The following is a 222,129-nucleotide window of genomic DNA, read 5'->3' on the forward strand; positions in this document are numbered from 1 at the left end:
ATTGACACTTTGTAGAGTGCACATTTTCCCACAGGGATTTATTGTCAATGTGACAGTCAATAGGTATATTACCCAAATCCCCTAATCCCAAAATTTCTGTCAATATCATACTTATATAAAAGGCCATATCCACCGCCTCAACAAGGCTTAACGTCTCAGCAGCCAAAGTGCTTTTTACCACTCTCCTTATTTTCTTTGTTTCCCACACAAGCGGGCAACATTTACCATTGTTCCCCAAAAGGAAAATTATAAAACCACCTGCGCTTGAAACCCCATAATGTAAATTTGCGTAGGACGCATCACTATAAACTATGAGTTTCAAGTGCCTACGGTCACCTAAAACCGGGAACTTCAAAACACACTCCTGTATTTTTAGTTTGGCCAACGCTTTATTTGCTCTTATTATGTCTTCCACTTTGGGATCATTCATTTTTGTACTCAACTCTAAGACATCAAAACTCACGTCCGGTCTAGTCTGTCTACCTAACCAGTTCAGTTGCCCAATTAAACTTTGCAATTGCTCTTTTTCGATCTTTGAAACCATTGTGTCTTTTTGTGAAACTCGGCCACGACTAATTGCTATTGGGCTGATGCTTTCCAAATAAGATTCCTGACGTAAAGTTGCCCCTAACTTAGTCTGTCCAATTTCCAGTCCAATATATTTAAATGCACCGGAAGCCTGACTTCCAACCCTGAATTCTTTCCTCAAACCAGAGATTACAATAGCTTCAAAATCACTAGTACCACCCCACAAAAATTCATCGACATGCATCATAAAAATGCCAGAAAGATTTCCTTTATAGTGCCAGTAAAACATTGCAGGATCTGCTTTCAACTGGCAACAGCCTAACTTTAACAAAACTGACCTTACTGAAAATACCAAACTCTAGATGCATCATTTCATCCATATACACATTTGTTCAACTTCCAGAGTACCCCTTCTGTGTTAGCTGCTGCTTTAGGAGGATGGAGAAAAATGTCTCTCTGGAGCTGATGCCCCTGCAAAAAGGCAGCTTTTATATCTATAGATCTGCATTCCCATGCCTTTGTGGCTAATGGAGCCAAGAAGATCTTTAAAATAACCTTTCCTGCTGTAGGTGAATCTACCCTTAAATCCTGATGTTCTAAGTTTTCTTCAAATCCCCTTGCCACAAGCCTGCCTTTGCCTTATAAGTTTCAGCCGGAAGAACCTTTTCCGTGCAAATCCATCTGTGAGATAGAGCTCTTTGTCCCCTATCCGGTACTACCGTGTATTCCCCAAATTCACTCCAACTATGCAATTCTTGCTGTTTAGCTTCTTTGATAACTTTTTCATCTAATTTATTTGAAGCCACAAAATCTCACATGCATGTGGGCTTCTACTCCTATTAGTATTCGTAGTCTTACTCATGTTCCGAGATCTTGAGAAACTACGTCCCCTCTACCGCCTGGTATCTCGTTCTGTACTGCTACTGCTTGATCTTTCCCTTCTGCTGTGGGATGTCCTTTCAATAGTTCTCGACCTTTTCCTGCGGACCTGTTCACTATCTGATGTACTATCTGAACTGGCACTGTGTCTCTGTGCCCTCCATTTTTGAACTTTGTTTTCCCAATCCATTGTCTTGACTCCTTCCCCTGAATGCTGTACATTCAACCAATGTTTATTCTTTCCAGTGGCCTTCCCTGCTCTACTAATAACAATTGAATCCTTCCATTGACTAGGCCTTCAGGCAAATATGTCACTTTTGTACCAACTTTTGGCAGTTGCTCTTTCAGAAAAATGGCCTGTTCTAATTCATCAGAAGTGTTGCGTTCCTCCACAGAAACCCTGCTATATAGTTAATTGGTCCTCATAGTTCTGTAACACATGCGTACCAGATGACTCTGGTTCCTCGTCATGTCTGCTCTATCTAAATTTGAAAATTTGTAATCTGTACCCATTATCCTTGATGAATGTACCCTAACAGTTTGATTACCATGTTGCAAAATAATTGTTTTGCCATCTACGCCTATGATCTTACCTGGACCTTTCTATTCATTAGAATTATCTCTCTTATTGTATACCATGCCTCCTTGCTGAAAAACGGCATCTGATGGCCGTACGTTATGTCTTAAAGCTCTGCGAATTCTTTCAGAGACTTCTGCTTCCAAAAAAGCTTTTCTACTGCTATGCAATGCATTTAAATGTTCAGCAAAACCAGCGCTAATTGTAGTCCCCTCCCAAGCTGGAGGCTGGTCCTCCAAAATGGAGGGAATTTTAGGATTTCTACCAAACACTAATTGATAAGGACTATAGCCCCCAACCATCTGCAATGAATTCTTTGCATGTACAGCCCATGCTAAAGCTGAATTTAGCCTGCAATTTGGTCGATCTACCAACGTTTTCCGAACCATGTCATCGATGACAGCATGATTTCTTTCACAGACACCATTATTAAATGGGCTTTCTGCAGCCGTATTCATAACTCTGATATTCATGTTTTCACACATATCCCTAAACTCATCATTAGCAAATTCTCCCCCATTGTCCGTAAGGAATTTTGCCGGTGCAACCATTCCTGTCCCTATCCATTTTTCCACGATTTGATCCAGAATTACTCTCTTTTCTTTACTTTGTACAATCGTTGATTGACTAAATCTGGTTGCTAAATCTACAAAATGCTAAATAAATATATTATTTGCTTTATCCCAGATCTTAAGGTCCATGGCCACAATGTCGTTAAAATCCCTGGCCAAAGGTAGGGTTACTATCGGTCATGCTGGTGTCCTTCTGTACTTCCTACAAACTTCACAGCAGTCACTAACCTGTTCTATCAGTTTAGTATAGTCGTCATCCCTTACCCCTGCATCCTTTAATACATTTTTCAGCCTCCAAGGAGATGGATGTGCAAATTGCCTATGCAGCTTTAATACCACAAGCTTTTTATATCAGCTAAAGTCCCATTTTCAACTGCCATTAACACATCCTTAACCACTCTACTTGAAGTATTATTTGTCAGTAATGGAATACAATAGTGTCCCGACTGTGTAAATTGTAAGTCCACCATCTTTCCTAACACTGTTGCCTTATCCTGTTCCATATCCAGTTTCATGTGTGCTTTCTTCATCGACGGTCTGCTCAGAAGCAAAGGTATCTCACTTGATACAACATCCGTGCTAATGAAATGATTAACTCCGGCAATATTGCAAGGGATCACCACTCTTTTCAGCGACTTCAGAGTATTATCATCCCCAAACCTGAAACTTGTGGAACTTTCAAATTCCTTGATCTTGTTACGATTTTCAGCATTCAAAGAGTCCAGGTAACATTTTAACCAGTCAATTCCACACACAGTAGATGTGCAGCCACTGTCCAATACAGCACAGTTGAAGGATTCTGCAATCAACATCCTCATTACCGGCGTAAAACTGCTTGTCAGTAGGACAATGCCTTCTTTCTGGTCACTAACTTTTTCCTCTTCTGACTCTTCCGTGTCATGTGTCGCTTCAAACACTCTATTATAACGAGTTGGACAGTTGAAAGCATAATGGTATTGAGAGTCACATCGAAAACATCGATTTATCATGCCCCGTGCATTTCTGGGGTTCATCTTCCGATTGTAGGTTCTAACTGGGTTTCTGTCTTCATAATTTCCTTGTCTCGGTCTCCTTCTATAGTCTTGAGCCCTATTCGTAGCCATACAATTTCACCATACTGTTAGTAGTGTATCTTCCACATTCTGCCTTATTGCAGGCTGACCTATTTGGGTCATCAGAGCCATCGGAATCGAATGTTTCCCCAGAAACTTTTGCAAAGCTTTTGTCATCTATTCGAATAAGGTATCCTTATCAGTAAACGGAACCCCTGTCAAAACCAGGAGCCTATGTTGCTCACTCTAGCACAGTCAAGTAATTTAAAGGCCAACACAGACTGTGGAAATTCCAGGTTGTGTTTCTGCAGCCTTTTATATAGTCTGCTAAATTCCATTATATTGTCTTCCATGGAGATATCCTCCATTTTCCGGAACTTATCAAAATCCGACCATGCTTCATACGCACTTAACAAGTCATCTTTCTTATACATTTTATCCATATAATGTAATAAAGTCTCCAGACCTTCTTCTGGGTCTAATTCTTCCAATTCCAGCTCAGAAAGCACTTTGTTTCGGATTGTACTGCTATATGGTAGAGAAAGAGCCAATGCCATACCTTGTTTTCTCTTTCCCAAAGCAGTTACCTTAATCCACATAACTACTGCACTTCTCCATTGGTCGTACGATTCCCTTTCAGAAAATAAAGGAGGATAGTCATATCCAGCTATCTTTATCCTCGGTTCAGCCATATATCCCTTTATTTTTCTTTTCTCACTCACTCCTTGGTTTGATCTGGAAAAGTTGTATCTTTCAACCCTTCACATTTACACAGCAACCATCCTCTGCTACCATTGTTAGACGTTTTAGTTGCAGTGATATGAAGAGACTAAAGTTCTGTTCCTTTTTCACAAAACACACATTTATTTCATTCCAACAGCCGTTGCACAAAACTCTAACTATACATCACCTGACAGAGGGCACCTGAAGCCCCTTTACATATCAGTGTCAATTAATGGATACTTAACATAAATGAGACAACTAATTGCAATGTCTCTTAACCCATTACTTAACAGAGGGTGGACCTGCAGGGACCGAACCTGATGTGGGGGGCACCAATGTTAAAATAAGGGTGCTGATGGAGACCCCCCCCCACCCCCAGGCATCTCCTGAGGCCTGAACCCGGTTTATTTTTGGGCACCCTCCACAGTCCAGAACTCCACCACCCAGTCTGAAAAAATAGGTTTGGCGGGAAACGGCACTGAAGTGGTCAATGACTGGGGCAAAGCAAGCCATCCTTCTGAGCCCTTGCCTGTGCAAGTGTAAAATTGCAGAGAGATTGGGACGGGCAGGAAGGTCATCCAAGAATACGCTCGCCCTCTGCCCGTAAACTCTCTGGCAAGGGAATGTAACATTCTTCCCCTGCACAATTTAGTGCCACTGACTCATGCACACTGGATGCAGCCTGTAGCAAATTCTTTTCAGAGAAAGGAAACCTTTGAAATCCAGGTCCCCGAGATTAATGTTTCTTCTGACTGAGGGATCTAGAACCAGAGGACACAGTCTCAGAATAAGGGGCAGACCAATTAGGACATGAATGTGGAGCAATTTTGTCACTCGGAGGGTGGTGAATCATTGTAATTCACTACCCCAGAGGGCTGTGGAGCTCAGTCATTAGTATGTTCAAGACTGAGATCAATAAGAGTTCTAGATACGGAAAACATCAAGGGATACAGGATAATGCAAGAAAATGGTGTTGAAGTAGAAGTTTAAACATAATCTCATTGAATGGCGAAGCTGGCTCGAAGGGCTGAATGGCCTCTTCCTGCTCCTATTTCTTATGACCCTATGAAAGGGCAGTACACTATTTTACTGTACAATTTCAAACATATAATAATTGTTCTCTTTTTAAATAATAGAAAATTAAATTATGGGCAGAAAATTTGATTATGTGACAAGATCTGCCAGAGGCTTGTGTGAAATTAATTTGTATCCTAATGGGTGCAGATGAAGGCCTGATCGGAATCTTCCACCCACCCTCAATTCTCCGCGAAGCCAGCGAGAAAACACGTTGATGTGAAACACGCTTGGAACGACGTGATGTGCAGATGTCGGGATTCACCTGAACAATGTTTGGGGAAGCCTCCTGAGTTCAGGATGGAGGCCGCTGACAACCCTGGACCCTGGGACACCACAACTGGGTGACAGGAGCATCTGCAGGTGGACCTTCCCGATTTGGTGTTCTTGGAGAGGGGCCCATCATCCAGCTTCGGGATGTTCCTGGAGATTCATCTTCTATCTCAGGAGGTCTATCCTCCAGCCTCAGATTGCTCCCGGAGATACATATTCTTTTTCAGGAGATTCACCTTCTTTGTTCAATAGTGAATCAGTAATGTTGGGTGCCTTTTCAATATGGCACCCGGACACGATGGCAGACTATGGGCCACAGATCTGCCCTGTCAGGCAATATGGCATAAAATACTTGGATGCAAAATTAATGATGTTAGGGCCAGAGAATATGGTGTGTTTTCCCACCGGCCTCTGTGGTGGGAAACACTCCACGTTCCCGCCCCGCCACCGGACTTGGTCCCAGAATGGGAAAATTTCAACCTCTGTTTTTAAGTACAATCAAGATTCACCTTTGTCCTTGGAGCCACACTTGGTATCTTGTTATGATGTCTTATGGCATAAATAAGGGGACATATTGGGCCTCAGTCAATTCAAGTTTATTAAGTACGACACAATACAGAACTCCTAACAGCATCTAAAAAATTTCGCTCTTTTTCATTTGTTTCAACGCTGCACGTAAAGTTGGCATCAAAAATTGGAGGATATTCCTTCACTGTGACATTTATTTTTGCTCTCCACTCTATTCAATACATTCTCCTTATCCAGCTGCGTGGAAATGCCTAATGAAAGGTGTAGGCCAGGTTTTCATCGCCCCTGAATCCAGGCTTATCAACTCTGGTTGGATGTATTGCTAGAGATTTAATCACGTAACCGCCCAACTCCAACTAACAGTCAAACAACTGTTACTTGCCCAAATTTTCCGAAGTTCTGTCACCGAACAGATGAAAACGTTCAAATGAAAATGAAAAGAACGCCACACAATTCTTTTAATGACAGTGATTTTTTTTCTCCCAATGTTGCTTGCCTCAATGTCCTGGAGTTTAAGCTTCGATCCCCGGAGACTGCAGGACCAAACCGGGAGGGTTGGGCACCTGCTGTGACGCCCAGATTTTAAAGGGGTCACCTTACCCTCCCCTCTTTATGAGGTGTCAGAACCAATCGTAGGGCACTGGCATGTTGCCCACCATCCATTTTAAACAGTGGCAGCAATTGGCCGTGCAATTAGACAGAGGCCCTGAATGCATCGACCCCCACACAACCAGCTGACGGTCTCTGGTGAGTGAAGACAGGCTCAGGTCTTGGCCTAGCACTTGACTGTGCAACTTATGATGTGACCCAGTCCCCAAAAGGAACTGGTCACACAGGGATGAGTGTACCCCACCCCCCAAACACCACCACCACACAGGCAAATGCTGTCCCTGGTTTTGAATAGTATGAACCAGGGGGTGTGCATCAAATCCAGGGATCTATACATCCATATCACACCCCGCCTCCAAACCTCTACCACAGTCACATCAGTAAAGAGTGGGGAGATCAGATGGCATCATTACAATGTTTGGTGAGCACCAGTGACTACTGGAGTAACCACCCATCCAGTTCTGGACTCAATATTCTTAAGCCATTCACTCAGAGATGTTTCATTGAAACTGCCCATCAAAAGCCTTAACTTTTAAACAGCCATTTTTATTCCCAGTCACTTCTTCATGTTAAGATATGAAGGCCTTCATTGAAAGGTTCCTGATGATCTTCAGTTCCCTTTCATCAATATTCACCATAGGTCCGATGACTATGATCCTAATATGGCCCTGCCCCAGTTTTGGACTTGCAAATACTCACATTCATGGAATGATATGGCACAGAAAGAGACCATTCATCCCTTCGTGCCTCTTCTGGCACTTGGTAGAGCTCCCCAATATACCTCATTCTCCTCTTTCCCCATAGCACTGCACACATTTTCCCCTTCAAGTATCTATAAAATTAGCATTTGAATGATATGATCAAATCTTTCACTGGGCTGGATTCTCCGGTTCCCCAGCCATGCGTTTCTTGGCGGTGTGCTGTTCACTGGCGGTAGGTTTCTATCTTCCTGCCAATTGGCAGTAGGATTTCCCATTGTAAACACCCCAGGCCACTGCAATTCCCGCCGGTAGGAAAACTGAATTGCAACAACTGGAGAATTCCGGCCACCATTCTTTTTAAGCAGTGAATTCCAGATCACAGCAACTCGGCATCTCCTCTTGCAGCCTCTGGTTAACTAATCATTCTTCTACTGGTAACAGTTTATCATTATTTACTCTATCAAAATGCTTCATGATTTTGAACACCTCTATCAGACCTCCTCGTCACCTCCTTTGTTCTAAGCAGAACTAACCCAGTTTCACCACCTGGCTGAATCCCCTCATTCCTAGTATCATTCTTTCAAATCTCTTCGATGCCCCTTTTAAAGTGTATTATATCCTTCTGAATGTGTGGTGCCCAGATTTGAACATAATACTCCAGCTGAGACATAACCAGTGCTTGTTTTTTAATGTTTCCAATTAAGGGGCAATTTAGCGTGGCCAATCCATCTACCCTGCATAAATTTGGGTTGTGGGGGTGAAACCCACAAAGACACGGGGAGAATGTGCATACTCCACGCAGACAGTGAACTGGGGCCGGGATCGAATCTGTGTCCTCGGCGCCGTGAGGCAGTAGTTTAGCATAACTCCCATGCTTTTGCACTCTATTCCCATGTTTCTTAACAGCTTTCTCAACTTGTCCTGTGATCTTCAAAGATTTGAGTATGCATATTCCCAGGTCTCTGTCCTTTAAAAGTGTACTATTTGATTAATATTGCTCTTTCTTACTGGAATTTATACTTCACCTTTCTTAGTGTTAAACTGCACCTGCCATATAATAATAATCTTACGTTATTCACCAGTCTGTCTCTTACTATTCACCTCATAGTTCGCGATGTTACCTAAGTGACTTCCAGCTTTCTCTGCTTTTATTTTAAAATTTAATTTGATGCTGAAGTGTTTTGAAAACTACAGATGCAGAATGGATTTAAAAACTCAATGGTTCTGGCAGAAGACTGGCTTGTTCTGCAGAGAGGTGGCATGAGCCTTCTGGGTCAAATGGCCTCTTTCCATCGGTAATGACTGTACAAATCGGGGCCCTCACCAGCATCATGTCTCTACTCAGTCCTGTCGCAATCACAGATTTAAAAAAATATATAAATAAATTTAGAGTGTCCAATTATTTTTTTCCAATTAAGGGGCAATTTAGCGTGGCCAATCCACCTAATCTGCACATCTTTGGGTTGTGGGGGTGAAACCCACGCAGACATGGGGAGAATGTGCAAACTCCACACTGACAGTGACCCAGGCAATCACAGATATAATGCACATGGACAACGCCAACAGTAATGTTTATATTTTTTTGTTTCACTCTTCCCGACCCCCTCCCCTCCCTTTGCCAGCAAGAAGTTAAAATATATTTTTTTAAAGCAGCGCCTTTTCAAACAATAAATACAAGTTTAAATAGGAAATGCGTGGCACACAGGACAGAGGTCAGAGAGTGAAGCTGCAGCGCCAGGCTTTAGCTTTCATAGAAACAATTACACAATTTTTCATACAAATGTCCATCGATGCTCAAATGCATCACCAGAAAAATCTAAGGCCACTGTGCCTTTGTGTATATGTGTGTGTGTGTGTGTGCGTGTGTGTACTGCAGCGATGTTGTATGTTTAAAAAAAGCCGTTGAGAAGCTCCCTTCCTCATCCCAGATGCCTGCATTCCTGGCACGATCTACTTGGGAATAAGTCTCAGCAGCTCCTCGTCTGTCAGTCCATTGACTGCAGTGATGTGGTGCAACTGGTCCAGGTAGCGGGACTGATCTCGCAAGAAGTGTGGGATGCGCGTGTTCTGCAGAATGGCAATTTTCTTCAAGTGCTCTACATCTTCGAACGACACCTGGAGCAAGGTGAGGGTGGGGGAGAAATATTATTGAACCACCGGTCAGTTCGACAGATAAAGTAAATAACAAGATCACTGGTATTCATATAGCACACTCATGTAGTAAAATGACCCAAGTACTTCACAGAAGTGTTATCAGGATCAATTTGGCACTAATTCACATGTTGAGAGGAGAGAGGTGGAGAGGTTTAGGACTGTCTATCTCAGCCTCAATTCCATGGATGGAACATCCAAAACACTCTGGTGGTGCAAATTCTAAAGATTCACCACTCTTTCGAGTAAAGAAATGTCTCCTCATCTCAGTCCTAAATGGGTGGACCCTTACCCTGATACTGTGCCCATGTGTTCTGGATTCCCCAGCCAGAAGAAACAACCTCTCGGTGTCTACCCTGTTGAGTCTCTTCAGAATTCTTGTATGTTTGATGAGGTTGCCTCTCATTCTTCTAAACCCTGGAGAGCATAGGCCCAATTTATTCAGACTTTCATCTCAGATACCAATCTGGTGAACAAGCACATTTCCACCTCCAAGCAAGAAGATCTATCCTTCGATATGGAAACCAAAATTGTGTGCTGTATTCCAGGTGTGATCTCATTAAAACCCTATACTTGTACGCCAATCACCTCGCTATAAAGGTCAACATGCTATCTGCTTTCCTAATTTCTTGTACCTGCATTCTCACTTCTTGTGTTCATTGTACAAGTACACCAAACTCTCTCTGAACATTAACATTCACAAGTTTCACGTATTTAAAAAAATATTCTGCTTTTCTATTCTTATGGCCGAACTGTAAAGCCTCATACTTTCACAATATGCTCTATCGGCCACCTGGTTGTACATTAAACCTGACTACATCTCTTTTCAGCCTCTTTGTGTCCTCCTCACAGCTTACATTCTCACCTAGTTACCAATCGGACACGAGTTTCTCGTGTCTCCCATTCATCTCGGTGAGTTTTAACAGTTGCCAGAGGTAAAACCCAGGGTCTCAATACGACAAGGTTGAAAATAAGTAAATCAATGTGAAAATAAATAGAGCTCAAGGTGGAAACAACCCCTAATTTAGTACCAATTTGCAATCACTCATCTAGGAAGATCACAGGACATATATTCAAAGCAATAGATAATATCACACAAATATAGGAGGTCCCGAGGTAGGTATACCTCTACAAAGGTACATCATCTGCCCGTGTGGAGTTTGCACATTCTCCCCGTGTCTGCGTGGGTTTCACCACACAACCCAAAGATGTGCAAGAAGGTGGATTGTCCACACTAAATTGCCCCTTAACTGGAAAAAAAATGATTTGGGTACTCTAAATTTATTTAAAAAAACAAATGTGACTATCAGGAAAGTAGAGGGTGAACTGCATGGACCATGGCCTTTTCTCATGCCCGTTTACATAGAAATAACTTGAGTGGCAAATGGGACTGTGAGTTGAAGTGAGAAAACTTGGGTTTAATTTACCCACTGCGCTCCATGTCCTGATGTGAACTCTAAAGTGCAATGCAGACCAGGCATCCTGGGAAGGAAGAAGGTAATGTCAAATGGAGGAGAGATTCTCAAAGAAGGGGCTGGTTTAGCACAGGGCTAAATAGCTGGCTTTTAAAGTAGACCAAGGCAGGCCAGAAGCATGGTTCAATTCCCGTACCAGCCTCCCCGAACAGGCACCGGAATGTGGCGACTAGGGGCTTTTCACAGTAACTTCATTTAAAGCCTATTTGTGACAATAAGCGATTTTCATTTCATTTCATTCAGTCAAGTGCCTCAATGCCAGCCAAAAAAATCAACAGAGTGGTTTTCAAATAGACCTTTTCGTAAATTTGGTAAATGGGCTGCAGCATTTGGTGAAGAGAACGGGGTGTGTCCATGCACACCACACATTGGAGGGTCAATTAATCTAGAAAGGTATTGGCCTAATAAATTACGGTGCATTTTATAAAGCCAGACTCTGGTGCTGCCACCACCAGTTGTGTTCCCGTCACAATCCCGTCACGCAACCCCAACCCCAGCCACCCAGAACCATTTGGGTTATCATGCTGAGAAGTTCCTTCTTCAGCAGCCAAACACATCCAACCAGGTTAGATGCGCTTACCTTTCCCAGTGATGCCAGCATCTTGAAGTCAATGCTCTTCCTGTATCGAAGCAGCAGCAACACACCGTCCAAATACACCTGGTCCTTACTAAAACAGCCTGTAAAGGAACAGGAGAGAGTGAGGCACTGCCCAGAGGACATGATAAATGGCAATCCGTGACCCTCAACATCACATTAAAGAATTATTGACTCCCCTTTCAATGAAGGACGACTTGGGGAGATGGCAGGATCAGTTAGCATTGATTAATTCAAATAACAGTGAAATAGATTTATTTAACAAAATAACATCTTGCGATACAGCATTTGAGTAATTTGACACATGCCAAGTGAGTGTAGCAATGCTTGAGAAAAAAAGGTGACTTTGGACCAAAGCTCTCCATCAGAGGGCTTTTTCCCTTCTCATGTCTGGGTCTATTGTCATACCTGGAGATTAGTGGCTATGATTAGTCAATAAATTCATTATCATTGTATCATGAGACAATCAGGATAATAGACGGCAAATTAGATTTGCTGTGGACTTCTAACTGTCTCATAATTGCTATGTTTCTAATTTCAATTAAAATCCTGCACTATAGCCTCTTCCCACTAATCAATTGCCCACAGTTGCTGCATAACCTGCAATGAGACTGTCACACTTATAGTACCAGTCTGTAGATTTCATGAATCTGAAATTAAACTTTAAAAAAAAACAATTTAGAGTATCCAATTCATTTTTTCCAATTAAGGGGCAATTTAGCATGGCCAATCCACCTAGCCTGTACATCTTTGGGTTGTGGGGGCGAAACCCAAGCAAACTCGGGGAGAATGTGCAAACTCCACACGGACAGTGACCCAGAGCCGGGATCAAACCTGGGACCACGGCGCCGTGAGGCAGCAGGGCTAACCCACTGCACCACAGTGCTGCCCTCTCAAATTAAACTCTTGACGTGATTGACCACACAATTCTCCTCAAACTGCTAGTCCAGCAAGGTGGAACTGCACTCACCTGGTTCCATTCTTATCTATTGTAATCAGGGAATCACCTGCAATTGATAAGTTTCCTGCTCATGCACCGTTATCTCTAGTTCGCCCATGGATCTATCCTGACCCATCTCCAATTCTTATCTACATGCGAGGCAACATCATCTAAAAACCGAGGGTCAGTTTTCACACATATACTAATGACACCCAGCTCTATCCCACTGTCCCTAAATTGTCAATTGTCAAAATTATCTGGCATTCAGTACTGGGTGAGCAGAAATTTCCAACTAAATATTGGGAAGACCAAAGCCAGTGAGTGGGATTTGTTGGCCCTTCCCACTAGCGAGCTTCCCAGCAACAGGAAGGACGAGCCACCCAAAATGCTGCCAACATCGGCATGACCGGAAGATCCCGCCAGCGGCCAATGGCCAGCCGCTTCTGCTGTCGGAAAACACGCCGAGGTGAGGGAAGGGGCCAGAAATTACCATCCAGTGTCTTTGGTCACTGCACAACTCTGCTCCATAGCCACCAACTCCACCACTCTCCCTCTCAGGTTTGCCTGCGATTTTTCAGGGGGTGGGAGGCTTTTCCTATCATGTGCTCCGGGACTTAGCATTGGGCCGGGAGGATGGCCATTGGAAGCCACCAAACTGTCATAACTTCCAATGCCCCTGTAACTCCTCCCAAACCCCCACACTGCGATCTCTATCCTACCATCACACCTTCAGCCAAGGCCCATGATGATCCTGGGCCTTGGGCAGCTGCATTGCCCCAATAGCCACTGCTGGTTCTGGGCCAAGAGGAGCCAGCTACAGATGGGCTGGCAGCTCTCAGCTGGAGAGACTTCTGCCACTCGAGACCTCAACTTGGGGGCCACTTAAGTGCCTGAAAGGCACTTGATTCTGTTGGGCTTCCTCCACTAACCAATAGGGGTACCCCGCCAGTTTACCAACCGCTGCTCAAGAGCACTGTCGGTCTGACAGAATCTCTGCCATGCACCACTGAGTCATACTGTTCAGAGAGGTCCCTGAGAGTAAATCATGGTCTGTGTTTAGGTACATATCCTCAACTAGCAATATCTCACTCATCTGAGGGAGTAGCAGAGGCATTTTCCAGAGTATTGTTCTCCTATTAACTCTGGGATTTTTCTCTTTTTTCTTTGTTTGGCTGCGGGTGGGGAGACTCGGGGGCAGGGCGGAACTAAATGTTTAGTCATGGTGCCCTGACCATTGTCGTGTGGGACAGGCTCAAAGGACATAGAAACTAGGAGCAGTAGTAGGCCATTCAGCCCATCAAGCCCACTCCACCATTCAAAGTGACCCTGGGCTGATCCTCTATCTCAACACCAGACCCCCGCTCCCTTCCCACACCCCTTAACCTCTTTAGTATCTAGAAATCTATCTATTTCTTTCTCAAATATATTCAGAGGCTTGGTCCCCAATGGTCCAGATATTTCCCTGCCCATCCATTTTGTACAGTCGCACACGCCATTCACAGAATCACAGAGTTTTAACACAATAAGTAGCCATTTGACCCATTGTATCAGCCTCAGGGGTTCGAGAATGGGAGAAAGGATAGAACAATGAAGTAAGGTCACAACAGAACTGCTCATAATTCAGCAGCTATTTAAATTTGCTTCTAGCCCAGACTTAAAATACCTTAGTACAATTAACAGCCAAAATGGAGGGGGAGGCTGAAAGAATGATCATTGTCTTTAAGATGATATTGAATTAAGTGAGAGAAAATATGAAGTAGAGTGATTTCCAAGAGTTCCAAAGGGCTGGAGTAAGGCTGAAAAAGATCAGCCATTGCTGAAGAAGCACATTGTTCCCCAGAATAGGAGCCATGGGTCAATTGCAGGATTACACTCAAACAGGGACAAGATCGAGGATTGTCAATCAATCCTCTGGAGCTTCAGGAACCACCATAGCTAGATATGGTGATGTGGAGCAGGAATAGGTGCGGATAGTAGGGATTTAGAATGTTTGTGAAAAGAAGGAGGAGAGGCTAGCATGAAGCATATGTAGAAATCAAACCTCGATTTGACGAGGAAATGGATTTGAGAGTTGAAAAAACATGCAATATCTCCAAAGTGATGGAATATCAGATTTACTAATTGGTTCCTAGGTAAAATATAACAGTCAGATCAGGATCAAACCACATCTTGCGAGGTTAGGACATTCCGAACCAGAAAAGCTTTCAAGTTAATTTGGGCCTCAACAATTTTTTTAAAACCAATGAAATGGATTCACAACAGCATTTGGGTCAATGATGGGGGCAAAGCAGCAGTAGAATGGGATGTTATTAATTTGCATGTAAAAGACAAGTAAACATTGGGCAGGATTTCTGGCTGTTCACACGGGCGGGATCACCCTGTTCCGCCGATGCCGGCCCCCCGCTGTGGGTTCCCCAGCAGAGGAGGGTGCAAAGAATGGGAAGCCTCATTGACAGCGCCGGGAGTGGAAGATCAAGCCGCTGGGCAATGGCGAGCCTCCTCTGCCCCTGCAATATATGCGGCTGGGGGAGGGGCATTACACACACCACACACAGAGAACAATCGCCATGGCTACACAGAAGTGTTAGGGAATGCTCTTCTGAGGTTGAAACAGAGATACAATCCTTCACATTGCAATTGGTTCTGCTACACCTGATCTGGGCATGTCCAAAAGAGGAAAATACTCATCAGTGATAACCTCCTAATCTCCCTTTGCATTGAAGGCAAACGTTCTTTAACTGTTTTTTTCAATATTCATTCATGGGTTGTGGGCATCACTTATTACCCATCCCTCTTTTTTTTAACATTTAGAGTACCCAGTTCATTTTTTCCAATTAAGGGGCAATTTAGCGTGGCCAATCCACCTAGCCTGCACATCTTTGGATTGTGGGGGCGAAACCCACGCAAACACGGGGAGAATGTGCAAACTCCACACGGACAGTGACCCAGAGCCGGGATCGAACCTGGGACCTCGGCGCTGTGAGGCTGCAGGGCTAACCCACTGCGCCATCGTGCTGCCCCTTTATTACCCATCCCTAATTGATTTTGACAAGTGGTGATGAGCCACATCCTTGACAACTGAGTGATTTACATTGAACATACAGTGCAGGAGGCCATTCGGCCCATCGAGTCTGCACCAACCCACTTAAGCCCTCACTTCCACCCTATCCCCCTAACCCAATAACCCTCCTAACCTTTTTGGACACTAAGGGCAATTTAGCATAGCCAATCCACCTAACCTGCACGTCTTTTGACTGTGGGAGGAAACCGGAGCACCCGGAGGAAACTCACGCAGACACGGGGAGAACATGCAGACTCCGCACAGACACTGACCCAGCGGGGAATCGAACCTGGGACCCTTTCGCTGTGAAGCTACAGTGCTAAACACTATGCTACCGTGCTACCGAAAGTTGCTAGACCATTGTAGTAGGAAGTTAAAAGTCAACAACATTGCTGTAGATCGGGGGTCACATATAGGTCAGACTGGGTAAGGATCCCTAATCATATGTTTTTTTTACAACAATAGTTGCGTGGTCACCATTACTGATACCAGTTTTTAAATCCAGATTTATTTCCTTAACCGGAATTAAATGCCCCAGCTGTCCAGGTGGAATTTGAACTCATGGCCGGGATTCTCCGACCCTGCGCGTGAATCCCGCCCCGCCGCCCCGACTGTGGCTTCTCTATTCTCCGCGCCGTTTTTCAGGTGCCGGCGGGGGCCGTTGACAGTGGCCCCACCGGCGGCAATTCTCCAGGTACGATGGGCCGAGTGGCCGACAAGTTTTGCCCAGTCCCACCGGCGTGAATTACTCACCTCACACATGGCGGGACCTGGCAGGTAAGTGTGCGGGGGTCGTCCTGGGGTGGGCAGGGGGGGATCCGACCCCGGGAGGGGCCCCCGCGGTGGCCTGGCCCGCGATCAGGGCCTACCGATCTGCGGGCGGGCTGGTTCCGTGGGGGCTTTCTTTCCTCCGCGCTGTGCCCCTGTAGGGCTCCGCCATATTGCCTGGGGGCTGGTGCGGAGAAGGGAACCCCTGCGCATGCGCAGAAATACGCCGGCCATTCTGCGCATGCGTGGATATACACCGGCCGTTCCGCGCATGCGCGAACCTGCGCCGGCTGGAGCATTAGCTATGAGGAGAGGTTGAATAAACTTGGTTTGTGCATTAGCTATGAGGAAAGGTTGAATAAACTCGGTTTGTTCTCATTCGAACGACGGAGGTTAAGGGACGACCTGATAGAGGTCGACAAAATTATGAGGGGCATAGACAGGGTGGATAGTCAGAGGCTTTTTCCCAGGGTAGAGGGGTCAATTACTTGGGGGCATAGGTTTAAGGTGCGAGGGGCAAGGTTTAGAGGAGATGTACGAGCAAGTCTTTTACACTGAGGGTAGTGGGTGCCTGGAACTCGCTGCCAGAGGAGGTGGTGGAAGCAGGGACGATAGTGACATTTAAGAGGCATCGTGACAAATACATGAATAGGATGGGAATAGAGGGATACGGACCCCGGAAATGGAGAAGATTTTAGTTTCGACGGGCAGCATGGTCAGCACAGGCTTGGAGGGCCGTAGGGCCTGTTCCTGTGCTGTACATTTCTTTGTTCTTTGAACCACTCCGGCGTCTACCCAGCCCCCGAGAAAGTGGAGAATTCCTCACTTTTGGGGGCCGTTGACGCCGGATTGGTTGGCGCTGGTTTTCACGCCCCATTATTGGAGAATCCTGCCCCATATCTCTGGATCAATAGTTCTCGATAACCCGGGAGTTACTATTGATCAGATCTGGACTTGCCGTTGTGGCTACCAGAGAAGGTCAAAGGCTAGGAATTATGTGGCGAGTAACTCACCTCCTGGCCCCACAGATCAGGGGTGTAATGGAATACTTTCCACTTGCCTGGATGAGTACAGCTCCAACAACACTCAAGAAGCTCAACACCATTTGGGACAAAGCAGCCCACTTGATTGGTACCCCTTCCACAAAGATTCAAACCCTCCCCCACCAATGAATAGTGGCAGCAGTGTGTATCACCTACAAGATGCACTGAAGGAACTCATCAAGGTTCCTTACGCAGCACCTTCCAAACCCATGACCACGACCACCTAGAAGGACAAGGACAGCAGTTACCTGGGAACACCACCAACTGGAGGTTCCCGTCCAAGTCACTCACCACCCTGACTTGGAAATATATCGCCGTTCCTTCACTGTCGCTGGGTCAAAATCTGAGAATAGCCTCCCTAGCAACACATCAGGGGCTGCAGCTGTTCAAGAAGGCAGCTCCACACCACCTTCTGAATATGAATGAATAAAGAAAAATACACTGGATTATTAGCCCAGTAACAATATAACCACTATGTTACCACTCCTGTTCCAACTTAAAAGAATCTAGTTGTAAATACATGTGACCTGGCTGAGAAGTGTCTGCTTGGCCTCTCTTGGCTCTCACGCAATACTCCCATCGAGTGTTTGGGTCCTCGACAAACTTGGCGATATCTTCAAAGAGCTGGCAGAAGGGCATCCGACTGGCCTGGAAGACGGTGTAGTAGAGCAGGGCTGCCCGCCACAGGAAAGGATACTTGCGGTACAGAACACTGTTAAGGCTGGCGAGGCCTTCCTCGGTCGGGTTGGCTGGCTTCAGACCGTACAGCTTCCTGCCCGCTGCGCTGTGCCAGGGCTGATGGCTGTTGTTGACGCCTCGAATGTAGTGCGTTCCTGATAGTAAACATTTTTTTTTAATGCAAGGAGAAAATAAAGTTTCACCACATCAGAGAGAGAGAGCTTCCTCATGAGGATCATTCCCAAGAACAAAATGTCAGTGAAGAGCAGCAGAGCTTTACAGATACCACGGTGCCATGAACTGTTCAGTGCATCCATCTCATCACGGGTAAGAACAAAGAAGGGGCCTTGGGATCAAGGGAAATCAAAGGAAAGGGACACATCCCAGACCACCATAAAGTGACAGGAGAGAAAGCACAATGGTTTACAAAATGATGATATGTTTTGGCACAATTTACATTCTGTTGCTTGAAATAAAGAAAGGTTTGTTCAACACTTTGTCACGAGGACAAGATGTACTGAACACAATCTCTCTTGTGACTTGCAGAGTGATCGGGTGGAAAAGTAGTGGCTGACTTTGTAAACTACTGTAAATTTTGACACTGGCCAGTAAAGAAATGCTTTATCGGAAGGCTCAGTACACTGGCATTAGAACAGGAACCAAACATCAGGAAGAGGCTAGGTTTGAGACTCGAACTGTGCTGCATTGAGCATGGACAGGAGGAAGCCACGGTATTTGGCTTGGATGCCTTTGGACTGTGGCAAAAAAAATGGTCTAAACCAAGGCTGTTTGGCCAGTTCCAGTGACTCCATCACTGGTGCCTGTGTAGATGCACAACATGGGCCAGTTGGGTTCAACTGTAATAATACTCCTGGTGGAATAGAAGCTGATTGTCCATGTTCACACGTGGAGCTTTGGGCATAATAATAAAGGCTGGACGGTGACCATGGGGAAGGGGGAAAAGGTAATAAAACACAAAATTATCTATTGATCCTACCTGATTTATTTGTAAAACTGACCTATCTCATGGCGTAACATTCCCTCCAGCCAGTACTGGCGAGCCCCCGCCAGATTAATGGTCAGGGTGGGTCGACAGTTCTCCACCATCATCACCGCTTGAGACAACAGGTCTTCACTGAGCCGCACCACCACCTGCAGAGAGAGATAGACAGCCCTGGTGAGCCAGGCATGTCATAGTGTGGGGCACATTGGGAAATGATCAATAAGATTAATAAGCCTATATGGCCTTACTGGCTGATTTTAGCTGTGCCTGCCTGTCTTCACACCACATCCCTCAACCTCTCCTCTCTCCAAAAAGGAGATACCTCGCTGATTCTTAAACCTCCTTATACCATCTGCTTTAGTAAAAGAAAGACTTGCATATCCGTAGCGTCTTTAGTGCTTTACAGCCATGGAAATACTCCTGGAGTGTCAACACCATCCTAAGATTAGAAAAAGAGAAGCCATTTTGCATACGAGTTATCACAAGCAGCAATGAACAGATAATCTGCTCTAGGAAGCGATTAACAACTGTGGGAATGTGTACTTTTTTAGCACATTTAATTAAATAAAACTATCCAAAGACACTTCACAGAGGTTTTATAAAATAAAATGTCATTGAACCACATGAGGAGATATTAGTGCAGATGACCAAAAGCTTTGTGAAACAGATCAAGTGAAGTAGAGATGCAGAGAGGTTTAGGAAGATAACTAGAACCCAGTCAGCTGAAAGCACAACTACCAATGGTGGGATGATTAAAACTGGGGACGCTCAAGAGGCTGGAATTGGAAGAGTGCAGATATCTCAGAGGCTTTAGGACGGAAGAAGATTACCGAGATAGGGAAGGGGCTGTGCCAAGTTGACTGTAATAACCAACATGGGACATGCAGTGTTTGGGGATGATCGTTTCTCCATGCTCTACGGATAAGCTACCCCAAGTTCATACTCTCCAAGGAGCACAGGGAAACAATCATCCCACCAAACAGTGTGTCCCATGCTGGTTATTATACTGACCTTCCTTTCCTAGTCAGTATGCTAGCTGACATTATAAATATTAATTACTCAGTACTGTCAAAGCTCTAATCTCCCCTCAGCAAATAACTGAGTGTGTTGTCACTTCACAAATCCAGGTCCATCTTTTTTGCAAATCAATTTGAATATTCCTAATCAGGTGTCCTTCCCTGGTAACACACTAAAATCATCACAAATTACATGGGCGCGATCCTCTGGCCATGCTGAGCTGGAAAAGTAGCTCACCGTGGCGCAGCGTGGCCGTTGAAACCCGGGAGACCCAACTCCTGGGATGTACCCGGCTTGCAATGCCTCACGAGATTCAACGCAATCTCACGAGACGCTACAAGGTGAATCCCCCCACAATGGCAGCATTAATCCACCAGGTGCATTAATGCTACCAAGATGTTGTGAAACTGTGATACCACACGTGGCCAGATTGCCATTGGTGCCTGATCTTGCTCAATGCGGGCGACCACATGACAACAACTGATCAGCTGGCAGCTGCCCATTGTCAGAGCAGGAAGAGAGAGAGAACCCTAGAAGTGGAAGATGGTGGAGAAAAGGAGCCACCATTTGAGGGGTTGTCTGACTCATTGCGAACTTATGAGTAGTTTCTGAGGCTGTGAGTTCTATGGGTGCAAATATTTGTTTCTGTGATGCAATTATTTATTTGAGGCAAATGTCACTTTAATGCAATTTGGCTGATGTTACCCCAGCAGAGATGCAAGGATTTACAGAATCAGAATTTCGAGCGAGAGAGAAAGAGAGGAGGGTTCAGGAGGGCAGTGGCAGGCCGGCAAAATGGCAAGTTGGGTGAGATGGCGTGTCGGGAGAGGCAGCAGGCAGGAGAGGCAGTGAACAAGCGAGGCAGTGAGCAGGAAAGGCAGGGGACTGGAAAGGCGGCACGTATGGAGAGATGGCACGTCAGGGGAGGCAGTGAATGGGAGAGGTCGCGAGCGGGAGAGACAGCGAGCTGAAAGTGGGAAGCGGTGAGCAGGAGGTAAACTATTCAGAATTGATAAGAACATTGAGTCTGCACCGGCCTTTGGAAAGAGAAAAACTTAAGCCCCACACCTCCACCCTATCCCCGGAACCCCACCTAACCTTTTTGGACACTAAGGGCAATTTAGCATGGCCAATCGACCTAACCTGCACATCTTTGGACTGTGGGAGGAAACCGGAGCACCCGGAGGAAACCCCGCAGACACGGGAGAACATGCAGACTCCGCAAAGACAGTGAATCGAACCCTGGACCCTGAAGCTGTGAAGCAACCGTGCTAACCTCTGTGTTACCGTGCTGCCCCCAATTAATAGTTGGAGAATTTTGGGGTCATTTAGGTTCAAAGCAGCTAAAAGGCATTTAATGCAAAAGTTACAGCTCAGAAATATAACACAGCCTTATTTACATATTTTCCTATGGGAAAGTGATTTTGTTTAGCTGTTTTTTAGGAACACAGTAGGAGTGCTAAACAAGGAATGCCTGTATATCACTGGTTGGAAAGCACCTTGGAATGTCCTGAATGGTGCGATATAAATGTCAACTCTTCCTTTTGTATAAACTGAGCTTCTGGAAGCTCTCATATCATTAAAATGTGGCAGTAGGTTGTCAACTATTGAGCTGCTTAGTCAACTTGAATTTGATTAAGTTTGAATGTGATGCAGCTGGGTAATAGTAAGATTTTATTGGTTAAATAGGCCTGTGAAGCTTACTTACTGCATATCCTTTTTACCAGCCATAACTGCATAGCCTTTTTAACAGCTAAACAAAGGCAAACTGCCCAGCTAGCTCAGTTGGTAGAGCATGAGACTGTCGCTGTGTACAGTTTTTATCTCCTAACTAGAGAAAGGTGTACTGGCACTGGAAGGGGTGCAGAGGAGATTCACTGGGTTGATTCCAGAGTTGTGAGGATTGGCTTATGAGGAGAGACTGGAAAGATTGGGACTATACTCATTGGAATTTAGAAGAATGAGAGAGGATCTGATAGAAACATATAAAATTATGAAGGGAATAGATAAAATAGAAGCAGGGAGGTTGTTTCCACTGACAGATGAAACTAGAGCCAGGGGGCATAGCCTCAAAATAAGGGGGAGCAGATTTAGGACTTAGTTGAGAAGGAACGTCTTCACCCAAAGGGTTGCGAATTTGTGGAATATCCTGGCCAGTGAAGAGTTGTGGCTACCTCGTTCAATGTTTTTAAGACAACGATAGATAGGCAGCACGGTGGCGCAGTGGTTAGCACTGCTGCCTCACAGCACCGAGGTCCCAGGTTTAATCCTGGCTCTGGGTCACTGTCCATATGGAGTTTGCACATTCTCCCCGTGTTTGCGTGGGTTTCGCCCCCACAACCCAAAGATGTGCAGGGCAGGTGGATAGGCCACACTAAATTGCCCCTTAATTGGAAAAAATTAATTGGGTACTCTAAATTTTTTTTTTTTTAAAAAGACAACGATAGATAGATTGTTGAACAGTAAAGGAATTAATGGTTATGGTGAGCAGGCGGGTAAATGGAGCTGAGTCCACAAAAAGATCAGCCAAGATCTTATTGAATAGTGGAGCAGGCTCGAGGGGCCAGATGGCCCATCCTGCTCCTAGTTCTTAAAACAAGATTTTTGTTTCTAGGGCTGGCGCACATTACCTGGATATTGATGGTCATGACAAGATTCATTAAGTACAACAATGCAAACAATTCGAAGGAACATAGTGTTCCCTAGTAATATGTCTGTATTTACAGGGAGTCTCCAGATGTTTCCCACTGGGGTCTCCAGAATGTCAGTATTCACAGGGACATTGCGGGGACGGATGGGGATGCTGCTAATGTGTTATTATTTGCACGGGTGTGTGGGGGCCCTCGTTGTATGTCAGTATTTACAGAGGGGCCCTGAGAGTGTTTGTAAGCATGTACTGAATCATGGACTCAATTAGAAACAGCTTCCTTTAGCAATGACCTCTGGATGAACTGCAATTGGAGCAGAACGCTGTAGATCTGGTTACTGAACTCCTAGTGCCCGAGTTACTGAAACTCTGCCACTCCTGGAAGACAACCATTCCAGGTTTATTCTACAACTTACCAACATTCAATCTGTAATTCAATCAATGAAGACCTGGGGCTGGATTCTCCATTCTTGAGACTAAGGGCTGACGCCAGCGTCGAATGTATCAACTTTAACAACAGGAAATTGGCACTGACCCCTCACCGATTCCGGTACCGATGAGAGGCTTGTACCGGCGCCGACTGAAACACCCACCACCCGTGCCAAGAATGGCCGGAGAATAGCCGGGTCCCAAGCAACACATGCACATGGCTGACGATCTGTACCGGTCGCACCGTACAACATGGCGCCGGCTTGTGCTAAACCTGACCCGCCGACCACGGCCCCACAGCCCACCCCCCAGCCACCCTCCACTAGCCCTGACAGACGCACCCCGTCCCCGGCCAGCAGCACGGATCCCAGACGAGTGTGGTAGCGCTGGACACAGTCCGCAGCCGGCACGCCGGGTTCACGAACACTGGGACCACTCTTGACCCACGGCATCAGGAATCTGGCCCATCGGGACGGAGCATCATGAGTATGCCAGCCAATGAGGCTCCAATGGCATTGCGTGCGCACGGCGCGCGTCATGATGACGCTGGTTTGGAGTGGTCGGAATTGATTCGCTGATTATGATTTCCTTTCACTCTAGTTTATTATTTTGCATCATTCGGATCAGCAAATTATTCTTGTCTTTATCTCCTTCTGATTTTCCCCTACTGGAACCGTCCCACACAGGGGTACTATTATAAGGACACCAGTGCCTCTCTGTGTTGCTGTCCCAGGAGTAAAAGCAGAACCTATTCCACCATTGGTGACATCACAACTGAGTTCATCCAGAGAAACAAAATGTTGACCTCTCATTGCTATCCCATTGAGAGGAACAAATTCAGCCACGGTTGCAACGAATATCAGTTTCTTAATTTAGTGTTGTCTTTGCCCTGAGCAACAGGACTATTATTGTTGCTTTTGAGATCTTGCTGTGCGAAAATTGGCAGCCGCATTTCCTACACTGAGAAAGTGAAACCAAGTTAAAAACAGAAAGATTAGGGGTGGCATGGTGGTGCAGTGGTTAGCACTGTTGCCTAATGGCAGGGGTTCGCCCATAGGCAGGATACCACCGCACACCTGCGTGTCCTCCAAACCGCGAGTGCCATCGGTTCCGAGCACAACCGTTTTGAGGTCTCGGATGGCATTGGCTGCGAGCCAGACGTCCACCGCCGCTTGTGCTAACTCGTAGGATGTCATCCAGCCCACTCCTCCGCCACCCGGCATGACCCCGATCCTGATCCCCCCGGCAGCCACAGCTCGCTCCTCTGCCAGCCACTCAATGGTATTGGCGGAGGTGCGGATTCCTGAGCAGCGGCTCCCTGACGACAGCCACTACGCCCGATGGCAGGGAACTGCGGCATGAGGAGTAGGTGGATTGGCCATGCTAAATTGCCCCTTAATTGTAATAATAAAGAATTGGGTACTCTAAATGTATTTTTTTTAAAACAGGAATATTGATCAAGAAATCCAATGGGATTTCAGAAATTTCTTTAATCAAAGAGTGGCGAGGATGTGTTACAGGAAGTGGTAGAAGTGAAGACCACGGAGACATTTAAGGAGAAGTTGGACAAGACTTTTAAGGTAGAAGTGAATAGACATAGAGGATTACAATAGTAGATTTAGGATAGGAAATATGGGAGGTGGCTCAAATGTGTTAATGGTATGTTACTTTGTTAGGATACGCAGGTGAAGGGCATTGTTTAATTAAGTACTTTGAGCACGTTGTCACTGGACTATCAATCTGGAGACGCACAGCAATATTCTGGGAACCCAGGTTCACATCCCACCAGGGCAGATGGGGAAATTTGAATTGCTGATTGGTTAACTCAGATGTTTAGAATGTGGTACTAATAACACCAAGGTTATGAGTTTCATCCTGGTACTGGCCAACGACACTAACCTGTCTTAAAACAATCACAGCGCCTGTTATGTTCAGTTCTAATCCCTTTAGGTTCCTCCTGTTGTATGTGGTATGGCCATTGAATTGGTAATCCACTGATATAGAGCAATGCTCTGGGGTTTCAGGTTCGAAAACCCCTCTCGGTTAATGGTCAAATTTGAATTCAATGAAATTGTCCTATGGAAGGTATGGGTCAGCTGAAACAAAATTCTTAAAAAATATAAGGAGGGGTGCAGCACAGAGGCAGAGTGGTTAGCATTGCTGCCTCACGACGCCGAGGTCCCAAGTTCGATCCCGGCTCTGGGTCACTGTCCGTGTGGGGTTTGCACAATCTCCCCATGTTTGCGTGGGTTTCGCCCCCACAACCCAAAGATGTGCAGGGCAGGTCAATTGGCCATGTTAAATTGCCCCTTAATTGGAAAAAATGAATTGGGTACTCTAAATTTATTTTAAATATTTATATAAATAGCGGACCTTTCCATGATTGGTGGGCACGCAGGGGCTGGAGTGCTTCATCACCTCCAGTAATGACATTTTGGTTTAGTTAGTTAAGTTTCTTTGATATTTTGTTTTAGTTACACTGCCCCACTAGCGGCTGTCACGCCCTCTCATGTTTCTTTAATTGTTTTGGTTTATATTAAAAGAGTATACTTCAGGCAGCACGGTGGCGCAGTGGTAGCACTGCAGTCTCACGGCGCCGAGGTCCCAGGTTTGATTCCGGCTCTGGGTCACTGTCCGTGTGGAGTTTGCACATTCTCCTTGTGTTTGCGTGGGTTTCGCCCCCACAACCCAAAGATGTGCAAAGTAGGTGGATTGAACATGATAAATTGCCCCCTTAATTGGAAAAAAATTGGGTACTCTATATTTTTTTTTTTAAAGTATATTTTGGGGCCTGTGATGGGGAGGTTCCTAGTGGAGGTCTGTCCTAACAGGTGTTTTCCCTCTTGCAATTGATGACCTGGGGTGAATGGTGTTGCATACAGCAGTCCCATACAACTGTAGGATGCGTCGGTTCACAGACTTCCAAGAGGCATGCATTTTTTGCAGCCTCATGGAGTTAATGGACCACATGTATGTAAGTTGTTGTAGACCACACTCCCTTTTCAGTTATTTGAAAAACATTTTATTAGAGTTTTGTTTGCACTTCAGTCCCACACTCCTGATCTTCAGGCACCTGGTGCAGAAAGGGGAGCACGTGGACACCATTGAGGCCGAGTGGTTACCATGGAGATTAGGGTGTTTTATTCATAGAATCATTAGAATCCCTACAGTGTAGAAGGAGGCCATTTGACCCATTGAGTTTGCACTGACCCATCAAAAGAACACCACCTAGGCCCACTCCCTCACCCTATGCATGTAAACCCAAGCATTGATCATGGCCATTCCATTGAACCTACACATCTTTGGACACTAAGGGGCAATTTAGCATGGCTGGTCCACCTAACCTGTACATCTTTGGACTATGGGAGGAAACCTGTCCACGCAGACATGAGGAGAACATGCAAACTCCACACAGACAGCCAACCAAGACCAGAATCGAATCCAGGTTCCTGGTGCTGAGAGGCAGCAGTGCTACTAACCATTGTGCCACCATTATTGATCCGTTTAATCACATTTTGGTTTAATGTTACAAGTTTCCTTTGTGAGCTGTTTTTCTTTGATGCAGTATCCCTATAAGGGACTGCTCTTTTCATTTGTCCCTCAGTTTATTTGATTTAGTTTAATTGGTTCACTGTTTTGTTCAAAAGGGTATAAATAGGGGACTGTGGTGGGGAAGGTGCCAATGGAGGGCTCTCTGTATGGGAGTCCTTCCTTTCTCTATCTGGGATCTAAAGTGGAACATGTTGCTTGCAGGGGTGCCATGCAGTCATAGACTAAGGTGTTTCACAGACTTCAAGGTCCCATGTCGTTTCTGCAGCCAAGGGAGTCTGTGTTCCACGTTTATATAGATTGCCTGAGGTTGCAACCCCTTTTTCATTATTTGAAGGGGATGCTCCACACTATTTAGATGCACTTCAGCCTCCCGCGTCTAATCTTGGGTCGCCCTATGCGGACGGGGTTGGGAGAGAGGGGGACCTCCTCTTCAGCCCGCTCCTGGGTCTGGCCAAGTTGGCCATTAATAGTTTCAAGCAGTAAACGGTCATTCAATCTGACTATCTGCCCTTCTATCGCAGCTACATTCGTGACCAGGTGGCCTTGAAGATGAAGCACCCGGTGCTTCAGGCCTTCCGTGACCGGAAGGCTCCGTGGGATCTGCGGTGCATCATTACCCTAGGATTGACATTTTGGTTTAGTCAGTAGTTTCTTTTTGATATTTTGTTTTAGTTACAGTGCCCCACCAAGTGCTATCACCCCCTCTCATTTGTATTAATCAGTTGATTATTTGTTTTAGTATAAATAGATGTGATTTGGTTTTGTTTGATGCAGTGTCCCTTTAAGGGGCTGGTCTTTTAATTTTTCTGTTTGTTTTTTTCAGGTTGGTTAATGTGTTAGCGAAAAAGAGTATAAATAGGGGACAGGTGGGACACTGGGGATGTATGAGGAGAACTATGAGACTGAACAAAGTCATTAACTGCTCTTGCTAAAGAAAGTCTCTGCTTCATGATTTCAACTTCAGCAACCAACATATATGAATAAAGTGGAGCATAAATGCCAGCATTGACTGGTTGAGCCAAATAGCCTGTTTCTGCCCCTCCCACTTTCTCCCCACCTCCCTCCCCACCAATCCATTGACCTGAATTACATAAGTGCCATAATATCCACTCATGTATATAATGAGATGCAGACAGGCAGTGATTGACACACAGGACACATAACAACCAATCACCAAACAGGACACCACCACTATAAAGCACACAAGGCATTAAGACTCTCTCTCTACAGGACACAGCTGCTGAGATAGTAAGAGTGCACAAGCCAGTGAGCACTATCACCGTGAGGTACAGAGTTAGTCTGGTCAAGCCAGTAGGAGGTTATCAGTTAGATTGATAGAGTGTCAACCCACAGCAGACTATGGACAGCAATCAGGAAGTTCAATAAAACAGCGTTGGACCATCTCCTGTGTCAGAAGCCTGTTTCTAGTTTCACTGCATCCAGTTGCACTCAACGTTGAACCAACTTACTTAACTCATCATGGTACCAGGGTGTTATTAATCCTAACGAACCTACCTCTAGTGCATCTGCAACGACCAGAAGCAGCCATCCAGCGGCATGGAGAAGATCCAGCCTTCTTCGCAACTCCGGATCTCCAGCAATCTCGGCGCCAACTGGAAAGTCTTCAAACAAAAGTTCCTTCTGTACATCGAGGCTTCCAACCTTGAGGCAGCATCGGATGCCAGAAAGATTGCGCTGTTCCTGTCGACTGCGGGGGATCACGCCATCCACATCTATAACTCGCTTACGTTTGCCGATGGCGAAGACAAGACAAAGTTCAAGACAGTTCTGCTGAAATTCGACAGCCACTGCGACATTGAGGTGAATGAGAGCTTTGAACGGTACATCTTCCAACAGAGGCTTCAGGGTAAGGATAAACCTTTTCAGTCCTTCTTGACCCATCTCCGCATCCTAGCGCAGTCATGTAATTATGACTCGACAACTGATTCCATGATCCAGGATCAGGTCGTTTTCAGGGTCCAGTCCGACTCCCTGCGGGAGCAGCTCCTCAAAATTAAACAGTTGATCCTCTCCGTCATCATCGAAACATGCATTGTCCATGAGCATGCCAGAAATCGCTACTCCCGCATCAGGGCGGCAGAAACTGCAAAACTAGCCTCCCACGAGGCAGAAAGGGTGCAGGACATAGTGAAAATGCAAGGTCTGAGCATCGAGGAGAGTGGCCGTTTCGCGCGCTTTTCTCGGGTCCCCACGCATGCGCGCCACGACCGGGTGGACGATGAGGCCGAAGACCGAGGCGCCTGCGCGAACGTCGGCCGACTGCACTGCGCATGCGCGATGGCGCACAGAACGTGCTGACGTCAGCGTTTTGAGGAGCTGCTCCCGCAGGGAGTCGGACTGGACCCTGAAAACGACCTGATCCTGGATCATGGAATCAGATGTCCAAATTGGTGCTCCGCCCATTTAAAGCGGCAATGTCCAGGCAAAGGCAGGCGATGTCTACAGTGTGGAAAGCCTGGCCACCACGTGGCCTTCTGCAGGTCCACTCCACCGAACAACAGCCAGCGATCCCAGCTGCAGCGCAGACGTGTCCGCTGCGTACAACAAGGCATGCAGGATTCTGATCCAGACAGCCCAACGGACCCCGATGCTGACTGCCTCGCGTCTCCATATCGGGTGGGCATCATCACCACATGCAAGTTGGTCTCCACGGTGCCTGCCAACCGCCTTTCGATCCTCAGTGTGGATCCTGATGACGAGTGGTGTGCCGTCATCACGGTCAACCAGTCTCGCATCCGATTTAAATTGGACACTGGCGCATCTGCGAACCGCATATCACAGTCGGACCTCGACAGCATCCGACACCAACCTAGCATTCTTCCACCAGCCTGCCAGCTCCTTGACTACAATGGTAATGCCATAGCTGCCAGTGGGTCGGGTCAGCTAGGTGTCTCTCACAAGGCAATCAAGGCGACGTTGAGATTTAAGATCGTCCAGCCTCACAAGGCATCCCTGCTCGGTGCTCGCGCATCCAAACTCTTAAATCTGGTACAGCAAGTTCATGCCATGTCCTCGACACCGGTGACGGCCTCGCCCAATGCGAATCTCCATTGAGATAGACAGAATTCTCACACAATACCACAGTGTGTTTGATGGGATGGGCATGCTACCATATCGCTACAAGATATTGCTCAAGCCGAATGCCACCCCAGTCGAATGCACCACGCCGGGTTCCGGCTCCTCTCAAGCATCGTCTGAAAACGCAGCTACGAGAGCTCCAAGACCAGGGCATCATCTCAAAGGTCACAGAACCCACAGACTGGGTCAGCTCCATGGTCTGCGTCAAGAAACCCTCTGGCGAACTCCGCATTTGCATTGATCCCGAAGACCTGGGGCAAAATTCTCCCCCAACGGCGCGATGTCCGCCGACTGGCGCCAAAGGCGGCGCCAATCAGACGAGCATCGCGCCGGCCCAAAGGTGCGGAATGCTCCGCATCTTTGGCGGCCTAGCCCCTCAATGTTGGGGCTAGGCCGACGCCGGATGGATTTCCGCCCCGCCAGCTGGCGGAAATGGCGTTTGTTGCCCCGCCAGCTGGCGCGGAAATGCGGCGCATGCGCGGGAACGTCAGCGGCTGCTGACAGTTTCCCGGCGCATGCGCAGTGGGGAGATTCTCTTCCGCCTCCGCCATGGTGGAGGCAGTGGCGGAGGCAGAAGGGAAAGAGTGCCCCCACGGCACAGGCCCGCCCGCGGATCGGTGGGCCCCGATCGCGGGCCAGGCCACCGTGGGGGCACCCCCCGGGGTCAGATCGCCCCGCGCCCCCCCCCCCCCAGGACCCCGGAGCCCGCCCACGCTGCCTGGTCCCGCCGGTAAATACCAGGTTTGATTTACGCCGGCGGGACAGGCAATTTCTGGGCGGGACTTCGGCCCATCCGGGCCGGAGAATTGAACGGGGGGTCCTGCCAACAGGCGCGGCCCGATTCCCGCCCCCGCCCAATCTCCCGTACCGGAGACTTCGGCGGGGGCGGGGCGGGATTCACGACGCCCCAGAATCGCAACATCATGCAAGAGCATTACTCGATCCCGTGAAGAATTGATCCCGTGAAGAATTGACCTGTGAGATGGCTCACGCCAAATTCTTTACCAAGCTGGACGCCTCCCGTGGCTTCTGGCAAATGCAGCTGGACAAGTCCAGTCGGAAGCTGTGCACTTTTAACACTCCGCTCGGCAGGTACTGCTACAACTGCATGCCTTTTGGTATCATATCAGCTTCCGAAGTATTTCATCACATAATGGAGCAAATGATGGAGGGCATCGAGGGGGTGCGAGTCTGTGTGGACGACGTGATCATCTGGTCCACGACGCCCGAGGATCACATTGCTCGCCTCAAACAGGTTTTCCAGAGGATTCATGAAAATGGCCTCCAGCTCAACAGGGCCAAATACTAGTTTGGGCGGTCCGCTATCAAGTTTTTAGGCGACCACATTTCACAGCAAGGTGTGCAACCCGACGCCGACAAGGTGCTGGCAATCAATGCCATGAAGACACCAGAGGTCAAAAAGGCGGTCCTCCTCTTCCTCGGGATGGTAAATGTTCTCAGAAAATTCATTCCCAACATGGCATCCCACACCACGGCCCTCCGGCATCTCGTTAAAAAGTCGACAGTGTTCCAGTGGCTTCCCGCACATCAAGCGAAGTGGCTTGAGCTGAAGGCGAAGCTCACCACAGCTCCAGTACTGGCGTTCTTTGACCCAACCAAGGATACCAAGATATCCACAGACGCAAGCCAGGACAGCATTGGTGTGGTGCTCCTCCAGCGAGACGATTCCTCGTCCTGGGCTCCAGTGGCATATGCCTCCAGGGCCATGACTCCGACCGAACAACAGTATGCCCAGATCGAAAAGGAGTGACTGGGTCTCCTGACAGGAATAGTCAAGTTTCATGACTACGTATACGGTCTGCCGAAGTTCACGGTGCAAACAGACCACAGGCCTTTAGTCCACATAATCCAGAAGGATTTAAATGACATGACACCTCGGCTGCAGTGAATTCTTCTTCGTCTCCGCCGGTATGACTTTGAACTCGTCTACATGCCGGGCAAGGAGCTGATCGTCGCGGATGTCCTATCCCAATCCATCACCATGCCGTGTGAACCGGGCAACTTCATTCGCCACATCGAGGCACAGGTGCTGTTGTGTGCCAGCAACCTCCCAGCCACTGATGAACGAGTTGTCCAGATAAGCGAAGAAACTGCCAAAGATCCTCTACTGCAGCACGTGATGCAACACCTTGCCCATGGCTGGCAAAAGGGGCAGTGCCCCCAGTTCTTCAACGTTAAGGACGAGTTAACAGTTGTCGAGGGGATCCTTCTTAAACTAGATAGAATCGTCATTCCTCAAAGCATGCAAGCCATGGTGCTCAGACAGATCCATGAGGGTCACCTTGGTTCGAAAAATGTCGACGCAGAGCTCGGCAGGCAGTCGACATTGCCAACACGGTCCTCAATTGCACAACATGCCAGAAGTTTCAACCAGCTCAGCACAAGGAAACACTGCAACAGCATGAGATCGTGACTTCTCCGTGGTCCAAGGTGGGGATAGACCTCGGTTACATGCTCTTGGTCGACTACTTCTCCAGCTACCCGGAAGTGGTGAAACTGTCGGACCTCACCAAGTCAGTGATTAATGCCTGCAAAGAGACGTTTGCCAGGCACGGCATACCACTCACAGTAATGAGTGACAACAGCCCATGTTTCTACAGCCAAGAGTGGTCCAACTTTGCACGATCCTACCACTTCAGTCACATCACATCCAGTCCCCATTACCCGCAATCAAACTGGAAGGCCGAAAAAGGAGTCCATATTGTCAAGCGGTTGCTATGCAAGGTTACAGACTCAGCCTCGGACTTCAACCTAGCGCTGTGGGCATACAGGGCAATCCCTCTGTCGACTTGTTTGTCTCCGGCGCAGCTGCTCATGAACCGCAACCTGAGGACGACTGTTCTAGCCATCCATATTCCAGACCTTGACCGCCTCATGGTGCTGCAGAAAGTGCAGTGATCCAGGGACCAGCAGCAGATCACGTATGATGCTCATGCCAAGGATCTACCTGCGCTGGCTCCAGACAATGTTGTTCACGTCCAGTTGCCTGAGGGAGGTTGGTCAGCCCCAGCTATTGTCATCAGGCAGGCTGCCCCAGGTCCTTCGTTGTCCAAATGGCTGATGGCTCCATTCTACGGCGCAACAGGAGGGCGCTATGAAAAGTTCCCTGCCGACCGCCTGGCCGCACTTCTCCGCATGTCATCATGCCTCCTCCGGACATATCGCACCACGAGGCCACCGATCTGGCAGCGATCCCGCCTCTCCATGAAGCCACTGACATGGCAGCAATCCCGCCTGTCCAAGTGCCGGCGCCCCCCCCTCCACCTCTGAGGCGATCAACAAGAATTCATCGCCCGCCACAAAGACTGAATCGATAGACTTAAATCTTGTAAATTTTGTTCAGTTTGCTCTGTATCTGCACGATAAACACCTTCCCATGTACATATGTCCATTCACTCACCACTTGTATATAATCATGCATGTATATATATTGCCATGTTCCAAAATTTACTTCAAAGAAGGGAGATGACATAATATCTCCTCATGTATATAATGAGATGCAGACAGGCAGTGATTGACACACAGGATAACCAATGAACACACACGACACAAAACAACCAATCACCAGACAGGACACCACCACTATAAAGCACACAGGGCATTAAGACTCTCTCTACAGGACACAGCTGCTGAGATAGTAAGAGTGCACAAGCCAGTGAGCACTATCACTCCTGTGTCAGAAGCCTGTTTCTAGTTTCACTGCATCCAGTTGCACTCAACGTTGAACCAACTTACTTAACACAAGATTATCCAGTAAACTTTTCACACAACCCTCTTCATTCTCCTCCCAGATTTGGCCCTGAACTCTGTTTAAGAGCTGTCTGTATATATTGCCCGCGAGCTCTGAAGAAAGCTTAAACCAAGGGAGTGATTCTCCCAAATGGAGCCCAAGTGTTCGTGCCATCGGGAACGCCGTCCCATTTCACGACGGCGTGAACTGGGCCCGGGTATGACCTATTCTGTCCCCACAGGGCGACAGCACTGCACTGGAGCGGTTCACGCAGCTCCAGCCTCCTTCCACGGTGCCAAATGGGCGCCGCGCCAACCCGCGCATGCGCAGGGGACTTGTTTAGTGCACCGGCTCCGACTCAACATGGCGTCAGTGTTCAGGGGCCGGTCACGCAGGAAAGTAGGCCCGGGGGCGGAGAGGCCGGCCCGCCGATCGCTGGGCCCCAATCGCAGGCCAGACCCCATCCCCCCGGGGACGGAGCCGCCCCCCCGACCGTTTGCGCAGAGATCCCGCCGGCAGAGACCGAGGTATACGGCGCCGGCGGGACTCGGTTGTATACGTGCGGCCGCTCGCTCGGCCCATCTGGGCCAAAGAATCAGTGGCCCTGCACCTCGGAGAATTGCGCACCGGCGTCAGGGCGCAGTTGCGGCGATTCTCCGGCCTGGCGCGGGGCTCGGAGAATCGCCCCCCAATTATCCATTGATCACGAGGCAGTGTTCGACTCTGGGAACTTAGTGATTCATGCCCTGTTAATCATGCAGAATACATCCAAAATATAATTTCATGAGAAAGCTTATTGTTAAAACACCAAAAGGTAATAGATTACTGCCATTAATGTTAGGAATGAATTTTCACTCTACTGCAGGGCACAGGTTGAAGTAGATTGGCTGCTCATTTTAAATCCTACAAAATTCTTGGTCCCACTGAAGAAAATGGACTAAACCTAACAGAATACATCACTGGCATTGTGGGTGGGATTATCTCAGCCCGGGGCCGGGCCGGAGAATCCCCGCGACCGGCGCGGATTGCGCCACGCCACCCCGACGCCAGGATGCGATTCCCCGGGATGGGCTGAGAAGCCATCGTAAAAAAACCCGAGTCCCACCGGCGCCGTTCACACCTGCTCTTTGCTGGCGGGACTCGGCGTTGAAGGGTGCGGGGGCAGCCTGTGGTGGTGGGGGGTGGGAGGGGGGGGTCCGATGTGGCCTGGCCCATGATCGGGGCCCACCGATCGGTGGGCCGGCCTCTCTGGCTGGGGGCCTCCTTCCTTCCGCGCCAGCCCCTGTAGCCCTGTGCCATGTTGCGTCAGGGCCGGCGCATTGAAGGGAACCACTGCGCATGCGCGCGTTGGCGCCCATGACACTGCGCATGCGCGGACCCCGCGGCGCCCAGTTGACGCCGGGATCAGCACCTGGAGCGCCGTGGTCCACTCCAGTGCTGTGCTGGCCCCCTGTAAGGGCTAGAATTGCTGATCCTGAGGCCGTGTTGACACCATTGAGAAATGCGATGACATTTCCGACGGCGTCAGCACTTAGCCTCAGGATCACAGAATCCCACCCTGTGTACTTCCACACAATACTTCAATACACAGTACACTATTAGAATAAATTGTGTAATCCTGTATATTACCATAATGTGTCATAGATCTGCTGCATTACGACAATGTACCAAGTACTGTACCACCATAAATATTCCATCAGCACTGTACACTGTCACATTGGCTTAGCAATGAAAGTACAGCTACTAAATAATGGAGCAATGAAAATTAGAGATGGTCAGCAGCCGGAATTAGAGGGGTAAAGGCACCTTGATGGGTTGTAGCGCTGGATGAGATTACAGAGATAGGGAGGAGAGAGGTCACTAAAGGAATTTCAAAATAATGATGAAAATTTTAAAATCGAGGCATTCGTTAACTGGGGCCCATGGAGGTTAGTGAGAACAGGGGTGATGAGTGAGCCAGGCTTGGTTCAAGTTAGGACAGAGCTTTGGATGACCGTGTGTTTAGAGAGGGACAAATGTGGGAGGTCAAGCAGGAGCAGGAAGAATAAACTCTAGAGGTCACAAAGGAATAAATAAAAGGGTGTCAGCAGCAGGTGAGCTGAGGTAGGGGCAGAATCAAACCATGTTACACAAAGTGCAAACAGGTGGTCTTAGTGATAGCAGGAGATGTGATTGAAGCTCATCTCAGGGCAAAAATGGCAGCAAAATTGCAAAGAGTCTAATTCAGCCTCAGACACTGCCAGAGAGGGAAGTGGAATTGGTAGCTGGAGAACAGAGCTTGTAAAGAGGACCAAAAACAATGACTTCAGTCTTTCCAATATTGAAGTCCAATATTGAATATTGCATCCAGTATTGAATGCAGAGATCATTTCAATTTCGAGACAGCAGAGGAGTCAAGACGGGTAATGGTGAGGGAGAGTTGGGTGTCATCACTGCATATGCAACTGATGCTGTGCTTTCCAATGATGTCACCAAAGAGCAGCATGCCGATAAACAGGAAGATGCCCACGGGTAGGTCACTTTGGGAAACCAGCGGTAATGGTGTAAGAAAGGGGAAGAGAAGTGTTTCCACTTGATTCTCTGGCTACTGTGGTAGCATGCCCCTTTAAGGGTGTTCTCAGAAGATCATGTAACCAGTGGTCGATTGAGCCGGAGCCTGCGAGTCCTGGGCCGAAGCACAGGTTTTCCTTGCCAGTTTGAAGTCCTGAGTCACGGAGTATGGTAGCCTTTATTTTCCACTCTTTGTAAAGTTACTTATCTTAATAAACCGTTTATTCATTGATCTACTTCGTAGTCACCTATCTTACAGGATACTACAGCTATGTTTAAATAAGAATGGAACTAAGCGGGCACTGTTGCATCAAGGTGGACATTGGTGCAGGGACATTGGAGGAAAATGGCATGTTCAACCAAGTCAGGGGCTGCAGACAGGTCAAGAAGGATGAGGAGGGAAAATTTACCTTTACCGCAGTCACTTGTAATTTTAAGTATGAGTTATTTCAGGGCTGGGAGAGGCTGAAACCTGACTGCATAGACTCAAAATTGGAGTTCTGGGAACTATAAACCTGGATTTGTGAGGCGACAAGAAAATTGGGAGAGGAAATTATGTTTGAGATGGGACTGCAGGTCGCAAGGATCCATAGAATCCCAACAGTACAGAAGGAGGCCATTCGGCCCTCCAATAGAGCACTCTACCTAGGACTCCCCGCATCTCCATAATCCCACGCATTGATCATGGTCAATCCACCTAACCTGCACATCTTTGGACTGTGGGAGGAAACCCATGCAGACACCGGGAGAACATGCAAACAGTCACCCAAGGTCTGAACATGGGTCCCAAGTGCTATGAGATAGCAGTGCTAACCACCATGCCACCGCCAGTTGTGGGGTCACGGTTGCTTTTCCGAAAACAGTAATTGCAACAAATTGGAGGGCGAGGAGGTGTGGACAATATCTGAAGTGAGACAACTGTGAACATCGGTTAGCTTGGTAATCAGGAAGGAAAATTAGTTTATCAGCAGTTTAGTGGGAATAGGGTCTCAGGGACAAGACGAACCTGGTGTCTGACTGCACACTGAATATATGTCAACATATTATAATTAAAGAACCTGGAAAAAAGAAAATACATCAGGTTACAGTCAGCGTGGGAATTGGAATCAGGAATCTCTGCTGGGTCCCAATACCAGGGGGAAACTTTACAGTGCCTTGCGGTTACAAAGATATCAAAGGAAGGAAAAATCATTCTGTTATATATTGTGTATAGATAGAATAAAGTATATATGTAATATATAGGATGTGTATATATATGTATATAATATATATATGTATTTATGTAAATTTATATTTATACGTAATAATATGTACAACATTTGGGGATTTGCGGTCTCCTGTCAGATAGATTTGTTTTGTTCACCAAATATTTTTTTCTCTCATGGCTAGAGTGGCTTCACCAGAAAGAGTGGTAAGAAGGAAATCTCTCGCCATTTGACGAGCAGGTTCAGATGGAGGTCAGTGAGGCAACAGCAGTATTAAAATACCGTCAGCACCACTCTGCACCTCTGCAGACAGCAGCACCGCATAAGTTCAATCAATCAAAGCAACCTAAATCAGACGCAACCGGGCCAGGGAGACCCAGGCGCTTGAGGGTTGAATGGGTCTGTCTGGCTCTGCCTGCTCCCCGGTGGATGCTTTCTGGCAATCAGTCAAAGGTGACGACATTAGCAGAGGAGCAGAGCTACCAGCTACCTTGGTGACAAGACCAATGTCAGAAAACTGTAGTGTACGATCTGCAGGCTGTGTTTAATGAGCCTCAGCAGTAATGATCAAAAAACACCACTGACTTCAGACGGGTGAATGTTTTGACACCCGAGGTGCTCCTGACTAACTAATCTTATAAGGAGTCAAGAGGATTGAACAGATTTTGTTTTAAGCAGAATGATGGAGAGCTGCAGTATTTTGGCTCGACGTCAGATTTCCAGCTTTATTGCCGGAAGTGCAGCAACGGTGCACATCAACATTTATTTGTGATGCCAGATGGGCAGTCGCATCTGCTATACACCTCCGTGCTTTAGAAACTCAACAGTAGCAGACAGTAATTTATATAGCAAAGAATCTGATCAGCCCTGAGCAGTCTTTGTCTGGAACGCTTGGATTCAAATTCAAGTTGGTAAAGTCTTATTTCACTGAGGCCCTCTTGAAAAAATACCATCTAGGAACGTGCAGAGTGAGGGGGAGAAAGAGAGTGAGAGAGAGAGGGGATGGAAAAGGAGCAAAGAAAAGCAAGTCAAATAGAAAATGATGGAAGAAAGGGAGAAACAGAGGTGAAGGGGGAAGCGTGCAAAAAGAAACGAGGGACAAACTCAAACGAGTGAGAAAAAAAGGATGACTTCAAAGAGAAAGGCAAGTTAAGCTCAGAGCACAAATAGAGAAAATAGAGAGAACGAGAGCTCAGATTGAAAAGAGTAGAGTGGAATAGAAGAACAGCAAGAGATGAAAAGGAATTCAGAGAGCCCAAAAAGAGAACCGAGGAAAAGGAAGAATTGAATGTAAAAGAAACTCTCAAGAGGGTCATGTAAAAAAAGAATGTTCAGTTATGTAACACCTTACATGGCCTTAGGACTTCGCAAAGTGCTTTGCAGCTGATGAAATACTTTCAAAGTATCCTCATCACCGTAACATAAGAAACACACCAGTCAATTTAGGAATTTAACAACAAGGTTCTAAAACAGTGGTGTGATCATGACCAGATTATATTATTAGATGTTGGCTGAGGAATAAATATTGGCTGGGACACTTCCCTTACTTTTATTCGAAGTAGGGCCATGAGGTCTTTTGCATCTATTTGCGAATGCTGTCACACTATTGAGCAAGTGCAGCACGAGGATGTGTCTTTCAGATGAGACAGTAGATCGAAGACCCCTTGGCCTATCATGTGCAAAACATCCCATGGCGCTATTTCCAAGAGGTATGGGGGTTCTAGCCAATATTCTGCTCTCAATCAATGTCATTAACAATAATTTTTCAATGACCAGGCTATCTGGTCATGATCTCACTGCTGTTTGTGAAATCTTGCAGTGTGCAAATCGATTGCTGCACGCCCTACATTACAACAACAACTGAACTTTAAACGTACACCATTGGACGGGATTCTCCCATGCCGTGCAGTATGGGAGAATCGCCATTCGCGCCATTTTTTCCCGCGGCGCCGCTCCGACGCTGTTCCGCCATTCTCCCAACCGGCGAGAACGGAGTCATCGAGGTCGGCGCTGCGCCTGCCGGAGAATCGCCCGAGGTACTAAGTACGGCGATTCTCCGGGCCCCCCGCTTTTCAGAGGCCCGGATGGGCCGAAGTCCGGTCACGTCGTCGCCGTTCACCCCTGGTAAATAATATGTGGAGGAAGGAGGTGAGTGGCCGGCCTCACCGTAGGCAGCAGGAAGTGGTGTCCACGGCCGGTGCTGGGGGCGGTGGGAGGGTTCTCGGAGAAGGATGCCGCCATGCTCGGGGGGGGGGGGGGGAGGAGCAGGGGTTGGAGGAAGGAGTGGGGAAAGAGGAGGGGGTGGGGAAAGGAGGAGGGGGTGGAGGAAGGAGGAGGGGGTGGGGGAATGAGGAGGGGGTGGGTAAAGGAGGAGGGGGTGGAAGAATGAGGAGGGGGTGGGTGAAATGATGCTGCAAAGCTGTGGGGGTGGGGGGGGGGGGAGGGCGGGCAAGGTTACCCGCGGGAGCGACACGCCAGCATGCCTGCCATGGCAGGACGGTGGTGAAGACACGCTTCCAAGTGCAGGTCATGGTGATGGGCTGAGGCCAGTGGCGCCGCAATGAGGAGAGACGGGGTGAAGTGGGCGGTGGACGGATATTGTGGGCACGGTACTGTGGGCACGGCGAAGGTTGCATGCTGTCTGCAGCGAAACCAGGCAGCCGGGGCACCCATGTATCCCATGGGCCCTGGCTGTCGAGGTGTCAAAGCGCCTTCGTTAAACATGTTGTTGTCTCTCCTTCCCAACCCCCCCCCCCTTTCTGTAGTTCGTCATGTTTGCGCACCAGCCATCTATGTTTGCCGCCGTGGCAGGAGCGGCTGCCCTGCAGGTAGCCATTCGGCACCACCGACGGAAGCGGCTCAGAGCAGCTGGGCAGCGGCGGCTGCAGCTGAGGGACTGGCTGCAGAGGGCCCCGTGCCAGCCGCTCATGTTGCAAGCCCTCTCGCCCGACAGGTGCATGAGGAGGCGGAGGGTGACAATGACCCACCACATCGTCGGGCATGCAGAGGATGAGGATTTGGATCCTGATGGGGTGCAGGGGGAGGAGCAGGAGGTGGTGCCAAGGTGCCGACGGCGCCCCATGCGACCTCGAGTGTACCGGGACCGCATGTCGTTCCAGGACCTTCCGGATACGGCATGCAGGAGGAGACTCCAATTGAGTCGTGAGACCGTGGTACATACATGCCACCTCATGGCGCACCTGGGACCACGTGGAACGGGAGGAGGACATGCTATCCCGGTGACCGTCAAGATCACGGTTGATGACAACCCGCTCTGCGATGAGCTCTGAGCTCTGGATCGCTAGACAATGTCTGACTCATGGCCAGATCTGAACTCTCCACCTTGGTGGTCCCTGTATGCGTCACGGACAATCCACCACATGGGACAGCTGGTGTTGATGTGCTGAGGGCGAGGGGGTGTTGGGGGGGGGGGGGGGGGGGGGGGGGGGGTGCGTGGGGGGGGGGGGGCGGGGGGGAAGAAACACACACCCGGCCTCACCGTTGTACAGAACTTCGACCCCTAGCATCATTCGGTCCCCCTCACGACCCCTCAGGCACCGGATATAGCACAGCGGCATCTAGATTTGGTGGTGTAACAGTGACTTTAACCGTGACATTCACATACAAGTGCCCTAGCCCCTACAACTAGGCTGTGCCCTGCACCCGTGCCAACTTACTACGTGTCTAACTTCTTTGCCTTACAGGCCCTACCACTACGTCTTGGTGTTTCCCCAGACGGTACAGCAGGAGTGGAGGTGGACTGCTGAGACTGCTGCCCTGCGACGTTGGTCCCGTCGGCGCGCATTTCCTGGGGCGTCGCACTTGGATGGGCCAGGCTGCTCGGCGGGCGTGCTGGATGGTGTGGTGCCACCTTGCTCTGCCCGCTGCCCACCAGATACACCAGGGATGGAACGGGGGGAGTCCGAGTGTTCCGGGACCTCCCTTGCTGGAGTAACCGGGACGGACCCCAGAACCTCCTCCTCTCTCGGGGAGCCCGGTGGCCCCCGGGCCTCACTATGGGACGGTGGTGCGCACGGAGACAGGCGCCATGGCACCACCGCCTGGCGCTGCCAGTCCTGGAGGCCCGCTGTGGAATCGACCAGGGTCTGAACGTTCCCAGCGATGGAACTCAGGGAGTGCGCCCTGTCAGGGACTGCGCAACCTCCCGCTGGGATTCTGCGACACCATCCAGCACGTGGGCAAGGCCGCCGATGCTCTCAGCAATGGCCTGCTGGGACAGGGCCATGGCCTGCTGAGACTGGGCCAGACCCCGGAGCGTGGCGGCAATGTCCAGCTGGCTCTGGCGCATGGCTGCCTGGGAGAGGGCAGCCCTATCCTGGGCCACGGATGACGCATGTACATCAAGCCCCACGCCTTGCAGAACCCGACCCATGGCCAAAACCGTTGGTCCCATTGCCTCCACCGCGGACGCCACCCGTGCAGTGTCGGCCTGGGTGGCAGCCATGGCCAGCACCACTCCCTGCTCCGGAACGCGGATGGACTCCTCCAACTGCGTCTGCAGATGCTGGAGGACGGCCGTCATCCCGTTGTCCACTCCCTGGGTTTCCAAATGCATCGGGTCTGTCGGTGGGTCTGGTAAGTCCAGGAACTCGGGAACCGTCTGGGCGGCAGCTGGGTGGTGGGCCTGGTCTGCTCTCCGACCATCCAGCCCCTCGGCTGCTCCTACCTCCACCTGCTGTACCGGTTTGGCTGTGTGGTGCGCACCAGTCAGTGACCCCGAAGCCTCATCACTTATGTGCCCAACCGAGGTGAGTGTATCTGCGATGGTGGATGTTGTGGATGACAGCAGTGCCGCAAACTCAAGGTCCTCATCTGTCCCCTGGTCTGGGGTCTCCTGTGTCGATCCTTGGACCGACGCAACTAGTCCGCGGCCCATGTTAGGTGCCGGGTCCGGTGTGTCCGTCAACTGTCTGGCCGTCCTCTGTGCGTCACTGTCCAGAGTCCCTGTCCTCTCTCCGTCACTGTCCTGGCTCGCAGCCCTCTCCTCGTCCGATTCACGGCCATCAGTGTCCTGACTGTCCGTCCTGTGTTCGTCCGTATCGTGTCTGTCCATCCTCTGTGCGCCCCCCTCCAGTGCCCCGGCCTCAGAGGTGGGCCCTCCTGTCCGTCTTCCTTCCCTCCTCTGCCTTACGTCCGTGGGGGAGGATGAGCTTGCAGCTGGACGGCGGGGGCTTGTCCGAGACGTCCCTAGACAATCGGCTCCTGGCCCTGGGGAAGACAATGAGGCATGTATCATTAGACACTCGGAGTCGGGTGTGAGGGGGTGGAGTGTCAGGGGGAGTTCGGGGATGGAGGGGGCAGTGTGAGAGGGTGGTTGAAAGGGGGGGGGGCTTGGGGGCAGTGTCAGGGGGTGGAGTGTCGGGGGGGGTTAGGGTGGAGGGGGCAATGTGAGAGGGTGGTCGAAAGGGGGGGCTTGGGGGCAGTGTGAGGGGGTGGAGTGTTGGGGGGGTTGAGGTGGTGGAGGGGGCATTATGAAGGGGTGGAGTGTCAGGGGAGGGTTAGGGGGTGGTGGGGGCATTGTGAGGGGGTGGGTTGAAAGGGGGGGGCTTGGGGGCAGTGCGAGGGGGTGGAGTGTCAGGGGGGGTTAGGGGGTGGAGCGGACATTATGAAGGGGTGGAGTGTCATGGGGGGTTTAGGAGGTGGAGGGGGCATTGTGAGGGGGTGGTGTCAGGGGGGGTTAGGGGGTGGAGGGGTATGTGTCACAGGGTGGGTTGAAAGGGGGGGCAGTGGTAGAGGGTGCAGTGTGAGGAGGGGAGAAGCATCAGAGTTAGGCGGTCAGCATCAAGACGTGCAGATGTTGGCAACATTATGACTGGATGGGGACACTGGGCACCACGCCATGGCAGCTCTCAAGGGGGGGGGTGTTGCCCATGTGTGTCGGGTACAACGCGGTGTCCCCAACCCCCCCCCCTGCATGGGTGGGCGGGGGGGTCCCGCGAGATGTGGTGGGGGAGAGGGAGGGGTGGGGAGTGGCCCAGGGGAACTCTCGGGATACTTACCTTGGCAGCCTCCGTGAGGTCGTGGAGCATCTTTCGGCACTGGTCTCCAGAGCGGGAGGTGTGCCCACAGCGCTAACTGCGGTGCCCACCTCACAGCAGCCGCGCTTCACAGTGCTGAATGGTTGCCGGTGCCCACGTCTTGAGCACACGATGGCCCTGCGCTCCTACAGTGTCCAGCAGCGCCTCATGATCACTGTCCCGGTACCTGGGAGCGGCACGGCGGGGCTCAGCCATCTCGATCCTTCGGGTCCTGTGCGCGAATCGCGCACTTTAAATGACGCGGCGCAGCATCAGCCGGGTACACGATGACGCCGTTGCTCTGGCACAACGCCCACCGCGTTACTCGTGGCTCCGCTGCTGTCCCCTTTTTGGGGCCTGAATCGATGGTGTGCCCGTGGCCGTTTCGCGCCGTCGTGAAATGCGCAGCGTTCACGACGGCGCGGACACACTGCCTCAATATCGGAGAATCCTGCCCAGGTAGTGCTTTGGAACACCTCGTGCGGGTTTCTCCCATGCCGCGCGCGCCATATGGGAGAATTGCTGTTCGCGCCATTTTTTACCGCGGCGCTGGTCCAATGCTGGCAGGCAATTCTCCGAGGATCGGTGAATCGGCGGCATTTGCGCCGGTGCGTTTGGCACGCCGCCGGTTGCGGACCGCTGTCCGCGGCTGGGACGCCGATTCTCCGGCCTTGATGGGCCGAGCAGCCGTGCGGAAACGGCAGAGTCCCGCCGGCACCATTCACACCTGCTCGCAGCCGGCGGGAACTCTGCGTGTAGGGTTGGGGGGGGCGGCCTGTGGGGCGAGGAAAAGCGCTCCTTCACCGGGAGGGCCTCTGATGGGGTCTGGCCCGCTATCGGGGCCCACCGATCGGCAGGCCGGCCTCTCCAGCCCCGGCCCTATTTTATTACGCGGCCGGCCCCTGGACCCCTACGCCATGTTTCGTCAGGGCCGGCGCGCTGAGGAAGTCCCCCGCGCATGCACGGATTGGCGCGGCACCCACTTGGCACCGAGAAGGAAGGCTGGAGCAGCATGAACCGCTCCAGCGCCGTGCTGGCCCCCAAGGGGGCCAGAACCGGTTGTGCCCGTGCCCGTTTCGCGCAGTCATCACGTTGCGAATGGCATTATATAAATGCAGGATATTCGCAAGGGCAATTAGGGATGGGCAACAAATGCTGGTCTGGCCAGCGATTCCCGTGTTCCATGAACGAAGAGCCCGGAGGCGAATATTACTTGGTAGGAGGTCCCCCGTTCCGCCCAATGTCTCTGCCTGGTTGGGTGATTTAATGTCATTCCTACAGAAAGAGAAAATTAAAATTCACCATCAGGGTTTCAGTGGAGAGGTTCTACCTGAGATGGCAATCATTTCAATGATCTAGACACCACCAGCTGTTAGGGGCATTAGGTTTAGTGTTTACGTCAATTTTGTTGTTGTTTTCGGTTTGCTTTTAATTCTTGTACTCTTGCGTTTTCGTTGCTTGTTTGTTATTATGTAAAACTTTAATAAACATACATTAAAAACAAAAAATCCTTGTTCAAAATGTAGCTCGAGAACTATATTTCTAACTGACCCACAGAACAGGCCTGGGGAACTGGACCAAGAAACATTCCCATGTTCCCTGTTCCCCGGGTCAGTTAACAATCTGTACCGCTGGAAATATGGCATGAGTTGTTGCGGCATGGGGTACTTTGGGGGAGTGGTTGTGCAGAGGACAGGGCCTCACACCAGCCGGAAACAATGGACACCTGCCAACATCCTTAGAAAGGAAGTCGTTATATTTAAATAATAATAAAATTCATCTTTATTAGATATCCAAGCTACAATCGTTTTGTTTTTAATTTAAAGTGTCCAATTCTTTCTTTTCCAATTACGGGACAATTTAGCGTGACCAATCCACCTACCCTACACATCTTTGGGTTGTGGGGGTGAGAGCCACCCAGACACGGGGAGAATGTGCCATGATTGAACCCAATTCCTCGGTGCCGAGAAGCAGCAGTACTAATTACTATGCCATCGTGCCACCCTGCCAAGCTACAATCCTGGCATGGACCCTTTCTCTTCTGCCCTATCCCTCCTCAGACAGGTCCTATAGAAACAGTTTGGCTGACTAGATTTACATTGACTAACTCTACTCTCAACCCTTTGAGGGCCTGGGCTGTTGGAGCTTTCAGTGATGTCAATTCTCAATGGGACTCAATGGACCAGCTTTTTGTCCTGTGGTGGAATTTTACAGCCCCGCCACGTCAGGCCGGAAAATGCTGCAAGCTGTTCAAATGTCCATTGACTTAGGCAGGTCCAACAGCCAATCCCAGCCTGGTGCCAACTGTAATGCTGTCATGGCCCTCAATGTTCCAGAGAGCTACAAAAGAATAATAACAAATCCAGCCCTCCTGCCTAATGAATCCTATCAATTAGCCCTTCCTGCAAAGGAAATATTATGGCTGTAAAGAAAATTAGATAGACAAATGGTTTCTCAGCCAATCCAAACTGCTCCATTTAGTAAATCTTTGCCATTGCCTTGTTCAGGAGATTGTTCCAAACATTTATCATTCTTTGAAAATCTCCCTTGGCTACCTCAGGAATAGGCCCCTATGCAGTGTAATGGAGAGCTGTTGGTTCTTGAGGAGGTGCACCCCAGCAAGAATTCAAGGCCTCTCATTCACCACCCACAACTGTGAGTTCCACCTTCTGGAGGGGCAGGAGCAGCAGGAGCTTAGGGACACCATCACGTGCAGGTTTTCCTCCAAATCATACACTACCCTGACTTGAACATATGACCTATGTTTCATCAGGGTCATTGGATCAAAACCCTGGACGGGCTTCTTCAGCCGCGTGTTTCTCGATTACAGCAGGCAGCAAGTAGTTTGTTGGCGGAGGGATTCTCTGCTGCCGTTGCTGCCAATGGGAATTGACACTGAAGCCACCCCACACTGCTGGGAAACCCGTGGGCACGCTACCGACAGGACCAGAGAGTCCTGCTGCCAGCAAACAGCCAGAGAATTCCGGCCAGTGACACTCACTTCCTAATGGCATTATCTTTCCTCCAGACTTAAAGAAGATGGCCCACCATAACATTCTTAAGTGCAGCTAAGGATGGGCAATAGATCTTGGCCTTGTTAAGGTAGCATTAGTCAAGGATGAAAACACATGGCAGGGAAGGGAAGCAGGGGTGGTAAATAAGAATCCAGTTTACTCATGTATGGAAAGGCAAATGAGCTGTGGGGTTTTGAGAGGAAGCTGAACATCAGAATGTGCACACATACAGAAGAAACAGACAAACATTTGTACATAGACGTGCAGTCTTTGTGAGGACACAGGCATTTAATCTCCCTCACCTCTCCAGAGCATCCTTCTTTCCGCATGTAACTTCTGATACATGTCCATATTTTACTCTTTGACAGCATAGCACCCCCTGTGGCCACCTCAAAGTTCTCGTAGCTGCCGTACATCTGCAAAACACTCTTCATAATCCGTATAGCCTGAAAGAAAAACAAGGGATTGGAATTGTGGTTAACCCAGAACATCTCATTCTGACTCTTCTCCCATTATTGGCCTCCCATCTGGTCCTGTGTGAGTTTCAACCTATCCAGCAAAATCTTTCGGTGTTCTAAAGACTCAGGGGTGGTGCTAGAGGACTAGAGAATTGAGCATGCTATGCCCTTGATCAAAAAAGGTTGTAAGGAAAACCCCAGCAATGACAGACCAGTCCGTTTGATATCTGAGTTTAGGAGGAACTTCTTCACCCAAAGGGTTGTGAATCTATGGAATTCCTTGCCCAGTGAAGCAGTAGAGGCTCCTTCATTAAATGTTTTTAAGATAAAGATAGATAGTTTTTTGAAGAATAAAGGGATTAAGGTGTTCGGGCTGGAAAGTGGAGCTGAGTCCACAAAAGATCAGCCATGATCTCATTGAATGGTGGAGCAGGCTCGAGGGGCCAGATGGCCTACTCCTGCTCCTAGTTCTTATGTTCTTACATCAGTAGTAGACAAGTTTCTGGAAACAATTATCCGGGATATAATCAGTAGTCATTTTTCTAAAGGGGGAATTAGTTAGACACATTTTTCTAAAGGGGAAATTGTATCTAACTAATTTGCTGAAGTTTCCTGAGATAACAGAAAGGGTTAATGAAGGCAACACTCTTGATATGATGTACATGGGCTTTCAGAAGTCATTCAATACAGTGCGACACAACGGTCTTATGAGTAAAGTTATAGCTCATGGAATAAGAGGGACAGCAGCAACATGGATACAGAATTGAAATGAAATGAAAATCACTTATTGTCACAAGTAGGCTTCAAATGAAGTTACTGTGAAAAGCCCCTAGTCGCCACATTCCGGCGCCTGTTCGGGAAGACTGTTACGGGAATTGAACCGTGCTGCTGGCCTGCCTTGGTCTGCTTTCAAAGCCAGTGATTTAGCCCTGTGCTTGGGGGGCTTGGGAATTGGATGAATAACCATAAGCAGAGGGCAAGGGTCAATGAATATTTTTCATGCTGGACGAAGGTTTGTAGTGGTGTTTTCCCCGGGGTTGGTATTGGGATCCTTGCTTTTCTTGATATATATTAATGATTTAGATCTTGGTGTGCAGGGGACAATTTCAAAGTTTGCAGATGACACAAAACTTGGAAGTATTGTAAACTGTGAAGAGGACAGTGTAGAACTTCAAAGGGACATAGACAAGTTGGTGGAGTGTGCAGATATGTGGCAGATGAATGCAAAGAAGTGAGGTAATGCATTTTGGTAGGAAGAACATGGAGAGACAATATAAAATAAGGGGTAAAATTCTTAAAGGGGTGCAGGAGCAGAGGGACCTGGGTGTATATGTATGCAGATCATTGAAGGTGGCAGGACATGTGGAGACAACAGTTAATAAAGCATATAGTATTCTGTGTTTTATCAAAAGGAGCACAGAGTACAAGAGCAACGAGCTTATACTGTTGAACTTATACAAGACACTAGGTTAGACCTCAGTTGGAATATTGTGCACAGTTCTGGTGCCACGCTATAGGAAGGATGTGAATGCATTGGAGAGAGTGCGGAAGGGGTTTACAAGAATGGTTCCAGGGATGAGTTATGAGGATAGATTGAAGAAATTGGGATTGTTTTCTTTGGAGAATGCAAGGCTAAGATGACATTTGATGGAGATGTTCAAAATCATGAGGGATCTGGTCAGAGTAGATAGGAAGAAACTATTCCCATTTGTGAAAGCATCAAGGACAAGAGGGCACAGATTTAATATGATTTGCAAAAGAAGCAGATGTGATGTGAGAGAAAACCTTTTACATAATGAGTGGTTGGGGTCTGGAATGCACTGCCTGGGGATGTGGTGGAGGCATCTTCAATCGAGGCATTCAAGAGATACTAGGTGATTATTTGAATAGAAACAAGGTGCAGGGGTCCAGGAAAAAGGCAGGGGAATGCCACCAAGCCACGCTGCTCGTTTGGAGAGTCGGTGCAGACAAGGTGGGCCAAATGGCCTCTTTCTGCGCAGTAACAATTATGTGATTCTGATGGAGAACTCCTGAAATCTTACTCAACTCTTTGAAGAATGGGGGCTAAGAAAGAGTCAATAAAAGCTGAAACTTTTCATGATAATCTCCAGCTCAGTGAACAGCTACAAAGCAAACGGTGATGTGTGCCTTCATTGGCCGGGGCATTGAGTATAAGAATTGGCAAGTCATGTTGCAGCTGTATAGAACCTTAGTTAGGCCACATTTGGAGTTTAGTGTTCAATTCTGGTCGCCACACTACCAGAAGGATGTGGAGGTTTTAGAGAGGGTGCAGAAGAGATTTACCAGAATGTTGCCTGGTATGGAGGGCATTAGCTATGAGGAGCGGTTGAATAAACTCAGTTTGTTCTCACTGGAACGACGGAGGTTGAGGGGCGACCTGATAGAGGTCTACAAAATTATGAGGGCCATAGATAGAGTGGATAGTCAGAGGCTTTTCCCCAGGGTAGAGGGGTCAATTACTAGGGGGCATAGGTTTAAGGTGCGAGGGGCAAGGTTTAGAGGCGATGTACGAGGCAAGTTTTTTTAGACAGAGGATAGTGGGTGCCTGGAACTCGCTACTGGAGGAGGTGGTGGAAGCAGGGACAATAGTGACATTTAAGGGGCATCTGACAAATACATGAATAGGATAGGAATAGAGGGATACGGACCCAGGAAGTGTAGAAGATTGTAGTTTAGTCGGGCAGCATGGTCGGCATGGGCTTGGAGGGCCGAAGGGCCTGTTCCTGTGCTGTACTTTTCTTTGTTCTTTGATAGTGAGTACAGTGGACCAGACGGTCTCAGACTCATGCAGAGGTAGATGATATCAATCTTTTGGTCGAGTGTGGTGGAGCTACAATCGTGGCCTCAAGCCCAAATGGGCAAAGTAAAACTAGCGAAGCTGTCCCTGATTGCAGAACTGAATAAGCATGTGCAGGCATTTGGAGAGCCGGTGGAGGTGAAGGCGGGATGATGTTGAGCATGTACTGTACAGGCAGACATGACAGCCTTGGATCAATCGTTAGCTTTTTAAAAATATTCGATCACGGAATGTGGGCATCACTGGCAAGGCCAGGATTTAATGCCCCATCCCTAATTGCCCTTGAACTGAACAGCTTGACAGGCCATTTCGGAGGGTAGTTAAGAATCAACCACATTGCTGTGGGTCTGGAATCACATGTAAGCCAGATCAGGTAAGGACGGTAGATTTCTTTCCCGAAAGGGGCATTAGATAACTAGATGGGTTTTTGTAACAATCAATGATAGTTTCATGGTCACCACTACTGAGACCAGCTTTATATTTCAGAATTATTAGTTGAATTTGAATTCCACTCGCTGCCATGGTGAGATTTGAACCACGATCCCCAGAGCACCAGCCTGAGCATCTGGATTACTAGCCCAGTTACATTACTATTGTGCCACAGTTTCCCCAAAGGCCCCTTCGGCCATCTCAAATACACAGGAAACTAAAGGTAAAAAGGGACACGTGTTTTAGAGAAATACGTAAATACAAATAAGTAGCAAGAGCCATTGGGCAGGATTTCCCAGGCGTTCCCGACGACAGGATCTTCCAGTCCAGCCAACATCGACCCCAGCCACTGGTTCCCCAGCAGCAGAATGAGAAAGCCATGCAAATTAAAATTGACTTCGCCAGGATTGGCAGATCCAGTCGGTGGATAATGGCAAGCCGCCTCTACGGAGGGAAAGCTGCCTCAGGCTGCCTGGAAAATTCCAGACATTGTATCCAAATTTGCAGTCCCCATACCAAGAGTAGGCAACTGGCAAACTGGAAATCTGCAGCACAGAAGGAGAGCAAGACACACAGACAAGAATGTGAGAGCGAGGGGAAGAGAGGAAGGGAGGAAGAGAGAGTGAGTGAGTGAGTGAGAGAGAGAGACAGAGGCAGGTGGACAGAGATAATAGTTATTAATAATAGTTGGGGCGGCACGGTGGTTAGTGATTTGTTATGTTCTCGGTGTAACATAAGCGGCTTCCTTGTGGTGCACTTGACAAAGGAAGGTTCAGACGTGGAGATAACTTCAACACGTTTATTAAACTATTTACACTTCTATTACTCGGGTTCGACACGACTGCTAATCCTACTATAGCTACCCAGACTGACTAACCAGCTGCTGCAATCCACGTGGTGGGTGCAATATTGAATCAACCCTGTGTCTCTACTCACTGACTGGCTCCACTGGAAAGAGGCAGATCATGTGTGTGGTGTCCTTTATATATGGGTTGGTGTAATGCCCCCCTGTGGTCGTGTCACCTCCGTGTGCATCGTGATTGTCCATTGGTCGTCTCCTAGCTAACTGATCTATTGGCTAAGTGTGTGTGTGTGATGATTCTGGTGCTCCCTCTAATGTCTAGTTAGCCTACATGCATTTACATTGATGCACATCACACCACATCCCCCCTTTTTTATATGTTCATATTTTCTGTACACTTTAAGAAAATTGAACAAAGAACAGGTTGATAAGGTAAGGTATATACAAGTCGTGGGAACAGTGATTAAACAATAAGTCCAAATCATTTGTGTGAGTCCAAAAACCATCAATCATCATGGTCAAATGTCTCTCTTGGTTATGAACGCCATCAATGTTCCTGCGCCACAGGAACCAAGAAGTGGTCAAGTCACTTCGCTGTCTGATTTGGAGTCGCTTTCTTTTTCCGATGTTTGTGATGGTGCTGTTGGATGGCATCTTGTAGCTGATAAGGTGTTGACGTTGAAGAGGTACCATCAACAGCATCATTCGAGGTCATGGATGTGCCATATGTTGAAGTTGGATAAGACTGTACATACTGGTTCTGGCCACATGCTGTGCTGGAAGGGTGATCCTGCTGAGAACCGTTGAAGCTTGTCGAATTGGAATCAGAATTGCTGCTCACATAAATACCTGGTGATGGTGTGAAACTAGAACCTTGCATCTGATAGGAATATGCCAGGCTGTGGTGTAGCAAATCCTGGGCTGTGACTGAGGAATCCAGTCTGTAGTGCAGATTGCACTTGCGGTAGTCCTCCTTCGGTCTTGATTCCATTAGTGGGCAATCCGTAGTGCTGGCCTGTTTGAGAATATGCTGCATAGACTCCTGGCTGCTGCATGCCTGAATACTGGGTGCTGGGGTGGAAAAAATGTGCGGATATAGGGGTGGTGAATATTGGTGTATTCCTTTTGCACTATAGCCGCTGCTTGTTATTACTGACCCAGTGTAATTGTTAAGTGATCCATTTCCTGTCGTTGTGGCATCTGCTGTCACCCTGAGCATGCCATCACTGAGGTTGCGGCTCTCCCTGTCTGGAGTAAAGTCCGGCTTACATGAATCAGAGTCAGCGTTTGGTTGCTCCCCATCTGGAGTCTGGTCTGTTTTAACTGAGTCAGTGTTGGTTTGTTGATGCTCCCCGTCCGGAGTCTTTGCAGGTTCACTGGAGTCAGCTGAGATTTCTTGAAGCTGCACGTCTGGAGACGGAACATGCAGGAATGCACAGACTTGTGGAGAGCTTTGAGCGAATGAGGGTGGAAGTATCATGGTGTCACCGGAGTCACCAGTGTTCTCACAGTGATCGTCGAGTGCCTCTGTACGCACTAGCTGAGGTCTGTCACTTTGCACATCTTGCATGGGAAGTGGGATGCTGTCGTCACTCGTCTCACATACTGTGGGTAGAGCCTCAGTAGCTGCTTGTTGTTCACTTGGGTTGGGTAAATTGTCAAAGTCTTCATCTGGTGGTGCAAACAATGTGGGTGGACTGTCATTGTCTTGCTGTTGTCCTTCATTTGGGCTTGGACTGTCATCGTCGCTTTGTTCTTCACTGTAGCATGATAGACCGTCATGGGCCTCCTGCTGTGCACTGGAGCATGGTACACTGTCATAGTCTTCTTGCTGTTTACTTGAGCATGGCAGAATTGCATCGTCTGCCGCTAGTTGGTCAGAGGAGGTTGCTAGACCCTCATGGTCTTGTTCCTGCAAGGACTGCCCGTCGGAGTCTTGCGTTGCTTCTATCGTGGAGGCTGTCCACGAGCTCGCTGCGGAGGCTTGTGACACTGGAGTCACGTCTTGTGTGTGTAAAGACTGCGCTCTGGAGTCTTGCGTTTCTGCAATTGTGGAGTCTGTCCAGAGCTTGCTGTGGAGGCTTGTGACTCTAGAGTCACTTCTTGTTCATGCAAGGACTGGGGTGTGGAGTCTTGTATATCTTCTTTCGTAGAGTCGGGAACCCTGAGCGGTGCGTGGACCACGCTCTGTGTGGCAGCAGGCCGCTCTCTGTGGACGTGTACCGCTCTCTGTCTCTTAATTTCAGGCTGCAGCATCATCCTGCACTCACGAGTTGGGATATCATATCTGCTGGGCTGAAGATCCTCAAATCCGAAGAACGAATCCGCGTCTGCGTCGGATTCAGTACGGGGGCGCCAATGTGCAACACGTCTAGTTGCGGTTCGGATTTGGTGCTGTGGTAGCCTCCCAAGGTGAAAGGTTTGTCTGAGTCATTGTCTTCTCGGACCATATCATCACTGTTTGCGTCGGAACTGGCATTGGACTCACGAGGTCCAGAGAAAATGTAACGGTCGGTATTGAAGTATTCAAGGTCGGAATCATCGGTTTGGGTGTAGGTAACTGCTTGTTGCAGGGTTCTTCAGAGGTTAATTTCATTCCCTGGTTCAATTTGAGGCATTGTGCTGTCATTCCAGGTGAAGGAAGGTTGTTTTACGGCTTTAAAAGATTTTTTCTTTGATTTGGGACGTTTCCCCTTTAAATGGGCGTGGTCTTGGGCCTCTGACGTCATGATGCATGTGATGTAGCGTGTAGGAAGCGATTGCGCATGCACAGATCGCTGTTCCTTTACCGATGGCCGTTTTCATGAATGCACATGTGCGGCGTCTTGCGCATGCGCAAACGGACCTTCCCGTTCTGTGCGCTTCTTGCGCAACTGCAGTCCCTGTAGAAAGATGGCCGCCAACCAAAATAGTTCTCTGCTCCGGGATTTCGGCCTCGAGGTGAGTACTGGCGCTTCTCTTACCTTTTCTTGCTGGTTGGAGTGTGATTTCCTCACAGTATTTGCCGAATTTGTCCAGGACTGCCTGGCTGTAGCTCCTGTTTTGCCCCTTGGAGAACTTGAATTTTTTAAAGATTTCTTCTGCTCTGGCACCGGCGATGGTGAGGAGAAGCTTTGTTTTTTCAGCATCGGCCAGTAGTTCGGCTGCCACCAGGAAGATTTCAAACATTTGCCGGAATACCCGTCAGTTTTTGCGGAGATCGCCGTGGCACTGGAGCTGCTGCAGAACCCGGATCTCGAACATCTTGCCTGGGTATTGCTGGTTGTCACTGTACGCTGAGGTATGGCTATCTGGATTGAACCAGTTCACTCCTGGTATCATGATCTGTTATGTTGTAGGTGTAACATAAGCGGCTTCCTTGTGGTGCACTTGACAAAGGAAGGTTCAGACGTGGAGATAACTTCAACACGTTTATTAAACTATTTAGACTTGTATTACTCGGGTTCGACACTACTGCTAATCCTACGAGAGCTACCCAGACTGACTAACCAGCTGCTGCAATCCACGTGGTGGGTGTAACATTGAATCAACCCTGTGTCTCTACTCACTGACTGGCTCCACTGGAAAGGGGCAGATCATGTGTGTGGTGTCCATTATATATGGGTTGGTGTAATGCCCCCCTGTGGTCATGTCACCTCCGTGTGCATCGTGATTGTCCATTGGTCATCGCCTATCTAACTGATCTATTGGCTGAGTGTGTGTGATGTTTCTGGTGCTCACTCTAGTGTCTAGTTAGCCTACATGCATTTCCATTGATGCACATCATCACAGTTAGCATTGCTGCCTCACGGCGCTGAGGTTCCAGGTTCGATCCCGGCCCCGTGTCACTCTCCGTGTGAAGTTTGCACATTCTCCCCGTGCTTGCATGGGTTTCGCCCCTAAAATCGAAAGATGTGCAGGGTAGTGGATTGCCCCTTAATTGGAAAAAATGAATTGGGTACTCTGAAATTTAAAAAACTAATGATAATAGTTGGGGGCTTCAACTCCCCCAAATATCAATTGGATACAAACAGTGTGAAAGGCCCAGAGGGAACAAAACTCTTGAACTGCATTTTATCCAACATGTAACAAGCCCAACGGGAGGAAGTGCAGTTCTAGATTTAGTCTTGGGTAATGAAGCTGGGCAAGTGGATGAATTAGCAGTGAATGAGCATTAGGAGATGTTGGACTGGGGGCGTCATTCTCCGACCCCCCGCCGGGTTGGAGAATCGCCGGGGGCTGCCGTGAATCCCGCCCCCGCCGGTTGCCGAAGTCTCCGGTACCGGATATTCGGCGGGGGCGGGAAACGGGCCGCGCCGGTTGGCGGGCCCCCCCGCTCGATTCTCCAGCCCGGATGGGCCGAAGTCCCGCAGATAAATTGCCTGTCCCGCCGGCGTAAATTAAAGTACCTATTTACCGGCGGGACAAGGCAGCGTGGGCGGGCTCCGGGATCCTGGGGGGGGCGCGGGGCGATCTGACCCCAGGGGGGTGCCCCCACGGTGGCCTGGCCCACGATCGGGGCCCACCGATCCGCGGGCGGGCCTGTGCTGTGGGGGCACTCTTTCCACCATGGCGGAGGCGGAAGAGACTCTCTCCACTGCGCATGCGCGGGAAACTGTCAGCGGCCGCTGACGCTCCTGCGCATGCGCCGCCCGGAGATGTCATTTCCGCGCCAGCTGGCGGGGCAACAAAGGCCGCTTCCGCCAGCTGGCGGGGTGGAAATCCCTCCGGCGCCGGCCTAGCCCCTCAATGTTGGGGCTCGGCCCCCAAAGATGCAAAGCATTCCGCACCTTTGGGGCGGCGCGATGCCCTTCTGATTGGCGCCATTTTGGGCGCCAGTCGGCGGACATCGCGCCGTTTGGGAGAATTTCTCCCAGGATTCTTCAATCTCATCCGCGGCTGGATCTGTTTCGAACGCGAATGGAAAATTTGGAGTTCCAGCCAAAACTCCATTCACTTTTCAGCCACACTGGAAAATCCAAGCCGCGAACGAAGACAGAAACTTTTGACCACTTACCATAGCACGGTTAGATTTATCATCATTGTGTCAAAGGTCGAACAGGAGCAAAGGTTCTGAAAGTCAAATTTTACAAAGTTGAGAGCTCGGCCGGGATTCTCCCCTACCCGGCGGGGCGGGGGGTCTCAGCAGGATGGAGTGCCGTGAACCACTCCGGCGTCGGGCCGCCCCAAAGGTGCGGATTTCTCCGCACATTTAGGGGCCACGCACTCAGCGTGAGGGGCTAGGCCCTCGCCGGAGTGGTTTCCGCTCCACCGGCTGGCGAGGAAGGCCTTTGGTGCCACGCCAGCCGGGGCCGAAAGGACTTCGCCGGGCAGCGGAAGTCCGCGCATGCGCGTGAGCGTCAGCGTTCGCTGACGTCATCCCTGCGCATGCGCAAGGGGGGTGTCTCTTACGCGTCAGCCATCGCGGAGGCTGTGGCCAAGGCGGAGGGATAAGAATGCCCCCACGGCACAGGCCCGCCCGCGGATCGGTGGGCCCCGATCGCGGGCCAGGCCACCGTGGGGGTACCCCCCGGGGCCAGATCGCCCCGCGCCCCTCCCAGGACCCCGGAGCCGACCCGCGCCGCCTAGTCCCGCCAGTAAGAGAGGTGGTTTGATTCTCGCCGGCGGGACAGGCATGACAGCAGCGGGACTTCGGCCCAACGCAGGCCAGATAATCGCCGGGGGGGGGGGGCCCGCCGACCGGCGTGGCGCGATTCCTGCCCCAGCCGACTATCCGGTGCCGGAGAATTCGGCAACCGGCGGGGGCGGAATTCACGCCAGCTCCCAGCGATTCTCCGGCCCGCCGGGGGGGTTGGAGAATCCCGCCCCTGATCTGGTAAAAGTGGGTTGGTTACAGCTACTTGAAGGGAAGTCAATGACAGGCCAGTGGGAAGCATTCAAAAGTGATATTCTGCAGACGCAGTGTAGACATATCCCCATGGAGAAAAAGGGCGGTGCTGCCAATTCTAGAGCCACATGGTTATCTAGTATGCAAGGTAAGAAAAAGCAAAAAAAGAAAGCTTTACATAATCACAAAAAGCTTAATACAGTAGAAAGCCGAGAGGTATACAAGAAGTGAAGGGGTGACATAAAAAAGGTAATAAGGAAAGCAAAGCGTGGGCGGCACGGTGGCGCAGTGGTTAGCACTGCTGCCTCACGGCGCCGAGGACTAGGGTTCGATCCCGGCCCCAGGTCACTGTCTGTGTGGACTTTGCACATTCTCCCCGTGTCTGTGTGGGTCTCACCCCCACAACCCAAAGATGTGCAGGGTAGGAGAATTGGCCATGCTAAATTGCCTATGAATTAGAAAAAAAATAATTGGGTTCACTAAATTTATTTTTAAAAAGCCAGGGAGGAAATAGTGAATGCTCTGAAGATAATTTTCCAATCCCCACTGGATACAAGCGAGGTCCCAGAGGATTGGAGGTCTGCAATGTCGTACCATGTGCGGGACAAGCCAAATAGACCAGTCAGTCTGACTTCGGTGGTGGGCAAATCATTACCATCAATTCTGAGAGACAGGATGAACTGTAATTAGAAAGGAATGGATTGATCATGGATAGTCAGCATGGTTTTGTTAGGGGAAGATTGCATCTTACTAATTTGATCAAATTTTGAGAGGAAGTAACAAGGATTGATGAGGATAGTGCAGTGGATGCTGCCGACCTAGATTACAGTAAGACATTAAAAAAAATTATTTTTTTTTAAAGAGTACCCAATTAATTTTTTTCCAATTAAAGGGCAATTTAGTGTGGCCAATCCACCTAGCCTGCACATTTTTGGGCTGTGGGGGCGAAACCCACGCAAACAAGGGGAGAATGTGCAGACTCCACACAGACAGTGACCCAGAGCCGGGATCGAACCTGGGACCTTGGCGCCGTGAGGCAGCAATGCCAACCACTGCGGCACCGTGCTGCCCCAGTAAGACATTTGACAAAGTACTATGTGGCAGACTGGTCAGTAAAGCAAAGCCTACGGGATACAGGAAAATATGCCGAGTTGGATCCAAAATTATCTGAATGACAGGAAACAAAGGGAAATGATGGATGTTTTTGAGGATGGATAACGGTGTCCAGTGGTGTTCCACATAGTTCAGTGTTGAGTCACTTGATGTTTGTTGTTTATATTAATGATTTGAGCTTAAAGTGGGTGGCATGATTGGGAAATTTGCAGACGACACAATAATTGGCCGTGTAGATCCATGGTTTGGTTGAATGGGCGGAAAAGTGGCAAATGGAATTGAATTCAGAGAAGCGTCAGATAATGAATTTGGGATGGGCAAATAAAGCTCGGGAATACACAATATATGGGAGGATATTGGGAGGGATGAGGAAGAGAGAGGCTTCGGACTGCATGTCCACAGGTGGCAGGAAGGATAAGTAAGGTGGTAAGGAAAGCATTGGGAATGCTTATCTTTGTTGGGCGAGATGTTGAATACAAAAGCAGGGATGGAGTGATGGAACTGTATAAAACTCTGGTTAGGCCACAGCTGGGATTTTGTGCACATTTCTGGTCACCACTTAATGGGAAGGACATAATTGTTCTGGAGAGAGTGCAGAGGAGCTTTACAAGAATGTTGCCTGGGGCTGAAAATTGCAGCTCTGAGGAAAGATTCAATAGCGAGGGTTGTTTTCCTTAGAACATTGGAGAGACCTGATTGAAGTCTACAAAATTATGAGAGGGTTAGATAGGGTAGACAAGGAAGCCCGGTTTCCCGTAGTGGAGAGGTCAACTACCAAGGGGCACAGATTTAAGGAAATTGATGGAAGGATTTGAGGAGACATGAAGAAAAACTGCTTCACCCAGAGGGTGGTGGGTCTCTGGAATTCACTGCCTGGTTCAGGGGTGGAGGCAGAAACCTTCATCTCAATTAAAAGACATATGGACCTGCATCTAAAATGTTGCAATCTGCAAGGCTGCAGACCAGGTGTTGGAAGGTGGGTTAGAATGGGCAGCTAGGTTATTTTTTTTTTCTCTTTTGGCTGACATGGTGGGCTGAATAACCTCTTTCTGTGCCATAACGTTTTGATGATACTATAAAAAGCAAAAGACAAATAGAAACACATGCTAAGGCACGGTAGCACAGTGGTTAGCTCTGTTGCTTCACGGCGCCAGGGTCCCAGGTTTGATTCCCAGCTTGGTTCACTGTGCGGAGTCTGCACGTTCTCCCCGTGTCTGCGTGGGTTTCCTCCGGGGGCTCCGGTTTCCTCCCACAAGTCCCAAAAGACGTGCGGTTAGGTAATTTGGACATTCTGAATTCTCCCTCTGTATACCCGAATAGGCACCGGAATGTGGCGACTAGGGGATTTTCACAGTAACTTCATTGCAGCGTTAATGTAAGCCTACTTGTGACAATAATAAAGATTATTATTATTAGAAATATACAGGCACATGCACATACAAAAGTGAAATAAATGGAAGGCATTTCAAAGCTGAAGCCATGCAATTATACATGCAATGTTCCAGTGAAGCCCAACCCAAGCTGGAGGAACAGCACCTCATCTTCCGATTAGGCATTTTACAGCCTTCTGGACTCAACATTGAGTTCAGCAATTTCACACTTGTGAACTTTCTCTTCCAGTTTGACCCCTTTTTTTATACCAAAAAGTTTTGTCCTAAAACAAGCACCCCCTCCTCCATGGAGCCATCTGCCACTTGTTCTTATGTATTGCTTTTACGGAGCGCTGACCTTTGTTCTGCTATTAACACATTCTGCTACCTTACCTTATGCCATTATCAGCACACCCTTTAGCCCTTAACACTGCCATTAACACTTCCTTCGTCTCAAGCCCAAAACATGTTTCTTTCTCCATTCTCTCCTAGCCCTATCCCTGACATTCGACTTAGCTCCACCCCCTCTTAAACAGTTTAAAATGCATCACCTTTCTTCCCCTCTTTAGCTCTGAAGGAGAATCACACAGACTCACAGAACATAGAAAATACAGCACAGAACAGGCCTTCGGCCCACGATGTTGTGCCGAACCTTTGTCCTAGATTAATCATAGATTATCATTGAATTTACAGTGCAGAAGGAGGCCATTCGGCCCCCTGAGTCTGCACCGGCTCTTGGAAAGATGGCCCTACCCAAACTCAACACCTTCACCCAACACCAAGGGCAATTTTGGACACTAAGGGCAATTTGTCATGGCCAATCCACCTTACCTGCACATCTTTGGACTGTGGGAAGAAACCGGAGCACCCAGAGGAAACCCACGCAGACACGGGGAGGATGTGCAGACTCCGCACAGACAGTGATCCAAGCCGGAATCGAACCTGGGACCCTGGAGCTGTGAAGCAATTGTGCTATCCACAATGCTACCGTGCTGCCCTTAAGAACAAATAAATCTACACTATATCAATTTACCGTAATCCATGCACCTATCCAATAGCTGCTTGAAGGCCCCTAATGTTTCCGACTCAACTACTTCCACAGGCAGTGCATTCCATGCCCCCACTACTCTCTGGATAAAGAACCTTCCTCTGATATCCCTCCTATATCTTCCACCTTTCACCTTAAATTTATGTCCCCTTGTAATGTTTTGTTCCACCCGGGGAAAAAGTCTCTGACTGTCTACTCTATCTATTCCCCTGATCATCTTATAAACCTCTAACAAGTCGCCCCTCATCCTTCTCCGTTCTAATGAGAAAAGGCCTAGCACCCTCAACCTTTCCTCGTAAGACCTACTCTCCATTCCAGGCAACATCCTGGTAAATCTCCTTTGCACCTTTTCCAAAGCTTCCACATCCTTCCTAAAATGAGGCGACCAGAACTGTACACAGTACTCCAAATGTGGCCTTACCAAAGTTTTGTACAGCTGCATCATCACCTCATGGCTCTTAAATTCAATCCCTCTGTTAATGAACGCGAGCACACCATAGGCCTTCTTCACAGCGCTATCCACTTGAGTGGCAACTTTCAAAGATGTATGAACATAGACCCCAAGATCTGTCTGCTCCTCCACATTGCCAAGAACTCTACCGTTAACCCTGTATTCCGCATTCATATTTGTCCTTCCAAAATGGACAACCTCACACTTTTCAGGGTTAAACTCCATCTGCCACTTCTCAGCCCAGCTCTGCATCCTATCTATGTCTCTTTGCAGCCTACAACAGCCCTCCTTACTATCCACAACTCCACCAACTTCGTATCGTCTGCAAATTTACTGACCCACCCTTCAACTCCCTCATCCAAGTCATTAATGAAAATCACAAACAGCAGAGGACCCAGAACTGATCCCTGCGGTACGCCACTGGTAACTGGGATCCAGGCTGAATATTTGCCATCCACCACCACTCTCTGACTTCTATCGGTTAGCCAGTTCGTTATCCAACTGGCCAAATTTCCCACTATCCCATGCCTCCTTACTTTCTGCAGAAGCCTACCATGGGGAACCTTATCAAATGCCTTACTAAAATCCATGTACACGACATCCACTGCTTTACATTCATCCACATGCTTGGTCACCTCTTCAAAGAATTCTATAAGACTTGTAAGGCAAGACCTACCCCTCACAAATCCGTGCTGACTATCCCGAATCAAGCAGTGTCTTTCCAGATGCTCAGAAATCCTATCCTTCAGTACCCTTTCCATTACTTTGCCTACCACCGAAGTAAGACTAACTGGCCTGTAATTCCCAGGGTTATCCCTAGTCCCTTTTTTGAACCGGGGCACGACATTCGCCACTCTCCTATCCCCTGGTACCACCCCTGTTGACAGTGAGGACGAAAAGATCATTGCCAACGGCTCTGCAATTTCATCTCTTGCTTCCCATAGAATCCTTGGATCTATCCCGTCAGGCCCGGGGGACTTGTCTATCCTCAGGTTTTTCAAAATGCCCAACACATCTTCCTTCCTAACAAGTATTTCCTCGAGCTTCCCAATCTGTTTCACACTGTCCTCTCCAACAATATCGCCCCTCTCATTTGTAAATACAGAAGAAAAGTACTCGTTCAACACCTCTCCTATCTCTTCAGACTCAATACACAATCTCCCGCTACTGTCCTTGATCGGACCTACCCTCGCTCTAGTCATTCTCATATTTCTCACATATGTGTAAAAGGCCTTGGGGTTTTCCTTGATCCTACCCGCCAAAGATTGTTCATGCCCTCTCTTAGCTCTCCTAATCCCTTTCTTCAGTTCCCTCCTGGCTATCTTGTATCCCTCCAATGCCCTGTCTGAATCTTGTTTCCTCAGCCTTACATAAGTCTCCTTTTTCCTCTTAACAAGACATTCAACCTCTCTTGTCAACCATGGTTCCCTCACTCGACCATCTCTTCCCTGCCTGACAGGGACATACATATCAAAGACACGTAGTACCTGTTCCTTGAACAAGTTCCACATTTCACTTGTGTCCTTCCCTGACAGCCTATGTTCCCAACTTATGCACTTCAATTCTTGTCTGACAACATCGTATTTACCCTTCCCCCAATTGTAAACCTTGCCCTGTTGCACGCACCTATCACTCTCCATTACTAAAGTAAAAGTCACAGAATTGTGGTCACTATCTCCAAAATGCTCCCCCACTAACAAATCTATCACTTGCCCTGGTTCATTACCAAGTACTAAATCCAATATTGCCCCTCCTCTGTTCGGACAATCTACATACTGTGTTAGAAAAGCTTCCTGGATACACTGCACAAACACCACCCCATCCAAGGTATTTGATCTAAAGAGTTTCCACTCAATATTTGGGAAGTTAAAGTCACCCATGACTACTACCCTGTGACTTCTGCACCTTTCCAAAACCTGTTTCCCAATCTGTTCCTCCACATCTCTGCTACTATTGGGGGGCCTATAGAAAACTCCTAACAAGGTGACTGCTCCTTTCCTATTTCTGACTTCAACCCATACTACCTCAGTAGGGTGATACTCCTCGAACTGCCTTTCTGCAGCTGTTATACTATCTCTAATTAACAATGCCACCCCCCACCTCTTTTACCACCCTCCCTAATCTTATTGAAACATCTATAACCAGGGACCGCCAACAACCATTTCTGCCCCTCTTCTATCCAAGTTTCCGTGATGGCCACAAGTAGTCCCAAGTACCGATCTATGCCTTAAGTTCACCCACCTTATTCCTGATGCTTCTTGCGTTGAAGTATGCGCACTTCAACCCATCTCCGTGCCTGCAAGTATTCTCCTTTGTCAGTGTTCCCTTCCCCACTGCCTCACTACACACTTTGGCGTCCTGAATATCGGCTACCTTAGTTGCTGGACTACAAATCCGGTTCCCATTCCCCTGCCAAATTAGTTTAAACCCTCCCGAAGAGTACTAGAAAACCTCCCTCCCAGGATATTGGTGCCCCTCTGGTTCAGATGCAACCCGTCCTGCTTGTACAGGTCCCACCTTCCCCAGAATGCGCTCCAATTATCCAAATACCTGAAGCCCTCCCTCCTACACCATTCCCGCAGCCACGTGTTCAGCTGCACTCTCTCCATATTCCTAGCCTCGCTATCACGTGGCACCGGCAACAAACCAGAGATGACAACTCTGTCTGTCCTGGCTTTTAACTTCCAGCCTAACTCCCTAAACTTGTTTATTACCTCCACACCCCTTTTCCTACCTATGTCGTTGGTACCTATCTGCACCACGACTTCTGGCTGCTCCCCCTCCCCTTAAGGATCCTGAAGACACGATCCGAGACATCCCTGGCCCTGGCACCCGGGAGGCAACATACCTTCCGGGAGTCTCGCTCGCGATCACAGAATCTCCTACCTATTCCCCTAACCATTGAATCTCCTACAACTATTGCTTTTCTATTCTCCCCCCTTCCCTTCTGAGCCCCAGAGCCAGACTCAGTGCCAGAGACCTGGCCGCTAGGGCCTTCCCCCGGGAGGTCATCCCGCCCAAAAGCATCCAAAACGGTATACTTGTTTTGAAGGGGAACGGCCACAAGGGATCCCTGCACTGTCTGCCTGTTTGGGTTTTTACCCCTGACTGTAACCCAGCTATTCTTGTCCTGTACCTTGGGTGTGGTTACCTCCCTGTAACTCTTCTCAATCACTCGAAACATTAACACTGTTTTTCGTTCCACAGATGATGCCAGACCTACTGAGTTTGTCCAACATTTTCTGTTTTTTATTTCAGATTTCCAGCATTCACAGTATTTTGCTTTCATTTGAATAATTTACCTTGGCAAAGTGTTTCCCTTATCTTAATCTGTGCTCCTTGACCCTGTTGTTTACCTGCTTTTGTATTGCACTAAACATGGTAACCAAAGGGCACTGATACTAATTGTAGTTGTACAACCGGCATCCTGCCACCTTCACTGAACTCAGCAAAGTAAGAAGTTTTACAACACCAGGTTAAAGTCCAACAGGTTTGTTTCGATGTCACTAGCTTTGTTGGACTTTAACCTGGGGCGAAATTCTCCGTTATCGGCGCGATGTCCGCCGACCGGCGCCAAAAACGGCGCAAATCCCACCTGCATCACGCCGCCCCAAACGTCGCAAAGTCTCCGGCCCGGAATGGGCTAGCAGCGACGTGACGCTATCCGCGCTGGTTCACGTGGTTCACGCTGTGCGGCGTCATACACGCTGCACGGCGTGACGGCTCATTAAGGACGCGCTGCTCCCCCCCACCCGACCGGAACACCCGACCGGATGGCCGGCCGCCGCTCAGCCCTGAGGTTCCAGTCCCGTGATATTGAGGCGCTCCTGGACGCAGTGGAGCAGAGGAGGGAGGCCCTGTATCCCGGACACGGCCGCAGAGTTGCCCCACGCCACAGCCGGCGTCTGTGGAGGGAGGTGGCAGAGGCCGTCAGCGCTGTGGCCCTGACACCACGGACAGGCACCCAGTGCCACAAGAAGGTGAACAACCTCGTCAGAGCAGCCAGGGTGAGCCTCCCCCCCACTGCCCGATATCCATATCCCCCCTCCCCCATATCCCCCCTCCCCCATATCGCCCCTCCCCCATAGCCCCCCTCCCCCATATCCCCCCTCCCCATATCCCCCCTCCCCCATGTCCCCCATATCCCCTCTCCCCATATCCCCCCTCCCCCATATCCGCCTTCCCCCATGTCCCCAAGTGAATCCAGCCCTAACCTTAACCTCTGCAATACACGCGCAACCGATGGCGTGCATTCATATACCTGTCTAACACTGTTGCCTTTTACCCCTGCAACAACCCCCCCACAGAAGAAACGCGCACACAACACCAAGGAGCATGTGAGGACTGGAGGAGGCCCCGCTGATGAGAGGCCACTGACCGAATATGAGGGAAGGGCCCTGGAACTTGCTGGCGGACCTGAGGACTAGGAGGTTGCTGATGCAGGTCGGGGGCCCACCAGCAAGTGAGCCACCGACAGCCCGTCCCCATATCCCCCCTCCCCCATATACCCCCGCCCCCATATCCCCCCTCCCCTATATCCCCCCTCCCCTATATCACCTGATCACTGCCTGCGTGTCTAACCATGCATGCTTCATTGTGTATCGCAGGAGCAAACGTCGAGGCACCCATCCCCGCAGATGCAGACCGCCCGCATGATGCCCCTCGGAGACCACGGGAGACGGAGAGACCCGGACCCTCTGGCATGCGACGCCCGCAGGATGCCCCTCGGAGACCACTGGAGATGGAGAGTCCCGGACCCTCTGGCATGCGACGCCCGCAGGATGCCCCTCGGAGACCACTGGAGATGGAGAGACCCGGACCCTCTGGCATGCGACGCCCGCAGGATGCCCCTTGGAGGCCACTGGAGACGGAGAGACCTGGAGCAACAGGGAGGCGACGCCCCGTCTCGACGCAGGCGTCTGCCACCCAGCGACGAGAGGGGCAGCCACAGGCCCCCGTCACAGCCGAGCCACGAAACCACAACCCAGAACACCCCTACCCAGGACACCCCTACCCAGGAAACTGAAATACAGGACAGTGACACAGATTGGATGGGCGGAGACGAACCGCCACCCCAAAGTGCCATGGACTCAGAGTGGGACGAAGAGCACGACACAACGCCACTGCTGTCACCAACACCCTCCACCATCGCAGAAACACTCACCTCGGTTGGGCACTTTAGTGATGAGGCGTCTGGTACACTCACTGGTGCGCACAACACAGCCGTCCCGGTACAGCAGGTGGAGATAGGAGCAGCAGAGGGGCCGGGCGGTCGGAGGGCAGCCCAGCCCAAGCGAACATCTGCCGCCCAGATGGATCCCGGGTTCCTGCAGTTACCACACCCACACATAGATCCGATGCAACCACCGACCCGGAGACGAGCGAAGAGGGTGACGGCCGGCTTGCGGCGGCTGCAGTCGCAGGTGGAGGAGTCCACCCGCGTCCAGGAGCTGGCAGTGGTGCCGGTCATGCGAGCCACCCAGGCCGACACCGCACGGGTGGCAATGGGTGCGACAGGGAGCGGTTTGCGAGGCCTGGGGCTTTCCGTGCAGGTGGCGTCTGTGGCCCAGGACATGGCTGCCCTCTCACAGGAGGCCATGAGCCAGCGCCAGCGGCAGATGGCACAGGCGCTCAACGCCATGGCCCAGTCTAAGCAGGCCATGGCCAAGTCTCAGCAGGCCATCGCTGAGGGCATCAGCGCTATTGCCCATGTGCTAGCCGGCGTCACCCAGACACAGACAGGGATGGCCAACTCCCTGAGCTCCATGGCTGCAAACCTGTAGACCCCTGTCGATACCAGCACGGGCCTCCAGGACTGGCAGCGCCAGATGTCGGGGGGGCATCGGATGGCCAGTCCGTTCGCATCCCCCACCCATGTAGAGGCCTGGGGGCCATCGGGCACCCCGAGGGAGGAGGAGGTGCTGGGGCCTGTTCCGGGTCCCATTGTAGGGGAGGTCCCAGAACACCTCAACACCTCGGGCTCCCCCCCTTCCGTCCCAGGTGCATCGGGTGGGCAACGGGCAGGACAGGCTGGCAGCTCGCCATCCCAGTCGCCCGGGCCGCAGCCTGGCCCATCTAGGCCAGGACGCCCCAGGAAACGGCCGCCAAAGGGATCCCGTGTCAGAGGGCAGGAATCACAGGAGTCCACCTCCAGTTCTGCTGTGCCATCTGGGGAACCACCTAGACGTAGTCATAGGGTCCGTAAGGCCAAACAATTAGACACTGAGTAAGTTGGCACGGGTGCAGGGCATAGATGAGTTTTAGGGGCTAGGGCACATGCATGAACTCCTTTCGTTATTAAAGTCAATGTTACACCTACAGAAGCTGCCTTTGTGCTCTGTCCAAAGCGTGCAGGGGTGTCATGTACATTGAGCGCAAGTGTGTGTGTGAGGGGTGGTCTTACCTCAGCCCCAGGTGAGTCTGCCCCCTTTCCCCCTGGGCCATCAACATCCCCCCGGGCAGAGGACGGGACCGTGCGCTGCAGTGTCACAGCCGCATGCAGGGATGGTCCGGGTGGATGGTGGTACTGTGGCCATGGCTCAGACATAGTCCAATGATGTGGAGCCAGGAGCTCATCGCAGGGCGGGTTGTCATCATCCCCCATGGCCTGCAATAGACACGCGTCCACCGGCAACTGTGTGAGCCCGGCCGTTGTGCCGCAGGTGGATCGGCAATGGGGGGGGGGGGGTGGTGTGCATGCGGGTGGGGTGGCTGGGGTTGGGGAGGGGGGGTGAAGGTGCTGGGTGGGTGGGGGGTGTGGGTGGGCGGGTGTTGCCATCGTGTGCGGTCTGTGGCCATACTACCCGATTCCCACGCCCATCTAGTCAGTGAAGCGGGCGTCTATCAGCCTGTCCCGTGCCCGCTAGCCCAGCCGGTAACGGTGGACAGCCACCCGCCTGTGTCTACCCCGTCTGCCCTGACCATTGCCCCAATCCCCCTCATCTGGGGAGGACTGCGCCTCTTCCTGCTGCTCCTCCACTCCGCCGTCCTCTGCCTGCGGCACATCGCCCCTCTGCTGGGCTATATTGTGCAGGACCCAGCACACCACAATGATGCAGCCGACCCTATCTGACCGATACTGGAGGGCGCCCCCAGAGAGGTCCAGGCACCTGAAACGCATCTTCAGCACGCCAAAGCACCTCTCTATCACTCCCCTTGTCGCTACATAGGCATCATTGTAGCGGTTCTCCGCCTCATTGCGTGGCCTCCGTATAGGCGTCATCAGCCACGATCGCAATGGGTAGCCCCTGTCGCCCAGCAACCAGCCCCTCAGCCGGGGGTGGTGTCCCTCGTACATGCCGGGGATGTATGACCGCGACAACACATATGAGTCATGTACACTGCCCGGGTACCGGGCGCAGACGTGCAGGATCATCATGCAGTGGTCGCAGACCACCTGTATGTTCATCAAATAGGTCCCCTTCCTATTGGTGAACACGGCCCTGTTATCTGCAGGTGGCCGCAAGGCGACGTGCATCCCATCGATCGCGCCCTGGACCATGGGGAACCCGGCCACGGCAGAGAAGCCCACGGCCCGGGCATCTTGGCTGGCCCGGTCCACAGGGAAGCGGATGTAGCGGTGCGCAATGGCATATAGGGCGTCTGTCACTGCCCGGATGCACCGGTGCACCGATGTCTGCGATATGCTGGACAGGTCTCCACTCGGTGCCTGGAATGACCCCGTTGTATAAAAGTCAGGGCCACCGTAACCTTGACGGACACGGGGAGAGGGTGTCCCCACCAGTGCCACGCGGTGACAGGTGTGCCAGCAGGTGGCAGATGTGTGCCACAGTTTCCCGGCTCATCCGGAGTCTCCTCCTGCATTCCCAGTCCGTGAGGTCCTGGTAAGACAGCTGGGGCCGGTACACACGGGGAGTCCTCGGGTGCCTCCATTGCCGTGGGGCCGCGATGTCCTCCTCCCCCTCCTTGTCCTGTCGGTCAGGTGTCCCTCCAGCCTGGTCGGCTGCCGCCTGCCCCTCTGCGGCAGCCTGCGCCGCCTCTCTGGCACGCTCCTCATCCTCTTCCTCATCCAGGGCAACATGGACATTAGCGGCTGCCGCCACGGCAGCCAACATCGCTGGCTGACCGGAAATCATGACGGCCTGGGGAAGGGGGGGACGACAAGTCATCATTGCCCATACCCCCTCCGTCCCCCAGCTGGCTGGCATGGACCACATGGGTCCGACTGTTGGAGGCTGGCACCTGGCCAGGTGGACCAACTCACTTGCCCTCGCACCCCCCCTCCCTGGCACGGACCCCGTCCCCCTCCCCGGCACGGACCCCCCCCCCCCCCCCCCGTCCCCCTCATGGACCCTGTCCCCCTCCCCAGCACGGACCCCGTCCCCCTCCCCGGCACGGACCCCCCCCCCCCCCCCCGTCCCCGGCAGTCGTCCTCCCGTCCCCGGCACTCACCCCCCCTCCTGGCACTCCCCCGGAGCCCAGCCCACTCTAACGACCCCCCGCAGTACACACACACACACACAACCCTACACACACCTCTCCCCCACACATTCAGACTGCGGCCACGCCATCGCCTCTCCAGCGGCCAACCCCCCAGGCCGTCACCCACCTCCACGCTGGTCGGCGTAAACCTTGAGCACTGGTTGACGCCGATTGAAAGGTGGTTTGAAAGGGTCACGTCGGCGGGACTTCGGCCCATCCGGACGGGAGAATATCGGCAGCCCCGAAATCCATTGCCTCGCGCCCACCCGTGCTATTCTCCGAGGCGTGCGGCACGATTGACGCCCCGCCGATTTTTCTCCCTTCGGAGAATTCGGCGGGGGCGGAATTCATGACGGCCAACGGCGATTCTCCGACCCGGTGGGGGGTCGGAGAATCTCGCCCCTGGTGTTGTAAAACATCTTACTGTGCTCACCCCAGTCCAATGCCGGCATCTTCACATCAGAACTCAGCAAAGACCAATGATTAAATGTGATCAAACCCATTGAGCCATCAGGGCAGCTCAAAGAGAATTTAAATGATGAAACTAAACTCCATTAAACACAACCGATGATCAGTAAGCTTTCGGCAGCTAATCCAATTCTCCCATCAGTACAATGTGTTCTGCTGCAGTTTGGAATTAAAGCTCAAATTGAATTATATGTGAAACTGTGGATCATCGCAGACAGATTAGCAATATCGGCAACAACAGTTGAACCACAAGGCATTAGGGAAACATGGTACTGTAATAGACCAACGCCCAGACAGAAACTGCAGTCCAATTGTAACCACAATCTTTCAACCTCATTCGCACCACCCGTCATTTAGCAGGGCTGGAACCAGCTAATTTAGCATGGAGCAAGGGTCAAATTTGGAGCCTACCTGATCTGCACGAACCAGCACTATGCCATCAACTGTAATGTACCCGTTTACTTTTTTTAAAATAAATTTAGAGTATCCAATTCATTTTTTCCAATTAAGGGGCAATTTAGCATGGCCAATCCACCTACCCTGCACATCTTTGGGTTGTGGGACGAAACACACACACAAACACGGGAAGAATGTTCAAACTCCACATGGACAGTGACCCAGGGCTGGGATCGAACCTGGGACCACGGGGCCATGAGGCAGCAATGCTAACCACTGCACCATTGTGCCGCCCTATATACCATCAGAATGATTTACGCTGATTCTAATTTGGAGGGTGACAACTAGCACACTGCTACAAGAACAAAGTGCATCAATGTAGCATCTTTAATACAGCAAACATTCTAAGATGCTTCACTGAATCAACAGCAAACAAAATTACACACCAAATCACAAAAGGAAATATTGGGATCAGTGGGTGGTAGGTTGGAAGAAAAAGTCCTGATGGAGGAGAGGGGATAACAGGGCTGTTTAGCACAGGGCTAAATCGCTGGCTTTGAAAGCAGACCAAGGCAGGCCAGCAGCACGGTTCAATTCCCGTAACAGCCTCCCCGAACAGACGCTGGAATGTGGCGACTAGGGGCTTTTCACAGTAACTTCATTTGAAGCCTACTTGTGACAATAAGCGATTTTCATTTCATTTTTTCATAATACAGAGGTTTAGGGCGGGGATTCCTGAGCTTGGAATCGTGACAATCGAAGATCTGAACGGTGGGATGATGGAAATTGGAGGTGCACAGGAGGCCAGATTTGGAGGCAAATAGAGAGAGACTGTAGGACTGGAGGTAGATGGAGAGATAAGCAGGGTGGAAAGGAATTTAAAACAATGATGAGAATTTTAAACTTCTGCCGTTGCCAGACCTCGAGCCAATGTGGGTCAGCGAGCACAGGCTTGGTGACAGTTCGCAATGGGCAGCAGGATTTGTCAATGAGCTGAAATTCATGAACCATGGAAGATGGGAGGCCGGCTGGTTGACTTTGGAGATAACAACATCATGGAAAACAACAGATTCTAGTGACTTGAGAAGAAGATCTCACCTGTTCGATGAAACGGTCAGAGGCTATGCTGTACTTGCTCATTATGCTGCTGCTGAGGGGCTCCGAATACTCAAACTGAGGATTGTAGGTGTACTTGGACTGGAAAAATATCTCTTTCTCTTTGTCGACATTTATTGGTCTTAGTGCCACCAAGAGGCAGGGGCTTTTAACAGGTGGTGGCTCTCGTGCATTGTACTTGGTTATGTGAGGGAGAGAAGTGGCGTTCCTAATCCGGGCTCGGGAGCAATCCGAGCCTGTGCTGTTCACACTGTACGAGCTCTCACTCCGTCTCATCCAGCTGCAATGTCCGTTACTGACCAGGCTCGTTCCAGCTCCGAGCATCTTGCTGACCTTAAAGCTGCAAGTGAGCGGCCCTGGCACCTGTGACACAGGTCTTAATGGTGCCTCGAGCTGTGTTGGAGCAAGGCTGCTGTGCGACCGAATCCCGTTCCTCTCACCGCTCTTTCTCTCAGCCACTTTCTTGAGTACTTTGGGTGGGCCTGCCCTCTTGCTCTTTTGAGGCTCGGCCAGGTCCTGCGCTCCTGGATCAAGCACCATCTCCGAAGCCAGGAAGCAGTACGATGGGAAGTTGAAATTTATCCTTGATCTACCCTTCTGCACAATGAAAAAAAGAAATGATATCACATCCTCTGTGAAATGAAGGTCAACTTCGACTTTTATTTGACACCTCACTTCCTGCCCAAGGAAGAGGAAATTGTCAATTTTAAATGGAGTCCAACATTAGCTCTGAATCAAAGGTTAAAATTAAAACATTTCAAAAATACATATATAGCTTTCTTTTGTAGCCCACATAACCACACCTTTTAGTGCTCAATTACACCCTGTCCAATTTTATGGTCCATTGAATTCAACAGATTGAAGTTGGGATTTAACACGGGCTTCTGACACCAGTCTGCCCATTTACCCAGAGAGTCACTGAGTCGCATCGATTAGAGTAACAGTAGGAATGCTACCCAATTTCCGGTAGCACTGGTTTAGAGACTCAAAGCGACTGTCTGGCAAGGTGACAATCAAAACTGAACATTCTGAAAAAAAAGGGGCAAAGAAAGTTATTGTCTCTTACGAAAGCAAAATACTGCAGATGCTGGAAATCTGAAATAAAAACAGAAAACACTAGAACACTCAGCAGGTCTGGCATCAACTGTGGAGAGAGAGAGAACCAAATTAACCAGCCCCATTGTGGCAGGGGCAGGGCCAGAAAATGCAGCAAGCCATTCAAAAGGCCATTGACTTTGGTGGGACCGGAAGATCCCATCAGTGGGAAGGACTGGAAAATTCAGGCCAATGTCTGTGATCTTTCATCAGAACGTTAATTGGCCTCAAGCCGTCAAATAATTCTATAATGGACACTTTAAATACGCACTTTATAGCAACTAGACTTTTTAGTCTCATAAGGACTGCTGAGATTGAAGACAGCTTGCACTAGAAATTCCCCAGGGATGCCCAACTTCAACCAGTCTCTGGCTGAAACCCCGTGAACCAAACGTGGGAGAGTCTGTGCTGTGAAAGATGGGTGGGAGAGCGGGAGACTGTGGCATACTTGTAACATCATTACACGAGTAATCCAGCAGCACAGATAAATGCTTTGGAGGCACACATGAGAAACTAAGAGACACGGAACTCGGTTTAAACCATGATTTTGATAAAAGTAATTGGTTAGCTCAGGAGTAGGCTTCAAATGTTTGTGAATAAAGCAAAAATTCAAAACTCAGAAGTTGTCGACCTAGCTCGAAGATAATTAAAATCTGATCGGAGTGGAATGAAAAAAAGCTGAGAGATTTAAAGTGCTCAAAGTAAATTGGCTGAGATAGATGGGGAAATTGGATTGAAAGATATGATGGTTGCTAAGCAATGTCAAGCATTTAAGGAAATAATAACTCCCAACAACTATACATTCCCGTCAGGAATAAAAACTATGGGGGTGACATTTTGTGCTTCCCCGTGGCATGTTTCTTGGCGGTGGTAGGCGGCTGTCATTGGACAGACAGAGGAATGAAAAAAATCACTGCTTTAACACTCACCCAGGCAATACATCTGTTGGCCCAGGCAGAGGAAGCACCACCTTTCAATTCCTGGAAAGAGAAAACCAACCAGCTGGGTTTATATGCACTCTTTGATCTGCAAGCCATTCATTAACTTATCTTTGATATTGACTTTACTAGGCTGTGATCGACAGCTTCTACACACCCCTGTGGTGTTTAGGGTGTATCAGTGGGGAGTCTCTATTTAGGGGGTCTCTTTATTTAGGTTGGCTCTGGGGGGTCTCTTTATTTAGGAGGTCTGTGGGGGGGATTATGTTTATTTAAGGGGTCTCTGTGGGTATCTCTTTATTTAGGGGTCTGTGGGGGGTCTCTTTATTTAGGGGGCCTCTGGTTGGGGGGTGTCTCGTGGGGTAGAGTTGGCAGGTCTTTTATTGTGGGAAGACAGTGACCCTCTGATGGACTTTGACGACAACTCCCTTAAAGAGTTACCCCCTTGGCCCACTGCGAGGTCCACTGTGTCAAATACACGCTTGTCAGGTCCAGCACCAATTCTCGCCTACGTGATTCCCGGCCCAGAGGAAGAGAATCACACGGGCCCAGAGAATATGGCGCCCAGCCCATTAATAGGACCCATTTGCATCTCACGCTGGCGCAGGCACAAACTTCGATCTCGACGCCAGCAGGGGCCTGGAGCATCGGAAATGGATCAACGTCCTGCGCCGAACCTGTTTTCTCCTCGCTGCTGGATTCCCATCTGAGTCAGAGTTCAGTTCAAGCGAAGTAAAGATCATAGGAAATGGAAAGATGCTGGTAAACTAATAGATCCTGATAATCAAATGGCAGTCAAACTTGCGGTTTATTTCTCATGATTATTGGAAATCATTTTAAAATCTCAGACTCCGTTTTGTTGGAAATAGGTTGTATTCAGCTAAAATCAGATCCCACAATATTTTATTAATACCATAAAGGAGAACTTGCAGTGATCTTCATTTTGCAAGTTGATCATTTCTTATGGGGTGGAAGTGCAGAATTTGGGGAATGTTATTGATAAGGTTAGTTAGAAAATAAACTTGGGAGTAAAGCTTTGGAGGCTTTAAGTATACTGGTTTAGATATTAAACAAAGTGGGGCTAGTATAACTTTAAATCAACAGTCCTATTTAGTAAGCTGTTACTCCCATCTCTTAATGATGCTAGATCATCACAGAAAGATGATGTAGACAGAGCAATGATGCCAACACTAAGGGTATTCAAATGGTCATTGGATAGACATATGGACGATAAGGGAATAGTGTAGATGGGCTTTAGAGTGGTTTCACAGGTCGGTGCAACATCGAGGGCCGAAGGGCCTGTACTGCACTGTAATGTTCTATGTTCTATGTGTTTGAATCCCATCATGGCAACTAAATTCAATTAATGTAAAAATCTGAAGTTGAAAGCTCGACTCAGTAATGGTTCCATGAAAAGTTATCATTTTGTTCACTAAAGTCCTCCAAGGAAAGAAATCCGCTGTCCTTACCCAGTCTGCCCTATATGTGACTCCAGACTCTAACTGTTCTCTGAACTGGCTCATCAAACCACTCAGTTCAAAGGCAATTAGAGAGAGCCTTGCCTGTGATACCCACATCCTGTGAATGAAAAGCCTTTTTAAAAATGGTCCTTTATATTCTTTCCCAATAGAGCTTCACAGTGTAAGAGATATGAGTGTCCAAGTCAGTTCATGGCCAGATGGGTCTCACATGCAGAATAACACATTGTGGTTTAACCCTCCTGTCCTTAGGCAACGGTCTATTCTCTGACGCGAAACTATTTCAAATATCAGGAGATCAACTCCTTATAATATATACATTTATAGGATTATCAAAAAGTAATTCTTTCACCCGGTTGAGACTTGCTGTATTGTTGGCCCTGTTGCTTTACAGCGCCAGGGACCTGGGTTCGATTCCCAGCTTGAGTCACTGTCTGTGCGGAGTCTGCACGTTCTCCCCATGTCTGTGTGGGTTTCCTCCGGATGCTCCGGTTTCCTCCCACAATCCCAAAGGACGTGCTTGTTAGGTAATTTGGACATTCTGAATTCTCCTTCCGTGTACCCGAACAGGTGCCGTAGTGTGGTGACTAGGGGATTTTCACAGTAACTTCATTGCAGTGTTAATGTAAGCCTACTTATGACACTAATAAAGATTATTATCTTACAACAGCAACTCACATTTCTACAGCAGCTTTAATGTGGCAAAACATGGCAAGGCACTTTGCAGAAGTGTCATCAGACAAAACGTAAAAGTGCAGCAGACACTGGCAAGGACAAGATGGGCTGAATAGCCTGTTTCTGTGTTTTATATATATATATATATATATATGTAAAAATCTCGGACAACTTGAAATTTGGTCAAGTAACGAAACTCTTGATCAAAGAAGTAGGTGTTGAATGAGGAGAGAGATGGGGAGGCATAATTCTAAACTTTCTAAACTCAACTTTAAATTTGTCATGAGTGCCAAGGTACAGTAAAAAGTATTGTTCTGCGTACAGTCTAGGCAGATCGTTCAATACATGAGGAAAATAGGACATATATAAATACACAATGTAAATACAAAGACATCAGGTGATGCATACGGAGTGTAGTACTACTCAGTAGAGAAGATGCATGGAGAGATCAGTACAGTCTATAAGAGGGTAATTCAGGAGTCTGCTAACAGTGGGGAAGAAGTTGGTTTGAATCTGTTAGTGCGTGTTCTCAGACTTGTGTATCTTCTGCTTAATGGAAGTGGTTGGAAGAGAGAATAACCGGGTGGGAGGAGTCTTTGATTATGCTGCCCACCTACCCAAGGCAGCGGGAGGTGTAGACAGAGTCAATGGATGGGAGGCGGGTTCGCGTGATGGACTGGGCTGTGTTCACATCTTTGTAGTCTTGAGCCAAGCAGTTGCCATACCAGGCTGTGATGCAGCCAGATAGATGTTTTCTATGGTGCATCTGTAAAAGTTGGTAAGAGTCAATGTGGACATGCCAAATTTCCTTAGTCTCCTGAGAAAGTATAAGCATTGTGCATTCTTGGTTGTAGCGTCAACATGGGTGGACCAGGACAGATTGTTGTTGATGTGCACACCTAGGAATTCGAAGCTGTCAACCATCTCCACCTCGGCTGCTTTGATGCAGATAGAGACATGTATGGCACTTCGCTTCCTGAAGTCAATGACCAGCTCCTTAGTTTTGCTGGCATTGAGGGAGAGATTGTTGTCGTTGCACCATGCCACTAGGTTCTCTATCTCCCTCCTGTACTCTGACTCATTGTTGTTTGAGATCCGACCCACTATGATCGTGTCATCAGCAAACTTGTAGATGGAGTTGGAGCCGAATTTTGGCACACAATTGTGTGTGTATAAGGAGTATAGTAGGGAGCTAAGTACACAACCTTGCGTGCCCCGGTATTGGGAACTAACGTGGAAGAGGTGTCGTAGTTTATCCTTACTGATTGTGGTCTATGGGTCAGGAAGTCAAGGATCCAGTTGCAGAGGGAGGAGCCAAGTCCTGATTTTGGAGTTTTGATATGAGCTTGGCTGGAATTGTGGTGTTGAAGGCGGAGCTGTAATCAATGAATAGGACGTAGGAGTTCCTGTTGTCGAGATGCTCAGGGATGAGTGTAGAGCCTCCTGTGGACTGGTTGAGGCGTTATGCGAATTGCAGGGGATCAAGGAATTCTGGGAGTATGGAGTTAATGTGTCTCATGACCAACCTCTCGAAGCACATGATAGATGTCAGGGCGACCAGATGATAGTCGTTGAGGCACATTGCTTGGTTCCTTTTTGGCACCGGTATGATAGTGGTCTTCTTGAAGCATGTGGGGACCTCATAACAAATTAGGGAGAGGTTGAAGATGTCTGCGAATACACCCACCAGTTGGTCTGCGCAAGATCTGAGTGCACGACCAGGGACTCCATCGGGACCTGTTGCTTTTCGAGCGTTCACTTTCAAGAAGGCGGATCTGACTTCTGAAGCTGTGACGGCAGGTATGGGTGTGTCCGAGGCGGTTGGGGCAGTTGACAACAGTTTGTTGGCTTCCTGCTCGAAATGACCAAAGAATGCATTGAGTTCATCAGAGAGGAGTGCTCTGTTGCCAGAGATTCGACTCAGCTTTGCTCAGTAGCCCGTTATATTGTTTAAGCCTTGCCACAACTGATGAGAGTCCGTGTCATTAGTCTGGGACTCTAGCTTAGTCTGGGATTGTCTCTTGCATCCATGATGACTTTGCGGAGGTCATATTTAGATTTCTTGTGTAGGTCAGCGTCACCTGTCTTGAACGCCTCAGAACTGGACTTCAGTAGAGTTGGATCTTGCGGTTAAACCATGGTTTCCGGTGGAGAATGCACGTATATCTTTCTTTGGCAATTGGGAAACAGTGTGCAGTCACTAAACCAGCAAAGGGGAAGTGGCCTAAACTTAACATCTGTTTCTATTCTGGCATGTCTACGTTTGAGGGAGGGCGGCATTGCTGGTTTTAGCAGTGCAGCAGCTGTTTATGACCATCACTTCCTATCGCTTCCTGGCATTCTCAATATTGAGCCGAGCCAGCTTTGGTACATAAACAATCAGAGAGAGGCCTGACGGTCAGCTGAAACTGTGGGACTGCCTGCAGGGAATCCATTGGCATTTCTGACAATTCAGTGAGGACGTCATGAAGGCCTACATCCATTGGAAGTCGAAATATGAATCAAAGAACCAGTACTAAAATGGCTGAAAACTGATTAAAGAAAAATTTGATGGGATCAGACCAGTTCCCATCGGCTTCAATATGGAAGAAAAAAAATCGAGCGAGATGTAAAAAGCAGATGGCCCACCCCATCCATTATTTGTCTGCAACGTGTGTCAGTTTATAATTACCCTTTTCTCTTTCTTAATTTGATTTACCTAATGTTTTGTTTGATTAAAATGATTCAACACAGAAGAAAGCCATTCAGTCCATTGTGTCTCTGCACACTCTGTGGAAAAAACTATCCAATTAGCCCTACTATCTTGCTTTTGCGCCATTACCTGCAAGTTTCCCCCCTGCCAATGTTTATTCAATTCCAATTTGAAATTATTATTGAGCAACCCACAGAGTGTTTCACGGCAGCGGGAGATGGGCCCGCATTGGCCAGCGGCGGGATCTTCTGGTCCCACCGTTGTCAACGGGGTTTCCCATTGAATGTACCCCTCTCACTGCTGCGGAACCTGCGTGTCGGCGGGACGGAAACATCCTGCCGACGTCAATGGCCGGAAATTTTCGCTGGCTTTTTATTTTCCTTCCACCATTTTCACACACTGCATTTCAAATTACAATAATTCACTTATTTTCCTTCTTCCTGTCATCTCTGCTTCTTTTGCCAATTGCTCCAAATGTGTGTCCTCTCATTACTGACCCTCCCGCAACTTGAAACTGTTTCTCCTCATTTTTAAAAAATTTAGAGTGCCCAATTAATTTTTTCCAATTAAGGGGCAATTTAGCGTGAACCAATCCACCTATCCTGCACATTTTTGGGTTGTGGAGCCGAAACCCACACAAACACGGGGAGAATGTGCAAACTCCACACGGACAGTGACCCACAGCTGGGATCGAACCTGGGACCTCGGCGCTGTGAGGCAGCAGTGCTACCCACCGCGCCACTGTGCTGCGCACTGTTTCTCCTCATTAACTTTGTCAAAACTCTTCATGACTTTGAACTTGCAGCAAATTTCCCTATAACCGTGCTCTAAGGAGAACAACCCCAGCTTCTCCAATCTCTCCACATAACCGAAGTCCCTCGTCCCTGGTACCATTCTAGCAAATACTTTCTTGGACCCACTCTAAGGGCTTGAACTCTTTCCTAAAGTGTTGTGTTCACAGTGTTTTCCTTTTTAAGGGCCTCCCCATTGCTCATTTACTGTTTTACCTGCTGATTTTCAGTTCCAAATCCACCCGAGCCAAATCCTTTTCCAATTCAGTGAAATTAGTCATCTTCCCAATTGAATATTTACACATTTAATTTTTCCTTGTTGTTTTCCACAGCTGCCCTCAACCTAACAGTGGTGTGATCACTGTTTGCAAAATGCACCCCACTGAAATATGCTCCATTTGCCCCCTTTGTTGTTAATAACCCCACTTCATGTTAGATCCGAATGTATCCCTAAACCCAGAAGGGTAAATTGGAATGCTACCTCTTAAATTGTTTATTTTTCAATTTGATATAATGTGAGGAAAGATATGCACAGAAGTGAGGAAAGGTCCAGTCTTGTTGCAGTCATTCAAATAAAAGAATGTTTATTAACTTGTAAAAGCACTCAAGAAACAAGGCCACTATACAAAACAAAGGTACATTTAACTACAATAATGGCTACACACACACACACATACATACAGGCACACACTATCCTTGAATTAACTCCACTCCACATCTATCTACGTTCCTAAACACTGACAAATGTCCCTTGTCCCAAAACAACATGCTATACTGTTTAACTTTGAGCTAAATCCAGCAAAATAGTGACTACACCCGAATTGTATACCTTTAGTTTTGGGAATCCTTTCTTCTGATTCAGTATAGATTCTGAGTTTTTCAAACAGAAACTTTGTGTGTATAATCCTGCTTTCGGGATTGCTTCTCTTTCCGGCTGTGTATGGTTATGATCTTAACTGCTCATCAGCTGCTTCTCCTGCAGCACAGAGCTAACCCTGCTACTGATATAGCATTTTGCCCTTCTGATCCTATGCTCTCTAAATAACACACCTTAGAAGCCGTGCTTTTAGCATGCAAGTGTGACATGCATTATTATGTCTCCCCTTCACTAAAGTATATATCTGTTTATCCTGCTGCAAAGCTAACTCGCATATCAAAACCCTCCAAGCAGCTGCACTCTTTTTCCAGTTATTTTAAACTTTATTTTATCCAATTCTTAAATATTCTTGACATCATTCCCAGAACTTGATCTAGCACTAATTCTTCCCTCATTGGGCGGGAAACTTACTGGTCAAGAAGGTTTCCTTGCACACATTTCAGTAATTCCTCTCCCTCTTTGCCCATTATACTGCTATTTCCCTCAGCTTTAGGTAAAGGTCTTGCTGCAATATGTTGCTGATCACCTTCTCACCATTTTGCAGCCTGCAGTATAGGCCACAGACCTAGACAGATAAAGGTTGCTCAGTGAATTGTACAATAAACTGTTCAAATAAAGATAGTGTATTGCACAATGTGAGCAATGATGAAACTTTGTGCCTTTAAGGCCCCTAATTACCGTTAAGAAAACATTGGGTGAGATGAACGCTTGAATTAGTCTTCAAGTTGCACCGTTGGTATTAGAAGAATTTCTTTCCACGTACAATTTAGGGAATATGGGGAACAAACTCTTTTAAAAGCTTTCAGTTACTTCAAAACCAGCAATTTTTGGACTAGGAATGTGATTGAAGACAACAGAGCTAAGGAAATAGCTAATAGAACACCAGGCTTGAACCGGCGAGGTGTGATTAAAGGGCAGAGGAACACACACCGAGGGCGAAACTTTCCAGCCACGCCCACCCTGAGACTGGAAATTCCCCCCCTCCCCCCCCAGAGGTTAATGGACCTTTAAATGGTCCGTCAAAATTTCTGACCCGCCCGTAACAATTCCCACAGCAGACAGGACCAGAAAATTTACCCCCGAGCAAATATTTTCAATGTGGAAAGCTGGTGATGGTTGGTACTACCCACTTGCCCCCTCAAATTATCAGACATTTCTATCACTAACAAAAAAATTCTGCCTGTTGTATTATATAATGGACTAGCCTACTATAAAAATAATGGCGCATTAATATAGTTGTTGCATGACACAGAAACTGAGCATTGCTGAAAAAAAGAGCCATTTTGCTGAAGCTTTTTATCTTGCACTTATCAGGACAATTCGCAAGAATGCCATTGTCAGGGGAAACAATGCATTTGTTGCTTTTCCTCACATTGGTGTTCTTGCGAGTTGCTCTGAGTGCAAGACAAAATGTTTCAACAAATGTCATATTTTTTCAGGTGTGTTAATACATGAAAAGCTTTAACTCCATATGCTGCTAGACGCCCTGCATCAGAAAGATCCTGCCCAAGATATTTTTAATTCCTTCTGAAGGTTTCCTTCCTTCTCCTTGTTTGGTTGCTCTGCTGATCCATCTGTTAATGGACAGCAAGGTTGTGATGGAGAAAGATGGAGCTTGGCAGTCTAACTTGGGCTGCTGATTATGGATAATTTTCTGCTTCTCCCGGCCCTTGTGATTGTCTCAAAGGCAAAAGACATCCATCCTTCAAAAGAAAGGTTCTGTTGTGTCTTTTGTGCATTTAATTTGATCTTGTTCTCACTGTTCTGCTGAATTCCACAAATGTTTGATCTTTGTAGAAAGTTTTGATTGCTAGTCATGGGACCCATCACCCTTGGTTTCATGTTACCCCTGCATATATCATCATCCATGCTTCTCTGATTTGATTTTACATTTATTTTCACCATTTGAAGAAAACAGCATGTTTGCCCAACTGAGGAGTTTGCATTTGGCAGTTTTTCTTTTATTTGTGACCTTCCTTCATAAAACACCAACCCCCACTCCGGATAACAAGGTCATAATAAACAACGAATATCATTCCAGGAAGTCAGAGAGCGTGGGAGGATACATGAACGAGTCTGCCTAATCCTAGCATCCACTTTAAGAATGGAAACGGCAGTGGTCTGAGAGAGGATCTCTCTGAGAGAGGATCACTTGTCCACTTTTGACAAGGTGGAGAAAGAGACATTAATTAAAATTAAATTAAATAATCTTTATTGTCACAAGTAGGCTTACATTAACATTGCCATGAAGTTACTGTGAAAAGCCCCGAGTCGCCACATTCCGGCGCCTGTTCGGGTACACAGAGGGAGAATTCAGAATTCTCAGCTGGTACGGGAATTGAACGCGCGCTGCTGACCTTGTTCTGCAGCATAAACCAGCTGTCTAGCCCACTGAGCTAACCAGTCCTTAGAGGGAGAGTCAGGGCAATAGCTTGTCGAGAAGGGACAGATATTGACCATTAAAAATAGGATATATTTTTTAATTAATGGTTAATCCTTCATGGTGTTCCATTTGAACACCTGTGTATTTCCAGATTATGTATACGTATAAAATCTAATTTCCTGCTATTTCATTACTCGTCTGCCTGTAATGTATGTGTTAATGGAGAAGAAAATAGTAATCCCACTCCTTCCAATTTGTAAGATATGACTCCAGCAATAGTTGAAGGATCACTTGTCACTCTAATCAGTTCAATCTGCTCCAAGATGTCAACTTGTCTTTATGATGGAATTTCTTGTGACAGTCATATGGTTAACAGGGATGAATGAACAATGGTTACCAAGGGCAAATGGCAGATAGATTGTGCCCAAGGATAAATCATCGTAGTGGGAACCAATGAGCAGCAGTTCCTAGGGAAACCGTCATGTTTGACTAAGGCCAGTGAGTGATTAGTGCACAGAGTAAACCTTCTGTAGCTTGTTCCCCACCTGACCAACATGTGCTTCCTGCTTACGCAGTGGCTACACTTCAACAGTAATAATTAGCTATAAAGTGCTTTGAGATGCCGGATGGTTGTGAAAAGCACTATATAAAATAAATACTTCCCTTTTCCTTTTGTTTTGGATCTATATTTACTACCTTTAATCCAGAGTCTTAGCAGTCAATGTGCAAATGAATCACATGATTAGATCCAGCCATCAACATTGATGGAAAGAGATTATTGATAAAATGGTCATATGATTGCTTTTAGCAATGAGGCTGGTCAAATGATAGATGATAGATCTACAATCCAGTACAGTTGAGTCGTGCACTGCATTTAAGCTCCAACAGGTTCCACCAGGAGTGATCTGATGTTGATTGATGCCCACAGTCACCCATGAGGTACTTCTAACTGTGTGCCTGGGAAGGTACTAAATAGAAACAGACCTTCCCCAATGACAGGAAGAGCACTGGAAGCAGTCACCATTCACTGACCTCTTCACTCCTGATTTCAGAGCAGGGTTAGGGAGTTGGTTATTTACATGTTCATCTACAATACTAACTGGCCATTCAGGGAAGGGAGGAAGAAATATAAAAGGAACCTTAAACCCGAAACAAAACAATGACAGTGATTAGAGACTTCAGAAAAAGTTAGAAGAGCCCCAGTTGACCTTGAAGGTGTTGACCCTCTTGAAATTCTACAGTCCACGTCATGAAGAAACTCCCCGTTAGGGAGTGATGATGAAGATACGGCAAGTATTTCCGAGTAAAAGGACAGCACGGTGGTGCAGTGGGTTAGCCCTGCTGCCTCATGGCGCCGAGGTCCCAGGTTCGATCCCGGCTCTCGGTCACTGTCCGTATGGAATTTGCACATTCTCCCCGTGTTTGCGTGGGTTTCACCCCCACAACCCAAAGGTATGCAGGGTAGGTGGATTGGCCACACTAAATTGCCCCTTAATTGGAAAAAATGAATTGGGTACTCTAAATGTTTTTTTAAGAAGAAAAAATGTATTTCCGAGTATGGTGTGTGAATTGGAGGTGGTGGCATTCCCGCATGCCATTGTCCTTCTTTGTGGTCTTGGGTTTGGAAGGTGCTGTTAAAGATGTCTTGGTTAGTTACTGCAGTGCATTTTGTAAATGTTACACATTGCTGCCACCGTGAGTTGATGGTGGAGGGAGTGGTTGCTTGGGCTGGTGGATGGGACCCAAAATAAATGGTTTTCTTCTTCCCTGTATATTGTCAAGCTTCCTGAGTGTTGATAAAGCTACACTCAAGTGGCGAGTATTCCATTGCACTCCCAACTTATACATTGCAGATTGTCCCACATCTTTGGGGAGTCAAGAGTGGAGTCACTTGCTGCAGAATACTCAGTCTCTGGCCTGCTCTTTGAAGCCACAGCTTATATGTTACTCTCCTGTTTACGTTTCGGGTCTCCCCCACTGCCCCGCAGGATATTAATGTGGGGTATTTGCCAACGGTAATGTCAAGGGAAGGTGTTTAGGTTCTCTCTTGTTAGGAAATTTTAAAAAAACATTTATTCTTTCATGGGATGTGTGTGCATTGCTCCCAAGGCCAGCAGTTGTTGCCCCTGTTCTCGAACTGAGTGGCTTAGCAGTCGATTTTAGAGGGGCAGTCGAGAGTCAATGATATTACTGTGGGCCTGGAGTCAAAAGTAGGCTAGATGGGTAAGGATGGCAGATTTCCTCCTCTAACGGACATTAGTGAACCAGGTGTTTATGATAATTTCAGGGTCACCATTACCAAGAGTAGCTTTTGATGATTATTGCCTGGCACTTGTGCCTTATGAATGCTATTTGCCACTTACTAGCCTAACCCAGGATGTTGGCCAGATCTTGCGCATGTGTGTATGAACTGCTTCATAATCTGAGAAATTGTGAATGAAACTGATCAGCATAAAATCATCAGCGAACATCCCCCACTTCTGACCTCATGATATAGAGAAGATCATTGATGAAGTAGCTAAAAATGGACCTGAAGCAGTGAGGCCTGGGACGTTGCCACTGCTGCAGCAATGTTCTGAGACCCAGATGATTGGCTTCCAGCAACTACAACCATTTTTCTTTGTGCGAGATATGACTCCAACCAATGAGGGAGCTTTTCACCTTTTCCAGGGAAGCATGGTGGCACACAGTGTTAGCACTGCTGCCTCACAGCATCAGGGACCCGGGTTCAATCCCAGCCTTGGGTGACTATGTCTAGATTTTACCCGTGTCTGCGTGGGTTTCCTCTGGGTGCTCCGGTTTCCTCCCACAGTCCAAAGATGTGCAGGTTATGTGGATTGGCCATGCTAAATTGACCCTTAGAGTGTGCGAAGATGTGCAGGTCATGTGGGGTTATGGGCTTAGGGTGCTCATTCAGAGGGTCGGTGCAGACCCAATGGGCCGATTGGCCTCCTTCTGCACTGTTGCGATTCTATGATAGTCATTAACTACAATTGTACCAGAGCTCCTTGATGCCAAACTCATTCAAGTTATGACTTAATGGTGTGGGCAACCACTTTCACCTCATTAATGGAATTCAGCTCTTTGGCTCCCATTTTGACAAAGGGTGCTGTGACATCTGCAGTTGAGTAGTCCTGGCAGAACCAAACTGAGCTTGGTAAGCAGGTTTCTGCTGGGCAAGTGATACTTGATTAGCACTGCCATTAACATCTTCCTTCACTTTGCTGATGATTGAGAATAAACTAATGGAGCCATAATAGATTAGATTTGTAAACAGGAGTTATTCTTCACTTTGTCTTGTAGATGTTAATCGTACTGGAATGGCTGCCTGAATGGAATGGCTGGTTCTGGAGCACAGGTCTTCAGCCCTGATGTCATTGTGAATTATAGCCTGTACTGTATCCAATGAGCTCAGCAGTTTCTTAATACATATGGACAAAATTGAATTGACTCAAGACTGACATCTGTGATGGTAGAAATCCGAGGAGGATAAATTGGATCATCCACTTGGCACTTCCAGCTGTGGATGGCGCCGAGTATTTTAGCCTCGTCCTTTGCATTCACTTGCTGGATTCCAATATTGTTGAGGATCAAGATGCTCAAGGTGTCTCCTACCCCTGCCAGTTTTTTAAATTGCCCACCATTCTTTATGATTGAATGTGGCAGGCTGTAGACCTTTGATCTGATCCATTGGTTATGGGATTGTTCAACCTTGTCAATAGCTGCTGCTGTTTGGTAGGAATGTGGGGCGAGATTCTCCGACCTCCCGCCGGGTCGGAGAATCGCCGGGGGCTGGCGTGAATCCCGCCCCCGCGGTTGCCGAATTCTCCACCACCGGATATTCGGCGGGGGCGGGAATCGCGCCGCGCCGGTTGGCGGCCCCCCCCCCCCCGCGGTTCTCCGGCCTGTATGGGCCGAAGTCCCGCTGCTAAAATGCCTGTCCCGCCGGCGTAGATTAAACCACCTACCTTACCGACGGGACAAGGCGGCGCGGGCGGGCTCCGGGGTCCTGGGGGGGCGCGGGGTGATCTGGCCCTGGGGGATTCCCCCACGGTGGCCTGGCCCGCGATCGGGGCCCACCGATCCGCGGGCGGGCCTGTGCCGTGGGGGCACTCTTTCCCTTCCGCCTCCACCACGTTCTCCACCATGGCGAAGGCGGAAGAGACTCCCTCCACTGCGCATGCGCGGGAATGTCGTCAGCGGCCGCTGACAATCCCGCGCATGCGCCGCCTGGAGATGTCATTTTCGCGCCAACTGGCGGGGCACCAAAGGCCTTTTCCGCCAGCTGGCGGGGCGGAAATTCGTCCGGCGCGGGCCTAGCCCCTTAAGGTTGGGGCTCGGCCCCCAAAGATGTCGGCGGACATCGCACCATTTCCAGAGAATTTCACCCGTGTTCTGTTTGCATGTTGTAGATTCACCAGATTGGTGCCTCATTTTAGGTATGTCTGATGCTGCTTTTGGTATGCAATTCTTCGTGCCTTATTGAACTCGGATCGGTCATCTTCCTTATTGGTAATGGTAGAGTGGGAGATATTCCAGATATGAGGTGACAGATTGTGATTGAATACAATTCTGCTGCTGCTGATGGCCCACAGGTCCTCACGAATGCCCACTTTTGAGCTGCTCAATCTTTTCCGAATCTATCCCATTTAGCCAAATTAGTAGCATTGTGGATAGCACAATTGCTTCACAGCTCCAGGGTCCCATGTTCAATTCCGGCTTGGGTCACTGTCTGTGTGGAGTCTACACATCCTCCCTGTGTGTGCGTGGGTTTCCTCCGGGTGCTCCGGTTTCCTCCCACAGTCCAAAGATGTGCAGGTTAGGTGGATTGGCCATGATAAATTGCCCTTAGTGTCCAAAATTGCCCTTAGTATTGGGTGGGGTTACTGGGTTATGGGGATAGGGTGGAGGTGTTGACCTTGGGTAGGGTGTTGTTTTCAAGAGCCAGTGCAGACTCTATGGGCTGAATGGCCTCCTTCTGCACTGTAAATTCTATGAAATGGTGTGATTGAGTGTCCTCAGTATGAAGAACACACTTCCTCACCACGAGGATTCTCCAATAGGTAGAGGAGGCAGTGGCGTAGTGGTATTGACACTGGACTAGTAATCCAGAGACCCAGGTTAATGTTCTGGAACCTGGGTTCAAATCCCACCAGGGAAGACGGTGGAATTTGAATTCAATAAAAAAAAAAATTGGAATTAAAAGTCTAATGGCGACCATGAAACAATCGTTAAAACCCATCTGGTTCACCCATCTGGTCATGTGACTCCAGACCCACAGCAATGTGGTTGACTCTTAAATGCCCTCAGGAATGGGCAACAAATGCTGGCCCAGCCAGCGATGCCCACATCCCCATGAATGAATAATTGGCCAGTCTGACCAGCTCTGTCAGTTGTGATGCTACCAACCACCACTCAGATTACATTCTGTGCTGCTGCCACCCTCGGTCCATCTTCCAAGTGATGTACCACATGGAGGAATATGGATTAATTAGCTGAGAGTTGTAGATGGTTTTCAGCAGGGGGTTCATCGCCCTTATGTGACCTGATGCCAGGAAAGTTTATGGAGTCCATGGTCAATGTTGAGGACTCCCCAGTGGATAGCACTGGAACTGCGGCACTGAGGACCCAGGATCGAATGCCGGCCCTGGGTCACTGTCCGTGTGGAATTTGCGCATTCTCCCCATGTCTGCGTGGGTTTCACCCCCACAACTCAAACATATGTTGGTTAGGTGGATTGGCCACGCTAAATTGCCCCTTAATTGGAAAAGAAAAATAATTGGTTACTCTAAAAAAAACTTTTTTTTTTTAAATTTGAGGACTTCCCGGGCCTCTCCCTCCCGACAATCTTCTGGGGGCCTGGCCGGGCCCTAAGGCAGACCGTGGAACAAACCATTACAAGGGGACATAAATTTAAGGTGAATGGTGGAAGATATAGGGGGGGATGTCAGAGGTAGGTTCTTTACCCAGAGAGTAGTGGGGGCATGGAATGCACTGCCTGTGGTAGTAGTTGAGTCGGAAACATTAGGGACCTTCAAGCAGCTATTGGATAGGTACATGGATTACGGTAAAATGATATAGTGTAAATTCATTTGTTCTTAAGGGCAGCACGGTAGCATTGTGGATAGCACAATTGCTTCACAGCTCCATGTTCGATTCCGGCTTGGGTCACGGTCTGTGCGGAGTCTGCACATCCTCCCCGTGTGTGCGTGGGTTTCCTCCGGGTGTTCCGGTTTCCTCCCACAGTCCAAAGATGTGCAGGTTAGGTGGATTGGCCGTGATAAATTGCCCTTAGTGTCCAAAATTGCCCTTAGTGTTGGGTGGGGTTGCTGGGTTGTGGGGATAGGGTGGAGGTGTTGACCTTGGGTAGGGTGCTCTTTCCAAGAGCTGGTGCAGACTCGATGGGCCAGGTGTCCTCCTTCTGCACTGTAAATTCTATGATAATCTATGATTAATCTAGGACAAAGGTTCGGCACAACATTGTGGGCCGAAGGGCCTGTTCTGTGCTGTATTTTTCTATGTTCTATGTTCTATAATCCAGGCCGTTTGAGGCATAGGGAACAATGCTGATAGTTACAGCTCCATGAGAATGTTATGTCAAGCTGCGAGGCAGCTCTCCCAATTCTCGCACAAGTCTTCAGATATTAGTGAGGAGGACTTTGCAAGATCAACTTGCCGGGATGCCAGGAGGTTATTCAAACACGGGTTGAGACGATTATACTTTCGAGCAGAAATCCCTAAACGACAATCAAGATGAGAACCTGCCAGACAGCTGAAGCCATTTGAAGTGAGCAAAGTCCTTTCCTTGCCCTGGATCAGCCAATTCAACACAGAGTGAGGATTGAATCTGGCACAAACCTCTCATTGATATGACTCAGCAGTCCCATGCATTTACCCACAAAGTCATTCACTGCACATCACATGCCCGCCTACATCCTCAAACCTTCCCTCCATGCCAAACTATAATGAAACTTTTTTACAATCCATGAATTGTTAAACAGTGTGATCCACAGCTCTCAAAAGCAGCTTAAAAACTCTTGGGATCATCAAGTGATCTTGTATTTTGAATGGTATCAAGAAACCCACTGACTATTGGAAGAGAGGAGTGACTGTAGGGAAATGTGATTTTATAATGCCATTCATGACCTTAGGACACTGCAAAGACTTTGTGCCCAGTTGAAACGCTTTTGAAGTGAAGCAATTGGTAAATTTATTTAACTATTTAAATGTAATAAATATTTATCAATAATAATAATAAAATCATTAAATTAATAAAACACCTTGTTTTAGGTGCTGGTTGAAGGATAAAAAGTGTCAGGACAGGAGAGAACTTACCTGCATTTCATCAAATAACGTCATAAGAAATTTTGCACCTGCCAGAGAGGGCAGATGGGGCTATCCAAAAGATAGCGAGCTGGATTCTCTGAACCCCCAGCCTCGTGCCCCAACGCGCGCCATTCGCTGGCAGCGGGATTCCATCTTCCCACTGCATATCAATGGGGTTTCCCATTTTAACCACCCCATGCCATAGGCGGCCGTGTGCTGCTGCTGGTGGGAAATGTGAATCACAGCAACCGGAGAATTCCAGCCAACTTTGATGGTGCAAAGAAGGGCTCCCTCGGTGCTGCCCTGGACTGTCAGCTTAGGGTATGTGGAGTGGGACTTGACCACACTCTGACTCATGAGGCGAGAGTGCGGCATTGAGCTAAATGGCGGGAGTGTCCGGTTCCCCAGTCGGGTGTTTCTCGGCCGTGTTATGTTCGCTTGTGGCTGGATTTATCTTCCCACCCTTGTCAATGGGATTTCCCATTGTAACCATGGTGTGTCACCGGAAATCCTGTGCAGGGTGGTGGGGGGGTGCGCTGCCGCCGGAAAAAATTCCGGCCATAGTTTATTTTTGCAAACATATATTTTATTCGTAAAATATCTGATAGAACATGGCAAACATTTTGAAATGTCTATCACACAAAGTCCGATAATATTCAGGTTCTCTAATAATAATCTTTATTAGTGTCACAAGTAGGCTTAAATTAACACTGCAATGAAGTTACTGTGAAAATCCCCTAGTCGCCACACTCCGGCGCCTGTTTGGGTACACTGAGGGAGAATTCAGAATATCCAATTCAATTCATTCAAAGAAACATTACAGGCATTTCAGAATGGTCATTACAAATGGTGCAAAGGCATTTAAATTCTTTACATAGATCAAGTTGCACTCTAAGGTGCTTCAATACAATTGTGATGCATGTAATATCCATTGTATACATTCAATGAGAGTCATACAGCCCGTGGGGTATCTACACAGTTACCCTCCCCTCAGTTCATTGTGACTGAAAAGTCTTAGACACTGACCGTTCCCCATTGCGCTTCTGCAACAGCTGCACCAAGCTTTCGTGCATCCCTCAGCACCTAGTCCTGGGCTTTGGAATGTGCCTGTCTACAACACTTGGTCGGGGACAACATGCCTTGAAAGACCGGGGAAAACCAAGGGGCATCTTTCACCGGGTTAATGATCTCCAGCAACAGCTGATGTTTGTCTTGCTGTATGTCCCTGGGAACAGCCTGTAGAGCACAGAGCTGCTCAGGATGAACCATGACAAAAAACCCTCATCTCTCTCCAGCCTTCTTTGCAAAGACACATTTAACAAGGAGGTGGACAACGGTCTCTTCCCCACCACATTCACCTTGAGGGCAGCGCATGAATGGGATGATACTCCAAGTATGGAGGAAGGATCTGACAGGGAGGGCCTTTCTCATCACCAGCCAGTGCTTGTTTGAAAGATCTGGTGATGAGGCATTCTGCCAAATGACCTAGAAAATGAATGAAATTAAAATCGCTTATTGTCACAAGTAGGCTTCAATGAAGTTACTGTGAAAAGCCCTAGTCGCCACATTCCGGCGCCTGTTCGGGGAGGCTGGTACGGGAATTGAACCGTGCTGCTGGCCTGCCTTGGTCTGCTTTAAAAGCCAGCGATTTAGGCCAGTGAGCTAAACCAGCCCCTTGACAGTCTGATCAGGGATCCATCCAACAGGATCCACCATCTTCCTTTCCTGAAGGGCCGCGAGGGCGTAACGTGCAGATCACTGCTTGATGGACTTGTGGTCAAAGGTGTTTCTCTATATTAAATTTTCCACGAGGGACAGGTAGTTCCGCCCGGTCCATCTACTTAGGAGTGTTCTGTGGCAGTGTGGCAAGACTCATTCTTCGCAACACTGGGGACAGGTAGAACCTCAGCACATAATGATACTTTGTGTTTCAGTACCGAGGGTCTATGCACAGCTTATTGCAGCCACACAGAAATGGAACCATCAGGATTAGGGCGATGTTGGGTATGATTTTCCCCCATTATGTAGAGGTTTGTACACCACATCCCTTCGAACACCATCCATTTTTGAGCCCCAGATGAAATGGAAATGGCTCAGGTAATCACAACAGCTCAGGGGTGGGCCCCAACCTGTGCCACGAACAGCAACACCAAGAGTGCCTCGCACCTGATGACCAGGTTTTTGCCTGCCACGGGGAGAGAGTGTCGCTCCCACATACCCAGTTTTTGGTTCATTATATCTACATGCTGCTTCACGTTTCTAACACATGCCCTGGACCCTCCAAACCATATTGCCAACACCTTCAGGCCATCTGACCCAGTGAAGGGGACGATGGATTGGTCAGCCCAGTTCCCAAAGAACATGGCATCGTGCTTGCCACAATTTACCTTGGCACCCGAGGCTAGTTCAAATTGGTTGCAGATGTTGATCAGTCTGTGCATCAACAGTGGATCCGAGCAGAATACAGTGACATCGTCCATGTACAGAGAGGCTTTGACTTGAGTGCCCCCACTGTCTGGGATGACACTCCTCTTGAACCCACATCCTTCCTGATGGACTCAGCAAAGGGTTCTATACAACACACAAACAGGGTGGGAGAGAGCGTGCAACCCTGCCTGACTCCAGATTTAGTTGAAAAGCTTTCTGATTCCCACCCGTTGATTTGAAATTGCGCTACTAATGTTTGTGTAGAGCAGTTGGATCCAATTGTGGATTCCCTCCCAAAACCCTATTTTAGAGCGCTTAGCCATTATGTAAGTGTGCGATGTTCTGTCTAAGGCCTCCTCCTGGTCCAGGCTGATGAGGCAGGTATCAACACCCCTGTCCGGCACATAGGCAATTATATCCACGAGTAGTGCGAGACTGTCAAGAGATTTTCCTGACCTTGGACAGAATTTTATAGTCCACATTCAACAATGAAATGGGTCGCCAATTTCTAATTTATTCGCTTTCCCCCTTCCGCTTGTAGATGAGGGTAATGATGCCTTTCCTCATGGATTCTGACATACTCCCAGCCAGAAGCATACTCTCATGTACCTCCAGCACTGAGCTACAGTTGACACTTCTGGAGACTATGGGGGAATACTTTATGGAGGCCCCTTGAGTCTTGCCCACTGCCTGTAGAGCTGGTAAGAGGCTCTTTTGAGGAAGGCCTGCTGATTTATGGGTCGATCAGGCAATTAACAGGCCATTGAGAGCCAATGAAAGTTACGGCCAATCAGAGGCCAGCAGCTCTTTTACTCAGCAGTGCCACTGGGGAGACAGTCCACCAGAGGCCTAGGATCACGGAACAATCCAGAGGAAAGTGACAGCGGGAGAACTTTCATGGAATGGGGTTCTCAGGGAGGGGAATGTACAGGGTCAGCAGCAAGGGCAGGAGATTGGCTCTTAGCTGACCTCCCCCTTCCTAATGCCATATGCTTCGATCAAGCATTGCTGGCTTTTAAACGAAGGACTTCCATTTACCCCCCCTTCCCCTTCCCCACCCCAACGTCCCGGGGGACCACAAGCAAGTTTTGCTCATGGTGCTCCCCGCATGGTGACAGGCCCGCTGGCAGCAGGATGTGGCCCTTAAGTGGAGATTAATTATCCATTTAAGGACCTCAATTGGTGGTGGTATGGCAAGGTCATCCATGGGCCTTCCGCCAAGGACTTGAGGGTGGAGGTGGGAAGTTGGCTGTACACACACACAAAACTCTCCCCGTCCCCCACACACAAACCCCATCCCCAAACACACCCCTCACACAACCTTCCCCCCACACATACACATATTTTCTATTTAATATTTAATACAAGACCCATGGAGGCTTTAGTCAGAGTACTACCATTAGCCTTTATGTCACATATTGGGGTGGAAATATCAGTCAAAAATCTTTCTCTTGACTGCTGCTTTATCACCACTGTTAGATTATGCACATGTATAGATATTGGGAGGAGGACAGTATCTGATGCCTCTCATAATCAGTAGCCTACTGATTGTCCTTTCTTTTGGTGCTCTTTTCTGACACCACTTTATTAAGAGTCTCCAAAGCAAACATTGATCACTCCATCCAGAGTAGACATTTTGCTTTCCAAAGGAATATCCCATAGAGACAGGTCCCACCTACCAAAGTAAAGATAAGCACAGGTAACACTCAAGGGCGCCGAAGAATGTATTAGCGTTTTCCGCCGTCAGCTGAAATGCCAGCGCTTACCAGCTTTAAATAGACAAAGTAGTTCAAACTGGTACTGGGAAGATGCAAGTATTGCACTAAATTTACAGCTTCACTATTTTAATTTCTTAATATAAATAAAATAATAGGGTGCTATTTCTAAACATTAAACCCAATTAGTTAAAATAAAACACAATAAAGATGGCAGGGCAGGTGATGTGCTGTAGCATGTGGGAGTTGATGGACACCAGTGTAATCCACAGCGACCACATCTCCAAATATGTCTGCAGCTCAAGGAACTCTGACTCAGAATTGATGATCTGGAGTTCAAGCTTCAGAAACTGTGATGCATCAAGGAGGGCAAAAGCTACCTAGCCACAATGTTCCAGGACGTCGGCACTAATGACGTAGGTAGGACATAGAAAGAGGTTCTGCTGAGGGAATTTGAGCAGCTCAAGCCTAAATTAAAAAGCAGAACCACAAGAGTCTTAATCTCTGGATTACCATCTGAGCCCTGCGCAAATTGACATAGGGTAACTAAAATTAGAGTGTTGAATGCTTGATTTACAGATTAGTGTGGGAGAAATGAGTTTCAATCCACGGGGCACTGGCACCAAGACTGGGAGAAGAGGGAGGATGCCATTGGGATGGTGTTCATCTGAACTCTATGAGGACCAATGTCCTGGCAAGATGTAAAACTAGGGCTGTACAGTGGGCTTTAAACTAAATAGTGGGGGAGGAGTTCACTTGAGCGGTGATTTGGAAAGCTAAAGAGAGAGGACAAGGCAATAGGTTTTTTTCAGTTATTCGTTCCTGGGATGCATGTCTCTAGCTAAGCCAACATTTATTGCGCATAGGGTGGCACGGTAGCACAGTGGTTAGCACTGTTTCTTCACAGCGCCAGGGTCCCAGATTCAATTCCTGCTTGGGTCACTGTCTGTGCGGAGTCTGCATGTTCTCCCCGTGTCCGCGTGGGTTTCCTCCGGGTGCTCCGGTTTCCTTCCACAAGTCCCAAAGATGCACTTGTTAGGTGAATTGGACATTCTGAATTCCCCCTCCGTGTACCCGAACAGGCGCTGGACTGTGGCAACCAGGGGCTTTTCACAGTAACTTCATTGCAGTGCTAATGTAAGCCTACTTGTGACAATAGTAAAGATTATTATTATAGAACATTATATAGTACTGTAGCCCACATTGTGTAGGTAGATCCACTATGCTGTTCGGGAGGGTGTTCCAGGATTTTGACCCAACGACAGTGAAGGAATCGCAATTTAGTTCCAAGACAGGATGGTGCATGGCTTGGAAAGAAATATTCTGATGCAGTGTTCCCATGCATCTGCTGTCCTAAATGACCATAGAAACGGTAGTAGGTCATTCAGCCCATCAAGCCTGATCTGCCATTTAATAAATTTAAACACTCACTAAATCCACTTTCATAGAATCCCTACAGTGCTGAAGGAGGCCATTCGGCCCATGGAGTCCGCACCGAACCTTGGACCCCTCTACATCCGTGAGATCAAACAGCGATTAGAGAACTGTTTATCATGTCCGAACTAAAGCTCCCTCTCTCTTTCCAATTCAATTTTCTACCCCACTCCCAGTCTGCCCTTCCAATCTTGAACTATTCCCATGTCCTGAATCATACAGCTGTTTCATGCCCTCAATAGGCATCCTCCTGTCTCCTGTTAATATCGCATCTGCCGTGCAGCCACCTCCTGATCCCCCACAGCAGCATTTCTCGGTAATTAAATGCCTTCTCCTGTGTCCGCGTTGTGTTGTCTCCCCGCCCCCGCGCTTTGTTCTGCCCCTTTTTAAAATGCTGCTTCTTTGTGATATCTTCAAATCCCGCACAGGACTCGCGGGGGAGATCTGAAAACCCCTCCCTCCAGAAATGCTGAGTACTTCATTTAATCCGAAAAGACATTTAATTTCACTTTCTGTACATAAATTCAGATGTGTTGCATATTGCACCTTCAGGATACAGAGGTGTGTTCCTGTATCTTATAAACTATAGGGTTGAGATGTTGAATAATTGTGCCGCTACAAACGTAGACGACGGCACATTGTTCTTCTGAAGATCTTTTAGTTCGAAGTCCATCCACCCAAGCTGGCCACCCTGCTACCCGTACTTTGAGCATTGCTGAGATCGGATTTAGAAACCAGATGAAATAACATTGCCAAACAACTTGAGGAAATTGAATTGTTCTATTGTTTGGATGGACGGTACAATATTGGGCTGGGCTGGGAGCTAAGATTGGTTGACTCTGGGCTACAAAGGTTTTAGTTTGTGGTGCTCCTGACCATTTTCAATGACCCCCCCCCCCCCCCCCCCCCAACCCTGCAGTCTGACAACTGCTACACCTTCCAGCCACCTGAGCTGGTTCTCGGCAGTGGGTGGGTGGGTCAGTAACAGACAATAGAATAATCATAGGGTGCGGTCGGGTGGGGGGATAGTGACGGTGCCCAGTCCTGGGGGTAAAAGGAGGCAAGTTAAAAACACTTATGATTCCGAGTTAAACAAACATAAGGCTAGACTGCTTAATTTTTCTGATGATTTCAGCATTTGAACTGCTATACTTCACAGAGCAACAGCAGTGTAAAAATAACCAGAGCTCCTGTGGCAAGATTCCACACAAACAAGTGTACAAGTGCTTTGTGTTAAATGCGCCTCCCTCATAATGGGCCGCCTGCCGGCTGTTCACGGATTGTTGGACAATGTCGGTCTATATGGCGCGCAACGGGACCCGCTGCCTCCCCCAATAAACATTTCCCCCCATTTCTCTCTCTCTCTCTCACACTGGCGCTAACTCTCCTTCATTGTAATCTTGCGGTTTCCCATCTCCCTCACAATTTCCACCCCTCATATGGGCACAAGCGAGGCGAATACCCGAAATAAATGTCCAGGACAAGAACCAATATTGAACAACAACCGTGAACCCGAGGGCACAAAATGTTTTCCCCCGCCCCCGATCTGGGTTACTTTCTTCGATCAGATTTTATCCTCACAAAGCAGAAATAAAATCGTCCCACTTACATGAATCAGTCGTTGCAAGAGTGTGTGTTGTTTCCCTCAGAAATAAAGACAGCCACTCACTCGTGGTGGAGGGTGTTGTGGTTTAAAATATGTCCATCTGCAGCTTTTTATTTTCTCTCCGAGGGCTGCAGAGGACCCCACAATGCTGGGTTGGTGGAGCTGAGACAGTCTGGGAGGAGGGAGGGGGGAATGGGTATAAAGGAAAGCAGCTGATCACACACTGGCTGACAGTCCCAGTCAACGCTCGCTATTATTAACCTCAGATCAGGCGGGTCGCAGTGCACTCGATTGCCTCTTTCTCCCGAAGCAATGGGACTTTAGATGGAGAACGGGCGATACTTGGGGACTTGCTGAGGTCCTTATCTCTCCACCCCGCCCCCTCCACACTGCAGCCGGGGCTGGGTATTGCGCCTGAGGATTGAACTGGAGAGCGGCTTCCCCCCCAGCGCCAGATCCCAGGAAGCAGCAAATCTGCTGCTGACTCGGCTCATTTACTTGATCATCGAGGCTCACTTTCCACTGTAGCACCACCGGCCGGAAACTGCTGGGATCTTTCGTCAACAATATTCCCAGACAATACATAGCCCCAGCAATTTGGCACCATGAATTGGCATTCACCCGTCAGGTAACAGTTGCCCCAGAATTTGCAGGGCTGTTGTTTTTTTGCGCCTTGATCTGACCTCTGAATTTGGCCTCAACTTCAGGGTTTTCTGTGCAAGAACTGATTAAGAGGAGGATCCCAAAATTGCTGGTCTCTCCTTTCACCTGCTGGGCCTTGTTCACCTCCTCCCCTCCCCATTTAACCAAGCTACAATCAGCAATATGTGGAGAGAGGTAAACTCCTGACCACAGAGATGACCAGATCTGCCAGTGCAACTTTGTTTAAGGTCAGGGACTAACTACTGCCATTGCCTCTCAGTTGATGGCAGATTCTGAGCCATTGGCCTGGAAGTCCGCATGGCAAACAGTGGTGAATGTTGTGCAGTGGGGCCCTGAGGAAAGCCCAACCCGCACACATGCATGGTATTGACTCAGAACATTTAAACTTCTGATGGGTACAATTGCGCTATCAAGAAATATTCCAACACTGACCTTAGCAATGGAGACTTGAGCTTGATGCTCAAGTCAGTGATTAACAGAAGGAGCTGTTAATGAATGCCAAAAAAAAAACACCTTGCCCCTCTCCATCATGCTTACCATCCGCGCCCCCCCAACCCCCCTCAAACATCCCTGACAATATTCACACCTCCCACATCCTGGACACTTCTCATTCCCCCACACTCAAACCCCTTCAAAACAATGTTCACAGTCCTGCACCCAACTCACACCCAACTCCTTTTCTGACACTGTTCATCACCCCTGCATCTTTGACACTGCTCACTCTCTGCATCCCTGATAATGCTCACCGCTCCGTAACCCTCATTATGTTCACTCCTCCCACACCACCACATGATATTGCTCACTCCCGTTATACCTGACAATGTTCACCCTGACACCCTCAACAATGCCCACCACGCCCTCATTGTCCCCTCACTATAATGCCACTCCCTGCACCTACAACACTGCCTATGCCCCCTGAGAATGCTCACTGGCCCTTCACCCCTGCAAAGCTACCCCCTCCCCGCAGTGCTCAACCATCAGGACCCTGACAATGCTCACACTCCCGCACCACCAATACTGCTCACCCTTACCCCCATAACACAGACACTTCACGCCCTCCGTTCCAAGATTTCTCACCACACCAGTATACTCCCAGTACTGCTCAACTCCTTTCCCACATTCCCAACAACGTTCACCCCTTTGTATCGGCAACAATCCTCACACCCTCAAAACTGCTCACCCCCTCACACCTCAGAAATTCTCACCCCCGCTCCTGACGATGCTCACCCCTCTCCCGACAATGTTCAACCCCCCCCCCCCCACTTCACCATCCTCTCAAAAATGCTCACACCCCACCCCGCAGTCCCAACAATGCTCACCCTCCATTACTCTCGCCCCCCAACAATGTTCATTCTACTGCCCCCTCCCACTACAAACCCATAACAGCAATTAAAAGTCTTAAACATTAGAAATAGTCAAAGAAATGTTAAAACTTAAAAAAGAAGCCATGACATTACAAGGAAGCTGACCTGAAGAGAAGCTCCAGGGCAAGTAGCATCCGGAAATCCCAGCTACAAAAGCAGAAAAGGGTAAAAGCCCATGTTTAATCATGGTCAGCCACAACTACTGACTCCATTGCTGCTGCCTGGAAGATCTGGGTCATTTATATGCGTTCACACTGGTGAAAATGCTCCCTGATAATAGCTGAGCAATATCAATGATAATCTAGAACCTCCTGAACATAAAGTTCAATTATCCATCTGCCTTAATCAGTTTAAGAATCGAGAAAGAAGGAAAGCGATAGATGGAAATAGGATGAGTCAGATACAGAAAGAGTAATAAAGTAAAGACAAAGAAAGTGTGATTAAAAGTGAGACAAAAACAGAAAGGAAAAGCAAAAACAAAGTGTGAAAAAGTTAAAATTTAACATTAGAAACACCCTTACCACCTGTTGGAGAGAGACTCCATAGTTTCATTTGTTCCCTTCACAGGTCTGCAAGATGGGAGTTTCATTGCCCGGGCCAGGAATCATGTCACTAACAGGGTCCTTACAATATAAAATATCAGCTGAAATGTCTGCATTGAGATATATTCGAATTTATACTGCAAACCCAGCCATTTCTTGATACTCATGGGAAGGTTGATGGTGAGTTTACATATTTCAAGATTAATGGCACAGCAATGTAAATCGTCCAGCAACATTGTTTTTTTTACTTTGCTCTCGGGATGTGAGCATCGCTGGCTAGGCAAGCATTCATTGCCCATCCCCAGTTGCCCTTCTGCAGGTGAAGCTGAGCTGCTGTCTTGAACCATTGCAGTCTGTGTGGTGTAGGTACAGCCATAGCGCTGTTAGGGGAGGAGTTTCAGAATAGTGAAGGAACAGTGATAATGTTCCAGTCAGGATGGTATGGCTGGTAACCTGGAGGTGGTGATGTTGCCATACGCCTGCTACCCTTGCCCTAGGTAGTAGAGTTGGCAGGTGCGTACGGCGCTGTCAAAGGAGCCTTGGTGAGTTGTTGCAAGTGGATCCTGTAGATGGCACACACTGCTGCCACTGTGCATCGGTGATGAACGCAGTGAATGTTTAAGGTGGTAGATGGGATGCTGAACGAATGAGGGCTTTGTCCTGGATGGTGTCAAGTTTCTTGAGAGTTGTTAAAGCTGCACTAATCCAAGAAATTGAGTATTCAATCAGTCTCCTGACTTGTGCCCTGTACATGTTGGACAGGCTTTGGGGAATGAGGAGGTGAGTTACTCTACACAGAATTCCCAGCCTCTGACCTGCTCTTGTAGCCACAGTTTTATATGGCTGGACCTGGATCTGATCTTATCAGCAGTTTTACTTTGTTACTTAGCACATGGATGGGGTAAATTCTTGCACTGTTTGTATTTTCTTTGTTGAGGTCAGATGCAGCACTACAGTTTTTGTTAGTGAATGCTTTGTGTTCATCCAGGTTAGCAATGTCAATGCTGGGCATTTCTAATCTGAGGCAAACTGTGTTAACTACAAATGTATACTCATCAGACAGGGAAGTGATCAGTGACAGCTCAACTCCTTCTACACTAATAGCACGACGTATCTTCCACATCAGAAAGGAACTAATGTGATCCACTTCCCACAATCTTCACCTACTCACCCTGTGTGAGATGGCCCATTTAGCACCAATTAGTTCTGAATCAAGGGTCGTATTGTGTTAGTGTCAACACTCACAAAGAGTTGTGCTCTCTGATTGTTCAGAGAAACCTTAAAATCAGCACAGGCTTTCAGAAGAGTCATATGGCCTCATTAACATTAATTCTATTTTCTCTCTCCACAGATGCTGCCAGACCTGCTGCGATTGTCCAGCATTTTCTGTTTTTGTTTCAGATTCCAGCATCCATAGTATTTTGCTTTCATTTTGTTATGTCAGTCTGGGCTGGATTCAAACCCAGATTGCCCAGTATATGAGGCAGTTTTGAGGTGCAGGCCAGTACCCCCGAGGAGCTGCATGGTCCAAATTATTTTGCCCCCTTATATCTTTCATCCCATTGGTCTGAGTTGGGCCCAAATCCATGTTTCCAAGGTGAAGAGCTGATGAGGTAGCTCAGTACTACAGTTATGGGGCTGGTTTAGCACAGTGGGCTAAATAGCAGGCTTGTAATACAGAACAATGCCAGCAGTGCGGGTTCAATTCCCGTACCGGCCTCCCCGAACAGGCGCCAGAATGTGGCGACTAGCTGCTTTTCACAGTAACTTCATTGAAGCCTACTTGTGACAATAAGCAGTTAGTATCATTATTATTATTACTATCCAATCTGCCCATGCACTGTTTCGAATGGAACATCAGCCTATTTAAAGTTCTGAAGATACCATGGAATTTACAGTGCAGAAGGAGGACATTCAGCCCATCGAGTCTGCACCGGCCCTTGGAGAGAGCACCCTACTTAAGCCCCACGCCTCCACCCTATCCCCCTTTATCCCTGCAACCCCACCTAACCTTTTTGCCTCAGGGCAATTTAGAATGGCCAATCCACCTAACCTGCACATCTTTGGATTGTGGGGGGAAACTGGAGCACCCGGAGGAAACCCACGCACACACGGGGAGAATATGCAGACTCCGCACAGACAGTGACCCAAGCCGGGAATCGAACCTGGGACCCTGGAGCTGTGAAGCAACTGTGCTAACCACTATGCTAACATGAGTCAGATTGCCTCAAAACATTGGGCACGAATAGTGGGGTGTTTCTCAGAGCCTGCAGCCCCGAGAATGACCCTGCTATAAAATGAGACATTTTTTGGGGGGGAGGGTGGGGGGTACTCACTTCCTGAACTGATGAGCTCAGCTCAACTTGTCAGTACAGGAAGAGGCAAGCATTGTACCCACCTCTGGACCCCCTCTGACACCTCCCCCTCCCAAGTCCCAACTTACCAATTCCTCATAAGGTCAAAGCACCCCCATGCCTGATCCCCGTCACCTGGGAACTTTGGCTGTCAGCCTGACACTGTGGCAGTGGTCCTGCCAGTCTGGCAGTATCACCTAGGCACCCTGCCATGGTGGCATTGCCAGGGTGCCCAGGTGGTGGTGCCAGGCTGACAGTGCTTGGGTGGCATCAGGGTACCACCTTGCTCAGAACCCAGTGGCCTCCAATCACGTTTGTGTGGACTCGTGCTAAATGGCACCACACAAGGTATCCCAGGCGTGTGCATTCGATGCTGGGCCTTGGGATACTCCGGCGTAAACATATTCAAGTATAGCTAACTGTTGCAACTGTTTGCAACTAATATGCAAATCTGGATCCTGCCCGGTGAGGGGGAGATCCAGATCGCAAGATCTCATTAGATTGAAGTTGTGCAAGACATTGGTAAGACCACACATGAAATACTGTGTTCAGTTCTGGTCACCCTATTATAGGAAGGATATTGTTAAACTAGAAAGAGTGCAGAAGAGATTTACGCGGATGCTACCAGGGCTTGATGGTCTGAGTTATAAGGATAGGCTGGGACTTTTTTTCCTGGAGTGTAGGAGGCTTAGGGGTGATCTTGTAGAGGTCTATAAAATAATGAGGAGCATAGATAAGATAGTCAACATCTTTTCCCAAAGGTAGAAGAGTCTAGAACTGGAGGGCATAGGTTTAAGGTGAGAGGGGAGAGATACAAAAGAGACCCGAGAGGAAATTTCTTCACACAGAGGGTGGTGAGCATCTGGAACGAGCTGCCAGAGGCAGTGGTAGAGGGGGGTACAATTTGTTCCTTTAGAAAACAGTTAGACAATTACATGGGCAGGGTGGGTACAGAGGGCTATGGGCCAAATGCGGGCAAGTGGGACTAGCTTAGTGATAGACACGGGGCGTGTTGGACAAGCCAAAGGGCCTCTTTCCAAGCTGTAAACATCGAGACTCTATGACTAAGAGTTAACAGCCTCGTCACGTCACCATTCGGGGCCGTTTCATCGCACCCATTAAATTTGTTTCTCTCTCCACAGATGCTGCCAGACCTGCTGAGATTTTTTCCAGCACTTTGTTTTTATTTTAGATCTCCAACACCCACAGAATTTTGCTTTAACTATAATATATTGATTTCTATCTATGACTATCTGCAACAACATCTAGTGTTGCATTGAGGTTTTCAAATATTTCCTCATTCAATCAGATAACGTTCGCTGAATATTATCCACTGATTTCTCTGTCTATGTTGTATTAGTACTTTGTCACTTGTGAGTTGACGCTGGGTTTGTGTGTTCAATTCTAAGAAAACACTTCACACTGAATTAAATGGCGTGAAGTATAAGATAGCAGTATTCGTAATGTTTACAGCAGACTGCTGGGAGTTGCCAAGGGTTTTGTCCCAGTGAAGCATAACGGTCTTTCAGGGAAAACCAGACAGGTTGTCATTCAGTAATCAAAGGAAACCATAAAGACCTGTTCACAAGGTCATGGGTTCCAGTCCCACTCGAGAGATTTGAGCACATCATCTTTTCTTTCAGAGGAGATATTAGACCAATGCCTCGTCTGCCTTCTGAGGTGAACCAAAAAGTTCCTACAGCATGAGTCAAAGAGGAGCAGGAGAGTTTCCATGGTGTCTTGGCCAATAAATATCCCTCATTAAAAAAGATTAGAGTGGCACAGTGGTTAGCACTGCTGGCTCACAGCGCGAGGAAAACGGGTTCAATTCCCACCTTGGGTGACTGTCTGTGTGGGGTTTGCATGATCTCCCCGTGTTTGCGGTGGTTTCATCCAGTTCTCCAGTTGCCTCCCACAGTCCAAAGATGTGCACGTTAGGTGATTTAGCCATGATAAAATTATCCCTTTGTGTCCAGGGACATGCAGGTTAGATGGGGATAGGGCGGGGGTGTAGGGTGTTCTTTTGCAGACTTGATGGGCTGACTGGCCTCCTTCTGCACTGTAAGGGTTCTATGGTTCTATGATCACAATACCACGTGTGGCAGCTTGCTGTACACAAATTGGCTGGTATATTTCCTACATGACCATCATGATTACAGTTATAAAGTACTTCATTGGCTATAAAGCACTTTGGGATGTCCCAAGGTAGCGAAAGGTCCTGTAGAAATGCTAGTTTTCTGTTCAGGATCAGTGGAATCCCCACAGGGAACCACTGATTATGCTATTTCCACAAGTTTCCAATGATGCTATAGTGTGCAGATCAGGAAAATGCAATGAAGTTTTAATAAACAATGTTAATATTAATAGTTTTTGACATAAACAATGATTAATAGTTACCCACTGACTGTCTGATAACCAGTTACCAGCCTCTCTCTGTCTAATAACCAGGTATCCCCTCACTCTTGTGATGAATTCATACTGATCACCGAGTTAGATAAAATAAAAAACTTTCGAAGAGTTGAAACTGGTGCACCGTGTCTAACACAAGTAAAGTAAAATCAAAGTAATACAAGTAACATTCAGAATCCATAACACATATTGAAAATAATACATACATAGAACATAGAACATTACAGCGCAGTACAGGCCCTTTGCCGCATTATAGGAAGGATGTGGAAGCATTGGAAAGGGTGCAGAGGAGATTTACCAGAATGTTGCCTGGTATGGAGGGAAGATCTTATGTGGAAAGGCTGAGGGACTTGAGGCTGTTTTCTTAGAGAGAAGAAGGATAAGAGGTGACTTAATTGAGGCATACAAGATGATCAGAGGATTGGATAGGGTGGACAGTGAGAGCCCTTTTCCTCGGATGGTGATGTCTAGCATGAGGGGACATAGCTTTAAATTGAGGGGAGATAGATATAGGACAGATGTCAGAGGTAGGTTCCTTACTCAGAGAGTAGTAAGGGCGTGGAATGCTTCAGTCTTAGACCATTTAAATTGCCTCAGACTATCAAAGTAATAAGACAATCATAAATTATAAGGATCTTGATTTGACAAACAAAGATCCCTTTGAATTAAGCAAATGCAGCCGAAAGAAGGAGGCCCATAAGGGATAACAGAATAGAACCACTTTTCAAGTAACCTTCTGTTTGGCCATATATTAAAACTTTTTTTTAAAAATTTTTTTATTGAAGTATTTGCAAAATTTTTATCACAATAACAAACAAAATAATAATAACATAAACGTCAACATGGTAAACTAGACATTTCCCACCCAACCCCTTCTGTACATTCCTGAACCATATTGCACCTAACCGCCCGCCCCCCCCCCCTTCAGAATGCAGCTTCTGCCGACATTTTAATTTTCCCTGAGAAAGTCGACGAACGGCTGCCACCTCCGAGAGAACCCCAGCATTGACCCCCTCAAGGCAAACTTTATTTTCTCCAGCTTGAGAAACCCAGCCATGTCACTGACCCAAGTCTCCACACTCGGGGGTTTCGAGTCCCTCCACATTAAAAGGATCCGTCTCCGGGCTACCAGGGAGGCAAAGGCCAAAACGTCGGCCTCTTTCACTCCCTGAACTCCCGGGTCTTCTGACACTCCAAAGATCGCCATCTCTGGACTCGGCACCACCCGCGTACCTAGCACCTTGGACATTGCCTTGGCAAACCCCTGCCAGAATCCTCCAAGCTTCGGGCATGCCCAAAACATATGGACATGGTTTGCTGGGCTTCCCGCACATCTATCTTCTACCCCGAAAACCTGCTCATCCTCGCCGCCGTCATGTGTGCCCGGTGTACCACTTTAAACTGTATTAGATTGAGCCTGGCACATGATGATGAGGAATTAACCCTGCTTAGGGCGTCCACCCACAGACCCGCCTCTAACTCCCCACCTAGCTCCTCCTCCCACTTGCCCATCAGTTCCTCCACCAGGGTCTCCTCTGCCTCCAACAACTCCTGATAGATATCCAACACTTTCCCCTCCCCTACCCAGGTACCGGACACTACTCTCCTGTATCCCCCGTGGCGGCAACAGCGGGAAAGCCAACGCCTGTTTCCTCAGAAAGTCCCACACTTGCAGATATCTGAAACCATTCCCCGGCGGCAACTTGAACTTGTCCTCCAGCGTCTTCAGACTGTGATAACTCCCATCTATAAATAGATCTCCCATTCGTCAAATTCCTGCTCTCTGCCAGCTCCAGAACCCTCCATCTATCCTGCCCGGTGCGAACCTGTGGTTATTGCAAATCGGAGTCCAGACGCACCCTCCACCCTCTTATACCTCCTCCATTGCCCCCAGATCCTCAATGCCGCCACCACCACTGGGCTAGTGGAGTAACGGGCCGGCGGGAATGGCAAAGGTGCCGTTACCAGTGCTCCCAAACTGGTGCCTTTGCATGACGCCGCCTCCATCCACTCCCATGTCGCCCCCTCCCCCACCACCCACTTCCTAATCATCGCTATACTCGCCACCCAGCAGTAGTTGCAGAGGTTCGGCAGCGCCAACCCACCCTGCCCCCGACTGCGCTCTATAAACGTTTTCTTTTCACGTGGGTTTTTATTCGCCCATACAAAGCCCGAAATAATCTTGTTTACCCACTTGAAAAAGGCCTTAGGGATGAAGATGGGGAGGCACTGGAAGACAAATAAAAATCTGGGGAAGACCGTCATTTTCACGGTCTGTACCCTCTCCGCCAGCGATAGTGGGAGCATATCCCATCTTTTAAAGTCCCCTCCATTTGCTCCACCGGCCGGGTTAGGTTGAGCCTGCGTAGTGCCTCCCATTGCCGAGCCACCTGTATTCCCAGGTAACAAAGGTTCCTCTCTACCATCCTGAGCGGCAGCTCCTTCAATCTCCTCTCCTTCCCCCTTGCCTGGATCACGAACAATTCACTTTTTCCCATGTTCAATTTGTACCCCGAAAACCTGCCAAATTCCCCCAAGATCTGCATAACCCCCCCCATCCCCTCCACCGAGTCTGAGATATACAAGAGCAGATCGTCCGTTTACAGCGAAACCTGGTGCTCCAAAACCCCCCACCGAAACCAGCCCCTGCCACTTCCTTGATGCTCTCAGCACCATGGCCAATGGCTCTATAGCCAGAGCGAACAGCAACGGGGAGCGGGGGCAACCCCTGCCTCGTCCCTCGGTGTAGCTTAAAGTACCCCAGTTCGTGCACACGCTCAGCCGGTTCGTGCACACGCTCGCTTCAGGCGCCTGGTAGAGCAACCGCACCCAGTCAATAAAGCCCTCACCAAACCCAAACCTTCCCAGCGTCTCCCATAAATACTCCCACTCCACCCGATCAAAAGCCTTCTCCGTGTCCATCGCAACCTCCGCCTTCTCTCCTTCTGAGGGCATCATAATTACGTTCAAAAGCCTACCCTATCACCCCCCCGGTACACATTTTTCTATCCTAGTGGCCAAAATCTTAGCCAGCAGCTTGGCATCTACGTTCAAAAGTGAGATCGGCCTATATGACCCACATTGCTCCGGGTCCTTCTCTCGTTTAAGGATGAGCGAAATCGAGGCCTGCGACATCGTTGGGGGGAGGATTCCTCTCTCTTTAGCCTCGTTAAAGGTCCTCATCAGCAGTGGGCACAACACCTCTGAGAACTTCTTATAAAATTCTACTGGGTAACCGTTCCGGCCCCGGAGCCTTGCGCAACTGCATGCCCTCCAGTCCTTTAACAATTTCCTCTGCCTCAACCGGGGCCCCCAGCCCCTTGACCAGGTCCTCCTCCACCCTCGGAAACCTCAACTAATCAAGGAACTGCGTCATCCCTTCTACACCAGACGGGGGTTCCGACTCATATAATTTGCTATAAAATTCTTTAAAAACGCCGTTCACCCCCCCCCCCGCCACCTCCCAGATCCAAGACCATGTTACCCTCCCTATTCCTTACTCTCCCAATCTCCCTGGCCGCTTCTCTCTTCCTAAGGTGGTGCGCTAGCATCCTGCTCGCCTTTTCCCCATATTCGTAGACCGCCCCCCTTGCCCTCCACAATGTAGTCAACAACTCAAACTCTGCGTGTAGTTTCCGACGCTCCCTCAGGAGCCCCGTGTCCGGGGCCTCCACATATCTCCTATCCACTCAAAGATCTCCTCCACTAATCTCTCCCTCTCTGCTCGTTCCACCTTTTCTCTATGGGACCCAATCGAAATTAGTTCCCCTCTTACAACTGCTTTCAGAGCCTCCCAAACCACCGCTGCTGATACCTCACCCGTATCATTTGTATCCGGGTAATTCTGGATGGACTTATTCACCCGCCCGCATACCGCTTCGTCCGCTAACAACCCCACATCCAGTCTCCACAGCGGGCGCTGCCCTCTCTCCTCACTCAACCGCAAATCTACCCAATGCGGGGCATGATCAGAGACTGCAATCACCGAATATTCTGTCCCCGCCACCTTCAGAATTAATGCCCTGCTCAGAACAAAAAAATCAATATGGGAGTAAACTTTATGGACATGAGAAAAAAACGAAAACTCCTTCGTCCTCGGCGGCTCGAATCTCCTCGGGTCTCCTCCCCCCCCCCCCCCAATCTGCTCCATAAAACCCCTCAACCCCTTTGCCGCAGCAGGCCTCCTTCCAGTCCTGGATTTTGACCGGTCCAGATCAGAATCAGTGACCGTGTTAAAGTACCTCCCCATGATCAGGCCGTGCGACTCCAGGTCCGGGATCTTGCCTAACACCCGCCTCATAAATCCCACATCGGGGGCAGCATGGTGGTGCAATGGATTAGCTCTGTTGCCTCACGGCGCCGAGGTCCCAGGTTCGATCCCGGCTCTGGGTCACTGTCCGTGTGGAGTTTACACATTCTCCACGTGTTTGCGTGGGTTTCGCCCCACAACCCAAAGATGTGCAGGCTAGGTGGATTGGCCACACTAAATTGCCCCTTAATTGGAAAAAATGAATTGGCTACTCTTAAATTTATTTATTTTTAAATTTAAAAATCCCACATCATCCCAGTTCGCGCATATACGTTCACAAGCACCACCCGTACACCCTGCAAGTTCCCACTCACCATTATATATCTACCCCTCTTATCTGCCACAATTCTTCCAGCCTCAAACGCCACCCGCTTGCTGATCAATATTGCTACCCCCCCTGGTCTTTGAGTCCAGCCCAGAGTGAAACACCTGACCAACCTTTCTCAATCTCGTCTGGTCAATAACCTTTAGATGTGTCTCCTGAAGCATTGCTACGTCTGCCTTCAGTCCCTTTAAATGCACGGAAACACGAGCCCTTTTGACTGGCCCATTCAAACCTCTCACATTCCACGTAATCAGCCTGGGCGGGAGGCTGCCACCGCCCCCCCCCCCCCCCCAACCCTGCTGATGAGCCATAACCTTTTGATGGCCAGTCCACGCCCCCCGCTTCCCCGAGCTCCCCCACAAGCAGCAACCACCCCGACCTCCCTTTTGTTCCCCGATAATAGTTCCTCCCCTGTCAGCGAAGCAGCATCCCCCCCCCCCCCCCCCCCCCCCACACCAGCACCCGAAACCTGATCCCCCAGGTCAGGCACCATCTTAGCACATGCTCACCCCCCACCTCGCTTCCGAGAATCAGCTGAACCATGCTGACCCCGACAACCCCCGCCCCTGGTGCCAAACAGTCTGGCTCCCTATTCTTCGAACCCCTCTCCTGACCTGAATAAACCATTTAACAACATTGCATTCCCCAGTAAGTAAACAACCTCAAGTAAAAGAAATTAACATAAACCAATGAAGAACCAATCGCTTGAAACAAGACCCAACCTTCCACAGAATAGCACCAACTTTGGGGGCCCCTCCTTCCTCCGCAACAAATCCCTGCAAAAACAAAGCATCCTCAAACCACCACCCCAGCCCAATACTTAACCCAGAACTACATACAATCTTATTTGAACCGATACAAAAATTACACAGATTACAAACCGCCGTCACATAACCTCTTTGAGACTCAAGTGTCCTTTAAGACGCTTCCAACTTCTTTTCTTTAATAAATGACCACACATCGTCCGGTGCCTCAAAGTAAAAATGGCGATCTTCTTGCGTGACCCACAACCGTACTGGATACAGCATCCCGAATTTCACCCCCTTCTTGAAGAGGATCGCCTTCACCCGATTAAACTCAGCACGTCTTGTGGCCAGCTCTGCTCCCAGGTCCTGATAGATGCGCACCTCGCTGTTCTCCCATCTGCTGCTCCGTTCCTTCTTGGCCCCCGCAAGATTAGTTCTTTGTCCAAAAAACAATGGCAAGGCACCACCATGGCCCTCGGCGGGTCATTCGCCTCAGGCTTCCTTGCGAGGGCTCTATGTGCTCCATCCACTTCCAGGGGCCGAGAAAACGCCCCGGCCCCCAGCATACTCGCCACATATGCTCCCACATTCGGCCCCTCAATTCCTTCGGGGAGGCCAACAATCCTTAAGTTCTGCCTCCTGGACCTGTTCTCCACGTCCTCCAGCATCTCCTGCATTCTCTTGTGGCGCTCATCCAACACCTCCACCTTGTGCTCCAGCACGGTTAGATAATCCTCCTGGCTAGATAACTTCAGCTCAATTTCTTGTTTCACTTTCCCTTGTTCCGCCTGACTCAATACCATTTGATCGATCACAGCCTTGATCGGGTCCAGCGTTTCCTTTTTCAGCTCAGCGAAGCAGTCCTTAAAGAACTTCATCTGTTGCTCCTTAGACCACTGAGCCACCGCTCACTGGTCCTGACCCTCCGTCATGCTGCGCCGCGGTACCAGCTCCGACTGCTTCACTCTACCCGGGCTGAGTCTTTTCACACGGCCACTTCTAGTCCAATTAGCCATACATTGGAGGGGGAATCCTTCTTAATATTGTCCACTGCACCGATCTATCCCCTAAAGTCCGAGAAAAATCAGGAAAAAAGGTCCGTTCCGGGCGGGAGCTATCGAATGTGCGACCTACTCCTCCATGGTTGCCACCGGAAGCCATATTAAAACTTTTTGACACTCAATCCGCTATTAAAAGAAAGATCAATCATCTTCTAAGACCAATTGTCATTCAGATAAAAAAAACTGCAAACATAACCAGTTAACTTTGAAATAACTAATATAGATTGCTTACTATAGAGATAAGGAACATTAGGCTATTATAGAGAAGGGAAGGAAAACAAATTTCTGTTCCCTGCCTGTTTTGCCAAACAAATCTTTCAAGACTTTTGTGAGTATGTTTTTCTTACTCTGTTAACCGTTTTGAAGTAGAAATTCTTACAGATATCCATGTCTAAGTACATTTTTCTCTTAATAATGACAAACTGTTGGCAGACTTTTGTCGACTCTGTAACTCTGTTTTATATTTAAAAATGTTTGTAATAAAACCCCACTAAAACTATGAACTGTGGATGCGTTCCATTGAGTACGTTTAAAATTCCTAGATGCTCGTTAGGATGTCCTAAGCAGTAAGGATCCATGCTGAAAAAGTAACAATTTAGTTTGAGTGACTTTCTGGGAGAATCCCCACCAGAACGTAACTGAAAGCTGTTTAACAGTTTAAGAACTGGAAGAGTAATATCCCTCTAGTGAGAGCTGTTCTGTATAAGAAAGAATTTAACTTTCCCTCTTTCGGTGGCTTAGTCAGAAGCAGACTAATAAGATTAATCTGTTAACCAGTTACCTTCACACTGACTGTTAACTGGTTACTCCCTCGCTGTCTGTTAATCAGTTACACTCTCACAGTCTGTTAACCAGTTACCCCCCTCACTGTCAGTTAACCGGTTATCCCCTCATTGTCTGTTAACGCTTTTCCTTTGTGGCATTGCTAGAACATTTTTCATTTGAGGTGCAACATCTTAAATATAGTAAAAGCCGAGAAGGAATTTGGTGAAAGAAATAGAGGCAGTGATTAGCAGTGATAGTCATTTGAAATTCTTTCAGTATTTTTGCACCAAGGGTCAAACAGAAATGACAGACTCAAGGGGGAAAACAACACTGTTGTCCTCTGGAAAATGGCAGTGCCCAGATAGGTGACAAGAGCTGAAGAAGAAAATGCGTGATCCAACAGGCGGGCTCCAATTTTAACTCTGCAACTCAATAAAGTTTGAGTGAGTCAAAAAGACAGTACCCGACCACCCTCCCCAGCTGAAAGGTTGGGTGCAGGCCCTTCTCAGTGTGGCAGAGGAACGCCAAGCTGATTCTACCGCTGTAATTAACTGAGTGCGAGACTTCCATCCCCATCTGGGAGGAAATCTCATCTCTGAGATCTGCCCGTCAATCAAATGGGGGGAGAAAGTGGATGGGAAGTACTGTAGGTGGAGCTCCCATTGGGCACAGGGTGTCTGAACAGTAGGAATAACCTCCCCCCAGCCCGCTGTCAGGCTGTCAGGATTCACATGGGCATCATCCCCCACCACTGCTGCTGGTAAAACATCAGCAATGGCGGGAGAAGAGACTTCAGTGGCTGTTAATTAATCACTTAAGGGCTGCATTTGCTCTAAGAGCAAGCAGGCTGCTCACCACCTCCAATACCAATAGAATCTCAGTCTCTAATAGAACGACAGAGATCCAACTTAAAATATTGCATTGTCCGCATGATACATCAAATTTAAGGCACAGGCTAGACCCCGCTATATCCGCACTATGTCAAAAATGCAAACTAGTAAGAGGAGACTATCCACATTGTGCCTGGTCCTGTGTCAAAATTAAATCCCACTGGTTGGGCGTACTTGAAGAATTTGAGAAGGTTTGTGATATGACCATGGCCTTAGAGTTTGATCCTTTGTTCCTGGTTTGGGGGCTTACAGACAAAAAAATAATCCATGCCAATGAGAAAAGACTGTGCACTATCCTAACATTGGCAGCAAGGGATACTGCCTTGTTTCTGGATTAGCAATAAGCTAACTTCAGAATTGCCATCAAATTATTATGGATTGTATCCATATGGAATTTCTAACCTTTATGTTCTGATTCAAATTGGATGCATTCCAAAAGGTATGGGGCCTCTATCTCATACACTCAGGCTCTGTAGCATCTGACTTAATCCTACAAGGTTTTCCATAGGTTATGTAGTTCTGCCTCTAATAAACTAGACGTGCGCATGTGCACCAGTTTGCTATGTTTTCATGGCTTTATCCTGTGCACCCCCTCCACCCACCCACCTTGTCCTCTCTACGTTTTGCATATGTGAAAGCGCCAGGTTTACTGAATCAACTTTTTGTTTTTCTCCTGATATTTATAATGCTGTAATGTACCAGTTTTGAGGGTGTGTTGTATTGTTTGCAAAATCGGAAACACTCTAATAAAAATATATTTCAAAAAAGAAAATTAAAAAAAAGAATTCCAGCCCTCAACTCAACACAGAAAAACATAAAAGAAAGATCTGAGTACCCCAGATGATTCAATTGGGAGCAGACTCCCCAGAAATAAAGTAAAGTAAAGTCGCCATAGTCCCAGATGATCATAGGCTACTTTCCCCTTTGAGGGGGAGAGCTGACTGGTGGTGATTTAACCTGAGGATCGTCACACCTCAGGCGAGGGACAAGGTTGAAAGGCAAACATCCAGATCAGATAAAGTGATATTTGTTTGTGCATAAGGCTGCTAATTTCCTGAAAATAGAACTTTAGAATAATTGATCTGGCAAAATAACTACATAATAGCAAGATCACTCATTTAAATGAGAAAATTCAGCCACGGAAAGGTGAATGAAGGAGAAAAGGACACAGGGAAAATAAAGAGATTATGCAATTTTCTGAGCAACAGAGAGAGAACAATGGATAAAATGGAAGATGGAGAGAGGGAAATAGTAAACCTTAAAATAAAATGTCACTGGACATTTGCCATGAGAGACAAATTAGTTGATAATATATTTCAGCATTCACTATTAGTACTGATTGGCTGAAATCTGTTCATCAAAATCCTTATGTACTATGTTGTGTTCCTGGGTTAACTGGACTTTGCACAGCAAACACTATGGGTGGGATTTTCCATCCCTTCCTACTGGTGGGATGTTCCAGTCCCACCAAGGAGACACCCACAGTGGGTTCCCCGGCAGTCGTCAGGCAAGCCACGCGGAAAGCGTAGACTTCAGCAGGGCCGGAAGATCTGCTGGTGGCCAATGGTGAACTGCCTCCAGAAAACACGCCCAAGGGAGGGTGGAAAATCCCATCCAATGAGAAAGAAGGACTTGCATTCATTTGGATCATTTCACAACTTCAAGACTTCCCAAAATGCTTTCCAACCAGTCAAGTACTTCTGAAGTATAGTCAATACAGGAAATACAAATTTGTGCAAACCACAAACAGCCAAGCGATACTGACTAGATAATCTGTTATTGCGATGTTGATAGAAGGATACATATTGGCCAGGACACCAGGGTGTTGGTAAAGCCCTATGCATTTTTTAAAAAGCACCATGGAATATTACATCCACCGAAGAATCTCCCTTCCAAAAGATGGCACCTCCAACAGTTGCCTCAAATTTTGTGCTCAGGCACTTGAACCCACGACCTTCTGAGTCAGAATCAAAAATACTGCCAACTCAGATCTGGGGGGGAGGTTAGTGACGGTGAGTGGGAAGCTGGAGGGGTTGTCGGTGTTTTTTAAAAAATTTAGAGTACCCAATTCATTTTTTTCCAATTAAGGGGCAATTTAGCGTGGCCAATCCACTTACCCTGCGCATCTTTGGGTTATGGGGGCGAAACCCACGCAAACACGGGGAGAATGTGCAAACTCCACACGGACAGTGACCCAGAGCCGGGATCGAACCTGGGAACTCAGCGCCGTGAGGCAGCAATGCTAACCACTGTGCCACCATGCTGCCCAATTGCCGGTGGTTTTGGTAAATGTTTATTTTTTATTTTTTAATAAATTTACAGTACCCAATTCATTTTTTCCAATTAAGGGGCAATTTAGCGTGGCCAATCCACCTAGCTTGCACATCTTTGGGTTGTGGGGGCGAAACACACGCAAACACGGGGAGAATGTGCAAACTCCACACGGGCAGTGACCCAGAGCTGGGATCGAACCTGGGACCTCGGCGCCGTGAGGCAGCAGTGCTAACCCAGTGTGCCACCATGCTGCTTGGTAAACGTTAATGCCCCAAATTGAGATCATGTAGATTTCATGTTGGGGAAGATTCCAGGCTTGGATTCGCACCGGTTGATCACGGGGGTGCATTTTAATACAATTATAGATCCGAGCTTGGAGGTCGAGCCCGGTGTCGGCGAATGCGTCGGCAGTAGCGAAGGAGCTGAAGCGGTTTATGGAGCACATCAGGGAGTGGATCCGTGGACGTTCAGGAGGCCGAGGGTGAAGGAATTTTCGTACTTCTCCCACTTGCACCGGTGTACTCCGGATTAACATTTTTGTGTTGGAATAGGCGTTGCTGGCGGGGATGGTTGACTCAAAGTATTTGGCGATCGTGGTCTCCGACAACGTACCGCATTGGGTGGATTTGCGAGTGGACCGGGGTAGAGGTAGGGGGCAGCGCCCGCCGTGGAGTCTGGATGTGGGGCTGTTGATGGATGAGGGGGTCTGTGAGCGGCCGAGGGCCGGCGTTCAGAGCTACATGGAGTTAAACAACACAGGGGAGGTCATGGTCGCCATGCTGTGGGAAGCACTCAAGGCAGTGTTTAGGCGGGAGTTCATCTCAATTCAGGCGCACAGGGAGAAAGCGGAGCGGACGGAGATGGTAAGGCTGGTAGATGAATTCCTGAGGGTGGATAGGAGGTATTCAGAGGTCCCAGAGGCAGGACTGTTGAAGGAGAGGCCCCAGATGGAGTTTGGGCTAGTGTCCAAGAGAAGGCGGTGGGGCAGTAACGGAGGGCCAGAGGGGCAGTGTATGAGTACAGGGAGAAGATGAGCAGGATGCTGGCCCACAAGTTCAGGAAGCAAGAGGCGGCAAGGTAGATTGGCAGAGTAAAGGACGATAAGGGCAGGGTGGTGTTGGACCTGGAATGGTGTGATTGAGGTATTTCACAGGAGGCTATATGAGTCAGAGCCCCTGATCAGGGGGGTAGGGAATGCGGCAGTTTTTGGACGGGCTGGAGTTTTCCAAGGTAGAATAGAAGCTGGTTCAAGGCTTGGGGACCCCAATTGGGTTGGGGGAGCTGATGGACAGTATGGGGGCAATGGAGGGAGGGAAGTCCCGGGTCCGGATGGGTTCCCAGTGGCGTTGTATAAAAAGTTTGGGGGCGGGGACCTGGGGCCACGGCTGGTGAAGGTGTATAATGAGACATGGGAGAGGGGGAACTCCGCCCTACACTGTCGCAGGCTTCCATCTCCCTGACATTGAAAAAGGACAAGATTGGAGGACCTGGAGGAAGCGTACGAGCTGCCTAACGGGAATGGTTTTAGGTACCTGCAGGTCTGGGATTTTATAAAGACAGAGGTGCCGTCCTTTCTTGGACTGCCGCCCGTGAGGTTGCAGGATAAAGTACTGTCGAGGGATGAGATAGGGGAGAGGAAGCTGTCGAGCTTTACAAGGAGTGGATGGACTGGGAGGGGGCCCTGGTGGGGAACATAAAGCGTAAGTGGGAAGAGGAGCTGGGAGGGGAGGTGGAGGCCGAGACGTGGGCAGAAGCCCTGATGAGGGTGAATGCATCCTCTTGTGCAAAGTTTTTAAAATTTTTAAAAAAAATTTAGAGTACCCAATTTCTTTCCCAATTAAGGGACAATTTGGCGTGGCCAATCCACCTAACCTGCACATCTTTGGGTTGTGGAGGTGAGACCCACATAGACACGGGGAGAATGAGCAAATCTCACACAGACAGTGTGTGAGGTTAAACCTCATTCAGTTTAAAGCAGTCACTAGGGCACATATGATGGTAGCAAGGATGAATAGGTTTTTTGAGGGAGTTGAGAGGTGGAGGGTGTGGGCGGTGCGCGGGGAGGCCCACGAGTCACGGCCACATGATTTGGGCATGTCCAAGGCTGAAGGGGTTCTGGCAGGGGTTCGCGGACGTAATGTCCGAGGTGCTAGGGGTGAAGGTGGCCCCGAGACCAGAGGTGGCGATATTCAGGGTGTCAGAAAAACCGGGCGTCCAGGTACGAGAGAGGCCGATGTTTTGGCCTTTGACTTCCTGATAGCCTGGAGACGGATCTTGCTTGGGTGGAGGGACTCGGAGCTGCCGAAAGCTGGCGTAAGGGTGACCGACCTGGAGGAATTCCTGAGCCTGGAGAGGGTCAAGTTCATCTTGAGGGGTTCGGTCAATGGGTTCACTCATTGACCGACGTTGGAAGCCGTTTATTGATTTCTTTAAGGAGGTTTGAGGGGTCAGAAAAGGGGGGATATTGGTGGGGTAAGGGGGTTAAAAAGGAGAAGGCAAGATGGGAGAAGGGGGCAGTATTGGGGGAGCTGGGGAGAATGGGTGATGGTTGTTTATAATGTTGTTTGGTTGTTCTTCTGCTTTTGTTTGTCTATGTGAAAATGCCTTGAATAAAATATTTTTTTTAAACTGAGGGAAAAGACTGCCAGCAGCAGAGTCAGACGGATACACCCACAGCCTGAGTTACCGTGTCCCATTAACACTTAACCTCATTAGTAGGAATACACAGGATGCCCCAGATTCAGCCAGGATGATCCACTCCAGATTCATTGTCATTCGGGACAACCGTTTTTGACCAAACCATTAGCCCATCACAAAATCTGATTGCCTATTTATCCCTCAATGAAAGGTTAGTTGCATATAAATGCTATAGCTTTGTTCTTTTGTATAAAGGAGAGTGGGTGATCAGTCAAGATAACGATAATTAATTCATGTCTGGCCACCTCAGGGGAGAACCTCTGGTTGAGGTGCTGAGCGGAGCTCAGAGAGGGAAACACAGGAAATGTGATTTTGAACAATTACAAGCAGAAGTCTGTGGAAATTGATTGGGGAGGTCATGAAAGTTGCCACCGAGGCATGCTTTGGAAACAGAATGTTCCTACCAAAAGAAAAATTGCTTCATAAATGCAAGTATTGCCATTGTTTGTGTAAGAGGACCAAGAGCTGCATGTTCATGTACAGTGTCGTTCAATGGGAACTAGTATGTTAAAGTTAAGAAACTGCATGTATTCTGTTAGTGATAGAGCTGATGTAAAAGTTTAAATATTGTTGTCTTTTCTTTTGTTTTAATAAAGTTTGTTCATAAAATAACCAAGTCCTATTTTGTATATTATCATGCTGGAATGCACCGTGCTAAAACTTAAAAACATTATGGCATCTGGTCCAATCTCTTAACCACTGTTCAGAGCTGACCAGGCGTCCATAACAAACCGGGGGCTCATGGCCGGGATTCTTATGTATAATTCCTTAGGGTTATCAAACTTAAAGACAGTGAGTGTGTTTGTGGATCAATTGCATTGATTGGGGCAGCACGGTAGCATTGTGGATAGCACAATAGCTTCACAGCTCCAGGGTCTCAGGTTTGATTTCCGGCTTGGGTCACTGTCTGTGCGGAGTCTGCACATTCTCCCCGTGTGTGCGTAGGTTTTCTCTGGGTGCTCCGGTTTCCTCCCACAGTCCGAAGATGTGCGGGTTAGGTGGATTGGCCATGCTAAATTGCCCATAGTGTCCAAAATTGCCCTTAGTGTTGGGTGGGGTTACTGGGTTAAGGGGATAGGGTGGAGGTGTGGACCTTGGGTGGGATGCTCTTTCCAAGAGCCGGTGCAGACTCGATGGGCCGAATGGCCTCCTTCTGCACTGTAAATTCTATGTAAATTAATTCTGGTTTTGAATATTGAATAGGGAGCGACTGGAAATGGCCTTACAGTTGCAAAAGATAGTCCTGGGGGTAGAGGAAATCATTCAGGAGGAGTTAAAAGGGGAATGGAAAGCAAGCTGTTGAGTTTAGCAGAGAAACTTCAGTTAGCCCTGCTAAAAGGGGCAAAGAAGGCAGAGATAATACAAACCTTGGCTCAATAATTAAATTGGACAATGAGGAAACATTCAAAAAATGGGATAAAGTAATGAGTTATCTTCCGGTGAACAATCCACATGACCTGAAAGAGTCGTTATAGTCACATAGAGCTGAGTGGGGGGATATCGTGGGATGCACAAAAATAATTAAGCAAGATGTAGCTATCAGAAATTATATTCCCATTAAACAACACCAATGCAAGTTCAATCCGCTAACAATAGCACAGCTACAAGTAGAGATGGCTGATGTACGTAAACAAACAATAGAACTCCTTGACAGAGTGAATGGATAGAGGAAGGCGAAGAAGCAGCTGGCATGGGAACTTCATCCAGCAGGAGGCATCAGTGATGGTTACACGGAAGAGACAGCTAGTCTGGAAAGGCAGATTCAGAAGAAAGTTGAGATGTAGCATCAGATTGTACAGGAACTCCAGCATAGCAGTAACCATCTGCATGAGCTCGGAGAGGAACGGAAACACATACACCAAGTGGGAGAGCTACACCAGCAGAGGGCAGTAGAGCAGAGCTGCTGATTGGCTGTTGCGGGGGAAATTTGCATACGTCCGTGTGCTCACCCTAACTTGAAGGTGGTTTGTGGAGGAGTTGTTGTCAAGTGACACTTAAACCCAAAACACTTCTTCAGTGTTTCCCTCCCTTCCCCCTCCTCTAACCAAAAAAAAACAACCGCTGTAAAGATCAAGAGGAAGGCTCGAGGGCAGGTAGAAGTAAACAGAAGTTGAACCGTGACATTATAGCCTGCAGGTAAGGGATTGGCTGGTGACTGGTAAATAGTTTATCTTTTATTTTCCCTCAGGTGTTAACGTGCCGGTCGCAGAGGTTGCTGAGTGAGTGCTTGCTGAGAAGGGGAGTGAATAACAGGTAAGTTCTTTCTTTCTTTTTCTTTTTATTATCTAGAGGGGATGGCAGGGAAAGCAGTGCAATGTTCCTCCTGCAAAATGTTTGAGGTGAGGGATGCCATTAGTGTCCCTGCTGATTTCATCAGTGGGAAGTGCACTCATCTCCAGCTCCTCAGAAACCGCGTTAGGGAACTGGAGCTGGAGCTGGATGAACTTCGGATCATTCGGGAGGCAGAGGTGGTCACAGATAGAAGCTTCAGGGATGTAGTTACTCCGAAGAACAAAGATAGATGGGTGATGGTGAGAGGGGCTGGGAGGAAGCAGTCAGTACAGGGATCCCCTGTGGTCATTCCCTTTAGTAACAAGTATACCGCTTTGGATACTGTTGGGGGGGACAACTTACCATGGGTAAGTCATGGGGTACAGGTCTCTGGCACAGAGTATGTCCCTGTTGCTCAGAAGGGAAGGAGGGAGAGGAGTAGAGCATTAGTCATTGGAGACTCTATAGTTAGGGGGATAGATAGGAGATTCTGTGGGAACGAGAGAGACTCGCGGTTGGTGTGTTGCCTCCCAGGTGCCAGGGTGCGTGATGTCTCGGATCGTGTTTTCGGGATCCTTAAGGGGGAGGGGGAGCAGCCCCAAGTCGTGGTCCACATAGGTACCAACGACATAGGTAGGAAAAGGGTTAGGGATGTAAGGCAGGAATTCAGAGAGCGAGGGTGGAAACTTAGATCTAGGACAAACAGAGTTATTACATCTGGGTTGTTACCCGTGCCACGTGATAGCGAGACGAGGAATAGGGAGAGCGAGGAGTTGAACATGTGGCTACAGGGATGGTGCAGGAGGGAGGGTTTCAGATTTCTGGATAATTGGGGCTCATTCTGGGGTCGGTGGGACCTCTACAAACGGGATGGTCTACACCTGGACCAGAGGGGTACCAATATCCTGGGGGGGAAATTTGCGAATGGTCTTCAGGAGGGTTTAAACTAGTTCAGCAGGGGCTTGGGAACCTGAATTGTAGCTCCAATATACAGGAGGTTGAGAGTAGTGAGGTCATGAGTAAGGTTTCAAAGTTGCAGGAGTGTACCGGCAGGCAGGAAGGTGGTTTAAAGTGTGTCTTCTTCAATGCCAGGAGCATCCGGAATAAGGTGGGTGAACTTGCGGCATGGGTTGGTACCTGGGACTTCGATGTTGTGGCCATTTCGGAGACATGGATAGAGCAGGGACAGGAATGGTTGTTGCAGGTGCCGGGGTTTAGATATTTCAGTAAGCTCAGGGAAGGTGGTAAAAGAGGGGGAGGGGTGGCATTGTTAGTCAAGGACAGTATTACGGTGGCAGAAAGGATGTTTGATGAGGACCCGTCTACTGAGGTAGTATGGGCTGAGGTTAGAAACAGGAAAGGAGAGGTCACCCTGTTAGGAGTTTTCTATAGGCCTCCGAAAAGTTCCAGAGATGTAGAGGAAAGGATTGCAAAGATGATTCTGGATAGGAGCGACAGCAACAGGGTAATTGTTATGGGGGACTTTAACTTCCCAAATATTGACTGGAAACTCTATAGTTTGAGTACTTTAGATGGGTCCGTTTTTGTCCAATGTGTGCAGGAGGATTTCCTGACACAGTATGTAGATACGCCAACGAGAGGCGAGGCCATATTGGATTTGGTACTGGGTAATGAACCAGTACAGGTGTTAGATTTGGAGGTAGGTGAGCACTTTGATGATAGTGACCACACTTCGATTACGTTTACTATAGTGATGGAAAGGGATAGGTGTATACCACAGGGCAAGAGTTATATCTGGGGGAAAGGCAATTATGATGCGATGAGGCAAGACTTAGGATGCATCGGATGGAGAGGAAAACTGCAGGGGATGGGCACAATGGAAATGTGGAGCTTGGTCAAGGAACAGCTACTGTGTGTCCTTGATAAGTATGTATCTGTCAGGCAGGGAGGAAGTGGTCGAGCAAGGGAGCCGTGGTTTACTAAAGCAGTCAAAACACTTGTCAAGAGGAAGAAGGAGGCTTATGTAAAGATGAGACATGAAGGTTCAGTTAGGGCGCTCGAGAGTTACAAGTTAGCTAGGAACGACCTAAAGAGAGAGCTAAGAAGACACAGGAGGGGACATGAGAAGTCTTTAGCAGGTAGGATCAACGATAACCCTAAAGCATTCTATAGATATGTCAGGGATAAATGAATGACTAGGGTAAGAGTAGGGCCAGTCAAGGACAGTAGTGGGAAGTTTTGCTTGGAGTCCGAGGAGATAGGAGAGGTGCTAAATGAATATTTTTCGTCAGTATTCACACAGGAAAAAGACAATGTTGTCGAGGAGAATACTGAGATTCAGGCTACTAGACTAGAAGGGCTTGAGGTTCATAAGGAGGAAGTGTTAGCAGTTCTGGAAAGTGTGAAAATAGATAAGTCCCCTGGGCCGGATGAGATTTATCCTCGGATTCTCTGGGAAGCTAGGGAGGAGATTGCTGAGCCTTTGGCTTTGATCTTTAAGCCATCTTTGTCTACAGGAATAGTGCCAGAAGACTGGAGGATAGCAAATGTTGTCTCTTTGTTCAAGAAGGGGAGCAGAGACAACCCCGGTAACTATAGACCAGTGAGCCTTACTTCTGTTGTGGGCAAAATCTTGGAAAGATTTATAAGAAATAGGATGTATAATCATCTGGAAAGGAACAATTTGATTAGAGATAGTCAACACGGTTTTCTGAAGGATAGGTCGTGCCTCACAAACCTTATTGAGTTCTTTGAGAAGGTGACCAAACAGGTGGATGAGGGTAAAGCAGTTGATGTGGTGTATATGGATTTCAGTAAAGCGTTTGATAAGGTTCCCCACGGTAGGCTACTGCAGAAAATACGGAGGCATGGGATTCAGGGTGATTTAGCAGTTTGGATCAGAAATTGGCTAGCTGGAAGAAGACAAAGGGTGGTGGTTGATGGGAAATATTTAGACTGAAGTCCAGTTACTCGTGGTTTACCACAAGGATCTGTTTTGGGGCCACTGCTGTTTGTCATTTTTATAAATGACCTGGAAGAGGGCGTAGAAGGTTGGGTGAGTAAATTTGCAGATGACACTAAAGTCGGTGGAGTTGTGGACAGTGCGGAAGGATGTTACAAGTTACAGAGGGACATAGATAAGCTGAAGCGCTGGGCTGAGAGGTGGCAAATGGAGTTTAATGCAGAAAAGTGTGAGGTGATTCATTTTGGAAGGAATAACAGGAAGACAGAGTACTGGGCTAATGGTAAGATTCTTGGCAGTGTGGATGAACAGAGAGATCTCGGTGTCCATGTACATAAATCCCTGAACGTTGCCACTCAGGTTGAGAGGGCTGTTAAGAAGGCGTACGGTGTGTTAGCTTTTATTGGTAGAGGGATTGAGTTTCAGAGCCATGAGGTCATGTTGCAGCTATACAAAACTCTGGTGCGGCCGCATTTGGAGTATTGCGTGCAATTCTGGTCGCCGCATTATAGGAAGGATGTGGAAGCATTGGAAAGGGTGCAGAGGAGATTTACCAGAATGTTGCCTGGTATGGAGGGAAGATCTTATGAGGAAAGGCTGAGGGACTTGAGGCTATTTTCGTTGGAGAGAAGAAGGTTAAGAGGTGACTTAATTGAGGCATACAAGATGATCAGAGGATTAGATAGGGTGGACAGTGAGAGCCTTTTTCCTCGGCTGGTGATGTCTAGCACGAGGGGACATAGCTTTAAATTGAGGGGAGATAGATATAGGACAGATGTCAGAGGTAGGTTCTTTACTCAGAGAGTAGTAAGGGCGTGGAATGCCCTGCCTGCAACAGTAGTGGACTCGCCAACACTAAGGGCATTCAAATGGTCATTGGATAGACATATGGACGATAAGGGAATAGTGTAGATGGGCTTTAGAGTGGTTTCATAGGTCGGCGCAACATTGAGGGCCGAAGGGCCTGTACTGCGCTGTATTGTTCTATGTTCTATGTTCAAGAGACATCAGGTTGTAATGAAAGGAACTGTAGAGCTCCGAGAACAGTCAAATTCCGATCATACTGGCGACACAGGAAGTGATGACACTAGGATCTGGTCAGGAGGAAAAGATGAAGGATTGAAACTGTGAGCATCATCCATGGTGGAATATGGGATCTGTAGATCTGTAGGCTGAAGAGCTGGTACAAATGTAGCCAGAATAGTCAGCAAACCTTTCAACATGCAATGACTGGTGTTTGACACTATCCAAATGCACCAGCTGTTACCAGTTATGTTTGGCTATCCTCAACAGATCGTAAAAGAAGCAGGATACAAAACCATTGATAAATGTGACAAATTGATGATGAATGCTGCTACGATGATCAACATTCTGTCATATGATCAAGTGGAAAACTAAAGCCAGACAAGGGCATGTAACTGAATTATTGATAAGGGTTTGTGTGAAGTTACGGTAAAGGTAAAGTCACCATAGTTTCAGATGACCATAGGCTGCTTTCTCCATTGGGGGAAAGAACTGACTGGTGGTCATTTAACCTGAGGGTTACCACACTTCAGGTGAGGGGCAAGGTTGAATTCTCTGAGCCGGAATTGAACCTGCACTGCTAGTCTCTCTCTTCATCACTGAGCTTTCACTCAGGCCACTTTTAGGTCTGAGAATACCAGGGCTACTTGGACAGAACTAATGCAAAAGTGATTGATGATGCCCTATCACAACTATGATATGGGAAAAGACTGCAATGGACTACATTCATGTGATATTTGCTGGTTTTAAAAAATGATATGCCCTATATAGAATGTACATTGTATGTCTTCTTAAGAAATGTTTAGAATTGTAAAGTGTTCAGGAAATGAAGCTATCTGAGTATATTGATGGTTCATTTTTTTGGGGGGGGAAGGGCGGTCTCATGATAGGGAGATATTCGGAACTTTGATCCAGAAATGGGATCCAAGGTGTAGCAGGGAATTTAGGGGTTAAACAGACTGAGGGAAAAGATTGCTAGCAGCAGAGTCAGAAGGGTACACCCACAGCCTGAGTTACATTGTCCCATTCAGACTTAACCTTGTTAGTGGGAATACACAGGATGCCCTAGGTTCAGCCAGAAAGATTCACTCAAGATCAATTGTCATTCAGGACAACCCATTTTTAGCAGTATTAATACAATGGCACCAGTTTACCACTCTTTAATTCATTTAAGAATACTTTCATTGGCGATACAGGTCCTGTGGCTGCCCAATTACACTGGTTTGTGGAAGATTTCTAGTTCAAGATTTTTAAATTAGCCTAGTGAAATTAGAGCTGTAACCTAGCTGGCACAATTTCAAGTGTCATTTGCACCCAACTTCATGATTGCACCAAAAGCGTGGCAGCATGGTAGCACAGTGGTTAGCACCGTTGCTTCACAGCACCAAAGTCCCAGATTCGATTTGAGGCTTGGGTCACTGTCTGTGCGGAGTCTGCATGTTCTCCCCGTGTCTGCGTGAGTTTCCTACGGGTGCTCTCGTTTCCTCCCACAAGTCCCGAAAGATGTGCTATTAGGTAATTTGGACATTTTGAATTCTCCCTCTGTGTACCCAAACAGGCGCCGGAATGTGGTGACTAGGGGATTTTCACAGTAACTTCATTGCAGTATTAATGCAAGCCTACTTGTGACAATAATAAAGATTATTATTATTATTATTATTATTATTAATAAACTCCAGCTCTAAGGTACTGAATCCTGACAACAGCAACTCAACGAGGAGCTAATTTACTGGAACCAGTGCGTATATAGACATGCAATGAAGAGAGGGCTTACGTCAGGTATAACAGCCCCCACCCCTCTCCAGTCCATTGTTGAATTGTCCACCAATGCTCACAGTCCTTGTTGACACATGAAGAATGGTCACTGCGGTGAAATGCTGGACACACACTGGTGCCTGTGGAAGTGTACTCAGTACTGGCTTCAGGAACGATTGAGTGGAATGGACCTACACAACTGGGGAGTGAAAGGAGATCACATTGCAACCTGTACAAATTCTTCGAGGGCTTGACAGGGTGATTATTGAGAGGCTGATTCCTCTGGTTGGAGAATCTAGAACTAGTGGTTATCGTCTTAGTATAACGGGTTGGCCATTTTAAACTAAAATGAGAAGAACTTGCTTCACTCCAAGGGTTGTAAATCTTTGGAATTCACTACAGCAGAGCACTGTGGATGATCACTCGATGACTATGTTTAAGACTGAGATCGATAGGTTTTGGGACACTGGGGGAATTAAAAAAAAAAAAATTTCTATTGGGTTTTGATCTAAATAGTATAAATACACATAGACAGTGAATGAAAAAGGTTTTTTTTTACAAGGGCGGGGCGGGGGGGGGGGGGGGTAGTGGTACACCTGGGTGGTGCCCCTAATGCTATTTACATTTTGGCCAGTCTCTATTATTTATTTGTATGAGCTTCAACTTTGGACCGTTCCTTCTCGTTCTTTCGTCTTCCTTCCGTCTTGCTGTATTCGTTGCGGCTGTTGTCTTCCCCTGTGTTTTCTTTTTTTAATAAACATTTTATTGAGGTATTTATGGTTTTATATCAATAACAGAAGAAACAATGTACATACAAATATAAACATAGTGCAAAACCAGTCTTCCTCCCTCACAGGTCCCACCTTTTCTAACCCCCTACTCTTAGCTAAACTAAACCCCAGGCCCCCTGTCCCCCCCCCCCCCTTTCTGCTGACGGTTAATGTTCCCCAAAGAAGTCGACGAACAGCTGCCACCTCTGGACGAACACTAACATTGACCTTCTGAGGGCGAACTTGATTTTCTCCAGACAGAAAAGCTAGCCATGTCAGTTAACCAGGTCTCCGACTTCGGGGGCTTTGAGTCCCTCCAAGCTAATAATATCCGTCTCCGGGCGACCAGAGAGGCAAAGGCCAGAATGTCTGCCTTTTTCTCCTCCTGGATTCCCTGGTCTTCCGACACTCTGAAAATCGCCACCTCTGGACTCGGTGCCACCCTTGTTTTCAACACCTTGGGCATGAGATCCGCAAAAAACCCCTGCCAGAATCCCCTAAGCTTTGGACGTGCCCAGAACAGATGGACATGGTTCGCTGGTCCTCCCGCACACCTTTGGGGTAGAATATCTTCTACCCCAAAGAACCTGCTCAACCGTACCACTGTCATGTGAGCCCGGTGAACTGTATCAGGCTGAGCCTGGCACAAGATGTGGACGCATTGACTCTGCTCTTCCTTCATTTGGTCGACTAGTCGGGCCAGATTTTGCTTGTGCAGACGTTCCCATTCCCGCGCCACCTGGAAGCCTAGAGACCATCCTCTATCTCTCCTCCTAACTCCTCTTCCCATTTGAGTTTCAGCTCTTCGGTCTGCGTTTCCTCTGACCCCATGAGTTCCTTATAAATGTCCAAAATCCTCCCTTCCCCCACCCACATTCTGGAAACTACCCTGTCCTGTATCCCCCTTGGTGGTAGGAGCGGGAAGGTTGAGACCTGCTTGCGTAGGAAGTCCCACGCCTGCAGGTACCTAAACTCGTTCCCTCTCATCAATTCAAATTTCTCCTCCAATTGCCTCAGGCTGGGAAAGCTCCCCTCTATAAACATATCTCCCATCCTCTCAATCCCTGCTCTCTGCCATCACCGGCACCCTCCATCTAGCCTCCCCAGGGCAAACCGGTGATTATTGCAGTTTGGAGACCGGACCGATGCTCCCTCTGCTCCCACATGTCTCCTCCACTGCCCCCAGACTCTCAGGGCCGCTAACATCACAGGGCTGGTGGAGTACCGTGCCGGCTGGAGCGGCAGAGGCGCCGTTACCAACGCCCTCAAACTAGTGCCCTTGCATGATGCCGCCTCTACACGCTCCCACATCGTCATTTTCACTGTCTGTACCCTCCCAGCCAGTGACAACGGGAGCACGTCTCACCTTCAGAGATCTTCCTTCACTTGGTCTACTAGTCGGGCCAGATTAAGCTTGTGCAGCCGTTCCCATTCCAGTGCCACCTGGATGCCTAGGTACCGAAAGCTTCCCCCTACCGCTCTAAACGGCAGCTCCCCCAATCGCCTCTCCTGCCCCCTTGCCTGGATCGCGAACATCTCACTTTTCCCCATGTTCAATTTATACCCCGAAAACCGGCCAAAATCCCCCAGAGTCCCCATAATTTCTTCCATCCCTTCTAGTGGGTCCGAAACATACAAGAGCAGGTCATCTGCATATAGCGAGACTCTGTGTTCCACCGCACCCCCCCCCCCCCCCCCCCCCCCCACCCCCCACCCTCTCCCCGCCGGACCAGTTCCTTCCAGCCCCTTGAGGCTCTCAACGCAATTTCCAGCGGCTCTATGGCCAGCGCGAACAGCAGTGGGGAGAGGGGGCATCCCTGCCTCGTCCCCCGGTGCAGCCTAAAATAGTCCGATATCAACCTGTTCGTCCGAACACTTGCCGCGGGCACCTGATACAGCAGTCTAACCCAGTCGATGAAGCCCCGTCCAAATCCAAACCGCCCCAGTACCTCCCACAAATAATCCCATTCCATCCAATCAAATGCCTTCTCTGCGTCCATTGCGACCAGTACCTCCATGTCCCTACCCTATGGGGGGGCATCATAATTACATTCAGCAGCCTTCTTACGTTGGCCGCAAACTGCCTCCCCTTAATGAATTCCGTCTGGTCCTCCCCAATCACATCTGGAACGCAGTCTTCAATCCTTGAGGACAAGATTTTGGCCAACAGTTTGGCGTCTCCATTTAGTAGGGGGATCGGTCTGTAGGACCTGCATAGCTCCGGGTCCTTATCCCACTTCAGGATCAATGAGATAGTGGCCTGTGACATCGTCGGGGGAAGCACCCCTCTCTCCCATGCCTCATTAAATGTCGTCATCAGCAGCGACCCCAGTATCCCAGAGAACTTTTTATAAAACTCCACTGGGTACCCGTCCGGTCCCGGGGCTTTACCCGACTGCATGGCCTTCAGCCTTTCTGCTATTTCTTCCAACCCGATCAGGGCCCCCAGCCCTTCTACCAACCCTTTGTCCACCTTCGGGAACCTCAGCCCCCCTAAGAATTGCCTGATCTCCTCCGGCCCAGCTGGGGGTTCTGACTCATACAGCCTGCTGTAAAACTCCTTAAACGCCTTATTAACCCCTGCTGAATCTCCGACCATTCCTAGGTTCCCATCCCTGTCCCTTACTTTCCCAATCTCCCTGGCTGCCTCCCTCCTTCTGAGCTGCTGCACAAGCATTCTGCTTGCCTTCTCCCCATATTCATAAATCGCTCCCTCGCCTTCCTCAACTGCTCCACCGCCTTCCCTGTAGTTAACAAGCCAAACTCCGCCTGTAGCCTCCGGCGTTCCCTTAGACGCCTCTGGTGCCTCCACACAACTCCTGTCGACCTGTAGTATTTCCTTTATCAGTTGGTCTGTCTACCTTCTCCCTGTGGGCCCGTATTGAGATCAGCTCCCCTCTAACCACCGCCTTCAGCGCCTCCCAGACCATTACAGCCGAGACTCCCCCTGTGTTGTTAACTTCCAGATAGTTGACTTCTGGTTGCGGCTATGCGGAGCTAAGTCGCACATTCGGCGGCTCCCGCAAAAACGGACTTTTGGGCTCTTTTCAGGGCCCCCAAAGGCACTTTTTCGACGTTTCCCGGTGTGGGAAGGAGATTATAACAGCTCCCCGATAGTATATGGCTTCTACTAGGAGCAGGGCGACTAAAAAGGTGGTGGTGGACCCGAAGAAGGTGCGAGGGAAGAAGAACAAAATGGCGGCAAGTGGAGTCTAGGCAGCATGGATGCAGTGGGCGGAGGAGCAGCAGGAGGGTATCCAGCGCTGCTTCAGAGAGATTAAAGCGGACCTGCTAGAGCCGATGAAGTCTTCTATTGATAAGCTGCTGGAGACACAGACGGCCCAGGGGGGTGGCGATCCACGAGGCTCGACAAAAGATCTCCGACGACGAGGACGAGATCTAGGCATGGCGGTTAAGGTGGAGGCGCACGAGGCGCTCCACAAGAAATGGCAGGAGCGGTTCGAGGAGATGGAGAATCGGTTGAGGCGGAAGAATCTGCGGATTCTGGGCCTCCCGGAGGGGCTGGAGGAGCCGGACGTGGGGGCCTATGTGGTCACCATGTTGAACTTGCTGATGGGAGCGGGGTCCTCCCAGGGGCCCCTGGAGCTGGAAGGGGCCCATAGAGTGCTGGTGAGGAGGCCCAAGGCTAACGAGCCTCCGTGGGCGGTGCTGGTGAGGTTCCATCGGTTCGTTGATCGGGAGTGTGTGTTCAGGTGGGCCAAGAAGGAAAGGAGCAGCAGGTGGGAGAACGCAGAGGTTCGAATATACCAGGACTGGAGTGCGGAGGTGGCGAAGAGGAGGGCCGGGTACAATCGAGCAAAGGCGGTGCTGCACAGGAAGGGGTGAAGTTTGGCATGTTGCAGCCGGCACAACTGTGGGTCACCTACAAGGACCGGCACCATTATTTTGAGTCTCCAGAGGAGGCGTGGACCTTTGTTCAGGCCGAGAAGTTGGACACAGATTGAGGGTCGGGATGGGCGTTTGGAGACTACGGTTGATATGTTAATTTTTTTTGAGGGGGGGGCCTTTGCTTTGCTCCTGGTTTCTTTTTCTCTGTGTTTTTCTCTTTCGGGTTGGTGAGGGTGGTTGGGGCGGGTTGGGTTTTGGTTGGGTTGTTCGGGGGGGGCTCTTGGAGGGGGGTAGGTAAACGGAACAGGAGTGGTGGCCAGCGGTGAGATGGGGCCCCGTGGGGGAGGGGGAGGCCCGAGTCGGGGGTGAGGGGACTGGGCCTGTAAAAGGAGCTGCGTCAGAGGTGGCGGGGCCGGGTAGGTGGAAAGCGCGGGCTTTTCCTCGCGCTGAAGTCTTGAGGGTGCGGGGCCGGAGCGGGGAAGTGAGGGTTGTTTCCCGCGCTTAGAACGGAAGGGGGAGGGGGAGAGCCTATGGATGGGGAACGGGAGAGGAGGGTGTGCCACACAATGGGAGGAGTCGAAGGAGAGGTGGGAGTGGCCGGGGTCAGCAGGAGTCAGCTGACTTGCGGAAGTGCAATGGGGGGAGCAAATCAGCTAGGATGGGTCCTCGCCAGGGGGGGGCGGGGTGGGGGGTGGGTGGGGGGGAATCGAGTTGCTGCTGCTATGGTGAAGGGGAGCTGGAGCGAGTGGGGGGGGGGGGGGGTCGAGACTGGGGTATGCCGCCGTAGGGAACGGGCCGGGTGTGGGGTGCGGGTGTGTGGCTGGCCGAGGAAGGGTTATAGTTAGTCGGCGAGGGAGGGGGATGGGTAGCCTCCTGATCCAGCTGATAACCTGGAATGTAACGGAATTGAACGGGCCGGTTAAGTGGCCCCCGGTGTTCGCGCACCTGAAGGTGGTAGACCAGGTAAGACTGAGGAAAGGGTGGGTAGGTCAGGTGTTTCACTTGGGTCTGGTGCCAAAAATCGAGGGGTGGCGATCTTGGTGGGAAAGAAGGTGTCATTCGAGGCGCCGAGCATTGTGGCAAATAATGGCGGTAGGTACGTAATGGTAAGTGGTAAGTTGCAGGGAGAGAGGGTGGTACTGGTCAATGTGTATGCCCCGAATTGGGACGATGAGGGTTTTATGCGGCGTATGTTGGGTCGGATCCCAGACTTGGAAGTGGGGGGCCTGATAATGGGGGGAGACTTTAACACGGTGTTGGATCCGGCACTGGATCGCTCCAGGTCTAGGACAGGTAGGAAGCCGGCGGCGGCTAGAATGCTGAGGGGGTTTATGGACCAGATGGGAGGGGTGGACCCTTGGAGATTTGCAAGGCCAGGGACTAGGGAATTTTCATTCTTCTCACATGTCCATAAGGCTTATTCCCGAATCGACTTTTTCATTTTGAGTAGGGCGCTGATAGCGAGAGTAGAGGATACTGAGTATTCGGCAATAGCCATTTCGGACCACGCCCCGCATTAGGAGGTGAGCGAGTGGGTCCGAGGAAGTATAGCGAGGTACTTGGAGACCAACGACAATGGGGAGGTCCGAGTGAGGATGGTATGGGAGGCGCTGAAGGCGGTGGTGAGGGGAGAGCTGATCTCCATTAGGGCCCATAAGGAGCGGAGGGAGAGGGGGAGGCTGGTGGGGGAGATGGTGAGGGTAGACAGGAGGTATGCGGAGGTGCCCGAGGAAGGATTGTTGAGGAAGAGGCGCAGCCTCCAGGCCAAATTCGACCTGGTGACCACCAGGAAGGCGGAGGTGCAGTGGAGGAAGGCCCAGGGGGCGATTTACGAGTATGGGGAAAAGGCAAGCCGGATGCTGGCGCATCAGCTTCGGAAGCGGGACGCAGCTAGGGAGATCGGGGGAGTTAAGGACAGGGGAGGGAGTGTGGTGCGGAGTGGGGTTGGCGTCAATGGGGTCTTCAGGGAGTTTTCCGAGGAATTGTACCGACCCGAGCCCCCACGGGAGGAGGGAGGGATGGGCCGCTTCCTGAACCAATTGAGGTTTCCAAAGGTGGAAGAGGGACTGGTGGCGGGATTGGGGGCCCCGATTGGGCTGGAGGAGCTGACCAAAGGGATAGGAAGCATGCAGGCGGGGAAGGCACCGGGGCCGGACGGTTCCCCGGTCGAATTCTATCAAAAATATATGGACCTGTTGGGCCCGTTGCTAGTCAGGACCTTCAATGAGGCAAGGGAGGGGGGGGCTTTGCCCCCGACGATGTCCCGGGCACTGATCTCCTAGATCCTGAAGCGGGACAAGGATCCCCTGCAGTGTGGGTCTTACAGACCGATTTCCTTGCTAAATGTAGATGCCAAGGTGCTGGCGAAGGTCTTAGCCACGAGGATTGAGGATTGTGTGCCGCAGATCATCCATGAAGACCAGACGGGGTTTGTGAAGGGGAGGCAGTTGAACGCGAATGTGCGGAGGCTTTTGAACGTTGTCATGATGCCGGCGAGGGAGGGTGAGGCGGAGATAGTGGTGGCGATGGACGCTGAGAAAGCCTTCGATAGGGTAGAGTGGGGGTACCTGTGGGAGGTGCTGAAGAGGTTTGGGTTTGGGGAGGGGTTTGTCAGGTGGGTTAGGCTGTTGTATGAGGTCCCGATGGCGAGTGTGGCCACAAACAGGAGGAGGTCCGAGTACCTTCGGTTGCACCGAGGGACGAGGCAGGGGTGTCCCCTGTCCCCCCTGCTTTTCGCATTGGCGATTGAACCCCTGGCTATGGCACTGAGGGAGTCAAGGAACTGGAGGGGGTTGGTGCGGGGTGGGGAAGAGCATAGGGTGTCGCTCTATGCGGACGACCTGCTGCTATATGTGGCGGACCCGGTGGGAGGAATGCCGGAGGTAATGAGGATTCTTAGGGAATTCGGGGACTTTTCGGGGTACAAGCTCAACATGGGGAAGAGCGAGCTGTTCGTGGTTCACCCAGGGGACCAGGAGAGGGGGATTGGCAAGCTCCCACTAAAAAGGGCGGAGAGGAGCTGAAGGTATTTGTGGGTCCAGGTGGCCAGGAGCTGGGGGGCCCTGCATAGGCTTAACTTTACAAGGCTGGTGGAGCAAATGGAGGAGGAGTTCAAGAGCTTGGACGCGTTGCCGCTGTCCTTGGCGGGTAGGGTGCAGTCAAGCAAAATGACGGTGCTCCCAAGGTTTTTGTTCCTGTTCCAGTGCCTCCCCGTGTTTATCCCGAAGGCTTTTTTTAGCGGTTAACAGAAGTATAATGGGGTTTGTGTGGGCGCGAGGGACTCCGAGGGTGAGAAGGGTGTTCCTGGAGCGGAGTAGAGATAGGGGGGGACTGGTGCTGCCCAACCTCTGTGGGTACTACTGGGCCGCCAATGCGACGATGGTGTGCAAGTGGGTGATGGAGGGGGAGGGGGCTGCATGGAAGAGGCTGGAGACGGCGTCTTGTGTGGGTACGAGTCTGGGGGCGCTGGCAACGGCACCGCTCCCTCCAAGGAGGTATACCACGAGCCCGGTGGTGGCGGCAGCCCTCAAAATCCGGGGGCAGTGGAGGCGGCATAGGGGGGAAGTTGGGGCCTCGGCATGGACCTCAATACGGGGGAACCACCGGTTTGCACCAGGGAGAGCAGGTGGAGGGTTTTCGGGGTGGCACAGGGCAGGGATACGAAGGTTGGGGGACCTGTTTGTGGACGGGAAGTTCGCGAGCCTGGGTGAGCTGGAGGAGAAGTACGGGCTCCCCCCAGGGAACACCTTCAGGTACTTACAGGTAAGGGCGTTTGCCAGATGGCAGGTGGTGGAATTCCCGTGGCTACTGCCACACACAGTACAGGACAGGGTGCTCTCGGGTGGGTGGGTGGGAGTGGGGAAGATCTCGGAAACTTACCAGGTGATGCAGGAGGAGGAGGAGGCCTCAGTGGTGGAGGTGAAAGGTAAGTGGGAGGAGGAGTTGGGAGAGGAGATTGAGGACGGGACATGGGCAGATGCCCTAGGGAGGGTGAACTCTTCCTCATCGTGCGCGAGGCTCAGCCTCATACAGTTTAAGGTGCTGCACAGGGCACACATGACCGGGACAAGGATGAGCCGGTTTTTTGGGGGTGAGGACAGGTGTGTTAGGTGCTCAGGGAGCCCAACAAATCACACCCATATGTTTTGGGCATGCCCAGCGCTGGAGGAATTTTGGAAGGGCGTAGCGTGTCGAGGGTGGTAGGATCCAGGGTCAGACCGGGCTGGGGGCTCGCGATTTTTGGGGTGGCAGAGGAGCCGGAAGTGCAGGAGGCGAAAGAGGCCGGTATTCTGGCCTTTGCGTCCCTGGTAGCCTGGCGAAGGATTCTTCTTCAGTGGAAGGATGCGAGGCTCCCAAGCGTGGAATCCTGGCTCAACGATATGGCGGGGTTCATTAAATTGGAGAGGGTGAAATTCGCCTTGAGAGGGTCGGTACAAGGGTTCTTTAGGCGGTGGCAACCGTTCTTAGACTTCCTGGCAGAACGGTAGACATTGGTCAATGGCAGCAGCAACTCGGGGGGGGGGGGCGGGGGGGGGGGTTTACTTTATTTCTGTTTTTGTTATTTACACTGGAGGGTCTGAGGGGGTGTATATACCAGTTGTGTTAAGTCGGGGTGTTAATGTTAATTTATTATTTATGTACAGGGGGAGGGGGTAAGGAGGGTTGCTTTTCTAGACCATGTTTTGTACTTAACTCTGTTGGGTTCCTTTTTCATTTTGTTATTGATATTTTATGAAAACCTTAATAAAAAATTTTTTTTAAAAAAACTTCCAGATAGTTCTGGATACATTTCCTCAGCCGCCCACACACCTCCTCACCCGCTAAAATTCCAACATCCAGTCTCCAGTGCGGGCATTGGCCACCCTCCTTGCTCACCTGTAGGTCAACCCAGTGCGGGGCATGATCCGAGATCGTGATTGCTGAGTACTCAGTGTCCACTCCCCCTGTCAGTAAAGCCTTGTTCAGGATAAAAAAGTAACTCCGGGAGTATACTTTATGCATGTGCGAGTAGAAGGAAAACTCCTTCACTCTCGGCCGCCCAAATCTCCATGGGTCCACACCCCCATCTGCTCCATGAACCCCTTTAGCTCCTTTGCCATTGCTGGCACCCTGCCTGTCCTTGAGCTAGACCGGTCTAGCCCTGGGTCAATGATTGTGTTGAAGTCGTCCCCCATGACCAACTTCTGCGAATCCAGGTCCGGGATCTTCCCCAACATCCTCCTTATGAACTCCACATCATCCCAATTTGGAGCAAACACATTGACGAGTACCACCAGCAGCCCTTCCAGCTTCCCACTAACCATGGTGTACCGACCTCCCACATCCGCAACTAATCTTCCCGCCTCAAATGACACTCGCTTGTTGATCAGGATCGCGACCCCTCTAGTCTTAGAGTTCAGCCCCGAGTGGAAAACCTGTCTGACCTATCCCTTCCTTAATCTGGCCTGGTCAGTTACTCTAAGGTGCGGCTCCTGCAACATTGCCACGGCCGCCTTCAGTCCCCTCAAATGCGCGAACACGCATGCCCTCTTAACCGGCCCATTTAGCCCCCTTACGTTCCATGTAATCAGCCTGGTTGGGGGGCTTCTCGCCACCCCCTCTGCCGATCAGCCGTCACCTTTCTTGGGCCAGTCTCCAGCTCGCGCCCCACGCATCCGCAGGCCCGCCCCCAGGCAGCCTCCGTCCCCGACCTCCCTATTGTCCCACAGCAAAAGTCCCTACCGCGTCAGCAGAACATTTCCCCCCCCTCCCAGTAACAGCACTATGCAAACCACCCCCTTCAAGCACTATGCAAACCACCCCCTTCAACAAGCATAACATTTGCTCACCCCCCACTGCGCTTCCGTGAGCAAGCCCTCCCAGCTAGCTTGGTGGCCCCCGCCCGTGGCGCCAGACATTTTTCCACCTATTGTTCCCTCCTCCTCGCTCGGACACACATATGCACCGAATCTCGGGTATGATTGAGGACGCAGTCACGTACGAAGCAGCGGTTGCGATTCCCGTGAACGAAGTGTTCGCGCGGCACCTCCTCACTACCCGCTGTCAATGCGCCGGGGAATCGCTGGACGAGTATCTAGAGAACCTGGCACTATTCGCCCGCAACTGCAACTACAGGAATGTGAAGGACGATGAGCACATGAAGTTGATGAGCCGGGATACCTTCGTGGCTGGGGTCCGGTCTAACTACGTACGGCAGCGACTGCTGGAAAACGGGGCCACTGATCTACAGGACACGGTAAAACTAGCCACCTCGTTGGAGGTGACCTACCAGAGCTTCAGCGTGTTCCCGGCAGACCCAGCGAACCCCGCGTGGGCGCCACAGATGCGGCCTTCACCAGACCTGACTACGTCCCAGGCCTGTGCCGCGCGGCTGCCCGTTCAGCCCGGGGGACCGTCTTGCTACTTCTGCGGTCAGGGCCAACGCCCCCGGCAGTGTTGCCCAGCCCGCACCGCGACATGCAGCGACTGCGGCAAAAAGGGACATTTTGCCAGAATCTGTCTGGCCCGATCCAAAGCCCCGAAGTCAAAAGCTTACCAGGCCCGATCCACGGACTCACAGGCCCACAGACCCCACAATGTGGCTGCGTGCCTGCCAGTATCACCCCCTTCAGCCTCGTCATCCGTCTCGTGCAGCTCGTGGGGGGTGCCATCTTTAACTCAGCCCGACACGTGCAACCCTTGGGGGCCGCCATCTTAAACACCAACGGACACGTGCGACCGATGGGGGCGGCCATCTTGGTCGCCACCTTCAACTCAGCCTGACACGTGCGACTCGTTGGGGCTGCCAACTTGTGACCCCGATACTTCCGACCACGCAGACTACCCGCAGCGCGGCGCAGTCATCCTCGACCCCTTGTCTTTTCGACTCAAGGAGCACAGAGAGCTTCGTCCATCTCGACACAGTAAGGCGCTGCTCCCTCCACATCTGCCCCGCGTCCCAGACAATCTCCCTTGCCTCCGAATCCCATTCGGTACAGATCTGGGGGTACTGTGTCACGAACCTCGCGATGCAGGGCGCTGAGTGCTCCCATTTTAAACTGTATGTCCTCCCTCACCTCTGCGCCCCCCTACTGCTTGGACTCGACTTCCAATGCAGTCACCGAAGCCTGACCCTAAAGTTCGGCGGACCCCTACCCCCTCTCACTGTAAGTAGCCTCGCGACCCTTAAGGTCACCCCCCCCTTCGCTCTTTGCGAACCTCACCTCCGACTGTAAGCCCGTCGCCACCAGGAGCAGGTGGTACAGTGCACAAGACATGATTTTTATCAAGTCAGAGGTCCAGCGACTCTTGAGGTAGGGGGTTATCGAGGCCAGCAACAGCCCCTGGAGAGCACAAGTGGTGGTTGTCAGGACCGGGGAAAAGAATCGGATGGTTGTGGACTACAGCCAGACCATAAACCGATTCACGCAACTTGATGCGTACCCCCTCCCCCCCATAGCGGAGATGGTCAACCAGATCGCATAGTACCGGGTGTTCTCCACAGTAGATCTGAAGTCTGCCTACCACCAGCTCCCGATCCACCCGGAAGAGCACCACTACACTGCTTTTGAAGCAGCCAGCCGACTCTTCCACTTCCTCAGGGTCCCTTTCGGCGTCACTAATGGGGTCTCGGTCTTCCAGAGAACGATGGACTGAATGGTGGACCAGTACGGGCTGCGGGCTACATACCCGTACATGGACAATATTACCATCTGCGGCCATGATCAGCAGGACCACGACGCCAACCTTCAGAGGTTCCCCCAGACCGCCCAATCTCTCAACCTCACATATAACAAGGAGAAGTGCATTTTTCGCACAACTCGGCTAGCCATCCTCGGCTATGTCATGGAAAACGGGGTAATAGCGCCCCCTCATGGAACTTCCCCTTCCCTACAGCCTCAAGGCCCTCAAACGCTGCCTGGGGCTATTCTCCTTTTACGCCCAGTGGGTCCCCAACTATGACGACAAAGCCCGCCCACTTATCAAAGCCACTATATTCCCCTGACGGCTGAGGCCCGCTCGGCCTTCAGCCGCATCAAGGCCGATATCACTAAGGCCGCGATGCACGCGGTGGATGAGTCCGTCCCTTTCCAGGTAGAGAGCGATGCGTCAGACGTCGCCCTGGCTGCCACCCTCAACCAGGCGGGCAGGCAAGTTGCCTTCTTTTCTAGAACCCTCCATGCCTCCGAGATTCGACACTCCTCTGTCGAGAAGGAAGCGCAAGCCATTGTGGAAGCTGTGCGGCATTGGAGGCAGTACCTAGCCAGTAGGAGGTTCACCCTCGCCACCCACCAACGGTCGGTAGCCTTTATGTTCGACAACGTACAACCGGGCAAAATTAAAAACGACAAAATCTTGGGGTGGAGGATCAAATATACTTACAATATCAAGTATCGTCTTGGGGCGCTCAACGAGGCTTCAGATGTCCTGTCCGCGGCACATGCACCAGCGCGCAAGATGCCCGACTTCAGGCTATCCACAATGACCTCTGTCACCCGGGGTCACTCGGCTTATCCACTTTATTAAGGCCCGCAATCTGCCCTACTCCACTGAGGAGGTCAGGGCCATGACCAGGGATTGCCAAGTCTGCACAGAGTGCAAACCGCACTTATACCGGCCAGAGAAGGCCCACCTGGTAAAGGCCTCCCGGCCCTTTGAGCGCCTCAGTATCAACTTCAAAGGGCCCCTCCCTTCCACCAACCACAAAATATACTTCCTGACCGTCATTGACGAGTACTCCCGCTTCCCCTTCGTTATCCCATGTCCCGACATGACCTCGGCCACTGTTATAGAGGCACTGCATAGCATTTTCACCCTGTTCGGTTTCCTTGCATACGTCCACAGTGACCGGGGCACCTCTTTCATGAGCGATGAGCTGCGTCAGTACCTGCTCAGTAAGGGCATCGCCTCGAGCAGGACTACGAGCTACAACCCGCAGGTAAACGGGCAGGTGGAAAGGGAGAACGTGATGGTATGGAAGGCCGTTCTTCTTGCCCTTCGGTCTAGAAGTCTCCAGATTCCCCGCTGGCAGGAGATCCTCCCCGACACACTCCACTCCATTAGATCGCTCCTCTGCACAGCCACGAACGAGACCCCTCACGACCATTTGTTTGTCTTCCCTAGGAAGTCCATCTCCGGGGTCTCGCTTCCATCCTGGCTGACAACTCCGGGACCTGTCCTTCTCCAGAAGCATACAAAGAGTCATAGGACCGACCCCCTGGTCGAGAGGGTCCAGCTGCTGCACGCCAACCCCCAATATGCCTACGTCGCCCACCAAGACGGACGGCAAGATACGGTCTCCCTCCGGGACCTGGCGCCCGCTGGTTCCCATGTCAACGCGCACCCCTCCCCACCGCCTACTGCCACCCCCCGAATCCCTAACGCCCCCCTGGGGCTCCTGTACTGTCTCGCGCCTACACTGCCGCCATCCACCACCCCCCTGCCTACCCCCACCCCTCAACTGCCGCCGAGACGCCGGACCAAAGCTCCAGACAACACGCTCTCGGAGTCAACTACAACGTCCATACCCGCCACACCACCAGAGCTGAGGAGGTCCAAAAGAACAATCCGGCCTCCAGACAGACTGAACGTATGACGACCCCACTTCACCCCCGCTGGACTTCATTTTTAACAGGGGGTGAATGTGGTGAATGTATTCACCATAATATAAGTTGTCTGTATAGTACTGTGGCCTATAGCCAGGGATTGGTAATATGATCTCCTTCCCTGTATTGTACTGGAACCCTGGTGTGCTCTGCCTCTGCCCCCCTGGGGCGGAATATAGATCTGCCGCCTGTGGGCGGCGCTCATTGTTACAGCAGTCACAGGCAGGCAAGTTCTTGGGTAATAAAGCCTATGTTCACTCGTTCTCATCATCTTGTAGTGAATTGATGGTACATCACCATACAACCAGACAGTGGATCTATTTTAGATTTCAAAAGTTCCTTCACATGCATTACATGAACACCATGGACTAAGAGTATTTTCCTACATTCCACTTAGTACCAAGAATAAACTCAGAAAATGTGCCAAAAATAAACAGTTCAAGAGTTTGACACAGGATGACAATCTAATTTATAAATCCAGCTCTTCAGGAAGGAACTGAAACAGAGAAAGCGCCACTGTTAACATCGATTAGCAGACGCACAACAGGCTATTACTGATAACTTAATGTGGAGATGCCAGCTATAGACAGTCAGGGCCTGATGTTGTCAATTCAATCTGCCCTCTATAGGCACTCGCTGGTATTATCACATGTAACTGCTATGTACCCATTTTGTAATTAGTCAACTCCATGCGACATATTTATATAAGGCAACATATTTCTCAGCAAAACTTGGGCCCCACAGTTTTCCTAATCAAGTAAACAAGTTCTAAAACATTTACTAAGATACAAAGCTAACAAACATAATTGTGATGCGCAATGACTGATAACTAATTGACAAGTGAATTACCAGGAAGGGAGAGATATCTGGGAAACGAAGTTCTTCATTTTCATACATGTTCTTCCACAGTCACAAAGATGTCCTGCAATGGGTCGGAATGCCTTAGGTTAACCTGCAAGCAAAATATATCCAGCTGTCATCACAATAAATCCATCTGCTTTTAACAATCATTAAATAAAATGTAGAACAGTATGAATCGGGGGGGGGGGGGGAATGCGATTTGTCAGAGGAGGCTCACTTCAAGAGGTGAAGGAAGTTCATTCCTGTTGTAACCTGACCGGATCCTATTGGGTAGGGACAATTGGTTACCCCTTGGATCTTGGGGAATACGAGCTCCCTAATAAGGGGTAGGGCAATCGTTAACCTTTCAGCTGTGTAAATAGAGCTAGCCAGTATGGTACCGGCTAGAGAGCGACCCAATAGTGAACTACTGGTGCTGTGTAAATATTGTTGTAAATAATGTTTAACTCAACAAACATATGCTGGGCTCTTAGTGGCCCTCACAAAAATTCCCTGTCGCTGGATCAAAATTCACGAATTCCCATCCTAACAGCACTTTTTTTAAAGAAAATTGAGAATACTACCCAATTCATTTTATTTTCTAATTAAGGGGCAATTTAGCGTTGCCAATCCACCTAGCTTGCACATCTTTGGGTTGTGGGGGCGAAACCCACGCAAACACGGGGAGAATATGTAAACTCCACACTGATAGTGAACCAGAGCCAGGATCGAACCTGGGACCTCAGCACCATGAGGCCGCAGTGCTAACCACTGCTTCACCATGCTGCCCTCCATCCTAACAGCACTGACACCACATGCAGTGATTCAAGATGGCAGGTAGCTCACCACCACCTTCTCAAGGGCAATTAGGAATGGGCAATAAATGGCCTAGCCAGCAACACCCACACCCCATGAATGAATACATTTCTTTTCAAAATGTTGGCCGGCATCTCCTGCCCTCATTCGCGACTGGAATTTTCCGGTGCCGCTGAAAGTGAATGGAGTTTTGGCTGGAAGGTCAAATTTCCCATTCTCGCTTACAAAAGGTCGCACCATGAACGAGATTGGAGAATCCCGAACGTTAATTATTTAGTGTGGCAGGTTGACAACGCCGGGATGTGGAATTGAGGGAAGAGCATACATTTCTACTTGAATAATCTGGAAAGGAGTTTGCAAGAGATTTGAGCTGAGACAATGACACCCATAAGAATGTGTTTTCCTCAGGCCCTACCAAATTTAACATTGGTTGAATGGCGGGTAGGTAGGCCTTTGCCACTAGGCGATAGCTGGGGAGCAGAGAAGAAAGGGAGAAGGATTGGAAGCTGGGTGGAATGGGAATTGGGGGCGCGGTGTGCAGTGGGGTCAGAGGCTGGAGGCCTGAGGGATGTTTGGCAGGGATGAGGTGGTGATGTTTCCAGAAGTCATGGCAGGGGTTGTGGGTGATCGGAAGAGGTGTGGTAAGAGATGTCTGTGATAAGATCAGAGACTTAGGAAATCGTGTCTTCCATTGAACGTTGAAAACTGAGGAGTAATCAAATTGGCAGGGTAGGTAGAGGAAAAGTATTTCTTCTGGTGGGAGAGTTCAGAACAAAGGGGCATAATCTTAAAATTTGAGCTAGGTTGCTCAGGAGTGTTTTCAGGAAACAATTCTTCACACAAAGAACAGCAGAATGATGGAACTCTCTCCCTCATAAAGCCCCTGAGACCACTGGGTCAGAGAATTTCCAAACGGAGACAGTTCTGATGAAAGATTATCAACATGAAATGCTAACTCTGTTTCTGTCGCCACAGATACTGCCTGACCTGTTGAGCATTTCTAGCACTCTGCTTTTCATTTCATATTTCCAACATCTATAGTATTTTGCTTTTGCATTGATAGATTCTTATTAGGCGAGGGTATTAAGAATTGTGGAGCCAAAGTGGGTAAGTGGGTTTAAGATACAGATCAACCATCATATAATTGAAGAGGGAAATAAACTCATAACTAAAAGGGTAAAAAGAATCTCTGAAGGGAAAAGACATGGGACGGGATTCCCCATTGGCCGACGCCGAAATCAGAATGGGTGATTGGGCGAGAATCGGTTCCGATGCCAAAATCACTGCAGGCGCTGATTTGACGCCAAATCGCAATGCTCTTGCCCCTCGACAACAGCGCCGTCAATGCGTTCAGGAACGCATGCACAGGAGACACCATTTGCATATCATTAGCCCGACCCGTTATTCTCCGGGACCTCCACATTCTCCGCCTCCAATGGGCTGAGTTCCCAACGCTGCTTTTAAAAATCGTGAAACCGGCATGGTGGCTGCTGAGGGAGAGCGAGGGGGTATGGAAAGTGTCCAACATCGCCATGGCTGGCTGACAGTTGTGCTGCTGGCCGGGGCCTTCTGCCAGGACTGGGGGGGAATCGTGGGGGGTGGCCAGGAGGTGGGCTGCAGGGTCAGGGTGGACGGGCACGGAACACCACTGCCACAGTCTGCAAGGCAGCCATGCAGCTGCGCACACCGCTAACAGACCATTTTAAACTTAGTGCAATGGGTTGTACTGGTGTCCCCACAGGGCACCCCCCCCCCCCCCCCCGGGTGTCCTCTGACCCTAGCCGACCCATCAGCTGTATGGGCACGCTCCAGCACAGCCAGTGCCATCTTGTTGGCTGAGATGGTGTGTATGGGGATTGTAAAGTGTATGTGCGGCTGCAGATGTCAGCCTCCCGAGTCTCAATCACAGACCCGGCAAATCCCGCACCATTTTTCGTTGGAATCGATTGTGTTCCATGTGGCACCAGTGCTAGCCCCTCAGTGGTAGCGGAATTAATCCAGGTGTTGTACCAATATTTCTGTCATGAAAGTCCTCAAATTCTGCATTGGAGTAAACACTTAATCCCAGAAACGGGGAATCCTGCCCATCATTTCTTTGCCTACGTCCTCCTTTAGGAGTCTGAAGAATGTTAACCTCTCTATCTTCTTGAGAGTCACTGTTAGTTTTGCACCATGACCATTTTCTACTGTGTACATTGTTTACATTGGGCACCACGGTAGCACAAGTGATTAGCACTGTGGCTTCACAGCGCCAGGGTCCCAGGTTCGATTCCCTGCTGGGTCACTGTCTGTGCGGAGTCTGCACGTTCTCCCCATGTCTACGTGGGTTTCCTCCGGGTGCTCCGGTTTCCTCCCACAGTCCAAAGACGTGCAGGTTAGGTGGATTGGCCATGATAAATTGTCCTTAGTGACCAAAAAAAGTTAGATGGGGTTATTGGGTTACGGGGATAGGGTGGAAGTGAGGGCTTAAGTGGGTCGATGCAGACTCGATGGGCCGAATGGCCTCCTTCAGCACTGTATGTTCTATATTCTATGTTCCTTGTATTATCTCACAGATGGGGGCGGCACGGTGGTGCAGTGGTTAGCACTGCTGCCTCATGGCGCCAAGGATCCAGGTTTGATCCCGGCCCAGGGTCACTGCCCGTGTGGAGTTTGCGTATTCTCCCCGTGTCCGCCTGGGTCTCAACCCCACAACCCAAAGATGTGCAGGGGAGGTGGATTGGCCACACTTAATTGCCCCTTAATTGGAAAAATTTAAAAAATATATTTTCACCGTGTGAGTTTCACACAAGATGGCCGCGAATTGGTCAGTGAAGTCAGTGTGAACATGCGCTCCAGGGCCAACCACAGGCGAGTGCAGTGGGAAACGGATGTGAAATGTGTTCCCAGCTGTGGTTGGCCCTAGAGCGCAAGTTCACGCTGACTCCACTGACCAATTTGCGGCCACCTAGTGTGAAACACACACGGTGAAAATATTTTTTTTTTAAATTTCCAATTAAGGGGCAATTTAGCGTGGCCAATTCATCTACCCTGCACATCTTTGGGTTGTAGGGGTGAGATCCACGCAAACACGGGGAGAATGTGCAAACTCCACACAGACAATGATCTGGGGCCAGGATTGAACCAAGGTCCTCGGCACCGTGAGGCAGCTAACCACAGCACCACCGTGCTACCCCAGGGTGTCCTTTTATGTGGATGATTTTGTACTATATATTAGAGACTCTCTCTCCAATGTGGGGGAGATAATAGAGTGGCTCAGGAATTTTGACTCCTTTTCGGGGTGGAAGCTAAATCTGGGTATAAGTGAATTTTTTCCAGTGAACCCCCCGGGCAGGGGAGCTGATCTGAGGAGGTTGCCATTCCATCCAGCCAAGACTAGCTTCCGGTATTTGAATATCCAGGTGGCCATGATTGGGCCACGCATCATAAGCCTAACCTTTCTGGTCTGGTGGATGCGGTGAAAGCCGAATTGAAAATAAATATTGCTGTTAAATCGATGGCACGAGTGTCTAGGCAGCACAATCATTCACAGACCTCACTCCCTCAGACGCATTTGTTCATTGTACTTCAGCCATGACAGTTCATCCTGACATGGATCCATGTTGCAGAATGTAAGGGTTGGCCTGTCAACCGTAAGAGCAGGCAGGCCAGATAAAATTGCGTTCGATTGGCCCTTCAGTGGGTTAAATTTCCCGCTTGATTGTTGGTGGGTGAAACTCCGACTCTTGTGCGTGCCCGCCTACCGAAATATTGCGCGAGCGTGCGACGAGGTCGGGATGCGTGCCTTCTCGCACAATTTCATGCTCTTCCAAATTGGACGCACACCCGCCCGAGCAACATAAAATTCTGGCCTCAATATTCACGATACATGTTATTTTAGAGTTATATTACAAAAAGGAAATTCAGTTACCTCATACAATGATGGCTTTTCCATTAAAGACACAGGGGTATGAGGATGAGCAAAGAGAAAGGAAAAGGAAGTGGTTACACTTTTCCTTTAAAACGTTGGAGCGTTGCTTAGGGTAAATTTTTAAAAATAATTTTAAAGTACCCAATTATTTTTTTCCCAATTAAGGGGCAAATTAGCGTGTCCCATCCACATGGACAGTGATCCAAGGCAGGGTTCGAACCCAGGTCCTCGGTGCTTTGAGACAGCAGTGCTAACCACTGTGCCACCTTGCCACCGTTTAGAGTTAATATTATGTTGGTCTGTGCCTCTCAATGTGCAAGCTGTAAGCTTAATATCCTGAATTGCCCAGGGAGATAGTCAATGCCCTGTGACCTTGGGCAGCCTCAGGGTTACATCTGTGATCTGCTGTAATTCTGAATAAAGAATTTCAATCTCAGAAAGGGAACAGCAGGCATTGCTCATGCAGCTGTGCAGACTGCGGCAGCTGCTGCTGACTGGGCCACGTATGAAATATGGACTAAGAGTGTTGACAGAATGTTTTATCAGCTGTGTCAGGGAGATATTCTGCCATGCAAAATGAATCATACAAACAGCTGCAGGGAACTTCAATAAGTAACAAAGAGCAAACTGAGAGTGGAACACTCTAAAATGGAGGATTCCTTCATTCTGCCTAGATATTCAACTTAATTTTGATGTAAGGCTTGCTCTAAAGAAGGAGCATAGCTATCAGAGTACCTATTAAAAGTTGCTTATGTCAGTTTTCTTTTCCTAAGGTTTTGTTGCTGAAAGGTTCTCTCCTTATTCCTTGCCATTGTTGCAATTCATAGTATCTGTATAGTGCAGAAGGAGGCCATTCGGCCCATCGAGTCTGGAACCAACCCTCCCAAAGAGCACCCTACCTTGGCCCACTCCTCCACCCTATCCCCGCAGTCCCGTAAGCTAACCTACACATCTTTGGACACTAAGGGGATACTTAGCAAGGCCACTCCACCTAAACTGCACATCTTTGGAATGTGGGAGGAAAACGGAGCATCCAGAAGAAACACACGCAGACACAGGAAGAAAGTGAAAACCATACGGATAGCCATCCAACATCGTAATCGTACCCGGGACCCTGGCGCTGTGATGTAGCAATGCTAGCCACTGTGCCACTGTGCCGCCCTCTGTTCCCGGTACAGTTCCATAGCTGCTGGCAATGTCTCCAGATTATTGGTCTTAGTAGCTAGGGGAAGTCTCCAGAGTGAATGTCAGGAGCTGTCCCACTGTGAGATCCATCACAGCTGAGCCTAATATTGCCCTCACCAGTTGTCTGTGCCCACTTCTGGCATGGACACTGATTGTCGTTAAGGTCGAGGGATCCCAACTGATGTTCCCCTTCTTCCAACCTGGGATTCTGCAGCCAGTTGCAGGTCACTCGATCCCAACACCAAACCCAACACAGTTCAGTTATCAGATTCAGGACCTTCCTGGGTCTACTAATGTCAGTGTCAGTCATGGCTCAATATATGCACCTTTGTCTTTGAGGTCTTGCATTCCGGTCCCACTCCAGACTTCTTGCGGGAGTGAGAGGTTCCACCTTTCAAATGAGATGTTAAATCTAGGTTCCATCGGCACTCTTGGGTGAACATTAAAGATGCCACTGTACCAAACCAAAAATAACAACAAAGCTGTCTTGTCTCCTGGCCAGTATGTCACCCTCAACCACCATCATTAAAACAGAGGTCAGTTATCTTGTGGGATCTTGCTGTATGCAAATTGGCATCCATTTTTCTCACATGACAACAGTGTTGACAGCTCAACAAATGACCTTGTTAGCAGTAAATTGCTGAAGGACATTCTGAGATTGTGAAAGGTGCTTTTTTACATTTTACCACGCCGCATTGAAGGTTTATCCGATAAGTAAGTGGGGATCTCTGTTACAAAACACTTTAATCAAAAGTGACTTGAGGCACTGATAAATATGGATTGTAGAGAGCTACAGCATGCAAACAGGCCTTTTGGCCCAATCACAGTGGTGTTTATCCCTCCCATGAGCTATATTTCTAATCCAATGGAAAGTTCTGTTTCCAGAACACATTATTTCCTTTCCTTCAACTGGCCATATTCTTAAAACATTGATATGAGAGATAAATCCCCTCACCAGTCCAGCACCTTAGTAGCACTGGAGCAGTATTAATAACTTTTCCAGCAAGGAAACGTGTCGAGAAGCTTCTTCCGACATGTCTGTGTCTTTAAAGGGACCAACCCCTTCCAACATGTCTGTGCCTTTAAATGTACCAACTGCACACTGTACTCCCGTTCCCTCCCACAGCTGCACTCCCAGAGTTATTCCCTCCCTTAGCATGAGGCCACCTGTCAGCCTTTAGCCCTATGGGGAGGAGAGCTGCTGGGAATTATTCTGCTCAGGGTAAGCTGCACCTGTTTTTCAAGAAAGCACAGCTACTGTCAGGTTCAGTGGCAAAGGCAGGTGAGTGGGAAACAGCGATGGATATCTTTGAATGTAGATTCCATAGAGTAACAGCCCCCCTCCTGCCTGAGCAGCGCTTTGAAAGACCCATTCAATTAGTCCCATTCAGGGGAGACAACGGCATAGTGGTAATGTCAGTGGACCAGTAATCCAAATGCCAAGCTAATGCTCTGAGGAGACGGGTTTGAATCCTCCATGACAGCTGGTGGAATTTAAATTCAGTTAATAAATCTGGAATTAAAAAGTAACAGTGACCTGAGTAGATTATCGTAAAAACTCATCTTGGTTCATTAATGCCCTCCTGAGATTAATGCCACCTCTACCTGGTGTGGCCTACTTGTAACTCCAGACCTACAGCAATGGACAGCGAGCAAGCCATTCAGTTATATTATGTCCTACAAAATGAATGAAACCAGGTGGATTACCCAGCAACGACCTCGGTACTGGAAACAACAACTGCAAATCTGTCAACCCTGCAAAGGCCTCCTTACTAACATCTGGGGATTTGTGCCATAATTGAGAGAGCTGTCCCACAAATTAATCAAGCAACATACTCACAGAATCAGTAACAGCCTGACATGGTCATACTCACAGATAATTTCCAAAACATCGCCATCTCTGGCTATCTTGGGTCCCAGGACAGACCCACCAGAGATGGTGGCACAGCATACAGTTGGAGGGAGTTACCAAGGGAATTCTCAATGACTCTGAACCTCATGAAGTCTCATGGACACGGTAATCTCCTGCTGATTACCACCTACCGCCACCACCCTCAGCTGATGAACCAGTACTTCTCCATGTTGGGCAGCACTTGGTGGAGGTTCTGAGGCTGGCTTGGGTGTAGCACGTACTCTGGGTGGGGGAGTTTCAATGTCTATCACCAAGAGTGGCTCTATAGCACCACTACTGACTGAACTGGCCGAGTCCTAAGGGACATAGCTGCCAGACTGGGACTGGGACTCACCCTGGTGAGTGAACCGCCAAGAGGAAAAACATACTTGACCCCATCCTCACCAATCTGTCTGTTTCAGATGCATCTGTCCATGACAGCGTTGATAGGAATGACAACCACATAGTCCTCATGGAGACAAAGTCCAGTCTTCACATTGAAGATACCCTCCCTCGTGTTGAGTGCCAATCTGTAACCTCATGGCCTGGCATATCCCCACTCTACCCTAACCATTAAGCCAAACGATCAACTGTGGTTCAATGAAGATTGCAGGAGGGCATGTCAGCAGTAGTAACAGGCATACCTACAAATGAGGTATCGACCTGATAAAGCTACAATACAGGACTAGTTACATGCCAAACAGTAAAAGCAACATGCAATAGAGTGTAGCAATCCCAGAAGCAGCAGATCAGATTCAAGCCTTGCAGTCCTGTCATATCCAGTCACAGACAGACCCTCGGCGATTGTGGCAAGGACTAAACAACATAGCGGGCTACTAAGCAAAGCCTAACAGTATCTCCGGCAGCAGCGCTCCCCTCCCCAATGAACTCAATGCATTCTATGCTCGGTTCGAGCAATTAACCAACAATCCGCTGTCGAGTGCCCCAGCAGCCCATAACTCACCCATAACCACCATCACAGCTTCCGAAGTCAGATCGACCTTCCTGAAAGTGAACCCTCGGAAGGCGACGGGCCCGGATGGGATCCCTGGCGGTGCACTTAGAGCCTGTGTGGACCAGCTGGCAGAGGAGTTCGCGGACATCTTTAACTTGTCCCTACTCCACTCCGAGGTCCCCACCTGCTTCAAAAAGACCACCATCATATCGGTGCCAAAGAAGAACCAGGCAATGTGCCTCAATGACTACCGTCCGGTGGCCCTGACTTCAGTCGTAATAGAACATAGAACATAGAACATAGAAAAATACAGCACAGAACAGGCCCTTCGGCCCACGATGTTGTGCCGAACCTTTGTCCTAGATTAATCATAGATTATCATTGAATTTACAGTGCAGAAGGAGGCCATTCGGCCCACTGAGTCTGCACCGGCTCTTGGAAAGAGCACCCTACCCAATGTCAACACCTCCACCCAACACTAAGGGCAAATTTGGACACTAAGGGCAATTTATCATGGCCAATCCACCTAACCTGCACATCTTTGGACTGTGGGAGGAAACCGGAGTACCCAGAGGAAACCCACGCACACACGGGGAGGATGTGCAGACTCCGCACAGACAGTGACCCAAGCCGGAATCAAACCTGGGACCCTGGAGCTGTGAAGCAATTATGCTATCCACAATGCTACCGTGCTGCCCTTAAGAACAAATAAATCTACACTATATAATTTTACTGTAATTTTACTGTAATCCAATAGCTGCTTGAAGGTCCCTAATGTTTCCGATTCAACTACTTCCACAGGCAGTGGCCATGCCCCCACTACTCTCGGGTAAAGAACCTACCTCTGATATCCCCCCTATATCTTCCACCATTCACCTTAAATTTATGTCCCCTTGTAATGGTCTGTTCCACCCGGGGAACAAGTCTCTGACTGTCTACTCTATCTATTCCCCTGATCATCTTATAAACCTCTATCAAGTCGCCCCTCATCCTTCTCCGTTCTAATGAGAAAAGGCCTAGCACCCTCAACCTTTCCTCGTAAGACCTACTCTCCATTCCAGGCAACATCCTGGTAAATCTCCTTTGCACCTTTTCCAAAGCTTCCACATCCTTCCTAAAATGAGGCGACCAGAACTGTACACAGTACTCCAAATGTGGCCTTACCAAAGTTTTGTACAGCTGCATCATCACCTCACGGCTCTTAAATTCAATCCCTCTGTTAATGAACGCGAGCACACCATAGGCCTTCTTCATAGCTCTATCCACTTGAGTGGCAACTTTCAAAGATGTATGAACATAGACCCCAAGATCTCTCTGCTCCTCCACATTGCCAAGAACTCCACCGTTAACCCTGTATTCCGCATTCATATTTGTCCTTCCAAAATGGACAACCTCACACTTTTCAGAGTTAAACTACATCTGCCACTTCTCAGCCCAGCTCTGCATCCTATCTATGTCTCTTTGCAGCCAACCACAGCCCTCCTCACTATCCACAACTCCACCAATCTTCGTATCATCTGCAAATTTACTGACCCACCCCTTCAACTCCCTCATCCAAGTCATTAATGAAAATCACAAACAGCAGAGGACCCAGAACTGATCCCTGCGGTACGCCACTGGTAACTGGGATCCAGGCTGAATATTTGCCATCCACCACCACTCTCTGACTTCTATCGGTTAGCCAGTTTGTTATCCAACTGGCCAAATTTCGCATTATCCCATGCCTCCTTACTTTCTACAGAAGCCTACCATGGGGAACCTTATCAAATGCCTTACTAAAATCCATGTACACTACATCCACTGCTTTACCTTCATCCACATGCTTGGTCACCGCCTCAAAGAATTCAATAAGACTTGTAAGGCAAGACCTACCACTCACAAATCCGTGCTGACTATCCCTAATCAAGCAGTGTCTTTCCAGATGCTCAGAAATCCTATCCTTCAGTACCCTTTCCATTACTTTGCCTACCACCGAATTAAGACTAACTGGCCTGTAATTCCCAAGGTTATCCCGAGTCCCTTTTTTAAACAGGAGCACGACATTCGCCATTCTCCAATCCCCTGGTACCACCTCTGTTGACAGTGAGGACGAAAAGATCATTGCCAACGGCTCTGTAATTTCATCTCTTGCTTCCCATAGAATCTTTGGATATATCCCGTCAGGCCCGGGGGACTTGTCTATCCTCAAGTTTTTCAAAATGCCCAACACATCTTCCTTCCTAACAAGTATTTCCTCGAGCTTACCAGTCTGTTTCACACTGTCCTCTCCAACAATATGGCCCCACTCATTTGTAAATACAGAAGAAAAGTACTCGTTCAAGACCTCTCCTATCTCTCCAGACTCAATTAACAATCTCCCGCTACTGTCCTTGATCGGACCTACCCTCGCTCTAGTCATTCTCATATTTCTCACATATGTGTAAAAGCCTTGGGGTTTTCCTTGATCCTACCCGCCAAAGATTGTTCATGCCCTCTCTTAGCTCTCCTAATCCCTTTCTTCAGTTCCCTCCTGGCTATCTTGTATCCCTCCAATGCCCTGTCTGAACCTTGTTTCCTCAGCCTTACATAAGTAATACCTGTTCCTTGAACAAGTTCCACATTTCATTTATGTCCTTCCCTGAAAGCCTATGTTCCCAACTTATGGACTTCAATTCTTGTCTGACAACATCGTATTTACCCTTCCCCCAATTGTAAACCTTGCCCTGTTGCACGCATCTATCCCTCTCCATTACTAAAGTCAAAGTCACAGAATTGTGGTCACTATCTCCAAAATGCTCCCCCACTAACAAATCTATCACTTGCCCTGGTTCATTACCAAGTACCAAATCCAATATTGCCTCTCCTCTGGTCGGACAATCTACATACTGTGTTAGAAAATCTTCCTGGACACACTGCACAAACACCACCCCATCCAAACTATTTGATCTAAAGAGTTTCCACTCAATGTTTGGGAAGTTAAAGTCACCCATGACTAACTACCCTGTGACTTCTGCACCTTTCCAAAATCTGTTTCCCAATCTGTTCCTCCACATCTCTGCTACTATTGGGGGGCCTATAGAAAACTCCTAACAAGGTGACTGCTCCTTTCCTATTTCTGACTTCAACCCATACTACCTCAGTAGGCAGATACTCCTCGAACTGCCTTTCCACAGCTGTTATACTATCTCTAATTAACAATGCCACCCCCCCACCTCTTTTACCACCTTCCCTAATCTTATTGAAACATCTATAACCAGGGACCTCCAACAACCATTTCTGCCCCTCTTCTATCCAAGTGTCCGTGATGGCCACCACATCATAGTCCCAAGTACCGATCCATGCCTTAAGTTCACCCACCTTATTCCTGATGCTTCTTGCGTTGAAGTATGCACACTTCAACCCATCTCCGTGCCTGCAAGTATTCTCCTTTGTCAGTGTTCCCTTCCCCACTGCCTCACTACACACTTTGGCGTCCTGAATATCGGCTACCTTAGTTGCTGGACTACAAAATCCGGTTCCCATTCCCCAGCCAAATTAGTTTAAACCCTCCCGAAGAGACTAGAAAACCTCCCTCCCAGGATATTGGTGCCCCTCTGGTTCAGATGCAACCCGTCCTGCTTGTACAGGTCCCACCTTATCCAGAATGCGCTCCAATTATCCAAATACCTGAAGCCCTCCCTCCTACACCATTCCTGCAGCCATGTGTTCAGCTGCACTCGCTCCCTATTCCTAGCCTCGCTATCACGTGGCACCGGCAACAAACCAGAGATGACAACTCTGTCTGTCCTGGCTTTTAACTTCCAGCCTAACTCCCTAAACTCGTTTATTACCTCCACACCCCTTTTCCTACCTACGTCGTTGGTACCAATGTACACCACGACTTCTGGCTGCTCCCCCTCCCCCTTAAGGATCCTGAAGACACGATCCGAGACATCACTGGCCCTGGCACCCGGGAGGCAACATACCTTCCGGGAGTCTCGCTCGAGATCACAGAATCTCCTATCTATTCCCCTAACCATTGAATCTCCTACTACTATTGCTTTTCTATTCTCCCCCCTTCCCTTCTGAGCCCCAGAGCCAGACTCAGTGCCAGAGACCTGGCCGCTAGGGCCTTCCCCCGGTAGGTCATCCCCCCCCCAACATCATCCAGTAATGAAGTGCTTCGAGAGGTTGATCATGAAGCGCATCACCTCCATACTCCCAGAATGCCTTGATGGTTTTTCGCATGTTGTCGCAACCGGTCCACAGCAGACGCCATTTCCCTGGCCCTACACCCATCCCTAGAGCATCTCGACAACAAGTACTCCTACATCAGACTCCTATTTATTGACTACAGCTCCACCTTCAACACCATAATCCCAGCCAAGCTCATATCAAAGCTCCAAAACCTAGGACTTGGCTCCCCACTCTGCAACTGGATCCTCGATTTTCTGACCAACAGACGACAATCAGTAAGAATGAACAACAGCACCTCCTCTGCAATAGTCCTCAATACCGGGGCCCCGCAAGGCTGTGTACTGAGCCCCCTACTCTACTCGCTGTACACACACGACTTTGTGGCAAAATTTGGTTCCAACTCCATCTACAAGTTTGCTGACGATACGACCATAGTGGGCCGGATCTCGAATAACGACGAGTCAGAATGCAGGAGGGAGATTGAGAACCTAGTGGAGTGGTGTAGCGACAACAATCTCTCCCTCAATGCCAGCAAAACTAAAGAGCTGGTCATTGACTTCAGGAAGCAAAGTACTTTACACACCCCTGTCAGCATCAACGGGGCCGAAGTGGAAATGGTTAGCAGTTTCAAATTCCTAGGGGTGCACATCTCCAAAAATCTGTCCTGGTCCACCCACGTCGACACTACCACCAAGAAAGCACAACAGCGCCTATACTTCCTCAGGAAACTAAGGAAATTTGGCATGTCCACATTACCAACTTACCAACTTTTACAGATACACCATCGAAAGCATTCTATCTGGCTACATCACAGCCTGGTATGGCAACAGCTCGGCCCAGGACCGCAAGAAACTTCAGAGAGTCATGAACACCGCCCAGTCCATCACACAAACCTGCCTCCCATCCATTGACTCCATCTACATCTCCCGCTGCCTGGGGAAAGCGGGCAGCATAATCGTTGACCCCTCCCACCTGGCTTACTCATTCTTCCATATTCTTCCATCGGGCAGGAGATGCAGAAGTCTGAGAACACGCACAAACAGACTAAAAAACAGCTTCTTCCCCACTGTCACCAGACTCCTAAATGACCCTCTTATGGACTGACCTCATTAACACTACACTCTGTATGCTTCATCTGATGCCGGTGCTTATGTAGTTACATTGTATACCTTGTGTTAACCTATTATGTATTTTCTTTTATTCCCTTTTCTTCCCATGTGCTTAATGAGTTGTTGAGCTGCTCGCAGAAAACTACTTTTCACTGTACTTCGGTACACGTGACAATAAACAAAAACAATCCTATCCATGAATGGTGGTGGACAATTAAACTACTAACTGGTGAAGGAGTCTCTACAAATATCCTCATCTGCAATAATTGGGAGCCCAGCATATTAGTGCAAGAAACAAGGCTGAAGCATTTGCAACAATCTTCAGCCAGAGGTGCCAAGCGGATGATCCATCCAATTCCTCCTGAGGTCCTCAGCATCACCAGATGCCAATCTTCATCTAATTTGATTCATTCCACTCCATGGCACGAGGGGACATAGCTTTAAACTGAGGGGTAATAGATATAGGACAGAGGTCAGAGGTAGGTTCTTTACGCAAAGAGTAGTGAGGCCGTGGAATGCCCTACCTGCTACAGTAGTGAACTCACCAACATTGAGGGCATTTAAAAGTTTATTGGATAAACATATGGATGATAATGGCATAGTGTAGGTTAGATGGCTTTTGTTTCGGTGCAACATCGTGGGCCGAAGGGCCTGTACTGCGCTGTATCGTTCTATGTTCTATGTTCTATAGAAACGGCTGAAGGCACTGGATCCTGCAAAGTCTTTGGGCCCTGACAGTATTTTGTCAGAAGTACTGAATGAAGGCTTGTGCTTCAGAACTTGCCGTGCCCCTAGCCAAGCTGTTCCAGTACAGCTACAACACTGGCATCTACCCAGCATGTGGAAAATTGTCCAGGTATGTCCTGTCTACAAACAACAGGATAAATCCAACCCAGCGAATTATCACCCACAGTCGACCCTTGATTATCAGCAAAGTGATGGAAAGGGTTATTGACAGCGCTCTCAAGTGGCATTTGCTCAGCAATAACCTGCTCACTGACGCTCAGTTTGGGTTCCGTCAGGGTCACTCAGCTCCTGATCTCATTGCAGCCTTAGTCCAAACATGGACATTAGAGCTGAATTCCAGAGGTGAGACGTATGTGACTGCTCTTTTTTAATTCATTCAAGGGATGTGGGGCTTTGCTAGCTAGGGCGGCATTTATTGTCCATCAAGGCAGCATTTGACTTATCGTGGCATCAAGGAGCCCCAGCAAAACTGAAGTCATTGGGAATAAGTGAAAAAAATCTCTGCTGGTTGGAGTCACACCTGGCACAAAGGAAGATGGTCAGCTCCAGGACATCGCTGCAGATGTTCCTTGGGGTAGTGTCCTAGACCCAACTATCTTCAGCTGCTTCATCAATGACTTTCACCCCCCACCCCATCATAAGATTTGAAGTGAGGATGCTCGCTGATGATTGCACAATGTTCAGCGCCATTCTTGACTCCTCAGATACTGAAGCAGCCCATGACCAGATGCAACAAGACCTAGACAACATTCAGACTTGGGCAGATATGTAGCAAGTAAAATTCACACCACACAAGTGCCAGGCAATGACCATCTCCAGCAAGAAGAATCTAACTGTGTCCCCTTAATATTCAATGACATTAATATCTCTGAATTCCGCACTATCAGCATCTTGGGTATTACTGTTGATCTTAGACTGAACTGAACCAGCCATAAATACTGTGGCTTATAAGAGCAGGTCAGAGGCTCTGTATTCTGCAGAGAGTAACTCACCTCCTGATTCCCCAAATCCTGTCCACCATCTACAAATCACAAGTCAGGAGTGTGATGGAATATTGTCCACGTGCCTGGATGAGTGCAACTCCAGCAACACTCAAGAAGCTCAACACCATCCAGGACAAAGCAGCCCACTTGATTGGTACCCCATTCACCAGATTCAACATCCACTCCCTCCACATTGACGCACAATGGCAGCAGTGTGTACCATCCACTTTGCAGTAACTCAACAAGGCTCCTTCAACAGAACCTTCCGAATCTGCGACCTCTCTCATCTAGAAGGACAAGGGCAGCAGATACATGGGAACACCACCACCAGCAAGTTCCCCTCCAAGTCACTCATCATCCTGACTAGGAAATAGCCATTTCTTTGGTGTGGCTGGGTCAGAATCCTGGAACTTCCTCCCTAACAGCACTGTAGATGTACCTACACCACAAGGACTGCAGCGGTTCAAGAAGGCAGCTGACCACCAGCATCTTAAGAGCAATGAGGGATGGGCAATAAATGCTGGTCTAACCAGCCACATCCCATGAAAGATTAATCAAATTCTCCTTCTTTTTCTGCACTGCCCGAGATTGTTTTTCCATTTCTTTTTTTTCTTTTTATAAATTTAGAATACGCAATTTTTTTTTCCAATTAAGGGGAAATATAGTATGGCCAATCCACCTATCCTGCATTTCTTTTTGGGTTGTGGGGATGAGACCCACGCAGATACAGGGAGAATGTGCAAACTCCACATGGACAGTGACCCGGGTTCGAATCCCGACCCTGGGTCACTGTCCGTGTGGAGTTTGCACATTCTCCCCGTGACTGCATGGGTTTCACCTCCACAACCCAAAAGATGTGCAGGTTAGGTGGATTGGCAACGCTAATTTGCCCCTTAATTGGGGAAAAAGACTTCCGGGTGCGGCTATGCAGAGCTAGGTCGCATATTCGGTAGCTCCTGCTTGGAACGGACCTTTGGGCTCGTTACAGGGCCCCCACGGCATTTGTTTGCCATTTCCCGGTGTGGGAAGAAGGCTGCAACATTCCCCCGACAGTGTCCCCCAGGAAGGGTATGTCTCTTGGTTGCCAGACACGGCAGAAACAGTAAAAGATTTGGCTGCAACTGCAGGATAAACAGGGCCTCTTCCAGCATGCAGGCGGGGGAAGGGCAAGCTTACAGCTGCAAGCTGACCTGAGGGCCTGTATCAAAGGTGAATTCTAGCAGCAGAGGGAACAACTGTGAAAAGATCTCATCAGGGCCACTGAAGGGACTTCCGGTTGCGGTGATGCCTAGCTAGCCGCACGCTTCGGCGGCTCCAGCTCCGATGGACCTTCGGGCTCTTTTAAGAGCCCCAACGGGGAATTTTTCGACGACGCAACCCGGTGTGGGGTGTGTGAGAAGGGAGTCCCCCCCAAACGAAGGAGGAAAAAACCGGCGGCGGCGGCTGCAGCGCGAGGAATCGTCGACCAAAGGGTCAGAAAGAGAGAAGTACAAGATGGCGGCGGAGAAACCGCAGGCGACATGGGGGCCTGAGCAGGATGAAATCGTGCTCAGGATGAAACCGGTGAGTGGAGCTGCTGAAGAGGGAGGTGCTGATCCCGATGCTACAGGCAATTGAGGGGCTCAAGGAGACATTAAAGACCCAGGAGACTGAGCTCCGCGTGGTGGAGCAGAAGGTGACAGATATTGAGGACGAGATCCTGGGCCTGGCGGTTAAGACTCAGACGCACGAGGCACTTCATAAAAAGTGTACTGATAGGATCGAGGCCCTAGAAAACGGAGCGCGAAGGAAGAACCTTCGGATACTAGGTCTCCCTGAGGGTGTGGAAGGAGTGGACTGTGGAGAGTATGCAAGTAAGATGCTGAGCTCACTGATGGGTGCTGAGGCCCCTGCGGGCCCCATGGAGGTGGAGTGGGCAAATCGGATTCCGGCGAGAAGCCCAAAAGCGGGAGAACCACCGAGGGCGATAATCGTGCGATTTTACCGCCTTAAGGTCAGAGAAGAGGTCCTGAGATGGGCTAAAAAGGTGCGGAGTAGCAGATGGGAGAATGCTGTGGTACGGATACACCAGGATTGGAGTGCGGAGGTGGCGAGAAGGAGGGCGAGCTTCAACCGAGCCAAAGAGGTGTTGCATAAAAGGAAGGTGAAGTTTGGGATGCTGCAGCCGGCAAGACTATGGGTCACGTATCAGGAGAGACACTATTATTTCGAGACGGCGGAGGAAGCATGGTCCTTCATCAAAGAAGAGAAATTGGACCGGAACTGAGGGACTGATGCTGCAGGAAATGTTATTGTTATTGTTTTTGTTAATGTTACGGTGGAAGTTAATTGAGAAGTAAACAGGGAAGGGGGAGACATTGGGGAAATGTGGGCGCCGGTGAGGGGGGAAAGACGGGACATAGTCGGAGAATGGGGAAGGAGAGGGGGAGGGGAAAGGGAGCTGCGCCATAAGAGGCGGGTCAGGTAAAGGGATGTTCTCGCGCCAGAAAGAATAAGGTGGGAAGACAGGAGCAAGGCGGATGGGAGTTCCCCCATACGGGGGGGGTCGAGGAGTGAGCAGGAGTAGCCGGGGTCAGTTGAAGTCAGCTGACTTACGGAAGTGATATGGGGGGAGCAATCATGCTAGATAGGGATCTAGCGGGGGGGGGGGGGGACAACTGGGTTGCTGCTGCGGAAATCCAAAAGGAAATGGCTAAAGAGTGGGTGGGCGGGGATGGTGTGCGACGCTGGGGGAGCGAGCGGGAGCGCGGAGGCGGGATATGGGACTGGCCTAGAGAAGGTAATGGCTAGTCGACACGGGAGGGGGGCAGGTAGCCCCCTAGTGAGGCTGATCACGTGGAACGTGAGAGGCCTGAACGGACCGATAAAAAGGGCCCGAGTGCTCGCGCATTTGAAAGGACTAAGGGCAGACGTGGTTATGCTCCAAGAGACGCACCTAAAGGTGGCGGACCAAGTTAGGCTAAGGAAAGGATGGGTGGGACAGGTGTTCCACTCAGGACTGGATGCAAAGGACAGAGGGGTGGCCATTTTGGTGGGGAAACGGGTAGCATTTGAAGCAAATAACATCGTAGCAGATAGCGGAGGTAGATATGTAATGGTGAGTGGTAGGCTGGAGGGAATGGAGGTCGTGTTGGTTAATGTGTATGCCCCAAATTGGGACGATGCGGGATTCATGAGACGGATGCTGGGGCGTATACCGGATCTGGAGGCAGGAAACTTGATTTTAGGAGGGGACTTTAATACGGTGCTGGACCCGGGGCTAGATAGATCCAGCTCAAGGACCGGAAGAAGGCCGGCAGCGGCCAAGGTACTTAAGGGGTTTATGGACCAAATGGGGGGAGTGGATCCATGACGATTTCTTAGACCTAGGGCTAGGGAGTTTTCCTTCTTCTCCCATGTCCATAAAGTGTACTCCCGGATAGATTTTTTTGTGTTGGGAAGGTCGTTGATCTCTAGGGTGGAAGAAGCTGAGTACTCAGCCATAGCGGTTTCGGATCATGCCCCACATTGGGTGGACCTGGAAGTAGGAGAGGACAGGGAGCAGAGAACACTCTGGCGATTAGATGTGGGACTGATGGCGGATGAGGGAGTGTGTGCAAGAGTGCGGGGGTGTATTGAGAGATACCTGGAGGTCAATGACGACGGCGAGGTCCCTGTGGGAGTGGTCTGGGAAGCATTAAAAGCGGTGGTCAGAGGAGAGCTGATCTCTATTGGGGCCCACAAAAGGAAAACAGAGGCCAAGGAAAGGGAAAGATTACTGGGGGAGATTTTAAGGGTGGACAGGGAATTTGCAGAGACCCCGGAGGAGGAATTGTACAGGGAGAGGCGACGACTCCAGTCGGAGTTTGACCTTCTGACCACCAGAAAGGCAGAGGTACTGTGGAGGAAGGCACAGGGGAGGAGGTATGAATATGGGGAAAAGGCTAGTCACCTGTTGGCGCATCAATTGTGAAAGAGGGCAGCAGCGAGGAAGATAGGAGGAATTAGAGACGAAAGGGGAGACACGGTGCGAAGGGCAGGCAAGATAAATGAGGTGTTCAAGCCCTTCTATGAGGAACTGTATAGGTCTCAACCCCCAGAGGGAGAGGAGGGGATGCGGCAGTTCCTGGACCAATTGAGGTTCCCGAAAGTGGAGGAGCAGGAGGTGGCAGGCCTGGGGGCGCCGATTGAGGTGGACGAGGTTATTAAGGGACTGGGAAGCATGCAAGCAGGGAAGGCCCCGGGGCCAGACGGGTTCCCGGTGGAATATTACAGAAAATATGTGGACTTGTTGGCCCCGTTGATGGCGAGGACGTTCAATGAGGCCAGGGAAGGGGGGACTCTACCCCCGACGATGTCGGAGGCGATGATATCGCTAATTTTGAAGAGGGACAAAGATCCGTTGCAGTGCGGGTCCTATAGACCTATTTCACTATTGAACGTGGACGCCAAATTGCTGGCAAAGGTACTGGCAGCGAGGATAGAGGACTGTGTCCCGGGGTGGTGCACGAAGACCAGACAGGGTTCGTAAAAGGGAGACAACTGAATGTTAACGTGCGACGACTATTAGGAGTGATAATGATGCCCCCAATGGAGGGGGAGGCAGAGATAGTGGCGGCAATGGACGCAGAGAAGGCATTTGATAGGGTGGAGTGGGAGTATTTATGGGAAGTGTTAAGGAGGTTTGGGTTTGGGAACGGGTTTATTAGCTGGGTTAGACTTCTTTATGGGGCTCCAACGGCAAGCGTAGTTACAGGTCGACATAGATCGGAGTATTTCCGATTATATAGGGGAACAAGACAGGGATGCCTGCTGTCTCCATTGTTGTTCGCCTTGGCAATTGAACCTCTGGCCATGGCGTTGAGAGACTCCAGGAAATGGAGAGGGGTGATTAGAGGGGGAGAAGAACACCGAGTCTCGTTATACGCAGATGACCTATTTTTATACGTGTCGGACCCAGCGGGGGGGATGATAGAGGTTATGCGAACTTTGAGGGGGTTCGGGGAATTCTCGGGGTATAGGCTAAACATGGGGAAGAGTGAATTATTTGTGATACATCCAGGGGACCAGAGTAGAGAGATAGAAGGCTTACCGCTAAGGAAAGTGGAAAGAAACTTCCGATACCTGGGGATTCAGATCGCTAGGAGCTGGGGAACCTTGCACAGACTTAATCTGACACGGCTGGTAGAACAAATGGAGGAGGACTTCAAGAGGTGGGACATGCAGCCTCTATCGCTGGCGGGCAGGGTGCAAGCAATGAAGATGATGGTCCTCCCGAGGTTCTTATTTGTATTTCAATGTCTCCCTATACTAATCACCAAGACCTTTTTTAATAAAATAGATAGGAGCATCACGAGCTTCGTGTGGGCAGGGAAAGTTCCTAGAGTAAGGAGGGGGCTCCTTCAGCGTAGTAGGGACAGAGGAGGACTGGCACTACCGAACTTGGGTGATTACTATTGGGCCGCCAATGTGGCAATGATACGTAGATGGATGATGGAGGGTGAGGGAGCGGCATGGAAAAGACTGGAGAGAATGTCCTGTAAAGGGACGAGTTTAGAGGCGCTGGTGACGGCGCCGCTACCGTTCTCACCTAAAAAGTTTACCACGAACCCGGTGGTGACGGCAACACTGAATATCTGGGGACAGTGGAGGCGACAGAGAGGGGTGCGGGAAGCCCTGGTGGGGTCCCCTATCAGGAACAACCATAGGTTCGCCCCAGGAAGAATGGATGGAGGATTTCAGAGCTGGTACCAGTTGGGAATTAGGAAGGTGGGAGATTTATTTATAGATGGGACTTTTGCGAGCTTGGGAGCATTGGAGGAAAAGTACAAGTTGCCCCGGGGAAATTTCTTGCGATATATGCAGGTGAGGGCGTTTACTAGACAACAGGTGAGGGAATTTCCATTGCTCCCGACACAGGGGATACAGGACAGGGTGCTTTCAGGGGTGTGGGTCGGAGAGGGCAAGGTGTCAGAGATTTATAGAGAGATGAGGGAAGAGGGGGAGGAGTCGGTGGGCGAACTAAAAGGAAAGTGGGAAGAAGAATTAGGGGAGGAGATAGAGGAGGGTATGTGGGCTGATGCCCTCAGCAGGGTAAATTCCTCTTCCTCATGCGCCAGGCTTAGCCTGATTCAATTTAAGGTGCTACATAGAGCACACATAATGGGGGCAAGATTGAGCAGGTTCTTTGGAGTGGAGGACAAATGTGGGAGGTGTGGCGGGAGCCCGGCAAACCACGCACATATGTTTTGGGCGTGCCCGGCACTGGAAGGGTATTGGAAGGGAGTGATGGGAGTGATTTCGCAGGTGGTGAAGGCCCTGGTCAAACCAGGCTGGGGGTTAGCTCTATTTGGAGTTGCGGAAGAGCCGGGAGTGCAGGAGGCGAAAGAGGCCGATGTCGTGGCCTTTGCGTCCCTAGTAGCCCGGCGCAGGATCCTACTCATGTGGAAGGAGGCGAAACCCCCCGGACTGGAGGCCTGGGTAAATGATATGGCGGGGTTCATTAAACTGGAGCAGATAAAGTTTGCCCTGAGAGGATCGGCTCAAGGGTTCACCAGGCGGTGGCAGCCATTTCTCGACTACCTAGCGGAACGTTAGAGGGAAGACAGATGACCAGCAGCAGCAACCCAGGGGGAGGGGCTTAGTTTAGTTTAGGTCAATAGACAATGGGGTTTTGTTACCTGTGTATTGTTAAAAATTTCTGTTTTGTTATTGTTTCGTTTGCTTTGTAAGAGGGAAAAATTGTTGTTTGGAAAAAAATTTCAATAAAATATATTTAAAAAAAAAAAAATTGGGGAAAAAAATAATTGGATATTCTAAATGTTTTTAAAAACCTGACTATGATCGCCTGAGGTGGCTCACCCGATCTGGGCTTTTGCCTCAGGGATCTATTGGCACGATTCAACTCAGTAGGGGTTGAGAAGACACCAGCTTTCTGAACATCATGGACATATAGTCCATGGAGTTGGAGCCATCCAGGCCCTCGGGCAGCCCGATGATCCTTAGCTTTGGCCATCTGGAACGGTTCTTCAGATCGTCAACCTTGGCCTTTAGCGCCCTCCACCCCTCTACCAGCACTGCCATCTCTGCCTCCAAGGAGGCAATCCGATCACCGTGATCAGAGAGCGCTGCCTTAACCTTCTGTATCGTTGCCCCAAATATTGATCCATCTTATCCATGATCCCCCGAATTGGGGCCAAAGTCTCTTCCATTGCCTTCTTCAGACCCTCAATGACTGCCTGTCGCTGTTTCTTAAATTTGTCGGTCAGAAAGCTAACTAACGTCTCAGTCGTCCACTGAGGGACCACAAACATAGCAGACACTGTTGCCATAGCCCTCCTACTGGCAATCTAAGAACCTTTGATTCTGTTGATGCTCCTTTGCCCGATTTCTGCTTTGAACTACTTCTGATGGGAGGGCCTTATTTAATCAAATTACATCAATTTCCTCCAGAAAATTGCCCAAAAACCAGGCATGTGTGACAGCTCACCACATCGCCACCACCGGAAGTAGAACGCCAAGTTTATCTTTGAATAGTGTCGTGGAATTATTTGTAGTGATCTTTACATCTGTCCATACATCTGCACATACACCAGGGACTGCAGACAGATGTAACAGCCACTAGAGGGCATCAGTGACGGGTATAAAGGGTCCAGCCCAAGGTAGGATCCTGCTCTTTCAGAAGCACAGGGCTAGGGAGCAGCAGCAGACAGAGACAGCTCAGCATAGGCAGCTTACCTTAGCTTCACTGGTCATACCTCTTGACTGTATTACATCTAGTTAAGCTCTGGAAACAGAACAAACCTACTGAATAAAGTATTTGTATTAACTGGAAGTCTACAATCTTTATTCAGACTTAGAGAATAATATATAATACCAGGAGTGATTTCAGAAAGCTAGCTAGACATCAGCAAGAGAAGAAAAACTTAAACCGGATATTCGACTGTGGAAGGCTTCGCAGCAAATGGATCCTCGACGACTAACTGATTCAATGGAACTTGTTGGAACTCCATGGCGGCTGGAAACAACCGGTAATTTAAGTTATAACTGGAAAATGTTTGAACAGATGTTCCAAATATTTATCACAGCTCATGATTTAAGCCATGCCTCTGATGCAACGAAAATAGCCCTACTTCTCTCAACAGGAGGGCATGGAGCTAGAGATATCTATAATTGCTTTAATTACTTAGAAGATAAAGACAAATCCAAAGTAGAAATCATACTCAAAAAATTTGCTAAATGCTGCAGCAGTCAGGCTGGTGAGATGCTGGAAAGATTTAACTCTTGTCAGAGAAACGGAGGGCCCATCTCTGATTGTATTACAAATCTCAAGTTAATACCACAAGGCTGTGATTATGCTGGTTTCAGAGACACTGTGATAATGCATCAATTAATTTCTGGACTATCTGATAACAATTTGAGGGAAGAACTATTACAAAATAAGCATCTAACTCTAGAAATCGCTATACAAAAATGCCTTGCTCATGAACAAAAACAAAATCAATACTGTCAGTCGTTACAAACACAGAATCAGTGTCTAGAAAAGAAAATCGGAAAAAACGACACCAAAAATTACCACAAGGCAGAGACAGGATTGAAGGAAGTTCTGAGCGGCAGCCATCTTGAGGAAGGAGCCGAACATGCGCAGTTGTGCCAAGAGCGCACAGTAAAGTAAACTCGAATTGCGCATGCGCAATTGAGTCCGGCACCTGACGTCACTAGTATCATGATGTCAGGTGACCAGGACCACGCCCACTTAAAAGGGAAATACGCGAAAATGAACAAAAATAAATTTAAAGCTGCAACACCAATTTTCTTGCCTCAAAAGACAGAACAATGCCCGAACTTACACCAGCAGTTAAAAGTAACTTTCACAATACCCTGGAACAAGCAGTTAGCACCGCCCTAGAAGATGATATAGTCCTTGTAGACTACGACTCAGACGAAGATTTCATCTTGGGAGATGGCTACCCAGTACCAAATCCAAACTGCAACTAGAGGTGTTGTACCGTGAAGACCCCGACGATGAGTTCTTCGGAATGGGGAATCTTCAGCCCAGCATGTATGACATCCCGACTCATGAGTGCAGGATTATGCTGCAGCCTGATGCCAAGAAACAGAGAGTGGTCCACGCACCACGAAGGGCCCCAGCCTCCACACAAGAAGATGATTTGTTCATTGAACATGAAGAGAACGATCACAACTCCGAAACAAAAAGCGATGATTTGTCTATTGAACAATACACACAATACTACTCAGACATGGCTGAGTTATTCGGAGATCCTGATCACAGCATCAGCAACACAGTTGAACAGTTCAATACGACTCTTCTCATGGTAGATGAATCCAACACCATGATGCCATGGCAGATCGTCGATACATTGGATGACAGCAATACCCAAGATGAAAACGACGCCACACGGAGAGCACAGAACCATTCCGTTGAGGGAGCACAGATTGACTCTACAGCGAGAACACTGCACAACTCCACAAAGAGAGCGATGACAGACTCCACAGAGAGAGCAATGACAAACTCCACAGAGAGAGCGATGAAGGGATCCACAGAGAGAGCGACACAAGCCTCCAGAAAGAGAGTGACGCAAGCCTCCACAGGCAGCTCGGTGACAGACTCAAAAATGGAAGCAAGTAAACACTCCATAGCGAACGCCATGCATGTACAAGACCATGAAGATCTATCTAGCTTATTTGAGCCACCAGAAGAAGACACTGAATGTCTACCCACAGTATGTGAGACAAGTGACAAAGAAAGCACAATTCCCATACAGGATGTGCAGGATCACAGCGAGACTGACCTATCTCAGCTCGTCTGCACAGAAACACTCAATAATCAGAGGACGGCCACCCATGAATCCAGAGAGACCATGTCAATTAAAGTCTTGAAGATTTTGACTCCAGAAGAGGGGCACCAAGAGTCCAGAGAGACCACGTCAATAGAAATCTTGAAAATTTTGACTCCAGAAAAGGAACACCACGACCCACAACAAAATGAAATTGTGAAGATTTTGACTCCAGAAAAGGAACACAACGAGATCACAGATGATTCAAATGAATCTGAAATGACTCCAACAGAGGAGCACCAAGAAATCAGTGATAATTCAAGTGACCCTGAAATGAATCCAAAAGAGGAGCACCAAGAAATCAATGATGATTCAAGTGAACCAGAAATGACTCTAGAAGAGGAGTACCAAGTAAGCAAAGAAGAGGAATCAAATCCACCACAAATGACTGATGTCACCAACATCAATGCAACATCAGATCATTCTCACAATTCTCAAGAAGAAACGCTCAATGTAGCAGATACCACAAAGGACACTGACGCCAATAACTGTGACAATGACTCAAATCATCCACATGGCACACTCATTGAGCGCAACAAGAACAACAAAAACCACAAGAAGCACAGCAGAAACAAGAACAGCAACAGCAACAACAAAAGCAACATGCAGCGCAACAAGAATGACAAAAGCAACAAGAAGCATCCCAGAAACAACAAGCACGACAAGAAAAAGAGCAAAAATAAAAGCGAAAACAATGAAAACAGAATCAACAAGCGTGACAAAAAGAACAACAAGAATGACAACAATAAAACAACGACCTGTACAACATGGTACAACTCTGCACGTGAAGGACAATGCCACAGCACACTGTGAAAAAATGACAAGACTACAAACATGCCATGGCATGATAAAGAATCTCACAAATTCACATCTGCTCCAGAACAAACAAGCAAAACAGCTTTCACGAATGATGACATACAGAATCAAAACCACAAACACAAGAAAAAGTCAAGGTCAGACATTGGTGCGACACAGAATCGCTACCCACAATCAAATGGAACAGGGGGAAAAGGTGTCCACATCATTAAATGGCTCATCAGCAAAGCAGCCGAGTCACGTTCCGACATCAACCTAGCTCTGTTATCGTACCGAGCAACCCCATTGAGCTCAGGACTGTCGCCAGCGCAAATGCTCTTCGGCAGAGACATCCGGACAATCCTACCGGCAATGCAATTCCGAGACCCCGGCAACGGTTCTCGACGACATGCGGGCACTATGGTCCAAACAAAAACTATACTATGATCAACATGCGATCCCACTCAAATCACTGACAATAGGTGACAGCATCAGAATCAGGGACCCAGGAGGCGGATGGTCTGAGTCGAGCACTTTTTCGCTGTAACCGCCGGGATCTATTAGAGATTCGACCTACAACGCCAGTATTTCCCACACTGGACTTGACGGAGTCCATTTGTCCACAGGACGTTCCTCGCCACACAACGCCAGACAGTACTCTTGATGACATCAAACCATCATCTCTACTACCACCATTAAGACGCTCCAGCAGAAGCCATAAGGCACCCGACCGGCTAGATTTGTGACGACACTTCAACACACGCACAAGACGAATATGGACATTTCTCACGATGGACTCACAACACAGTTAATTGTTTCTGTATTACTTTTATCATTTTCACAGTGTGCAGATTTGCATATTCTCACCACTTGTTATGTACAGTTTTCTTGAGGCCAATCTAGAAAACATGTCAAATAAAAGGGGGGGGGGGAATGTAGTGATCTGTACATCTGTACATACATCTGCACATACACCAGGGACTGCAGACAGATGTAACAGCCACTAGAGGGCATCAGAGATGGGCATAAAGGGTCCAGTCCAAGGTAGGATCCTGCTCTTTCAGAAGCACAGGGCTAGTGAGCAGCAGCAGCAGACAGAGACAGCTCAGCATAGGCAGCTTACCTTTGCTTCACTGGTCATAACTCTTGACTGTATTACATCTAGTTAAGCTCTGGAAACAGAACAAACCTACTGAATAAAGTATTTGTATTAACTGGAAGTCTACAATCTTTATTCAGACCTAGAGAATAATATATCATTAATGTGGAGTCTGAGAAGCCAGAGAGGGGCCTCAGTTTAACATCTCATCTGATTGATAGCAGTACCAACAGTGGAACCTTCCTCTACTCTGCACTGAAGTGTCAGCCGAAATTATGTATGCAAGTCTCTAGAAGGGATTTGAACCCACAATTTTCTGACTTGAGCCGAGGGTGCTACCCATGAAGCTATGGCAACTGAGTTCCAGTGTGGAGTCTCTGCTGGCTTCCTCTGTGGAAAGTGATGCTCGGCAGTCTGGTCACACCTCCCATTAACATGGTGCTCTGGACGTTGGCGTGGGGGATGGGTTGTGTGCAAGCTGGAGGCTTGGCATGTGCTGCTGTCCTGGGGAATGGCAGGATCCAGCAGCCGAGACCCCTCCTGGTTGACTCAATCCTAATTTTTCTCTTCGCCACAACCATCATCATCCTCCTGCAGTGCTTTCTGCAATGGTGGTAATGCAGGAAGTGAAGGAAGAATTTGGCTGTCTGGTGCATCAGACGAATGCCAGGCTGCCAGTGCAGGGGCTTAATCAGTAATGCGGCATCATCAAGATGCTGCTAAGCTCACCATTATCACTGCGACACTTGAGTGCCTCCCTTCAGACGCACAATCTTGTCCTCCATAGGGGAGGGAGTTAGAAAGATGGCCTGCTCTCCAGTGGGCACTGGGCACCTGTTCCTCCTGCAAGCAGTTAAGTAGATGCAGGATAAGGTCTGCTATTGAGGTATGTATGGAAAGTGGCACGAGAGGTAACAGGTGTGAGGATGTGAGAGTGCAGGGAAGGGATATGAAAAGCAGAATAGGTAGTAGGAATCACCCTTAACCAGAAGGTTCAATCAAGGGTTAGCTAAGTGTTGGTCCAGGGAAGATAAGAAAACAAAAAAAACGATGTACAGTAGATTACTGGCCTGCCCAGCTAAGAAGCTACAATTTCTTACAGTACAGAGGTAGGGGATGAGGGAGGTAGGAATTATCAGAATCAATGCCATCTTCATCCAGGTGGCATGAGGGGTAATTCTAAGTAAGTTTTTTTTAAAAAATTATTTAAATTTAGCCTACCCAATTATTTTTTTTCCAATGAAGCGGCAATTTAGCGTGGCCAATCCACCTACCCTGCACATCTTTTGGATTGTGGGGGTGAAACCCACGCAGACATGGGGAGAATGTGAAAACTCCACATGGACAGTGACCCAGGGCCAGGATTCAAACCTGGGTTCTCCGAGTGCTAACCACTGTGACACTTGCCATCCTCAATTCTAAGTAAGTTGTTGATACCCCACACCCAAAAGTCTGTTGCTCCTACCTCCACAGTCCTCAATAACAATTTAACATGATATTAATGTCCCAGGGCACCTTACAGGACTGCTCCCAATAAAATTTGACATTGAGTCACATCAATAGATATTAGAAAAGGTGACCAAAAGCTTTGTCAAAGAAGGAATGCGTTGAAGGAAGACAATGAGTTTGGGATGCAAGGGAGGGAATTCTAGAGCTTAGGGGCCAGGCAGTTGAATGTACGGCTGCCAATGATGGAGCAATTAAACTCTGGGATGAACAAGAGGCCAGAATTGAAGAAGTACACAGAGCTTTGAGCACTGTGGGGCTAGAGGAGGAATAAGGCCATGGAGACTTTTGAACTTTAGAATTTGGGAGATTGCTTAAACGGGAGTCAATGTAGTTCAGGAAGCTCAAGGATGATGGGTGAGTGGGCCTTGTTGCCAGTTATACAGGTAGTAGAGTTTTCTCAGGAGGGCTTGAAAGAGTGAAGATGTGCCACGTCCTGGTGCCCTCTGGGCACAGCTGGCATTTGATTTTTCTTAATCCTGTCCAAATGTAATTAAAAGAATGGTAAGGCATGCAGTGAGGGCCTCTCCAAGAGAAATTAAAGAGCCAAGCAATGTTTCTGCCTTACCTTCTTATCCTTCCGTGTCTGTTGTGTAACACGGTTGGAGCAGTGCACTTAAAAAGGCTGCAGACGTGTCTTGCTTGTTTAACTGTTTGAATTAATTTGGCAGCAATGCTTATGCCAATATAAATGCAAAATAAACATATCCGGGAAACTTGCCTACATCTGGAGGCCTGTGATCAATGTAACACTTTTTTTTGCTCCTTGACCTTAGGTTAAGATCAAGCGTGAGATCAGGTAATGCCTGTTCTTGATGCTTGGGTCTAGTTTGTCAATTTTGTGAGGACCATGAATTTGATTCAATTTGAATTGTTTTTTGTAACAAGCAAAGAGATGGATTAAGGGCTTGCCCTGTCCACCCTGCGCAATGGCTATGTGACTCTGAGAAAGGAATAAAACTTGAAAAAAACAGTGGTGTAAATCACCTGAAGGACATTGTAAGGCAGGATCTCTGCTTCAATCACTAAAATTGATCTCACAACCCTCTGATTAAAAGGTTTCTCCTTTCTAACCTAAATCTCTTTTATGTTTAACCTTATATCTATGTCCTGCACCCCTCAATCACTGGAAATTGTCTGTCTTCAGCTACTTCAGAATTTTACACAGCTCTTTTCAAACATTCCAAAGTCTCCTCAAACAGTAATTAACACTTAGGATTCTGGGACGTTTTAGCACCGTGCTTTTCTCTTTAACAAAGCATTATAATGTAATGATTGCATTGTTGCACTCCAGTGATGTCATGAATAGACTGTTGCACCCTGGATAACACTCCCCATTCATGACATCGTTGCCTCAGGTGGGGCAGTTCTCTCCAAACCATTCACTGTCTCTTGCTGAAGCTCATCACATCAACAATATGTGACTGCAACATACCAGTCAGTAAGTGCACAAATATGTTGTAGAATGTAAAGTAACCTGTAATTATTGAAATTGCCAGCTAGATGAAAACACAGCCTAAAGTCCATATTTTTACCATCCTGATAGTCAATAATACAATGATAATGGGCGTGATTCAAAGGGACAAAAAAGAGTCCCGTTTTGGGAGCGTTAGCCAGGTGTTTCTCGGCACCTGCAGTGCCACGAAAGATCCTACTATTCAACAACATTTTCCAATTCTTTTGGCCTCGGCAGGAAACGCCCCGTCGAGGCTGCATTTACGTAATTTCCTGCACTGACGGGAGAATCCGGCCAATGTATAATTAAATGAGCCTAATGGCTCTCTTAAATATGCTAATTTAGATCTTGCCCAGAACAAGAAGGACGGGTTGCATCTAAACTGGAGGGGCATACATATCCTGGCCGCAAAGTTTGCTCGTGTCACACGGGACGGTTTAAATTAGTGTGGCAGAGTGGTGAAACTGGAACAATAGGTCAGAAGGTGAAATAACTGAAGGGGAACTAGAGAATAGGGCCACTAAGACTCAGAGAAAGAGTATGTAGGGAGATGTTGCTGAACACAGCAGGACTGATGGTCGGAAGTGCATTTGTTTCAACACGAGAAGTATAACAGGCAAGACATATGAACTTAAGAGCTTGGATTAGTACTTGGAACTATGATGTTGTTGCCATTACAGAGACTTGGTTGAGGGAGGACCAGGATTGGCAGTTAAACATTCCAGGATTTTTGTGTTTCAGGTGGGATAGAGGGGGATGTAAAAGGGTGCAGCAGTTGCACAACTAGCTAAGGAGAATAGCACAGCTGTATTGAGGGAGGACACCTCAGAGTGCTCATGTAACGAGGCAATATGGGTAGAGCTCAGGAAAAGGAAGGGTGCAATCACAATGTTAGGGCTTTACTAGAGGCCTCCAAACAGACAGCGGGAGAGAGAGGAGCAGATGTGTAGGCAGATTTTAGAAAGGTGTAAAAGCAACAGGGTTGTTGTGCTGGGTTATTTTAACTTCCCCTATATTGACTGAGATTCACTTAGTGCTAGGTGCTTGGATGTGACAGAGTTTGTAAGGAGCATCCAGGAGGGCTTCTTGAAACAATATGTAAATAGTCCAACTAGGGAAGGGGCCTTACTGGATCTGGTATTGGGGAATGAACCCAGGGCCAGGTGGTTGAGTTTCAGTCGGGGAGCATTTTGGAAACAGTAACCATAATTCAGTAAGTTTTAAGGAACTTGTGGGTAAGGATAAGAGTATCCTTGGGTGAAGATGCTAAATTGGGGAAGGCTAATCACAACAATATTAGGCAGGAGCTGAAGAATCTAGATTGGAGGTGGATGTTTGAGGGTAAATCAACATCTGGCATGTTGGGAGACTTTCAATGTCAGTTGATAGGAATTTAGGACCGGTATGTTCCTGTGAAGAAGGATAAATAAGGCAAGTTTTGGGAACCTTGAATAGTGAGGGATATTGTGAGCATAGTCAAAAAGAAAAAGGAAGCATTTATAAGGGCTACAAAGGTGGGAACAGATGAAGCCTGTGAGGAATATAAGGAAAGTAGGAAGGAACGTAAACAAGGAGTCAGGAGGGCTAAAAGGAGTAACGAAAAGTCATCGGCAACCAGGATTAAGGAAAATCCCAAGGTTTTTTATAAGAATATAAAATGCAAGAGGGAGCACGGTGGCGCAGTGGGTTAGCCCTGTTGTCTCATGGCGCCGAGGTCCCAGGGTCGATCCCGGCTCTGGGTCACTGTCCGTGTGGAGTTTGCACATTCTCCCCGTGTTTGCATGGGTTTCGCCCCCACAACCCAAAGATGTGCAGGGTAGGTGGATTGTCCACGCTAAATTGCCACTCAATTGGAAAAAAATAATTGGGTATTATAAATTTTTTTTAAATAAATTAAAAAATAAAATGCAAGAGGGTAACCAGGGAAAGGGTTGGCCCACTCAACGACAGGGGAGGGAATCTATGTGTGGGACCAGAGGAAATGGGCAAGGTACTTAATGTGTACTTTGAGATCAGTATTCACCAAAGAGAAGGACCTGGAGGATAATGAGTCTGGGGAAGGATATGTAGATAGTCTGGGTCACATTGAGATCCTGTGAGCGTCTTGAGAAACATTAAGGTAGATAGGTTCCCAGGGCCTGATGGGAACTACTCCAGAATACTGAGGGAGACAAGGGAGGAAATTGCTGGGGCCTTGACAGGAATCTTTGTATCCTCACTGGCTACAGGTGATGTCCCAGAGGACTGGAAAATAGCCAATGTTGTTCCTTTATTTAAGAAGGGTAGAAAGGATAATCCAAGAAATTACAGGTCGGTGACCCTTATGTCAGTGGTAGGGAAACTATTAGAAAGGATTCTTCGAGACAGGATTTATTCCCATTTGGAAGCAATGGGACATATTAGCGAGAGGCCGAATGGTTTTGTGAAGGAGAGGTTGTGTCTCACTAACTTGATCAAGTTTTTCGAGGGAGTGACGAAGATGATTGATGAAGGTAGGGTAGTGGATGTTGTCTACATGGGCTTCGGTAAGGCCTTTGACAAGGTGCCTCATGGCAGACTAGTACAGTCGGTGAAGTCACATTAGATCAGAGGTGAGCTGGCAAGATGGATACAGAACTGGCTCAGTCAAAGAAGACAGAATAGCAATGGAAGGATGCTTTTCTGAATGGAGGACTGTGACTAGTGGTGCTCAACAGGGATCAGTGCTGGGACCTTTTCTGTTTGTAGTACATATAATTGATTTGGAGGAAAATGTAACTGGTCTGATTAGTAAGTTTGCGGATGACACAAAGGTTGGTGGAATTGCGGATAGCGATGAGGACTGTCAGAGGATACAGCAGGCTATAGATCGATTAGAGATTTGGGCGGGGAGATGGCAGATGGAGTTTAATCCGGATAAATGTGAGGTAATGCATTTTGGAAGGTCTAATACAGGTGGGAAATATACAGTAAATGACAGAACCGTTAAGAGTATTGACAGACAAAGGGATCTGGGTGTACAGGTCCACAGGTCACTGAAAGTGGCAGCGCAGGTGGAGAAGGTAGTTAAGAAGGGATACGGCATGCTTGCCTTCATCGGACGGGGCATTGAATATATAAATTGGCAAGTCATGCTGCAGCAGTACAGAACCTTTGTACGGCCACATTTGAAATGTGGTGTTCAATTCTGGTTGCCAAACTACCAGAAGGACGTGAAGGATTTGGAGAGGGTACAGAAGAGGTTTACCAGGATGCTGTCTGGTCTGGAGGGTATTAGCTATGAGGAGAGGTTGGATAAACTCGGTTTGTTCTCACTGGAACGATGGAGGTTGAGGGGTGACCTGATAGAAGCCTACAAAATTATGAGGGGCATGGATAGAGTTGATAGTCAGAAGCTTTTTCCCAGAATGGAAGAGTCAATTACTAGGGACATAGGTTTAAGGTGCGAGAGGTAAAGTTTAGAAGAGATATGTGAGGGAAGTTTTTACACAGAGGGTAGTGGGTGCCTGGATCCTGCTGCCAGAGGAGGTGATGGAAGCAGGTACAATAGTGGCGTTTAAGGGGTGTCTTGACAAATACATGAATAAGATGGGAATAGAGGGATGTGGATCCCAGAAGTGTAAAAGGTTTCAGGTTAGACAGGCATCATGATCGGCGCAGGTTTGGAGGGCCGAGTGGCCTGTTCCTGTGCTGTACTTTTGTTTGTTCTTTCTCCTTTGGTCTATATTTATATCGGCTCACACACTCGTGGTTGGGGGTTCTAACGTCAATCTATAATTCAGAAAACTCCAAAATCTGGAAATGCTTTGGTCCAAGCACTCCAGACTGGAGAGGTAGCGTATTCGGGACCGATGCTGGTTTTGTACTTCATTCCACGTGGTTGTGAGGTCAAAGTTGGATTTTAAACTTTCCTCTTGTGCAGTTGATGGGAAGACAGCTGTTAGATTTTGAACATTGTTTTGTTATGTCCATTAATAGAATTAAAATGTTTCAGTCAGTAGGAATTATTTCACAGCTGTTCGCTCAAAATGGTAGCCCACAGTGATGAAAAAAGCAAATTATATTTATACAGCATCTTTCACAATCCTGGGGGAGATGGTGGTGTAGTGGTAATGTTACTAACAATCCAGAGACCTAGGCAAGTACACTCAGGGCAGGAGTTCAAATCCCACTGGTGGAGATTTAACTAATAGTAATGGTGATTGTGAATCAATCGTCCTTTGGGGGTAGAGGATGGCAGATGGTAGAGGGGACAGTTCTTAGTTGAACTGGAGTTTCCACAGCTGGAGGAAGAGAAGAGGCACGCACTTGTGGAACCCCTGGGGCTGAGGGAGATATTGGACAGTATAAGGGGTATGAAGTCAGGGAAAGTCCTGGGGCCCGATGGCTACCCGGCAGAATTTTATAAGGAGTTCGCGACGGACCTGTCACCACATCTCTTGGGGGCGCTTAATGAGGCGTTGGAGAAAGGGGAGCTGCCGGAAACGATGACGCAGGCAACAATCACATTAATACCTTAAAGGGGGAAGGCCCGTTGGAATGTGAGTCATATTGGTCCATATCGCTGTTAAATACAGACGTGAAAGTGGCGGGAAGGATAGAAGGGTTTGTCCTGGGGGTGTTGTGGAGGACCAAACAGGCTTCGCAAATGGCAGGCAGCTTTCTAGTAATGTAAGAAGGCTGTTAAATGTGATTATGACTCCGTCAGGAGCTCAGGTACGGGAGGTAGTGGTGTCCATGGATGCGGAGAAGGCATTTGACCAGGTGGAGTGGTACCTGTTTGAGGTCCTGGGAAGGTTTGGGTTTGGGCTGAAGTCTGTAGTATGGGTGCGCCTGTTATATGTGGCACCAAGGGTGAGTGTGCGGTCCAATGACATGGGTTCACGGAACTTTGAACTAAACAGGAGAACAAGGCAGGGGTTTGCGCTGTCTATAGAGCCTCTGGCAATGGCTCTTAGTGGGTTGGCAGAGTGGCTAGAGATTACGAGGAAACGAAGGGAGCATCGGGTGTCGCTCTATGCTGACGACACATTATTGAATGTTACGGACACGCTGGAGAGCATGGAGAGGATCATGGGCCTGTTGGGGACACTTTGTGCGTTCTCGGGATATAAGCTAAATGTAGAGAAAAGCGAAGTGTTGGATTGGATTGGATTGGATTGGATTTGTTTCTTGTCACGTGTACCGAGGTACAGTGAAAAGTATTTTTCTGCAAGCAGCTCAACAGATCATTAAGTACGTGGGAAGAAAAGGAATAAAAGAAAATACATAATAAGGCAACACAACATATACAATGTAACTACATAAGCACTGGCATCGGATGAAGCATACAGGGTGTAGTGTTAATGAGGTCAGTCCATAAGAGGGTCATTTAGGAGTCTGGTGACAGTGGGGAAGAAGCTGTTTTTGAGTCTGTTCGTGCGTGTTCTCAGACTTCTGTATCTCCTGCTCGATGGAAGAGGTTGGAAGAGTGAGTAAGCCGGGTGGGAGGGATCTTTGATTATACTGCCCGCTTTCCCCAGGCAGCGGGAGGTGTAGATGGGGTCAATGGATGGGAGGCAGGTTCGTGTGATGGACTGGGCGGTGTTCATGACTCTCGGAAGTTTCTTGCGGTCCTGGGCCGAGCAGTTGCCATACCAGGCTGTGATGCAGCCCGATAGGATGCTTTCTATGGTGAAGACATTGTTATGGATTTCTAATGTTCCCGGTGAATGAGTTGGGTCGGTGAGCCAATGTAGGGATATTGCCATTTAAGCTGGCTAGGGACAGGTTTACATTCCTGGGGATTCAGGTAGCGATGGAATGGGCGATGCTTCACAAATGGAATTTCACAAATCTGGGGGAGGAGGCTAGGGAGAATCTCAAGAGGTGGGACTCGCTGCACTTGACTTTGGCAGGGAGGGTCCAAGTGGTAAAGATGAACATTCTGCTGAGGTTCCTGTTCATACTCCAGACACTCCTGAGGCTATGTCCCCAGCCCAGCGTGGAAATGGTGGTGTTTTACACCAGAAAACATGGCGTAAAACAGCTGGGCACTAGCATGCTGGCAGCGTAGAGCACCCGGCTCTAGCTGCCGATGCGGCCCGGAGAATTGCTGGGTCCGTGGCCGCGCATGCGCATGCCGGCGGCCTGCAGCAGCCGCGCCGTGCTACATGGCGGCGGGCGCTCGTAGAGCCGGCCTGAGAAATAGTGCCCCCCTTTGGCCAGCTCGTGTGCCCTGGACCACCCCCCAACTGTGCCCCCAGCCCTGATAAAGTCCCACCTGCCCGCGGATCGGCCCTCCCCCGACTGTGGCAGCACTGGACTGAGTTTGCAGCCGCCACGCCGAGTTCCTGACAGATGAGACCACACGCGACTGAGGCCGTCGATACGTCACGCTACTTTGGAGTGGACGGCGCATCGAGAAAGCGTCGCTGCATCAATTTGGTTGGGAAGTTTGATTCTCCGGCCGATCGCCGAACACGATTTTGGCGTTGCCAACCGGAGAATCCAGCCCCCGATCTTTATACCGAAGGCCTTCTTTCGGAAACTGGACACAATTATTGCGGACTTTGTATGGGCAGGGAAGGTGCCAAGGGTTAAGAGGACTCTGTTACAGAGGCAGAAAGGAGGGTTGGCGTTGCCGAACCTTATACATTACTATTGGGCGAACGTTGAGAAGGTGAGACGATGGTGGGAAGGAGGGGGGGTAGAATGGGTTAGGATGGAGGAAGAATCCTGTAAGGGGTCCAATTTAAGGTCTATGGTGATGGCAGCATTGCCATTGGCAGCGCGAAGATACTCGGGGAGCCCGGTGATGCAGTCCACGGTGAAGTCTTGTTAACGCTGTTGTGTGAAAACCAGGGTTTCATGCCAGGGTGGGTAGATGGCACTTTTAGGAAGTGTAAAGAAGTGAAGCTGGTTAAGTTAAGGGATTTGTATCTGGAAGAAGGGTTTGCCAGTATAGATACATTGAAGGAGAGGGTAGAGCTCCCAAGAGGAAGTAAGTTTAGTTCCCTGCTGGTAAGGGATTTCGCGTGGAAGTTTTGGAAAGAGTTCCTCAGGTTGCTGAGCTACATCCTGCTGGAGTGACCGTTGCTTCCAGATATGGAAGGGGAGGGCAGGTTCGGAGACATATACAGGTAGTAGGGAGGTAAGTGGGTGGTGAAGGTTAAGGAGAAGTGGGAAGGGGAGCTGGAAGGGGAGATAAACTAGGGAGTATGGAGTGAGGCGCTACGAAGGGTAAATGCGACTTCTTTGTGTGCAAGGTCGTACACAGGGTACATATAGTGGTGATATGCATCACTGTAAAGACACAAGGGGTTAATGTAAATACATGTAGACTAGCTAGACACTAGAGGGAGCACCAGAGACATGGCACACAGACACTCAACCAATAAAACAGTTAGATAGGACACGACCAATTAACGATACACACAGAGGTGACACGACCACAGGAGGGCATTACACCAACCCATATATAAAGGACACAGCACACATGATCTTCCTCTTTCCAGTGGAGACAGTCAGTGAGTAGAGTCACAGAGTTGATTCAATATTACACCCACCATGTGGATTGTAGCAGACTGGTTAGTCAGCCTGAGTAGCTATAGAAGGATTAACATTGGTGGCGAACCAGAGTAGGAGAAGTGTAAATAGTTTAATGAACATGTTGAAGTTATCTCCACGTCTGAACCTTCCTTTGTCAAGTGCACCACAAGGAAGCCGCTTATGCTACGCCTAGAGCATAACAAGACATGGTACCAGAGTGAACTGTTTCAATCCATATAGCTAAAACTCAGCGTACAGTGACAACCAGCAACAATACCCAGGCAAGAGGTTTGGGATCCCGTTTCCGCAGCAGCTCCAGTGCAACGGCGATCTCCGCGAAAACTGGCGGGCATTCCAGCAAGGTTTGAAATCTTCCTGGTAGCAGCCGAACTACAAGACGGGGCCGATGCTAAAAAGACAGAGCTTCTGCTCACCATCGCCGGTGCCAGAGCAGAAGAAATCTTTTAAAAATTCAAGTTCTCCAAAGGGCAAAACAGAAGCGACTTCCAGGCAGTCCTGGACAAATTCGGCAAATACTGTGAGGAAAACACACTCCAACCAGCTGAAAACGGTAAGAGAAGCGCCAGTACTCACCACGAGGCCGAGATCCCGGAGCAGAGAACAAATTTGCTTGGCGGCCAGCTTTGTAAAGGTACTGCACATGCGCAGTTTGCACATGCGCAGTTGCGCGAGAAGCGCACAGAAGGGGACGGTCCCAGTCCAGGAACAGCGATATGCGCATGCGCAAACGCTTCCTACGTCTGACGTCACATGCGTCATGACGTCAGAGGCTCCGGACCACGCCCATTTAAAGGGGAAATGCCCCAAATCACAAAAAAAATCTCTTAAAGCCATAAAACAAGCTTCTTTCACCTGGAATGACAGCACAATGCCTCAAATTCAACCAGGAACTGAAATTAACCTCCGCAAAACAAGCAGTTAGCACCACCCAAAGCGATGACACAGACCTTGAATACTACGACACCGGCCTTTATTTTTTTCTCTGGACATCGCAAGCCCCATGCCAGTTCCGACACAAACAGTGATGATATGGTCCTAGAGGATTACGACTCGGACGAAGGTTTTTTAATTAGGAATGGTGAGCCCCGTACTGAATCCGACGCAGACGCGGATTCGTTCTTCGGATTTGAAGATCTTCAGCCCAGCAGATATGACATCCCAACTCGTGAGTGCAGGATGATGCTGTGGCCTGACACCAAGAGACAGAGAGCGGTACAAGCCCATAGAGAGCGGCCTGCTGCCGCACAGAGAGTAGTCCACGCACCGCGAAGGGTTCCCGACTCCACGATAGAAGACACGCAAGACTCCACACTACAGTCCTTACGTGAACAAGAAGTGACTCCAGTGTCACAAGCCTCCACAGCGAGCTTGTGGACAGACTCCACGATAGAAGCAATGCAAGACTCCAAAGCGCAGTCCTTGCAGGAACAAGACCATGAGGGTCCAGCAACCTCCTCTGACCAACTAGCAGCAGACGATGCAAGTCTGCCATGCTCAAGTAAACAGCAAAGTGACTATGACAGTCCAAGCCCAAATGAACAACACAGCGACTATGATGGTCCACCCACATTGTCTGAGCCACAAGGAGAAGACTCTGACAGTATACCCAGCCCAAGTGAACAACAAGAAGTTACTGAGGCTCTATCCATTCTATGTGAGACGAGTGACGACAACATCCCACTTCCCATACAAGATGTGCAATGTGACAGACCTTAGCTAGTGTGTACAGAGGCACTCGACGATCACTGTGAGACCACTGGTGACTCCGGTGACACCACGTTACTCCAAACCTCAATCGCTCGAACCTCTCCACCAGTCAATGTTCCGACTCCAGACGTGGAGCTTCAAGAAATCTCAGCTGACTCCAGTGAACCTGCTAAGACTCCGGACGGGGAGCACCAACAAACCAACACTGACTCAGTTAAAACAGACCAGACTCCAGATGGGGAGCAACCAAACGTCGACTCTGATTCACGTAAGCCGGACTTTACTCCAGACAGGGAGTGCCGTAAACTCAGTGACGGCACGCTCAGGGTGACGACGACGACAGGAGATGGATCACTTGACAATTACACTGCGTCAGTAATAACAAGTAGTGGCTACAGTCCAAGAGGAATACACCAATATTCAGCACAGCTATATCCTTCCAAGCCATACCCACACATTCTTTCCACACCAGCAGTGCAGTCAATGACAGCTTATGCTGGACAAACCCAGTATTCAGGAATGCAGCAGCCAGCAGTCTATGCAGCATATTCTCAAATAGGCCAGCACTACGGATCGCCCACTTATGGAATCAAGACCGAAGGAGGACTACCGCAAGCGCAATCTGCACTGCAAACTGGATGCCTTAGTTACAACCCAGGATTTGCTGCACCCCAACCTGGCCAAATGGCATATTCCTATCAGATGCAAGGTTCTAGTTTCACACCATCACCCGGTATTTATGCGAGCTGCAATTCTGTTGTTTGTCGTGGGGGATGAGGAGGGGGAGGGAGAGGGAGGGCATAAAAGAGGAAAAGTTTGTAGAAACTGTGTAGCTGTGTGTTGGGAAGTTTGTTTCTCGAATTGTTCATGTGTTGTAACTTTTCATATACGTTTGGAATAAAATACTTTTTTAATAAAAGAAGGCTAATGGAAGGCTAATGAGAGGAACCAAACATAAAAGTAAGGCTTTGACAAAAGTCATCCAGATTTGAAACATTGGCTCCCTTCTGTCCCCACAGATGCTGTCATATCTGCTGAGATTGTCCAGTATTTTCTGTTTTTGTATAAAAACAAGGCTATTAATCATCAATTATCAGGGCAGCATGGTAGCATTGTGGATAGCACAATTGCTTCACAGCTCCAGGGTCCCAGGTTCGATTCCGGCTTGGGTCACTGTCTGTGCGGAGTCTGCACATCCTCCCCGTGTGTGCGTGGGTTTCCTCCGGGTGCTCCGGTTTCCTCCCACAGTCCAAAGATGTGCGGGTTAGGTGGATTGGCCATGATAAATTGCCCTTAGTGTCCAAAATTGCCCTTAGTGTTGGGTGGGGTTACTGGGTTATGGGGATAGGGTGGAGGTGTTGACCTTGGGTAGGGTGCTCTTTCCAAGAGCCGGTGCAGACTCGATGGGCTGAATGGCCTCCTTCTGCACTGTAAATTCTATGATAATCTATGAATTATACAGGGTTTTTGTGAGACAACATCGTGAGTACCGTATGCAGTTTTGGTCTCCTTAATTAAGGAAGGTCGCAAATGTAATGGAAGTGATTCAGTGGAGGTTTACTAGATTAATTCCTGGAATGAGCGGGTTGTCTTTGAGGAAAGGTTGGACAGACTGGGCTTGTTTCCACTGGAGTTTAGAAGAGCGAGGGGTGACTTTATTGAAGTATATATTATAGAATCTCTGTGCAGAAGGAGGTCATTCAGCCCATCGAGTCTGCACCGACCCTTGGAAAAAGCACCCTACCTAGGCCCACACCTCCACTCTATTCCTGTAACCCATTAACATCACCTAATTGTTTGGACACTAAGGCGCAATTTTTGCATGGTCAATCCATCTACCCTGCACAAATTTGGACTGTGCGAGGAAATCAGAGCACCCGGAGGAAACCCACGCAGACACGGGAAGGAAGTGCAAACTCCACACGGACAATCACCCGTGGCCAAAATTGAACCTGAGTCCCTGGCGTTGTGAGGCAACAGTGCTAACTACCGTGCCACCACGCAGCCCCTAAGATCCTGAATGATATTGACAAGGTGGATGTGGAAAGGATCTTTCCTCTTGTGGGAGAGCTCAGAGATAGGATGCGTTGTTTTAAAATTAGGCGTTGCCCTAATGGGCCAGAGATTAGGAGAAATACTTTCTTTGAAGATTGTGTGAATTTGGAACTCTGCCTCAGAAAGCAAGGGAGGCAGGAACATTGAACATTTTTAAGGTGGCGTTAGATAGATTCTTGTTTGGCAAGGGAATCAACGGTTATTGGGGGTTAGATGGGAATGTGGAATTTGAAATACAAACAGATCTGCCATTATCTTATTGAATGGCGGAGCAGGCTCAAAGAGCTGAATGGCCTACTTCTGCTCCTATTTCATATGTTTGTATGACTTTGGCATGTCAGGAATTCCCATGTATGTGCACTAGTGGAGAATCGGTGACCGGCACAGCTACTGGTGCACCAGGCTGTTAAATCATCCGACCTTGAGGTTCAGGCCAGGGTTGCAGAAAAGAACCAATTTGTTTCGGAAATGAATTTTTGGGATCTTTTCCCAGGGATGGTACAATGTCAATGATCTCACTGATGGGTTTGAAGTTTTGGCTGGATTGTTTAGCCTCCCCAGCATGACAGATTCCTGAGATATATATCAGGAATATACATCAGGGGCACATTCACCTACCATTCGACTGCAAATCAGGGAACCAGCATCTAACATAAGGAGAGGTTCCCAGTGAGCTCGATCCCGACATGAATACCAGGATTAGCGGGAAAAAGTGTAACTGCAGATATGAAACTTTACGGGTTTATATTATGACAGTAAGCTTTAAAGATGAAAAACAGCTGAAGCTGTGAACAAACACCAAATAACTCAAATATCATGCTAGCCGATCTCCTGTGGCATTGCTCATAGTGAGAGAGAACATCATACCCATGATTTCCTCAGAAGTTTCCAATCTGGGATATAACATCGCGGATGGGGCAGTGAGAAAATTCAGGCATACCGCAATAACACAGGATGGGAAATCAAAGGACACATCGCCCCAGGGCCAATCTCACACACTTCTGATCTTGGGTTAGGGCGTAGCACTGGTTGGTCACGTCATTGGTGTTGTGTTGGGTGTTCTGATGCACAAATGATCCAACACGGCTGTAGATGGTACAACTCTGTTTTATTGTCGAAACAACGGTAACAACTAACTACTGGCTTGGGTACGTGCTTCACCAGCTAACTTGTGGACCCAGCCCTATCACTATCTTAGTGAGGCACTCAGCACATGGTCTATGTCTGAGTGGCACGCTGGGAGCTCTGTGCTCTGAGCTATCTCCTGGTAGAATGAGCGGGAACTGTGGTGTTCCCTGTTTTATAGTGCATGTGCTCTCACTGGTGATTGGCTGCGATGTTGTGTGTGTGTTGGTTGGTCCAACTACCTGTCCATCAGTGTGTGTGTGATTGCACCATGATATGCTGATGTGGATATCATGACATCCCCCCCTTTCACAAAGGATATGTGCCTACATGCTAATAAATAGAAATGTGTACTGAGTGCGTCTGAGTATGTGTGTGCAATATTTACAACATGTACATGAGGCTAAACTATATACAGAGGAAGGTGTCAGGTGCAACAGAACAACGAGGTTGTACCAATAACAGAACAAATGCAATCAACAAACGACGAGAGAAAACTTCTGGAACAATGAACAACAAGAAAAGAAATTCGTGAACAGTACTGTAAAACAATTCAGTGAGTCCAATGTGTTAACAGGCTCATAAATCAGGTCTCTCAGGTGGGCGACGAATTCGGGTTGACCGCCTCAAGGGTGGGTCAGGATCCACCAGCTGAGGAATGGGCCTGGCCACGGGCGAGAGAGGAAGAGGCAGGGTGGCAGGAAGCTCAAAAAAGTCGACATCAGGGACAACAGGAGGGCGTGGCACTGGTGCATGATCTCGTAGCGAGCGCGGAACCAGACGAAGGGCCCGCCGATTACGGCGGCGAATAGAGCCATCAGGCATATGAACCAGGAATGAGCGGGGAGCCACGTGGCGGAGAACCTCGGTGGTTGCCGACCAGCCACCCTCCGGTATGTGTATACGGACGTTGTCTTCAGGAGCCAGGGCAGGAAGATCAGTCGCCCGAGCGTCATGTGCCACCTTCTGCTGAGCACGCTGTTGTTGCATCCTTCGCAATACTGGAGCATGGTCAACGTCAGGAACATGAATGGACGGCACAGTGGTCCTGAGGGTGCGACCCATCAACAGCTGGGCTGGCAAGAGGCCCGTGGACAGTGGGGGCGAGCGATAGGCCAGCAGGGCTAAACAGAAGTCAGATCCGGCATCAGCCGCCTTGCAGAGGAGCCGCTTCACAATGTGGGTGACCTTTTCCGCCATGCCATTCGACTGAGGATGCAAGGGTCTGGACGTCACGTGGGTGAAGTTGTATGAAGTGGCAAAGGAAGACCATTCTTGACTCGCAAAGCAAGGCCCGTTGTCAGACATGACGGTGAGCGGAATTTCATGGCGAGCAAAGGTTTCTTTGCATGCCCGGATGACAACTGATGACGTTGTGTCGTGCAGGCGTATGACCTCAGGATAACTTGAGAAGTAGTCAATAAGAATAATGTGGTCCCTGCCGAGCGCATGAAAGAGGTCCACGCCCACTTCGCCCAGGGGGACGTGACCAACTCATGGGGCTGAAGGGTCTCAGGGGGTTGTGCCGGCTGAAACCTCTGGCAGGTGGGGCAGTTGAGCACCATGTTAGCGATGTCGTCGCTGATGCCCGGCCAGTACACAGCCTCTCGGGCCCTCCGCCTGCACTTTTCAACTCCGAGATGGCCTTCGTGCAGTTGTTCGAGGACAAGCCGGTGCATGCTGTGTGGGATCACGATCCGGTCCAACTTCAAGAGGACACCATCAACGACGGCCAAGTCGTCCCGGACGTTGTGGGCACTGCCCCTTGAGCCACCCTTCTGTCATGTGGTGCATCACACGTTGTAGAAGGGGGTCAGCTGCAGTCTCACGGCGAATGTGGGCCAGGCATGCATCAATGGCCGGCAGATTGGCTGATGTGAAAGCTACTTGTGCGTCGACCGGACAAACGAACCCCTCCGAGTCGGGCAGTGTGTTGACCGCCCCTGGACAGAGCATCTGCAATGATGAGATCCTTCCCCGGGGTGTAGACAAGTTGGAAGTCGTACCTCCGGAGCTTGAGAAGAATGCGCTGGAGGCGAAGGATCATGTCGTTGAGGTCCTTCTGAATGATGCCAACCAGGGGGCGATGGTCGGTCTCCACAGTGAACTGCGGAAGACCATATACATAGTCGTGAAACTTGTCGATGCCAGTCAACAGGCCTAGGCACTCCTTCTCAATCTGCGCATAGCGCTGTTCTGTGGGGGTCATGGCCCGCGACGCATAGGCGACCGGAGCCCATGATGCGGTGTCGTCCCATTGCAGGAGTACCGCCCCAATGCCAGACTGGCTGACATCAGTTGAGATCTTTGTTTCACATGTGGTATCGAAAAACGCCAGTGCCAGGGCGGTGGTGAGCTTGACCTTGAGCTCCTCCCATTCACTCTGGTGTGCGGGCAGCCACTGAAATTCAGTTGTCTTTTTGACCAGGTGGCGAAGAGCCGTTGTGTGCGAGGCAAGGTTAGGAATGAACTTCCCCAGGAAGTTGACCATCCCGAGACAGCGCAGCACTGCCTGCTTCTGTCTGACGGCTGCTGCATGGCTGCGATGGCTGCCACTTTGTCGGCATCCGGCCGCACACCCGACCGGGAGATGTGGTCCTCCAAAAACGTTAGCTCGGTCTGGCCAAAAGAGCACTTGGCTCGGTTAAGACGCAGGCCCTGATCTCGTATCCGTGCAAAGACACGCTGGAGACGACTGAAGTGCTCCTGTGGTGTGGTGGTCCAGATAATAACATCGTCTAAGGGTAGACGCGTACCCCTTCGATGCCCTCCATCATCTGTTCCATGATGCGATGGAATACTTCGGAGGCCGAAATGATGCCAAATGGCATCCTATTGTAGCGGTATCTGCCAAATGGAGTGTTGAAAGTGCACAGTGATGGACTGATCCAATTGAATCTGCCAAAAGCCCTTTGAGGCATCAAGCTTGGTGAATATTTTTGCCCAAGCCATTTCACTCGTGATTTCTTCTCGTTTGGGTATGGGGTAGTGTTCCCTCATAATGTTGTGATTCAAATCTTTTGGGTCAATACAGATCCGGAGCTCGCCGGAGGGCTTCTTGACGCACACCATGGCGTTGGCTCCGTGACCCGGGAAAGCACTCCTTGGTTCTGCAGGTCCTGCAGCTGCTGCTTGAGGCGGTCCTTGAGTGGTGCTGGGACCCTATGAGGTGCGTGAATGACCGGGGTGACGTCCTTTTTGAGTGTATTTTGTACGTGTAGGGCAGTGTGCCCATGCCCTCGAAAACCTCCTGGTTGTGCGCGAGGAGTGAGTGGAGCTGCGCCCTAAAGTCTGCATCCAGGAAATCGGATGTGTACCCGCTGAACGAGGTGGAGGATCTTGCACGCCTGTGCGCCTAACAGAGAGTCCTTCGAGGATCCTACGATTTCAAATGATAATGTGGCTTTGTGTGAGTTGTGTGTAACATCAAGCTGGCAGGACCCCGTGGCCGGGATGATGTTTCCATTGTAGTCAACCAGCTGATAGTGGGATGGCAGAATTGGTGGTTTAACCTTCAAGGTCTGGAAGGCTGACCATGCGAGGAGATTGGCGGAGGCACCAGTGTCCAGGCAAAATGTGATCTAGGATCGGTTGACCGTTAGGGTGGCGCACCACTCATCGCCCGGATCAATGCTGTGCACTGGCAGCGGCTGGTGGTTCCGACTTGGGGACATCCGGTTCTTGTGGATTACCGCAACGCGGAAGGGCTCCCTGTCTTCGGTATCGCTGGTCTGCATACTATTTGGATATGACTCAGTGTAGGGGGGCTGAATCGCCCACACGTCCCGGCGAGGCTGGCGGAATTGTTGTGAGTTGGCAGGTTGAGCTGCTCGACAGCAGGCAGCATAGTGGCCCATCCTGCCACAGCGAAAGCATTGTCACGCTTTGGCCGGACAGTGCCGCTTTAAGTGGGCGGGGCCACAGTTGCCGCACGCCGTTTTGCATGGCGTTTGTTGCGTTCGTTGCACCACCGCGCGTGCACAGTGCGGTCCTGCGTAGAGCGCGCCTGCGCATCACGTCCCTCTGCGTCAACGTCCCCTCTTTTGGCGCGTACAAGCGCGGGAGGCCTCGGAAAGCGCGCGAAATGGCCGCCCTCGTCCGGACCGCGGGCCGGGAGGAACTCGATCGACTGGACCTGCTCCGCCTCGCAGGACCCGTGCCGTGCCATTTCAGCCGCCTGGATTTGGGAGTACCGGCTGGTCGCGTTCTCATGGAGGACGCAGGTCTCGATGGCAGTCGCTAGGGTGAGGCGCTTTATTTTAAGGAGCTGCTGGCGTAGGGTATCCGAGGTGACCCCAAAAACTATCTGATCCCGAATCATGGAGTCGGAGGTGGCCTCATAGCCACAGGACTGCGCGAGGATACGGAGGTGTGTCAAATAAGATTGGAAAGGCTCATCCTTACCCTGCAGGCGCTGCTGGAAAAGCTCTCGAAGCTCTCATTGACTTCCACGCTGAAGTGTTCCTCGAACTTCAGAAGCACCGTCTTATATTTTGTTTTGTCCTCGCCTTCCGCGAATCCTAGGGAGTTATGGATGTGGATGTCGTGTTGCCCCGCCGTGGAGAGGAGGAGGGCGATCTTCCTGGTGTCCGATGCATTCTCCCTGTCTGTCTGTGGCTTCTACAAAGAGCTGGAAGCGCTGTTTAAACAGCTTCCAGTTTATGCCGAGATTACCAGCGATTCGGAGCGACTGCGGCGGGCTGATGTTTTCCATGGAGCAGGATGGCGGATTTCTGAAAGGGTGCAGGTAGGTCTCACAGTCGCTGGTTAGCTTCCACTACTGGTATCATGTCGTGTTGGGTGTTCTGATGCACAAATGATCCAACACGGCTGTAGATGACACAACTCTGTTTTATTGTCTAAACAACTAACTACTGGCTTGGGTACGTGCTTCACCAGCTAACTTGTGGACCCAGCCCTATCACTATCTTAGTAAGGCAATCAGCACATGGTCTATGTCTGAGTGGTGCGCTGTGAGCTCTGTGCTCTGAGCTATCTCCTGGTAGAATGAGCGGGAACTGTGGTGTTCCCTGTTTTATAGTGCGTGTGCTCTCACTGGTGATTGGCTGCGATGTTGTGTGTGTGTTGGTTGGTCCAACTGCCTGTCCATCAGTATGTGTGTGATTGCACCATGATATGCTGATCTGGATATCATGACAATTGGTTGCTCTTGGCATCTATGATAATACAGCCACAACCTTCATTTACATCACACATTTAATATAGAAAATATCCCAGCGCACTTTGCAGGGCTATTACCAGACAAAGAAGTGACATTGGGAGAAGCAATCAAAATCTTGTTAAACAAGTGGGTTTTAAAAGAACAGAATGAGACAGAGAGGTTTAGGGAGGGAATTCAAGAGACCGAGGTGTAGATCGCAGAAGATAAGGCTGGCTCGCTCTTGCGCAGACATGATAGGCTGAATTGCCTCCTCTGTTGTTACTTTCCCTGATTTCTATGAAGTCTTGACTGCCAGTGGTGGAGGGAAGTACATGGAGTTAGAGTTGGAGGAATTCAGTGTTCTTGGAGATTTGTGATGCTGGTGAAAGTTACAGACAAAATGTTGGGTTTATGATTAATGTAACAGTCTAACAGCAAAGCACAGATAAAGAGTAGCATGCGATAGTTAACATAGAAGGCTTTGGTGAAGAAGATAATGTCGATAATTTAATAAGGCTCGGGGAGTCTGAAGCAAGCAAAAGTAAACATTTATTTTACAAGAAATGATATACATGAGTAGAACCTCACTGGGTATTCTCTCTCTCTTGTCAGTCGATTCCAGACTGGCCGACCGTTTATACAAGTACGGATAAGCTACCCTGCCTCTAGTGGGAGAGCTCATACCCCTCAAGGAGCATGGGGAAAACAATCATCCCCACATCGTATGTCCATGTTGGTTATTACAGATACCACATATATGCATTGGACATAGAACCATAGAAAGGTTACAGAACAAAATAAAAAACATCTTTTGAAAAAAATAGCTGGCCTCTCTAATCGCACCTTCCAGCACCCGGCCTATAGCCTTGCAGGTTATGACACATTGGATATAGAACCAGGTACATTTTAAATGAGAAAGAGGGTTTTCTGCCTTCACCACCAAACTAAGCAGCAAATTCCAAACACTCACCATGCACTGGGTGAAGAGGTTTCCCCTCATGTCCCCTCTAATCCTTCTACCAATCACCTTAAGTGTGCCCCCCCCCCCCCCCCCCCCCCCCTGTAATTGACCTGCAAGAGGAAATTAGCACTTGGTTTAGATTAGGCTAATACAGGCTAAAAACGAGCAGTTCTGTTGTCAGCTTAAAAGGCAATTTAAGACACATCAAAGAGTAAAGAATTATGGCTAGCTCGGGGACTCCATGTCTGGTTAAGTTGTTATTATTGTGGGAAAGATGTGACATTTATAATGGTAAAAAATAATTTTATCTTTCACTGATGGGAAATGAAATGGTCTCCATGTCCCAGTGAAAATGATCTGGTGTAACATTGCCATCTACTGGTCTAGGTGCACATGACACACAAGGATAACATGACAGTAGACATTTTCAATGTTTAGCATGTCAAACGTATTGTAAACCTCAATAGTAAATGTATCTTTGTATTCTGTGTTCTTTAGTATATCTTAATTAATATGCTCCTTGAATTTTTTTGTTTTGTTTGTTTTCTTGGGTTTTACAATGAAAGATTTCATTACTACATTGCAGCCTGATCCAATTTCAGCACCTGGCTAGGTTCTTACTTGTTCCACACAGCTTCTAAATCTTTGGTTCACCATAATATAATCTATTTGGCTGCGATGGGCATCTGCTGGGATCTTCTATGTATGCAGTCTTCCTTTAGGTTGCTGAAAAAGAGTTTTGCTGTTACAAAATGGCTCGTTCGACAAAATTATAAAAAATTTAACCTATCTTGGTTTGTTGTACCTAAACCAGGTTATCCCTGTGACGGGGTAATCTTTCTCTTGCCCCACTCTTACATTCACGTCACTCATGGTCATTCGCACTTCACCTGACCTGGTGTATTTTGGAATTCTAGAATTTGATGCTAGAATGGAACTTTTCTAGGTATTTTTCGGAGTGATCTTGCGTTGGGTTAGACCTTGCTCACACTGAGATTGAAAAGCTTTCCTTATAACGTCATCATCGAGATTCTGTCAGAGGCAGGCCAGAAATAAACCTGCTTTATCATCAAGACTCCATTGTCACAGTTATGGCTCCTCACTCCCTGAATTAACTGTTGCATGTTCTTCCCCTGCTATCAACTTTCCATTTCCTCTCCATCTGATCTCACTCATAACAAGAAAGTCATCTAGGGGAGGCAGTGGTATAGTGATAATGTCACTGTTCTGGTTCTCCAGCAGGCCGAGGCAAATGTTCTTGGAGCCTGGCTTCAAATCGCACCATGACTGCTGGTGAAATTCAAGTGCAATTAATAAAAATCTGGAAATAAACAGTACCATGAAACCTTGTAGATTATTGGAAAAAGAGTCTTTTGGGGAAGGGACGCTGCCCATCCTTTCCTACTCTGGCCTACCTGTGACTCCAGACCCAGAGCAGTGTCGTCAACTATTAAATGCCCTTTGTGGGCAGTAGGCTGGCACAGTGGTTAGCACTGCTGCCTCACGGTGCTGAGGACCCGGGTTCGATTCCGGCCCCGGGTCACTGTCCGTGTGGAGTTTGCACATTCTCCCTGTGTCTTACCCTTACACACCCAAAGATGTGCAGGGTAGGAGGATTGGCCACGCTAAATTGCCCCTGAATTGGGAAAAAAAAGGATTGGGTACTCTAAATTTTTTTTTAAAATAAAATTAAATGCCCTCTCAAATGACTTAGCAAGCCACTCAGTTGCATAAATATTAATAAACCAATGTGGACAAATGTGTACACCATTATATAAAATGTTGAATGTGACACTAAGGTTATCAGAAGAATTGAAAGAGCAAGAGGTGCTTTCAACAAAAAGAATTCAACACTGACAACAAAAAGCATAGACCTGTGTGCAAGAAAACATGTGATTGAATGCTTGTTTAGTCAATACTTCCAGATGGCTGTGAAACCTGGACTGCATGTATCCAAATGATCAAAAGACTTGAAACCTGTGAAAAGTGGGCCTACAGAAGAATACTTATAATATCTCGGAAAGAAAGAGTGAATAATGAGTATTTCCCAGGTAGAATGAAATTCAGAAGAGGCATGATAGACATCACCTAGAACCAAAATGCTGTTACTTTGGCCATCTGATAAGAAGCAACAATATACACAGAACATCACTTGAACGCCACATCAATAGCAAAATGGGTAAAAGAATGTGCAAACATGAGCTATCATGAGGCAGTGAGGACAGATTGTTGTATGTAGAAGCAACTGCACAATATTGAATCCAACGCACATGGAAAAAAATTCCAGAGATGGCTGCTGGGAGAAACAGCAAATTGCCATGTTGATCCAGTCGGGATTGTGTGTCTGAGGTCAGGGCTGAGGCATGTTGTTTGACCATAGCAGCAAGAGATTGTTTCTACAGCTGATTGAAAGATAGTGCAAGAGGGAGGGATTCAAATTCCTGGGGCATTGGAACTGGTTCTGGGGGAGGTGGGACCAGTACAAACCGGACGGTCTGCATCTGGGCAGGACTGGAACCGATGTCCGAGGGAGGGTGTTTGCTAGAGCTGTTGGGGAGAGTTTAAACTAATGCGGCAGGGGGATGGGAACCGATGCAGGAAGTTGGAAGGTAGTAAAACAGGGACAGAAACAAAAGGCAGTAAGGGGGAAAGTGTAAGGCAGAGAAGCCATAGTCAAAAATCCAAAAGGGCGACAGTACAATGTACAGTGACTGAGGGGAGCTCAGTGAATAGGACCAGGAATACTAAAAGGAATAAAACGGGAAGTAAAAACATTAATGGTAAGCGACGCGGCAAGTTGTTACATGAAGATATGGGTTCAACGACAAGGAAAATTAGGAGAAAGGTTAAGAGGAAATATAACATAGGAGAGGTTACTGATCGAGGTGTTAAGATTCAGAACAGAGGTAAAAAAGCCAACATAAGTGTACTTTACCTGAATGCTCGTAGTATTCGGAATAAGGTAAATGAGTTGATGGCACAAATCATCGTGAATGACTATGATTTAGTGGCCATTACTGAAACATGGTTAAAGGATGGTCACGACTGGGAGTTAAATATCCGAGGGTATCAAACTATTCGGAAGGACAGAGTGGATGGTAAGGGAGGTGGTGTAGCTCTGTTATTTAAGGATGACATCTGGGCAATAGTAAGGGCTGACATCGGTGCTATGGAGGATAAGGTTGAATCCATTTGGGTGGAAATCAGGAATAGTAAGGCAAAAAAGTCACTGATAGGAGTAGTCTATAGGCTACCAAATAGTAACATTATGGTGGGGCAGGCAATAAACAAAGAAATAACTGATGCATGTAGAAATGGTACAGCAGTTATTATGGGGGATTTTAATCTACATGTCGATTGGTTTAACCAGGTCGGTCAAGGCAGCCTTGAGGAGGAGTTTATAGAATGTATCCGCGATAGTTTCCTAAAACAGTATGTAATGGAACCTACGAGGGAACAAGCGGTCCTAGATCTGGTCCTGTGTAATGAGACACGATTGATTCAGGATCTCATAGTTAGGGATCCTCTCGGAAGGAGCGATCACAATATGGTGGAATTTAAAATACAGATGTAGGGTGAGAAGGTAAAATCAAACACTAGTGTTTTGTGCTTAAACAAAGGAGATTACAATGCGATGAGAGAAAAACTAGCTAAGGTAGACTGGAAGCAAAGACTTTATGGTGAAACAGTTGAGGAACAGTGGAGAGCCTTCCAAGCGATTTTTCACAGTGCTCAGCAAAGGTTTATACCAACAAAAAGGAAGGACGGTAGAAAGAGGGAAAATCGACCGTGGATATCTAAGGAAATAAGGGAGAGTATCAAATTGAAGGAAAAAGCATACAAAGTAGCAAAGATTAGTGGGAGACTAGAGGACTGGGAAATCTTTAGGGGGCAACAGAAAGCTACTTAAAAAGCTATAAAGAAGAGTAAGATAGATTATGAGAGTAAACTTGCTCAGAATATAAAAACAGATAGTAAAAGATTCTACAAATATATAAAACAAAATAGAGTGGCTAAGGTAAATATTGATCCTTTAGAGGATGAGAAGGGAGATTTAATAATGGGAGACGAGGAAATGGCTGAGGAACTGAACAGGTTTTTGGGGTCGGTCTTCACAGTGGAAGACACAAATAACATGCCAGTGACTGATGGAAATGAGGCTATGACAAGTGAGGACCTTGAGAGGATTGTTATCACTAAGGAGGTAGTGATGGGCAAGCTAATGGGGCTAAAGGTAGACAAGTCTCCTGACCCTGATGGAATGCATCCCAGAGTGCTAAAAGAGATGGCTAGGGAAATTGCAAATGCACTAGTGATAATTTACCAAAATTCACTAGACTCTGGGGTGGTCCCGGCAGATTGGAAATTAGCAAACGTGACACCACTGTTTAAAAAAGGAGGTAGGCAGAAAGCGGGTAATTATAGGCCAGTGAGCTTAACTTTGGTAGTAGGGAAGATGCTGGAATCTATCATCAAGGAAGAAATAGCGAGGCATCTGGATGGAAATTGTCCCATTGGGCAGACGCAGCATGGGTTCATAAAGGGCAGGTCGTGCCTAACTAATTTAGTGGAATTTTTTGAGGACATTACCAGTGCGGTAGATAACGGGGACCCAATGGATGTGGTATATCTGGATTTCCAGAAAGTCTTTGACAAGGTGCCACACAAAAGGTTGCTGCATAAGAATAAGATGCATGGCATTAAGGGGAAAGTAGTAGCATGGATAGAGGATTGGTTAATTAATAGAAAGCAAAGAGTGGAGATTAATGGGTGTTATCAGTAGTTGGTGGTGTCCCTCCAGGATCAGTGTTGGGCCCACAATTTACAGAGATGATTTGGAGTTGGGGACCAAGGGCAATGTGTCCAAGTTTGCAGACGACACTAAGATAAGTGGTAAAGCAAAAAGTGCAGAGGATACTGGAAGTCTGCAGAGGGATTTGGATAGGCTAAGTGAATGGGCTAGGGTCTGGCAGATGGAATACAATGTTGACAAATGTGAGGTTATCCATTTTGGTGGGAATAACAGCAAAAGGGATTATTATTTAAATGATAAAATATTAAAACATGCCGCTGTGCAGAGAGACCTGTGTGCTAGTGCATGTGTCGCAAAAGTTGGTTTACAGGTGCAACAGGTGATTAAGAAGGCAAATGGAATTTTGTCCTTCATTGCTAGAGGGATGGAGTTTAAGACTAGGGAGGTTATGCTGCAATTGTATAAGTGTTAGTGAGGCCACACCTGGACTATTGTGTTCAGTTTTGGTCTCCTTACTTGAGAAAGGATGTACTGGCACTGGAGGGTGTGCAGAGGAGATTCACTAGGTTACTCCCAGAGCTGAAGGGGTTGGATTACGAGGAGAGGTTGAGCAGACTGGAACTGTACTCGTTGGAATTTAGAAGGATGAGGGGGGATCTTATACAAACATATAAAATTATGAAGGGAATAGATAGGATAGATGCGGGCAGGTTGTTTCCACTGGTGGGTGAAAGCAGAACCAGGGGGCATAGCCTCAAAATAAGGGAAAGTAGATTTAGGACTGAGTTTAGGAGGAACTTCTTCACCCAAAGGGTTGTGAATCTATGGAATTCCTTGCCCAGTGACGCAGCAGAGGCTCCTTCATTAAATGTTTTTAAGATAAAGGTAGATCGTTTTTTGAAGAATAAAGGGATTAAGGGTTATGGTGTTCGGGCCGGAAAGTGGAGCTGAGTCCACAAAAGATCAGCCATGATCTCATTGAATGGTGGAGCAGGCTCGAGGGGCCAGGTGGCCTACTCCTGCTCCTAGTTCTTATGTTCTTCTGATTGTGCTAGATGTATTCCATTACCTAGTAAGGAGAAGCCCCTCCTAAATTAACAGAACAAAAATCAAAAGAAGATTTTCAAAAGACTGATAACATTTTAACGGGACAAGAAAAGGTAGATACAGGGAAGATGTTACCAATGACGGGTGTGTCCAGAACCAGGTGTGTCCAGATCAAATACTGATCAATCATTTAATGCAGAATAGGCTCTTGAGCTGAATTACATACTCCATTCTCCTTTGTTCTGAACAAACTATAACATAGTTTGAACAATGTCTATGAATATTCTTGGATACATTGTTTTCAGGAAAAGTAACGACATAGGCGACACGGTGGTTAGCACTGCTGCCTTACAGCTCCAGCGACCCAGGTTCAATTCCGGTCTCGGGTGACTGTCTGTGTGGAGTTTGCACTTCCTCCCCGTGTCTGCGTGGGTTTCCTCCGGGTGCTCCGGTTTCCTCCCATAGTCCAAAGATGTGCAGGTTAGGTAGATTGGCCATGCTAAATTGCCCCTCAGTGTCCAAAAGTTAGGTGGGTTTGCAGGATGGTGGACCTAGGTAGAGTGCACTTTCAGAGGGTCAGTGCAGACTTGATGGGCTGAATGGCTGCCTTTTGCACTGTAGAGATTCCATGATTACAGCGCTGGAGAGAGAATATGTCCTGGAGAGGTCAAAGGCTGAATCTATTTGATAAAGCTATGGCACTACTTTTAAAAAAGTGCCTAATTATTTTATTTTTCCAATTAAGGGACAATTAGCGCGGCCAATTCATCTACCTGCACATCCTTGGATTGTGGGGGGGTGAGACCCACGCAGACACGGGGAGAATGTGGAAACTCCGCACAGACAGTGACCCGGGCTGGGATCGGACCCGGGGCTGGGATCGAACCCGGGTCCTCAGCGCCGTGAGGCAGCAATGCTAATCACTGCGCCACCATGCCGCCCCAAGTTATGGCACTACTGAGTGTATTCTATAGGCCACCCACATGATGAGAAAGTTATCGAGGAACAAATTTGCAAGGATGCTAGAGAGGTGCTGAAACTATAGAGTAGTGGTAATGGCAAGCTCTAATTATCTTAATATTGACTGAAATAGTAATTATCCTAATGGAGGCATAGGTTTGGCAGCATGCAATGAGTCGTTGAGATAAGGTCAGTAGTGGTGCTGGAATGTGCACCAGTAAAATGTTTTTGAGAAGATCAAATTTCTTCCAGTTTCTCCCAAAATGTCAGTGCATTGTACTTAGATACGTAGAAGAGAAGATAGGAGCAGGAGGAGGACTTTTGGCTCTTCGAGCCTGCTCCCCCATTCATCACGATCATGGCTGATCATCCAACTCAATCGCCTAATCCTGCTTTCTCCCCATAGCCTTTGATCCCATTCTCCCCAAGTGCTATATCTAGCTGCCTCTTGAATATATTCAATGTTTTAGCATCAACTACTTCCTGTGGTAATGAATTCCACATGCTCACCACTCTTTGGGTGAAGAAATTTCTCCTTATATCTGTCCAAAATGGTTTACCCTGAATCCTCAGACAGTGACCCCTGGTTCTGGACACACCCGTCATTGGTAACATCTTCCCTGTATCTACCTTTTCTTGTCCCGTTAAAATGTTATCAGTCTCGATGAGATCCCCCCTCATTCTTCTGAACTCCAGCGAGAACAATCCCAACCGAGTCAATCTCTCCTCATATGACAGTTCCACCATCCCTGGAATCAGTCTGGTAAACCTTCGCTGCACTCCCTCGAGAGCAAGAACATCCTTCCTCAGAGAAAGAGACCAAAACTGCACACAATACTCCAAGTGTGGCCTCACCAAGGCACTGTACAATTACAGCAACACATCCCTGCTTCTGTACTCGAAACCTCGCGCAATGAAGGCCAAATTACCATTAGCCTTCTTTACCGCCTGCTGCACCTGCATGTTTAACTTCAGCGACTGGTGCACAAGGACACCCAGGTCCTGCTGCACACTCCCCTCTCCCAATTTGCAACCATTCAGGTAGTAATCTGCCTTCCTGTTTTTGCTTCCAAAGTGAATAACTTCACACTTTTCCAAATTATACTGCATCTGCCATTGATTTGCCCATTCGCCCAACCTGTCCAGATCATGCTGTAGGATCCCTGCATCCTCATCACAATTCACCCTCCTACCTAACTTGGTATCATCTGCAAACTTTGAGATGTTACATTTTGTTCCCTCATCCAAATCATTAATATATATTGTGAATAGCTGGGGTCCCAGCACCGATCCCTGTGGCACCCCACTAGTTACTGCCTGCCAATTTGAAAAGGACCCATTCATCCCTACTCTTTGTTTCCTCTCTGCCAACCAGTTTTCTATCCACCTCAATACATTTTTCCCAATCCCATGCGCTTTAATTTTGCACAATAATCGCTGATGCGGGACTTTGTCAAACGCCTTCTGAAAGTCCAAATGTACCACATCGACTGGCTCCACCTTGTCAACTGTACTGGTTACATCTTCAAAGAATTCCAACAAATTTGTCAAGCATGCTTTCCCCTTCATAATTCCATGCTGACTCTGACTGATCCTGCCACTGCTTTCTAAATGTTCCGCTATAAAGTCCTTGATAATGGATTCAAGCATTTTCCCCACTACCAATGTAACCCAGATCTGCTGACCATAGTAGCAGCAGATGAATCGTCGCAGGTCTGGGTGCAGTTGTATTCCAAGTACAAAAAGATGATAAATGTCGACCAGTTTATTACACCTCAAGATAACTCACAGATAGGAAAAAATATATGCTGCAGCTGAGAAGGAAGCATTGGCAGCGGCATGGGGGCCCAAAAAGTTCTCGGACTGTGTGCTGGGATTGCCATTCAAAATTGAAACAGATAGTTAAGTACAGAAATTTGGGAAGACGTTGGAGTGGAGCATAAATGAACTAGTTGGGCCAAGTGACCTGGTTCTGTACTGTGAAGAGCCTGATGTTATCCATGGCTGAAGTTAAGCTGTAAAATAACAATGACTTGGACAAAATTTCGAGGACTGAATCATAATCTAGTGTGGGGTTTGCTGCCTTCAGGAAAATAACTAAACCTCAATGGAGATTGTTGCCTTCAGAAGATGCTGGAAAGGAAAGGCAATGGGATCGAGAACATGAATGGAGGAAAGGAAATTTCAAGGTGAGACATTTCATCACAATTTCCTGTCATTCATTTTTAAACAGAAGGGATAACTGCAAATGCCCTGCTTTGAATGACAGTTATTTTGGAGGAGACTGCACTATACCTGGTGTATTCTTGCAATGTCTCCTGATCTGCAGTCTCTCTGGCACAAAGCTAAGATTCTCCTTGTACTCTCGAATCACATTGAGTCCTGACAGCAGATAGGAGAGTCCCATTGTATAGGAATCACTTCAAATGTACTAGCTGGTGAATGCCATCCCTTTACTGAACTCTGCATCAGTCTGCTTAGTTGAAACTTCCCAACATCACTAATTGTGATGACAAAACTATAGTCATACACCACTGACTGTGCCATCATTATAACTCTGGATGCATGCTATATACAGCTGTTAATGTTGCAATCCTGTCACAGTGAAGGGCATGCTCTAGTTGTAAGTGAGAGCAGTTGTTGCCACTTGGGGAACGGTTAGGACATTATTCTGAAGTATATATAAGAACTGGTTTCCACTTGTGTGGGGAGAAGGAATAAAGAGTCGGTGGCTGTGTTCTCCAGCTTTTGTGAATAAATCTATGTTGAGAAAGACTGTCTTCATATTCCTGCTTTACTCCGCAAATGAGCAGTGGATTATAATGCAACCCTGTGTGAATTATGCATGAGTGTGCAACCCTTCAGCCAGTGCCTCGTTACTACAAAAGATGATTCATATCATTCCATTTCTCAGTTCGCATCATGTAAAACCAAATTAGCCTGTGAGTAAATTAATTGAGGAAAAAACAGACAAGAAAATAAGCGTGGCTGATTTCACTCAGTTAAACATCCATTATACTTCCTTCACTTAAATTCACAATTCATGTATTCAGCATCCATCCTGCTCTCTACATCTTTCCTGTGATAAAATCCAGACTCGTACTGTCTCGAACTTCAACTCAACTGTTACATGATCTCAACCAATGGAACTCCTTGCTTCGTTTGACAACCTGATGATTTGCCTCAAATTCTTCCAACTTCCTTTTGGCCTTAGTGGTATGATGATTCATTGTAATTAGAGTTTCAGCCTAGCTGAAACTTGGTGTTGGGTAAGATTAGAAGCAAGTTGTTTAGCTTTCCAATTGGATAAGATATATTGTGGGCAAGGCTGTGAAGTTAACAAGGAGGCAGGAAGTGATTTTCTTTTATAGTTAACACACGCAAGGATTCTCTTCAGCCCCCAATTTTATATTTTCCTGGGACTAATTTTGTCTTGAAGACACCCCACCTCCCTCAGGCTTTGTGTTTATCTTTTGTACCTCGCTCAGGCAGCTATTGTTTATGGGTGGGCCTGAATAATAGTGACTATTGGTACGGCCAATGCAGCCAAACCTTAGCTGGCATCTTGGCTGGAGTCTCAGGACCCCGATTCGGATGACCACACACCGCCCGAGGAAAATCTCCAATTTGTATCACGACTCACCTCGGTGACCCTGGACCAGTCTCGGCCTGGAACACTCTCGACCGCGACGATGACCCTACTCATCAACGGGCGCAAAACATCCTGCCTGATCGACTCCGGGAGCACAGAGAGCTTCATACACCCCAACACGGTAAGGCGTTGTTCCCTTCCCATACACCCAGTTAACCAAAAAATCTCCCTGACCTCCGGGTCTCACTCTGTAGAGATCAAGGGGTTCTGCATAGCGAACCTCACGGTCCAGGGAAGAGAATGAAAAAATTTCCGACTTTACGTCCTCCCTCACCTCTGCGCTGCCACGCTCCTGGGGTTGGACTTCCAATGCAACCTCCAGAGCTTAACTTGTAAATTCGGCGGCCCTATACACCCCCCTCACTGTCTGCAGCCTCGCGACCCTCAAGGTCGACCCGCCTTCCCTTTTTGCGAACCTCACCCCGGATTGCAAACCCGTCGCCATCAGGAGCAGACGGTACAGTGCCCAGGACCGGACCTTCATTAGGTCAGAAGTCCAGTGGCTACTGAAGGAAGGTGGTATCGAGGCTAGCAACATCCCCTGGAGAGCTCAAGTAGTGGTTGTAAAGACCGGGGAGAAGCACAGGATGGTCATCGATTATAGTCAGACCATCAAGAGGTATACGCAGCTCGATGGATACCCTCTCCCCCCATATCTGATTTGGTCAATCGGATTGCACAATACAAGGTCTTTTCCACGGTGGACTTCAAATCCGCCTACCACCAGCTCCCCATCCGCCCGGACGACCACAAGTACACTGCATTTGAAGCAGATGGGCGGCTCTACCACTTCCTAAGGGTTCCCTTCGGTGTCACAAATTGAGTCTCGGTCTTCCAACGGGAGATGGACCGAATGGTTGACCGGTACGGTTTGCGGGCCACGTTTCCGTACCTCGACAATGTCACCATCTGCAGCCACGACCAGCAGGACCACGACACCAACCTCCGCAAATTCCTCCATACCGCAAAAACCCTTAACTTGACCTACAAAAAGGACAAATGCGTGTTCAGCACCAACCGTCTAGCCATCCTCAACTACGTAGTGCATGATGGAGTCATAGGCCTAGATCCCGAACGCATGGAGTTTCCCCTCCCCCACTGCTCCAAGGCCCTGAAACGCTGCCTGGGATTTTTTTCATATTACGCCCAGTGGGTCCCCAATTATGCGACAAGGCCCGCCCACTAATCCAATCCTGGGTTTTCCCCCTGTCGGCAGAGGCCCGCTAGGCTTTCAGCCGCATAAAGGCGGACATCGCAGAGGCCACGATGCACACAATCGATGAATCCCTTCCCTTCCAAGTCAAGAGCGACGCGCCCAACGTAGCTCTGGCGGCCACCCTCAACCAAGTGGGCAGGCCCGTGGCCTTCTTCTCACGCACCCTCCATGCTTCAGAAATCCGTCATTCCTTTGTGGAAAAGGAGGCCCAGGCCATAGTAGAAGCTGTGCGGCACTGGAGGCATTACCTGGCCGGCAGGAGATTCACGCTCCTCACTGACCAACGGTCGGTAGGTTTCATGTTTGATAATGCACAGCGGGGCAAGATAAAGAACGATAAGATCTTGCGGTGGAGGATTCGAGCTCCCCATCTACAACTATGAGATCCTGTATCATCCCGGGAAGCTAAACGAGCCTCCTGATGCCCTATCCCGCGGCACATGTGCTAACGCACAAGTGGACTGACTCCGGGCCCTCCATGAGGACCTCTGCCACCCGGGGGTCACTTGATTCTTCCATTTTATCAAGACCCACAACCTGCCCTACTCCCTCGAGGAGGTCAGGACTGTCACCAGGGACTGCCAAATCTGCGCGGAGTGCAAACCGCACTTCTACAAGCCAGAGAAAGCGCACCTGATAAAGGCTTCCCGTCCCTTTGAACGCCTCAGTATGGACTTCAAAGGGCCCCTCCCCTGACCGCAACACGTACTGCCTGAACGTGATTGATGAATACTCCCGGTTCCCATTCGCCATCCCCTGCCCACACATGACCGTAGCCACCGTCATAAAAGCCCTCCACAGTATCTTTACCCCATTCGGTTTCCCCTCTTACATACACAGCGATAGGGGGTCCTCCTTCATGAGCGACGAACTGCGTCAATTCCTGCTCAGCAAGGGCATCGCCTCGAAGAGGACGATCAGTTATAACCCCCGGGGAAATGGACAGGTAGAGAGGGAGAATGGAAAGATCTGGAAGATCGTCCTACGGTCCAGGAATCTCCCAGTCTCCCGCTGGCAGGAGGTCCTTCCCGGTGCACTCCACTCCATCCGATCACTGCTGTCTACCACGACAAACAAAACACCTCATGAACGTCTCCTTGTCTTCCCTAGGAAGTCCTCCTCCGGGACCTCGTTCCCAACATGGCTGGCAGCTCCTGGAACCATTCTGCTCCACAAACATGTGCGGGCGCACAAGTCGGACCCATTGGTAGAGAGGGTCCACCTCCTTCACGTTAACCCTCAGTACGCCTACGTGGCGTACCCCGACGGATACGGTCTCCCTACGGGACCTGGCGCCCTCTGGATCCCCACCCACAGCCCCACCACCACCACCCCCCCACCAACCCCACCCTCCCTCCCACCGGCGCACCTTATGGCTGCCCCCTTTCCAGGTGGATCGGTTCTTCCACTGGTCCCATCCAGGGGTGATGAAGCTACCGAAGAAGCCAAAGTCACGCTCCCGGAATCACGGATGCCCGAGTCGGCTCCTGCATCACCGCCGAAACTGCGACGATCACAGAGGAGAACCAGGGCCCCCGATCGACTAATTGCTTCATTCTGACATGGACATGTAAAATGAATACTGTAAATAGTTGTGAAATGTAATAAGACAAAACACTGTACCACTGTATGACGCGAGACCACCACCCCCGCCTGACTCTTTCTTAACAGGGGGTGAATGTGGTAGTCTGTATTAGGGGTATTACGGTACCTAGGTTGAGGCTGTAAGACCATTGGTGTGGGAGGTACCTGAGGCATGAAGATCATTGGTGAAGCCTGCCTGCTGGTTCTGCCCAGTAAGGCGGAGTATAAGAGTCTGTGTCTCCCTAGCAGCCGCATTCTGTATGTGCGCTGCTGGGGGAAACATCTAGTCCAATAAAGCATTCAATTGTCATCCAATCTCGCTTCTGGAGTTATTGATCAAGCATCATCCTGTCTACACCCACTCCCTGCAGATCGTATAATGTTTCGCCATCTTCCAGCATTGTTGTCCCCGTGGCGTGGGCCACTGCCCCGCATGAGGACCAGTGTGAGCTGGAGCAGGGGCGTGACAGAGAGGTGGCAGAGCCTGCTGTAGAGGAGCGGGCCGCAGTGCGGCACTTTCAAGCCGCCCAGGCCGCAGGGCCACACGCGCGAGAGGCGCAGGAGGAGCACCATGACGTGGGGGAGCCACATCACCAGGATACCGAGGAGGAGGAGAAGGATGGTGTGCTACGGCCATGGAGGCGTCCGATGAGGCCTCGCATTTACCGGCGCCACATGTCCTTGGAGGACTTCCCGGACAGGGCGTGCAGGAGGAGACTCCGGATGAGCCGGGAGACCGTCGCCCACATCTGCCAACTTATGGCACACCTGACTCCACGTGGGCCTGGGGGTAGACATGCCCTCCCGGTGGCCGTCAAGGTGATGGTCGCCCTCAACTTCTTCGTGACGGGGTCGTTCCAGTCTCTGAGTGGGAACCTGCCACGCCCTGTATGACATCGTGGACTGATACATACAGTTCCCTGTGGACCGCGCCCACCAGGATGCCCGCGCAGAGGGGTTCGCCCCTGTTGCTCGGACACCCATGGTCCAGGGGACAATTGACGGAGTGCACATTGCCATGCGGCCCACATCGGATGAAAGGACCAGTGGCATGAACAGGAAGGGTACGTACTCAATGAACGTGCAGGTGGTCTGTGACCACAGGATGACGATCATGCATGTCTGCGCCAAGTACCCTGGCAGTGTTTTATATTGGCCCAATCCTTCATCCCTGGCATGTTTGAGGGACCCTCCCCCGGGCTGCGGGGCTTGTTGCTGGGTGACAGGGGTTATCCGTTGCGGTCGTGGCTGATGACGCCTATACGGAGGCCACAGACCGCCGCGGAGCACCGCTACAATGATGCCCATAGTGCGACCAGGGGTGTGGTCGAGAGGTGCTTTGGGCTGCTCAAGATGCGCTTCAGGTGCCTGGACTGCTCTGGAGGAGACCTCCAGTACCCATTGGAGAGGGTCGGCCGCATCGTTGTGGTCTGCTGCGTCCTGCACAACATAGCCCAGCAGAGGGGCGATGTGCTGGAGGAGGAGGGGGAAGATCAGGACAAAGGGCGCTCCTCTCCAGATGAGGGAGATGGCTTGGCGTAGGCCGATGCACGGGACATGGGGGATGGACAGCAATGGGAGGCTGCCCGACGCCACCGGCTGGGCCAGCAAGCTTGAGAGGTAGCCACACGTTTCAGCGACCACGGTGGGTGGCAGGATTGATGGTTATGGGCACAGACAGCAGAGTTTGGCACCTCCCCCACCACCGACCACCCTCCCCTCCCTCACCACCGACCACCCTCACCTCCCCCACCACCACATCACCCGCATGCATACCACCCCTCCATGACACATTCACCTGTGGCACAACGGGATGGGGGTCACAAGGTTGATGGCGCAAGCGGGTCTGGTACAAGGCATGGAGGATGATGACAGCCCGCCCTGCGATGGGTTCCGAACTCTACATCATTCGAAGATGTCTGACTCATGGCCATATCAAGACCCTCCACCTGGGTGGACTCTGCATGCGGCCTAAACACTGCAACTCATGGCCCTGTCGTATGGCTGGGGGGTGGGTTGGCGTGGGAAAACCGTGGGGGGGGGGGGGGACGTCACACTCACCAGAGCTCAACATTCCAACACATCACCTCTCACCCACACTGGCACCCAGTTCCCACTGAAAGGTGTTTAATAACAGACGTTCTGTACATGTGCCCTAGCCCATTTAACTATTCTGTGCCCTGCACCCGTGCCAACTTACTCAGTGTCTACCTTTCTGACCTTCCGGGCCCTATTACTACGTCTAGGTGTTCCCCCAGACGATACAGCAGAATTGGAGGAGGGCTCCTGTGACCCCTGCCCTGTGACTAGGGTCCCCTTCAGCAGCCCGGCCTGGATGGGCTGCCCCTCGGCGATTGGGATGGCGTGGTGCCATCCTGATCTGCCCGCTGCCCACCAGATGCACCAGGGACGGTAGAGGGGGATTCCGAGGTGGCGTGGAGTTCTGGGACCTCCCCTGCAGGGGGACTCGGAACGGGCTGCATCACCTCCTGCTCCCTCGGGGTGCCCGGTGGCCCCCGGGGCTCTCCATGGGATGGGGGTGCGAGTGGATCCAGCAACCGGGGCACCCCCCTCACCTGGCGCTGCCAGTCCTGGAGGCCCGCGCTGGTATCGACCAGGGTCTGAACTTTTGCAGCCATGGAGATCAGGGAGCTGGCCATCCCTGTCTGGCTTTGTACAACACCGACCAGCACCCGGGCAATGGCACCAATGCTCTCTGCGATGGCCTCCTGAGACCGGGCCAGGTTGTTGAGCGCCTCTGCGATGTTCAGCTGGCTCTGGCTCATGGCTGCCTGTGAGAGGGCAGCGCTGTCCTCGTCCGCGGAGGCCTCGTGCACAGATAGCCCCAGGCCTTGCAAACTCAGACCCATGCCCGACACCGTCGCCACCATTGCCTCCACCACCGACGCCACCCGTGCGGTGTTGGCCTGTGTGGCATTCATGACTGGCACCATTTCCTGCTCCTGGACGCAGATGCACTCCTCCACCTGCATCTGCAGGTGCTGGAAACCGGCTGTCACCCCCTTCTCATGTCCCTGGGTCCCTGTCTGCATCGGGTCTATGGGTGGGTGAGGGAATTCCAGGAACCCGGGACCCATCTGGGCGGCAGCTGGTTGCTGGGGCCGGTCTGCCCTCCGACCGTCATGCCCGTCGGCTGCTCCTACCTCCACCTGCAGGACCGGAGCGGCTGTGTGATGCGCACCAGTTAGTGTCCCGGAAACCTCATCTCTAAAATGGCCAACCGAGGTGAGAGTCTCTGCAATGGCGGAGGGTGTAGGAGACAGCTGTGACGCAACATCAGTGTCTTCATCGGACCTGCAGTCGGGGATCCCCTGGGGTGCGGTGTCCTGTCTGTCCATCCCCTCTGTGTTGGTGTTGTGTTCTGTTTTTTCGTGTCTGTCTGTCCCCTGTGTGCTGGTGTCCTGTGTAGCCGTGTCGTGTCTGTCTGTCCCCTGTGTGCTGGTGTCCTGTGTAGCCGTGTCGTGTCTGTCTGTCCCCTGTGTACTGGTGTACTGTGTAGCTGTGTCGTGTCTGTCTGTCCCCTGTGTGCTGGTGTCCTGTGTAGCCGTGTCGTGTCTGTCTGTCCCCTGTGTGCTGGTGTCCTGTGTAGCCGTGTCGTGTCTGTCTGTCCCCTGTGTGCTGGTGTACTGTGTAGCCGTGTCGTGTCTGTCTGTCCCCTGTGTGCTGGTGTCCTGTGTCATCGTGTCGTGTCTGTCTGTCCCCTGTGTGCTGCTGTCCTGTGTAGCCGTGTCGTGTCTGTCTGTCCCCTGTGTGCTGCTGTCCTGTGTAGCCGTGTCGTGTCTGTCTGTCCCCTGTGTGCTGGTGTCCTGTGTAGCCGTGTCGTGTCTGTCTGTCCCCTGTGTACTGGTGTACTGTGTAGCTGTGTCGTGTCTGTCTGTCCCCTGTGTGCTGGTGTCCTGTGTAGCCGTATCGTGTCTGTCTGTCCCCTGTGTGCTGGTGTCCTGTGTCGTTGTGTCGTGTCTGTCTGTCCCCTGTGTGCTGGTGTACTGTGTAGCCGTGTCGTGTCTGTCTGTCCCCTGTGTGCTGGTGTCCTGTGTAGCCGTGTCGTGTCTGTCTGTCCCCTGTGTGCTGGTGTACTGTGTAGCCGTGTCGTGTCTGTCTGTCCCCTGTGTGCTGGTGTCCTGTGTCATCGTGTCGTGTCTGTCTGTCCCCTGTGTGCTGCTGTCCTGTGTAGCCGTGTCGTGTCTGTCTGTCCCCTGTGTGCTGCTGTCCTGTGTAGTTGTGTCGTGTCTGTCTGTCCCCTGTGTGCTGGTGTCCTGTGTCGTTGTGTCGTGTCTGTCTGTCCCCTGTGTGCTGCTGTCCTGTGTAGTTGTGTTGTGTCTGTCTGTCCCCTGTGTGCTGGTGTCCTGTGTCGTTGTGTCGTGTCTGTCTGTCCCCTGTGTGCTGCTGTCCTGTGTAGTTGTGTCGTGTCTGTCTGTCCCCTGTGTGCTGGTATCCTGTGTAGCCGTGTCGTGTCTGTCTGTCCCCTGTGTACTGGTGTACTTTGTCGTTGTGTCGTGTCTGTCTGTCCCCTGTGTGCTGGTGTCCTGTGTAGTTGTGTCGTGTCTGTCTGTCCCCTGTGTGCTGGTGTCCTGTGTCGTTGTGTCGTGTCTGTCTGTCCCCTGTGTGCTGCTGTCCTGTGCCGTTGTGTCATGTCTGTCTGTCACCTGTGTGCTGGTGTCCTGTGGAACCGTGTTGTGTCTGTCTGTCCCCTGTGTGCTGGTGTACTGTGTTGCCGTGTCGTGTCTGTCTGTCACCTGTGTGCTGGTGTCCTGTGTTGTTGTGTCGTGTCTGTCTGTCCCCTGTGTGCTGGTGTCCTGTGTCGTTGTGTCGCGTCTGTCTGTCCCCTGTGTGCTGGTGTCCTGTGCCGTTGTGTCATGTCTGTCTGTCACCTGTGTGCTGGTGTCCTGTGGAACTGTGTTGTGCCTGTCTGTCCCCTGTGTGCTGGTGTACTGTGTTGCCGTGTCGTGTCTGTCTGTCCCCTGTGTGCTGGTGTCCTGTGTCGTTGTGTCGTGTCTGTCTGTCACCTGTGTCCTGGTGTCCTGTGTTGTTGTGTCGTGTCTGTCTGTCCCCTGTGTGCTGGTGTCCTGTGTCGTTGTGTCGCGTCTGTCTGTCCCCTGTGTGCTGGTGTCCTGTGTCGTTGTGTCGTGTCTGTCTGTCCCCTGTGTGCTGGTGTCCTGTGTAACCGTGTCGTGTCTGTCTGTCCCCTGTGTGCTGGTGTACTGTGTAGCCGTGTCGTGTCTGTCTGTCCCCTGTGTGCTGGTGTCCTGTGTCGTTGTGTCGTGTCTGTCTGTCCCCTGTGTGCTGCTGTCCTGGATATTGGTTTCGTCGCTGGACTGGGCCAGTGGGCTGTTGTTGGAGCTGCCCTCCCCGTCGCTGCTGGAGTCCCTGTGGGCTGCCCGCCCAGGCGCTTGCCGCGGGCGCTGTCAGCCAGGTGGGCCCGGTTGATCTGCGTCAGCTGCCCGCACAGGCGCTTGCTATGGGGGGTGTCTGCCAGGTGGGCCGGGCCGATCGCCACATGGCCCTGCAAGACACAATACACCATCATGGTTTGGCAGGTGGACGGGGATGTGGGTCACAGTAAGGGGTGAGGGGACAGGGGTGAGGGGAAAGGTCTGAGGGGAGAGGGCTGAGGGGAGAGTGCTGAGGGGAGAGTGCTGAGGGGAGAGTGCTGAGGGGAAAGGGCTGAGGGGAGAGTGCTGAGGGGAAAGGGCTGAGGGAAAAGGCTGAGGGGAGAGGGCTGAGGGGAAAGGGCTGAGGGAAAAGGCTGAGGGGAGAGTGCTGAGGGGAGAGTGCTGAGGGGAGAGTGCTGAGGGGAGAGGGCTGAGGGGAAAGGGCTGAGGGGAAAGGGCTGAGGGGAGAGTGCTGAGGGGAGAGTGCTGAGGGGAAAGGGCTGAGGGGAGAGTGCTGAGGGAAAAGGCTGAGGGGAGAGGGCTGAGGGGAAAGGGCTGAGGGGAGAGTGCTGAGGGGAGAGTGCTGAGGGGAAATGGCTGAGGGGAGAGTGCTGAGGGGAGAGTGCTGAGGGGAGAGTGCTGAGGGGAAAGGGCTGAGAGGAAAGGGTTGAGGGGAGAGTGCTGAGGGGAAAGGGCTGAAGGGAGAGTGCTGAGGGGAGAGGGCTGAGGGGAGAGTGCTGAGGGGAGAGTGCTGAGAGGAGAGCGCTGAGGGGAGAGTGCTGAGGGGAGAGTGCTGAGGGGAGAGTGCTGGGGGGGAAAGGGCTGAGGGGAAAGGGCTGAGGGGTGAGTGCTGAGGGGAGAGTGCTGAGGGGAGAGGGCTGAGGGGAGAGTGCTGAGGGGAGAGTGCTGAGGGGAGAGTGCTGAGGGGAGAGGGCTGCGGGGAAAGTGCTGAGGGGAGAGTGCTGAGGGGAGAGGGCTGCGGGGAAAGTGCTGAGGGGAGAGTGCTGAGGGGAGAGGGCTGAGGGGAGGGGCTGGGGGGAGAGGGCTGAGGGGAAAGGGCTGAGGGGAGAGTGCTGAGGGGAAATGGCTGAGGGGAGAGTGCTGAGGGGAGAGGGCTGAGGGGAAAGGGCTGAGGGGAGAGGGCTACGGGGAGAGTGCTGAGGGGAAAGGGCTGAGGGAAAAGGGCTGAGGTGAGAGTGCTGAGGGAAGAGTGCTGAGGGGAGAGTGCTGAGGGGTGAGTGCTGAGGGGAGAGCGCTGAGGGGAAAGGGCTGAGGGGAGAGTGCTGAGGGGAAAGGGCTGAGGTGAGAGGGCTACGGGGAGAGTGCTGAGGGGAGAGTGCTATGGGGAGAGTGCTGGGGAGAGGGCTGAGGGGAGAGTGCTGAGGGGAGAGGGCTGAGGGGAGAGTGCTGAGGGGAGAGGGCTGAGGGGAGAGGGCTGAGGGGAGAGTGCTGAGGGGAGAGGGCTGAGGGAAAAGGCTGAGGGGAGAGGGCTGAGGGGAAAGGGCTGAGGTTAGAGTGCTGAGGGGAGAGTGCTGAGGGGAAATGGCTGAGGGGAGAGTGCTGAGGGGAGAGGGCTGAGGGGAGAGGGATGAGGGGAGAGGGCTGAGGGAAAAGGCTGAGGGGAGAGGGCTGAGGGGAAAGGGCTGAGGGGAGAGTGCTGAGGGGAGAGTGCTGAGGGGAAATGGCTGAGGGGAGAGTGCTGAGGGGAGAGTGCTGAGGGGAGAGTGCTGAGGGGAAAGGGCTGAGAGGAAAGGGTTGAGGGGAGAGTGCTGAGGGGAAAGGGCTGAAGGGAGAGTGCTGAGGGGAGAGGGCTGAGGGGAGAGTGCTGAGGGGAGAGTGCTGAGAGGAGAGCGCTGAGGGGAGAGTGCTGAGGGGAGAGTGCTGAGGGGAGAGTGCTGAGGGGAGAGTGCTGGGGGGGAAAGGGCTGAGGGGAAAGGGCTGAGGGGTGAGTGCTGAGGGGAGAGTGCTGAGGGGAGAGGGCTGAGGGGAGAGTGCTGAGGGGAGAGTGCTGAGGGGAGAGTGCTGAGGGGAGAGGGCTGCGGGGAAAGTGCTGAGGGGAGAGTGCTGAGGGGAGAGGGCTGCGGGGAAAGTGCTGAGGGGAGAGTGCTGAGGGGAGAGGGCTGAGGGGAGGGGCTGGGGGGAGAGGGCTGAGGGGAAAGGGCTGAGGGGAGAGTGCTGAGGGGAAATGGCTGAGGGGAGAGTGCTGAGGGGAGAGGGCTGAGGGGAAAGGGCTGAGGGGAGAGGGCTACGGGGAGAGTGCTGAGGGGAAAGGGCTGAGGGAAAAGGGCTGAGGTGAGAGTGCTGAGGGAAGAGTGCTGAGGGGAGAGTGCTGAGGGGAAAGGGCTGAGGGGAGAGTGCTGAGGGGAAAGGGCTGAGGTGAGAGGGCTACGGGGAGAGTGCTGAGGGGAGAGTGCTATGGGGAGAGTGCTGGGGAGAGGGCTGAGGGGAGAGTGCTGAGGGGAGAGGGCTGAGGGGAGAGTGCTGAGGGGAGAGGGCTGAGGGGAGAGGGCTGAGGGGAGAGGCATGTGGGGAGAGTGCTGAGGGGAGAGGGCTGAGGGGAGAGTGCTGAGGGGAGAGTGCTGAGGGGAGAGGCATGTGGGGAGAGTGCTGAGGGGAGAGTGCTGAGGGGAGAGTGCTGAGGGGAGAGGGCTGAGGGGAGAGGGCTGAGGGGAGATTGCTGAGGGGAGAGTGCTGAGGGGAGAGTGCTGAGGGGAGAGTGCTGAGGGGAGAGTGCTGAGGGGAGATTGCTGAGGGGAGAGTGCTGAGGGGAGAGTGCTGAGGGGAAAGGGCTGAGGGGAAAGGGCTGAGGGGAGGGGGCTGAGGGGAGAGTGCTGAGGGGAGAGTGCTGAGGGGAGGGGGCTGAGGGGAGAGTGCTGAGGGGAGAGTGCTGAGGGGAAAGGGCTGAGGGGAGAGGGCTGAGGGGAGAGGGATGAGGGGAGAGGGCTGAGGGGAGAGTGCTGAGGGGAGAGGGCTGAGGGGAGAGTGCTGAGGGGAGAGTGCTGAGGGGAAAGGGCTGAGGGGAAAGGGCTGAGGGGAGAGTGCTGAAGGGAAAAGGGCCAGGCAGGGGGGGAAACCTCACTTGGTGGCGCGCCCCCGATCCCGGTCCTTGGGTGCACCAACTATGTGTAGAGGGTGCCATCTCTGCTACTCCACTACTGGGCCGATATCTGGGGTTTGAGTATCTGTGTGTGTCTCTCTCCAGCTGGCACTGAAACTTCAGAGGCCAGGGGATGCCGCACTGGGACACTTCCACTGAAGAGAGCACTGAATCAAGCCTGCCGTTTATCCCTAACCGGCAGCCTGAGGCTTATATCACACAGATCTCCAGACCCCTACCAATACCCAGGTGATTCTCTCTCTTGCCGGTGGTGCAACACCCACCCGGTTCCTACTTCGCTAGAGTAGCTTTCCCAAGAGAGAGAATAGGACACTGCTGTTTATTACCTAACCAGCAGCCTGTCCTGAGTGAATCGCTCAAGATGACCCTTGATTCTTGAACCCGGAATTAAGGTGAGGAATATTTTAACAATGACTTGGTCAGAGATCGCTGGTGAGAGATTGAAGAATTTAAACGACTCCAATTATCAGCAAATCAAGGTTTATTGCAAAACCCAGGTCAAAATCATCAACAGAAGAAAATATAATAAAATCTTAAACTCTAAGACAAACTAAGTCTATTCAGAAAGTACTATAACGGACACAACGAAAAATCTTATGGTTACACAGTTTTAGCAATAACACAAAACACAAATCAAGTTCCCTTCCCCAAAGCCTCAACCACTATTAAAGTCAAGGGAGTTTCGCAAGCTGCTGCAGGGTACTTACGGTCACAGGCTGCAGAGGTCAAGTCAAAGGTGCAGAGGTCGAGCCAAGAGCCAAGAGCCCCTCAATCGAAACACAGCCCCTTTTATATTGTTTTACCTGGCTTTGTCCTGTGTTCGGCCAGCCCCTTTTGCATTGAAAAGGTAAGGTTTAAAGTTCCCGCTGGTCCCGCCCCCTTTGAGCCGGTCAGAGCTGTTTGTTTCCGGGTATTCCTCGCAGGTCCGCTCCTTCCAGCTAGGCAGACCTGCGCGATTTGAATTTGGCGCCGACTCCGCCCCCTCCTTCCAGTGAGTTCCTGCCGGTGGCTTCTGTCAAGATTGGAGTACCTCCCCCAGGTCCGCCTCCAACTTGGTTTTTTCTACCGTCCGCGATTTGAATTTGGCGCTGACTCCGCCCCCTCCTCCCAGTGAGTTTCTGCCGGTGGCTTCTGTCAAGATTGGAGTACCTCCCCCAGGTCCGCCTCCAACTTGGTTTTTTCCACCGCTTATCTTCAAGGGGCTTTTCCAGCGCAATATACTGAACCCAGACAGTCTGTTTTTTAGGATAACGAGGTTAAGCTCTCTTGTGAAGAATTTCAGTGTCTTCCAGCTGCTCCGGAGATGGCTGCTATTCTCACCTCGCTATGTTGATGGGGTGTTAATTGGATTCTGCTCTGGTGGAGGCCAGGTCATTTACATCTGCATGGGGCTATGACCATCCCATTGTCCTGCTTGCAGGCAGGCCCCCTGTGTATTCCCGTGCCCCTTTGTCTGTGTTTTGATCTTATCTCGTTGTCTGGCTCCTTCTTCCTTGTAGCTCCTAGGGGGGGGTTTGTAAATACTTATGTCCCTACTCAGCTCAGCGGACCAAGCCTGCTGGGAAAACTGGTTACGTTCTCTTGGCTGAAAAGTCAGTTTACAGTCTCTGAGTTTTATTCTTGGGCAGCTCCAAAAAAGGCCGAATTGCCCGAAAACCTTACAGATGCCCCTTCGATACGTCCCTACCTGCTTGGACCGTATCGACACAGGTGAAGGGCAATCATTTCCTCTTGTGTGGACCGTAGGCCCCCCCCCAACAACATGCGAAATTACAAGTCCCAAGACAGTTCCCTTAATCTAGGCTACCCCTGGTTTCAATGAAAGGGAAAGACAAGACCATATCTAATTCAAACACACAGTAACATATACACATTTCACCGGAACCCCAAACGTAAGGGTCCCTGTACATATATCACAATCAAATAACTGAAACCCGCGAATTCATACAACTATTTACATGTGACTCTGTTTATTACACTACGGCTTCTCTTTTGTGGGCTGCACTCCGCGTCTTCCCAAGGATCCGTTGAAGGCTCTTCATTTTCCTCAGTCGTCGATACCTGCAGCTGAGGCAACATAAATATAAAACTACGAATACTTGTAATACCACTAACAAGTGGGAGGCTATTCGGATCCAGGCTGGGATCACAATCCATGATCCCATGTTCCACCAGTCCGGGGCTTTGAGATCTGTTATTTCATGATCAATGTTTTGGGTTTTTTGCTCTAAGGAGAAAAAGTGTCTTTGTGAAACTTCCACAGCTTGTAATAATACCTTTAGGTCTTCCTTAACCGGGGGAATATCGTACCCAAAACGGGCCACATATTCTTGTAAGTTAGTAGTGTTTTCCCGTACCGAGAGGTGAACTGAGGAGGGTCGTGGAATGGGCAGTATTCGTTGCTGTGCCACCTGGACCTCTGCCTTGGGTTTAAAACAGAAGCTGCTGTGCAGTATCGGACACCACTGCTGTGGCCCATGTTGATACTGCTGGGCTCCAGTGGTTACACAGTATGTCCCACTTCCTATATATGCCACCTGGGGCTGGACATGGCTCGCTGCCATCGCCTCCATGGTGCAGTTTATAGGTTCTGCCCCAACAGTCCTGAACCCACACTGAGGTCGCGCCTCAGTGCCCAGGTGCTGGGGGCACAGGATCACCTGCGCTCCCCGGCTCCGACAGCCCGAGAGGTCAATGCCTGCCACAGCTCGCTCCCGCACTATGACATACGGCGGGACCTTTCCAAAACGAATGTGTACCCCCCCACGAATGACCCCCACATTCTCCACTCGGTACAGCGGCACCGGCTGTGCTGAACTTCCCAAGATTGGGATTCTTACGATGACCCCCAAGATTGTGTGGTTTGATCTCCCACAATCGACCGGTACCGGGTATGCCTCTGAGGCTGCACGGAGCTGGCAAGGACTCAAAACCCTGTGGAATGGGTGCAGCGCTGCCAAGTGCCTGTTGCTAATCCCGAGGGGACCTGACCCTGTCTCAGGTCCTCCAGATTACTCCTCCCCTCTCCTAGTAACCAGGCACCATACAGCCCACACACTTCATTCTGGGCAGCCTGATCCGATGAATTTCGATCTTCTTTAATTAGCGCGTTAATGGCTTTTGCATGCTCTTCCAATTGCGCGATTATCTCCTTTAGATGTAGGGTCATTGCCACCTCCTCGTGCAAACCCGACCGCACTACTGTGTTCTCATCTTTCAACACTTTTCTCAGCTGGCCTTTTAGCTGATTGATTTGCAAGGCCAGCTCCACAGTATCCATACTGTTGACAATGGATGTCCCCGTATTGAAGGCAGTGAACCCATCATTGACTAGCCCTCTACGTTGTCGACTGGAGTCCCCATTAAATTCCCCTGCCCTATGGTACAAATCTTCCACTTCAATGTCCCCAAAATCCAAATTGTGGAATTTCTGGAACATGTCCTTCAGCAGCGCCTGGTACAATAGTTCAGTCTTGCGAGGGCACCACTCTGGTAACTTCACCTCGGTTAGATTTAGCACCACCGAGGCAACCGCGTAATGTACCCCCTGATATAATAGTTTCTTTGTTGGGACGAGCAGCAAACCATTTTCGGGCCCCCGGGTGGTGATTGGACAGTTGTGAGGGTCGATTGGTTGGGCTGTGGGTAGGGGCCTCTTTACCTGAACCAGCAGTTCGGTAGCTCTCACGGTTTCTTCCCCTCCGGGGGTTACACATCCCTTCCCATTATGGTCCCAATTTATCCCATGCCCGGTGTCTTGCCACCACCTCACAAAGGTGATTGATGCCCCTTGTGGACATGCCTTGGCCGACCCCCACAAACATAGATAAATGCCCTGGTCGGAAGCCCACCACTTATCCCAGCAAACGGTGATCCTACCCGGTGACCCCGTGATGGTCCGGTAGGTGTTGTTGTCCATTCGTTCCCAGTCCGAGGACCGATCCCTCATGTCCAGGCTCAGCTTCCTGAGCCACCACCATCTCCCCAAAGGAACGTCCCCCTCACAGGTTAAACACACCCGCCTGCCCTCAGTCACCCTAACCCGGTCAGTCGCCACCTGTATCTCCTCGCAGAGTACAGAGGCCTCTCCATAGGTGAAGCTCTGGTGGCTGGAGTACCTGGTCGAGTTCGACCCCAGCCACCCAGGCCACCTCCCCAGGTGTGAGTAGCGGGCCTGCTCTATGGCCACCTGGTTTCCCTGTCCGGTAGTGACCAGAGGGGCTCTGCCGCCAGAACACCCATAGACAAAGGACTCTTCTGTCTCGCCTCTGCGGAGTTCTCCCGGTCCCACCGTCGCCAGGATCAGCAAACTCCACATCGTCGGGTGCCCCATCTGTAAAAAAAACAAAACACATCCTTGCCTCTACAGAACTACCTACCTTAAAGTGCATGGGTTCTATCCAGCGGCAGCAGCAGCTTCCGCTTTGAAGTTGTGAAATCAACATGAAATTGCCGCAGCCTGTCTGTGATTCTGTGTCCACAGCCCGGCTCCCCAGGGTCCTAGTGCCTGCTGCTATCCGGCGGCAGCAGCAGCTCCCGCTTTGAAGTTGCCGCAGCCTGTCTGTGATTCTGTGTGCACAGCCCGGCTGCACCAGGGTCCTAGTGCCTGCTGCTTCATCATTTTACCATTGCACTAGGCGCTTCTGTGTTCCCACGATCCTAAATAATTCACACACCACTACACACTAATTAGAACTAGCAGGGGGGGAAAAAAAAATATGATATATACAATGCCACCCGTCTCCGGGTGGCCAAATTAAAACTGTGCCCCGCTAAACTGGGGCAGTTCGCCTGTTTGGTCGAACGGCTCGGGCCAGACCGTCCCCTCCCGGGGGTTCGGGCTGCCCCTTGCCTCTCCTTCCCCAACAGGGTTCGGGGATCCCTCAGCGCTCCCTCCTACTCGGGCCCCCTTACTGCGGGACCGGGTTCTAGGGAGGTGTGATGGGGACCATCTTAGAGGGGGCTTGGAGACCCGATTGCTCCTTCGTCCCCTGACTGGTTCCCAAGCCCAAGGTGATACTTCCACTTCCTCCGCCTCCTTAGCCTCTATACTAAGGCAGGCCACCTGACCCACAGGTAAGGGCTTGGGAATCGTTACTGTCCCTGGGCTGGGTGCTTGCAGCACTGTCGGTCTCTTTGGGACTGCCCCTTCGGGACAGCACCTTGTCACCGGTTGTGTGATCGTGGAGTCAGGGACCTCCCCCACCGTCGTTAATTCTGCAGGCGGTTTCTCCACTATCACCCCCAGTCCCCCCCCCAACTTGCTCTTACCGGCCCTGGTGGGGTCGAAAAGTTTGCACTGGTTCACGTGGAACCATTTAATCTTCCGGGGGAGCTGTACTGCGTAAACCATGGGGCTGGCCTTGTCCACTATACTGTACGGTCCCGCGTACAGTGGCTCAAAGGCTCCTACCCGTGCAAAATTCCGGACCATTACTTGGTCCCCTATGGCCCATTCCTGGGTAGTGTGGGGCTCGAGTAGCAGCTTGTTCCTCCGGTGCTGGGTTCCCATGTTAAACGCTGCCTGCCAATTAATTTCCTTTAGCTGCTCCATCAGCTTCTTAGCAAACCTGTCTCGGTTTACCTCCCTAAGCTGCCCCTCTGTCAGGGAAGGTACCTTGACATGGATCGGGGTTCTCATAACTCTCCCTGTCATGAGCTCGTGCGGGGAGTACCCTGTGCTCCTGGACTGGCTTGCCCGGATCCCCATTAAAACTAGGGGTAAGATTTCTACCCACCGGTTGGGCGAGCTGCCTGTTTCTTTCCTGATCCTCTCTTTTATGGTCCTATTTAACCTTTCCACAGGACCTGAGGATTGAGGGTTATAAGCCACATGCCACTTTGCCTTAATCCCCAGGACTTTCAGGGTCGCTTGCATCACCTGTCCCGTGAAGTGACTCCCCTGATCTGACTCCACAAACTGTGGGAGTCCCCACCTCGAGAATACCTCCCTGACCAATATCCTGGCTGTGCCTGCTGCGGTGGCTGGTCGGCAGGGGAAGGCTTCTACCCACTTTGTGAAAATATCCACCAACACCAGACAGTACTTGTAACCCCCTGCCGCTGGGGGAAGGGGTCCAATATAGTCGATCTGTATCGACTGCCAGGGCCCCTCCACCCTGCGGATGTGCCCCAACGAGACCTTTCTTTTCTTGGGATCCGGGTTATTGGTAGCACACACCAAACAGCTCGCGCAGAAATCGCGAGCATCCTCCCGGAGGCTCGGCCACCACCCCACCTTCTCCACCCGTTGCCAGGTGGTCTCAGGGCCGGGATGTCCCTCTCCGGGGCTCTCATGGGCCATTTCGATAAATTCCCTATGGTGCTGGGAAGGCACTATCCACTGGTCCCCTCTGAAGAGCATGCCCTCCTTCAGGGTGATGTCCTTTCCCCCATAGGGCCCCTCTATCCTTTCCTGCCTACCCATGGCCGTTATGACTTTCTTTAGCTCGGGGTCCTGTCCCTGGACAGTGGCTAGATCTGGGGCCAAACTCGTTCCATCCCCCCTCTGGGGCTGTCTTGTAACGGCCGCTACCTGTCCCTCTTCGTACGGGTCCCACGCTATCCCATTCTTAGCCCCCTCTCGAGCCAGGCCGTCTGCTCTCTGGTTCCCCTCACCCCGTGGCTCTGTTTTGGAGTGAGCTTTCACCTTCAGGATATACCTGTCCTCCCCCTGCCCAACTGCTGCCACGATCTTCTCGAGGAGGGGTTTTGTGGCCAGTGGCTTTCCATCCGAGGAGGTGTATCCTCGGCGGGACCAGATAGCCAGGTACTCCGTGCAGGAGTTGCATGTAAACATGCTATCTGAGCAGATGGTATACGGCGTGGGAAAACGGTCGGGGTGGGTCACCACATACATCACTGCAGCCAGCTCTGCCTGCTGGGCGCTGAGTGTATGGGGGAGTTTAAGGGCCAGGGCGATCTCTGCATCGGGGTCCCAGATCCCACAGCCCGTGAACCTGACGCCCTCTGCTACAGTACTGGACCCATCCACATAGATCTCCCTCCCTGTGGGGTGCAGCCCTGCCCGGAGTCCGAACCCTACCTCCCATACCCCTTCTACGGAACAGTGGTGTGGCTCCCCGGGGTATATCAGGTTGGCTGCGAGCTGTGGCTCATTCAGCCCTTTTACCTGAAGGGCCATTTGAGACAGCAGGAGGGTCCACCTGGTGATTCTGGCGCTGCTGACCGTGCCGTCCTTAATCCGGCCGTCCAGCAGCATTTGGGTCGGGGTGTGATGTGTCAGGAGGGTGATGGGGCCCATCCTAACAAATACCTGCATCCGCTTTACCGCCCAGTGGGTGGCCAGCAGATGCCTCTCACAGTTGGAGTATGCCCGCTCCACGTCTGTGAGGACCCGAGAGGAGTATACCACCGGCCTCAACTTGCCATGCCGGGTCTGGAGGAGCACAGCACTCAGGCCATCACTGCCTGCGGCCACCTCCAGGAAAAACTCCTCCCGGGGGTTAATGGCTCCCAGGGCTGGGGCTTTCTGCAAGTCCTCCTTGAGTCGGACGAACGCCGTCTCACACTTACTGTCCCAGTCCCACTCCACCCCCTTGTGCAGCAGCCTAAGCAGAGGCGCTGCTGTGGTGGCATAGTCCTCAATGAAATCCCTGCAGTAGCCGGTGATTCCTAAAAAGGACCGTATCCCCTTTACATCTACGGGGACTGGGAGTTCCTGCACTGTTTGTCTCCTGGCAGTGTCAATCCCTCTCTCTCCAGCTCTCAGGGTTAACCCCAGGAACTTCACCTCTCCTAGCCCGATCTGTGCCTTTTTAGGGTTAACTTTCAGCCCTCCTTTGTACAATAACCCCAACAGCTCGTCCACTAGGGGCCCATGCTCCTCACTATTACTGGTGAACAACAGAATGTCGTCCACATACTGCACCAGCTTGTGTGGCTCACTGAAACCCTTTAAGCATTCGGCCATGCATTGATGGAAAATGCTCGGGCTGTTATGGAATCCCTGCGGGAGACAGGTCCATGTGTACTGTTGCCCCTTAAAGGTAAAGGCAAACTTGTATTGGTCCTCCCGTCTGACCGGGACGGACCAAAATCCATTCGAAATATCCAGCACCGTAAAAATTGAGGCGGATGCTGGAATTTCTCCTAGCAAGTCTGCCACGGCCGCCACCGTTGGGGCGCAGGCCGGAATGTGTTTATTCAGGACTCTGTAGTCCACGGTGGCCCTCCAGGAGTTGTCCGGCTTCCTCACCGGCCAGAGCGGGGAGTTTACATGGGTGGCAATTGTCCTCAACACCCCTTGCCGCACCAGTGAGTTTAGGGCCACCTCCAAGTCTGCCTCTGCTTCCCGGGGGAAGCGGTACTGTTTCTGGGGCTGGGACATGGGGTCCCCATCTACCCTGACCTCTGTCCCAGTAACTCCAACACAATCATGCTTGTGGGTGGCAAAAGCAGCCAGATTCCTGCGGACATACTCCCTGAACTCTTCCGGGGTATTCCTCTCCAGGGCTTCTAGATCGTACCCTTCCTTTGGCTGTACCACGCACAAAGCTCCCTTCTCCTGGGCTCTGTCAATTACCCTCAACTCCCTTTCAGTCCCTTCCGTTGCTGCACCCCACAGGCAGTGATTTCTTAGGTCCACCAGGATCTGATGAGCCACTATGAAATCAGCTCCTAGGATCCCTTTCCCCTCCTGTTCCCATCTCATCAGGACGCATTTCCAGTGCGCCTGGAGTGCCCCTAACCTGATAGACAGGGGAACAGAGAAAAAAACCATTTTTTCGTTCCCGATAAATCCAATGAGACTATAGGGTACCCCGCTAGACAGAGGGGATGCTCGGGGATTGTCCGTGTGGACTATAGTACTGGAAGCACCTGTGTCCAGTAGGTAACTCCCGACCGTATCCTGGACTTCCATTTTGACCCAGGGTCTCCCGCATGGGCCATACTCCAGTGGGCATAGAAAGGTGGGTTGCTGAGGGGCTAGTCATTCGGAGGCTTCCCTGGGTGCGGGGGCGGGCTGACCCTGGCCCGTTGCCATAGCCACCTGTCCTGAGCCTTGCAAAAGGGCTAAAATTTTACTTATCTCGATGGTTCCCGGGGCAGCTGCTCCTGCCACCGGGGTCTGACTCTCTACTGCGGGAGCCCTCTCCTGCTTGCTGGGGTTTTTACATTCCCTCTTGAAATGCCCGGCCTTCCCACACCCGTAGCATACCGGTTTCTTGTCGGAGGTCCGGGTGCCCTCATGCTTCCACTCTCTCTTAGGGGCTGCTGGCACGATTTCGTGCACTTTACCCTTAAGGGGCTTGTCCTCACCCCTCTCCCCATTACGATAGGCGAGGGTAAGTTTCCTAAGGACCTCTTCCTCATTAAGGGCCGAGGTCTGCGGGTCGAACCAGTGTTCGGCTTTTGCCCTAACGTTAGGGAGACAGTTGGCAACTAGGGTCTTCAGCCAGTGGGCGGTTCTTTCCCCTAAATTCCGTCTATCCGCGGGAACCCCGCATGCCTCCATATAGACAGTCCACAGTCTGTCTGCGAACATGGTGGGAGATTCCCCTGGTTGCTGCTTGGTTTCCCCCACCCTCATGAAAGGGCTCCCCAGATTCAAGCCCATCGCCTCCAGAACAGCAGTCTGTGCTGCCGCCCATGTGTCAGGTCTTCCCCCATTCCCAGAGGTCACTGTCCTGCATAGCTGGGCATCTAGGGTCATCAGGAGCATCCTTATTTGCTCCCCTTCGTCGCAGTCATTGATGCTGGCTGCCTGTTCCACCTCCATAAAATGAAGCGACGGATCCCCCTTTGGAGTTAGTCTGGGAACGTGGGCCACCATCCCCCTGAGCGCGGATGCCCCATGAGGAACGATAATGTCGCCCTCAACCGGTCCCCTATTTGCCATCCCCGCCGGGGGACCATACCTTCTTTGCCTGACAGGGCACATCTGCCCTACCTGGGGTTCCTGCTCCTCCTCCCCACTGTCCAGCTCTCCTGCCCCGTTGGGTAGCCCCCCTGTCCCCGGGCTAGCTACCCATATAGGAGACGCCGCTATCTGGGGATACACTGCCGACCCCCCTTGGACTTGCCCCTGAACGTGCAGCCCGATCCCCCCCTGCCGACCCGGACACAATCCCGGTGCCTCAGGAGGCGGTCTATTCCCCTTGGCCTTTGGGGAATCATCCGCTGCGAGGAGCACCTTGCCCCTTGGGAACCCCCCTGGACCTACCAGGTGTATCTGTCCCCTGAACTTGGACAAGGTCTCCTCCAACTCCGTGATTCGTGCTCGGCACGGCCCATGGGCACAGTCCCCTACTTCCTCGCGAGCCACTCGGTACGCTGCCTGGATGTCCCGGAACTTCCCCTCCAGCTTCCTACACTGCTCTGTACTCCGAGCATAGAGTTCCTGGAGCCTCCGTTCCTTTTCTTTACCCTCCACTATCTGGCAGTGGAGATAGTCCTTCTCACACCTGTTAGACTCGCTTTCCTGTTTAATTTCTGCCAATTCCCCCCGCAGTCGTTCCGCTGCGCTAGCCTCCTGCTCTAACTCTTCGATCCTTTGCTCTGCGTTGACTACCTGCTGAGACAGGCAAACCAGCCAAACTGCCTTCTCCAAGTGCCTTTTGTGCGCCTTACTTTCTGTCCATGCAGCCGCTGCCATTACCGGTTGCTCCGCATTGATTAGTTCTGAGACCCAAGGTTTGGTGAGGTTGACCTTTTGCCACAAATACGAGGATATTCTCTCCTCCATTTTGCTTCGTTCCCTCACCCCCTCTGCCAAGTCACATACTCCAAACCACCGGGGTCCTGCCGCGGTCGCCATTGTAGAGGGTGCCATCTCTGCTACTCCACTACTGGGCCGATATCTGGGGTTTGAGTATCTGTGTGTGTCTCTCTCCAGCTGGCACTGAAACTTCAGAGGCCAGGGGATGCCGCACTGGGACACTTCCACTGAAGAGAGCACTGAATCAAGCCTGCCGTTTATCCCTAACCGGCAGCCTGAGGCTTATATCACACAGATCTCCAGACCCCTACCAATACCCAGGTGATTCTCTCTCTTGCCGGTGGTGCAACACCCACCCGGTTCCTACTTCGCTAGAGTAGCTTTCCCAAGAGAGAGAATAGGACACTGCTGTTTATTACCTAACCAGCAGCCTGTCCTGAGTGAATCGCTCAAGATGACCCTTGATTCTTGAACCCGGAATTAAGGTGAGGAATATTTTAACAATGACTTGGTCAGAGATCGCTGGTGAGAGATTGAAGAATTTAAACGACTCCAATTATCAGCAAATCAAGGTTTATTGCAAAACCCAGGTCAAAATCATCAACAGAAGAAAATATAATAA

The 222,129-nt window shown here is 49.5% G+C and overlaps 1 protein-coding gene across 4 annotated transcripts; it reads right to left on the reverse strand.

The window, feature by feature from the left end:
* Positions 1–6,258: 6,258 nt before the first annotated feature.
* On the reverse strand, positions 6,259–198,258 carry kiaa0895l. 4 transcript variants are annotated; one of them, XM_072518554.1, is made up of 10 exons: positions 198,159–198,258; positions 189,725–189,829; positions 140,131–140,233; positions 73,295–73,345; positions 71,253–71,867; positions 46,835–46,978; positions 19,247–19,379; positions 18,077–18,382; positions 11,723–11,820; positions 6,259–9,631 (listed from the first exon to the last, which is right to left on the reverse strand). In XM_072518554.1, exons 3-10 carry the CDS (start codon positions 140,176–140,178, stop codon positions 9,467–9,469), a joined length of 1,560 nt encoding a protein of 519 aa, XP_072374655.1. In that variant the 5' UTR covers positions 140,179–140,233; positions 189,725–189,829; positions 198,159–198,258; the 3' UTR covers positions 6,259–9,466. The 4 variants fall into 4 exon arrangements, with proteins under 4 accessions (XP_072374655.1, XP_072374656.1, XP_072374657.1 ...); XM_072518555.1 differs by lacking the exons at positions 140,131–140,233; positions 189,725–189,829; positions 198,159–198,258 and adding an exon at positions 96,711–97,170; XM_072518556.1 differs by lacking the exons at positions 73,295–73,345; positions 140,131–140,233; positions 189,725–189,829; positions 198,159–198,258 and adding an exon at positions 96,711–97,170.
* Positions 198,259–222,129: the final 23,871 nt, after the last annotated feature.

This window comes from Scyliorhinus torazame, chromosome 10 (assembly GCF_047496885.1).
Source record: "Scyliorhinus torazame isolate Kashiwa2021f chromosome 10, sScyTor2.1, whole genome shotgun sequence".
Taxonomy (NCBI): Eukaryota; Metazoa; Chordata; class Chondrichthyes; order Carcharhiniformes; family Scyliorhinidae; genus Scyliorhinus; species Scyliorhinus torazame.

Coding starts and splice junctions, on each gene's coding strand:
- kiaa0895l (XM_072518554.1), bottom strand. CDS start 140,178: ATGTATGAAAATGAAGAACTTCGTTTCCCAGATATCTCTCCCTTCCTG. Junction 46,979..71,252: donor CTGACCGTTTCATCGAACAG/GTGAGATCTTCT, acceptor TTTTTCTTTCAG/GCTATACGGATTATGAAGAG. Junction 18,383..19,246: donor AATGTTACGCCATGAGATAG/GTCAGTTTTACA, acceptor GTTTACTATCAG/GAACGCACTACATTCGAGGC.